This window comes from Durio zibethinus, chromosome 13 (genome assembly GCF_047325235.1).
Source record: "Durio zibethinus cultivar Kanyao isolate XHJ-2024 chromosome 13, ASM4732523v1, whole genome shotgun sequence".
NCBI classification, from domain to species: domain Eukaryota; kingdom Viridiplantae; phylum Streptophyta; class Magnoliopsida; order Malvales; family Malvaceae; genus Durio; species Durio zibethinus.
The window spans coordinates 2,950,862-3,231,251 of NC_143174.1; the positions used below are offsets into that span (position 1 = coordinate 2,950,862).

The following is a 280,390-nucleotide window of genomic DNA, read 5'->3' on the forward strand; positions in this document are numbered from 1 at the left end:
AACAAGTTCCCCCATTACAAGAAGTGATCGACCCTTTGTACCCTCCAGGTTTTGGCCCACATCAAGCCCAGTCTGCTCAAGAGGTCCCGTCACAATATTTCGCATATCCAACATATCCTGGAATGCCATCAGCTTCTAACTCAAGGCAGTATAATTGCTATGTAAATCCTGTCTTTATTGAAAAAGTAACAAAACTAATTCCTGATCTAGATGATTTAAAAGAGAAAGAGAAAGAAAATATAAGAGTGAAAGTTCAGGAAAGCTTCAAGATTAGCATGCTAGAGCAAAGGCTACGAGCTGTGAAATGATTACTCGAAGTGGGAGATGTTACACTCCAGAAATGGTAGAGAAGGCTAGAAAAAAGAAAGCTAAAGAAGAAGAAAGATAAAATAATCTTGAGATTGAACCTGAAAAAGATCAATCGAAGTCAGTATCAAAAAGAGAGGTTTATGAATTCCTAAAGCTGGTAAAACACAGTAAGTATTCTGTTGTGGAACAGTTGAATAAATTGTCAACTCGAATCTCATTATTATCACTACTGCTGAACTCAGAGCTGCACCAAAATACCCTGTTGAAAGTGTTGAATCAGGCATATATGGTGCATAACGTGTCTGTTGAATATGTGAACCACTTAACTAGAAATCTAGTCATGCCAAATCACATTTCAATCAGCGATGATGAGATTCTTTTGAAGGGAAAAAAAATACCAAAGCTCTGTATATCACAGTCAAGTGTAAAAGCCATATCATAGCCAAGGTCCTTATCGATAATAGCTCTGCCATCAATGTCATGCCTATGTTAACTTTGGCAAAGCTACCCATTGATTACTCTCATATGAAGGACAGTCAGATGATTGTGAGAGCCTTTGATGAGACCAGAAGAGAAGTCCTGAGAGATATTGAGATGCCTTTACAAATTGGGCCATGCACCTTCAATGTAAAATTTTAAGTGATGGATATTTTTCCATTCTACAGCTGTCTGTTAGGAAGACCATGGATTCACATGACAGGAGCTGTGCCCTCTACTTTGCATCAGAAGATCAAGTTTAATGTGAAAAGTCAATTAGTAGTGGTAGTTGGAGAGGAAAACATACTAGTGACCCAACCATTGAACACTCCATACGTAGAGGCTACCGAAGAAGCATTGGAATGCTCCTATCGATCTTTTGAATTGGTCAATTCTGTATGTGAAGGATTTCAAAATCAACATTTTTCAAAGATAGTGGTGAGCCAAGTCATCAACAAAGGCTGGTATCTAGGACTTGGGCTAGGCAAAAATTTACAGAGAATTAAAGAACCTCCGATAATAATAGACAACAACGACAGGGTAGGCCTAGGCTATGAGATGGCAGAGTGAGAAGTCAAAAGAAGGCCATCAAGAAAGATAACAAGACTGATGTTTATCTCACACTTGTATGAAACTTTCAGGCCTAAGGGATTCATGTACCCAAATACAAGAAAAAGTATGGAAGACGTTTTTGCTCAGTTAGCCATTAATGTTGTTGAAGATGAAATGGGGTTTAACCGAAAGGAGTGGGTTCACCTTTGTCCACCAGATTATGAGCTGAATAATTGGAGTGCCATCAAGATGCTTTTGACTTTTAATGTTGATACAATGTAATTGTAACATCTCAATAGCTATTGCCCAAGGCTATAGGGTGATCTTTTTTTGGGCCATTTGTCTTTTATTATTTTTAATAAAAAATAAGAAAGATGCATTTTCATTCATTTCTTCTTGTGTCTTCATTATTTCCATCTCTCCAAGCGCATCTTGCCAACATATCCCATTTCATTCAATTGCAGGTCTTTAAATGAATATGAAAATAATCATGATAACAATTAAGAGGTTAGCTTTGAGAATTCAATTAACACTGATGAACTTGACAATGAAAAAAATTCTGAAGAATATGTTATGCCTCCGACCTAATGAGGATGATTGAACAAGAGAATAAGTCAATTGAGCCTCATCAAGAGGTAGTGGACTTAGTGAATTTGGGAGATAAAAAAAATAAGAAAAAGGTTAGAATGGGCACTTCACTTTCATTTGGAGATAGGCAACGATTGGCAGACCTACTTTGAGAATTTGTAGATATATTTGCTTGGTCTTACCAGGATATGCCAGGGCTGAGCACAGAAATAATGGAGCACAGGTTACCTTTAAAGCCAGAATGTAAGTCAGTTCAGCAGAAACTGAGACGGATGAAGCCTGAAATGCTACTAAAGATTAAAGAAGAAGTGAATAAATAATTTGATGTAAGTTTTCTACAAGTGGCTAAGTATCCAGAATAGGTAACCAATATAGTCCCAGTTCTTAAGAAAAAAAAGTATGAATGTGTGTAGACTATCGAGACTTGAATAAGGCTAGCCCAAAAGATAACTTTCTTTTACCTCATATCGATACACTGGTAGACAACACGGCTAAACATTCAATTTTCTCTTTTATGGATGGTTTCTCTGGGTATAATCAGATAAAAATGACTGCAGATGATATGGAAAAGACTACTTTTGTGACCATGTAGGGAACCTTCTATTACAAAGTCATGCCTTTTGAGTTAAAGAATGCTGAGGCAACATATCAAAGGGCCATGGTAACACTCTTTCATGACATGATGCACAAAGAAATTGAGGTGTATGTAGACGATATGATTACAAAGTCTTGTGAGGATGAAGATCATATTACTAGCCTCAAAAAGTTATTTGAAAGATTGAAAAAATTTTAGCTCAAATTAAACCCAGTCAAGTGCACCTTTGGGGTAAAGTCAGAGAAGTTGCTAGGCTTTGTGGTCAGTGAAAGAGGAATTGAAGTCGATCCCGATAAGATACGGGCCATCCAAAATTTGTCACCTCTCAGCACACCAAAAGAAGTTCGAGGTTTTCTGGGGAGATTGAACTATATTTTTTGGTTCATCTCTCAGCTTACTTATAAATGTGATCTCATATTTAAGCTTATTCATAAAAATAATTCTGAAAAATGGAATGAAGAATGTCAAGAGACGTTTGATAAAATTAAGCAATATTTATCGAACCCTCTAGTATTGGTGCCACCTGTTCCAGGGAAACCGTTAATCTTATACTTAACTGTATGTGAAAGTTTAATGGGATGTGTGCTGGGGCAGCAAGATGAAGCTAGCCGAAATGAGAGAGCTATTTACTATCTGAGTAAAAAGTTTACTGAATATGAATTCAAGTATTTTTTATTGGAGAAAATGTGTTGTGCATTAGCGTGGACTGCCAAAAGACTCAGACAGTATATGCTCTATCACACTACGTGGCTCATTGTAAAATTGGATCCCATTAAGTATATCTTCGAAAAGCTTTTTTTATCTGGAAGAATCGCTAGATGACAAGTAATGCTCTCGAAATACGATATTATATACGTGAGCCAAAAAGTAATAAAATGGGGCGTTATAGCAAAATTTTTTACAGATCGTGCTACTGAAGAGTATGAGCCGATGAAGCTAGAATTCTCTGACGAAGACTTAATGACTATCTTCCAACTAGAGAAAAGGGAGCATGAAGGAAAATGTTGGAGAATGTACTTTGATGGAGATGCTAATGCCTTGGGACATGGAATTAGAGCAATTCTGATCTCTCCAGAAGAACAATACTGTCATGTAACAGCGAAGTTAAATTTTAATTACACAAATAACATCGCTGAATATGAGGCATGTGTCATGGGCTTGCAAGCTGCTATAGATAGAAGAGTGAAAGTACTGAAAGTGTTTGAAGACTTAACTCTAGTCATATATCAGTTGAAAGGAGAATGGGAAATAAGAGATTCAAAACTCATTTCGTATCATAAGTATATTCTAGAGTTGATGAAACAATTTGAAGATATCCAGTTTGATCACTTATCCCGAGAAAAAAATTTGATTGCTAACGCATTGGCTACTCTGGCTGTGATGATTCGAATTAATGATAATACCGACATTCAGTCCATCAAGTTAGATGTTAAAGATATACCAACTTATTGTTCCAATGTAGAGAGAGAAAAAAATGGAAAGCCCTGGTATTATGACATCTTACAGTATGTCAAGGATCAACAATATCCAGTTCAAGCAACAAAAAATGATAAAAGGGTCATCCGAAGATTGGCTATGAGCTTCTTCATGGATGGAGATGTCCTGTACAAAAGAAACAAAGATCAAGTATTATTGCGGTGCGTAAATCAGACTGAAACGAAGAAAATCATTGAAGAGGTGCATGATGAAATATGTGGGGCACATACTAGTAGACATATGATGGTAAGGTAGATCATGAGAGCAAGATATTATTGGTTGACGATGGAGAGTGATTGCATTGATTATGCTCGTAAATGCCATAAATGCCAGATATATGCTGATAAGATCCATGCTCCACCATCTACTTTACATGTTATGGTACCACCATGGCCATTTTCAATGTGGGGTATGGATGTCATTGGTCCAATCACCTCGAAAGCTTTTAACGGGTACAAATTCATTTTTGTGATGATAGATTACTTCACAAAATGGGTAGAGGCAGCATCATATGTAAATGTGACACACTCTGTGGTTTATAAGTTTATAAAAAAAGAGATCATCTGTAGGTATAGACTTTCAGAAAGAATTATTTCAGACAATGCCAAGAATCTAAATAGTAAGATGATGCAAGAAGTATGTGTTCAATACAAGATCAGACATCATAACTCGGTACCATACCGTCCGAAGATGAATGGGGTAGTTGAGGCAGCCAATAAGAACATAAAAAAGATTTTAGAGAAAATGACTGAGACTTACAAAGATTGGCATGAGAAGTTGCCATTTGCATTACATGCATATCGAATATCAATTCGCACCTCTACTGGGGCAACCCCATTTTCTTTGGTTTATGGGATGAAAGTTGTACTATCAATGAAAGTAGAGATCCCCTCTTTGAGAGTTTTAAAAGAAGTTGAGTTAGAAGAAGTTGAATGGATTCGAGAACGTTATGAGCAGTTAAATCTTATAGAAGAAAAGAGATTGACTGCACTGTGCCATGGTCAGCTGTATCAAAAAAGAATGATAAGGGCTCATGATAAGAAAATTTGACCTCGTTACTTTCGAGAAGGAGAGTTGGTCTTGAAAAAAATTCTCTCAATCCAACATGATAGTAAAGGAAAATAGACTTCGAATTGGAAAAGACCGTATGTGGTGAGACGGGCTTTTTCGAGTGGAGCGCTGATACTGACTGAGATGGATGGAAATGATTTACCCCATCCTATAAATTCTGATGCTGTGAAGAAATACTATGCTTGAAAAAATGAAAAAATGAAAAAAAATGATGAAAAAATGAAAAAATGGAAAAAATGAAAAAAATAAAAAAAATGAAAAAAAAAGTGAAAAATGAGGACTCAAGGCGAAAACCCTAAAAGGGCGGTTTGAGTCATAAGAGATTTGTCTAAGTTGAAAACCTGAAAAGGCAGGTTAGATAAAGAGAATACAGCATTGAATTTAAAGGTCCGCTGATATGAAAGCTAGCAAATTCGGAAGAGTTCCAAATTGTTAAATACATTAGAGGGTTGAGTTTTCAAAAAAAAACTTTGAGATGTGTTATTATGATTATCTGATTGTTCATTTTGGGCTTTGTCCTCACACCTATCCTTGTAATTTTTTTTTAGCCAAAGTTTGCCAACATTTTGCTAATAAGAGACACTCTATTTCATTTTTTGTGTCTTTTTCTTATGATTGTTTCTCAACATTCAGATTCTTTTCTTCTTAATACCCCACCATTGAAGAAATGTGCAAATGCATTCTTACTTTTTTAGTTTGAAATAATGATAGATAAATGAATAACAACATGAAAGATTTTTACATTACATTGAATAAGTCAAAAGTGAAGAAGACAGAATCGAGATGTTCAACTCTTGATTAGGACATTGAATCTGAGAAGAGATTTTTTTTACAGAAAGAATGTGAGTGGAAGAGACAATTAAGAGCTACACTAGTTCGATCTTAGAAGAGCAGTGTAATTGGATCTCTGAATAATCGAAAGGCTTAATGCCCAAAAAAAAAAGAGCTTGAGAAACTTGAGTACCATACATTGAATAGGAATTAATTGGCCAACATTTGCATAGCATGCATTGAAATTCATATACATTGCATAGCATACACTACTTTCAAGAAAGTATAATGTATAAATTCAAAAAGCAGGGGTGTTTCAAGATCTCACATAGAGAAGACAGATATGAAGATATTTTGCAAATTTGAAAAGAAACTTGTCAGGTAAGTTCCTAATCCTTGAAATAGGATGTCTTTTGGTATCAGAGTTGATTTATAAGACCTTTGGGCATAATCTCCTGAGATTCTTTCAAACACACTTTCAACTCCTTTGGACATGATTGTCAATGAGTAATTTACTTTCCAAAGTCGTGGTGCCTCTGTTTAGAGGAGCAATTTACTTTTCAAAGTCGTGGTGCCTCTGTTTAGAGGAGCAATTTATTTTTCAAAGTCGTGGTGCCTCTGTTTAGAGGAGCAATTTACTTTCCAAAGTCGTGGTGCCTCTATTTAGAGGAGTAATTTATTTTTTTTCAAAGTTATTGAGCCTTTGATTAGAGGAGCCATTTATGTTACTCAAAGTCATTGAGCCTCTGCCTAGAGGAGCTTTGATCAAAAACTAAAAAAATAAAAAAAAAAGTAAAAAGGTCGAGTTGAGTCTTGATTGGGTATCTACGTCTTTGCGCAATTTCTGTTTCACAGAAAATATGCAAAGAGGGGCAGCTGTAGACACCCAATTTGGTCCAGGCCTGGATCAATTGGGCCTGGCTCAAATAGGTAAGTCTATATATTTTTTTATTATTTTTATTATTATTATTATTTTTTTGTATTTCACATTTCTATTTCTATTTTTATTTTTATTTTTATTATTATTGTTTATATATTTTTTTCTTTTATTTTTATCTTAGGTATTTACTTATTTATTAATATGTATATATCTTTATTATTATTATTTTTTTAAATTTATATGTATATCAGATTATATTATCTGTTATTTAATTTTAATTTATCTATTAATTTTTTTTATTTATCTGATTTATCTGATTTTTTTTTCTTTGATTTATTTGGCTAAAAATTGGATTAGGATTCAATCAGAAGAGTTCATGCTGGATTCAATGATTGAATCTCGATCCAAAGAGGAGTTGAAATTGATCAAAAACTCTTCTAATCAATCCCTATAAAAAAGAACCTCTGAAACAGAACGAAGAACATAGAAACAGACATAGAAAACCAGTGAGCAAAAAGCTACTGATTTGAGAAAAAGAGGTGTATAGAAAAGTATAGAAGGCTAAAAAAATGTTTAGAAGTGTTCTGAGAGTTAACAGAAATTTTTTGGAGATTTTTGACAATTTTTTTCTGGGAATTTCTGAACAATTTCAGATTTCGGTTGAATTTTTTGACGAAACTAGCATTTTTCGACGATGATTCCGGCCAACTTTGAAGTTTCCGACGAGCTGCCCAGTTTTCAGCGAAGGAACCAGAAACCGACCAACTTTTCGGTGAACTTCTGGCTAAAAACCCAGATTCTGACGAAATTTCCCAGAATCCGGTGAATATTCAACCGGAGTTCTTCGACCTTTTAGAGAGAAGCGAGAGGAAAAAAGAAGAAAAAAGAGAGAGGGGAGAAGGTTTCTACCAAAAAATAGAGGGAAGAGCCTTATATACCCTCTTAAAACGACGTCGTTTTTGCCTTAAGTGACCCAGAAGATCCGCGCGTTTTGTCGAGATTCGACCCGACCCGAGCGTCAACCCGCTTTCTGACCCGCGCGTGTCTTCCCCCTCCGAGTCGATAGCCGAGCCGAGCCAAGGTTCCAAGCCGTTTTTTCAAACCGTTTCTCTTTCTTGAGCCGAGCCGTACTCTGAGCCGCTCCAGGTTTTTTTTTTTTGAATTTATTTATTTATTTGTTTTTTATTTATTTTTTTATTTATTAGATTAGGTTTATTTAATATTTTTTTATCTTTATTTTATTTTTATTTTTGTTTTACTTTTCTTTATTTTTTTATTTTTATTTATTTTCACTTTTATTTTGTTTCATTATTTTATTTTCTTTAAATAAAAATAAAAAATATATATTTTTGAGGAAAAGTTGAAAGTATCAATTTTTCTTAAAAATAAATTTCAAAAAAGGGTTTTTTAGAAAAAGTTGAAAGTATCAATTTTCTTTGAAAATCAAAGTTTTCAAGAATATTTTTGGGGAAAAGTTGAAAGTATCAATTTTTCTTAAAAATAAAATTTCAAAAATCAACTTTTGAGGAAAAGTTGAAAGCATCAATTTTCCTTGAAAATAAAAGTTTTCAAAAAAATATTTTTGGGGAAAAGCTGAAAGTATCAATTTTCCTTAATAAATTTTGAAAAAAATAAAATTTTGAGGAAAAGTTGAAAGTATCAATTTTCCTCAAAATTAAAGTTTCAAAAGAATATTTTTTGAAAAAGTTAAAAGTATTAATTTTTCCTGCACAAAAAAAACAATCATTCTTTTATTCCTTTTTATTTTTTTTTATGTTAAATAATCCGATGACGGAGCCTCTGCAAGTGAAACAGTAGTTTTTCTTGCATACTCTTGAGGTGAGAGAATTTTCTCAATTTTTTGCTAAAAGTATTATAGTCAATTGAGAATAATTTCTAATAATTAATTACTCGGTAAAATTTTAAGGCTCATTGGATAACACAAATTTAAGCTGGTACCATCTTTTGATGGGCGTTGTAAGGGTGCTATAACCTTCCTCACACGTAACCGAACTCTCGAACCCTGTTCTGGTTAGAAGACCTAAACTTATTCTTTTAGGGACCCTTGAACTTAGGTGTTCTCTGAAATGATAGATTATTTAGGTGGTCAATCGCACCTAGATAAAAAAGATTGGTGGCGACTCCCTAAAAATCAATGTCTAGCGATAGATCTCCGGATCTAGACGTTATGACAATTAGTTTAAAAAATGATAAATTCATATAAAAAATATTCATCGGACATATTAATAAGATGATCAAATTTATGTAACATTGTGATCTCAAATTGATATGATATATTAAATTAATCTAAAAATCTTAAATGCCCCTAAATCTTTGTTGATAATTTTTAATGAGAAAAAATGATCAAAATACTTTTGAACCTAAAAATATCCCTACCACTAAAAAAAGTCATATTATTAGTAGATTAATTTTAAATTTTGAATTAATACAAACGAAATTGCAATCATGTTTAAATATTATATAAAAAAATCAATTAATTAAATCAAATAGATAAATTAACCATCACTATCATACTTTATGAAAAAAGACCTTAGCTAGATTAAACGGAAAAGAATTGAAGTGGTTCATAATTAAGGCATTGGCACAGGAAAGGTTTCAACTTTCAAACACGAAAAATGAAATTAAAACAGCACATTGCTAAAATGTGACATGTGGATGCAATTTTGCCCTTGGTTGCACGTAATTGTGGTATTTCTGTGGAGGCATGCATATACAGTTTAAGAGAGATTTTTCTTTCTTTTTTTTTCCTCTCTCTCTTTTTTCCCAACCATTCGCTGTACACTCGTGGGAATGCGTGAGTTTTTATTGGGATAATTGTTTTATTTAAATGTTTTTTTTACAAGTCTCTTTAAAATATTTTTAAAGTTAATTAATCATATATATCATATATATGTATATATTATATTATAACATACATAAACATTTTTTTTCAATATATAAGATAAATCTTAAAATTTTTCATTTTTGATGACACATAAAATATTTATTAATTTTAAATTATTTTATAAAAATATATATTTTAAAAATTATTAAATTATTTATAATTTTAAAATTTAATAAAAACAAATTTAAATTCTAATGAAATTTTTTTATTTTGCACATTACTTCATCTCAATTTAAAATTAATTTTAAAATAATTTATTTTTTCTAATTTATTTGTACTTAACATGATTTTTTAAATTTATCATAACTTTTAAAAAATATTATTTAATATCTTTAATGTTTTTTTATAAATAATCCTTACATTATTTTCAAATTTTAAATATATTAATTATAGATAAAGATAATTTTAGTAAATAATCCACTAACTTTAAAAAATAGATTTAGATATATCTGAAGTAAAATAAAATTTAAATTTAAATCAGTATTTGTCAACTTTTAACATTAATATTTTTAAAAAATGTGAAAAAAATATAAATAACTTAACAACTTCAAAAAAGTCATCGTTTTTAATAGTTCTTAGTTATATAACTTTTCTAATATCCTACGAAGCATATGAGTTAAACATATTTTTCTTACTATTAATTTAATATCTCTTTTTATTAGTATATTATTGCTATAAGAGCTAACATGTTTTTTCTGATAATAGTTATTATTTCACTAAACATAATATTCACTCCATTAGGTAGGATTTTTTTTTCAAATCAACTGCAACATTTTTTTTTTATTTATCAATTCATAATAAATTTAATTAGAATCCACTTAAGCTAATATCTTTTTTATTACAATTTAAAAACAAATAAAAAATAAACTTAATAAATTTGTTTCTCTTATTTATGCAAATGAAATCACATTGCACAACTAAATAACAGTAAGAAGAAAATCTGTGTTAAATAACTTTTAAACTCTAATAAGTCATGTTAGTCACTTTGATAAAATTTCTTAAGTCTAAAGTTATCAAGTAATTATTTGATTATATATTTTTCTTTGGAGGATAAAGATATAAAATACCAAAATTTAAATGTAATTATCTGCTTAGATATTATCTATAGATAAAATTATTATTTAAATATATTTATGGATTAAAGTTTATCAAGATTTAAATGAAAAATCAATTATATATAATATTATATTACAATATACAATAATACATTATAATATTTACTCACATGTAATCCTATGTATACAATCTATTTTGATGACAAATTTGATAGTTTTAAATATACGATCAAATAAATATTTTGCATGATCAGTTACATGTATAATCTATACATAAAATAATTCTTTAATTTTAATTATTTACCAAATAATTTTAAAATTTTAAAAATTAAGTTTATCCAAAATTTTAATTTTATATAAACTTTAACTTAATTTAAATCACAAAAAATTCTCAATTAACTCTTATCATCAATATATATCAAATCCAAAATTCAAATGTTAACTTTTAAATATTAAATATTTTTTCATTAAATCATTATAGTTTTACTAACTTTTTTACTTTTTCCTATGTATATACTTTAAATATTTGGATTAATTATATGTAAAGCATACAAATTAAATATAATTTAGATATATTTCTTTTAAAATAAAAATTTTCAATCATATACATCTATCCCTTTTAAATTTGAAAATTTCGATATCTTCATAGATTTGCTTATAATCTTTTAATATTTGGTAATTTTTTAAAAAAATTCAAACAAATTAAAATCACTTATTATATTATTTACACTTTCAAAATATTTTAATATTTTCTCAATTGAATTTGCATTGATTACAAGCTAAATATGAAAGTATGTATTTTCACATCTAATAATCCTACAAGTATATTATTTTTATTCAAATCCTTTTTTAAATGTAAATTTCTTAATAGTTTTTTAATGATTTGATCAATATTACAATTAAGTTAAGGTATGTCAATTCTTTTTTGAGTTGATTTTATTTTCTAATATTATTGTTTATTTTTAACTCTTTTTTTATTTGCTTCACATTTTCTAATTATTTTAATTACTTTTTTTTATCAAGATCACAATTTTCAAACACTAAAACAAATTTTGGAGGTATACTTTTTTTTGTTATGCCGAGAAAAAAATCATTGAATAAAGAAATTGGTTTTATATAATTTATAGATAATATATATGTATTTCATTAGTTAAAGTTTTTGTATTATGTATTAAGTTTAACTTTGTGAAAATCCTGCTTTATGTAAAGATCCTACTTAGGTGCCAAATAATTGGTTAGTCATTAATCCTACTACTTATTTTTTGGACATATAAAACTTCTTGATAATGATTTTTAACATATAAGGTTATGTTTATTATAATATTTTATTAAATGAAAAGTGGGAAACAAAAATAGAGCAAAGGGAATAATAGAAAATTATTGCTCCTATATTTAAAATTTTAAATAATTATCTTTTTAACTTTTATATTAACACATTTTTTCTCAAGTAAAAAAAGTGATAACATAAATTGTGCATATAAATATTAAGCCACAAAATATTATTTTTTGTGAAAGTAATGCTAGTAAGTTTTACTTAGTCAATAAATATTTTTCAATTCAAGAATTTTTAGATTATTTTTTATTGTTTTATAACATAAGTAGGTTTTCATATATTTTTATAACTTGAGTATGTCTCTTACATTAATTATTGATTTTGAAATCACATAGATGCAAAAGTGGGAATAAATTATATTCCAAAAAAATTTCTTTTGGATCCAAAGTAATTTTTTTATCTATTGATTACATAAATATTTTATTATGAAGTAATGTTAATTGTTGATAGATATTTTAATATAATTTTTTCGTTTTATTTGTAATAATAAATTTTAATTAATAATTTCATAAATTTAATATATTTTAATTAATAAATAAAATTAATTCGTGCGTTGGACAGTTACAAACTAGTATACTATATATAATAATAATTTTGTATTATATTTTTTAAAATAATAATTTTGTATTATATTAAATGTAATAATTGATAATTTTATTAATAATTTTTAAAGTATTGGATGAAAATATTATTTTATATAATAACCTTAAAATGTCTTTAAGGTATTTATGATCAAATTCTTTTATCTAATTATTGAAGTATTTTTTTTCATAAAAGTTAAAAAAAGTGATATTATTTAACTTTATTTATATCTTGAAGAATTTATTTTTTATAACAGAAAAATAATTTTAAAATATGAAAATTGCGTTTCAAATAGTGTCAATAAAGAGCATCTTGAAGTATAACCTTTTTTTTTTTTTAATTTTATCAGATTGAAATTATTAGAAATAATAAATTTTTGTGAGATTAAAATTTTTATCTAAATTTTATATCAACTTCTCATTCCAATAATTATAAAAAGAAAAAAATTTCTCATTAACGTATCTTTTTTCAAAAATTTAATTTGAAAATTCAACTTTTGTAACTTTAAGAATCCCATTTGACTCACCTTAGATGCTTAGAGATAGAAAAAAAAAATTATAAATGCTCAAATTTAAATCTAAAACCTATTAAATGTTATTATACTATTTTTTTAAAAAAATTATATTAATAAATTAAATTAAATTATGAATTAAACTCACTTAAGATTTATGGAATAAAAAGAAACATCAAAGAGAGCTTGCCTGTCAAGTATATGATCAAGCTCAATCCATTAGAAATTGGGCTTTGTTTTCAACCCCAAAAGTAACACGCTAAAATTTCAAGCCTGGACCTCCAATACAATGGTCCATTTTTTGGGCCGGAAAAAGCTTAAATTTATTCTTTGGGCCCCAAAGGTGTGCGGCCGCCTTAGTTGATAACGCTCTTTTATTGTGAGTAGCCGGTTTGCAAGTATTTTTTTTCGTGACTTGTTGGCTTGCCACCAACCATTCCCCAATGCATGTAAAAGAAAGGTTGGTTTTGGACAGAAATTTATGCTTATAAGTGCCAACATCAGGTACGTGTTCCTTAAGTTGTGTTGAGTGTTGAAGTACCAATAATTAAGGGCCTATAGGATCATATGCTAAGTGCACTAAGCCTCGAGGTGTCACGTTTGTGTTTAGTGAAGATTAGGTGTCGATATGAGCTCCAAAATAGGTAGTTCATATGTGTATTGGGTATTATTATGAGCCATTTTTTAAAAGTTTTTAATTTATCTTTAATTTTTTTTACCTTATTATATATTTAATTAAAAAATATATTATTCACTTAAACTCTTTCAAACTCGTATTCTTTAAATATCAATTTTAACTACATACCAATTAATTTAAAGAATAATTGATTTATTATGAACCATTTTCTTTGGCTTTTAAAGAGAGTTTTGGGTTCAGGAGACTATAACTTTAGAAGTAGAATGTTGCTAAGGCTTTTGGTGAGAACATTTTTGTATCTTCTATCCTTTTGTTATAATGGCAATTTCTTGTCATTTTTGCTCTTATAAGTAGGCTCAAAGTCTAACCATGTAATTCCTTATGTTTTTGCTATTATCATATATTATTTTTTTTCTTGAAGTGAGTATGTGAATAAGTTTAATAGTGTGATCAATACTTAATTATGCTAAACTTCTCCTAGGATAAAAATCATTTATCTAAGTAGTGCTTTTATAGTACTTTTTTAAGGACACTCATGTGAACAACCTCATTTCCTGTTGAACACTGGTGAATTTAGAATAGCTTTGGCCTTTTTATCTTTTTCTTTGCATTTCAACCAATGTTTTGTGCTTTTGGCTTTTGTGACTATGTCTAAAACAAAATTTAAGGTTTAAGCTTAAAATCAAGTTAGAAATAATTCACACACACACACACACACACATATATATATATATATATATATATTCAGTGATTCCTTCAACTTCTTCATTGTATCATTATAATTTACACAATTCAAGATACATATACATAGGATAAAATTTAAATAAAATTCTTTAAAAATATTCAATTAAAACTTTATTAAAAATAAATCAAAATCTATAAAATTGATAGAATTCACCAAAAAGATTAATAATATATAAAAAAATAATGAAAATATAATTTGTAATTCAAATTTGATTAGTATTTGTTTAACGGTAAAAATTCTGTTAATTTTTATTAAAAATAATTATCTAAAAAATATATCAAAATTTATATACTTGATTTATGTATCATGAACTTTTAATCTATTGATTTAATTTTAATTTAATCATTTTTAATAAAAAAAAATTTCTAAATACTTTCTCATATGTATATTGATCTTTAGAGTGATATATTACTCAATAAAGGTTTTGTTAGCTAAATTCTTTAGACATTAAAAAAAGATTATAACAAAAAAAAAAACCCTTAAATTATGATTTTGATTTTAGTTTTGAATTTTGAATTTTTACACTTTTTTTTAAGTGTTCCTTTTCATGAAATTTACATTCCTCCTACCTAATTTACTTTGGCATTCAAAAAGGTATTAAAGAACAGCCTCCTTTTGTTGTATTCAATTTTTCTTACACTTTATTTTAAATATTCTCCTTTTTTAATTCAAACTAAATTTCATGAACCAAATAGAGTATGAAATTATTATCCTCATAAAATTAATACTATAGTTTTGAGTTGTTTTATTAGAAAAGCAAATTTCAAAAAGATGATTAATTATCATTATATATTTTTAGATAAAAATAATTATAATATTCTTTCTTCGCATCCGTACAATTCATAAAAAATTATATCTAAAAAATAAAAAATTATAAAACATATTTTCATAAAAAATAAAAATTCAAATGACATGCATGTCAGTTAGTCTTTTAAATGTTATAAGCTCGAGAGAATTTAAATTTATAATATTTATTTTAGATAAATTAAATAGACAAAATTAGAAGTTTAAAAATAAATAAAAATATTTCTAAAATGTACAATGGTAATAAGATAGCAATAAAAAAAATTAATTTTTTTTCGCAAATAGTAATAGTCAAAACATTTTATAATAAAAGTAAGTAATGGCTTAATTTCAATTGCTATTCAATATGATAAAAAAATAGAATAACCATTAAAATTAATAAAAAATAATAATATTTATTAAAAATCATATATAAAAAATAATATTTCAATTATTTGATATTACACAGTTTTGAAATTAAACCTTGATTAAAATTAATAATAACATTTTTTTTATTAAACAAAAATCAAAGTATTAAAGGGCAAAAGACGCAAGTTGTCAATTGAAAAACCTAAAAAAAGAGTTTCTATTCACATCCTATTTTTTACTCCTCATATTTTATTTTTAAAAAATTATTTTTAAATAAAAATATTTAATTACTTTTTTTTCTGTACATCCCTTAACTTTGTAAATTAAAAAACTCTTAAATGTTTTTGAATTTCCATATTCGAAAATTTAAAATTTTTAAAAAATATTTTTTTCAGTTAATTTATTTCAAATTTAAATGTAATTTTTTAATTTATTGAATATATGACTGATCAGAAATTAATGTTCAAAAATTTTAAAATTGAGGTGAGAAAGAGGATTAAATAACTTTGTTAAAAGAAAAAAAAAAGTTGTGAGACAAATTGGGATTCTTAAAAAATTGTGAAGGTCAAAGTGTAATTTGCTCTTATCCACTTACGTACGAAGACGTCAGCACGTGAACGAGGCAAAGCAACGTTAAAGCAATGAAAAAGGACAAAAAAAAAAAAGGCGCCGTTGTAAGTGTACGCTTCAAACAATTTTTATTTTTAAGATATGTACATGACATTACTCTCCCCGGTAAACGAGCCGAGTCGAGTAGTGAGAAGTTCGAGCTCGAGCTCGATTCACAATTTCGAGTTCGATATTCGGTTCGAGTTCGATCGAGTTTTATTTTTCAAGTTCGAGTTCGATTCGTGATCGAATTCGAGCTACTCGAGCTCGCTCGATTAAGCTCGATTAATATGTAAAAATAAGCTCGATTCATATACTCGACAAGAGTTCGATTATTCATGCTCGAACTCGAACTCGAACTCGAACTCAGATTCGAAATATTTTATTAATTAAAAAAATAAAAATATATTTAAATATAAAAGCTCGATTAGGCTCGCGAGCTACTCGAGTCAGATATAAGAATACTCGAATTCGGCTCGATCGGTAAGTCGAGCTACTCGAGCTCGAGCTCGACTCGACAATAATCGAACCGAATTCGAGTTTTTTTCGAATCGAACCCGAGTAGCTTGCGAGTACTAATGTATCATTTACACCCCTACTCTCCCTCCCGCTTTTCTTTTTTTTTTCCTTTTTAGTTTTTTCTTCTCTCAAAAAAAAAAAATGCTGATTTTGATCTGCGCTTTACTTGGTTGATTCTTAGGTAATTGAATCCTTAAACTCTGTGATTTCATTTTCTTTTTCCTTAATTTCATTTCAATGTCAAACTTTCTTTCTTATGTTAGGGTTTTCATTTATCTTCTTAGCTTTGAAATTTTCAAAATTTTTTTTCTTTTTATTTGTTTAAGTATTTCCTTGCTTGGTTGAAGAGGTAGACAAATTGAAGGAAGAAAAGTGTATGTGAATTGTTTTGAATAATCGTTTTTTTTTTTTTTTAAATTTTGGTTCAAAGATAATTTATTGAGCTTTCAGGTGCTTTTTTTCTTTTTTGTGATTCCTTATTATTTTTATTATTATAAGTCGCTTTGTTTTACATGGATTTTTAGAGGGTTTTTATGGTAGGTTTTGGATTTTTTTTAATAGATTTAATTGAACTTAATTGGGGATTATGATTTGTGACTTAAAATAAACAAAGTTACTGCTTTATTCTTTGAAAAAATAGCAAAAGAAAAAAAAAGTTAAGGTTTAACATTAATGAGAGAAATTTCAGGTTTTAAATTTGTTTTTACATATGTGGTTAAGTTCAATTATATCATATGTATAAAAGGATAGTTGATGCATTTTGCTAGGGCTATGTTTTGTTGTTTCATTTGCTCATTCAAAAGCAAAAGCAAAAGCAAATAGTGAAAACTAAAAGCAAAATTATATTTGATTTAAGAATGAAAAAAGTAGTAAAATGCAGTTCTACATTTAACATAATTGTTCTGTATAAAAGTGGTTGTGCAATTTTTTCTACAATAAACATGTACTTTTAATTTTTAAGCCTTCAAAATCTAAAGCAGAAACCAATAACTGAACAGTATGTAAGCGGATAGTTTATTAGTGGGAAGAGAAATGAGTTAATGGTCTTGGGTTTATGTGGGCAGATTTGAAAGTTCAAAGTCAGGAGATTGACAGAGAGCAAAAAATTGTTAAGTTTGGGGAATAATTTAAGTCGAGGGAATGCAAGATTATCGTCAGATATGCCACTCTTGCCTCACTGTTTGCGTTTGGAGCCGATTACATTAGGCAATCAGAAATATACATGGTCTGGAGAATTAAGCCGGGTTCTGGGTGTTCCTCTTCGAAGTAGTACATCGAAGGATCATTCTTTTGGAGTTTCACCCCCCAAACCGTCTGCTCCAGTGGCAACAGAGGAGCTTAAGAACTTTAAGGAAAGTGTTCAAGACGCCTCCAGAAAGGCCAGGTATAGTCTATTTTTTTTCTTTGTTATTGCAGCCATCCGCTGCAAATAATGCTAAATTTTGGAATGGTTTATATTTTGTGGAACATGGTATCCTTCATGAGTTAGTTTAGTGATTTTCCATTGTAATTGTGGTGACAAGGGAACCTTTAAAGTTACTCTGGTGATGATTGGTACTGTCACTGGAAAGCAAATGGGCAAATAACAGTCAACATGGTACATGATTAGTTACAATGCATGCAATGCTTATATAACAAGGTGCATATGCAACATATTATCTCTGCATGCAATGTACATGTCCCATCTTCAAACATTTCCTTGCCACTTGATTATGTAGTCTATTGTCTTAGATAGACGGTATAAAGCTTGCCATACAATTCAAATGCTGCCTTTCACAGTTTTTCTTTCTGCGCATGCACAGCATGCATATTTTATTATCATTTATGATGCCTGTTACTCAGTTATAGATTTACGGGTTTGTATTTCACTATGAATGCTGGAATATGATCTATGCTTCAACCTATTTGGTCTTGACATGCATTATTGAAGATATTTTGTGTAGTTCCATGCAATTCCCAAAGAAAAATCTGTTTATCTTTGCTCAGCATTGAACAAAGTTTTCTGTTGGTTTTCAGTCATTTTCTTTTGGTTGTAACTATAATTGAATGTGCTATTTTATAGGCAAAATGGGCCAGAAACTTAACATAACTTGAGTAGACTCTTCCTTCTTCTTTTAATTTTAGCTTATGCTTCACTAATTTTATTTCCTTGTTTTCTCTTCCTTTTTTTCATGATACCAGGCTGATAACAGTATTGCTGTGAATGCAAGGCAGCAGGGGATAATAGAAAAGGATAGTGATGTGCTTTCAGCTGTTAATGGGGGTTCTGCTCGAGTTGAGGAAAAGATCCGCAGATTGCCAGGTGAAGGATGGGAGACAAAGATGAAAAGGAAAAGGTCTGTTGCAGCTGTAGGGAATAGAGTAACCACCGGTGATCTGGATATAAAATGAGCTATGCAACTGAAGCTGAGTTCTGAATCAAAGTTGCGGTCATGTGATACACAGGGTTTCAGGTGCTTGTCTATGATTGAACTTGCTTCCTAGGGTTTTTTGTTTTTGTTTTTTTTGGTTTTTAAAGAATGCTATCTAGTATGGCTGGATGGTGGATATGGTACTTTTGACTCGAACTGTGCAAGAAGATTTTGGCTTAGGCTTGGGCTAGATCTCTTATGTAATCCCGCATATTTCTGATGAGGAAAACACTGCTTTTTGTGATTATCTGTGTTTGTGTTTTTATTGTTATTTATTAAACTGGCAGTGTTATAGCAATTGTGGAATAAACATTCTGTTTTACTATTTATTGCTGATAGATCTGATGGTTACTGTCATTATTCAAAAATCAAAATGTAGGGAACTTCATAAATTTGTCCTGTCTATAGAAAAATTATGCTGGTTCTTGGATAAACTTGCTGTAGTATGTAGTATGGTAATCATCAATCATGCAAATGTCCAGGCTTAAGAGCTGGCATTATAATGTGGATTGACAGATCTTCATGCTTGCATTGTTGTTTTGGATTGTCAATCATATTTAATTTGATGTTTCTATTTTACCTGCTTTTAATTATATGAGAAATACAGATTGTAACTGCTTGTTTGCTGGTAGGATGTTCTTGATTGCTTGATAAGATATTACTCTTTTCAAACAAAAATGAAGATTTCTTCTGCCTGTATCATAAAGCCTTGTTGCTGGAATTGATTATTTTCATCAAGCAGCCGCTTTTCAAATTGATTCTGTATGAGTGTTCAAAAAAATGCTCTTATTTGATCTTTTATGCATACAGATCAAAATCTTCCCCTGGAGTTAGTGGAATTAACAGGTCAGATGGTTCTTTTGAAGCTGCTGGTTCAGATGCCAGTACAGTGCTTAGGACTGAATTGGAGAATATCTCTATTCCACGAGATTGTGCAGCTATGTTGGAGCAGAGGTTTGTAGTAAAAACAAATAACAAGTATGTGGCTTCCCCATTTTAGTTATAGCAGTCTGTAGTGAAAATCTGTGCACAGAACCTAACATAATTAACATCCATCAATTTTTATATTTAGTTTCTACTATCTATGATATTCATATACTGTTTTCTTCTCCTTGACATTATTTTTTAACGGCTCTGTTCGTCAGGGCAAGTCTCCAGGATGACAATCAAGAAAGTGGCTCAAGTACAATGCTAAAAAGAAAAGTTTCTAGGGCACCATGAACTGGGTCCATCATGGTGTTAGACTCATCTTCTAAAGTTCACTGTCATCTGGAGCTTTGCGGGGTTGGGAACAGCCTAATCTAAATAAGATCCAAGTGTTAGGTGTTGGGAGCTATCAAAAACGTCCAATGTCTGCAGGTTCATCTTCACATGCTATGGCCCAGTGGGGCAGTCAGAGACAGGAGAGCAAATTTGATGTCCCCAGTCTCTAATGCTGAAGCTCAGATTTCATCTCAAGGCTTTGCAACACCTGATTTTGGTGCTAGGGCATCTATTGGAACTGGTGGATTACTGCTTGGCAGCAGTGTAGATAATGCTACTCCAAAAATTAAGAGGGAACCTGAGAATGTTTCTTCATCATTTGGGTTATCTTAGAGTGAAGAATCAGGGGCTGGGGATAACAAATCAAAAGAGAAAGGAATTGATGGTAGTGAGGTTACTCTGCCTGCATCTCAGAAAACTGGGGCTTTCTTATTGCCCACAAGGAAGAATAAAATGTCTACGAATGAAGTTGGAGACAGAGTCCGAAGACAAGGAAGGAATGGAAACAGTGCACCACCCTTGACAAAACCAGGTGTTCATCCTATGAGGGAGAAGTTGGAAAATCTTACAACAACCAAGCCAATTCCAAGTGTGAGATCTGCTTCTGATAAAAATAGAAGGTTCTTAACTGGCTCTTGGTATTAAGTTGTTTATTTGTCTTGAACAATTTGATGAACGAATCATATTTCTTTGGTTCAGTAAAACAGGTCATCCACCTTTTAGGAAGCTCAAAGATCACAAGGCCTCAACCTGTGTAGGGTGGATGCTAAATAATGTTTCTTCAGATTTCACAGGTATTTACTAGGTCGATGAGACTTTTGGCTGCATATATGTTGCAAATTAAAAGAGTATCGAGTCTATTGTCTCACTACGATTGCTTTATGAGATCTTTAACATTCTAATCATTTTGCATGGCAGTTAACAATCAATGATATGACTCTAATTCCTCATCTCTACTAGCAGACATTTTCATTTTGACAAATATTTTACTTAGTGCTAGTTTAGCTATCAACAAGTTATATGTGTGTGCTTGTATGGATTTTATATTTCTTGCAATGGAGAGCTTTATTTTTGTTTGTTTAATTTTCAAAATTTAGAATGGATTGTAGAATTACATGCATCTACAATTCTACATTTATATGCCTGTAATATTTTTGTGAACTGCCAAATTCTCTGAAATGTGGCTGAAAAATTCCTGAAAGTCCTGGTTTATATTCTTATTGACGATGTATTTGGGATGCCATGTTTAGGTGAATCTGATGATCATCATGCTGAACTATTTGTAGCTGCTGCTTCTGCACGTAATGCTAGCAGTATGCATCTCTATCTCCTGCAATATTGCTAGAGAAGGCAATCTGACCTGAATCTGATGGGTTCTGACCCGACCCGACCCGACTTCTTAGGGTTGGTTTTTTTTTTTTTTGGAAATCGGGTATCGGGTTGGGTTGGGTTATATAAAGAAAATTTCAGGGTTAGGTTTTAAGCAAACTCGACCCTTTCCGACCTGATATATATAAATTATTTTTTTAATTATTTATTTAATTTTATATTTATATTAAAAAATAATATTTTATTAATTTCGGGTTGAGTTGGGTCAGGTACGGTTTTATACAATGTTGGGTTGGGTTTGGGTATAAAAAATAAAAAAAAAATTGTCGGGGCGTGTCGGGTTCGGGTTTTGTATATTTAAAGTCAGGTCGGGTACAGAGCAAGCAACTTGCCCCACCCCGACCCGTTGCCATTACTAGATATCGTCCCCCCCCCCCCTAAAAAAAAAAAGAAAAGAAATTATTCAAACAATTTTTTGTGAATTGAGCTTTTATTGGGGTATATATTCTTATTTGTTACTTGTTCCTCTAGGTCTTGCTTGTTCTGGTCCCTTTTGGAAGAAAATGGGATTTATTTTAAGTTCTGTTGGCTCGGAGGACGCATCTTACCTTAGGCAACAGGTACTATATGGCCACTAACAGATTTATGATTCATTGACACTTGGGGATGTTGTTAATCACAATTTCCTGATCTTCTATTTTGATGTTGAATCAGCTAAGTTTGGTGGAAGAGCTTGATGAGAGTTTGTCTTAAATGTTTGGAGATGGATATAATGTTTTGGTAAACTCCATCATCTTATGTATCTCTCCCTAAAACCAAATCTCTTTTGATTGGCTATAAACTGCAAGTACAAGTATGTTAATCTAACAGATATAAGAACAGAAGGAAGGATAACTGGAAATTAAGTCAAACTTTGTTAGCAACTATTGATATAAACTTCTTCCATTTCCTCAGGGTGTTGTGGTGCAGAGAGATGCTCCTAATTCTGTTGAAGAAATGTCCAAAACTAATGCTGCAAGTGGCAGATTTGATATAAAAAAGTTTGACAAGGTTACTCCTTTATATCAAAGAGTTCTTTCTGCTTCGATTGAAGAAGATGAAAGTGACGAAATTTACCACCACATAGAAGTGAAGAATGTGTCTCTTCAGTATGCAAGTGATGATTCCCATTGTGGTTCATGTAACCAGATGGATGTTGAATTTAAAGATAGGGAGAGGATTGAATCTGAAGTTAAGTCAAATGCAGATTTTCAGTGTCAGAAGAATTCTCTGTTAGACAGACTCTTGTGATGTGAGTGTTGCATCTAACACATTTATGAACTCCAGCATGTCTAATTCATTGCATAGTAGTGAACGGTGGTTGGGAGATGATGATTTTTCACATTCGGATATGGGGCCTGTGAGTGAAATATGTTCAGCTGACCTGGGTCAGCTCCAACCTGAGGAAATAAATGTTTCTGGCATTTTTTCTTCTGACTGTCAAATCAGTTTATGTGTATGGAGGACATGCTTTTGCTGGAGTTACATAGTATTGGTCTGTAGCCAGAGACTTTGGTGAGTCTTCTTTCATACTATGATTGATTTAGTACTTGTAAAAAACTTCTCATATGAGTTTCTGTCCAGGGGTGCTATCTTTTCCTTCTGTCCTTTAGAAGATATTTTATGTGATTTTTTTTTACTTCTGTATGTTAGATGTCAAATGTCTTTGTTCTGCTATCTTATATGATTAATTTTCCTTTTCCTTTTTTTTTTTTGCCTGCAGCATGATTTGGCAGAGGGAGAGGAAGCAATAAATCAAAATGTCATTGAACTTAATGAATGTCTATATCAACAGGTTTCTGTTTATAACTGTTATCTCTTTTTACAAATCTCTGCAATTTGGATTATTTGAGCATATTTTCACATTAGCCATGTTGCTATTTGCTTTCTTTGATTTTCTCCCCAAACTATTTTTCCTCTTTGTTTTTTTTGCTAAAAAGAAATTTCTTTGTTTTATTATTAAAAAACATTATTGAAAATTTTTTAGCTGGCTTTGGCTTTTAAATTGAATTTTTCTGTGTATTTGAACACTTTGCTTTATTCATTTATAGATTCAGAAAAAGAAGAAAAAGTTGAGGAAAATTGCTAAAGCCATTCAGAACCGGAGCAATGTAGATAGAAGGTGGGATAAACAGTTGATCTTCTAGTGTTGTTAATAATCTTATGAGTGGTGCTTCAACTAGAATAGTGTGGTTTCATTTGCAGGAATGTTGAGCATGTTGCAATGGACCAATTAATCCAGATGGCTTACAAAAAACGTTTGGTAATTCTCAGATTCCTGTTGCAATTGTGTTTCTAATTATTAACTTAGAGCCATTGAGGTTTAATTCTTTTCCTTTTATTGTTGCATGCAAAATTACTTTTTTGATCCAGACTTAGATTTCACAAGTTTCTCTTTGATAATTAAGGGAGTGCAGATTGGTTGCATGAGATAATTGTTAACATGTTGGTAACATTATGGCCATTTTTTTTTATATTAGTAGCCTGGAAACTAGTAATTTTATGGACATCATATAAGCCATGTGCTTTTAGGCAAAAACTATCAAACTTCTACTTAACATTGCTGTGTATTTAGCTTGCTAATTTAGCCTTATAGCGAAAACGCTGCAGTTTTTTTATTTTATTTATATTTTTTGCAATCACAGTAATTTGTAATCACAGTATTTTGCATAATGTGAAGAGTCTTAATATTGATTACTATAATGCTAGTGTTCTAAAGACAATACTCGACTAGCTAAATAGAACTGGAGCTAGGGCCTGTAGGGCTGGTTGACTCTTTAATGCTGAGTGGGTAAAAACAACAAAACTGGGAGAAAGTGGTTTACTGGTTTACCCAGTCTTTAGTATTGCTTATAATATTCTTATTTCCTTTAAGTATGTTTTAAAAATTTTATATAATGTAATTATGAATATAACATGGTGCTGATGTTGGTATTTAGCAAATCAAATGAATTGGCAGGTGCAGCTAAACTAGCTGAACTGATTGACCTTTGACCCACTCCCGCAGAATGGTTGCTTTCTTTTATTTTTTAATTTACTACTGTTTTCATGATAATGGAAATATTATGGCTTTGGATAGTAAAAATTGAGACACTTTCTTCAGTGTATTTGCAATTATGCAAGTGCATGGCTTACATCGAATTTTCCTTGGTATAGTGAATGCATTATTAGTCTGGTGTTGGCGATTTATTGGTGAATTTTACAGATGGAGGCCCTTTGACTGTTACTTTATTGTTGATTTAGATGAGTGATCATAACATCTAGTACTATTGTGTTGAATGGTTTATTGTTTTATCTTTGAAGTAATTTGGATTAAGATGTTTAATTTAGTATAATTCATCGACTCTACCAACAATTTATGCAGGTATGTCGTGGGAATAATTCATCAAAAAGTGCAGTTCGTAAGGTTTCAAAACAAGTTGCATTGGCTTTTGTCAAGCAAACTCTTGACAGATGTAGAAAATTTGAACAGACAGGCATTTAGTTGCTTTAGTAAACCCGCATTGCAAGATGTAATGTTTTCTGTACCTCCATGCAGCAATGAAGCAAAATCTGTTGATTGTATTGGCTCCGGAACTGCTAGTAATACTTGTAATGAAACCCCCAACCATCAAGCAGAAGCCAGGGGCTCAGGTAATGGAATCTTAATTTCTACATTCTCTTCTTGTGATGGCATTATGTCCCTATAATAATACCATATGAGGTTATACATTTTGGATTTTATTTAGGCATTGAGCGCATTATTTTCTTCATGGGTAGGAAAATTTAGAAAGTAAAATGATATAAAAAAATGTTTTATCATGTCTTATTTATTTATTTATTAATGTGGGAAGGGGCGAAGAGGGATCCAACCCTGCTCTTTGAGCAGGGGAATACGTGCACTAGCCAAATGTTCAGGTGCATGTCTCATTTAATTTTTGAGAAGCTTATTCATGTTCATTTCACTTCTGCCTCAGGTGCTGTTTCTAGTGCTTTCGAGAGGTATGATTCTTCAGACGCTCTTCCAGCTGTTCACTCATCTGAGCATGCTGTTTCCAAGTACGGATCTATGTTGAACAAAGGAAGGAAGAGGGAAGTACTGATTGATGATGTTGTTGGTAGTGCTTCATCTGGGGTAACATCAACACTTGATGGCACAGCTGGAGTAAGGGGAAAGAGAAATGAAACAGATAGGGATCAAAGCATAGATAATTTAAGAAATACTAGTTCCATATCTGGGGCTGGTCGGACATATCATTGGAGGGTTCCAAGTGTGACTGGAAAAGGAAAGCAAAGCCCAAGCAAAAGATTAATCGTTTATCAACTTCAGGAAATGTATTCGATGGCAACCTTACATATTCTTTCTTACCTACTCACCGATCTAGTCAGCCTTCGACTAATCCTGGCACGAGGACTGAAGGAGAAGCATGTTCATCATCTCCTGGTGAGATTCATCAAAATTCAGCTAAAGAAGTTGATGAACCCATCGATTTCGCAAATTTGCAACTAAATGAGTTAGATACAATGGAAGAATTGGGTGTTTCCAACAACCTTGGCGGTCCCCATGATCTGAGTTCGTGGATAAATTTTGACGAGGATTGCTTACATTCAATAGGTTTAGAAATCCCTATGGATGACCTCTCGGATTTGAAATTTGCATTTTGATTTCTTGCCTTCCTGGCATTAGATAGTTGTAAGGTTACTATCTGATGCAATCTGATCAGAGAAGTGTAATTATGATTCATTTTTCTGTATATATCATATGTAATTGAAGAATTTTATTTATTTGGTCCAATTAAATTTTCTAATATAAATTATTTCACTTTTATTGTTATTTTTATATTTGGAGTTATTAAAAATTGAACTTCAAATATTGTTCAATATTTTGTCTTTAGGGCAAAGACTAGGATTTCCATTATCATTCATGACATTGCCATCATAAAAAAAGAAAAGAAAATGTTATTTATATAAACCACTTACTGTCATCAATATTGTTAAATTCTTTTATTTAATTTAAAGAACTATATTACCAAGACTTTAATATGTATTATCAGAAACTAATGATGATAGCATAATTAGAGACATATATTCATGCTAAATTATGTCTCTATTAATTACAAAGTAGAATTAATTAGAAAAAAATTATCTCCATCATTTAAAGATTAGTGAAAGTTTCTACTACTTTATTCAATGATGAATAATGTATTTTTAATTAAATTTATGATCGAAATTTACTAATTTTAAAATGAAAATAAAATTAATAAAATTAATTAAAAAGATAAAAAATGATTTGAATAAATGTTTGTTATAGATTTAGTTGATTCACTGTTAGATATGGTAGTGAAAATTATCACTATTTTTTAAGTAGTAGAGAAAATTTTTAATTAATGTCTTAATTTAATTATAAAGGATGAAACATTTTTTAGTTTGAGAATAGAAGAAAAGATTTCATAATTAAGATTTGAATTTTAAATTTGTTAAATAACATTTTTAAAAAATAATTGAATGAATCAATTAAATTAAAACTGAATTAAAATGAGACATTTTTTATACGTCCACCATTTATGCCAAAGAGTAACAATGAAAATAGCATTTAGGGTTTGATTCAAGAAATATTGAAACCTAATCTTAAAAAGACATGCATTAAAGAAAAGGAAGATAAGGTCATCAATTTATGCACCTATATATAATAATCTAATTGGGATTATGCACTAATTCAAAAGCATGCTGACAATCACCCCTCATTACTTATTTTAATTTTATATAATTACTATTTATAATGGATGACCTAAAAGTTGAGAGTACACCAGAAGGAAATTTTGATGTAAAGTGAAAAATAAAATAAAGTTATACAATTTTTTATTTAAAAATCCAACATTTAAAATTAGATGACTTACTTTATCATATTTTTTTTAGTCATGCATGATTCGTATCTTGAAGATTATATCATGGATTAAAAGTTGGCAACATGCAAAAAAATAAAAAATAAAAATTTGTATAATTCCCTAGTACAAATAACATTAATTAATTTTTATCATCCGACATGATTTGGATTTAAAATATTTTCATTGACAAAAAATAGTAAAAACCAAACACTCTTTAATCACATGGCAAACATTCAGTCACATGCATGCACGATGCATGCTATTTTTTCTTTATCCATTTCTAAAACTTAAAGAAAAAATAAATATAAATAAATAAAACCCTTTGTCCTGTTCCAATGGATTTGGTCGTTTTGCATTGATTCTTCAATAGGGATCTCTATTTTTTTTTATTCGATTGTCAAAGGATCAGTGAAATTCCTTTCAATGAAAAACAGTGCAATTGACAGCTCCTATTTACACCGATAAACTGCTGTTTAAATATATCGGCTCCAATCCCTTGAAATCGAATTTCATTAGGTTAATTAAGCATGCTGGGAGAGATTTATTTATTTTCATCTAATAAACTCCACTGGTATGTCCATTTATATATATATATATATAATTTATAACTGTGAAGTCATTCTTTTTTTAAAAATTTATTCCTTTTGGCTAAAGAAATTAACTCGCACTAGATTCTGATGCTTTAATAATGTCATGAAAATCGAGCATAATTCATTGTAAAGAGAGGTAGATAGAAACAGATCATATATAATTATTGTATTATGATTAAATAAACATATTTTATAATTATGTAAGATTTATTAAAATTTTATATATAATTTATATTTATAAATAATAAATTTATACATAAATTTTTTTTATAATTAAATAAATCATAAAATTATAATAAAAATTATAAGTGAAATGGATACAGCCAATGTTTTTGTCCACCATGCATTCATTCAAGTTGCTATATTCTTTTAAGCTAAGGAAACTAATCTCTCCCAGTCTCTCTCTTTCACCATGTTTTCTGTCTTTTTCTCTCAACCACTTCTATTAAAGGTCTATATATATATTTATATTGGAGATATACAAAATCAACTTCTCTCTCTCTCTCTCTCTCTCTCTCTCTCTCTCTCTCTCTCTTTTGTCTTTCACCACAGCAAATTTTATTCGAGAAAACGACAATCTCTTCAATCTATATTTTCTCGCCTCGTTGTCGTTTCTACCCTTCTCTCCTTCACAAACACCCTCTTTAAATGAAGTGAAATAACCCACATTTCACTCTCTTTTTTCCACCATTTTTATTTTATTTTTAATTAATAATAATGTTAAGTTATTGCAAGAAGACAATGTTTTCAGTTTTTTTCTCTCAACCCTATAGCATTCTACATCATTCAAGAGCCACTAGAGTCCAGGAGACAACTGACTCTCAATATACATATAAATATATACATATATATTTATATATATCTCAAAGTTCCAACTTTCATTGTTCCTGATGATCTATCTTTCAAGAAAGGAAAAAACTAGCTCCCTCATGCACATTAAAATTGAGTTTTCATTTACAAAGGATAAACTTAACAAATAAACAAGATTAAAAAAGAAAGTCCTATCTCCTCTAAAATATTAAGTAGCTTGATGAAATCCAATTTGCATGGCTGCATCATTGTGAATATACAGAATTTTGATTGCTGATTCATGGCTGGCTAGTGGGAATTTTTTTTTTTTGATCAAAAGTTTGAGAAATGATTCTGTGATGGTTGCACCATTTGCAAGTCTGTTGTTGTTTGGCATGAGTGATCATCACTGATCAAGGTCCTAAGATCATAAAAAAATTTTAGGTAATATCAGATATTTAAACTTGAGTAGACATAAATTACAATAAAGAAAAATATACGTACATATATATTTCAAGTCTATAAAAATGTCCTAGATCATGGACTTTTTTCCATTAGGGTTTCTAACTTTTATATTAACTTCCATAGATTTCAATATATATTTAAAGTTTATATTTGATGCACTATTAACATATAAATTTTATATGCTATCAATAAATCATATATTGCTACTTATTAATGAATAAATGTTAACCTTTAAAATAAATATACAAAAATTTAATTTTTTTTTTAAATTTACTAATTAATAAAATGACATCATCTTATTTATTGACAGTATATAGAATTTATAAACTAACACTGTATCAAATATAAACATATATATTTAAATGGTAACAAAAGTGGTTTTAAAAGATCTTACTCTCGGGGACGAGATATCCAAACAGAACTAAGTGCTCGTAACCGTGCATAATACTCTCCGATCATCAAGAAACACCGTGCTGCCTGTCTAGTAGTCAATATTCGAGGCAGTTGGTGAAGGGTTTGTTGCCTTAAATTGTCAGCCTACATTAGAAAAAATAAGTTAATTTAATTCATCAAATGATATAAATAGGAAAGGAAAGGGGTTGCGAATAAGGTTAACTACCCAAGAAAAACACAACCACCATATAGAAACTGAAATGAGTTCCTAATGCAATGGATTTACATGGCTGATAATTAAAACATTTCAAAAGGTTTGAAAGTTGAAACTCATGTAAGTTGTCTTGTCTTAGGATTGGGTCCATTTCAAAATTTCAATAATTCATTATAAAGAAAAGGAGTCTCTTTTTATCACAATTTTCCATTGGTTGTTCAAGCTAGGGTTTTTATTTCAACAAATATCACTATCAAGCCACCTTTTGATAGAAATCTTTATAGATGAAAATACCCCATCAAAGCCATACCATTCAACAGTGCAATGGACTTTTTACAATAAAGCAATCTAAATTCCCCTACAAAATGATTGTTGATAAACAAAATAGAAACAAGGCAGTATAAAAATACATAAAATTATATTTCTAAGTTGACTAAGATGTGATGATGACGTCCCTATAACATTAATGGTCAAAGACGAAATATTCCGTGATAATCAAGATTTTCAAAGCCAGATATATATGTATTCCAAAGAGAAAACAAAGATGATCAGATTGTGGGATTGATAAGCAGCATGCCAGTGGCATATCTGAATGACTAGATTTATTATACATATAATTTCTATTTTATACATATATTTTAATGTAGCAAAAGGTCAAATTGAAATGTTAAATCAAGATGAATAGAAAGTTTAAGCAATTAGACCCTTTACCTTTCAGGTGTAGCATAAAATTGCGGCGCAAAACAAGAAAAACATATCTAAAGAATAAAATGAAATGGACTAGAAAGGAACATTTGAACTACATGATAATCAGTGGCTAAACATTTCTTATTTTTCACCTTTATGCTGCATGAAATATGTATCTACCAAAAAATGGTATGAGCAAATTCTATTATTCAGTTAGTGGGATCCATTTTTGTGATCAAATGATGAGATGCGTTTCGTGTAAAATTTAATTGTTAAACAATTTTGACAAAAGCATAGGTCAATGTATAATTCTAAACTTTTGAATGCTTATAATCCAAGCAATCTACTTCGGAATAAATGAAATTAGGAATCGAGAATTGAACTAATATATCATTTCAGCCTTAGCCCTTACGAAATTAATAGAGTTTACGTTTGCTAACATCAACAATTCAACATATATTGAACCTAAGGCTAAGTTAGTTGTGGTTTATGTAATTACTTTTAAAAGATAGCATCTAATAGATTTAATATTTAAATTTCAACACTTATAATATAATTTCTAATTTCCTTCCTTAATTTTCAAACTACAGCTCTTTTTGTAAAAAAAAAAAAATTCAACACACACACACGTGTGTGTGTGTGTATATATATATATATATCATTTTCAAGTACCAATTGATCAGTAAACGCTTAGCTTGGAAAGAAAGTGCTCTATTTCCCTTTTCACACACTTGGAATGACAATGAAACCTGACTGTCAAAATGGTTATTTCGTTGTTCTTGTACTAGTAATAAAAAAAATTTTTAGTTCTCATAATAAATTAATTACCTGGCGAACGAAGCCTTCGAGATTGGCAAGCTTGCCTAAGGCAACAGCCATTTGTTGCATTCCATCAAAGACTGGACCGCCAGCGATGGTGTCAATCAGAGACTGCTGGAGCTGTTCATGGCCTTGGGTGAGTGCTTCTTCTGCCTGTTGTGAAGAATGCTGGAGTCTGTAAATCCCAATCACTTGCTGTTCCGTTAACGGCTCTAATTGTGATATTAACATCTGACCAATGATAAAAGTGAAGGAAAAAAAAATCAAAACTAGTTTAAAAGGATGAAATAACTGCCACTAAATATAGTCATTTTTCGTCCCTTTTATATTAAAAAGTTCTTTTTGGTCCTTGCAATCAGAAATTGAATCCTGACCATTAAAATTAAAAATTTAATGCTCTACTAACAGACTATATCGCTAAATTCTTGAAGATGAAACTTTTTCCTGAAGTTCAAGAGCTAATAGAAACTACCCATACTAGTTAGGTGATAAGGAAAGTTTATGTGGAAAATATCGTTAAGTTGCCAAGTAAAACTCGTAAGGAAAGGACACATCCTGAGTTTAGGGCTTAAAACCTTGATGAGCTCAGAGGGCCTAAAACCTCCCATCCAAAGGAAGCAGCGCTCCGCCGGAGTGGTCCACATCCCGGTTATAAGGTGAAAAATATCAGATTTTGCAGCCATTCCCTTCAGCCTGAAAATTTCATCATAATGTGAAATGTAACTGTCTACAATTGTTCGAAGATCGCTGTCCGAAAGTTGTGCTTGTAATCCAGTTCTAAGCTCTAACATATGCCTCTGATCATCTTCTAACCATCTTGCATATTCCATGTCAAAAGTTGCAGCCCCTAGATGAAGACAACCAACAACAACAATAATGATAATAATAACAATTGGTAATGAACTGATGCATGATCCCAATTGCTATATTGTATGATTATTTTTAATTTAGTGGACCATTTGATACACTACTGATTCGATTTGCATTTTTAAAAGAGGCATGTCTTGTTTTGCTGAAAGTGGAAAAGGTCATGCCAATGGATCAATAATTCATGGATTTACTATATGTGTTAACTCCAATGTTAGCAAAAGGCCAAACAAACTTTATAATATGTCATTTTATAAGGTAAACTTCTTAGGAAAAATGAGAGAAAAAGGAGAAACTGTTGAAAATTTAAATTTTGGGGAAGAGTTTGCACAGTGTTTGGTCAATGTAAAAAAAAAAAAAAATCCTACAAAATTGACAAAAAAAAAGTTTCAGTAAATGGGAAAAAACTGTGGGTCAAGGTTCAACTAGCAATCATAAAATTGAAAAACCAAGGCAGCTGTTAAACTAGCAACTTGATTAAGAAGGAATATTAACAAAAGGGTTGCTCTACCCAAGTCTTGAATTTCCTTTAAATTAATAATCAACTTTTAAATTGAAATTAAGTCTGAATATGTCAAAGTTTTATTTTATTTTGAATTAAAATAATGCTACAAAAACACTAAACTTAAATGATTGATTCATATAATCATTTTAAAAATATAATAAATAATAAATTTAAATTCAAAGTCCATCACATTCAATCTTTTCCTCTAATCTTAAATTGCTGCCTCCTTCGAATTAAAAAATAAAAAAAATAGTGCTATACATTACTGCCATTGTTGTTCCAAAACTACCCATCATAGAAAATACATTCCCCATTTTAGAGTCTCTCATTTGTTGGAAAATACTCAGATAATTAGAGTTCTTTTTAGTCATTTACTAGTGCAACATTAATTCTAGCTTTTTCTTAGAAACTTACCGGAGCTGATATTTCCAACAGCACCAGCACAACCTCCCAAGAAAAGTCCCTGCTACACAAAACCCCAAAGTCTAAGCACATAAAAAAAATCAAATCCCCACCAAAGGGTTTGGGAAAAAATAGTAAAAAGGAAATATTTTACTAGCTGATAAACTTTATTTTCTCCAAAGGGAAAGAGAGGAAGAAACAAAAGGAAACCTCAGATCGTGCTCTCTGAAGATCTTGCTCAAGTTGAGTTAGCTTTATTCTACTTGATTCTAGTTGTTGAACATAAGCCTGTTTAGACAAAAAAAACAAAAAAAAAACCCATCAGTTTCCAAGTTTCAGACATGTAAGTAAGAAACTACAGGCAAATGTTTTTGCATGTAATGTTTTCATGTTACCTTTTTTCTAAGTCGGCTTTTCCTTGCTGCTTCTCGGTTTTGAGCTAAACGTCTCAGTGTCTGAAAAACAATTTTAAGCAGATTTAACTCAAAAAATATTTGTCTTTTTTGATTTAGTAAAAACCCAAGAAACAAAAAGTTCGGGTTTTTTTTTTTTGGTACCTTAGCATCAAGCTGTTTCTCAGAAGTTGAACCCCTTCTCTGCAACGATATAAAAAAGTGTATGTATTAACAGATGTATAATAACGAGGGGATATAATATCCATTTAATATTTGATAATAAATAGATGAAGAAATGAATAAAAAAAAAAAAAAGCAAAGCTGTAGTTGGTGATTTAAAAGATTCTTATCAAGCACAGTCAAGAAGTTGGTCAGGAAAATGAGAGCATTTTGGCTATTTGGTAAGCTGGGAAACTAGAAATAGATAAAGGTGGAATATAAGTATATATGAAGATGCTTATAACTGCTCTAGAATTTTTGAAAGAACAGAATATAATGATTGGATAGATCTCACAAAATTTCTGGGAAGAGTTGCTGATTGCTGATGGTGATGCGACTGTTGTTCTTGTAACAGGTGATTATGAACATGATAAGGGTGGCAAAAACTCATCAAAATCGGCCATTGTTTAGGTTTTTCTTGTGGTTATGGGTGTAGATTTTTGGGCTTTTTCCCAATTCCAAAACGATTTTTAGATGATAAAAACAAGTTTATCTGTGAGTTATAGGGATTGTATAAAGTGGGGTCATAGTTTTATAGTGAAAATAGAGTGCAAGTAACTCATATTGTACAGATTCTCGCTTTACTTTCCAAAGTGTACAGCTCTTTCTCTCTCTCTTCATTTCAGACATTCATCAGAAAATCGTTCAGGAATCAGAAAAACTCTGTTTCTTTGATTCTATATGGTTGTTGGGATCTGTGCTTTTGCTAATAAAGATATGCCCAGAGAGAGAAAGAACAAAAATAGGGGAGGGGAGAAGGATCAAAACAGTAATAATAACAAAAATGATACCAACTTTTTCCTGAGTTGTTGGGATATGAAACGAAAGAGAGTAAGAGAGAAAAACTGGGGTGGGGAGATGAATTATTAAGCATGTAACTGTAGGTAAGGACCTTTTCTTGGGGTGGTTTGGCAGCTGATTGATTCTGTGATGTTCCTGTTCTTGAGATATCACTTGCCATCTCTAATAGTTGTTGCTGCATAGGCTTCTGGTCAAAGGCCTGATGATCTGAAGAAGATGCCTTTTTACTAACAGGAGATTCTGGTTCTAGCTGGTTCTCAGTTTTGCTTGAGAGAGTATTCACCGCTGATCCTGAGTCTGTGCTTTCCCCTCCTGACTTTGAACTTCCCTGGATTGAGCAAAAGTTCCCAGGAAGGAATTAAGAGAATAATCCCAAGAATAATCAAGAATCACCTCAAGGAACCCATTTAAACATCATTAAAGAAGTACTCTAAAACCATAAGTTGTCAACTCTTTGAATATAGGAAATGTCTTCTCTTATAAAACTGGTCTACTGTCAAGCACGATTTTATCTAAAAAATCTAGTACTACTCATGTATCGAAAGACATGGTCAAACAATGAAAAAAAAGTTAAGAAACAACTATTTCGATTTGCTGAAATCTCATTGGCCAGGAAGGGAACATCTCCAAAGTAGCTGCAGGTCTGCCTGTAGTGAATAGAGCTGCAGAAAATCACAAAGCAAAAACTCAGAGGATCACTCAAAATAAGATTACCAAGATTTTTCAACATGTAGAAGCAACCTAATAATCTGCATGCCTTTTTCACTTTTGTACAGTTATGGAGTCGGTAAATTAAATCATGCTAAGCAGTCAGATTTCTATGTATGTAGCCTCACACCATTCAAGTGTCTTGCCTCAATATCATTACTGTATTGGAAATGGTAACCCCCCTACTTTTCCCCTCAAGACGTGTTCAAACCTCTCTTTTTTCTCTCTTTGTGCTGTAGGAGAGTTGGTTAAGGTTGGCAAACGTCAGAAAATAAGTGAATGATAGGAGAGGAAAGGAACATACGTGCTTGAGCTTCGTCATTTCTAATTTTAACTCCTTGCAGCACAATTGCTTCTTCTAGCTCTCCAAAATCAAAGGCAGATCCTTCTTGATGGCTGGCAGACAGAAAATGAATGAGCAGAAAACAAAAATCGAATTAAATAGTATCAATTTTGAAAGAAATAAAGAAAGAATTCTTTCAGAATAGAATTCAAAGATGATGGCTTTACTGACAAGGAACTATTAAAAACATACATGAAACTTGCGGGAACATTCATTCCATGAAGAACTGCATAAGGAATATGGTGGTGGTGGTGACTTGAAGGTCCTGAGTCAGTTAAACCTGTCTCTCCAACTCGATGGTTCGCCATGCAAGACTTGTTCTTTAGACCATTCTCCAACCAGAAACACTGAAAATAAAAAAAATGTTGCAGAAAAATGAAAAACCTTGGCTTAAGAAGAAAGAAAACTACTTCAGGGAAAACAGGAAATGGAAAAACCATATCCCAGAGTTTCTATTTTGTTTGTTTACCTCAGTTTGGTTATGATTATTAATAGCCAAAGGTTTTTTTTTTTTTGCTTGGGAGCAAAACCCAGCTGAGGGATGCGAGAAACACAGAAAGGAGAGTGCAGAGAGACAAAAGATCAAAGCTATCTTGTCAAAGTGAGTCTAAATAGAAACAAAGAGGGTCCAGTCTTTTTCTCAGACATATCTCTTCTTTCTTTGCAACTTTTGATCCTTCATGGGTGTCTCTTTCTTCTGCTTTTCTACCTCTACTTCTATGTGAAGAAACCAACCTGATTCATTAGTCTGCTATATTTTTGGAGCTTTTTGCTTTATTACAACACCTTCTCTTCTAGAGTGTAAATATTTGTTTCAGATTTTGAAACTCTTTTCTCATGTTACACAAAAATCTTGTCCTTGCAAACCTGTCCCTCAGGGCGAGACCCTCTCTTTGGGTTATGTCTTTTTGTGGGGTTTTAAGTTAAGTAAAAACTAAAAATTCAAACCAAAAAAAAAAAGTGAGGAACCCACGACTGACTCCTACTCCACTCGCTCTCTCTCTCTTTGTAACCGCCTGTTCTTTCTCATTGGTCCTTTTTGTGGACCTGTTTCAGGGCTGCAAAGTACTCTTCAAAGAAGGGAAGACAAATAAAATAAATGGATAAAAATGAATTCAACATTGAATATTAGATGACACAAGGTTTTCTTTCATAACAAAAAGAGAAGTGTATTAAAAAGAGAAAGATTATTAAAAAAAAAAAGTTTGGTTTCTTAATCTTTACATATACAATAATTCTCAAAGGGTGGAGTGTATGAGTTTACTTTTGACAACTAATGGCCCTTTCAGAGAGAGTGTTTTAATTTTTATATTATAATATTTTTGTAATATTGATTTTTGGAATAAGACTTTGTCCAATCTATTCATATAATTATTTTTAAAATTTAAAAATTAAAATTTATATATATATTTTTAATATTCAGATTACGACCTTCTGCATAAAAAATAGATATTTATTTGTTTAATGTTATGCTCATACCATTCCAACCAAAACATTAGAATACTCATCAACAAGCAAAACCCACTTGTTCATCTAATCCTTGATCTTGAGATGGATTTGTTTGGTATTTACCCCCTTTGTTGATGGGTCAACATCCATTCCCTGTCATCACCTAAACCCATGCTACATTCAGATTCCTTTCCCTTAATAGAAATTTTTTTCTTTGGGGGGCCGCAGGCTACAGGGTCATTTGCAGACTGGATGTCACATAAGTTCCTGATTAAGGGCTTAATTCCCATATTAGGTGAGGTTTCTTTGTCGTCAGTGACCCAAACTTTGTCTCTGGACAGACAAATCAAAGCTTGTCCCATTCCTGAAAGCTTCCCTTAAATTGCAGACTGTCTAACCCAAAATGAAAAGTTGAAGAAAGCTACAAGTTTAAATAAATTTGTGTTTTAAAAATAAATATGACAATTCGTACATACGTGTATGTTAATTTCATATTTAATAAGTATAAAATATAAAAATTATGTTTTATAATTCGTATTTATAATTAAACATAAAATATATATTTTTTAATGAATTTATATATTTTTAAATAATATCATTTTCATATTTATTTTTATTGTATTTGTCAGATCTATTTAAAAGTATTGTTATAAAGGGTTTTAGATTATCCATGACCAGCATTATTGAGGACATACAATTATATAAAGGGTAAGATAGAGAGAAGGAGAGTTTTTTAGGTGATGGACATGGACCCATAATTTTTTCATGAAAGAGGTAGGAAGACAAATATTTTATGTTTTGCTCATCTACTACTTTTATAGGAAATATGCCTTCTACCAATTATATTCCCTTCATGATACCAATGATTGGTCTAAAAAAAAGGGGGGTATGGATCAAATAGAGAAATAAACAATTCATGGATTAGGTTATCATGTATTTTAAGTCCATACTTTTGTTCCCATTAAACTTTACAACATGTTCTTCATATGGAAGATTTTGAACAGACTTTTAGATTCATAGATTCCCATGGATCTAGCATTCATTCAAAACAAAGCTGTAACTTTTTTTTTTTTTATAGCTTTTTCTTGCTTCCATGTCTGTTGAAAACGGTGATGATTGGTCCAGATCAAATCTTAGTATTCATTATACCTTTAGAACATTTTGTTTAGCTACATATAGATTAAGTCATTGCTTGTCATTTAAGGATGGAATTGAATTGTATTGTATTGCTTAATTGCTTTGCATAAGTTATAATAATGGCTTTAAACTACACCCCAACTTGCATCAGATTCTTGATTTGAATCATTACTGCAGTTGCTTGACAGGGTATATATATCAGTTATTATCACCATTGGCTGTCCCCAACAAGTGAGATTTTCAGTTTTAGTTGGGATGCCATGGAGAGAAGCCTCCAATGGACCATGATTATGTCCTTTCATCACAGCGGAATAATAATTAACTAAGAGAATATTTAATACAATTATTGTAATACAATTAATCAATTATAATTCAATATAGTTTATAATTCATAAAAAAAAATTTATGTAAAATCCGAACTTTTAAATGATGGACTTTTACATAACTTTTTTTATTGTGATTGGCTACTTATAGTATTATAGTAAAATAAATTGAAAGTGAATTGCTTTCCTTTTAATTAATGATTAGCATTGGATCCCAGTCCAAAAAAAATTGATATAAAAAATCCCGTAATATGAAATAAAAGGACTTGCAAATATTGAGATTTGAATTTTAAATCTATAATAAATTTAATTAAATCCTTTTTAAATTCTTGTTTCCATGTTGAAAAAAAATGATTTTTTAATTACTGAGGTTAGATCTTTGGTAAGGTAAAAATATTATGAGTAAACTTCATTATCTGTATAACTAATGAATCATAACTAGCACCACCTAATGTAGTTGTTATTACTTCAAAATCTTCTAGTGATTATTATCTTATCATTTAGCATAGCCTAACAACTCTATTACTATTAAATATTAAATATTAAATTAATGTGACTAATTAAAGTATATTATGTTATCAATTCAAATTGAATATTCCCCTCACAGTTCTTTGAATTCCCAAATTATTTTGAATATAACTTTACAACTAAAGTTCAAACTTACACTATCTTCCCTTTGTCTTGTTTCATTTTTTTTTCCCTATTCATAACTCCATTTAATGGCCAAAAAAAAAATTTATTAGATGATGAAATGTAGCTTTGGTTATCCTACCCCAAAATTGGTTGTTAAGAATTGGTTGAATAATTTTCTCTAGCCAGCTATGCAAGGAAGAGCAGGTTGCTTTATAATTTTGTAGGTGTTGCACATATTTCTGTTTAAGAATTTGAAGAAAAAATTTTCATCAATGTTCTTTCTAACTACAATTCTCACATGGTGTAGAAAGTACACATGGAATGTAATAGTAAGCCAATATTGAAACAGAAAATGAAATTGCAGTACAGTTAACTCCATGTGAAGAAGGAAAGTCTTTCATCAAATTGAAAAAGAAAAAGAAGAAGAAATGTTCATAATCTTAACAAGGCAAGGCAGACATTTAAGAACAAATTAATCACTTCCCTGCAAAGATCTCACCAAATCTGTTTAAATTAAGAATTAATAACCCAACAGAAGGGGCCTCTGTACAAAAGCTGAACTGTATTTCAACTTAATGTTGGAAAGTGTTTAAAGTTACAAATGAGAACTGAAAGTCATAGTCTACTCAGTAGTCAGTTACTATGTACATAAAATAAAGTTGGTCACAAAGAAAAGACATAGATCATCGAGGAACCATTGGAAGCTTCATTCCGTTCCAGTGCAGGCAGTATTCCAGATGCAACCGAAACCTGCAGACAAGGTAAGATTTACCATCAATGCCGTCCCCATCACTTTCCTCTCTCTAACACACATTCAAGCATGCACACGCATTGGCACTTACACAGAGTTGTTGTCAAACTCAGCAGCGTCCATGGAGCATCCTAGCCTCAATAAAATACGAACAGTAAATAGACAAAGAACACAAGTTAGAGCACATCTCAGCCCATCAACAAAGGAAACAGAAAAGTCATGTAGATTTACAACATGAATTCATTTCCTCAGCTGAAATAAATGTACCATGCAAACATTTCCATGATAGGTAATAATTATTGCTGGAACCACCACTTGCCTAATGCAATTAGCTCCTTAATTACACTACACTAGTAATGGGATTGCCTGAAAATCAAAATATGTAGCAGGCTCTGAAACTGTTGTGATTACAATCAAAACTTGACGTAGAAGAACTCCATTATTAAGGTGTACAGATCAATATGTGCAGCTAGATTGTGAGGGGAGTAAGCATCTAGTCATTTTTCTTGAATGCACTCAGCCACTCCACCCCTCAAAACAAAAAAAAAAAAAAGTAAAAAAATCTAATAGTACAGCACAGTATCCATATTCCATAAATACTCCTTCATTCTTACATTATTTATGCCAAAAAACATAGGGACTAAACTTCCTCCTAGAACTTGGCTAAGGTGGGATAAATTCCACGTAGACCAAGAAGGGACTTTTCCATTACTCCTTTTGACAAGTTTGGACAGGAATAGCCCAAATATGTAATTCTATAAGTCCTATCTCTGCAACCCATTTCCCAACTAGTGTTAATTTTCTTTACTCGTCAAAAAGTGACACAGCAAAAAACAAATCGTCATTCAATGACATATTCATTATCATCAATACTAATGCAAAAATGCATGCACTCTATTTGTTCTCTCTATTGCAACTCTTTCCAATGTAAATGTCAAATACACAAAAATAACCCTCAAGTAACTCAAAACCAATGGCAAAAAATCAAACAAAGAAAAAAGGTGCCAAAGTAATACAAGGAAGCGAGAGGAAAGCTTTATTTACAGAATTAAATAGCCTACGGAGCGCACAGAATGACAGAAACTAAAAAATAAATAAATTTGGAGGCTAGAATGTAAGCACTCAACATAGGCTATTTTAGTTTTTTAGTTCATGATGCTCAAAAGGTAATTGAAATTACAGTGCAAAAGGAGATGAACAGAGGAAATACAAATATCAAATGTCTTAGTGCTTTGAGATCTCTATTAGTTGCCTGTACCCTGCAGTATACTTTCTAGTCAATAGCATATAAGTGACCAATCAGAATATCAAAAGGAAAATCCACCATGTTTTTTTGTTAAGAGTCACAGGTATGGAGCAAAGGACACAAACACTGCTGGTATTTGGTTTACCAAGATGCTAAGTCACAAAATGAACATTTGTTTCAGTATTCTCATACATCATCTGCAGCCTAAAATAGTTTTGGAAAAAGGAAGCCACTAAGAAATTATTTACCCTTCATTTTTTAAGTATAAAAGGTAGAGACCACTGCAACTTCGAAGTAGAACATTTTCAAAATCTGTTAACCATGAGTGACATGGAAAATCAATTCATCACATTTATTAATCTCTCTCTCTCTCTCTCTCTCTCTCTCCCCCCCCCCCCCCCCCCTCCTCAAGGCCCCAACTACTAAAAGCCATGGACTCCAAAATGAAGTTATTCTCATAGGCTGGGCTTGTGTATACCCAATCAGTATATTACTTTTGGATAACGCTCTTTGAAACTTTAGCTTCTTCAACACTGTTAATATAAGGCAATATAAAACAAGAAAAGCTGTCCATGTGACAGCAGGTGTAAATCACAGAGAAAGAATCTTCAATTTTGGAATAAAACAAAGTATTCTTTTGGAATAATAGGAAAAGGAGCAAACTGATAATAGAGTGAAAAGACAACAGTATTCTTTTGATTGCATATGTTTTTCCAATCAAACTGAAGATATACCAGCAATCATTCATAAGACGCAAAAAATAAAAAAAAAAATGTTCAGGATTTACATTCGGTAAACCTTACCTGCATATCTGCTCATATAATTCATAACTCAACCAAAACTTCAATTTAAACAATGCAATTGAGAGAATTTTATTCATACTCAAACCGCACCTCTATATGCATATATTTCCTAATGAGCTGAACAATGGATGAGGTGAAATTGGCCAAAATCTGGCATTCTTCATGTGACTTGGCTTCTGAAACAACCCCAAAGATAAATCAGATTTTTAAGATTTAGGCATCATTTTAGCAGCTCCTCAACCCAATGTGAGAAAAGATCATTAATTACAGTCCATCCAAACTCCAGAACCATCACATTCTTCAAATTAGAAGATCCTTGAAGACCATAATGCATGACACCATCTCTCAATTGTAACTTAATGAAAGATGGTTCAACTGTGGAAAACAAACAGCAATTGTTTCCAAATCCACAACCTCGTCTTCATCATCAAAGGCCACATCCCAAAGCCAAAGCTTCCTCAATTTTGAACCTCTAGAAATCATCTGGTAGAATTTTGGCCAGATGATTGTAAAGTTACTGACATCAACAACCTCAAGCTTATCAACAGTCTCACCAATGTCAAGATGTATCACGCTAACATCATCAATCTTGAAATATTTCAACGTACCTTTCCCAATCAGTTCAAAAAGTTCAAGGGCACAATCCCTCGAGTGCAAACTCTCAATACTATCAGCCTCCAGCATAAATTTATCCAAACTAATAGCTTCAACATAAATACTCTTTAATGTTGGTCTGCTCAGTTCCACTGTCACTTGCGCATTGGACATTGCTATCACAAGTTCCAAGCTCCCAAGCTTTGGACATGCAGTAAGCAAAAGGCTCAAATCCAAAGCTGAAATACTAACATGACTAAAAGAGAGCGACTTCAAACAAGGGAATATCTGAAAGTTAGGCTCAACTTCTGATATTGAATTGTGGGCTAAAGCCAACATTTCCAGTCTATGCCTACCACATATTTCAAGAATATTAAAATTAGGGCCAGTCCGAACATTATAAAACAACCGGCATAAGGTTTCCCTAGTATACATGAGCTAAGCGATAACATTTGAAGCTGAGATCTCATCAACATCATCCATCAAAATTGATAGGCCTTGCAATCCTATAGTTTGGAATATTGTTTGAACAATCAGGATTTCTAGTTGTCTAGGTGTAATATCACGAGAAGCAGGCCAATCATTAGACTTAAATGCTAGGGTGTGAAGGTGTTTCCGACAAGCTTCTCGCAACTTTTGACATGTTGCAGAGGCTATCACCACATCTCGGGCACCTCCAAGCCAAGATAAAATGTTCCCAATGACTTTGACAGGTAGTTGCTCCATTGCCAATATAAAGAGCAAAAGCCTCAAATTCACAAATTGAGTTTGCCAAAGATACTCAAGTAGATATAAGCAAACAACACAAATTCTTCACAACTCAACAAATAAAGTTGAAATGGGTCCAAATAATTGCCCAAATTTTCTTTCCCAGCACTGAAAAAAGGTCTGTACAACAAAACAAACACAAGAGCTACTCAAAACATAATTTTTAAGCTAGATCTTCAAACAGATTGCATATCCAAATAAAGCAATCTAAAGCATAATACAGAAAAAAGAAATTGTTGGGTTTCAAAGGGAAATTTAAGTACATAATTTCAGCAAGACTCCAACTAAAATAAAGATCCAAAATTAACCTTAAAATGAATGATCAAAGACAAAATCAAGTATCTGGGCACTCAAAATATGTGTTTTTTTACAGGCTAAAATCAATTCAGTGTGGTTTAACACAAAATAATCCCAGAATTCAAAATACCAGTAAATCTAAATAAAAAGTTAATCCAAAAAAATCGAAATTGAATTTTAGCATCTGAGCATTTAATGAATATGTAAAATTTTACAAAAGAAATGATAAAATATTACATAAACAAATAAATCAAATGCAAAATAAATCAACCAATAAAAAAAAAAGAAAAGAGCTTACCATAAATCAAAGAAAAAAAAAGAATGGGATTTTCCAAATGGCAGTGACTAATGATTTTAAGTGAGTGAAAAAGAATAAATAATCTTTGTTGAAGAGTTGGATTTAAAGTTTCTCTCTTTTTTTCTCGCAGGTTTTTTTTTTTTTTTTTAATTTTTAAAATTTATTTGAAGAATCAAATCAGACCATAACGTGGGCAGACAAGGCTCCTTTCTTTCTCCTCTGTTTATGCAACAACGGCGGCCAAGGCTGTTCTGTTTCACGCCAATGTGGGTCCTTTCTCTCTGTCTCTATCTTTTAATGAATTTTTTTTTATATATATTCTATGGCAATTTATTGGTAATTATTTTGTATTTGATTAGTAATTTTTTATAGAAATTAGTAATTGTTTAACCAAATCGATAGGCCCATTGTGTGGGTGAAAAAAAATTATATTTTCAAAAATAAAAATTATATTTTAAAAGAAATAATAAGTGAAAAAAAGAGGAATTTTTTAAAATAAAAAGAACATAAACAATTTTAACTTTATATTGGCAGAATACTTTTATTTGATTTTTTAAAATTTTAATTAAATTGATGTTATTTAATTCATAATATTAAATTACGGTATAGCTAGAAATTATACTAGAATGACTCTTTAGAACACGCTGTCTTAGAAAATAGATGAATGATTATGGTTCTGTGTTAACTGTTTGATATTAGCAGAAATCAAAGATTAAGTTTTTCAAAAGAAAAAGTATTTAACATTCAATTAAATTTTAAAGCTGTAATATTAAAAATCGGTTAAAACCAAATTATCCTACATTTATTGTACATAGAGTTTTTAAACCATAACAAAGAAGTTTTGTCCTACACAAGTTTGGATTTTATGATATATGATGATGGTGTTTTTGGATGTTTTAACCAAAAAGGAAATTAGGTGAAATTGAAAGAAAGATAGTTCGAATCTGGAGTTATTGTTTTTGGGTACGCTTTGATGCTCAAAATAGTGACATATCCCACGTAAGGTAAGGAGGGTTGGAAAGAAGAAAGGGGATGATGAGACGTATGTGTGAAGCTTCTAAGAAGGTAAGTTTAGGTGTGAAAAATGAGAATGTCTTATGTACTTAGGTTTCTTTACCATTTTATGTATAAGATGATGATGATCAATGTTAAAATTAAGAAAGTTGATAATTAACAGTTAATATGAAATAAACGTAAAATTTAAAAAGGGTCATGTGAGTTGATATAAATCGTATTTAATAATATTAACTAAATATGAATTGTATTTAATAGTTTAAAATAAATTAGATACAAATGATTAATTTTAAAGTGATTATCCGAACAAAATGTTAGTGAAATATTGAACAAGTTTTTCTTCTAACGAAAGACAGACTATTTCCTTAGAAACATATCTTATTTGAACGATGCAAATATATAATTGTGTTATCTCGGCTTTGATCAAATTGATCATTAACTAAGTAATTTAAGTATAATGATACATATATATATTTACATATATATATATATATACATATATATATATACATATATATATATATATATAGTTCAACAAATAATCTTTTTAAGTTGTGGGCCCGATTTTTTTTATTTACAATGAAAAACTCACAATATTGATGCTTAAATGTTTTTCTTTTTCTAGCTCCCTTTTTTTGCCAAAAGTTAAATGGTAGTATTGAGGTTTCATCTCTTCCGGTTTTTAAGCATGTGGAGTTTGGAGTTGTATAGTAAGTTGGCACTTTGTGGCTTGCGGATCCTGTAGTACAAAATGTGATTGGTTACCTCTTTAGGTCTGAATTTCAGGCACCATGCGCTACAAAAAGAAGCCCAAGAGAGATTCCTCCAGTGGCTCGGTACCGAAAAACTCCTTGTCAAATGTTTCTTGGGGGTTTCATATCATTTAGTGCTATTGTCCTTGAGTTACAACACTTATATGTGAGCTTGTGGGGATAAAAGGTGTTCACTCTTCTCAGCATTTTGTTTGTCATGTTCATCATCCTCATCCCGCTCACCGCAACATTAAGTATTGGTTTGACATACGTTCAGCTATCTATGGAAGATCATCAATGGTTGTGGAGGCATGTGCCCTTGCAATTTTATATGCATGGACATTCACACACATGAATCTGCACACTGGATACGGACAGGGACATGTTAATGAAGGTTGGTATCTAGGCTTCTTTACTTCATATTATTTTAGGAACTTCATGATGATATCAAATCTTACAGAGCTGTCAGGAAAGTTTGCATCTCTTATACACTGACAGGATTTTATATGCATTTAGAGCTGGTCAATGTTTAAAACTGGGGTCAAAATCTCAATCTGCTGGCTCTTTTTGTAGTTAATAGAAAATCATATATTGAAACAAATGCATTTTGCGTTTTATGTTGTGAATGACTGATGTAAATGACTGGCACATGAATAGTGTATTGATTGAAAAAAAGAAAAGGCTTTCCTCTAACTTGGTGTCTGGAAGAGTTGACTTAAGCACTTAAGCACTTAAGTCTTGTTTGGTTCCTGACCTGGTTAAGTATTTACTTTGGTTTTGAATTATTTACACTATCAAGTCAGTGGCTTTTGCTTTATCCCAAATATAGAACCATGTGTCTATATTAGTTCATTTATTTTCTTTTTTACACTTCTTTTTCCTAAACTTTGGGGTGTTCTCTTTCATATCCTTTTTCTTCAAGATCACCCACCTTGTACAAAAATTTCACAATTTTTTTTGGTTTTATTGTATCTGTTTAGATTCTAGTAAGAAAAAGGTAAAGGTTTTGTGAACAACATATAATGCTTGTTGCCTGTTTGAATTTTTTTCCTTTTGCTTTCCTCCTTTCACTTTGCTTGATCCAGATCTGTGTTGCGTGGGGGCTCGACCGCTGTTTTTATGTTTGCTTATTCTATCTACCTCTACGCAAGGTCAAGGATGAGTGGCTTACTGCAGCTTTCGTTCCTTATTGGCTACAATGCTTGCATGTGTTATGCATTCTTATTAATGCTTGGCATCATAGGCTTCCATTCTCCCCTGATGTTCGTTCGCTACATTAACTGCACTGTTAAGAGTGAATGACTCTCCCTCTGCCATTGATGATAATGGTTTTTCCTTCTTCTCTTGCCGCCATCATGCAACCGCCTTATCGCCCTAACCATGTTATGACAATTGAGAAGAGGGTGCTGGTTATGGAATTGAAACAGACTCAAGGAGAGATGGAAAGATTGTGAAGAATGTGAAATCTGCAAAAATTTCATGTAAGCATGACAGAAAATCATGTCTGTCTTTTGATGCAATTACCTTTTCGGGCAAAGATTAGTTTGTAGTTCTTCAGTTGTTAGAAAAATATTTACATGCACTTTGTCCACAGGGTAAAACAAACATTTTTGAGGCTTTAGATCCAAAGGGTATTCACAAGAACAATGCATTTTGGCCTTCTATTAGTAGTATGATCGATCGGATTTGAGTTGATATAATATTAAATTTTAGCTTGAATTTGATTTAAAATTCAAAATTTGACTCGAATTCAATTAAGTTTTATTTTTTTAATTTGAGATAAAAATCGAGCTATTTAAATTTGTTTGATTAGATTCGATTAATATGTAAAAATAAGTTTGATTTTTTATTCGACAAAAACTCGATTATTTGTGATCAAATTGATCTCAAGTTCGAGTTTGATATATTTTATTAATTAAAATAATAAAAATATATTAAAAATACAAATTCAATCAGACTGTGAGTTATTTAAATTGGGTATAAGAACTTTTGAATTCGACTCAATTAATAAATCAAGTTACTCAAATTCAAGTGATAATAACTGAGTTAAATTCAAATAATTTATTAGTACTAATATATTATTTAAATTCTTAATTGTCACCGGCTTTTTTCATGTTATTTTTACGAAGTTAGAAAAGAAAAAAATAAAAGTTTTAATTTATGCTTGTACATTGAGGGTTTCATATTTATCGTCTTATTTTTTTATATTTTGTTATTATTTTATTAATTTTTTATGTAATTTTGTATAAGGAATTTCAGTTATTTTTTAATTTTATTATGTAAAAAAGTAAAAAAAAAAAAAAACTCTATTTCAAATTCCAAAATAAGACCAACAATTAAATAAAAATAAATAGATTTTTTTCTAAAAATACCAACAATACAAAGGGGTTACTTTTTTCTTTTTATTATTATTTTTTAAATTTGTAAATATTTAAAAAATAGATCCGGAGCATTGCATAGACTTATTTGAAAGAAAAATACAAAAAAGAATAATATATTGAGACAAAATTCGTTATCATATTTGTCCTTGTTAATTACCATTTAAAAAAAAAACGGGACTAAAATAATCAAGAAAGAGTGACGGTATCTTATTTTCTTGATAAATACTATGCTTAATATTTGAAGCAAGAAAGATATATTTTTCCCCAATTCCCAATTTCTTAAATCCAGTTTTGGTTTTTGTCATTCATTTGTTAAAACTAATCTTATTATTTCAATACTAAAACACATAAATATCATTATATACATTAATTACATCATCATTAATCTTTAGTATTATTATTAATCTAATAAGTATTAAAAAAAGAAAATTAAAATTTTGCAATATCAGATACCAACAAATATATAAAAAGAAAAATTCTGAAGTGGGCAGGTTAATGGTAGCACTTTGGCATGTTTTAGAGCTCACATCAATCCAAAATGAAAATGATCTGAAATTAGTTTTGAGTATGTACATATCTTTCCCTCAAGAGAAATCAAACATGTTGTTATGTGCTTACTTTTTCACCTCAAAAGTATCTTTAAATTAAATATAATAATCTGTGTCATTGTATAAAATAAAATATTATATTTTTATTGTATTTATATTTATACGAAGATATAAAATATAATTTTTTAATTTTATCAAATTTATTTATAAATTTTAATAAAATTTTAAATTATATTATCTTTATATCTTTTATTCGTATTATTTTTATATCCTATCATAGTATTTAAAATTATTATATTTATTCTAGATCAAATACACCAACCCCATTGAAGTCCCCCCAATCCCAAGCTTCTTAAAAGCCCACTACCCTCTTCCAAAAACCAAAATCTTTCCATTCAAACTCCTCAAAGCCGCACAATTCTAAGACCTTTAGCTATGATGAAACGTTTGTATATTGAAAACCATACAAAGCCAACACTAGTTGACTTGCACATCAACTCCCTCACCCATTTTTACACCAAGCAACCTTAATACCATACTCTATACGTATATATAACCCTATCAAACTCTCACCCTTTTGCACACTGTGTTGTGGCATTATCACCATCAGTGCAACAAGAATTACCTACCCGCAACAACATGTCTAAGATTCCTTAGAAACCCGTTGTCATCGTCCGCCAGGTTCCTACCTTTTGCCCTAAAGATGATCAAGTCATGTTATTGCATGACAAGTCTTATAACAAGTTGGGAGAGACTTGCAATAATGGATTGTTTCCTTGTAAAGATGCAGATACTAAAATTTCAAATATCAGGATATCATTCCATATATGGATACTTTCCTTGTAAAGATGCAGATATTAAGAATTCAAATTTCAGGATATACATGAATATACCTTCTGTATACGTGTTATCTTTTTCTTTACAGCACAACAAACAAAGGTCTTATGTGGATGCGGCAACTTTCTATTGTGATTGACATATAGACATACCATACTTGGCACAAAAGACATCTAGACATACAGCAAATGATTCATCCACTTGTTAGTTCACTCTTTCATGCTCATTTATATGCACAAATGAATAGATGGATGCATTGTATACGTATGTATGGATTTTTATATAAATACTGTGTCAATCTCAGTACAAAGTTTATGGCCAAAAAGAAAAATCTCAGTACAAAGTTGCCACATACAAAAAAGGCCTGTTTATGTTGCACTGTAAAGAAAATGAGTACCCATAAATGGGAAGGTATTTCTATTTGCATCCTAATATTTAAATTCTCTCAAGGATACTATCTACATCCTTAGAAGCAAAGATTCCATATATAGAAAATACATTAATGCAAAAAAAAAAAAAAAAACTGCATTTTTGACCCAAAAGATAGAGTCAGACATGAATAGTATGTATGGTATGCCTATAAGGCAACTTTTGCTGTATGTCTATATGTCTTTTATGCCAAATATGGTATGTCTATGATGATTCATATAGACATATCATATATCACCAAAAGCATAGATACATGCCATTCTTAGAATATAGGCAAAGTCTACCAAATTCAATTAAATAGTATTCAATTGGATATAGCTAAAAATTTAAGCATGACACTGAAGCCATTTTGGACATAAAATGACAAGTCATAAAGGTATCCTTTGAGTATTAGCTGGCATAGACCAACTCTAGTTTGCTTTTAACAATCCTGTGTGCTAATTTCAATTTATTTAGTCCAAGCAGGTGGGGGGCATTATATGGTTCTCTGTCTGAGTCTCTAAAACTTAATTTATGCAGTACTTGAGCATGTGTATAGCCTTACATAATTACTTTTCCTACATAATATGAACTTTATTTCTATGTGTTACTACCAGTCTGGAAAACAGGATCCAAAGGGAAGGAAAAACAAATTACTTCTCTTTGGTTTTGTAGTTAAATGGACATCAAGAAAGCTTATTCATAAGGCTTGAAATCCTGATAATAACATTCAAGGACAAGGATGCTTTATCCCAATTTGACAAGAATTTTCCCATTTGTATTTTGCAGCAATTGAAGCAAGCAAATGAAAATAATAGTGAATTTCTTTCAAGAAATTAATTGGAAATGGCAGAAGTTGTCTTTCCTTTTAACAGTCTTGATGTTTCTAAGACATGTTCAGTTTCCATTGTTTTGTACTATCAAAGAATCAATTAAATACATAATCATAATAATAACACCATCATCATCTGAAAATCTAGTTGATGGTGAATTTTTTCTAGGGAATTCTATTAATCAACTCAAGCAGATAGTGGAAAGACAACCAATGTTAGGAACTGGTAGAGACTTGAAAGTTTGAGGCAGAGATTTGACTGTAATTTATTTATAGAGATTGAATAAACACAAAGAATATGTATCCTAATTCTCTGCTAACATTTTGTTTAGATCCTTCTATGCTGTTACCACTTACTAACAATCAAGTAGGCATTGGCATGATTACATTTTCTTTTCTGTTCTCTTACTTTCTTTGTTTCTTTCTTTTCTTCTTTAAGAAGAACGGAAAAAAAAAAAAAAGAAGAGCAAAGTTTGGATCAGTGAAAGAGAGTGATTTTACCTATCTTGAAGCACCATTTTAGTGAAAGAAAGATTCAATCAAGTTACTCTAGTATATTGTTGATATACTTTAGTGAACTAGGTGGAGTTTCATAGAAATATAAGTTAGCTTGACTGACCTTGTGGATCCTGTATAAGACATTACAACCTGAGTTGTTCTGCTTAAATTTGGGATCACAGTACTATTTTCCCATTTGCCTGTGGTAATCCCTTATTTGATTGATGTCTTAGGTGCACTGGCACAGAATTTCCTGAAAGCTAGAAGAGTTATCGAAGATCATAACGAGAAGTAGAGGCTTTTTGTTGAGAAGTGAGAACTGGGACCATTCTACTATTGTTTCCGGTAGATAAGCGGCCACATATTTTTGATGGAGACACCAACCAAAAATCTTACTTATAAAGCCGGTCATAACTCTTATAGACAGTTGGCATCTTTGGGTCTAACGCGCCGACACTATGAATTATTCTATCCACATGTACTTGCTTAGTTTACATGCCAAAATGATTTATGAGCTTGAGTTAATTGGTGGAATGATTTGGTTAACCGGTTTGCACACCATAAAGTTATTACTCTAACTAATTACACTTTCATCGACAATTAGAAGTGTTATTTGGGCCATGAGTTCCTATTCCTAGGGCTCATTGCCATGATGCATTGTGCGGTGCGAGTCTTGACAAGGTTATTCTTTCTTCGCCAGGTTTGGCTGTCTATTTGTTTTCATTTTTTGAATTTTTATATAAACTAGTGACTTAAAATGGAAAATTGATATGCCATGCTTTTGCAACCTGTAACAGCTTTAAATAGACTATATTGTTGAATCAAATGTTGGACTATGGAGTTATTGTAATGCAAGAAAGTTTAACCTTGCTTGATTTGAAGCCAATACTATAGACATTTGGTGCACAAAGGTAAACTGTATTCTTGTGTCTCAAAAGTCTCTTCATGTAGGTTTTCATCTTCTTTGAAAATTGTAAACCTGTTCCTTAATGTGGAAGAGCAAAGTCCACTATTTCCATAAACTGTTTTCACCTTTGAACGTGCTCTGTCCTGTCAAATTTATAAACCCTTACACTTACAGCATAGGATTGTAAAAAAAAACTAGAGCAAAAATTTTAATTAGCGTTCCAGATTAATGATCTTGATTTTTGAACCCATATGATATGAAATCTGGTTACATGACTTCTTTGTCAACAATGTACAGAGATTTAGATGTCTGATTGAGATATGCTTTTATCTACAGTATACTATTGATGAGTGAAGCATTTGCTGCCATTTTGGCGTGGCAGCAGAATCAGTATGTGGCTGCAACGAAGAATTCATGTTAAAGCCCTTTATATCTTTACTTTGCCACAGAACACCTTAAAGCCTCCATAGTCTGGTTTGCAAGCAAAATTGTTCCCTTAAGGATATCCATTGAAAGTAGGAACTTGTTCAAGGTGCCAGAAAAATGCAGAGAAAGAGTCATGATTTTGTCATTTCTATTTTGCTGACAATTGGCACCTTTGACTCTTTTAACATATCTCAAGTGTTGTCCAATTGCTAATCTCCCTCTCTCTCTCTCTCTCTCTCTCTCTCTCTCTCGTTTGGTGCATGTTTTGATTGATGTTGTTCACATTGGGTCGAGAAGGTGAAACATGAAAGTAGTTCTTAGATTTGCTCTTTCTGTTTTCTTGAACAGTAAATAGTAATAGCTCATAATTGTGATTACTTATGTGTTAAAGTTTTCCTTTTTTTCTTATCTTGTTGTACAAACTATAGATTAGTTGATCGATTTTTTGGATTTGACTGATACTGAGTGAACCTTCCACTTTTGATTCGCATGGACAACCTCAATCTTGAAGAGGTAGGAAAAGCAGAGAGTGTTGCCTACCTATGGAATTGATTTTTGAAATCTTACGTGAAAAAGAAAAAAGATCAAAGAGCCTTCTAGATCTTAGCAAGAGGTTTCAGAGAAAAATAGGTTGTGCAAGCTTATTGGCAGGTATGTTTTATACATACTAATTAAGCCTCATCCTTTGATTTCTTTTCCTGTTTTATGCTGATCGACCTCAATCCAGTACTAAGCATTCCTAAGGATAGCTGCACAAGATATTTTATTTTCACGTAGTTGATCTTAACATTGTATGCAACTTTCTAAAAACTTTATATTGAGATTGGGGTTGGCAGAAAAGTACATATAAAGCAATTGTATACCCTGCATCAGCTCCTTTGTTTAATGTGTGTTTTTGGATTGAGTTTAGCATGTTGACATTACTGTATGTGATTGCACCATTTAATCACTTGCTTTCAATATTCAAATATTGACATAGCACTTTTGACATCTGCCATGTTCTGCTTGGAGTTGACAAGTTAGCATGGTATGAATTTTCTTAACAGCTTATTTAACCATTTAAGAGAATCAAATCTTGTTGATGACTTATTTGAACAGTTAGCAATAGCATTAGAACTGAAGTTTTGAATTGTAATTTTCATTTCTTACAAAAAGTAAGAATGAGTATCATTTATAACTTTTGTTAGGAGACTGTAAGGTCGAGCTTTGCGATATCATGTATCAATCAAATCTAATTTGTTTGTTTCAGAACGGTTGGTGTAGATAGAGCTTATTTGCCATGGTTCAAGTTCTTTGAGCATTGTGGAGAATTACTTAAGACTATGGACATAAATTCTACGGCAGTCAATTATGTAACCTTTACCTGGATATAGCTAAAATATTTAAGCATGAGACAAATATTTTTAGACATGAAATGGCAAGTCATAAAGATATCTTGTGACAATTAGCTGGCACAGACTAACTATCAGTCCGTTTTGAACGCTCCTGTGTGCTAATTTGGATTCATTTGGTCCAAGCAGGTGGTTATGTCTTTTGATTCCCTATCTGAGTCTGTATGATTTAGCTTAAGCAGAGCTTGAGCAGGTGTATTTCCTTGGGTTATTACTTTTCCTACACAGTATGAACTGTTCTATTTATGTTACTACCGATGTGAAAAACATGGTCCAAAGGGAAAAAAAATGAATTACTCCTCTTTGGTTTTGTAGTTAAATGGACATCAAGAGAACTTATCTATCTGGGTTGATCCTGATAAATACGTCCAATGACAAGGTCCCTTTATCCCAGTTTGACAGAAACTGTTTGCCCCATTGTATTTTGCCCCATTAGACATAACACAGAACGAAATTCATTTGTAAGTTTTATAAAAATTTTATCGCAAGTTATTTGTTATATGCACAAAAAGTGGCATGATCAAGAAATTTGCTTAAGCTAAGAATGTCATCTAGGGTGAAAAAAAAATTTATATGAAATAATTATGTCATATTAATATATATTTTATTTAAATTATGTTAATTATATTATTAAAAAACTAATTATTTATCATAAAATAAATAATTAATTTTTTAAAATAAATATTTATTATTTAATTATTACTTATGATATATAATAATGATTAAATTTTTTTAATAACGTGATTATTGATGACAATAATGTAAGGGAAACAGTGGATCATTTCAACGAGAACTTTTCGCATCAAAGAATCAGATATGGTCCCACACATGGGACCCACATTATTTAGTAATGTTTATTTTTGCCAATATTTTCAATGGAGTATGATTTTGCGTTCAAATTTTGGCCTGCAGTTGTGCCTACAAAGCCTTGGCGTAAGCAAAGGGTGGTCGTCTGGCTGTATGTCTGCCCGACGGAATTGACATCGGCATGTGGCTTGGTCTTCAAAGGGACGAATCTTGTTTCTGAAATATAAGACATTTTTGGTAAATAGTTTAATGCTTATGATGGGTTGAATTGATCAAGGAATTGAAATTTGTTTTTATAATATGAGACAACCTAAGCAAGCCAACCTTAGCTCGGTAGAGCGGAGGATTGTAGTGGTATGTCTCAAGGCAATCTTCAGGTCGCTGGTTCGAATCCGGCAGGTAGGAAATTTTTAATTTTTCATAATTTTGAGTTTTATCATCTATTGAATTTATGGTCACAAGTTTCATAATACCAACTTGATTATAGAAAGTGAAATAAAATTCAAAATTTCTTTTGGCGTAGTAAAATTTCAAATCATTGCATTTGAAGTTGAAAAAGACATGGGCGTATGTTTTGTTTGGTGTTGTAGGTAGGTGTGGTATCTGATTAAAAAAGCCTTTGCCTGACACTGAATGGCAATGAATGCTCAAAGCATCAATTCCCCAAACCCCCAGATCCAGACCAGAGTCAACTTTCTCCATATTTATATATATAATGCACTTGCCAAGTGCTGGTCATCATCACTGTCAAATATTATTATTAGGGTTGTATATAAAAATTAAAGTACTTGCCATGTGCTCGTCATCATCAGTAATAAAATATTATTATTAGGGTTCTAACAAAGCTTAGCTCCCCTCGTTATCTCCGTTTTCCAAACTTTCTCAGTAAGTCCTCTCTCTCTCTCTCTCTCTCTCTCTCATGTACATTTTATGTCTACATTGAAGATTTTTTGTTTATGATCTGTTATTGGCTTTGATTCTTTGTTTCTATTTGGTTCTTCTGTTATTGGTTTTTGTCTTTTTTGCTTCTTTGGCCTTTTCCAAACTAGGGTTTTTTGATTGAGTTCTGTGTTTTTCTTTTCATTTTTTTAGATCTTTGTTTTGGGATGAATATATGATAGAGGTTATGAGATTACATTTTCTTTCATATGCTAAAATGAGATTTTCAATTTTTCATTTGGAAAAGTTTGGAACGTGAAACCCAGAGAAAATAAAAGGATTAGCTTTTATTCTTGGGTTGATTGTTTATTGTTAGACACCAAATTAGGCAGCCATACTCAACTTAGACAATAAAAAAGAGATTAATTTTTGTTAGTGAAAGGTACCCTTTGTATGTGTGCACTAGAAGAGTCTAGAACTGTGAAAAAACCATTTATTTCTATTGATTTTATGCGGTTAATCATTTACCCTGTTTGCTTTGGTTATTTTCAATGTTTGCCTTTATATTAAGGTCAGATGTTCATGTCTTTGTCTGTCTTAATACATTCTATGAAATAGTGAACTTGTCTGTCAATCTTGTAGATAAAAAAAATGCACTTGTTTGGTGCGGAGGTTGATAGGTGATGCCTTGGGCTATTGTGATTCAGTTTACCACTAATTGTCTAACTAAAATGAAATCTCACTATCATGTAGAGTTCCATTGTACGCGGATATTAGTGTTATAAAAATCGCCCCCTTGAACAATGCAATAGACAACCATATAGAGTTGTTGAGTGTTAGTGGAATGCAAAATTGGAATTGCTTGTAACAATGCCGTCATATTTATGGGTGGCTGCTATGACTGCTGTGGTGGCTTGTGTCTCAGCCTGGTTTGGATTAAATCTACAGCCATTTACCTTGAACACCCTTAGACTCCAGCGTCAATTTGCTACCTCAACAGCTCTGAGAGCGCCGACGAATGTGCCAACGCCGTTCTGCTTCTACAAACTCAGTCTGCAATGGCCGCCTGCTACTTGTAATGGTGGCATGTCTTGCAAACCACCTACCCCTCGCCATTTCACCATCCATGGTATATGGCCACAAGATGGCAATGACTATCCGGTGCCCCCATACAGTCCAACAAATCCTTGTACCCCTGTCACACCTACTCCTGCCAGTAATCTCCCAGTACGCGCATGATCATCTTATCAATATTTTATAATTTACACTTTCGTTTATGAGAAATTATATTAATTTGTCAGTTTTCTAAGAATTTTTTCTGTCCTTTTTTTCTTTTCTTGTATAAAAGACTGAGCTGAATCCAATTCTAAGCGACTTACAATCACTATGGCCAAACTTAAGGGACCCTAATAACTTGAACCAAAACTTCATATTTTGGGGCCATGAATGGACAACACATGGAATGTGTTCTGATTACCCTAACGACCCTCGTGACTACTTCAACTCTGCCGTGCTGCTCAGGAAACGCTTCAATCCAGGTGATTATATCTCTTATATAAACCTTACTCTTTTATTAACCAAATACAAATAGCAAGGAATTATTTGAATAATTTATGAGTACTAATGTATTATTTATATCTTTAATTGTCATGGCTTTTCTTATGTTATTATTCCTAAGTTAAAAAAGGAAAAAATAAAAGTTCTAATTTATGCCTGTACATTGAGGGTTTCATATTTACCATCTTATTTTTTTTAATATTATGTTATTATTTTATTACTTTTAGGTAATTCTTTATAAAAAAATTTTTAATTATTTTTAATTTTATTATATAAAAAAGTTAAAAAAAAACTTTATTTCAAATTCCAAAATAAGATCAATAATTAAATAAAAATAAGCATATTTTTCTTTCTAAAAATACCAACAATACCAAGGGGTTGCTATTTTCTTTTTATTATTATTTTTTAAATTTGTAAATATTTAAAAAAATAGATCCAGGGCATTGCATAGACTTGTTTGACAGAAAAATACAAAAAAGAATAATATATTGAGACAAAATTCGTTATCATATTTGTCCTTGTTAATTACCATTTAAAAAAAATATACAGGACTAAAATAATCAAGAAAGAGTGATGGTATATTATTTTCTTGATAAATGCTATACTTAATATTTGAAGCAAAAAAGATATTTTTCCCCAATTCCCAATTTCTTAAATCCCAGTTCTGCTTTTTGTCATTCATTTGTTAAAACTAATCTTATTATTTCAATACTAAAACAGATAAATATCATTATATACATTAATTACATCATCATTAATCTTTAGTATTATTATTAATATAATAATTATGTAAAAAAGAAAATTAAAATTTTGCAATATCTACCAACAAATATATAAAAAGAAAAATTCTGAAGTGAGCAGGTTCATGGTAGTATTTTGGCATGTTTCAATAAAGTTAGCATCAGATCGGATTCAGGGCGGGTTTTGTTCGTCCCGAATTCGATTCAAAATTTTTTTTATTTTTTTCATACTCGATCTCGATCCGATAGTATATAAACATTACTCAATCTGACCCGAAATTAATAAAATATTATTTTTTAAATATAAAATATTATTTTTTAAATATAAATATTTAAAAATATAATTATATAAATATATATAAATAAAAAATTAAATAATTAATTAAAAATAAAATTTTATATAATATCGGGTCAAGTCGAGTTTGCTTAAAACTCAAACCCGATCCGAAACCCGAATTTCAAAAAAAAAAAACTAACCCTATAAGATCGAGAAGGGTCGACACCCGTTGGGGACGGATTGGGTTGCCGACCTTATGTTTTAGAGCTCACATCAATCCAAAATGAAAATTATGTGAAATTAGTTTTGAATATGTCCGTATCTTTCCCTCGAGACAAATCAAACATGTTGTTATGTGCTCACTTTTTTACATGAAATTTCTCTAAATTAGATATAATAATTCGTGTCATTATATCATATAAAATATTATATTTGTATCGTATTCATATTGATACGAAAGTATAAAATAAATTTTTTTATTTTATTAAAATTTTAAATTATATTATTTTTATATCTTTTATTCATATATTTTTATATATTATATTTAATTAAGATCGTGAGATTTATTCTAAATCAAATACACCAACCCCTTTGGAGCCTCCCAATTCCAACCCCAAGCCGCCATTTTCGATCCTTCTTAAAAGCCAACCATCCTCTTCCAAAAACCTAAATCTTTCCTTTTCAAACTCCTCAAAGCCACACAATTCTAAGACCTTTGGCTATGATGCAACGATTGTATAATGAAAACCATACGAAGCCAACACCAGGTAACGTCAACTCCCCCACCCATTTTTACACCAAGCAACCTTCGTACTGTACTCTATATGTATATATAACCCAATCAAACTCTCACCCTTTTGCACACTGTGTTGTGGCATTATCACTATCAGTGCAACAAGAATTACCTACCTGCAACAACATGTCTAATATTCCATCGAAACCCGTTGTCATCGTCCGCCAGGTTCCTACGTTTTGTCCTAAAGATGATCAAGTCATGTTATTGCATGACAAGTCTTATAACAAGTCGGGAGAGAGTTGCAATAATGTTGCGTTACAAGGGTCAGTTTTGGTTCTTAGAAGGCATGGTAGTGATGGAAATGAGGTTGAAGCATTGCAAGTGGATTCGGGACGTGAAAGGCTTAAAAGACACCGAGAAGAGATAGCAGGTAGGGTTCTGATACCAGATAAATGGGATAAAGAGGAGTTGCTTAAAGACTGGATTGATTATTCTTCCTTTGATTCATTGTTAGCTCCCAATGGACTTGCTTCAGCTCGTAAAGCACTTATGGCGGAGGGAAGGAGGACGAATTTTCAAAGATTGAGGTTAGAAAGTATGTGTTGAATTAATCTCTTTCCGTAAATCTCATTAACTAGTCACTATTTTTAGGCAATATAAAGTACGTTGATAAAAATATGTACGCAGTTTTAACATTTCAACTTATTATTACATTAATTATGCTGAGATTTTATTTTTGATTGACGATTACTTTGATATCAATTGTGAAGATTTATATTTAATTTACGAGCATCATTTTGATTTTACAATTTTATTTCATAAAAAGATATTTCATAAATTTGAGTTTAAATCTTTATATATATACCATAACAAATCTCCTGAATATTCCGGCATAAAATTAGGTTTCGTAATCTAAAAAGTTTTTTTTTTTTTTTTTTTAAGTTTGATTTGTTGTAGCAATCCTTTGTTTCAAAGGAGGAAAACTTGAGAAAATCTAACCTATAATGCTCAATACAATGGGATTAGCACAGCAGGCTTTGCTATAGTAATTAGTATTATATCTATTACACAGCCAGACAATCTAACAAAAAAAAAATGAGAATCTAAATTATTGTTGGCTGTAATTGAGATCTTTCATTCTGAATGGGGAAATTCAAAGAGATTGAACTGCTGGTGAATTGAGTATCTAAATTCTAATTAAATTACTGTTGGCTGTAGCTGGGATCTTATTCCTTTTTTAATGGTGAAATTCAAGAGATTGAACTGCCGTTAAAATGAAAGTTTAAATTATTTTGTTCTCTGTAATTGGTATCTTTCTTTCTGAATGATGAAATTCAAAAAGATTGAAATACTGTGTTGTTGCATTGAAAGATTGTAATCAGCAAATCATATTGAACATGGAGGAATATATCAAGACACAGATAAAAAGGAAAAAAATATTATATTTAGCATGATTTTTCAAGTTCGAACTTTGGAGCTATCTATGGTTATTTCACTCCATTTTGGCAAAGGCTAACTATATATATTTTTTTTACTTTTTTTATTTGCAAAACAGAGATGAATTTAATCACTATAATATGTTTTTCATGGATCTTCTTTATTTGATATTACATTATTAAGGGTCATCACTTTTTATGCTCTTTCTTTGTAGGAAGGGAACAAGACAAAGGCAAAGTAGATCATAAAATTTATTACTTATTAGTAAGAAGTCTTCAACTGCTCTCTTGATCCCTTTCTTTCGTGCGAAAAGATTTATATTTAATTTGTGAGATATTAATTTTTTTTAATTTAAAGATTTTACAGTTTTATCTCATAAAAAAATATCATAAGTTTGAATTTAGATATATATATATATATTATACTATATCTATATATTTTTTCAATATAAAATTAAGAGTATTATAATCTCTTCACCTTTAAAATTTGACGTCTTTATTAAATTGAGTCTAACCATAGGATTAGGATTGTACAAGATGTTAGAATTCTAGAAGTAGCTCCTCACCGTGTAGCACATAATAACTCTCACGATCCCACCGTGTAGCATTTAGTGACTCCCACGATATAGCATTTTGGTTCTTGTCGACCGGTGACTGCTTTGTTATCATTTATGAAAATCTATACCGAACCTGTGAGATGTTATTCGTTTTGACCTGAAAGTTTCATCATTTTATCTCATAAAATGTTCTTAACAAATTTGAGTTTAAATATATATATATATATATCATATCATATCAACATATTCTTTCAACATAAAATTGAAAGCATTATAAAAATGATCAGAGATTGCATTTTGATTATTAAAATATTTTTTAAATTTTAAAATGAAAAACTAATTTTAAAAGTTTTTTTTTTATTCTCCTTTCAAATAATCTCACTGTTTTAAATATGAGCATCAATTCAAACCCAATTCTATATACGGAATAGAAAAGAATTATCCAAAATGTAATTGAAAAAAAAAAAAAAAAAAAGGAATAAGGGCTAACCATTAATATAAGTTTTTGGGCAAATATGGGCTAAACCAGTGTAGTACTAATCTGGTTTAGGTTCAACCACAGCCGAGACAAGTCTCCAAGTCTAATCCCAATGACTTTGGGCTAGACATGCCCTTGGCCTATTATCGGTTTACAGAAAAACGGCTACGGGTCCCTATGTATTTCTCCACATCCCGCGAAAATCAAAGCCGCGGCGGCCAGGGTTTTCTCTGGTAAAACTCTCATTTTTTTTATCCGCTAAACCCTCCTCCTCTACTTTAACTGCCATTTATTCTCAGATCTAATCGTTAATTCTTCACTTTTTGGACATGAAAACTTTGTTTTACAGGTGAATTTTTTAGTTTCGTTTGTGAAAGCCAGAGATTCAGAGATGAGGTAATTTTAATTCTTTGTTCTTTTTATTTTTGTTCATTTTTTTATCTTTTGGGATTATTTTATTTTTATTTTTCTTTTTTTTTTAATGTAATTATCCTACTTTATATATTGGGTCTTGAATTTTTTTTTTATTTATATCTTTTCTTTGAATCTTGTTATTGATTTACTGGACTTGAATTACAAGAGTTTGCTCCATTGGGTCATTTGTGTTTTGTAGGATGATCTGTTGGGTAGTTTCACCTAGGAAATAGGTAATGGCTTTGTTATTATGTATATTTTGTTTTTACTCTTTGTCAACACCCATTTTTTGGCTCATTGATTAGACTGGTTTTGTGAAACCCAATTTCTTTTATGTTAGGAAAATTTGAACTTTGACCGTAAGTCTTCAAGTTGTGAATTTGGAGTCTCCTTGGTGGTAGGGGAATTATATGGCGTGTCTCGGTAGATATGAGTCTAGTCCAAAGCATTGGCTTGAACCATGCATTGATTTTGGGTGTTTTTTGAATTGTTTTTGTTGCCTAGATTAATCCTTGATTATTCTAATTAATGAAGCATGTGGTTGTTTCTTATCTACTCAGTTTGTAGTTTTCTTTCCTGAAGGATTTGGGTTTCTTATTTACAGTAAGCTTCAAAGTGATGCCCTTAGAGAAGCTATTTCAACCATTGTGACTCAATCCAAAGAGAGAAAACGGAAGTTCACTGAGACCATTGAACTTCAGATTGGGCTGAAGAATTATGATCCCCAAAAAGACAAACGTTTTAGTGGTTCTGTGAAGTTGCCACACATTCCTCGCCCTAAGATGAAGATCTGCATGCTTGGAGATGCTCAACATGTTGAAGAGGTAATTTTGCAGTTTTTTTAGGTGGAACACGGTTTGATTACATTGCTTAGAAGAATTTTTATTTCTGGAGTTGGTTTAAAAGTATATCCTTGTAATGTTTGAGTGGCCACTTGTGCAATGATAGTTTTTGTTTTAAGTGGTTTAATTTGTATTGCAGGCTGAGAAGATTGGTTTGGATTATATGGATGTGGAAGCACTGAAGAAGCTAAACAAGAACAAGAAGTTGGTCAAGAAGCTTGCCAAGAAGTATCATGCCTTTTTGGCTTCTGAATCTGTCATCAAGCAGATCCCTCGACTCTTGGGTCCTGGTCTCAACAAAGCAGGCAAGTTTTATATTTGAGCATTGGTATTTCATCTGTTTTCAGCAATTATTTTTTCGTACTTTTTAAGGCATTTGCAAGGATACTAAGTTTCTACATTTTGCATTTGCCAGTTGTGATTTTTGAATTGTGATTTTACATGGCTGATTTTTTGTACAAATGCAGGGAAATTCCCAACCCTTGTTAGTCACCAAGAATCCTTGGAGTCCAAAGTAAATGAGACCAAGGCAATGGTGAAGTTCCAACTGAAGAAAGTTCTTTGCATGGGAGTTGCCGTTGGGAATGTAGATATGGAGGAGAAGCAGATCTTCCAGAATGTGCAAATGAGCGTAAATTTCCTTGTTTCGTTGTTGAAGAAAAACTGGCAAAATGTGAGTTTGTTTAACTTTTGTTTGTTTAGGTCCTTCCACATAATTTATTTCTTTCTTGATAGTATATGTATGGAATCTGATTGACTTTGTGTGTCGATTTATTCGTTGATAGTAGATATATGGGATTTTGGGATTATTTTAATGTTTTTGAATACATAATCTGAATGAATGTGTTGACTGCAGGTGAGGTGCCTCTACTTGAAGAGTACCATGGGACCGTCAAACAGGATCTTTTGAGGTCTGTTAGGAGTAAAACTAGTAGTGGTGTGGATCTTAAATACAAAATCAGTTCTTTATTCAGAATGTTCAAATTATCTGTTATTTTTTGTTGTTGGAATCCGTGGAAATGTTGCGAATGGAAGAATGGAAGTTTTATTTTGCATATCAACCGAGTTTTCCATGAATGTTTAATTTTCGTCTATTTAATATGGCATCATTCAGACGGAAAAAATAAAATTCCCTGGTTGGCAGCTTTGAATTTTGATGGCCATACAATAATAAATGACTGTCGAGTCTTGCTATTTGGGAGAGTGCTGGAATGATTATGGCCATGGTTTTGCTTGGAAACGAATTTGGGCAGACAGACTAGAGTGTCAATGAATTGCAACGCACCATGATTATTTAAAATCTATAATATCACCTTTGAGTTCAATTAAATTATGTTAATCATAATATTGTAAGAATGAATATTCTACTTTTGAAGCATTTGTTAGAGAAAGAAAATGGGAAGTTTTCGTCTCCTTAAAGATCTCTTAAAAAAGAGCTCTTAAAATGGTTGAAGATCTCTTGAAAGAACATAGAAGTGTTGTTCGAGCCATTTTATTTTTTCTATGGGCTATGTATGTACGGAAAAAAGAAAAAGGGAAAACGGGCCTGACGGCGGAAGCATTTAGTACCCAAACGGTGGAATTTTAGACGAACATTGACAACGGCCCATAGCTAAGAAAAGAATTCAGAATATCGTTGAGTATGGCAACAGGTTCGAACTTCGAAGGGAAGAAATGCATCTTACAAAAGAGAGAAAAAGAATTGAGAAACCAAATTTGTTTGTTGTTACCAGGTTGTTTATGATTCCCTATTTAATTTGTTTGTATGTTTGGTTTAATTCTTTGTTTGTTGTTACCTCTTGATTCCCGCACGTTGTTTATTTGGATGTTTGGTTTAATTCTATGAAAATGACCCTTTCGATGTTATGCATTCTTTCTTCACAGGATAGTTGCTGTTCACTCGTAGCCACCGGCAATTTGTCATTAGGAAGTATCTGCATTGCCACCGGTTGGCTAACCATGGATTGCCAATGCCGTTCTTCTGATTTTCCTGATGTAAGTGATTTTTCTTATTAGCATTTGTCTTCTTTCAAATTATGAGAAATTTCTGATTCTTTGAAAACTGGATTACTTGGTGTATGTATTCCCTTTATTTGCCATACTTAACTAAAAGCTGAAAGAAAAGTATTTTAACATTTGAGTTATGATCATCTACTGAGGTGGTCTTCGTTTGTGATATATTATATTAGACTGCTTTTGAGTTGATTAACGTTGTTGTCTCCTTATTTTTGTTTTCCTTATTCTAGTTTAAAATTTGTGATGTGATTTTATGCAAAGACCTTTGTGCTTCTCTTTGGAAGAACTAATAGGTCCATTTGGTGGACCTTGATAAGACAAATTAGATTCTCTTGACTAACCCTTCATCGGACAGGATATTAAGACTTTGTTTGGTAAAGTGGAAATGGGTTAAGCAACTTGAGGTTAAGGAACCCCACAGAAGACTTGTTTTCAATTCCTTTTTGTAAATCAGTGGTCTACTTGATGTTTTAGCTACATGATTATAAGGACTGAAGTAAGAGCTGAAGGAAAGATATCAAGATAATGTAAGGAACTGATTTGTCCACCATAATGTGGTTTTTGCTAAAAAAATACTTAAATGGTCAGGAATTGTTTGTGGTGAGAGCAATGGGGAATTTTTCCTTCTGCCAAGTTATTTGTAACTCTTTCAGATAACTCCTATTATCATATTGGAGTGGACCTGTTGACACATATATGATAAATTTATTCGACCGGTATTCACCTACGAAGTTAAAACCTTTGAGTCATTTGACAGCCTTTTAGCAATAGGTGTTTTTGGATTGAGTTTAACATGTTCGCATTACCATATGTGATTACCACATTTAATCACTTGCTTTATACATCCAAATAGGGACATTGCACTTTTGACATTTGGCATGCTCTAGTCAGTGACTAGTTAGCATAGTTTGGATTTTCTTATCAGCATATTTACCTACATAAAAGAATCAATCTTGTTCATGAATTTATTTGGAAACTTAGCAATATCATTATGTATTTGAAGTTTTGAATTGTATTTTTCATGTTCTTACTAAAAGTAGGAATGAGTACCACTCATAAATTTGTACTGAGACTGTAGGATAGAACTTTGCTATATCATGTATCAATCAAATCTAATATGTTAAACATAGGTTGGTGCTGCAGCTCATTGGCCTTGGTTGAAGTGCTATGAATCATTTTGGAAAATTACTCTCTATCTACCATCTTAGCTTTCATTGCCAACCATGAATGGTCAGAATAGCTACTGAAAATATGGAACTTGATGAATAAGTATAGTGGAAGATCTAAGTCTTACTTCTTTGTTTCTTGATAATCCGTATCAAATTTTTAGTCCATCTAGTCATCCTTGAGAATTTTCACATTATAATCTCCTTGTGAATTGTGTGGTTGCTTATCCAATTTTAATAAAGGGGAAAAAATTTCTTGCTCCTTTTCTTTTACTTCCTTTTTTTTTTATTTTTTGCTTACCATAATTTTAGCCAGTTATTCAAAATGAAAAGTATTTGACTCTATTTTGGTACATGCTCTCGTATTTGTAGTTCTGTGATTTTGCAAAACAGAATGCTCAATGCTATGGACAGTTGATGAATTTCTTTGTATGCATCTTTTCTTCTTATCCTTTTTTTTTCTTTTTTGACTCGGATATATATGGATTCCCTTATAATATACTGATAAATGCTTGGTAATAGTAGAATTCAATTTGGCTGATGGAATTCATGACATCTTATTTTGTAGTTCATCAATGACATATAAGGCTACTAGGGAATGAAGATAATGTTAAAAGACAAAAGGTAAATTCTTGGAAGAGAAGCTGCACTAGCAGCTGATCTATCCATTTGCGAAGCAACTTGATGGTGTGGCTTTGCCATCTCTGTGTCTAGTTTCTGTCTATATTGAAGAGGAGGTAGCTGCAAAAGAGGAAGAAAACATATGCTACGATTGCACAGGAAATCTCTAGCCTCGTCCGTTTCTTCCTCTATGACCTCCCACTTGTTTTCCATCATCATGTAATCCTAAGACCATTGGAAATAGTAACAATGGACTCATTTTCATGATGAAGGAACATTGCCTTCATCAGCTACGCTCATAGCTCTCAATGAGAAGAGCTTTGAGTGGTAGGTATATCTGGTAAGTCACTAATCCGATATGTGATGTCATTGCTAGGAGCAATGCAGTATCTTGTGCTACATAAAACGTGCTCTGTATCATTTGCTACTGACCTGAGGAAATAGTATCAGTATGACGGGAAGAAAATGGCCATTTTGATGCCAAGGGAGTGGAACTTTGATACAAGGAGAGTAGCACAACACCATAATTATAGGGCTGTTTGAGACCAACTATTCATGACTGTATCTATCTTTTCAGTCAAAAACAGCAGTTAATTTTGGCATTAATAGGTCTTCCATAAATGGATAGTTTCCTTGCAAAGATGCAGATACTAAAAATTCAAATATCAGGATATCATTCCATATATGGATACTTTCCTTGTGAAGATGCCGATACTAAAAATTCAAATATCAGGATATCTTTCCATATATGGATACTTTCCTTGTAAAGATGCAGATATTAAGAATTCAAATATCAGGATATACATGAATATACCTTCTGTGTTCTCTTTATCTTTACAGCACAACAAACAAAGTTCTTATGTGGATGCGGCAACTTTCTATTGATATTGACATATAGACATACCATACTTGGCACAAAAGACATCTAGACATAATGATTCATCCACTTGTTAGTTCACTCTTTTCATACTCATTTAGATTCACATATGAATAGATAGATGCATTGTATACGTACGAATGGATTTTTATATAAATACTGTGTCAATCTCAGTACAAAGTTTATGGCCAAGAAGAAAAATCTCAGTACAAAGTTGCCGCATGCAAAAAAGCCCTGTTTATGTGGTACCGAAAAGAAAATGAGCACCCATATATGGGAAGGTGTTTTTATTTGTATCCTAATATTTAAATTCTCACAAGGATACTATCTACATCCTTAGAAGCAAAGATTCCATATATAGAAAATACATTAAGGCAAAAAAAAAAAAAAAAACTGCATTTTTGACCCAAAAGATAGAGTTAGACATGAATAGTATGTATGGTATGCCTATAAGGCAACTTTTGCTGTATGTCTATATGTCTTTTATTCCATGGTATGTCTATGATGATTCATATAGACATATCATATATCACCAAAAGCATAGATACATGCCATTCTTGGAATGTAGGCAAAATCTACCAAATTCAACTAAATAGTATTTAATTGGATAGCTAAAAATTTAAGCATGACACTGAAGCCATTTTGGACATAAAATGACAAGTCATAAAGGTATCCTTTGAGTATTAGCTGGCATAGACCAACTTTAGTTTGCTTTTAACAATCCTGTGTGCTAATTTCAATTTATTTGGTCCGAGCAGGTGGGGACATTATTTGGTTCGCTGTCTGAGTCTCTAAAACTTAATTTATGCAGTACTTGAGCATGTGTATAGCCTTACATAATTACTTTTCCTATTTAATAAGAACTGTATTTCTATGTGTTACTACCAGTCTGGAAAACAGGATCCAAAGGGAAGGAAAAACAAATTACTCCTCTTTGATTTTGTAGTTAAATGGACATCAAGAAAGCTTATTTATAAGGCTTGAAATCCTGATAATAACATTCAAGGACAAGGACACTTTATCCCATTTTGACAAGAATTTTTCCCATTTATATTTTGCATCAATTGAAGCAAGCAAAGGAAAATAATAGTTTATTTCTTTCAAGAAATTAATTGGAAATGGCAGAAGTTGTCTTTCCTTTTAACATTCTTGATGTTTCTAAGACATGTTCAGTTTCCATTGTTTTGTACTATCAAAGAATTAATTAAATACATAATCATAATAATAACATCATCATCATCTGACAATCTAGCTGATGGTGAATTTTTTCTAGGGAATTCTATTAATCAACTCAAGCAGATAGTGGAAAGACAACCAATGTTAGGAACTGGTAGAGACTTGAAAGTTAGAGGCAGAGATTTGACTGTAATGTATTTATGGAGATTGAATCAAAGAATATGTATACTAATTCTCTGTTAACATTTTGTTTAGAAATTTATATGCTGTTACCACTTGCCAACAATCAAGTTAGGCATAGGCATGATTACATTTTCTTTTCTGATCTCTTACTTTCTTTATTTCTTTCTTTTCTTCTTTAAGAAGAAGGGGGGAAAAAAAAGAAGAGGAGCAAAGTTTGGATTAGTGAAAGAGAGTGGTTTTACCTATCTTGAAGCACCATTTTAGTGAAAGCAACATTCAATCAAGTTCCTCTAGTATATTGTTGATATACTTTAGTAAACTAGGTGGAGTTTCATAGAAATATAAGTTAGCTTGACTGACCTTGTGGATCCTGTATAAGACATTACAACCTGAGTTGATCTGCTTAAATTTGGGAGGTAATCCCTTATTTGATTGATATCTTAGGTGCACTGGCACAGAATTTCCTGAAAGCTAGAAGAGTTACTGAAGATCATAAAGAGAAGTAGAGGCTTTTTGTTGAGAAGAAAGTAAGAATTCGGACCATTCTAGTATTGTTTCTGGTAGATAAGCGGCGACATATTTTTGATGGAGACACCAACCAAAAATCTTACTTATAGAGCCGGTCATAACTCTTATAGACAGTTGGCATCTTTGGATAGGGTTTAACACGCCGACACTATGAATTATTCTATCCACATGTACTTGCTTAGTTTACATGCTAAAATGATTTATGAGCTTGAGTTAATTGGTGGAATGATTTGGTTAACTGGTTTGCACACCATAAAGTTATTACTCTCACTAATTACACTTTTATCGACAATTAGAGGTGTTATTTGGGCCATGAGTACCTATTCCTAGGGCTCATTGCCACGATGCATTGTGCTGTACGAGTCTTGACAAGGTTATCCTTTCTCCGCCAGGTTTGGCTGTCTATTTGTTTTCATTTTTTGAATTTTTATATAAACTAGTGACTTAAAATGGAAAATTGATATGCCATGCTTTTGCAGCCTGTAACAGCTTTAAATAGACTATATTGTTGAATCAAATGTGGACTATGGAGTTATTGTAATGCAAGAAAGTTTAACCTTGCTTGATTTGAAGCCAATACTATAGACATTTGGTGCACAAAGGTAAACTGTAATCCTGTGTCTCAAAAGTCTCTTCATGTAGGGTTTCATCTTCCTCGACAATTGTAAACCTGTTCCTTAATGTGGAAGAGCAAAGTCCACTTTTTCCATCAACTGTTTTCACCTTTGAACGTGCTCTGTCCTGTAAATTTATAAACCCTTACACTTACAGCATAGGATTGTAAAAAAAAAAACCTAGAGCAAAAATTTTAATTAGCGTTCCAGATTAATGACCTTGATTTTTGAACCCATATGATATGCAGTCTGGTTACATGACTTCTTTGTCAACAATGTACGGAGATTTAGATGTTTGATTGAGATATGCTTTTATCTACAGTATACTATTGATGAGTGAAGCATTTGCTGCCATTTTGGCGTGGCAGCAGAATCAGTATGTGGCTGCAACGAAGAATTCATGCTAAGCCCTTCATATCTTTACTTTGCCACAGAACACCTTAAAGCCTCCATAGTCTGGTTTGCAAGCAAAATCGTTCCCTTAAGGAAATCCATTGAAAGTAGGAACTTGTTCAAGGTGCCAGAAAAATGCAGAGAAAGAGCCATGATTTTGTCATTTCTATTTTGCTGACAATTTGCACCTTTGACTCTTTTAACAGATCTCAAGTGTTGTCCAATTGCTAATCTCCCTCTCTCTCTCTCTCTCTCTCTCATTTGGTGCATGTTTTGATTGATGTTGTTCACATTGGGTCGAGAAGGTGAAACATGAAAGTAGTTCTTAGATTTGCTCTTTCTGTTCTCTTGAACAGTAAATAGTAATAGCTCATAATTGTGATTACTTATGTGTTAGAGTCTTCCTTTTTTTCTTATCTTGTTGTACAAACTATAGATTAGTTGATCGATTTTTTGGATTTGACTGATACTGAGTGAACCTTCCACTTTTGATTCGCATGGACAACCTCAATCTTGAAGAGGTAGGAAAAGCAGAGAGTGTTGCCTACCTATGGAATTGATGTTTGAAATCTTACGTGAAAAAGAAAAAAGTTCAAAGAGCCTTCTACATCTTACAAGAGTTTTCAGAGAAAAATAGGTTGTGCAAGCTTATTGGCAGGTATGTTTTATACAAAGTAAATAAGCCTCATCCTTTGATTTCTTTTCCTGTTTTATGCTGATCGACCTCAATCCAGTCCTAAGCATTCCTAAGGATAGCTGCACAAGATATTTATCTTCACATAGTTAATCTTAACATTGTATGCAACTTTCTAAAATTTTATATTCAGATTGCGGTTGGCAGAAAAGTATATATAAAGCAATTGTATACCCTGCATCAGCTCCTTTGTTTAATGTGTGTTTTTGGATTGAGTTTAGCATGTTGACATTACTGTATGTGATTTCGCCATTTAATCACTTGCTTTAAATATTCAAATATTGACATAGCACTTTGGATTTCTGCCATGTTCTGCTTGGAGTTGACAAGTTAGCATAGTATGAATTTTCTTAACAGCTTATTTAACCATTTCAGATAATCAATCTTGTTGATGACTTATTTGAACAGTTAGCAATAGCATTAGAATTGAAATTTTGAATTGTATTTTTCATTTCTTACAAAAAGTAAAAATGATTATGATTTATAACTTTTGTTATGAGACTGTAAGGTAGAGCTTTGCAATATCATGTATCAACCAAATCTAATTTGTTTAAGAAAGGCTGGTGTAGATAGAGCTTATTTGCCTTGGTTCAAGTGCTTTGAACATTTTGGAGAATTACTTAGGACTATGGACATAAATTCTACCGCAGTCAATTATGTAATCTTTACCTGGATATAGCTAAAATATTTAAGCATGAGACAAATAATTTTAGACATGAAATGGCAAGTCATAAAGATATCTTATGACAATTAGCTGGGACAGACTAACTCAGTCCGTTTTAAACGCTCCTGTGTGCTAATTTGGATTCATCTGGTCCAAGCAGGTGGTTATGTCTTTTGACTCCCTATCTGAGTCTGTAAGATTTAGCTTAAGCAGAGCTTGAGCAGTTGTATTTCCTTGGGTTATTACTTTTCCTACACAGTATGAACTGTTCTTCTATTTGTATTACTATCAATGTGAAAAACAGGGTCCAAAGGGAAAAAAAAATGAATTCTCTTTGGTTTTGTAGTTAAATGGACATCAAGAGAACTTATCTATCTGGGTTGAAATCCTGATAATAACATCCAATGACAAGGTCCCTTTATCCCAGTTTGACAGAAACTGTTTGCCCCATTGTATTTTGCATCAATTCAACCAAGCAAGGGAAAAATGAATTGAGATGGTGAGTTTTGTCTTTCCTTTTAACAGTCTTGATCTTTCTAAAACATTTTCAGTTTAGGGCTTAGGGTAAAGGCTGTTTGTTTGGTGGAATGGTCTATGTTAACTGGTTTTGATACCATAAGTTAATTACTCTCTGTAATTATACTTTTATTTTATTATATCGAAATCTAGAGGTGTTATTTAAGCCATGTGCACCTATGCCTAGGACTCATTGCATGCACTGGGCATGATCACATGTTTACTGGTGCTTCTCCAGATTTGCTCCTCTATTTGTTTTGATGGAATCGAGAGATTTTGAGGATTCATCATCAGAGTCAAACCTAACACTAATACTGATGTTAAGGAACACCAAAAGTTGGTATTTTTATATTGGGTCTTTGAATGTCGTGAGCAGGTTGAATGAATAGTCATTGTTTTTTTCATATCATAGGGATACTGAGAAGCAATAGAATCTCCTGGGACGATTTTGGGAAATTTGGATTCAGGATGGGAGTTTTCACGTTTGCATATAAGAATAAATTTCCTGACCCAAATTTATTATAGTATTTTAGATCTGCAAAAACTTGAGATTCCCAACTTTTACAAAAAAAAAAAAATGTGAATGCTCAGATGAAATTTAGAGATTCCCATAAAAAATGGGATTTTAAAAAGTATCATTGATTGCAGGTATAATATTGCGTAGCAGTTTTGCACTTTGCAACAGACAACAAAGATGTAATAATTGGCGCAGAAGTTAAGAGGGCAGCTCTTGTTAAGGGCTCTAAATGAAGAGTTAGCTCGGCGATCGGTTCATGGAATTTGAATTTTTCTTCGTTTATATTTTTTTTATCAAATTAAATAAATAATTTTGAATAAAACTTTAAGATTCATTTGATAAATAAATATTATGTCATTGAAGAAGTGACATGACATAGAACGAAATTTATTTGTAAATTTTTATAAAAATATTATTGCAAGTTACTTGTTATACGCACAAAAAACGGCATGATCAGGAAATTTGCTAAAAGCCAAGAATTTCATCTAGGGTGAAAAAAAATTTTATATGAAATAATTATGTCATATTGATATATATATTTCATTTAAACTATGTTAATTATATTATTAAAAAACTAATTATTTATTATAAAATAATTAATTAATTTTTTAAAAAATATTTATTATTTAATTATTACTTATGATATATAATAATGATTAATTTTTTTTTAATAACTTGATTATGTCATGACAATAATGTGAGGGAATCAGAGGATCACTTCAACCAGAACTTTGCGCATCAAAGAATGAGATATGGTCCCACACATGGGACCCACATTATTTCGTAACGTCTATTTTTGGCAATATCATTTAATGGAGTGTGAATTTGGGTTCAAATTTTGCCCTGCCGTTGTGCCTGACTGAGCCTTGGCGTTGACATTGGCATGTGGCTTAGTCTCCAAAGGGACAAATCTTGTTTCTGAAATATAAGACATTTTTGGTAAATAGTTTAATCCTTATGGTGGGTTGAATTGATCAAAGAATTGAAATTTGTTTTAGTTATAAAAACGAGACACCGCTAGTAAGCCGACCTTAGCTCAGTTGGTAGAGCGGAGGACTGTAGTGGTATGTCTCAAAGCAATCCTTAGGTCGCTGGTTCGAATCCGGCAGGTCGGAATTTTTTAATTTTTCATTATTTTGAGTTTTATTATCTATTGAATTTATTGTCACAAGTTTCATAATACCAACGTGATTATAGAAATTGAAATAAAATTCAAAATTTCTTTTAGCGTAGTAAAATTTTAAATCATTGCATTTGAAGTTGGAAAAAACCATAGGCGTATGTTTTGATTGGTTTTGGAGGTAGGTGTGGTGTCTGATTAAAAAAGCCTTTGCCTGACACTGCCTGGCAATAAATGCACCAATTCCCCAAACCCCCAGATCCAGACCTGAGCCAACTTTCTCCATATATATATATAAAGCACTTGCCAAGTACTGGTTATCATCACTATCAGTATCATTATTAGAGTTCTAAACTCAAAACTTCGATCCCTTGGTTTTCTCCGTTCCCCAAGCTTCCTCGGTAAGCCCTCTCGCTTTCTCTTTCCCATGTACATTTTATGTCTACATTGAAGATTTTTTGTTTATGATCTGTTATTGGCGTTGATTCCTTGTTCTGTTATTTGGATTTGTTTTTTTTGCTTCTTTGGCCTTTTCCAAGCCAGGGTTTTTTGGTTGAGTTCTGTGGTTTTCTTTTCAATTTTTTAGATCTTTGTTTTGGGATGAATATATGATAGAGGTTATGAGATTACATATTCTTTCATATGCTAAAATGAAATTTTCAATTTTTTATTTGGAAAAGTTTGGAACTTGAAACCCTGAGAAAATAAAAGGAATAGCTTTTATTCTTGAGTTGATTTTTTATTGTTGTACACCAAAGGCAGCCATACTCAGACAATAAAAAAGAGATTAATTTTTGTTAGTGAAAGGTACACTTTGTATTTGTGCACTAGAAGAGTCTAGAAATGTGAAAAACCATTTATTTCTATTGATTTTATGCGGTTAATCATTTACCCTGTTTGCTTTGGTTATTTTCAATTTTTGCCTTTTCTTGATATTAAGGTCAGATGTTCACGTCTTTGTCTTAATACATTCTATGAAATAGTGAACTTGTCTGTCAATGGTGCGGATAAAAAAATGAACTTGTTTTGGTGTGGAGGTTGATAGGTGACGCCTTGGGTTATTGTGATTCAGTTTACCATTATGTATAAAGATAATTGTTGATGTGGATGGTTTAATTGTAAATGGTCCTAAGTTTTGGCATTTTCATGAGTGGTGCATTCAAGACTGGAAAGATGTAAAAGAAAGTTGCTTTTAAGTTACAGTGAAATGTAGTGGGTGATAGTAAAGCTTTTGCATTACAGCAAGTTCATATCCTGCAATTTATTCACATTATTGACTCATAATAAGGTGTTTTTTTCAACATGTTGAGAGGAACAGGAGAAAAGTTCAAATGCTAATTTTTGTGGTTTAGTCATTTGTGTATCTTGGAGATCTTCCTAGTTTATTTTGTCATACATGTTGATTCTTATTGTGCCTTTTGGCAAGTGCTAGAATGTGGTCTCTTACATTGACTTCTGTTCTGCTCAAAATGGGATGGGGGAAAGAATTGGGGAATAAGTAGACCAAGCTTATAAGAAAATCCATGCTTTGGCTTGCTTACAATGTATGCCTGTTTCTTTAATCTTTCTTCCAAATGATATTGGCTTCTGCTTATTCTATTGTGGGGTTGTGAAGAAAGGGGGAATGGGAACAAAAAGTAAGTGAAGAGTATGACAAGAAAGATTACTTCGATTTTCTAAGAATTATTATGAAGGTAAACCATGAATTGTTCATGTCCAGTATGTTCTTGAAAAGGTGTTAATATGTGTTTAAAATATGGAGCCTCGAGTGAAGAGCAGAGAGCCCTTAGCTAGCCTCTTCTCATAGTGTTCCAGACATTAATTGTCTTGTTAGTACAGAAATGGATAATACGCTTTGTTTTTCATTTATAGTGTTATCAAGTTGCAACTTTACTCACATCTTTTTATGTAGATCTTTAAGGGCGTTTAGAAGGGTCCAAGAAGTAGTGAGCACTAGGTATAAATCTTTCTTGTACTTCAGGAACTCTGGATAATGGTTGTATGATCCATCGTACCTTCAATCTTCCATGTTTGATCATGCACTGGAGAATTGCAATGAACCAAGAGATAGAAATATTAGTTGACCCAATGCATTTTATATATAGTGAATGTCATTCAGTGGGGTCACGCATGAGCATGATGCCTTTTTTTTTTTTCACTCTTGAACTTGATACATGTGCATCCCTCTTTTCTCAACTTAGCCCCCACTCCTCAACTCCATCCCCTTTTTCAAACATAAGAAAAAAGATTAAACTGAGTTCATTTTAGTAATTTTTCTCATCTTGTTGCTTTGAATTGCACACAAGGCATACATGCAAATATATTGTATAAAGCCAGTATAAAAAAGACAATGTACACATGTCTTGATATCTTGAAATGGTTGTAGTTCTTTGATATCTTGGGATATCGTTGGCTTCTCAAGTTCACATCCAACTACTATATTCTATTATGTTGCTTGTTATATTAAATTTAGATTTAACAGCTTATCTATGTTGCTGATAATTGATTATTATTCGTAATTAGGGGGCTGAACAAGTGCACCTTAGGTCACTGGTGCCTTCAGTTTTAGTTGCTGCCTTTCAGCTGTCATTTGATGGCAGGATCATCTTGCTTGCCTCCTGCTTGACTGAAATTTTTAGTTTTCTGAATTAATGTTTTTTAAATTCTTGTATGTTGCAACCACTTATACCACTTATATGACGGATCAGTTTTGCCATTCATTTTTCTGACTAGTCAAATTACCAGGAAGGAAGAAAAAGAAAAGCTGACAATCAAGAGTAAAGATGACAACTGTGAGCCTTATCTCCCCTCGTATTGTTAAAGCTACAATCCCCAACCAATTTTCAAGTGCTAAAGTCAAGGCCACATCTTTTGGATCTGTTAAAAGAATCTCTATATCATTTGGGTTGAAATGTTCCTTTAATCACAGAACATTAATGGCGGCCTACAAGATTAAGCTTGTAGGACCAAATGGTGACGTGAAAGTGTTTGAAGCCCCTGAGGATCAATGCATTTTAGAGGCAGCCGAGAAGGCAGGAATAGAGCTGCCCTATTGTTGCAGGGCTGGAGCTTGCTCCATATGTGCTGGGAAGATAGTTTCAGGTTCAGTGGAGCAATCTGATGGTATCTACCTCGATGAAGAACAATTGAAAGAGGGTTATATGCTGACTTGTGTTTCATACCCAACCTCAGACTGTGAGATTCACACTCACAAGGAACTTGATCTTTACTGTCAGAAATAAGTAGGGTCTGAAGTTGTCTGAAACTCTTTATCTAAATTTTCTATCAATGAATGCTCCCACGGACAATATGTTGTCTAATGTTGTTTGTCATGTTTGTGGCTGAATGCCATATCAGTTTAGAATGTCAATCTTATTTGTGGATTGCCATAGATTCAGTTGGACCTGTGGCCTCTTAAAACTGCCACATTAACAGGAGGAAAAAAAAAAAAAAAAACCCTGAAAATCTTTGTGCCCAAGCTCTGGTGCTGCAAAGTTGAGTTTGATAGAAGGATCTCTTGCCTTGTGGGGGAAAGGAAGTTCGTTTTGTTCCCCAAAAAATCTCAACTTGATATAATTTATAGACCTAGGCAATACGTTTTCAAGCTTAATAAGATAGAAACATGAAAGACAATATTTTCCAAGAAGCTACCTTATAGAAGGCCTTGATCAGGCTGGTGTCTGAGGGGAGAAAGAAAAGAGGAAAAACAAGGGAAAATGGGAAAGAGGAGGAAAGGAGAGAGGATGGAAAAGAAAAGTAGGAAAACGAAAGTGCTTGGGCTTGTTGCTAAAAGGCTCCTTCCTAAACTTTTAGACATCGAAAATAAATTTTCATCCCAAGATAAAAAGATGCAGAACTTTCAGATTTCTTATTTTTATTGTTATTAAAAAAGGATCGATTGTTAAATACGAATCAATTGAATTAAATTTCAAGATCAATTTTTGTAATCCTTGTTGTGTAATAACTTTCTTATCCTAAATTGGTTTATCCCATATCAATTACAATTGGACCCAAAATGCCATAAAATGAGATCTCAGAAGGAAAAAGCCTCAAATCACTATAAACTAACAAAAAGAAAAGAGCATGAGACAAAGTTGAGGATATGTATAATAGCTGTTACTAATTTTCTTTGCTGAAAGGAGCAGCAAGTGGACCACAATTTTCACTCAACTTTCTATAAGAAAAGAAGATGCTGAGGGAAAGATAAAACACCTTTTCATTGACCACAATCCCACTAAAAATTATAGAAAAGTAAAAAGTGTGTTCTGCTAAGAGAGTTTTCCTTCTTCTAGGCTATTGGAAACCTGGACCACACCTTCAAATTATCAAAAGCCCACAAATCATTTTCCTCTTGTATATATTTATAAACATAAGTTCATGTTTTTTTCCCCTTCCTTTTCAATGGACTGATTTGAGAGACAAAATTGATTATCCCTCAAAAAGAAAGTTTTGGTTGAGGAAAATTGTCATCCAATGGTTGAAACTGAACAACAATGGATGAAAGTGGATGGCCTTAGAATCCAATGAGTGCTCAATGAAGGCATTAAGTGTGAGAGGAATTCATAACAAACCACTTTCATTCCTTCAAGACTCATTTTCTTTTCTTTCCATTCACTTTTCCATGCAGCTTTTTCTCTCATCAGTGGGCATATGCAAAAAGACCCCTTTTTTTTGGAGTGGCATGTTTTTTTTCCATAGTGACTAGATGCCCCACAATATTTCCACATAACTTCCAAATCTCTCAAATTCTCAAATCCTTTCTTCCATCTAATTATTTCATTGCATTTCACTTCATGCATGCATTGTCTTAATTTGTGGGGTCTTTTTTTTTTTTTTTCAAAAAAACCAAATATAAGAAAAGAAATAAAAAAATTGATTATTATAAGTTTTTTATAAACATGACAATTCGTATATTTGTGTCATATAAATATTAATAAATTATATATTTATATTGTATTTTACACAAAAATATAAAATATTAATTATGATTCTAAATTAATTATTCAAAAATATTTGGATTACGTCGAATTAAAATCAATGTTGTGCAATTAAATTTAAAAAATGATGTTCAACAATTTGATAAATTTTAATTTTTTAAAAAATAATATTTAATAATTTTAAATTTTAATATATAATTTTTTTTTTATCTTTACACTAGATTCTTTTTTATATTAAATAAAAAAAATCATAAAATTTGAAAATTATACGCAAATATGTATGCTTTAAGATCATCAAAAGCAAGATGATTCTAGTCCTATTTCAATTAAACAAAATTGGGAAGCAAACAGGACACGTGCCGCTGCTGAGGTGTTGGCCGACCTGCGTGATGAAAGCAAGGAAGGCGGTGGTTAACACGTGCGCTCCACTTAAGATTCGCGTCGGCACAAAGAATATTTTATGTTTTGTAAAGGAGCGGTAATTAATTTGAGAGTGGTAATTCCGCTTTCAGATCCCATATCACTTTTCGACATTCGAAATGATGCCTTTGTTTGTTTCTTTGCTGCCACGATTTCTTTCAAACCAATGAAAGATTCCCTGTCTGACACAGGTACTTACCTGCCACGTGCATGAATATTATTGGTTATGTTGAAGTTTGGTAGCATAAATATTCAGATTCTCGATGTTATGTTTAGAGAATATAACACAGTAATTGATGAATTATGAGTACCATTGAAGCTACAGTTCTTTATGGGCCGGGCGGCCAGATTCGATCAGCTTTCCAAAGATTTATTCAAAATTTGATTTGATTCATTGAATTTAAGAGATTCGAAAATTTTAAATATGTATTAAAAGATTTTATATTTTAATTTTTTAATTATAACTTGAATTAAAATTAAATAAAAAATTTATTAATAATTTAATATTTCAAATCCATCAAGTTCAAATTTAAAAAAAAAAATTTTCTTTTAAGAGTTGACTCAAATCAAATCAAATTTATAAATTAATCAGATAATATAATTCAAGTACAATTCTCTTTAAGTTTACGAGATTTGAGTTAAAGTTTTCATTTTTTTTTTGTTTTCACCCAAATTTAAGAAAAAAATTTTCAAAGTAACATATAAGTTTTTGATAAAATTTTTTTTCAACCCAATTAATTTATTTTTACTTACATATAGTGAAGATTTTCTATTGATATTAAGGGATTTTTACATATTTTATTAGAATATATTTTAAAAGTTAATAAATTAACATAATAAATTATAAAACATGTGATAATATTTTAATCTTGTTTGTAATTTTAACAAAACTCTATCAATAATGTATAAGATAATAACCCTTAAAAAAAATCAAGACATGTGTAAAAATAAGATTATTCTAAATCACACGGTTTTGTTTGGGTACATAATTGTATGATTTATTGGTAAAGTGATTAATTTTTAATTTTATTAATCAAGATTTAAATCACGGTAACATCAAGTATAAAAAAAAAATTATCCTAAACAATTTATGAAATGATTGGTATATAAGATTATGATAAAATAAAATAAAATGATATTATGAATAAGATTATATTAAATAATATCATCATATCTTGTGTTTAATGTGTGCAATAATTATGATAAGATAATTTATTTATTGTTCAAAATTATTCTTCTTTAAAGTTTATATAATTTAAATTATTAATATAATTTTTAATGATAAGTTCAATTTTATAAATTAAAATAATTCTCTTTATTTTGGGAGGATTGAATGATTTTTTACAAAAAAGATGATTAATTCTCTTTATAATTTTATTCATTTCTTTAAATATAAATCAAATATAATATAAAATAATTATCATTTTATCATATCTATCATCTTATACACCAAACATGACTTTAAAGTATGATATAATTTATCAATTTTATTGAACCTAAATTTAAAGTATTAATCTCATAATGCACTTATTAATTACATTTATACATAGAAGAAAGTGCAAGAAATAACTTTTGGTTGTTTAAACTTTAAATGGTAATTAGTATTTTCATTTTAAATGTTGTGTTAACAAGTAATATTTAAGAAGAAAATATTTGTTAATACCTATTTTCATCATCATAAAATTTCACATCATCATCAATCTGGCAGGTGTGTTTATTTTAGCAGTATACAATGCATCAAATGTAGCCCAAACTCATAATTCAAACCGATTCTTAGAAGAAGCATATGTGAATTATTAATTCAATGATATTAAAATCGATTATAGGATTGAAGGTTTTTAAGTTGGAATCTAATTCAAAATTAAAAAATTATATATATATATATATATATATATATGAATTTGCTGCAACCCCTAATACAAAGAACATGTTATTTAGAAGTCGGTGAGTTGATTCCTTTTGTAATGTTGGGTCTTTAGCAAACAATTAATTTAGGGTTACCTAAACTTGTTTGATATGATATAGATAAGAAATAAATAATTCAAATTTCGTCTACTTTTATTATTTTTAATAAAAATTTAAAATTAAAAAAATTAAGAAATAAATGATAAGCAAAAGGCAAATAGTGTTCTACTTTATTGAAGTGACTTGTTTTGGTTGGTCATGCATATGGGTGTAAGGATTAGAACATTGGACAAGTAGTTCGTAATCATGGTCATTTTTTGTTTTTTTTTATATTTATTTATTTATTTAGTTTGATAAATAATTATAAATAATAATTTGATCTATTAATTAAATGAATAGATTATAAACATAATAAAATTTATTCATAGTCAATTTGTTTATAACGTAGAAATGTAAATGAAAAAAATATTTAACGGATAATTTATAAATAAACTCCATTTATTTTTATTTATTTATATAAATATGATAAAATTCGGTAATATTTGATTTGTCAAAATAATATAATAGGTACATAATTATTATATTTCATATTTAAATCAAAAAATTTGAAGTGTTTTAAAATAAGTTAAGAATTTGAAATCTAAAGAACTCAAATTAAAACCGACCTTCTTACTAGCGATTTCGGATATTTATAACTCATTTTTTATTCCAATAGTGATTTGTATAAAAAAAATCTATAAGGGATGATGTGAAATTATATAATCAAAATTTCAATTCTATTTTCACACACAAAAATAAAATAAAATCTAAAACTAAAAGGATTTTTAAAATGTTATTAAGGCTAAACCTAGTTAATTCCAATTAAATTTGGGCTTGATAAATTGTATTTCCCCATTATATATATTATATCCAATATATATGATATTAAAATTATTATATTATAATTTATGTTGATATATTAAATATAAAATAATATTTTATTTAATAAATTTATATATGATTTTATCAAAATTTTAAATTATATCTCTTATATATATATATATATTTCGTATATTTTCATGTCACGTCGCCTAACTTTCTATAAGAGGAATGAGTTGAATCCTCTCTGGCACTTGGACTTTCCTATTTAAAATTTTCATCCACAAACAGCGGAGTTAATGTCATCATTTAAAAAAAAAAAAAACTAAAAGGGCAGATAGGGAAAATCAAATAATTATGTCGGCAGTTCGCCTGAACAAGGGTTAGTTGAGATAAAAACAGCCAGACGGTACTCTTATAGAACAACTGCCCATTAAAATCCTATAAAAAAATTATGGCTATTAAAAAAAGTGCTATTTCCTTATTACAAAAACAGAGTACGTTGGGGAGACAGAGGAAACAGAGAGTTTTGCATATATAAAGAGCAAGGAGAGAGAGAAAGCATTTTAGTGACAGATGATGCGTCGTCGCTGAAAGGGTTAGTTAAGGTCTTGGTTTAAGCGCGAAGATTACATCAGTTATGGCTACCTGTTCTTCTCTTCTCTTTGGACTGCTTTTGGTTCTTCTCACCTCCTCAGGTTTCTATTCTTTGTTTCTAGTTTCAACTACTTTCTCATTTCACAGTTAGAGTTGCTCAAAGAAAAATGCTGAAAATGATAAACACAAAGGAAAAAAGATAACCATTTTGGTTATAGTTTCAGAGTTTTTATTTAGTAGTAACCCAAGAATCAATCTTTTTTTCCTTATCTTTTTATATAATAAATGATCATTTCTGGCTGCTGAATGTTACAGTGTGCACATGTAGTTGGTTCATGATGATTTATTTCTCTTCAAATAAACCAAAGTTTTATGCATGAGTTGGATTTTTTTTTTCTTTTTGCAAAGGACTTTAGGCATCTTGACTTATTTTTAAATGAATACTCATACTTTTAATCAGATATTAATTTTTTTTTTTGTTTTCATATTTCAGTGGTAGCATACTATAAATTTTTTGGTCCCAACCATATTATAATCACTCATTTCTTACCCATTACTTTTGTTTCTTTCTTGGTTCTTTTTTTTTTTTTTTTTTCTAGATTTTTGATGTTTTAAATACCCTTGTGATTCACTTCTTTTTATTCTGGTTTCAGATTCGCCAGTCCAAACCCTTGGTTTTGGAGTTGGAATCAACTATGGCCAAATAGCGAACAATCTTCCTTCTCCTTCACGTGTCGCCTACCTCCTCAGATCCCTCAATATCAGCAGAGTAAAACTCTATGATGCGGATCCAAATGTTCTTGTTGCTTTCTCCAATACAAATGTTGATTTCATTATTGGACTCGGGAATGAGTACCTTCAGAACATGACTGATCCTATCAAAGCTCAAAACTGGGTTCTGCAGCGAGTTCAACCCCACCTTCCTCAGACCAGAATCACTTGCATCACTGTGGGAAATGAGGTCTTTAAAACCAATGACACTCAGCTATGGTCTAGTCTCCTCCCAGCAATGCAAACAGTGTACAATACTCTTGTCAATCTTGGCCTTGATAAACAAGTAACTGTCACTACCGCGCATTCGCTTGATATTTTAGGTGTGTCCTATCCTCCTTCAGCCGGGGCTTTTAGGCAAGATCTTGGAGAATATTTACAAGCAATTTTGAATTTTCATGCTCAGATCAAGTCACCTTTCTTGATCAATGCTTACCCCTATTTTGCATACAAGGATAACCCGGATGAGGTGCCTCTAGACTATGTTCTTTTCCAGCCTAATCAAGGGACAGTGGATCCAATTACCAACTTGAAATATGATAATATGTTGTATGCTCAAGTTGATGCTGTTTATTCAGCTATCAATGCAATGGGGCATACAGATATTGAAGTCAGGGTTTCCGAGACAGGTTGGCCTTCCAGAGGGGATGAAAATGAAGTAGGAGCTACAACAGAGAATGCAGGATTGTATAATGGCAATCTATTGAAAAGAATAGAAGAGAAACAAGGCACACCGGCTAAACCAAATGTCACAATTGACGTATATGTTTTTGCACTTTTTAATGAGAATTTAAAATCTGGTCCAGCATCAGAGAGGAACTATGGCCTCTACTATCCTGATGGTACCCCAGTTTATAACATTTGGTTTAGCCGGTGTGCCTTGTTTGGAATATTCATACTCTATAACAACTGGTTATCTTCCAGAGTTGGAATATTCATCAGCTAGCACAAAGAATGTAAGAAATAATGTAAGAAACATACTCTATATCAAGCATGTTATTCAAATAACGATACCTCTATTTTCTGTCAATTTGAATATTTTGCAGGCATTGTCTGTCTCCAGTCTTCTGATCTTGGTTATAGCATGCTTATTCTTCGCTTGAGAACATGAGAATTTGGCTAGTAAAGAAGGGAGGGATCATAAGGGAAAACATTATTGCTGGAGCTAATTCAAACTCCTGATGACATGAAATTTTTAGGTGAGATTCAATGCCTTTTAACTGTTAGGGCATGCATCAATCACACATACATGTGAGGCCATGATTGTATGACCCATTTTCATGTGAGTGCGGATGGACCGTAGTGCATCCTGCACTCGAGTCTAGGCCTCAAAGTTGATATTTCCCAACTCATGTCTCATAATCTTCAGCTGCAATAGGCTCATAGGGTTTAAATGTGTTGGCAAGTGTTTGTATTTTTCATGTTGTTGGCCTTCTCTCTAAACCTTTGAACTCAGCAAATAGTTGGGATTTGGGGTTAGCTGAAGTATTCAGATATCAGGGTTTATTCAAAAAATAAGTGGGATTTCTTGTGTCAGAAGAAGAAAAAAAATGGCTGGTTTGTAATCTTCAATTCGTGACATATTTTTCACTTATAATATGGTAATGGGTCTCCATCCTTCTTATCTCAACTTGTAAATTTTCAATCATGCATGTGAATCTTTCTGTGCATTGAATTCTTTTTTGTCTTCAGCTAAACAAAAGTCCAAATTGGCTTCCATCCATAAGAAACCCTCTAACGGCAGCCACTTCTCACATCATCCCCTTTTTTTCCTTCCTTTTCTCTGCTTAAAACCTCCAAAACTAAAACCTGAGGCGGTGAGCTCTATCTTTAAAGATGGTTTACTTTTTTTTTTTTTTTTGGTATTAGTCAGTGTCTAAATATCTGCCATTTTTCAACTCTTTTGCAATCAATAGGCTAACACATAAACCAATTCTGGGATATCGCTATCATTCCCTTGTTTTCTGATTTTTATTAAAATTAAAGTAGGTTGGTGGCTTTCAACTTCATGGACCATGCCTTTGAATTATGGAAACCTTGCATCAGCATAGCCAATGGATAAGATTGTTAGATGGAAGATTTTATTTGACCATTCAGCAACATAAATTTTTTATCCTTGGTTGGTTCATAGTTGCAGTGTCATACCTGAAAATGTTCATAGAAAATTATATACATCATATAAAGCTACATTCTAGGAAAAGAATGATGATGAATCAAGGAAATTGAATAAAATACATTAACACAACTGAATTATTGAACCACCAACAAATTTGGATTTGATGTTTTCTTTTTATATATATGATTGATTGATGGGATGCTTCATTTGTCTGCAGGGAGGCTGCAAAACATTTGATCGGTTATTTACAACTGAGGAGATCAGTTGTTTATAAACTTTGAAGGTGATCATAATATGTACAAGAATAAAGAAATAGCCAAGACAATTATTTACTAACAGACGATAATTGAATTTTAAATTAAAGTAACATATATAGTTATAGATTCTTTAACAGAAATACCAAATAAAAGGAGAACTTGGTGAAGATTTTACAGGGCTTCAGCTAGTTTTCACGTTGTTTCTGTGTTGTATTACTACTAGGTGGGATGTGATTCGTTGGTAGAAATATAGCTGTGTACAGAAATAGTTTGCTTTAGTATTGTCATAGAGCATTAAGAACTTTATTTTTTTGGTTAATTTGATAATTTTTTTCAATAAAATCCTTTAGTTACATCTTGAATGCCATGTTTAAACAGAGATCTGTTCTTTAAATTTCATGTCATTGAAAGGATGTTCATGTATTTGTTAAAAAAATGTCCATATATATATATATATATATATTCCACAATTTCATTTTTTAAGAACTAAAATAATGATATTAAGATGTTATATTATTAGTCCATTAGTTATTTAAGCAAATTTAAAAGTTTCAACAAATTTAACGTATGAAGTCTAAGCAAGGACTCTAATGCTGCTCAAAGTCAAAGAAAAAAAATCTCCAACTGATCAGCAACATTTAATTTCACTGGTTCAATACCAAAATTCTTGCCTTTATATGAAGCTGATATTGTATTAAAAATTTCGCTTGATGGTTGCAAAATACTATTTTGAAAAAAAAAATTAATTGTATTTTTTCATGAACTGAGTGACCTATCAAGGTTGCAGATTTGATTTGATTAGAGTAGGATATTACAAAAATTTTCAAATTTAAATTTGATCGGAAAAGTTATTTTTATTTCATTTTAAATTTAAAATATATTTTACTTAAAAAATATATAAAATTTTTAATATTTTAAAATAAACTGGTCTAATTTAACAAGTTAAGTTTGGGTTCAAACTTGATGTTTAAAGATACCAACTAAGCATAATCCTAAAAATAAACACCGTTACTATATGCTTGTTAGTAAAATTTTTTGTTTATATATATGTACATAGTGTGATTAAACTATTTAGATTCAATAAATATTCAACTACACTCAATTAAATTATTGTGCATAAATATCATGTATTATAGCTATTGAACTACAACCTTTTGTCATAAAGTTTGCATTGAATAGAAGTAACTAGCTGGAAGTTGGTATATCATGTTATCTCTATTTTCATAGAGTTTGTATGAATCTATCATCTAGAAATTTATATATAATGTTCTTAATTGCTCTTTTCGTTTATAAAGAAGGAAACAGACTAATTTTATATTGTACTTGAGAGAATATTTCTTTTATAGAGAAGGAAACATATTAACTGAGATATTTGAGAAAACCATGTTTACTGCAATGATATGTCAGTCAAGGTTTTTAAAGTTTATATTTACTCATATAGTACCATGATATATATAAAACAAAAGCAGCACCAAAATTTTTTCATCCATGTCAATATAAAATCATCTAATAGATATATATTTGCTTATAGTTTCTTTTTTCTCCATTTTCAAAACCTGAAACTTTAATATCCAAAAGAAACATGTTTTAGTGATAAAAGTCATAGTCACCCCACTCTTTTCAATATCATTTCTTCTACTTTGCTCCCTAGGTATAGAATATATATGCAAATTTATCTTACAACTTCGACAGTTTGTGTTCCATGGTATTCAAGAACTAATCGGCTAAGAATGTTATACAAAAGTGAAGAAATAGAAAGATTTACAAGAGTAATTCCTTCTATAGGTTACATTTTTATATTGAATGAACTATGTTAAATATGGTTTTATGATAAGTAGTTTTCTTATTTGGTTTCTTCTTATTATTATGGTGTGTTACTCGGGTATTTCACTAGCACTTACAATTTTTGTTCAAGTTTGTGGAATCGACTTGAATAATACTTTTTTTTCCAAATATTTTATCCTTAAAGTCTCCAATGATACCATCCAAATCAAACCTTTTTACCATTTTCATCAGTAGATTTTCTTTCTTACAAAAAAAATCCATAGAAGAATCATGTTCCTTTGCTTTTAGTATCCTCTTGCTTGCATAATCATACTACATCTTAGTGTTCTGAATTTGTACTACTTTATCATCACTGGCATATTTTGAGATTGGAAGTTTATAATCTCCTCTTGACAGTAAAGGCTAGATTTGGAAGTTTTTCCCATCTCAGCTTGTGTTAATCCAAGGAGTACACAACAATTGGCTATATTATGCAGCCCTTTCTGAAATTTCTGAAATCTACCTCTAGATTTAAAGAGCAAAAGGACATCGAATTGGACAGAGAGATGTAATCACATGTACCATTCAGATTAACTAATAACAAGATATTTGATCGTGCTTCATCAATCATCTCTTTCGAATTATAGTGTGATTCTCTGGCAAGTTTGTATTTGTGAACTATGATCCATTGTTTTCTTTAATTCTTTATTTTTCTGGTTCGGATTCACTGACAAAATATTTGTTATCTTCCGCATCATATTATTTCTGAACTGTAATGGTTACAACTGATTGTTAGCCATATGTGTTCCCAAGTCTTCATTACATGCACTACTCTGACAAGATGCACACATGTTACATAATGTCATTGCTGTGAAAAAAAAATTAACTTGGCAACTCCAAAAAATGGAAGAGCGGTGAATTGTAAAGTTAGGGAAAAAGAATGCTGGGAAGAAGAGTAGCGCAACCGAGAAAAAAAAAAGTGTAGATAGTAAAAAAGAAAAGGAATAATGATAATGAAAAAAAGAGGATAGTGAAACTGAATATAATAATAATGTAAATGAATAATTAAGTAATAATAGTGTTGTGAAGTTAACAAATAAGCTAGATGGCTTTGTGGATAATCATTTCCTACAGCAAATTTCAATCACATCAAAAACTAGGCATTTAGTTTATAACTGAAAAATGAACAGAAAAATGAACCATTTGAAATCCAAAAATGAACAGAAAAATGAACAATTTGAGGAGACTGCAAAGGAATCATTAATAACACTCTCCATCCACCATTATAAACATCTAATATAATCAGCAATTAATTGCTCTGTTTTCCCTGCTTGAACTGCCACCACCCTTACTATTTCTCTATGTACAGGTGGGCTTTAAGGTTGAGCTCCAGGTTGTCGCCTACATTGATAGATGATCAAAGGACTCTAATATCAAAATAATAGAAAGCCACTACAGAACTAATATCCTTTTCAGCATGAAAATTACAAACTGCATCCACCTTTGAATTCAGCAAATAGTTAGGATTTGGGGTTAGTTGAAGTATTCACTTCTGGATTTATTCAAAGAATAAGTGGGATTTTTTGTGTCAGAACTCCAATTCAAGAAATATTTTTCGTTTATAATATGGTAATTGATCTCTATTCTTCTTGTCTCAACTTGTAAAGTTTCAATCATGCATGTGAATCTTTCTGTGCATTGAAATCTTCTTTGTCTTCGGCTACATACAAGTCCAAATTGGCTTCCATCAAGAAAAAGAAAAGCCATAAGAAACCCTCTAACGGCAGCCACTTCTCACATCATCCCTTGTTTTTTCCTTCGTTTTCTCTGCTTAAAACCTCCAAAACCTGAAGCGGTGAGCTCCATCTTTTAAAGATGGTTACTTTTTTTTTTTTTTTTTTTTTTGTGAATTAGTAGTGTCTAAATTTTATGCACGTGAACCTATAGTTAGACATTAATTCAAGTAATCATCACTTTTATTATTTAGATGAGATTGATCACTTAACGAATCTGTCATATTTTAAAAAAAAATTTCAAATTTGACTCAAATATCTTTAAAAGATAGATTAAATGTTTACAAAATCAGAATTAAAATAAAAAATATAGTTACATGTGAGAAAATTTATAACACTTTTATAACGTCTATCAAATGATGATATTGACTAGATTTCGTGTTATTCAATGAGTTTTAAAAAAATTTACCAAATAGTTCATTATTTAAAAGTGTTCGTAATTGACTCTAATACTTTTGATAAAAAATTTTAAAAATCTCTTCATCTAAAGAGTATGTAAAAAAATTACTATTTTTTTTATAGATGTTTCATCATCGGATTATTTAAAAAAAATTAAATTTCAAGATCAACTTTTCCTAAAAATTCACTTATTTTATTTTAGAAGATAGTATTTTATTTGAGGAAAAATTAATACGTATAACTTTTTTCTTAATTATTTTTGAAATATTTTTATTTAAAAAAATTAATATTTCAATTTTTTTAAAAAAAATATTTTTTGAAATATATTTTATTTAAAAAAATTTTGTATTTTAATTTTTATATAAAAAAATTATTATTTCTCATGCAGAGGTACCATCGACGAATTATTTTAAAAAATTTTAAATTTCAAAATCAACTTTTCCTCATAATTCCTTATTTTATTTTATTTTAGAAGAAATAGTATTTTACTTAAGAAAAAAATTAATACTTACAACTTTTTCCTTAACTATTTTTGAAATATTTTTATTTTAAGAAAATTGATACTTCAACTTTCTCTAAAAACTATTTTTTAAAATATATTTTATTTAAGAAAAATTGATATTTCAAATTTTCTCAAACATTATTGGAAATATTTTTTTTTATTTTAAAAAAATTAATATTTCAACTCTTCCTCAAAAAAATATTTTTTAAAATTTTTTATTTTTAAGAAAAATTGATGCTCAAAAAAAATTTTTGAAAATTTTATTTTGAAAGAAAATTGATACTTAAACTTTTCCTAAAAAACATTTTTTGAATTTTATTTTTTATTTAAGGAAAATTTATATTTCAAATTTTCCTTACAATATTTTTTTGAAATATATTTTTTAACATTTTTTATTTTTAAAAAAAATTAATATTTTTAATTTTCCCTAAAAAAATATTTTTTGAGAATTTTATTTTTAAGAAAAATTAATATTTCAATTTTTTTAAAAAAAATAATTTTTGAGATTTTTATTTTTAAGAAAAATTAATACTTCAATTTTTCTTATGAAACATTTTTTGAAAAAAATTGATACTTTAACTTTTTAAAAATATATATTTTTTGAATTATTATTATTTTTTAAAAAAATTAAAAAAATATTAATTCAAAAATCAAATAAGTGAATAATATTGATTCCACAAATGAGTAAAGTAAATAAGGAATAAGTAAAATAAATAAATAACCTTGGCTCGGCTGTAGAGAACCAACTGGAGTTATGCAGCTCGAATTCAACTTAGCGGCTCAATCAGCTCCGCACTGGAGTGGGTCGTCGGGTCAAGCGAAACAGATCGAGCTTGCGAAATGAAAAACACGCCTGGTCTATTTTAAACCTGAAACGGCGTCGTTTCATGAACTATAAAACCCCAATTTTCAGTTTTTTTCCTCAGACTTCACCTGGTTTCTCTCTCTACTCTTTTCCTTCCCTCTGTCTCTCTCTAGGACATGAAGAATATCGGCTGAGCTTCCATCAGTTTCTAAAATTTCACCATCGGAAACTAGGTAATTTGCCAAAAAGCCGTCAGTTTCTTGAAAAGACCACTGGAGTCTGGTAATGATGCCAGAAACTAGGTTTATCGCCGGAAATTTGAATTTTCGCTAAAAAATTCAATTAGATTCTGAAATTTCTAGGAAATTCCAAAAAAAAAATCTCGCAAAAATTCTCAAATCAACTTTTTGCCTTCTAAAATCCTTCTAGCAGCACCAAATCCCACTTTCACAATTCCAAAAAAGAAAAAAAAAACTCCATATTATTTTTTCTACCAGAAACTTTTTTTGAGAAATTTTTTTGTTGCTCTCATGCTCTCTCCGTTCTTACTGTCTATTTCTCCGGTTGTATCATCAGTGGGGTTTATATAGGGATTGAGTATAAGATCAATCGAGGATTTAAAAATTAAATCCCCTTTTCAAAAAAACCTTTTCTATTGCTTTGTTTATCCTAATTAAAAAAAAAAAAAAAAACTCTTTTTTTATCATAGCTTCAAAATTCAAATCTCCGTTTTATTAGGATTAATCTTCTACCTTTATTTATTTTTTACTTTTTTATTTTTCGTTATCTTTATCTGAAACACCACAATAAAAAACAGGTCAGATGAGATGATCCATCCTGATCAAAATCCAATCCAACTTAAAGAAATGAGTTTCTATAATATCTATGCCATTTTTCAACTCTTTTGCAATCAATAGCCTACCACATAATCCAATTGTGGGTCTATCTACTACCATTCCCTTGATTTTTTATTAAAATTAAATTAGCCTGGTGGCTTTCAACTTCATGGACCATGCCTTTGAATTATGGAAACCTTGCATCAGCATAGCCAATGGATAAGATTGTTAGACGGAAGAATTTATTTGACCATTCAGCAACATCAATTTTTTATCCTTGGTTCATGGTTGCACTATCATACCTGAAAAGGTTCATAGAAAATTATATACATCATATAAAATCTACATCCTAAGAAAAAGAATGATGATGAATCAAGGAAATTGAATAAAACCTAAATTAACACAAACTTATTGAACCACCAGCAAATTTGGATTTGATGTTTTCTTTTTATACATATGATTGATTGATGGGATGTTTCATTTGTCTGCAGGGAGGCAGCAAAGCATTGGTCAGTTATTTGCAGCTGAGGAGATCAGTTGTCTATAAACTTTGAAGGTGATCATAATGTACACAAAAAAGAAAAAAAAGAAATAGCCAAGACTATTATTTACTAACAGATGATAATTGAATTTTAAATTAAAGTAACATATATAGTTATAGATTATTTAACAAAAATACCTAATAAAAGGAGAACTTGGTGAAGATTTTACAGGGCTTCAGCTAGTTTTCATGTTGTTTCTGTGTTGTACTACTAGTAGGTGGGATGGGATTCATTGGCAGAAATATTGCTTTATACAGAAATAGTTTGTTTTAGTATTGTTATATAGCATTAAGAACTTTATTTTTTTAGTTAATTTGATAATTTTTTTCAATAAAATCCTTTAGTTATATCTTTAATGTCATGTTTAAACAGAAATTTATACTTTAAATTTCATGTCATCGAAAGAATGTTCATGTATTTGATAAAAAAATATCTATATTTATATATGTATATATATATATATATATTCCACATTTACATTTTGTAAGAACTAAAATAATGATACTAAGATGTTATATTATTAGTCCATTAGTTATTTAAGCAAACTTAAAAGCTTCAACAAATTTAATATATGAAGTGTAAGGAAGGACTCTAACGCTGCTCAAAGTCAAAGAGAACATCTCCAACTGATTCTCTGCTCTGCAGCAACATTTAAATTCACTGGTTCAATACCAAAAATTCTTAGCCTTTATATGAAGCTGATATTGTGTTAAAATTTTCTCTAGATGATTGCAAAATACTATTTTGAAAAAAAAAATTAACTAGATTTTTTTATGAACCAAGTGATCAATCAAGATTGTAGATTTGATTTGACTCGAATGAAATATTACAAAATTTTTTAAATTCAAACTTGACCGAGCTAATTTTTATTAATTCAAGTTATTTTTATTTAATTTTAAATTTAAAATATATTTTAAGTAAAATATTTATATAAATTTTTTAATATCTAAAAATAAATGAGTTAAATTTAACAAGTTAAGTTTAAGCTCGAACTTAATTTTAAAAATACCTACTAAGCATGGTCTCAAAAATAAACACCTTTGCTATATTCTTGTTAGTAAATTTTTTTGTTTATATATTTACATGATGTGAGTAAACTATTTAGATTCAATACATATTGAACTACATTCAATTGCACTATTGTGCAAAAATATCATGTATTATATCATATTGAACTACAACCTTTTGGCATAGAGTTTGCATTGAATATAAGTTAACTAGCTAGAAGTAGGTATATCATGTTATCTTTATTTTCAAACAGTTTGCATGAATCTATTAACTAGAAATTAATATATATCATATTCTCAATTGCTCTTTTCTTTTATAGAGAAGGAAACAGACTAATTTATTATTATACTTGAGATACTATTTCTTTTATAAAGAAGGGAACATATGAACTGAGATATTTGAGAAAACCATGTTTACCACAATGATATACCATCAAGGTTTTCCAAATTTATATTTACTCATATATTATCATGATATATATAAACAAAAGCAGTATCGAAATTCTTTCATCTATTTCAACATAAAATCGTTTTTTTTATCGTCTAATAGATATTTATCTGTTTGTAATTTCTTTTTTCTTCATTTTCAAAATAAATATTATTTTCTTAATTTTTTTTCTCCTCCTTAACATTATTTCTTTTAAATTTTTTATCATTTTTCTTGCCATTTTAATTTTTATATTCAAGTTTTTTTTTTTTCTCATCTGGTTCATTGTTGCTTCTTATGTTGCTCAGTATTCGTTTTATATAACAGTATTAATTATTCATATTATACAAAACTTACATATTGATTGTGGTTGTAGTCATAATGGGCAAACATTATAATTTGGATTTCTCATACAAAGAACTGGAAAAGTTTTGAAGTATGTGGTAACAGTTTAGCATGTACAATTAAATAAAAAAAAGAGTGAAAACATGATGATTCTATATCATGCAGTATGTCAAATTATTAGTTAATAAATTTAGTTAAATCAACAAATCTTTTATATAATCACATTTTTTAAAAAATAAAAATTTAATAGCAAGTTTTGATATTGAAAGACTGAAATGAACTTGAATGAAATTTAGGAAATTGCAAAAAAAATTACTCTTTTTTTTTTTTTAATTTTCCCAAATTTGTATAAAAATTAGTGATTTTGCTTCTCATATGATGCTTACAGTTTAAGGAGATGTATCTAAACTTCTTCATACAGTTGTTGAATAAGAATTTATACTATACGTACTTATTAAACTAACATTATCTTCAACTTTATGAAGAAACAATGAACTTTTAGAGTGTGGGCAATATCTTCAACTTTATGAAGAAACAATGAACTTTTAGAGTGTGGGCAAATTTAATTGACGAACAAGTCATCAAAACTGACAAAAGCCACACGCATCCCACATTTTTAAATCCACACTTTTCAATTCCATTCCTTTTACTTTACTTCTAGGTATAGAATGTATATGCAAGTTATCACTCTTTTTCCCTTAAAAAAAAATATAGGAATAAAAAAGAAAGGAATGTTAATGAAAAAAATAGGATAATGAAGCTCATGATAATAATAATGTAAATGAGTCATTAAGCAATAATAGTGCTACGAAATCAGATAACCAGCAACTGCTAAAACGTAATTAAGTATATCAGCAAGACAGAAGTAACAAATGAACTAGATGTTTTGTGGACAATCATTTCATACATCAAATTTCAATCACACTGGAAACTAGGCATTTGGTTTATAACTGAAAAATGAACAATTTGAGGAGACTGCAAGGGGAATCATTAAATACAGTCCCCATCCACCATTATAATCTAATATAAGCAGCAATCAATAAGGTCGATACCTCCGGCTATCATTGCTGTGTTTTCCCCTGCTTGAACTGACACCACCACTCTTGCCACCACCCCTACTATTTCTCTGATTTACAGGTGGGCTTTGGGGTTGAGCTCCCGGTTGTTGGCTGCATTGATAGATGATGAAGGATGATCAAGGGACTATAATATCAAAATAATAGCAAGTCATTACAGAACTATCTTTTTCAGCATGAAAATTACAAACTGCATCCACATCTGAGTTCAGATTAGATGACTAATTGCCCCAGGCTCAAGTTATTCAACTGAGCCAATATTCATAGCCCTTCTGCAAGGTAAACCACAAAACCAGGTCAATGGATGACAGAATATCGCTTTTAATTAAGAGCCACATCCTCCTAAATCACTTTAGTTCGGTTAACACATTAACCACATTCTCCAATTGAACTTCAGTTGAATAACTCACCATATCTAATTCATTTAGGTTCTGAGTGGTTCATAGGAATTTTACAAAGAAAAGAAAAGACAATTTAAAGGAAAAAAAGGAGAATAAAGAACAAAGAAGAAATAAGGAAATAAAACTCTTTTCTTTTTTATGATTATGAAAAATTATATTTGACACTCAGATAAGACAAAGAAAACCTTTAATCTTTTACATTGGATTTTTCTTCCTTTTTTTCCGTTTTCATTAATGTTTTCTTTTCTTTGACACCCGGCATCAATTAACCAAACCCTTAAATGAAAATTTCAACTAATTAAATCTAGGTATGTTCCTCAAAAATTACAAATCAGGGCCAATTGGCTCTCTGCTTTCAAGATCCAGCTAGCAAGTCCATGCATGGTCATTTTATACGACATTGGCCTAGGAAATTTTTATGCGAATAGCTGATAGTACATACTTCCTAACCCAGATACAAAAAATGGGTTATATCTCAGCTGATAGAGATAAGGGTCAAAAGGAACTGAAAAATCATGCCTTGCCATAGAAAGAAAGAGGATACAGATTTTTAGAAGTTCAAAACATTAGAAAGAAAATATAGCTATTGAACTTACAGAACATATCCAATTCGACCATCAGGTAGAAGCATTGGCATCATTGACATGCCAGTGGGAGTTGGTCCCCTTCCATAGATCAAGGGCTGTATGTGATGTAAATTTTTACATCAGATTAAATCTTGGTAACCCATAAAACAAGTAAATATAAGGATTATAAAGAGATGAAAAGCATTCTATTATTAACATTGTATTGATCATGAATGACACCCCAAAGGTCACAGTACAGTCTTACATCTTCCACTATATTGCTCACTGATCAAAATTAACATGAAAAAAATTTAAAGGCATTCAACATGTGGGAAGTGGAGGTAAAAGGTCAGTGTAACAAACTTTAGCCCTATTTCCTCAAGCACCCACTGCCACCCGAAAAAGTAAGAAAAAGTAATAAGGACTTTTAAACTTAGAAAAGAAAACAGAATAAGGAGGCAGGCATTCAGTGACTAGATGTTAATCCTGTAGAGGAGCATCCAGCCATAAATTATACCAATCAAACTGTCATGCGCATGGGGATACAAAGATAGCCAGGGTATATGCAGAACAAAAAAAGCACCTCATCAATAGAAGAGTTCATAAGAAAAAGGCCTAACACCTCAATGAAAATCAAACATGAAATTTCAAATGCTCCAATTGGAAACAAGATAGAAGTCTCTAAGCAAGATACATGTAATGTCAAATATTCCTTGTTTTGAAAAATGTCCTTTTTTCTTTGAAAGAAAAAAAAACTCATATCTGAAAGCCAAACCAAGTTAAAACAAGATCAAGAATTCAAAAACATAGAGCTTTATACTATAAATGCCAAATATAGGAACACATCCACTATATCTTCCAAAAGACCTGCTTCAGTGCAACCATAACTTAATAATGATTCTTCTAAACTAACTGGGTAAAGATCTGGCTCAGACAGAAATATAGTAACAGACACACATGAACGGCAGCACAAGTTTGAATATTTAACAGAGATATCACCTACATTCCAAATTGGTCAAATTCAGAGGTAGTATGAAAACGAAAATGCAAACAAACTAATGATCACCTGCTTGGTATTGAGAAAAAATAAAGAAGATATAGATGCAGTCAAACATGCGCCTGTAATGCACAGAAAAAAATATCTCACCTGCGTAAGACCAGCAACACCATATCCTGGACCTAGAGCACCATATGCACCCCCAACCAGACCATAGCCAATGTGAGGTTGATAATTAGGAAGAAAACCTGAATTCTGAGAACTTGACAACCCAGGAGCCTTCTGATCCGCTTGTGGTTTTGCAAGAGAACATTCTACAACTTGGCCTGAAAAACAGAAATTAACATTCAGAATTATATTTAGTAAACACATAATGTAAAAAGGATAAGAACTCAATAATCACCGCCCAGTTCATATTTTTCTGTGTTCTTTAGCGCTTTCATGGCACAAGATCTCTCTGCAAAGTGAACAAAACCAATTCTATTTCTCTCTTGTCCAGGTTTTGCTGGAGGAAGAACAACTTTTGTGATCTTTCCATGATGTTCAAATAGCTTCTTTAACTGATCTTGAGTCACATCCTTTGGCAAATTCTTTACATAAACTGCCTTTACCTGCTTAAGGCAGGTTAACTCAGTTTAACAAATCCAAAATAGGATTATGAAGACAACACCAAATAAATTGCAATCAAGGTGATAACCACCAGAAAAGAAAATGTATTCACGAAGTTGAGGAAATACTTGGCATATGAAAAGAAAAGTTCATGTAACAAATCCATGAAAACAGAGATAAAAGCTCATGCAATTATATTTATCTCATGCAATAGAACAGTTTAAGAAATTAACAACTGTCAAAGCTACCAAAAGATAAGGGACAGGATAGCCCAGTGCAAGAGAATCCTGCATTGTGGGGGTTTGAAGAGGGCCAGATATACACAACCTTACACTCACTGGCAGATAGCCTGTTTCTGTTACTTGAACCAATGACCTCCAGGTAAAAATGCTGTGACCTAACTGTTGTGCCAATGCTCACCCTCCAGCAAGAGATATGAGATAAACAACTATTTAGCCAATCAGCCCATGTTTCCCCGTAACAGACACTCAGTTTTTCTCCTTACAGAGAAAAAAAAAAAAAAAAAACCAAAGGCCCTCAATTTGTGAGAACCAATAGATAAGAACATAAGAGATAGATAAGGCAATTGCTTCATATGTGATGTTTCCATGTTATCAATGCACATGGTACACAGAAGAATGCATGCATGTCAGCTTCAAATAAAAAGTGGGACATGAAGCAACAACAAACTCATCCATTAAGACAAGCATGAACACATAAACTGCGAAAAGAAGCCAGAAGCAAGCCAGAAAGGGAAACACAGCCACTTACTAATACCTGAGAAGAAGCAGAAGAAGCAGAAGAATCAGCATTTTTAGGATCAGCCCAGCTCACAGTTGGAGCATTATCACCCAGCCTGAATTCTGGGTTCATCATCTTCTGCCTTGAATACTCAGCACATGCATTGTTATAGTACTCAATAAAGGCAAAGCCCCTGTTATTACTTGAGTTCTTCATATCCTGCAAGCACAAAGTGAAAACACAAGACTATATTACCACTAAACAGCCCTTTAGAGGTCAACAGTAACCAATAGAAATGCACAAGTTCATTAAACTAACCTTAACCAATTCCAAACCAGTAACTCCAGGCCCAACCTCTGACACAACCTTCTTCAAGTCTTCCTCTCCCCAGCTTCTAGGAATATTACCAATAAACAATCGATGCTTTGATTGGGATGTAGAACATTTAATTTTTTTACCCTGAGAGAGAGAGAGAGAGGCCATAAAGTTATTCATCAACCAAAGACATAATTGAAAATATCAATCGTAAGAACATTGTTGTCAGATCCAAAGAAAAAATGGATATGGGTATTCCCTATGAGATTGATACTCATCTCTAAATTTGGAGTTATAAACATCACAGCTAATAATATGTAAGTTGCCTTTCAGGTTAGAGTGCCATGCAACAGTTTTAGTTTGGATAATATTAACATATACATGATGCATAAGAAGACTCGTCACCTTAAATTCAGCATTATTTAGCTCATCAATGGCTTTAGAGGCCAATTCTACGCTTCTAAAGGTCACAAATGCAAAGCCCTTGTTTTCACTTGAATCTTTACCTTTCATAATCCGAACCTACCATCACAAAGTATGATGTGTCAGTCTTTATCTCAAAAGACAAATAGTTCCTCACAAATAGCAAAAGAGAGTACCTCAGTAACTTCTCCAACAGATTCACAAAAGCCTTTCAAATCCTCCTGAGAAGCATCATGTGGAATGCCTCCTATATATACTTCAGAACCATGAGGAGGACGAGAGAGAAGCTCAGCATGTTTCCTCTTTTCATCCTCATCAGAATCTGCCCCATTGTCATTTTCACCATCCTGATCCTCTTCGTCAACCTCTTCTTCCACCTCCTCCTCTATTTCTTCCTCTTCTTCTTCCACCTCTACTTCTTCATACTCCACCTCTTCTTCCATGGTCTCCTCGGGATCGTTGTCTTCATCAAGATCAACCCTCTCATCAGACTCAACAGGCTGTTCAGGCTCACTCGGTCCTTCAGATTCCACTGACTCAGCAGCAGTACTTGCCTTTGGCCTTGGCATCTTATGTATCTATTTAAACAAGCTTGCAAGGCAATTCTGAAGAAGGCACAGAGGCCAGAAGAATTCAAGGGAAGAAGTACATGCATATTGAAAGGAGGAAAAAAATGATGGCCACAAGGAGTTTCAGATAACGTATCTCAAATGAACCCGTTTCATGAGATAAGATTAAAAGGGGTTTGCAAGGTTAAAGACTTTCACCAAGGCATAATTAAGCAGTAGATTTTAAAGAGAAAGGCAAAAGAAATTTCTGAATGATAATTAAGAGGCTTATGAAGTGGTGCAAATTATCAAGGAATGAACTTGCTCAAATCAGAACAAGAGTCACAAGACTGCTGTGCAAAAAAAAAAAAAATATTGACATGTTTAAGCTTAAGCCAGCTTCATTCAAAATGTAATGCAAAGTGACAGAGCAAAATTACAACATATAAGCAGGCATGGCTCATTCAGATATACAAAAATAAAAAGAAATGAAATTACCATGGAAAAGGAAAATCAAGAAACATTAGCTAATGACAAACTAAATACACAGTTCCTCCACCTTGATTATAACAAATAAGGACTAAGATTCTTACAGACATCATAGTTTATTGAAAAGAAAATAATTGATTCTACCATCAACATACACAAATTTTGTGATAGTCCACACTTAGTATATAGAATGTAATTCTACCTTCATACAATTAAATAGAACTAGTATTAAAAGTTGCATTAAACAATTTTAAGGCTTCTGACACCCATTAACAAATCATCTTCACATGAACACAAGACAACCAGACAACCAACATTCCATATTTCCATGTTTTGACCCACAAAATTAAACCTATTCATAACTCAACACGCAATTGAGAATGCACCCATCCAAAAAAAAACCCCAGAAACAACAGTTTTTCTCTCTTTTCTTCCTCAGTATTACCAGGAAAAATAAATAAATAAATAAAAGACAGACTATTCTGAAGACAATAGAAGGAAGAGGACAAAATTAAAAAAAAAAAATGAAATCTAAGAATAAGTTTCCCAAGAACCTAGGCCTACACACTTGTTTTTCAACAAATCTCTATAGCAAAGAATGTAAATGAATACACAGCCTCAACTAGAAATTTTTTTTTGCAATTCTAAAATAACCAGTTCGATTTTTCCACATAATATGCAGAATTCCATCAGTTCAAGAGAATTTTTGACCAACCAAGCCATTAAATTAATTGATTACAGAGCACTTCACCCCACTAAAAGTTCAAATTTAAAGTTCAAAAATTTGAAAACCCTACTGAAATTCAACGAATACCCAAAACAAAAGTATATTTTTTTTATCGAGAAACAAGCAAAAATTGGAACTTTTCAATAATAGGTTTTGAGAGAGGGAAAAAAAAATACCAGAGTTGTAGCTGGAGGGAAAAGAACCTAAGAAACTTTGAAAGCTGAGGGAGAAAAAGCCTTAGCTTTACAGTGTCAAGTTTGGAAGTAATTGGAGAAAGGAAAGGCCTTTTTTTTTCCGTTTTTATGGGTTGAAGGAGAGGAAAAATAAATAGGTGAGTGCCCTAAAACTAGAAGGGACTTTATGGGAGACAACTTTTCTGCAGACTGGCTGTACGACCTTCTAGCTATCCCTTTTCATTAGGGATTTGTTTTTTTTTTTTTATGGCGAACCATCAAAGCATCAAATGAATGCGCATCTTATTTGTTTAAGGGTAAATTTATTCAAACACCAACACTGGATATTTTCATTTAAGGTGCCCAACTTTCTTGCCTTTTGGTATACAACTATACTATACTAGTAGTAATTTATGCTTTTTTTTCTTTGTTTGAATTTGTTAATTGTAGATTTCATTGTTAAATATATGAGATCAGTGGAAATTTTAATCATTGTGTTGGTTATTTAACCTACTTGATCCAAAAATTAAAATAATAAACTTGTAACCAAAGTTCAACTTTTTAGGTAAAAAAGGAATAACCTTAACATATTTGAGCTCATATCAAATGGAAATTGACTCGACTTAAGATTATATCAAAGGTAATTCTCCATGAACGATCTATTTACATTTTTTGTTAAAAACCCACGAAACATGATACATGTATGATATCATAGATAAGGCTGATTTTTTTTATTTTTTTATTTTTTTTTTGCAGATTCTCTTCCACATGCGAGTCTTTATACAAGTTACAACACTTTTAACATGACAAAAGAGCAAAGAATGAAACAACTAAAATTCTGAAACGTTATATAAATATAATGTCTAAGTACTTCTGGACCGGGAAACATGACAAACACATATGCTATCCTGTTACGTAGTACACATTGCTTCTGTTATATCATCTGCTGATGAAGATCAGCAGCCTGTTGAGCCAGATCCACCACCATAGCCTCATCAAAGAATTTGTTAATGCTCACATCTTCACTCATTCCCTAGAAAGTTCAACAGAAAATTCACACTCATCAATTGTTCTTGGATTTTTCTTTAAAGGCTCTTAGTCCATTTTAGAAAAGGAATGCCTGTATGTATATGTGTGTGTGTGTGTGTGCATGTGTGAATATGTGAATATGTGTGCATATGTGGTTAGAAGAAGCAATACCTTTCTACGCCTTGTCTTAACCATGAACTCCTGAGCAAGGTGCTGTATTGGTGCAGGTTCGAGAGGCTGCAAAACTATGCTCTTGTCCAAGGGATCTCCAGGAACTAAAACCCAGTGGTCGAATACTGAGAGACAAAAGGCTTGCTCTTGCATGTGGTACCTTAGATCTGTCTCGAATCCAAATGACTCTACCACAGGTAAAAATGCCTAAACGAAGAAAGGAATCACATAAATTGTAAGCATATAGATGGGGTAACTAGTAAGCTATTTAGGCAATCGCATGAATGATGTTACAACTGTCACTCCTCACATTACTAAATAAAACCACAAGTCATGCAAATATTTCAATAGGAATTCAAGCTTAGCTTTCAAACCTTCACAATATAGGCTGGGTTTCTTGTCTGTGGCACATCAGCTGTAACATGGCCAAGCCTATGAGACAACACCGTGTACATAGCAGAGACACTGTCAATTGGTGTTTGTATCTGAAACACAATCACGATTTTAATCACACATCATAAGCAGAATAAGCAAGTTTGTCATTTGAGGCAGTGGCATGAGATTGAAAAGATACCAAAAAGACAATTTTCTTTAACTTTCCGCTTTATTGGCCAAAATAGGCTTGCTTTCAGGTGGGATTGGAACCTCCACCTATCCTTTCCCTCATCTTAGCAAGAAGAGGATGCCATTGCCTACGAGCCATAGCAACCAGAAAACTTAAAATTTGAGAAGTATTTTTATCTTTCATATGCCAAGGCTATTACATTATGGTTTTCATTCCTTTTGTTATTAAAAGAATGAGCCACTGTCTCCGATCTGTAATATATCTCATTTTGTTTCTCTTGCATGTTTAATGGGGATAAATCGCCAGGTGGAAGGCTGGAGTTGGGGATTGATCCCTGGTTCAGTAGGATAACATCCCCCCCTCTTAAAAGGGGAATTGTGCCAGGAACATACCTCCACATAATATACAGGTTCCATAAGTCGTGGGGTCGCCACAAGGAAAGTGAATAGGCCACACGTCGAGCTGTGGGGATGATCTGTCCAAATCCTCAATGCAATGGTTCAGATGCAATCCTTGCATCCACTATTTTGAACTTCATATTTCTAATTGGTTCATCACAGAGAGGCCCTTCTCTAGCACCCCACTGAAATCTGCCCCGCGAAACATGAAATCCTTAGTCACAGATACACAGGCAGTAGATTAACTACTTAGAAGATGGGTGTATATATATATATAGACACACACACACACAGACATATATGTGTGTGTGTGTGCGTGCGTGTGTGTATAATCTTACCCTTGCACAATAAAATCCCTGACAGAACCCAACAATACCTTGTCAACCTCAGTAGGGAGTGTATCATCTTATAAAATGGTAGGTCCCAGCAAAACAAGATTTGAAACACAGAGGTTAAGAGATACCACTTATTATGACTTGAATTCCATTTTTTCTGCTCTTTACAACGAGGAGGAACAAGATAGAATCACTAAGTCATGATTAAGTTAGAAATAACAGAATTACATTTTCGTTACCTGCTAATCGGGGCCAAATGCCCAGATGGAACGTGCAGCAAGCAAATCCCAGTCATATTTTGTCTTGAAGAAGTCGCCAAGTTGCTTCTGACTCCAATCAACACTTACAACACCATTCTCAATGTCCTGTGCAAGACCTCTCTCAATGGCTCTGCAATCTTTAAAATCACAGAAAGGTATATGATCATACAGCCTGAAAGCAAGTAATACTAGTAATTATTCCTAAAAGAATCTAGATTACAAAAAAAAAATCAATGGCTGTCTTACCATTGTTATTTTATTCTTCTTGTTGGGTGTTTCAACAGAGTATTTCATGGATGAAGACTCCACCGCTGTTTCACAGAATGAAACAACAGGATCTGCCACCTATATTTAGGAGAAGCATAAGATGAGAAATGAGTTTAAGAAAGAAATAAAATAAAAATAGGACTATGTATGAGAAACTAGATACCTTAACTTCCACCTCGGAATAGAACTCCCTAAGGTCCTTCATAATTGAGTCCAAGTACAACTCTCCAGTACCTAATATAGTGTGCTCACCTGATTCCTTAAATTTAGTAATAGCTAGAGGATAGCTTTTGCGGATCTTCCAAGCCCCCCTCCACCATATTGGGCAACTCACTGGGATTTAAAGGTTCAGTAGCTGTTTTTACAACAGGAAGAGTTTTAAGGCTGGAATATATATACATCTTCATCAAGATCCATATTACAGAGGGTGGCAGTTTTCATAATTGAAGCATTAACACCTTCCCTGAGAACCCAAGAACCAGGAGGAGCATTGTTTACAGGTATCTTATATCAAGCTTGGTAGATCCATAATTTGGATACTTCTTTTACTGTCAGGTCCTCCTCATAATCTGGTGAATAGCCTTCTCCCAGTATTCTTAAAGTCTGCCCTGTTTGAATTCTACCACTCCTCCCAAAAGCATAAAAAACGCTACAATCGGACTTGGGATATAGTTTGGTCACATTAACCATAAGGAGCCAGAAGAATCACAATCTATCATGGCCTTGTAAATAATAGAATGTTTGGGTTCTATGTATGTATGATCAACCTTCTTAGCTGCAGCATCCTTGGGAGATGGTATGTGCTGAACCAGCATCAGTGAAGCCTGAGGCAGAACCAAAAATTGTGCTGCAAACCAGCCTTAGCAAAGGCCTAACATTTAACTTGTAAGCAGCATCGCTAAGAGTAACACACAACTCTGCAAGAGTTGACTCTACACTCTTCCTACGTTCACCAATCACCTGGCTATATATCTTATAAAGGGGTTCAAGCACAAATTCGACAAATGATTGTTCTCCTTCACCAGCAGGGAGTTTCCTTTTAAAAGCCCATGTATCAGGATGATAATAAATATATCCCCAAATATGAGATGCAAACTTCTCAGCGTCAAATGGAATTCCATGGAGTTTGACATATAATTTTGCAAACGACTGCAAAGTGAAGGACCATCCTGCACTTGCACTAGCAAAAACAAACATTTCCAGCAGCAGGATCAATAACTGGAACATTACCAGCAGTTGTAGAGGCCGCAGATATGTGATTATTGATTACTTCCAGAGTATGCCTTAGTTTATGATAAGCATCCTTGGGAGGCAACTTAAGTTCTGTTATCAGCCAGTCAACCTTAAAAAATAAATAAAAAAATAAAAAAAACACATGAGCACACGCAAGATACAGAACATCATTTTCATCAAAAGCTTATAAATAAATAAATAAATATGTATATATATATATATATATATATACATATATATATATAGCATAAGGTGAAAAGTGTTTACCTTGTTCATAACAACTACAATAGGTAGGCGCTCCTGTATTGCATAGCGTATAGCCCTCTCTGTATTTACCTATTCACAACAGTAAAGCATAAGTATCATTCTCAACAGTTCTATATTGTTCATACATTCTATAAACAGCCGCTATATCATGTAGAAACCCAAGTTCAACAATTGGTAAAGCAGTTGATTTGAAAAAGATTTGACAAAACAGAGCATAATTTAACTGCAACAGATCTCAGAATCAAACTACTCATTTTCTTTGGAGTTCAAATTTTAATCTTACATTCACCTCTAAATATTCTTAAAAACATTTCCTATTTCCAGGTATAAATTAGGCTGCTCTCAAGCATAGGCATAAGAAGAAGGTCAAAATAAATGAATCATTAATGTATAAGCTAATATAACATGTGAGAAAAGATATACTTACCATTAATACTTCTTGTACTCAGCAAGAACAATCTGATTATCCATATCAACGTCATTAGCAGCAGTAATCCATCCATTAGACGCACCAGGTGGAGCCTCACCAGCAGATTCTTCTCCCTCCTCTCGGGCATGCCTGTCAGGGAGGTCTTCATCTTCCTCTTCCTCGTCTTCACTCTCTTGGTCAGACTCAATTTCAGGTCCAATACAGTTTCCAAATTCATCATACAAGTTATCATCCATTGCCTAAATTCCTAGGTCTGCCCAAATTGAAAACCAATGAATTCCAAACAAATTAATGAAATTATTAAACAAAACCCAATTGAATTCTACTCAAATTTGGATACAAATGGACCCAAAAGAACACAACTTAATTACTAACCTAAGCTGTTGGTATGCTTCAACATCAAAATCCATATGAATAACAACAAAAAATATATATCAAATACTTAGATTTTTAAGCTCATTGGCCAAATTCAATAGCAGTAAAGTCCAAATTTGAAGCCTATATTAAGCCTGTCTACATAAAATGTTCACACAGTCCAAACCTAGAAAATTTTCTCCAACTAAAGATCTTGGTTTAATTAAGTAAGTTTCTATTTTTTATACAATAAAAGCAAGAAAGAAACTAAAAATCAAACTTTTTTCAACAGAGGCAAGTCACAAAAGACAAAAACAAAAGATACGTTCAGAAGAAAAGAAAAAAAAGCAAATAATAAAAATTGTGAATCTAAATGAAGAGACAAACATAAACAAAATAAAGTAGGTAAAAGGAAAAGGTACCTTTAAGAACTGAACTGGACAGGAGGATTCAATGTTGGGACAATTTACAGTGAGATCGGCATATTTTGTAGCTAGGAGATTGTTGGGAAAAGTAGGAACTGTAAGAGGAGAGATCTCCACCGTAGAAGATAGTGTGGACAGTATCAAGTTTTTCACATGGAGACTATTGCGGGGTATTCTACCAGTAAGAGAAGTTCTTAGAGATAGAGGGATACTGCTGCATAACAGGTGCTGTGTCTGTGATGAGGCAAATGAAACAATATACCACATTTTCTTTGATTGTGGCTTCAGTCGCTGGGTGTGGGGTGGATTGTGCAACTGGGTGACTACTTCGATGGAGAGTTGGTCCATGTCTTACGAATTTTGGTTACATTTTTTCACCAAAGCACAGCAAGAGAACATATTGGAACCATGCCTTCATGTTCTATGGTTACTCTGGTCAAATCGGAATCGATGTCTTTATGATGCCACGTATGGAACAACTGCATCCATAACTTTTACAGCTGTCCGGGTGGCTGAGGGTATGGGAAATTTGAGGAGTAGTGGCTTGGGAGACCAGATGAGGGGCGCGGATCAATGCTGGATACTTCCAAGCGTTCAGGAGGTTAAAATCTGTGGATGCTGCTGCTTATGATGCTACTAATGGAATGGCGGGGTTAGGGATGATTGTGATTGATGAAAGGGGTACAGTCCAAGTGTGCGCAGTAACAAAAAAAACATTCAGAGCTCTCTTCATGCAGAGATGCGTGCTTTTCTGTTTGGGGTTGGTCTAGCGAGGGAAAGGGGTTTTGATTCAGCAGTGGTAGAAATGGATGCAAGTCTGGCTATAGGGGAGATCAACAAAGCTGGTGAATCGTACTGGGAGGGTGTTGGAATAACGCTGGATGCTTTGGATGCAGCTTCCCTGGTATAGACATTGTCATTTACCCATGTCAATAGGTTGGCAAATTCATTAGCCAATAATATTGCAAAAGTAGAGTGTGATGTTGGGCAAAATGTTATTAGGGATTATCTGCCTGTATCATAAATTAATGGAAGTAGTTATTTATCAAAAAAAAAAAAAAAAATCAATATCCGTATATCAAAATAAAGGGATTTCTCTACCACCAGCCTAATATCACTTTCCTACTTATGAAGGATACAATAATTCTCTAAACCTTTGAATCAAAGATCCATGGCAATACAAATACAAAGAATCTTCTTGATAGCTCTAAATTCCTCATAAAATTGATTGTTTTTATTCTCACTCAACATGAACCGTTTGATTCATCTGCATTTGTTTGATGTTCTAACAAAACATAAAAAACATGGTTTCTCAATGCCTACATTTATGTTTTACAAATCAAACTGTATTCCTTATTGCAACAATAAGGTTTGTGGTGTAAAGGTACATTGATAACGATAATCACTCATTTCCAAAATGGGGTAGCAGATCCCTATCGTCTTTGGCCAAACACAGCTGAATTACTAAAACAGGTAGTTCATGTCAACATTTTGCCATTTCTGTTCTGATGATCTATCTGCCTCTAGCAAAAATGTATAACTTTCACTTCCCCTGGGTTCTATTTCATGTACTCCAACACACTTTGGTTGATATCTTCAAGGAAGGATACAAAACCCATGACACTGGTTAGGCCACTTCCTTCAACATCCTGCTCCTCGATAAGATAGTTCTCAAATGTTGTGGCATCATCCTGCCCTCCCCGGATAAATACAAGTTTGGGGGTAATACACCGGTCTCGTTTCAAATTGTTAATTGTAGACCGCAATAAACCTGATAAGAATAAATAGCATCAATCACAGTTAAAACACTTCCATTTCAGCTCTTAAGAACCAACTTTTATGTAGCAGTAACAAGTTATAAAAGAACTTACAGTCCTGGGGTGGAGGAAAGGGAAGGCTAGGATCTGCTGTAGATGAGTAAAAGACAATTAGAGTTGTAAATGCATCAAGGAAAAATATTGGACTACCACTGGTGATCAGAGCAGCACGACTTAATGAGTGCCGTGGATAGGCTTGTTTATCTGGTGTTGAATATGACGTTAGCACTGGATAGATGGCACGGTGAAGAGAACTTGGTTCCAGTGCACTGCAACATGCAAACGGGAAAAAACTTTCAAGTTAATTTTAACAGGGGAAAAATGGCACAAGAGTCTTAAAGAGATTATCAAACATCCAGAAAGTGGGCAGAAAATAAATTAAAACATGTTGTCAGCTGAACTTCCAAAATAATCTGCAGTATAACTTTACAGTATGGTAATGATAATAAAGATAGCTTCAAGACTAAGTCCTCCATTAATTAAGTGAATCTCCAAATAAGATCCAGCAGCACAATCAAAGGTGGATGCAGAGAATAGTCCAAATTGAACAAACGTTCATTCTGCCATGTGTATGTGTCCGTGGTTCACATTGAATCTGTCAATTACTTGAGAGATTATGGAATGAGGATAACCAAGATTGAAAAATGTGAGCACCATATACCTGAAAAGACATTGCACATAGATCCGGTAGTCAGGGTGAACACCTTCTTCATGCAAGCGCAGAAGAGGATTTCGAAGCAAAGCAAAAACCAAGCGAGGCAAAGGTTGCAGTTGTGGGCATTGTGAGAATGCGACATCAATCTGAGCAGTGATTGAACTACTTCCATTCTTGTATTGGACAAGTTTAAAAGCCTCATTATATTGAGCTGTGAGGATTACTAGCCAATCATGAACCAACATCCTGCCCTCTCTAACTCCTTGCTCCAAAGAGGCTAAGATGACCTGTAAAATCAATAATACGAATATAAAGTAATAAACTACTAGAGATGATACACAGATAAAATGCACAAGCACGCACAAAGAGAGACACAGAGCGGAAGCAGACCTTGTGAACAAGTAATGATAGAACTGCTTCAGGATCAACACCATCATAAAGTTCATTAAGATTTTGGGCAGTTCCATACTGAAGAGTTCGTATTCTAAGTCGTCGTTTAAGAGAATGTTTGCCTCTGCATAAGAATATATCACATCAAGCCAACCCCAAATGTAGATCCAGAAAGCAAATTGTCAATTGAACATGCCTAATAATTTGAACATATAGAAGATTTTGGCATGAATGATGACAAATCAAAGTATCAGTTCATCAATTTCGAGATGAGGCTGTAGTTATTCATATCCTCAAGAATGAGAGAATTTGCAATTTGATTGTAAATCTCAAGTATAATTACAGGGTTTTTCAATTTTTAGATCAACAAGGCTGGCAAGTGTGATTTAGGAGCAGAATGTCCAATAGGTAAAATATACCTACTGGAAGAAACCAATCCTGATCCAGACAGTTCCTCAGGGGGCACGACAACAGTGTATTGAAAAGCAATCTGCACCATAGGTTGTTCAGATGCATGTCTGCAAAGGAAAAATAAAGAGATAAAAAAAATCTGAAAAGTATAACAAAATTGCTCCTGAAATGGTTATCAACAAAAAAATTGCAGAATAAACAGAGAAGAATAAAGGGAAATCAAGCATTTAGATGGTCCCAATTGTTCCAGAAAAGAAAATAACAAAATGAAAAGAAGAAAATAACATATAATCAGAATATAACATTGTATAATCTGTAACTATTTACGGGGTTACTAAGTTGAGCTTTAAATTTCTCCACATGATAAGAAAAGACATGGTAAGACAGATTCCTAACCAAGCATAATGTATAAAGTAGAACACTAAGTTATAAAGTATAAAGTTGACATTTTCTTGAATCTTGAGAACTCAAAGCATAAAGTAGAATATAAGCTACAAACTCTATGCCAGATCAGATCCCTGCAATTTACTGCAAGATAGTGGAGAATGTATTTACATCCAATTCTACAATTAACAATACTAGCAAATTCAATTGTGTTTAGCCAAAGAAAGAAAACTATTATGAGTAATTTATACCTGGAAAATCCAACATTATTAGCAAAATCAAAATCATAAGCATATGTTGCATAAGAATCACAACAAATAATGTGCTGAACATTTTCATATTGTGGATCTGGGAAGAAGTGACCATACTGCAAAAGAAGTGAGAAAGCAAGAACTATTAGATAACAGTTCTCCAGTAAGAAAACTTGAAAGAAGTACAAGGTAAGCACTAACAGAATGGCCAGGCTTGAATTCAGTAGATGTCCTCAATCTCAGAACACAATTAAAGGCATATGGTCGACTTAGCATTCGATACCTGCAAAATAACATCAAAAAAGAAGTGAAATGGAGTATTCATGTTATTAACTCAAGTAGATAAGAAGTGCTGAAATAAAAATATGCACTAAATGTCATATTTAAAAAAAAAAAGAATAAATCAGAAATGTATCTAACCTGAAATAACTATAACTAATCATTATTACAATATCCCTTTGTTATGCCGTTAACCAATAGTATATAATTTTAGTCCATTAAAATGCTATGATAGAATTAGAGCATGTGGTACTTACATGTCCTGAGGAAGTGTTGAATCATCTGTATTTGAATATAAGAACAGAGAACCACCACTTTCTATGCTAAGAAATTTAAGAGAAGCCAAATCTGTGTACTCATTTGTAACTGCAAAAATGTCCACACATACACCTGCTTGAACAGCCACGGCAGCCTGTAAAATATGTCAATGCTACATTTCCAATCCACACAACTAAGATTAGATAAAACAAAAGTCAATCCAAATCTACCAGATCTTTGTAGAATGGTGTCTGCTCAGGAAGTAAAGCACGGTCTGCATCCTCTCCTTTACTAGCATATTGCTCACCATACCTTCTTGTATCTAGTTGCCCAGGTCCATAATCAGGAGGACCAGAGAGAAAGGCAAAGACTCTAGCTGCAATTATGTTCAAAGAAGACAACAGCATGTAGCACCTCATTTATACATATAAGATGACAAAAATAAATGAGAGGTAAAGACATCAGCAAAATCAGAAGAACCTCTAAGTTTTTTACGTACCTAATGCAAATGTATTTCCATATTCTGACCCAAGGTAATTGCAAAGAGCTTCCATTGCCACACCAAAACCTCGAGCACCCATCAACACGCCATCTAACCCTTGACCTGCCCCTGGGGTTCTCTCCCATGAAGTAGTTGGTCTGAGAGTTTCAAGAGCAGATGTGATACGATCCTTACAGGTTTCAACCTGCATAGGTTATTGATTTTTAGAAGACCAGTAAACTACTAATACAAATTACATACTTGATTTGATTGCTATAAACGGGAACATGCTACAACATCATAAGTGGAAGGCTCAATCAACTAGGGTTATCCCAGATATAAACAGATAATGTATTCTGTTCTTACAGAATAACTATTTCATTCCCTACCTATCCCATACAGTGAACCAAACATGCCATAAGTTCAATGAAAGGCCAGGCAGAGGCCAAAAATTAAGGCAGGCAAGAAATTAAGATTACATACTGGAGCCAAGAATTGTAACAATGGCATGACATCTTCAAGCTCTATTGGTAAGGAGCCCTCTGTATCCTGAGGGATAAAAACATTCTTTACAACAGGTATAGGCCCTTGAACATCATATAACCCTACTTTATGGCTGAAAGTTGCAAGGCCAAAAAGTGACCCAGGCGCAAGAGCTACAATAGAAATGAAAATGAAAGAAAAGAATCAACCTTCCAAGGAAAAAAAATTGAGAATAAACAAAATCAATGAATCACTTTTATCCAGCAATAAGGAACCTTCCAATGCTGCCTGCAATGCACTTTTAGTAAGCTCCAAAAATTCTTCTGAAGCTGAAAATAAAAAGAAATAGTATTAAGCCTGTTTAGATAAAGTATAAATACAAGAACGTAAAGAGGTAACAATCATGCATTATATCTGCTATAACATTAGGAGAAGACCTGAGTTAAAGGCCAACTATGTTATTAACCAGTGATTTTATTTCTTAACATCCTACTACATGCAACATAAACATTCATATTTTTCTCCCACATCAAATGTAAAATAGATCAAATTACGCAAAATGCAATCTTTGATAAAATTAACTTAGATGTCAACAACTACTCAGTGTCTGCAAATTCATGTTTACTATCGTACATACACCAACTCTGACATGTGAAACATGAGAGCCAAGAGCTAGAATAAGAAAAAGAGGGCATGACAAACAGAAACATGACTGCATCAGAGAATATAAAATGTGCTTCAAAATTTTGCCCCTGTCATAAAATCTTTTAACCTTCTCATAAAATCTTGCACTTTTCCCTTCCTGCATTGGTCTTAACCATATAATGAGTGAAAATCCAATACTTTTACTTCTGTAATTATTTTGATCATTCAAGACTATCCAACTCACAAAATTTCATCTAGACAAACTTGTCTGAAGAAAAATAAACCACAATGTCAACTAAACAACTATTTTTTTACCCTAAAATTCAGCACCAATCTTAAATCTAATTCAAATTCAAATAAAAATAATCACAATGTACAACAAAGAACAATTAAAACTAATAACACCAAATTGAAAATCTACAAAGTAACCGAAGATCTCACACGACAAATCAACGGCCGCAACATACACCGGACGAGCATGCAACATTTCATCCTCCAATCCTTCCCCTACACAGAAAAAAAAAAAAGAAAGAAAGAAAAACAAAATGATTTAATATATAAAAAGAAAATCTTCATTATCCCTCACTTTCGCCTTCATTTATCTCAGCAACCAAATACACTTACAAGGCAATTCGAGATCGATAAACGACGACATCATTTCGGCACAGGACTGAGGATGAGAGTATCTGGCAATAGCTTGAGAAGAGAGGCCGTTCAGTGCGCCACAAAGAGAGCAATTCCAGGCCCATTGGTCAAGCTCACAATAGGTGTTGAAGTAAGCGTAGCAATTCTCGCATCGAGGTAAAAGATGCCCGTCCGATCCATAGACCGGCGCTTGACCGTTCTCGTCTTTGGCGGCGAACGGCGTTACCGTTAACCCCCATGGAACGCCGGAAGCATCTTGCGTATCAGAGTCAATCGGGAACCGTGACACGGTCGCACGAACCGCCATGGCTTTTTTTTTTATTAAATTTTTTTCGGAGAATAATGTAAATGGTTTGCTGGTATATGCTAGAGCGCTGCGGCGTATGTTAGCAAGACTGATACACGAGGTGATAGCCAATGAGAAACTGAGAATATACCACTTGGATTTGGTTGGTGACGTGGCATTTGTTTTTTCCTTTTTTCTTTTCCTGTACAATGAATTTCCTACTAATTTAATTATCCCAAAAAAATTCTCCTAATTTTAATTTGAGTTTTGACTTCAATGAAGTACAAGCTAAATTTATTAGCATATTACAATTTCAAATATATTTAGAAAAATTATCGCTGTTAAATTTTTAATTTCACAACAAATATTTTTGAGAATATATTAAAAAAATAATCATGTATCTATTTCTTAAATAGCTAATAAAATTAAAAATTTTCATTATTACAGTATAAAAACGAAATCGTAAATTTAATATCTAATATCTTGACTTTTTGACATGATAACAATGCACTTAACATTATAAAAAAAAAAATCTAAATGTTAATATTATTATTTTTATTTAGAAAAAGATATGATTCAAATTCAATTCCTTAATTAAAATATTTATTTATTTATTACTGCACCAAGTAATTTAGTGCATTATTGAATGTGTTTTTAAGTCAGGTTGGAGCACGAAAGTTGGAGCATAAAAAGAAACTTATTGGCTATCGCAAACATAAAGGGCTTATGCTTAAAGAATCCTACAATCAAAGACGTAAAATAAAATAAAATAAAAAGATAGAAATCCTTGTTGCAAGTGAGAATCATGCGTGAAAAACAAGAATGCTTTAATAATGTTAATATCATTTCCAAGTTCAGTTGAAATGAATACCTGCTACAACATGAAATTGACATGAATTTCAGCATGTTTATGAAAAGATTGCTTCACCAAATAAACACAATACAAGTTTTTGTTCGTCTACAAAATTTTTTCCTTTTGCACCAGCAAAAGAACTTTGTTTGTTACATCAGTCTATTGGACTGTTTGCTGTTTCTATTAAGCTCCATCAGAAATCTAATGATTTCTTTAGAAACTGCAGACTGATTTTCTATTGCTGAGCTACCTGTTACCTGCATTCACAACTTCAGTCTGTAAAACTTGAAAACACACCCTGATTTTTGCTTTCTAAAACATTTAGAGCAAGTGGCAGTAGCCCTATCAGTTGCATCTTTTGCAACTAAGCCTGTAACGCGGTTCACATCAACCTAGCTGTCCAGGATCCATTTTAGAAAAAGTTTAGACAAGGTTAGAAGTTATATCATTCCCAAGCCATTTACTGGCTGAATGTCTTTCTGGAGTTTCTTAACTGAAGTGCTATCTTATGTCAGTTAAATTTTGGTGAGCTCCTCTATAAAAACTCAAACAATCAGACTTCAAGAAAGTAAATACTTCGGTACTGGAGGTACTGAGCATAAATTTTCTATTTTGATCCAACTGGATCCAGGTACTTTCTTTACATCCCTATTCCCCATTAATTCTCTCAACTTTCCCACATCATCCCAATTGTTGAATCCAGCAAACATGTTTGATAACAGCACATAACTTGAAGGATCCTTTCTGTCTTGATTTATTGCATGCTCAGCTGCTCGCTTCCCAGTTTCAATATCCCCATGAACTTGACAAGCACTAAGCAAAGTTTGCCAAACCGTTGCACTTGGCTGAAATGGCATTGACAAGATCAATTCTTCGGCTTCTTTAATATGTCCAGCTCGACCAAGTAGGTGAACCATATAAACATAATGATCTTCACCAGGGGAGATACCATGGTCAATGGTCATGGAACAGAAATATTTCCATGCGTCATCAATGAACATTCCTTGGCTACATGCATAAAGCACACAAACAAAGGTAATATAATTTGGTTTTACACCCTTTACAATCATCTCATCAAAAATCTTAAGAGCTTCTCTAGCTTGACCATTTTGTGAGCACCCCATTACCATTGTCGTCCACGAAACAACAGAACGATCATCCATTACCTTAAAAACACCCCATGCACCATCCATGGAACCACATTTTGCATACATATCAATCAATGCATTATCCACACAAACATCAATCTCAACTCCAAGTTTAATTCTCAATCCATGAGCTTTCTTCCCTTCTTCCAGAAAAGCCAAATTAGCACAAGCATTGAAAGCAGTAGCAAGAGTAAACTTATTGGGTTTTACGCCCATCATCCTCATTTCTCCAATAGCTTCCAATGCCTTCGCAGGTTCCCCATACTCTAACCACCCAGCAGCCATTTGTGTCCAAGAACAAACATCTTTTTCACCCATTTCATTGAAAGCTTTCAACCCATCAAAAAGTCTTTGATTCTTTATATACATATCAACCAAAGTGTTCCCCACACAAATTTCATCACCATGACCAGACTTAACAATTTGGCCATGCACTTGTAAACCCATGTTTAAATCGCCAACAGAAGCCAACCCTGTTAAAACACTTGCAAAAGTAAAGCAATCAGGTTTTATTCCTTCATTATTCATTTGAACCCACAATTCAGGCAAATCCAAACAAGAACTTTCCAAGTAACCACTTAACATAACATTCCAAGTCACAATATCTTTATTTAAACACTTCTTGAAAACCTCCAAAGCTTCCTCTTTTCTCCCATGTCTCATCAAAGCTGTCAGAAAAGCATTGACTAAAAACACGTTTGACCCAAACCCCAAACGTAAAACGATAGCGTAAACTTGGTAAGCTAAAGTTAAACTTTCGTGCAAAGAACAAGCTCGAAGAACACTAACAAAAGTGAACTCATTAGGCTTTGAAGTTCCATCCCTTAACATGTAAATAAACAAAAAGAGAGCTTCGTTGAAAAACCCATGTTGTGTAAAGCCAGAAACAATGGCTGACCATGAAACGACATTGCGTTGAGGCATTTCATCGAACAGCTTGTGGCCGTTGATGAGGTCTCCACATTTCAAGTACATGTTGAGGATATGGTTATGGAGATAAAGGGAACGTGGGATTGAGCCTTTGATGAATTTTGCATGGACTGCTCTTCCATGAAGTAAGTTTGAGGCTTGGGTGCATGAAGTTAAGAACTTGGAGCAAAGATTTTCTTCTAAGGTTGAGAAATGGCAGTGGAAAGCTGCGATGGTGGAAAAATGAAATTTTGGCTTAGTGCGTTGCAAAACTAGAGCTAGGCGAAACATTTGCTTGCTATCATTAGTTTTGGGGTTTAATTTTTCGGTATCAAAGAGGCAACAAGTTTGCTGGTTTATTTTTGTCCAAAAAAGGAATCAATCCATGCAAGGTGTTGATACATTAACCGGTTAAAATCAATTTTCAACTCTATGACCACAATGCTGGTTTTCATTTTGATATCTTTGATTTCTATCAATTTTCAACACTATCATTTAGTTATAATCATCAGCAACTCTCGCTGGTCAATTGCTAAACACAAAAAGGTTTTTCCAAAATGCAACAATTTAATCTCAAAATTGATTCTAGTTACTGACTAACAATTTCAGAGACACAAACAGTCATGAATGACATTCTCATTAATCTCTTTCAGGATCTGAAGGACAATTACATCAGGACTCAGGATTGTTCATCTTCGCCACCTTCATCATCATCATCATCAATTAGTTCTAAATGAGATTTTAGGACCCGTTTGTGCTTGCCGGAGCTGTCATACCATGTTGGGGTGGTGATTTTAGCCTTTTGCAACCAATACTTATCATCTTTCTTCTTCTCAGTCAGCAGCTCAAAGAACTTAAAGAACTTTCCCCATGTGTACATGAAACGACTCAAACGAGCACTTTTACTTCCACCAGACAGAAACCTAATGTAGTCCTTTACTAGCAGAGCAATCTCCTCACCAGTGATGATGTATAAGTACTGCAGCAAGTATCGTCAAGCCACAAATTTCAGAAATACATAGTATTGGACACCATTTTTTCGACAACACTTTATTTCACTGATATCAGATACATATATGATATCTGCTATATTACAGAATGTTTAACAGAGAGAAAAGGAAGAAATTTCATTAATTACATGGAGACCAGAGATTGCATAAAGTTTTTTTTTTTTAATTTTGATTTTTAAAGTACATGAAAGTTGCCAGTAACAGGCTGAAAGGGAAGGGAGGGGGGGTAAAGAAATTCTTATAATGCGTAAAAGTTATAGCTTGATTATGTATTCTTAAACAAAGGCTTATGTTCCTCTATGCAAATAAAAGTAAATATAATCTTTAGAGCATCAGTTTCAAAAATAAAACCTGAAAATAATATTATGTTATCTTTCAAACAATTACAACAGTTGCAAAGTAGTAAATCTATTATTTCATAACTTATTAGTTCATGCATGGAAACAATGTGTGTATCCGCATGAAAGGAGAGCAGCGAGGTTGGATACAGAGAGTAGGGATGCCCCATTTAGCCCTCCTATCAGAAAAATTGTGATTGATCCAAGCGAAGCAATTATTTTCATCAAGTTTTACTAGGAAAAAAAAGTTGAGAATCAAGTACAGTAAAATGAAAGGAGTTAAGTTCTGAGGGACAAAGAAAACAAAGATGAAACACATTTTACCAGCAATATAAAGGCAAAGGTTGCTAAGATCACTTGCAGGGTCTCGTCCAGGATCCCAGAGTGGCCTTCATCCTTTGATCCTCCAGACCCACCCCCACCAAAGCCACCATTGCCACCTCCACCACGTGGTGGATTTTTGCCACTGCCTTCATCAAAGTATTCTTGTTTCTCAATTTGCTGCTTTAATACATCCTCAATGGACTGTTGTTCCCCAAAGCTTCCTATAGCTTTCGCAATAGCTTTCTGCAGTGAACTCTGCAGATAATAATAAGAAATTCAATTCCATACTAAAGTATTAAAACTGTAATTACATGCCACAAATTTGCAACAATCTAGAGAACAAGAGAACCTACAACTATTTGGTACAATCCGTCAAGGTGTATGTGAATCAAGATACCCTAATAAACTCGAGCTTAACTTTGTAGTAAGTCAAATTCAATATAATTATTGTCAAGTTCAACTGAAACTCAAGTAGCAATTCAATCTGAGTTCTAGCATTTCTAATATGGTAATACACACTCAAGTTAATTCTCAACAAGTAACACATACACCCCCAATAAACATAAGACTTAAGCTTACATATAGAACAAAACATGTTTCAAGCATCAGTTTATTTATCTCCACCATTTAAACATATATTGAATATTTATGCCAAAAAAAATAAAGAAAAAAAAAAGGGTTTTTAGCTTTTACCTTATTGTCACCAGCCGACGTATCTTCACCCCATAGTCTGCAGGGGGTAGTCCCCTGCTGCAATATCGACATCGATGCGTATCTCTTGTGCTTTGGTAGAGGAGCAAACTGTTGTTGACATGATGATGCAGTTGCAAATAGTTTCAAGGAATTGGTAACTGGAAGCTTAGCATTGAAACAGACAACATACGGATAAGAAGACAGGAATTTCGGTTTGATTGACTTTGGAGCGTGGATACTAGGTAAGATTCTGTTATTAGCCTGAATTGAATTCATTTTTTTTATTGGTCTATCAAAACCCAGAAAAGAAAGGTAAACGAGAAGCACTTATTTGTAGGCTAACCTGGGTTTCGTGACTGATAGGCAGATTTTGGTTTTGAACTGAGGATAGATGAAACCCTCGGAAAAAAGACGGGAAAATGGTGGGTTTAAAAGAGGAGGCAAGTCGGCTGGGGACGATGGGTCTGGAACGAGAAGAAAGGCGGTTGGACTTGGAACAAATAGCCATACAGACAAATTAAGTTGGGCTGTCTGGCTCCATTCATTTTTAAAGATTATTCGCCCGTTCAATAAACATTTTAGTTGCTTTGAAACCCAAATTTGAAGGAAATTACATTATTTTAACACTATTTTTCATGTCATCAATAAGATATTTCAATTGATTGGATAATTATCTTTAAAATGTTACATTTAACTGATTTGAAGTTGGATATCAATAATTTCACAATTATCATCCTAAAAAATAAAAATAGCACACTAACACATTTGCTATAGGTTATATTAAAAATAATTAAAATAATGTACGAAAACCAGACCCAAAAAAATATATAAAATGCTTAAAATGAGATGGGAAGCCAAAAAGATAGGAATTTTACATAGAAATTTCTTTGATGCTCCTTATCTTTATTTTTTGAATTTAAAAAAAAATTATCAGTTAATGTTAGAAAATAGTGATATGATAAAAAAAAGTAAACAACTTTTATCCTTTTTCTTATCACTCTATTTATTACATTATCAAAAAATCAAACCCCAGATTTCATTTTTCCTTTCCCTCTCCCTTTTCAACCCATCCAAACAAAATAATAATTCAGGTTTTCATTTTCCGTTTTCCAATAATTTCCTTTCCCAACCAACAAAAAGATCATAGTTAGAAAAAGCATTAACAATCCTGGTTGTTGGAGTCTGCCAATCTTGGTTGATTCAGCCGTTCTCTTGCTTAACGGACATGATTTACTCATTTAATGCATGTAAATACTCAATGATAGAATAAACATCTCTTTAAATTAACAGCAAAAATGTATTTAGGATGAAATAAAGATGTAAAATAACAGTTCATCAAAAAGAAACTAGTTCCCTAACAAAAAGAAACAGCCTATCAACCATCAAAGGCAGATTGATAATGCATTTTCCCCTCATCTAGGTGTTGGTGGCTCTGGTGTATATCTGTTGGCTGGCATGAGCAGAAATCATCCTCATGGAACCTCTTGCCATCAAATCCTTAATTGCCCTACGCGCCAATGACCCATTGATCTGACAATGATGATGAACAAAGTAAGAAAACCACGTTACCATTCAGAGGCCAAAATTAATAAAAGTACTTCCACAATCAGAAGATGAGCAAGAAATTACGAACTCCACAATGCATTACAAATAAAAAGAATGCTACATACTTCTTGGTAAAACAGATTTAAGTAACAAGTACAAATCTGACAAATACGAGGAAAAGAGAAGTCCTAATTGTCAAAGTACATACTCTTGTTCTATACAATTAAGGTTTAATATACAAAGAACACCATGCAAGGTTAACAGAAATAAGAGACAAATTTCACTTGTGCTAGAGCAGTAATATTCTGTTAAACACTCCAAATTATCCAAAATAATTACCATGTTAAAGCCTGAAGAAAATTTGAAACATATGACAAACAGTTATAAAGCAATCAACATATAAAATGGAAAAGGTTCTCAGAAGAAAACATAAACATTGGAGGTTTCTCGTATTATAACAGTGAATATCCATTTCAATATCCATGTACCAAGCTCTTAAGTTTAAAATAGGGACTAAAATAATTTAGCATTCTTCACAGGTTAAACAATTGGATATATCCAATTTCATCAGTCTAGATTCTGATACTTCAAAATAAAATAATACAAAAATAATCCCAAACAAAATGCTAAAAGAATGAGGCAAACTATGGCATACCCTCAATCTGTCAGACAGGATTGAAGGAGTAACAAGCTTGTACTTTGGAACCTCGGAAAGAAGTTTGTCATATGTTGCCTGGTCAAACAGAACCATGTTGTTCACCTTCTCCTTTTGCTTACCCTTGCTCCATTTCTGCCATAAAAACATACAAAAAAGCTCATATCAGATACATAAGACTAATCAACTAAACACATCTTTAACAAAATTCTACATCTTTAATCGCTAAACAGAATTGAAAACCCCACCTTCTTCTTCTGCTTCCCTCCACCAGACTTGGCAGGCTTTTAAGGCCGGAGGTGGTGCCTTGTCCTTCTTTGGCGCCTGCCAAAATCAAAACAAGGAAACAAAACAAAGAATCAAAAAACTATTCAACTAGGAATATAAATAACTTATCATTTGAAACATCACGAAGCAAAATAAATCATCAAACCAACTGAAGCATTACAATTGAGGATTAAAAATGAATTATCCCATGATTCCAGTAAGCTAAAAGAGTACTAAAATTATTATAGAACACAACGTTCCACCACAATTAAACGGCATAAAAAATAAAGAAATAATACAATGGAAGCAATAATTATTCAGCATATGCTTTATTAGGTCAATGAGAAAATGTAAGAAAAACGAATAAAAAGCATATAGGCATAAGAAAAACCTAATTTTTAGTAAAGAAAAATAGTAACGAAACCAGAAGAATTCTCAGAATTTTCCTCCTTTCTCTTATTTTCTTTAGCTTTTACTACATTTTCTTCAAAGAACAAGAAATGGAAGCAAAGAAGAAGTTAAAAGAGTAAAGCTTACCATATAGGTTCAATAGAGAGTCAGCGACCTCGGGAGGCCGAAGGAAGGGTAGCCGCTAGGGGTTTGGGGGATGAAGAATGTCAAGCAATATGTAGGATTAAGGACAGATAGGGAAAGTCGCTACATCAGTCGCGCTTGAACACACGCACTCGACTAAACTTGATCCGGGTCGGGTGGTTCGCCAAGTTTGTAAGTTGGCTCGATTTGGGTTAAAGCTTAAATAAGATTTCTTAAATTCGGGCTTGATCCGGTGGGCTTGTTATATTATTTCATTATTAAATAATTTTTTTTGTTTAATTTCATTTTAAAAATATAAAAATATTATATAAATATATTTTTACTATTTAATAATAAATTAAAATTAAATTTACTTTCAGCCCAATCCATAAACACATTTCCATCCATGAACATTTTTTTTAACAAAGGTCAAGCTGCCACTTTTTTAACAATCTGTTCCACTGGATTAGGCAAGCAATCTCGTGGCATTGTTGTCCACCAAGAACATCTAAACAAGATGAATGCACACAATATAGCTATGGCTTTTGCTCCAAACATGACTCAGGTGAGTTTCTAGGAATTTCACATGTCTATTTCACTAGATTTCTGAATTCAATGATAGTCCCTTTCATCTCACCTCTCTTGGTCATCTTCACTTTTCTTACCACTGAGTGAGAAGTCAATCAGAAGGGTTATTAATTATCTTGCCCATCTCATCTATTCAAATATTTGAGAAATTTTTTATTGCAAATTGGGTTGATTGTTGGTTGAAGCTCTTATGTTGCAGATGGCAGATCCTTTGACTGCACTTATGTATGCAGTCCTAGTGATGAACTTTCTCAAGACACTTATCTTAAGGACCCGGCGAGAAAGAGAGGATTCAGTGCATGGTAAAGCCTACTCTGGCATCCCGTCTGGAGCCTTTCGATGAGAATGGAGAACAGAGCCCTTCACTCTCCTGCATTCAAGATTCTGAAAAAGATAATGAAGAGGAAGAGCTGGCATTTATTGCTGAAGAACCTTTAAGAGAAAGTTTCTGGAATTATAGTCAAAACAATGAGATAACAGATGAAGAAGATCACTGTCTGATACCCTCTGTCCATAAGCTAATCTCTGATGAGACTCCAGCTCTGATTGAAACCATCAGCAGTGAAACAGATGCCATTGTAGCTAACTATCCTGGTACTTTAATTAATGCTAGAAAGAATAATATTGGTCAATCAAGTAGTTCAAGTCTCAAGAAGGCTCCCAACAAAATTAGCGGGCAGCTATCCATACTTCAGATAACGAACCCTGTTGAGTAGACCAAAGCAATAAGCAAATTGAGCCGTATAGATTCAAGGATATAACGTATCGAAGCATGGCGTTGAAGGATATTCAAAAGCAACTGATATTTTGACCAGTTTGCTGTGCATGTTTGTTCAGTGTGGAAATTGTGAAGAAAAATCTGTGAATTGTCGGTGTGATGAGTGTTTTGCTTAACCTTCTATAACATCATGGATGACAGTTCTATACTCCATTGCATTTGATGACCCTGACATTTCTGCTTCCATGAAAGGTGCTATCTACTATAACATTTAGAATTAATCCTATCGACGTGGTTTCTCCCTTTCACTGTCATTCCCATGACGTTCACTTTTTGCATTTTCCTCAGTCCCTCACTGATCTCGATACCCAATAATGTTTACCTTGTTCTGACCAACTTCGGTGGCATGAAGCTTTTTTACATTAATATTCTACACAAGTTTTGCCCATGAAGAATATGAGTTTCTTCACTTTGATATTCTCAGGTTTTGATGCACTCATCAAAGCTGATGGACCACAAAATAGAGACAAAACTAAAGTTTGATGCGCACTGGCAAAAGAAGCTCACACGACTGAGGCAACTTTGTTTACTACAATGACAGATACTTTCAGAGGTGATCTTATTGATGATTCGCTAGTGTACACAAGGACAGGCCATCGAAAATGAAGAATGGCAGCCAATCATGTTCTGAAGAAAAGGAGCAGACATGTGACAGGGATCGTTCAGAATATTCCATGTGCTGGTGGCAACGAAAATTATATGAACATAAAAGCTGAAAATGTCCACTTGGCTGTGGCGCACTCTCTTACCTAATAATCCAGGTTGCTGGATCACTTTGTAGTGCCATGATGCTAAAATCCCAAACTCTCCCAAAAGATACTAAAAATTAAAATGGAGGGTAACGATGAATATCAATTGTAGTGATTAGGGTAAGCTTCAATATTTCTGGGAACTGATAAATATGAAATATACTAGCAGGGTTGTGGTGGAACCGGCAGGTAAGACTTTAAATCCTCTAACCAATGGCTTAACCTCATTTAAAAAACAAAGAAAGTCGAATTTCAATTGTCTTTCTCCGAAAATTATACTTACATTTTATGTCTATAGATAACATGCCCCGAACTTAGCCATATGTAAAATCTACTTAAAAGTAAAGAAATAATCTCAAAATTAAGAGTTTTCGCCTTATCATTACAATAATCGATTATTTCTATTTTTTTATGATAAAATTAATTGTTATATTCAATAACGATCATTAAATTTATATTTAAATTCATATTTTTATTGTTAATTTTAATTAAACCTAATTTTATTAAATAACTGTTTTTTAATCTCATTAAATCTAGATTTCGATTTTATCGTATCTCCAATGTGATGTGATTAAGTTTATTATATCATCACTTAAATTTAAATATCAATTTTAATAAGATCTATTCAGTATAAATTTTTAATTAAATTTTTTTTTCAATTACAATTATAATAATTTTTATTAGTATTATTAATCTTACCTAAATTGTTTTCACCACTTATTCAAATGGAGTTTAAGCCAATGTCATCGTGCATTTAAAATATATCCTAAAAAAGTGTTTAGTTATAGAGAATTCAAAAAAAATTTTCTAAAATCTTGATGATAAATATTTAATTTTCACATTTTATTTAAGATAATTCAATTATAAGAAAAATAATAGATTTTTTTAATAATACTTAAAATTTTAGAAACGAAAACACACATTTTCTTGTTGTATTTTAAAATTTTTAAAAAAATTTATGTTATTTTTAAATTTGATATAAATAAAAATTTATAAAATAATCGTTATTATTTTAAAATATATATTTGAAAGTAATTTAATTGTAAGTTTTTATTATTAAAAATTTTTTTTTGGATATTTTAATTGATTATATAAAAAAATATTTTAAATAATTTATTATTTAAATGATTTGACATGAAAAATATTTTAAATAATTCATTATTTAATATATTTAGATTAAAAAACATTTAAAATAATCTTACGTGAACTTCACGAAATTGCAGTATCTTGATCTTGGAAAGCGTGACAGCAGACATACAATCAATCATCACTACCAGATGATTTGCTGCCATTTCGTGACATCAGACTGGCATTCGAAAGTTGATCAAAGCTAGGCTAGTTTAATCACATTCTCCTGAAAAGGGTATTTCATATATATATATATATATATATATATATATTTTGGTTCATATTTGTTTAAACATAATGGGAAAAAAATGTATTAATCGGCGTTAGAAAAAGAAAAAATCTACCGTATTGAGGTTCAAATGGTGTTCCTATCCTTTCAATTTTTGAGCAATAAAAGTGCAAGGAAGAGGAAATTACTGAAAGAAACAGAAGAGTTTGTTTGGGGGACAATATGCCATCTAGCATCCAAAAAAGGATCTTTATTATATTTAGGTGTTTTAAAGAAAAACTTAGATTAATTTTATAAATTTTAATTATTATCATATTATATATTATAATATACTAATATAACAAATTTACTTATTAATAATGATATCATTCAGAATATGTCATCAATTTTAGATATTCATTGTTTATTATATTTATATAATTTTATTATTTTTTATTTTGTTGTAATTATGATTATAAAATTTTAAAATTGTATAAAATTTCAATCGACTTAATTGGACACTAACATATGATATATATAGATAAATGGCATTTACATGATGTACTTTGAAAATGATTTGTTAATGATTATATGAGATCCCACCGCACATCAGCCTTAAAGTCCAAATACAAATAAAAATGCCCTTTCTTTTCCATAAAATATCAGGAATACTTCCCAAGAGTTGATTGGTTTTGTTGTATTCACCCTCGAAGCGTAAAAATAAAATGATTATTTAAAGTTTTTTTGTATAAAAATATTTTAAATAATTATTTTATTTTTTAATTAAAAGAGTATAAAAATAAAAAAATTATTTAAAACGTTTTTTTATAGAAATATCTTAAATAATTATTTTATAAAAAAAATTTAAAATACATAATTTAAATAATTCATGTATAAAAAATTAAAATAATTATTTTAGACTTTTTATACATAAAATGTCTTAAATGATTTTTTAGTTTTTTTATTTAAAGTATTTTTTATACGTAAATGTCTTAAATAAAAATAATATTTTTATTTTTTAATTAAAGAATCATAATTTTAAATTGATAATATTTTATAAATAAAAATAATAATTTAATAAAACATTTGAATATTAATTTATTACAAAAAGTATAATTTATTATTTAAAAATTATTTTTAATAAAATAAAATAAAAATTTTCTTTACATATGTTAAAAAAATTATAATAATTATATAAAAAATAATATATGTAAAATTTTTAATTAAATGAATGAATTTAAAAATAAAATATCTTTAAAATAAAAATTAAACATTATATTATTTTAAAAATCATATATTTTTTTAAAATTTAAAATTTCGTGAATCCTACAGATATAGAAAAACTTGTTCCCGTGTGGAAAATGTAAAGATGACGGGAAGATGCGGAGAACAAATTGTCCTAAAAATCGCATCGGTACATCCTGGACACCACCATATGGCTACATTCGAAGCACAGTATTGCTATGACATGGCTTGTTGTGATTGGTAAACGTAATTTCAAGCTTTGGAAAAAATTTGGGGTGGCGTTGATTGTAATGGAACAAATGAAAAATATATGTTTTGTCCTGCTAAGTTTGCCAGTATAGCTTCGTTTCATTTGGTCTAGAGCCTTGTTAGAATCATGAATTCCTCTGCTTTGCCATTAAGTTTTAACCTTGAACCCCTCGTTCTTGCATAGTACTATAAATAGAAAAATGAAATAAATAATAAAAATTATGTGTCAAATCATACTAAAAATAGCTAGTAGAGTGAAAAACTTAACATTCATGAAATTTTAATTAAATATAACAAGTAATAAAAAAAAAATTTTTGTTTGAGATTTAATAATCATTTTAAATTTTGATTAATTTAAAATTAAATCGAATTAAATCACATAAAAAAATAAATTTTTTCAAAATTATTATTTTTATTTATAAGATTCAAAATTAAAATTTTACTTCAATTAAATTAAATTTTTTATCATTCGAATTAAAAAACGTTGATAAAGTAATTAAAATTTTAGAAAACAACAATGGCCACCAAATTGAGCCAACCCTCTTAACCACCCATGCATCCGTATTCCACTCCACTAGAAGAGGTACCCAAATCAAAAAGCTTCCCCAAATTAATAGCCTTTGATTTTTTCAACCCATGCCAAATCTCGTGTTTCTTTTCTCTCTACCTCTCCCTCTCCCTCTTTACTCTAACCCTCAAAGGAGAAGTTAGATCTCTTTATATTTCCTTGCTTCTTGCTTGCTTGCTCTCTTTTTTCTCTTTAAGTATCATCTCTCAAACACTCAAAAGAGAATACTGGAGAGCCAAGCCATGGCTGCCTGTGGAAGCCTTCAACATATCTTTGAAAACCCATTACCAGAAAACTCAACTCTGCTTGAATCCCTCTCTTCATGGAACCAAATCAAGCCTGCTATTAAACCTATTGAGCCATCTTCTTTCACTGAAATCTTTAGTAAACTTCATTTCAAGGAAGATTTCCAATCATCCTCAGCCTCTTCCTTTTCTGTTTCACCATTTTCATTGAATCCTCAAAAGAGTACATTCAAGCTCTCCAGGAATGATACTTTCCATGAAAATGATGAAAGCAATAGAAGTTCATCACCGCCAGAGTTTTTTTCAAGCACCCCAAAGATTATCAAGTATTGCCACAGGAAGAGCGAAAGTTTTTCATTGAACTCTGAGAGCCTGCAGCTATGCACTGAAGGGCTTGGTTTCGAGAGCTCTTATGATGTTGAGGGCATGAAAAATGAGATGAAAGAAGACTGGCAAAGCAAAGAGAAGAAAGCAAGTAGTATTAATACTACAGAGCATACAACAACAGATCAGAATTTGTATTGCAAATTCAGGAGGTCAAGATCAAGTAGTAGTCTAGGAGCATTTCCACCACCAATTTCTTGTATTGGGAAGAGTGGAAAACCTTGGGTTTGCTTCAAGTCTTACAGGCAAGATGGCAGGTTTGTTCTCAAAGTGGTAAGAATCCCTGCACAAGAATTCTTGCATGCATGTAGGGAAGATGGGCGCTTGAAGCTGCACTTTGTGCAGCCAAATGATGAAATCTTGGAAGAGGAAGAATTTGAGGAGGAAGAGGATCAAGTAGAAGATCTAGAAGAAGGATTGATCAATGATGGCATTGATTAGGGCAAAGATAAAAGGCAAGTCTGATAATTACAATCAGAAAATGAAGTTTTCATTTAGCCAAGTTGCAATATGAGACAAGCTAGAAGTCAAGGTTTATCTAGATTTTCATGCGTATATTAGAAAATGAAAGAAAAAAAAAAAAAGAAACAATATTTTCCTTGTGTATCTTAGCCCTCTAGTGTATTACAAATTAATAACTAGAGAACTTTAATTTACTTGATATCTTGTACTAATTTTGTTTTTTTTTTTATTGTTTTGAAACTTAATAAAATTTTTTCATACTTACAGCATCTTAGAGGCCAGACTGTTTAATTACCGGTATGGAATTTGGCCTTTTCTTTGTATAGGCACAAAGCTATAGGTAACTTTGGTTCGTTAGTTTATTCGTATAGTGTAAAATATTAATAATTTATATATTTATATTATATTTTATATAAAAATTATATATTATAATTTATATTGATAAAAAAATATAAAATATATATTTTTAATTTTATTAAATTTATTTACGATTTTTATTAAAATTTTAAATTATAATATTATTATTATTTTATTTATATTATTTTTATATTTTATCACTATATCGGAAGATCATAGGAGTCTTGACCTAATTGTGGACTAAAGCAATTTAATTCAGAAAATAAGCATGCTAAATTGTTAATGCTACCAAGCATTTGAATTTTCTTTTCATTTTTTTGGGTACATAAAAGATTTTTTACATACAAAGATGATCCTGTTATTTTATGCTGCTATCAAGCATTTATTACAGTGGCATCCCTAAAGTTCTATAGCTCGAATCATGTTCACTAAAGAAAATTCAAAGATTCCAAAGGAAACTGCAAATTTCCTGATGTGACAAGTTCATATTCATTTATAAAAAAAAAAAAGAAAAGAAAGAAAGACAAGTTCAAATTCATTTTCCTATGTGCAAAATCTGACTTTTTTTTCAATAATTCACTCATTATAATTAGCTTTGTATGATCCCTCAAAGTAAGATTTGGCTTTACAATTTAGAACCGTACAACACTCAATAAATCATGCTGTTTGAAGCTATAATTTTTTTTATAAATCATTCGTTAATTAAGAATGTTAGAAGCAAATTGAGGAACTTTAAATTATGAAGAAATAAAACCATAATTTTGGGCATTTCAAGATTCGTAAGGCTGATGTTCCCAACAGGCTAATTAGTTAATTAAATACAACATTTATTCACTGAAATTCCTTCTTGTGAAAAAAATGAATTCATTAATGTAATTACAAAGGAAAAAAGAAAAATAATTAAATTCAAATTTAAAATGGATGAACTTTATCATTTTACTTTTAATTCCATTGATTTTCGAATAAAAAGAAAGTAATTAAAATATTTTATTTTTCAATAATTTCATTATTTTTGTCTTAAAAATTAAAAATATAGTGATGAAATTTAATGAAATGAACTAATTAATAATATAGTAAAATTTAGTGTTAAAAATCCCAAAAGAAGAAAAATCATTATATTAGTAATTAGTAATCAATTTGCAAAGTAAAAATTCAACAAAAATTAGAAGTCAACCAGGGCCATGTGCCCTTAATTATAACTTGAGATTGTGAGGGGTAGCAGGTGGAGCTGTACATATGAATGTTCATGTGACACAAAGACCTTAGTCATCTTAATCTCTCTACCTTTGACATGTGAATCGTGAAACTACCCCCTTAAGTTTGTCATTCTTTTTAACACTTGTAATGACTTGATTAATTTACTATTGTAATCTCACAAAACCTAAGCAATGCTACTCGGATAAGATTCGTCTATCTACAATTATTTTAGGTCATTTTCAATTCAAATTTTGGGTGGAGTTTGAACTACAATAAAAGCGAGTTTCATCGTGGATAGAGGTGTTTATAGATTTAATCGAGTCACATTAAGTGTGGTTGGCAATTTCAAATCCTTGTCTACATTATTGGGGGATCATATTCTCATACTCAAATCTAAGTTTTGAAGTGTGCGCAACAAACAGTGATGCATTACTTCATAAAAGAATATATATATATATATATTTTATACACTAACAATATAATTTTTTAATTTCATAAATGATATTAAAATAATAATATATGTTTTTTTTAAAATATATAAAATATGTGTCATTATTTTAATCACGTTTATAAAATTAAAAAGACTCTACTGTTAATAATATATATGATAATTTGTCATATATATATATATATAGATATATAGATATAATATATATATATATATATATGCATATAATGGATGAGGCCTAGAAGAAAGGTGAAGAGTGTGACAAGTATGTGCCCACTTAACCAGGAGGGAAAATGAAAGGAGAACATAACAATTAGCTGACTCAAACCTTAAATAATTCAAGTTTGATTGCCCCAAAATTTTCAGATTCTGGTCCACAAGGGATTCTTTTGTACTTCTTTTATGAAAGCCCATTAAATATAACATCGAAACTGCTCTGCTATGCATGATTTTAAGAAGTACAAAAAAAATCAAATTAGAGAGAGCTGCATGGCTTCTCTGGACCAAAAACAAAGGATTTTATCGACCAGAAACATGGCAATGAAGCAAGCCATGCATACATGTCGACCCAAGCCTTAAAAGTTATTGTTGTAATCATAACAATAACAAGACATGTAAGATAAATATCATTATGTATGATCCAAGATTTTTTTTCTTTGGATTAGTACCAAAAGTAGGGGCATTATCAACTGATCATGCTCGAAGAAGAGAGTCTTGCCCATCCTTGAATAGGGTTCATCTGGAAAGAACGTGCATTTTCATCGTAATTGTCATGTAATTTATAGATCTCTACGGTATCGGTTGAGATAAAATCTTTTCATGATATATAATCATAATTCCATCTCAAAAAGAAGGTTTCAAGAAAGTGAAAAAACAAATATAGTTATGGATATTCAATGAAACCTAAGGATAATATTACGTAAGAGACAAATATTTAATTTTATCCGTTTTAATTTAAAATTTTAAAAATTTTATCTTATAAAAAAATATTTAATTAATATAAATTCAAATTTTTATATATTATAATAAATCTCACAATATCTCGATATGAAATTATATTGTTATCATATATTGACCTAAAAACTTTCTTTACTTTTTTTTTAAATTTTGTTGCTATGATGTTCGTAAGTGATAAAAGAAATAAAGAAAAATAGTTTAAATTTCGAGTTTCTTGTAAACCAAGTAAAGAAATAAAATAACAATAGAACTAACCAAAGAGTATCATGAGACTTGTTTGAATGTTGGATATAAGGCTTGATAAGTTGTTTATGAAGCCATGTTATGATGTTAAAGTGGAATTTATTGGATTAGAATGGATTTAAGCATCATGGAAAATATTTCCATAATCACACTCAAACCTCAAGTCCATAGTTTTATCGAAGCTGAAGTTGAAATGAACCCATAATTATAATCTATCCAACTAGCATATATGAACTTGAATTATTATAAAACAATGATATGTCACATCGTTTCCGGAAAGATGATAAATTTGAGAACAATCTCAATGTACACGTTTTATCTTTGATGAATGACCAGCAGACAGAATTTGAGGATTCATGAGATCCACTTCGACGCTACAATAAATGGTCCACTAGGCAAACCTTACATGTTCGTATCCTCTAATGGATAGCTCGGGACCACCAGTAACTAACCAATATCCTGATATTGCTGCTTTGCTAAACAAAGAAAGGGTCCGATTTCTGCCCTTGCCAGGTGAGGCGGCGATGTTCTAGCCGAGGGGGAGGTACAGGGAAGAAGAAGAAAATAATGTGTAAACGAACTAAGCATGAACTACTGAAATTTCATCATATTGTGTTCTTTCCACTCTTAAAATGAGACATGGCTGTGAAAGGAACTCTCACTGATTGTCCCTTATACAACGACAGAGTGATAAGAACGGGGGATCTCAATCATGATGATGGCTTGCTGCCATCTAATGTCAGAAGCACCTTGTATAAATCAGGGCGTCGATTGCGAAACACGCCCCAGCTACTTCTCTTGGATTTGATTTTATCAAGATCAAATTGTGCAATAAGAACTGCTTCCTCTTTGTCATTAGCAGCAGCAACAAGTTCCCCAGTTGGTCCTGGTATCAAAATATTGATATTTACACTTATTTCAGACAGGTAAAGTAGACGAATATGAATATGAATATGGAGGCCCGAGGCTGGGGACTCCTTCGTACCAAAAAGAAAGAAAAGAATCATCAAATTCATACCTGCTATAAAGGAATTCCCATAGAACGTAATCTCACTATTTCCATGCTCCGTCTCAATTATTTCCTTCCCAGTGCGGTTTGAAGCTACAAGAGGTACCTAAATAAACACAATACCCATTAACCCTTTGCATGCTAGCAGTTTCTCTCTAAATTTCACAACAAAAGAATAATCATGATGATTAAGCCCTCAGTTACAATCGCCAGAAACATAGTGTCTCTATCCAACAAAATTTAACCTCAAAGCAATTATAATATTGAAACAAAAGTGTTTGTCCACCAGTCTTCTAACTTACCACATTTGCCCCAGCATGCCCTTGCATCACTCGCCGCCAATGATCACAAGAATCAAGTCCTTCATCTTGTGGTTCAGAGCCAATAGCAGTAGGGTAAAACAATATCTCAGCACCTTGCAAAACCATAGCACGGGCTGCCTCTGGAAACCACTGATCCCAACATATCGCTGACATGCAAATCAAGCAATTGCTTTATGTCATCTTCCACATCTTTCTTTTACAGGTAAATTGACAAAATAAACACACATTTCTGCAATTAATTCATGTGGCCAACACATTCTTATATCACCATACTTTGATTCATTCAATTGACAAATGAAATATTTTTTAATAAATCTGCAAGCTTCACAACCAATTATAATTAAGCAGAAACGTAGCATTGTCTAAAAGGGAAAGGACAAGATGCTCTTACCAATGCCAATCTTAGCAAATTTAGTCTGGAACACCTGTTACCAATGGCATCCAAAAGTTAACTAATCAAGAAAGATCGATAGAAAACTCAAAGTTACTAAAACCTGTTAGTATCAATTAAACTGAGATTTCACTAAGCACCAACCTTAAAGCCTGTATCTCCTGGATTAAAGTAGAACTTTTCCTGGTATCCTGAAAGAGAGGAGAGGAAACTTAATGTTGATATTCAAAATAAATATGAATTATATCATATTGAAGCTAGGAAGCATTCACTTTTCTACAGACCTGGTCCATCGGGGATATGAGATTTCCTGTAGAGTCCAAGATCAGACCCATCAGCATCAATGATAGCTACAGAATTGAAATGGGCATTGTTTGCCTCTTCGAAGAAGCTAACTGGTATTACCACACCCAATTCTTTTGCAAGTTCCTGCATCCTGAAAGTATGCATGTAGACAAAAACAAGTCCAATTGAGTAAATGATTAGAAGCTGGATGTCAAGGCCAGTTTAGTTCTTCTTATAAGAGAAAACAAGGAACAGATACAACCAATCAACTTAAATTTAGAAGCCAATCAGCATGCAATAATTTTACCTCTGAATGGTAGGGTGATCCTGATAAGGCTTAGCTCGCTGAAAGAAATCCTCCCTTTGTGCTTGACAAAAGTAATAACCCTCAAATAGTTCCTGAAGACAGGTAAAGACATAAGAATGGCAGGTAAACAAATATAAAACTAAGGAATAACCCTCAAATAGTTCCTGAAGACAGGTAAAGACATAAGAATGGCAGGTAAACAAATATAAAACTAAGGAATTTTTCAGTAGAAAAAATTGAATCAATCAGATTAGCATACTTCTATTGTACCACCAATTATAGTAAGCTGACAAAATTGCAAATGTATTAGAGCAAATGAGAGAAAATTCTGGGTTGACATTAAAATTAGAGCCATTTCTTTTTTTTCCATTTTAGAAAGCTGGATTTCACAACAGCTATATCATTAAGGAGTTATTTTCCATTCACTACGAAAGAATATAAAGTTGTAGCATTAAGTTATTATAAACTGTTTTCCTAGCATAATTTCAAAATCCTTGTCTGCATCAGTTTTCTAGGGAAGATAGTCTAATATAGTTTATTTTGTTATTTATCAAAAACAGTACTGTGAATAAAGTCTGTTTATCTTAATCTTAGTTTAACATCACAACCTGTTTTCTGGTTCATTTGATGTTTCTACCTCTCAGAGATATGAATTTTCCTTCCATTTTTTTTCCAGATTAATTTCTTTTACAGCCACTCATCATTTTTAAGTATGGCATGTATGCCATTCTTTATTTAATTGTTCATGCATATTTTCCAGCATTTGCGTGATGGACATGTGTCACAGTTAAGGAGTGGTACACAAGTCCAGCCGCCATACAAAATGCATAAAAAAAAGCAAAGTAAAGTTGGTGTAGCATAAAAAATGCATTTATAAGACATAGCATAATTGAAACACTTGCCAAAAAAAATGACATCATTTGTTAGAAAAAACTTAACACATTATGAGTGCAAAATTTTATAAATTTCAAGAGCATATACCTGAATAAGAATGATATTTGCTCCCTTTCCATGAGCAGCCCTAACCAGCCTGTATTGCAGAGAGTCATTTTAGGTTACTAATGCAACAGCCAAAAGAGAAGGTTGGAAATTATGCCTTGAGAGGCAAAGCATGGGAAAGTGAAGAAAATATCATAATAAATTTGAGAGTGAAAGTAGAGTATACTACACAAAAGAATAAGATAACCACAACAAAACAAGCCATTTCCAACTACATGATGTCAGCTACATGAATCATACGGTATCATTATGCTCCATTTAGAACCATATTGTTAATACGCTAGTAAAAAAATCCTTTTTATTTATCATCCAGGTCTTCTTTGGTCTTTCCCTCCCCATTTACATGGCATCCTCCACTAAGTTACTGTTCTTATTGGAAACTTATAGGCCTTTGCCTGACATGTCTGAACTACCTTAAATGTACTATTTTTCTCCCTCTTTATCATCAATTAGCACCACCCACCACTCCTAACTTTTCACAAACACATCCATCTCTAATCCTATCCCTTTTTTGATATACATCAATCTATCTTTGCTCCATCGCCATCAAATGGTACCACTCGCAAAACACTAATTTGAACCAAAGAAGGGGCAAAAAAAACAACCTAATCACAAGCATGACTTATCTAAAGATGAAAGTCAGATAAATGCACTTCAAATTTTCACATCCCATGGCAGACCATTTAAATATCAGTATGATTTAACAAAAAAGTTTCGAAACTCCGAGCAAACAAATTCCTAAACATTAAGACATTGAAAGCTATTGCAGAGATACCATGTGAATAAAGCTCTCTCTTTAATGGCATCAAGATGTGAAAGATGCACAAGTACCTCATGCATATACTTCAAAAAAAGCAGCAGTGGACATGCACACATGCACTGCGTGTTAAAAATGTGGAAGGAGACAATCTATAATGGGATAAGAATATGCAAACAATTGATGCATTCAAGATTTTGTAAATACCATACCAATTACCACAAGACCTAGAACCCTGTTTTTTTCAATTTGGTGAGCAAAATAAGCATCAAGATCTGTCTAATGGTTTTCTTGGATCGAGTTCAAAATTCAAAAATGAAAAGGGTCAAACACAACAATAAGGAAAAAGGGACATGTATCCTAGGAGAAGATGGGACACCAGCTAGGAGCATGTAGAATTAAAAATCATAATAGTTCTTGCTATGTAAGACCAAAATAAGATTTATAGATTAAGAATTCCAAATATTAAAAATGTGCTGAAGAAATATAAAGAGCTAAAGTAAAATGTCCCATCAAACTAAAAAAAAAAAAAAACCTATCAGAAAACAGATACCAAAATGAAATTCACCTTCAAGCCAAGAAGATGAAAATGCAATTCAATAGAGTTTTTCCACCAGTGCTGTGTGCTTACAGCCTTATACGTATAAATAAATTCAGGCATTCACTGTTGCTAGGATGAAAGCAAGGGTGGCTATGCTGGAAAAAGACCAAGAAGGCAAAAAATTTAGCTTACCCCCAACAATTTTCAAACCTGAACAGTTTAATGAAGCAAATTAAACTTGAAAAGAGTGGATAACAATGAGTAGTTTCTATATCACCCTTTTTTTATTGGTTCTTCACCACATATTTAGATAGTCTCATTCTCATATAATATAAGAATCAAGCAACCAATTTGCATGCTCATATAATCAAGAAAATGAAGGGTCCAAGAATCATCACAATTGATTAAAAGAATAATTAAAAAAAAAACAACCCATAAAACTATCGTATCTGAAAATCAAGTTAACAGATTCCAAGAGTATCAAAGTAAATCCAACATCTGGGTTTAATCTAGAATTCCAAATTAACAGGAAGAGACAACCCAAAAAATCGAAAGAAATCAGAAACGAGACGAAAAAAAGGAGTGAAAAGAACAACCTTTCGGCAGTGGCGAGATTGGTGGGGACGTCATCGGTGCAAGCGAATTGCAAAGCTGAAACAACGACTTGTCTCTTTCCTTTCTCCATTTCCTTCTTTTTATTATTATGCTTTGCTTGATTCTTCTTCTATCTCAATTCTCAAACACAGCTACTGAGCAGTGTAGCAAAGTAAAGCAGAAGAAGAGCAATACACCAGTCCAACGGGTTAAATCCGAAAACCCACAAAAGTTACTTTAGCCGTGTTATTAAGCTTATAAGTGAAGTTAATGAACTTTTTTATTAAAATATTAAATAAAATTTAAATTGACAAATTAAATAAAAATTAAGTGTGTAAGTTTTGAACAAAATTAATAATTTATATATATTTTTAAATAAATATTTATATTAAAAATCCTGACAAAAATTTATTATTAAATAAATATCCATAAAACTTGAAACATAAATGATATTTTAAGTAATTTATATATATAATATATATATGCCCCAAATAATATTGTTATTATACCTATAAAAAATATTAAATTTATTATATAAGGGATAACTGTAAAAAATATATATTAATTTTTAGTTAAAATTTTATTAAATATTTTCATTAAAAGATTTTACAAATTTCATAAAAAAACCTACATTTAAATCTTACATTCTAACATAACTAGCTCAATTGTTAAAGTTTTTATTTGATAAAAATAAAAATATTTTTTTAAAATTAATTATTTTAAAACAAATAAAATTTAAATTTGATTCAAAAATTTGAGATTTAAGACATGACGTCGGTCGAGTTTCGATCAATAACATAGGAAAATTCTATTTTCAATACTTTCTAACCTTGAATTTCGTTTATAAAAAGAAAAAAAGTTTGTGCATTATTATTGAATTGAAAGGAGTAATTAAAACATCTATGCTCTAACTTGATAGTCAAAACGATTACCATAAATTAAACGTAAAATTATAGTGGTACACATTATATAATATAATTATCAAGCTGGGAAAATCTCCAATTGGGATTTGTTTTCCTGATCAATCACATCAAGAAAAACAGGATCAACGGTAACATGACTATCCACGTGGACTTTAAACCTATGGTCCCACCACAACACCTTAGCCGTACCGCCAATATCCACCTTAGCTTCAAGCACCATCTCTCTTGTCGCCACGTCAGCAAAAAACTTCCCAGCGTGGTGAGCCAACTCCACCCCATCCAACCGTGTCGGCAGCTTCAGCACCTGGCAAGACCGGGCCGGCTGCGATCCGGCTTTGACCTCTGCCTCCCCGAGTAACGACCCTTCGTAGAAGATGGACATGGTGGTGGAAGAGTAATGGATGGGCGCGATATTAGGGTTGGTGACGTGGACGGTAAGGATTAGCTCGGCTTCGATGTGGGTAAGGTTGAGCTTGAAGGAAGTGAGGTTGATGGAGATAAGGTGGAAAGTTGGGTCTTTGGGTTTCGCACGGAGGAGAGCAGTCGCTGCTGTGGCGGAGGCTGCGCCAATTAATGCGTAGGTCCAGCTCCATTTTACCTTTTTGCCCATCGGTTTTTGTAGAGATTACAGGCTAGCCTTTTCTTCTCTTATTCTTCGGAAGTTTAGAAACAGAGTGAGACCGAGGGATTGAAAACGGATTGAGAATTCGAGGCTCAACTGAGCAAGTATTTGGCCGAAAAGCTTGAAATTACAGGATTATCCTTGCATCGGTGGCCAAAGTTTATGGATTTAAGGAGAATGAATCGCAAAGGCCAAAATGTGACCTATATTTTGTATTTTTTTATTTTTAAAATTTTAATTTTTTTAGTATCATTTAAAAAAATTTAATCTTTATAATATTATTTTTTAAAATTTTTAATTCAATCAGAATATACATAGACTAAATTTTTAAAAAAATAATATTATAAAATTAAATTTTTTAAAAATAATATTATAAAGATTACATTCTTTTAAATTATATTATAAAAACTAAAAAATACAAAAACTTATGACACATTTTAATCAATCACACGTGGAGCAGTATGAAAACCATCGTTTTTTTAAGTTATGACACGTGGCATTAAAAATGCTTAGTAATATTGATGGAGTGATGATATACATGTCTAAAAAAATATATGTATGATAGTTTTAGACACATATTATAATAAAAAAATTTAAAACGAAAAGATTTAAAATTTTCCCAAAAAAATATATAGTATTTGACCAAACAAAAAAAGGGCTCGAATAAAGAGTAAGAGCCGTCCGCTTTATGCTAGAAGTAGTAGGAACATGAAAAACGAGATGATAGAATCAAAGCCGTTCATTTAATGCTACTCAAATATAAATCCAAGAACTAAAAAGTAGTTTAAAACTACAAAAAAATCTCAAATAATAACTATTACTAAGTAACCAAAAGCTCTACCACCAAAACTAAAGGGTAAATTGCTAGAATAGAAGGTGATAGTTTACAGCCTTCTCCCTCTTCTACCACCCTTTCTACGGGTGCTGTCTTGGAAATAGGAGTCACATCCTCTGCAAAATAGAATAAGAATAAAAGATTTTGACTGTAATATGCCGAAGACTCGGCATTTAAAAATACTTTCAAATAGTTATTCAAAGAAATGCGTTACCAATACGATCGTTTTGCATCCCAGAGCGAGTAAAAGCCCTGGGGGCAGACCGAGCACCTGGACCAGGAGTCTTGGTTTTGTTCCCACCTGTAACACGTAATTGATGTGAAGAGCAGTGATTCCAAGTTCCTATTCAGTTATCAAAAATTGCAATTTGTCCACACCAACATAAATCAGAAAGTAAAATTGTATGTCTAATACTAACAGGCTAATATATATATAATATTAACTGACAATTTCAGCTTTTCCATGGTAGATAGAAGGGAGTGGTGTATGACCTTGCATCTCTGGGAAACGTCTTGTGCTGCAAGCATAACCGCCAAAGTGAAGATTCATCCTTGTCAGCTTTCACCTTCATACCACCTGAACTTAGTCAAGCATTTCAAACTCAAGAAAAAGCTTCAATAACATAGTGTCACCCTTGCCTTCCACCTTCTTTTACATATGACCAAGAGACACATGTTCAATGAAAAATCATACTACTTGAAATCATACCCATTAAATCTAGTTAGGATCTAGCACATGCACACAATCACCAAGGTTTTTAAGCCAGTCTTAGCTCCAAACAAACTGGTTATCTAAAAGGAAGAAAGGTTTTTTGAAGATCCAAACACCGTAAAACAAACTAATCTTAGTAGCGAGAGAGAACCTTTATTTTAACCATACAATCACCGAAACAAGTACATAGTAAGAAAGCAACGAGAGGTAAAATACAAGACTTGGACAGCTGGTATGATAAGAAAATGAATTAGAAATTCCTTTTCTAGCAATAATCATAATCCATTACCATTTATTAGTCAATATGATCTCAGTGTCATCTTATCTCAACATTTTTTGCTAAGTTGTTATTTATAGGTACTTCAAATTAACCCTTCCCCTCCCAATAAAAGCTGGCAACGAAACATATGCTTAGAACTGTAATTCTGGTATTCTGCTCACCTATAATACGAACCATAGTTTCTCTTCCAGCCAAATCATTCACGTGCTACAATTGTCAAAATACCAAAGGAAAAGAAACTAATTAAAATGCCTCACTTAAACTATTATAGTAAAATAGCAAGTAATACATATTATCAAGAAGAAGAATTCCCTTCTTCACAATGAAAGATTACAACTTACAATGAAAGTGTCATTAAATGATGCAAAATATGTGGGCAAAACCGTAAACATGCTCTCCTTCTCGTACAGCAGGCCCAAGGAAGAGACTATACAATCACCTTTGGCTCCCTAGCCTTTCTCCTTAACTATACAATCACCAAAAAAGAGTTTATTAAGCATAAATAGTATTAAAGTAATATTATTTTGCATCTAATAAATATTTAATTTTTTATTATTTTATATTCATGTTAGGTCTTCTATTTGATATCAATTAATTTTAAGTTAAATGTTTAATATGATAAGTGATGAGACTTGTTAAAGTGATGTTATCTCATATCTAATAAATATTTAATTTTTTATAATTTTATTTAAGTTAAACCTATTTAATTATTGTCGATTGAATTTAAGTTGGATACTTAACATATAGAAGCACATCGACAAAATCCATACAAAGACCCGAACAAAGATAAATACCATTAGTAACCACAGCCAACATTGAGGCATTATGTTACCAAATAGGACTACGATTTTCACATAACATTAGATATACAATGCAAGATGATTGGAGAGTGAAGACAATTGCTAGGTGTTCAAAAGTGAGCAGAAAAGCATAGGCAGCCAAAATTCAGACGTAGATCGTAGTTAAATGAGTAGAGCTCAATAAGGATGTATAATAAAGAAAGAGCAACCTACCACACTGCTCGAAGCATCAATGGATTATAGTTCATTTTAAAGTTATTCTGTTTTCTATTCTATTGCGGCAAAATCAAGAGTTTTGTTCGATTAAATAAGGGGGCACTTCATAAAATGAAATCTCCACGAGCTTCATTTTTTCATTCCCTTTCTTTCCCCAGTTATCAAACTGATCGGAATAAGCTAAAAAGACACAAAAACGTTATCCTTTTCCCCTTGTTTCCCACGTTTTCTCGACAACCAAACATATTTTTCCACATAAATGCATCGAAAAATTCAAAAACTTCTTCGAATAATTTCGAATATATAACAATAGCAAGCCCAAAAAATTTACAGAAAATTTAAAAAATAATAAAAATATGTAAAAAAAATTATATTAAAGAATCTAATGGTACATTTAGATGGATGATAAGATTAATTTTGATGATATTGAAAATTGTGACGGTGATAAAATTAGTTACTATAACTGTGAAATTAGATATTATAGTGGTGAGATTAAAATCAACGTTAAAATATGTATTTGGATAAAAAAGTAGCAATAGTGGTGTAATGAAGAATAATGAGAATAAAAAATGATCATTAAAGATATTAAACTAAAAATTATATATAATATATTTATGATATTTTAAAAATAAAAATTATTAAAAATACAAAAATACTTTTATATTAAATAATAATTTTATTCATAAAAAATTTAAAAACAATAAATGGATATGATAAAAAATTATTTAATTATTAATTTATTTATTATATAATTATAAAATCTTATTTATTTTGTTGAATTAATGAATTTATTTAAAATTTTTAAATAAAAAAAGAAATGGAAAAAATAAGTTAAGTGAAAGGGATATTTTTGGCCTTTTATTATAAATTCAAAGGTAAAAAAAAAGAAAAAAATAAAAAAAGAAAGAGTATAGTTGTATTTGGAAATGACAAACGAGGTGGGAATAAAAATTTCTCACTAAACCTTTATAGCTTCAGTCTATTTTTAATCGGTTCTAGCTTATGCACATGTTGATTAAGGTATACATGTGTCAATGGTGATCGAGGTAAGTGTCGATAGTGGTCGAGGCATGTGCCCGTACCAAGGCCCAGCACGTGCCGATGGTAGTTGAGATATGTGCCCGCACCATAGGCCATATTCTACCGATAGTGATCAAGGCATGGCACATGCCAATGGTGGTTGAGGCAAGTGCCCATACTAAGGGCTGATTTGTGCTGATGGTGCTCAAGGTAACCACTCGTACCAAGGCCCAATATGTGCTGATGGTGTGTTCCAAACATTTCAATTACAGTGAAGCTGTGTTGTTCAAATGACAAATCGCGACACATTTGAGTTGAAAACCATGCTAATCGCATCATGCTGGTGCTTCGGTGGAATCCAAATCCACCCGAGATTTGCTTACCATGGTTCAAACTTAGCATAAGATGAAAGGAATAGAGTCATTGATAGAGTGAAGAGTAGAGATGACAACGAATTAGACTAGAACAGGTTTTTGCTCATTTTGAATTCGATTCGATTTTATATATATAAAACTCGAATCTAATTTGATCTGATAATTTTTTTAATTTTTTTCATATTCGAATCTAACTATACTTGATCCGATATGATTCAAAATAATAAAATATTATGTTTTAAATATAAAATATTATTTTTAATATAAATATAAAATTAAATAAAATTATAAATATATATAAATATAAAACTAAATAAATAATTAAAAGATAATTTTTTATATATATATCGGGTCGGGTCGGGTTGGGTTTACTTAAAACCTAACTCTGATTTTTTCTTACTATTATTTGATTTGAATCGATATCAAATTTAAAAAAAAAAAAAAAAACCTAAGAAGTTGGATCGAATTGAAACTCGTCTAGTACTAATTGAACTACCTTCCTTAGTAAGGAAAATGGGCTTTTAAATGATGAAGGATCCATTTAGATGAGCAGTGAAATTGAAAATAATGATAACAATGAAATTAGTTACTGTAATGAAAAAATTAAAATTAGTGGTGAAATATGTATTTGGATGTAATCGTAATGGTGACAATGAGATAAAGAATTGTAAAAATAGAAAATGATCATGAGAAACATTATATTAAATTTTATATAAAGAATTTAAATTATTTTATATTTATAAAATTAATAAATAATTAAAATTACTCAAATTAGTTTTATTTCAAATAATATTTTATTAATAAATATTTCAAAATTAATTAAATTGATAATAATGTATAAAAATGATTTTTTAAAAAATGATAATAATTATTTTTATTCAAAATAAAAATAAAAAATGAAAATAAAAAATATGAAAAAACTTGTAAATATAAAAATCAAAATAAAAAAGGATAAAAATAGACTAAATACATTTTCATTGCTACATTAAAATCTTGAAAAAAAGATGACGGGCTTATTTGAAAAGATAAAGTTCACTAGTGGTGAATTTTTTTTCAATGGAGCTTAAAGCACTAATTAGATTTTAGAGTTGTGGCATGGTGAACATGCACTTTTATCTAATCGTTTATCTAAGCTAAATGCATTTTTTTTGCATTTATTGTGTAATTGGCACAAATTTTATGATAAACGCAGTTCCGTTTCAATCCAAATGCAGCTTAGGAAAATAAACATAGCTTATAGCTTTCGGTTCTAATACAGGCGGAAAGGCTCTACGCCTCTACGGTTTTAGGGTGGGAAATTATAAAATTTTCAATTTGGTCGCAACTCTCTCTCTCTTTTTAATAAAGATGAATTAAAACCTTTGCTCTTTCCAAATTGAAACTTCAAATCTCATTTGTTTCATGGGTCAGACCAGCCCACTTATTTAGGCATTTTCCTATAAAAATTATATTAAAATAGAATTAATTTATGTTAATATTTTTAAATATATTTTAAAATTAAAATGATTTTCTTATAAAAATATCTTAATCTAAAAATAAAAAATTATAATACTAAAATTTGAATTTGAAATTTACTTAACATTAAACTCCAAATAAAAATAATTTTTTGTACTATTTAAAAGAATTTCTTTTCATTAATATTTTCAACAATTTGATTTAAATAATTTTATTTACAAATTTTTTTTAGAAGTGTTAAGATATGATGATGGAAGCTTCACTGACTCCCCTCTTATTTCTTCACAAACATAAAAAAAAAATCTTCATTCCCTTCAAATTGGTATATCGAACAATTTTTTTCTTGTCATTAGTTAGAGGTTTTGGGCATTTGAGGTCCCCTTAAATCTTCAATTCATTTGACGAATCAAAATATGAGATAAAAATAAAAAAATAAAAAAAAAAGAAGAAAAAGCATAATCTATTATTGGCATTTCCAAAAAATCCGAATCCAAAATATGCTTACGTCGTCGGATTTATCCCAAAAAAATGGACCGACTTTTTCTCGTGTCGGATCCCTAATCCTAACGCCTAAAATCTTTACACTTTAGTTCCCACGTCATTTTCTCGTTCATTTCACACACCCAAGAAAAAAAAAAAAAGTCTCTTTTTCATATAAATGCAGCCAGCAGCCACGAATCTCCGATGAACAGCCCGACCCGACCCAGACCCACGATGGAAGTCAATGGACCTTCCCGCTTCCGCCACCCTAAATCCCCATCAACCGACAGATTCCTTGGCGTTTACCCCCACGTGCCACTATCCGACCATCCTTCGTCTTCTTCTGCGGCAGCGGAAGAGCTCAACGAAGATGATATCTTCTTCTCCGGCGACTTCTCTGACAAATCCAATGGCTTCAACTCTGCCGGAGGCCTCCAAAATTCCCTCCATCAAACAATTTCTCCTTCCTCCAGCCCCCGTAACCATAAATCATTCCCTCACTCCGAAAAGTTTGGAATCCTCGCTGCCATTCGCGACCCTTCACGCCCACACTCCCATTTCTACCAAAAGCCCTCAATTTCCACGTCAGCATCCTCTTCCTCCTCTGCCACTTCATCATCCTCGTCCTCTTCTCGTTTAATCCCTTCGATTCCGAAACCGCCACAAGAACGAATCCCAATCGCTTCATCTTCCTCTTCTTCTTCAGGAAGGTTTCATCAATCCGTGCCGGTTAACGTGCCAATGCTGGCAAAAAAGATAAGGAAAAACCGAGAATTTGATGACGATTACGAGGTGGAGGTGGAGGAAGAAGGGGAAATGTTGCCACCCCATGAGATTGTGGCCAGGAGCTTAGCACAGTCCCCTATGTTGGCTTGTTCAGTGCTCGAAGGCGTGGGACGAACCCTAAAAGGGAGGGATCTAAGGCAGGTAAGGAATGCTGTTTGGAGACAAACTGGATTTCTTGATTAATTGGGAAAGGAATTTGTGTTTTGATATTTTTTAATTTTCTTCTAGGGTTTTGATTATTGACTGTTGGATATGGAAGAGAATAAGTATTCCATTAATGTAATCAAACTCTGATTTTTTTTTTTAATGTAATTTTAATTCTTTTTTTATGTGGTTTTTTTTTCTTGCCGTAGATAAAATGTGAAAAAGAAAAGAAAAGAACGAAAATTGGAGGTTATAACATAAGAATTTAGAAACTTGAATGTAAATTCCTTTATGCATATTGCGAAGTCATCAATGTAATATTTGCTAGATTATAGGAAGGAAGTTCTTCACTAGTTGTATCGGTATTAAAGAAGGTCAACATTCAGCTTTATCATCGCACATTGAAAGTAAATGGCACTCTCTGGTGCTATATTATGCAGAGCTGATCATCGGAATGGTAGTGCTAGGGAGTTAGGGGTCTATCAACCAGTTAAATGCGGTGAGGTCTTATTGGAGAATGCTGGGTTTGGGCATTCCTTGGTGGCTTAATAGCTTTGAACTTTCTTTTTTGCGGTTAAGATGTTGGAGGTTTTATTGTTTATATGTTGCTAGTGTGAAGGGATCTGCACTGTCTGGGATGATGATGGTGGGTTCGGTTGGTTGTTTAAGTGTTTATCTGGGAGATTAATGATTACATCTTGGTCTATTTAGATACAAATGCTAATTGAAACAGAAATAGAAAGTCGGAGCTTGTTATTGTCTAACAAGGAAAAACTAAATAGTTGGTGGCTAAACTTTTGAGTTGCTGTTCAAGTCATCAATTATATACTGTAAAAACCTTGTTGAAACTGATACATGTGTCTCTGAGAACTCATATCTGTTAAGCACTGAATGAAACTCCTATAGGTCTTAACCTTCATAGCAAAACTAAAGAATAGATGGTCTACCAAAGCTTTTGAATTTCAGAGGAAAAAATCATATTTTGCTGTTCAATTCATGACTTATATACTGCAGAAGCTTTGCTGAAATAGATACAGTTGCCTCTGATAACTCATAGATGTGTTAACTGTTAAGCACTGATTAACTCCTATATCTCAACCATGATAGCAAACTGAATAAAATGGATATATACAGGAACTTCTGATTTAAGAGGATAGAATCAATTTTTCCTGAAGCTTTTCTGAAGTTCTCCAAATCATCATACTTACAGTTCCCTTACCAAGCAAGGTGATTTCCCATGCTTCCATCAGCATTTCTTCTAGGAAGTTATCCTCAATGTGTTCTGAATTTAAGATTCTTTTTCAGGTCCTTGACCTCAAGGAAAATTTGTAGCAAATATCATACAGGATATCTAATTCAAAGCATAATCCTGATTGAACTTGAATAAGTTGCACAAAGGTTTAAATAGTAATAATGAACTTGGAAAAATACAAAATTACATGTAAACATCTGCTATGTCCTCCCTTCTAGACAGAGGAATCTGAGGACAGGGCTGAAGCATAAGAAAAGAGAGCCTTAAATATGAGATGAGATCTAATATTTCCTGGGTTTGCAAGTGTCTTTTAAATAGTTCATAGGAGTTTGGCTTCTGTCTTCTGAAGATCTGAGACAACACTGATAGAGGAATTTCCTTTTACTAAGATGTTATCAGATATTTTATAAGTTTTGATAAAAGAGAAAGGTTGAAGTTGTTGGTTTTATTATGGACTCTCACTGAAAATGATTGGCACTATATTTTTTTTGTCATGGATTAGAACCTTTTATTTGCACTAAGGGGAGCTTCTTCATGTAGGATAGTGTTTAGGTAGGAGAATTGAGTGAATGCTCTATTTCATTTGTGCAACTCATTTGAATAGAAGTTGTATTCATTTTAAGGCACTTCAGATGCCATTCTATGTATTGGTAATGAACTTTTGAACTTTTTACTGCGGTGCATGATATCCCTTTTTTTGTTGAACCACTTACCTGAAATGTTCGAAGTTTGAAGTTTGAAGTGCACAATGTGTATGTTAGTATCATGAGATTGCTTGTGAAATTATATAGCAGTTCACATTGACAAATGCAGCTCAGTTTGACATCTAAGTCTGTATTAATGTTGTTTACTAATTACTTTAACACCTGCATTGGGCTGCAAGAACTAGCAGTCATAGAAGTCAATATATTGATGAAGGCAATGCTAATACCATGTGGTATTCATTGCTCATCAGTAACTTGTTTCGATTTACATTATCCTCGTTGGAAGACAAGATTCATGGATAAGTCCTTTGGATATTAGATCCATAGTCTAACACACTTGATATTATTGTTAAAACTCAAAGAAAACTCAAAGAAGAAAATTTTTCTAGTGCAGATTTGCTGCATTATCTGTTAAAACTGTGGATTGTTTTGTACTTTATTCTCAGAAACAAGCAGAGCCATAGATGCTCAGTAATTTGTTCCAAAACTGTTTTTCTTTTAGCAAGGTAACTGTGTTTTCAAACTGTTGGTTACTCTTGGTGATACTATTGTTTAGCTTTTGTAATTCGAAAATCTTGCCATTTACCAAAATTCCTTCTATCGAACCTAGTGTTCTCAGTGATTTAAGGGTGTCTTGTTTTTAAGACATTAACATTAGAAAAGTGTTGATCATTTATATGATTGAATGGATATACGATTTAACTCAATTGATTCATGCAATCATCCATAAGAGGTGACATTCAACAAGTATGAAGTTCAAATTTCATTACCTTTAATCTTTTATTTTATTTTCATGTTGCAATCTCTTTTATACTAAAAGATATAACATTTACTTGAAATGTCTTTAACTTTGCCTGTGTCAATGAGAATTCCTAAAGAAACCATAACTACTAAACCAACTTCATAAAAAATATGTAGAATCATGAGTTTGGTTTGTAATTGTTCATCGTATATAGGAATATATAGTTTACTGAATATGGCATTTCCTTGGAATCTCGTTGGTCGTGTCTTAGACTTTCCTTCTTTGCTTGCCTTGGTCCAAGAGAATTCAGAAAGAAAGTGCTACAACTAAAGTTGTAAAAGTGAATTTATCAAATCAGGTAAAATCACGTGTCTTGTTGTATTCGTCATTAGAATATGAACTGTCAATTGAAGATTCCATTTAATTTCAACCTTAACCAGGTTGTAAAACCACGCCAGAACACAACCTAGAATTCACACAATTAATTAGGAGTTTTCGAGTTTGGTATTTCATTATTTCAGGATGGAGAAAATAATCCTCGACATTTTTAAATATTGGCTTTGTGCTAGTTTATAGAATAGCGAGTGTCATGTTCGATTCATTTATATCTTGTGTCTGACTTTCTCTGTCATTAACACCGTAGACAAAATTTTCTTCAGTGCTCCATCTCATTGTCTGTTTTATCATCAGTTATTTGCAATATATGCTTGTGGTTGTCACTTGGTTGTATGGTTGCAACTCATTTTTATTGGTTCGGAGGAAGCCATTATTGCCTAGTTTCAATTTCGACGAACAATAAGGTAATGTAGATTTAGTTTAGCGGTTAGAACTTTGAATGCAAATTGCAGATAAGCATTTCTTATTTGTTCAGTTAGAAAGAAAAAGAAATAAACAATAGATTAGCAGCTGCAGTTATTGAAAAAAAAAATTTGAAATAAACAATCCATTTAAAAGAAAATTTCAATAAGAAGATAAATTTTTAATTTTGGTAATCAATATTTAGGTTTAATTAAAAAATGGTATTTACCATGACTGAATGTAAAAGGTTTCAAGAAGATACCATATGAAGAAAATTATATTTAAATTAAGTACACCTTAACAGCATGCCTTTGAAAGATTCAATGTAACAATTAATAAAAGACGAGGGTGATAATTACTAAACACCATGGACAATGTTTTTGATTTTCACCATGGATATGTATACAAAGTTCAAAATAGTACTTGAGGTTCGATCGAATCGACATCGAAAAAGTTGATTTTCAACCAAAAAAGAAATTAAAGCTTACTATCTTTTTTTTTAAAAGTAAAAAAAAATTTGAGATAGAAAAATTACTTAATTTTTCGAATTAAAATAAAATATATCGTATTTAATAATTATAATTATAAATCGTATATTTAAAATAATTTTAACAAATAATTATTAAAATTTAAATTTAAAATCTTTTAATTGAGAAACACGAACCATAACCAATAGAGTCAGACTTACTATATTTGTTTGTATTGAAAGAGACCTCCCATACAAACAATAAATGCTGTGGATCCTCATATATATACTGTTCAACCTTCTGGTCTAGTACATGCTGGCTTATATGAAAATTTTTTTTCTAAAATTAAATTTTCATGACTTTTAATATAAAAAATTAAAAAAATCATAAAATATATTTTTAAAATATAAAAAGTAAGAGTTTTAGATATTTTAAAAAAATTAATTTGAGATATCCACAAAAATTGAACAAAAAAAAAATAAACAGAAAATTTTTTAATTAATTTTTTAAAAGGATCCATTTAATTATTCAACCCCATCTCTTATGATCTATCCTCTACAGAACTTGAAAAGGAATATCAGTAGTAATGGAATACAGTTTTGGGATGGTAAAATATTTGAATGCATAAATAATTTTTCTCGTAAAATTGGAGGTATAATGTTAAGAAAATATAGACAATACTCAAACAGGTCTTCAAATTTTGTTTTCAAAAATAAAAATTAGTTCTCAATTTTTTCTTATATGAAATTAAACCTATAAATTTAATTTAATTTAATTATACCCATCAAAATATTGAAAATAACTAATTAAATAAATAAATTCAATTCTCATAATTATTTATTGCATTCTCTAAAATATTTGTCATTCAATTCATTAAAATTAATTTGAGTAAGCATATTTTGTAAATGACATCATTAATTAAAATCTTTTTAACAAAAAATTAGATATTATATAATATCAATGCTTGAATTATAATAAAAATAAACTTTTCATAATTTTAATGTAATGTAATATAATATTAATAATTTAATGATTTGTTTATCTAAATTAATCTCTAAAAATATGTAAATGAATTGGATTTGAACCATTCTCCCATTAAAAAATCAAGATATGACTTAATTTTTTAAATTAAAATAAAATATATTATATTTGATAATTATAACTGTAAATTATATATTTAAAATAATCTCAATAAATGATCGTTAATAAAACTTAACTTAAAAATTTTTTATAAAAAAAACGAATCTTAACCAATAATGTCAAACTTACTATCTTTGTTTGTATTGAAAGAGACCTCCCATACAAACAATAAATGCTGTGGATCCTCATATATAATACTGCTCAACCTTCTGCTCTACTACATGCTGGCTTATATGATATAGGAAGGGGAAAGTAACTTTTTCCCACCCTATCATTTACACTATCTTTAGGTTCTATACCTGAATTAAAAATCCATCAACTTTTCATGAGAAATAATTAAGGTAATGTGAAAGCTGCAACATCAACCAAAATTAATTGGCAATAATTCAACAGTTAGAACTTGAAAGTTTCAAGTTGAAACAACATGCATAGCTTAAAGAGACAATGAATTCTGATTTCTATAGACATGAAAAAAAAAGTTTTAAGATAAAAAGTCTAAACCATTTGAAAAAGTTTTTTATTATAATTATATCTCAAACTAGATTTGAGTTTAATCTAATTGTCGGGCACAAGATAATTTTTTTTTAGTATATAGTTAGAGAATGTACTTACATATGACGGTAGAATTTATGTATGGTGAGTTGTGCTCTTTTTTCTCATGGACGACTTGTGATGTTGCAACCAAAAGGCCGAAAAAGGTATTCATACTCTTGCGACGAACTCAAGAAAAATATGAATTTGAAGTGCTTCCATTGTGCAATTCATGATAGGTGTAATAGGGATTCATGATCAATGTTAGAAAAAGTAGGAAATCCTTCTGATATGTCTTCATCTGCAATGAATAAATGATGTGCAAATGTATCCCTTTTTGCATACATGTCTATTTAGATTGCTGGCTTAGGTTTTTGCTACACTCTTTTGCACGATCGAATATAAGTGGTGTTAGGTTTTCAACGCATTAGAGACCCCGAATGGTCAATTTCTTATCAAGTCGGCGGAGGAAAATGGTTGCTCTTAATTAGCGAAGACAAAAACGTTGAACCCATTGCAGTACATTTGCAGCTGTAGTCCAAGAAAAATTGTAATGCAATTTGGAATAGACAAAGTAGGCATATATCTGTAAGTATATCCTGAAGAACTGGGAAGTGCTGGAGATCAGTGTTCTAAGACTTACCCTACATCATTTATTCTGAGGCTTTTCCTTGTGGGAAGAAGAATTCCAATGACAAACAAACAATTCTTTAATCTCACAATTCACATCTAAATACTAAATCTAGACTCCATTCTTGATGAAAAAAACATAATGGTGTCGTATTAAATTTTAACAAAAACTAAAAAATACATTTTATGTTTTTCGTAATGCATTTCATGTTTTTTGTATCAATATGAATTATAACATGTAATTTTCGTATAAAACATGATACAAATATATCAATTATTAATATTTTATAAGATATAAATATATGAATTACTAGATCTGTTTCAATTTTTTTGGCTAATTGATCTACTTCAGCTTGAAAAATGTGAAATTAGTAGACATTTCATATATCCTCTTTTTTCTTTTTTTTTTTTAAACTAAAACTGATACGTAGGATTTTACATTTCTTCCTACTTTCATTTATTGGCACTCAAGCTGCAAGAGAAAAACCCCAACCACCATTGTATGGATATATTAAATGTCACAACTAAGTAGCAGATATATAATCAATCCAGCGACATGATCATATATATTCAATTTGAGGCATGATATCATTTTTATTTTTTATTTTTTGACTGTGGGTTTCTCACTTTTTTTCCTGCTATATCCAGTTCCAAGTGTCATAATTAACTACATTTCTGTTAACTCTCACCCCCCAATCTTTTCCACTTGAATGTTGACTGGTGGCTGCATTTATAATTTATGTCATAGAGGAGATTATGGGAAAAGCATAATTTTCTTCATAGTAAACCATGATCAATGATTCCCAAAGATGACAATTTAGCAGTTTAATTTTGAAATTTTAGTATTTTTTTGCAAAGTACTCCTAAATTAAATAGTTGGGAATGATGGATTTAATTTATTATATAGGATAGAGAAATGCCAATCTTTTGGGCCAACCATGACTCAATAGATCTTCCCATGTATTGAAAGAGAAAACAAATTAAAGTCAATTACTATTATTGGAGAAGTATTTAATTACTTTAAAATTAGAATTTAACTGGATTAATTTATAAAATGATTCTTAAAATGTGATATTTAATAGATTTAAAATTCAAGCACCTGTAATTTTTTTTATTCTCAAACTGTAATTTTTTTTTTTTTGTAAAAAGAATACTTCCTATTAAATTAGAATGGTGTTGGAATGATATTTTTATAAAAAAAACAAAATCATTAATCAACTCTCTAAATATATATATATATATATATATATATTTATATTTATATTTATATTTATATTTATATGAAAGTGATGATGATAAATTGAAGATATTTTGGATTCACTTATTGATTAATATAAATCTGTAAATTTTCATTTGTTAATATTAAAGCTAACGGCCTTCCTCGTGCTAGTTCGTTACTGCAGTAAATTAACACCAACAACCAAACTCAGGCTTTGGTTCTTTCATTAAATATGGTCTAGCTAATTCAACAACCTAGTATTTATAGAGCTGCAAATGTATGCCATCTTCCATAACTCATATACTGAAATTTGTTTGGTATTTGCTTGCCATGGCACTTCATTCATCGATCACTACACTCTTCTTCCTGTTGGCTCTTGCCAGGATTCAGCTCTCAACATGCCAAGTTCTGAAGGGCAAAATCTCCTGCCTTGGCTGCAGTCGTGGTTATGACTTCTCAGGTTCTGTCTAGACTCTACATATATAAAAACTTTACTAAAAAAGTTCCAATTAACTGGTTTTTCACTTTTTCTCAACTTCTTACACTATTTTGATGGCAGTGCAAATTGTAATCTTAGATGTGTACCTCCTTTGAGTTGTTTAACTATTGTCTCTGGGTAGGCAAATTGCCAGTTCCTGTTTGTATTAATCATATTTTTGCTGATTCAGGCATTAAGGTAGCAGTGAAGTGTGCTCAAGTGAAAAAATTAGCCACATCAACCACAGAAGAAAATGGTTCTTTCAAGGTTGAGCTTCCGAAAGACACCTCAAAGACTCCAACGCCTCTGAACTGTCTTGCCAAGCTCCTTGGTGGTCCGAACCAGCTCTATGCTTGGAAGAAAAACCTGGTATCAAAGGTTGTCAAGGCCCATGAACTAAACTCCTACACGATCTCCACTCCACTTGCCTTCTCAACTTCATGCCCTTTGGCTTCCAAAGATGCTAAATGCGGAGCTCCAAACGAGAATGGTTCATCTAAGACTGTTGATCTGCCACTACCCCCAGAGTGGGGACTTGCCCCATCTAGCTATTATGTTCCTTTCATCCCCATCATCGGTATCCCTTGAGCATCTCAGTGCTTTACAGTTTGCTCTTTATGTAATAATTAATATCATAAGTTAGGTGTTGCAAGATTTTAAGTAATTTCTGTTAATCATGTGTATTATGAGTGGAGGGATGGCTGTAATCTTTGTTTGCAATACAAATTATTGCGGTTTCAATAATTCTTGAAGCATTTCATTTTACCTTTTTGCTCCTTAAATATAGGACATGCCCAAGGGTCCAAGCTCAAACATGTTATAAAGATGTGAAATGGTCCCATGGCCCATGGCAAGTTGCATTTCTCTTTTTGGAATTGTGAGATCAAACAGTCAAGAGATTAATTCAGGGCACAAACATATCAGAAAGAAAAGTACGTGGACATCAGAGAACAAGAACCTTCGAACCCAGAGCATTTGTCTTTGCTTCTATAATTGAATTAAAATCTCAAAAATGACAATGATATTTCAAAGTTCTAATACCATTCCGTGGAAAGCAACCTGAGGCACAAAAATGGAAGCAATGAAGCTTTTTCTGCAGGGTAATTAGACATTTGCAGGCTTCCGTAAAGAGAAGCGAAATTGATCATGATGGCAGAAACTTTGAAGGGAACATTAGAAGAACAAATTTTAATTGATGACTCTGATGTTCCTGATTGGCTTTTGACGGGGATCCTTCAACGGCTGCCAGTTAAACAAATTTTCTTGTTCAAATGCTTCTCCAGGTGATGGTCTCTACAATGGAACCTTCTTTTCTGTTACTTGTTCGAAGTAAGAATTCATCCATCTAGCATGATAGATGCCGTATTGCTCTGAAACAATTCCAGGATTTCCCATTGTTAGGATTTTCATTAAACTTCCTTCTTTCTGAACAGGATTGCCCAATAAAGATCCTGGCATTTAATGTGGTTCGTTGTTATGATCCGAAAGCTTTTACTGGCAAAAAAATTACATCTGCAATCCACTTATCAGGCAAGGGATTGCTCTCCCCAAACCTCCCCAAGCCTTACAATCAGTTGCAATTGGTTTCATTAGCAAAGATGACAGCTACAACGTGGTTCGGATCCCAACAGCTGATGGCCCATCCAACATTTTACAATTGGAAATTTTCTCTTCCGAGACAGGCCAATGGCACACAGCCCTGTTCCCAACTATTACATCAATACAGATGGTCCAATTGTGCATTACAATGATTGTTTACATTGGCTAGAGCTTCGCCACAGCAAAATCATTATATACAATCCTGACGAAGAAACCATCCAACTCCACCTGATAAACTTGCCTAATGGCAAGAGAGTGAGAACCTATCACTCCAGGGGGTGACATTTTTGTTACTTTGAGGTAACTGTAACTGATACTTGTCGAGGATAGCGCAATTTATGCATATGGTTACCTTCAGACTATGATGCTCAAGAATGGTATTTGGGGTACGGGGTTAGATTTTCTGAATCTTGGTCAGGTCACGATGAACTCAACAAATTTATACCCAAGGATAATTTCTACATCTTCCCTCTGGCTCCTCACCCTCATGGTTTTGACGTAGTCTAATTGTCTGGGTTATGGAGGTTGCCTGGTTTCCTACAGCCTTCAGACAAGAAAACTAGTTCGTGTAATCTCTAACCCAATTGTGAGAAAACTATAACACCATAATTAAACAAGGAGATTGACATATCTTTTTGGATGATCATGATGAATTTGCATAAGCAAAATTATCCTTAGAGTGATTAGGTCTTCTTCTTTGTTTTTTTCTAACCAGCGCATTTAATTGAGTAATTATCTTTATTTGAAGAGAAGAAGATATTTTAATCTAATTAATTAAAAATTCCTAAAAATTCTCGTCAAAAGTTTATTGGATCAAAGATTTACATAATTATCAAATCACATTGATTTAGTAAAATATATAAAATTCATATTTAAGTAATTTCATACTTATTTTATATTAAAACTAAATTTATCAAATGATTTTATTATAAAATCACAAAATACTGCTTCAAGTAAAAGGTTATCAAACAGATAAAATTTAAATTTAATTATAAATAATATATTAAAATTGTAAAATATATTTAAAATTTGATTATAACAAATGACTAATTCAAAAAAAAAATCATTTACAAAAAACAAAAATAATTTTTTTTAAAAAAATGAAATCTAATTATGAAAAACTCTGACAAGTACTTTAGTGAGCTTCTACTCTCATCAATTGTTTGCTTTTGAATTACCTATCAAACTTTATCCCAATTCATTCCTACAATCATTTTTAAAAAATATCATCTCATAAATTTAATAGATAAAATTTAATATTTATAATATTTTTCTATAATAAGTTTTTTTATTAAAAAAATATTATTTACTGAAAATTATTATTATAAATAAAAAATTAATTAATTTTAAAAATATTTTGGAGATAATTTTTTGTAATTTACATTAATTTAACAAATTAATTAATTAAAAAGTCAATGACTACTTTGTCTGTGGCAAATCCAAAACTTGGGACCCCGAAGAAGGGTCTGCCTAATTTGCTGTCGTATGGTATTAGGCAAGCCTTACGAGGGTGGAAATCAAATTAGTCAAGAAAAAAAACAATCAAAGCTCCAACTCTAAAGGAAAAAAAAACAGCAATTTGCAGCTACGGTTAAAAACAGAAGTGTGAACGACTCCTCCACGTGGATATATAAAAAAACAATATTTTGAAGAGGTAAAACACTCCCAAAAAAAAAAAAAACCTTAAAGTCAAGCGTGGATTATAGTTTGAAAATAACTTTTTGATAATATTTAATATAAAATGATAATTTAAAAAATGATATATGATAATTAAATTATTATATTTGATAATTATTTAATGATTTTTTATGATAATAATTTTGAATTATCGAAAATTAGATCATTACTTTATAAGATGATTTAATTTTCATATAAAATGATAAAAAAATTTTATTACTGGAGTAAAGTGATATATATAAAATTAATAATAGTTAAAATTATTCATTTAATAAGCAAATTAAAAATTTATTTAATCTTAAAATTAATTATTATTATTTTAAATTGTAATTTTTATATTTTTAAATTAATATTCATTATAACAAGTTCAAAATATTTTTTGTGATTTTTTGTGATTTTTTTAATTTATTTATAATATAATTTTTTAATTTTAATATATTAGTTTTATTTTCTAATTCAAATATTATTTTATATAATTTAGACTATAAAACTAGTTTATTATCAATAAATAAATTTTAATTTAATAATTTAATTATATTTATTATGAAGCAAATAAAATATTAATAATATTTTATATATAAATTACTATATTTAAATAATTTTGAAATCATTAATTTATTTAACTATTATAATGTGCATGATTATTTTGGTATAATATTTGATTTTTAGTAATACAAAATACTTTAATATTTAATTACTAAGAATTAATGATTTTTAATTAAATAAAGTGATTTCAGATCATGAGTGATAAAAACATTTTAGTAATAAAATCATCTCAATGATTAAAATATAATAATGATATTAAAAATAATACCAAACATTGATTCTACTCAAATTTAAATTATTAAAAAAATATTTTTAAAATTAATTTTAATTTAAGACTTGAGAACATGAGGTGAATATGTAACAATAGAGTTTATAATTTTAAATTCAATTCAAACATTAATCAGTTGATAATATTGGTTTAACTATTAATTATTCGCTTCAATTGTTAGGTTAATAAATATGTATATATATATATATTTTATATATTTAGAGTAAAATATATCTCGATTTTTAAGTTTTAAATATAATTCAATTTAGATTTATTAGTTTAAAAATAGACATCTTGCCCCAAAACTTTTCAATTAATAGAACATTAAGATCTTTTTATCAGTTAACTTTGTTAAAAAATTCATTAAAAGATCATTTTATCCTTGAAAAATCAATATACCTAAATACTCACATAAAATAATTATTTATAATAATAATATATTTTTCTTAAAATATATAAAAACGATTTTTAAATGCAATATATAAAAATAAAATTCACAATTATAAATAACATTTTTTCAGCAAATTTTTTTTTCTTATTATATGTTACATGTTCTTATAGGTGCAATATATAAAAATGAAATTCACAATCATAAATAACATTTTTTTTCAACCAAGTATTCTTCCTTATTATATTACATGTTATTATTATAACATTTTTTTCTTATTATAATTTGAATTTTACTTTTATATATTGCACCTAAAAATATTTTTTATATATTATTAATATATTTTAAGAAAAAAATTGTTATTATAAATAATTATTTTATGTGAGTATTTACTTATTATATGTTACACATTCTTTTTATAACATTTATTTTATTTACAATTCACAATTATAAGTAACATTTCTTTCAATCAAATATTTTTTTTATTATATGTTACATGTTCTTATTATAAGTTCGAAATTTGTTTTTATATATTACACTTAAAAATCTCTTTTATATATTATTAATATATTTTTAAAAAAAATTATTATTATTAATTATTTTACGTGAGTATTTAAGAATATTGATTTTTAAAAAATAAAATAATATTTTAATGAGCTTTTGACAAAGTTAATTAATAGAAGGATCTTAGTGTTTTATTAATTAAAAAGTTTTTAGACAAAATATCCGTTTTTCAATCTAGTGAATTTGAATTAAATTATGTTTAAAACTCAAGGGTATTACTGTATTTTACTCTTATATTTAATATCTTTAAGAATATTCTGATCAGAAGAATATGCTGCAGCTGAAATGTTTTGGTTCTTCACCCAAATTTAAAGGGATAATTTAGTATTTATCAGATTTTTAATTGTGATCAAAATTTAAATTCTCACATCTTCAATTATAAAAAATAGACAGCTTCGGCACGTTGACCGTATTAACACACCATATGGACTAATTACATCTTTGCGTGTATCCAGCTTATCTTTGACTCAGAGCGTTGGCCAGAAAAAATCTATAATTCAGCCCCTCATCTTTTATTTCATCAACTAAACACTAAAAATTTGTCAAACTAATTCGACCAATGTCAATCTATTGTTAATTTCCTGTTGATAGATTTTAATCTATGCCGTTATAGATACTAATTGTTTATCATTATCTTTAATCAGAGCTGATTAGATTATTAAATAAGAAAATTTAAGGACTCGATTGAACTAACAATGTTGAAGGACTGAATTAGATGCATGAGTGAAGTCTGGAGGCTCAATTGGAATTTATCCTTCATTATCCACTAAAAAAAGAGGAACATAGAGTTATCAGAACAAAGTTGAGGGACTTGATTGAATAATAGACAACAGAGAAGCAAAATTACCTAGCTACCACGGCACAAAGTAGAGCCAATTATCACAGGCACAGCAGCAACTTGTGACAAGTTAATAAAAAATCAATCAGATGAACAGCGTAGATTGATCAGCTGAACGGGTGTAGGTAAGATACCGTGCAGCCGATATACAGGGAAAAAAGAAAAGTGAGGCTGACTGGTTCAACATTAGATTTCATTGGATGGAAACTTGGATTGGGACAAGTGAAGCAATACTATAGGAAGGATAAAACGACATTCTCTTCATTACATAACCGCGTGGTAGTTTCCACTAATCCTATAGCAAACACAAATTTTCCAATTTCACTCGGCAAAAGCTCACCCGTCCTTTGCATGTACATGCCTATTTAAACCTCCTTCACATGGAGCTCATTCAAAGGCAAAAAAAAAAAAAAAAAAACACAAGACAAAAAGCATAAAAACTCAAGAGCAACATATATATCTATATAGGTACATACCAAAAATGGAGGTCGCGATGGGTTTTCGCTTCTTTCCGACGGAAGAAGAGTTGGTTTCCTTCTACCTACGCAACCAGTTAGAAGGCAAGAGACAAGACATGCACCTTGTTATCCCAGTCGTCAACATTTATGATGTAGAACCATGGGAACTTCCACGTACAATTTTCTTCACTGTTCATTACAACATGATTGCTATATATGTTAAGAATGCTTTAAAAAGAATGCTATAGTAAGTCGCCTGTTTTGATTTTTTTTTTTTTTTGAAATGTTTGCAGAACTTGCTGGGGAGTGTTGTAAAGGAGACTCTGAGCAATGGTTCTACTTTACACCAAGACAAGAGAGGGAAGCTCATGGAGGGAGACCTAACCGCACTACGACTTCTGGATACTGGAAGGCAACAGGGTCTCCCAGCTATGTCTACTCCTCAGATGACCGAGTGATAGGAATGAAGAAAACCATGGTTTTTTATAACGGAAAAGCTCCTTCTGGGAGGAAAACAAAATGGAAGATGAATGAATATAAAGCCATAGAAGCAGTAGCCAACTCATCTGCTGCTGTTACTCCTAAGGTGAACACATATATAGTCATAGTTCTTTGGGCATAAAGCTAGATTTGAAGTTCTTCAGTTTTCTAATCATCAGTTGCTTGTTTACCATTTCTTAATGTAGTTGAGACACGAATTCAGTTTGTGTCGAGTCTACGTTGTATCAGGCAGCTTTCGGGCATTTGATAGACGCCCACCAGAAGATGTGTCACGAGGAAGACAACTTCATAACAGGGCTGCAACATCTTCTGAGAGAGCTACAATGATGGAGATAACAAGCTCCTCAGGTACATCAAATTCTGGAGGAAACCACTCAGATCACCCAGAAGCCAGTGAGGATGATATTTGGCAGATGGTTAATGATCTGCCAGAACCTCCCTTAGGATGGGAACAAATGAACAGGACCTGAGTTAAGCAATATTAGTAGGTAACCAGCCCTTTATGTGGCATGATTGAATTGTACCACAAGCAAAACCTAACTTTAGAATGTAGAAGAATTTCTTCTTCCCACTTGTAGGCCAAGGGAACGTAGCAAATAAGCAAGATCTAAAGAGATCATTCTACGTAAAATAGGATTAATTTTTTGAAATCCCACGTTTTTGTAAAGATATCTGTAACTGCTATTTGGTTTTAATCAGTTGGAAGATGTACTCACCATTATTCCTCTGCCGAACGTCCATTGTAAAACTCAACACAGAACCTAACAGCCGGCAGTCAATAAAAACAAAATAATTAAAACAAAATGATGAATATAACATTTTGAAAATATGAAAAAGTTCGAAGAAAAACTACCAGACCAACAGTCAATTCATTAGAAAAATAATAACAATTGTGAAGGACAAACAAGAAAAGATGTAGTCAGCCTGTCTGCTTATTGATTCTATAAACATCTTCGTTGGGTCATGATCATGCATGCCTGTATGCCACTAGGGAGTTGGAACACGTCATAATCAAATATCCATGCAGACCTTTGCTACTATCTTGTAAACTAAACGCAACATACAAATAACAAAAAGATTACCAGCAATCTTTTGTAAATGGAGTGCCGTCAACCATCTATTCATTTTTTTCCTTCTCCTAGGTTCCAAATACAAAGTTGATAGTACAGATATTTACAAGAGGAAACTAGCTTTAAAGAATCAAAACTAGACCAGCTGCTATGCTGGCTATCAAACTACTGTACAATATGCAACAAGATTGATAATAAAATGAAGCTTGAGGCCTGAATCGACCAAAAGTACTCTGCCCAACAAAACATGATCCACGCTCCATCTCATAAGCAGAAGCCAACTTCTACAAAATTGTTATAGCATATCAATATATTGAAAAGGCTCTGCTAGCTGGAAGTCTTTAGTTTTTTGTTAATACAACAGCACAAAGAAGCCATAAAATAAAAATATAAGATCATCCCAACTCAAGTTTTATGGTTGATTTGTTTTACAGATTAAGAATTCAAGATTATCAATCAGCTCAATCTACAATTCAAGTCTAACAAAGGATATTACAGAGTCAGAAAGAATTCTGGATCATCCCAGGTTAGGAGGGCTCAACCTCGAAAAATCTTCACAAGTTCCCTTGTCAGACTCTACTCCATGGAGTTGATGACAGCTCATCTCCAACGCTGTTTCAAGAGGGCAATCCAGGAATTTCAAAGTTAGCTTCAGCAAAAGTTGAAAAAAAAAATTATCATTCTCAAAACTTCAATGGTTACTTATACAATAAGTACTAATAGTCAATGCTCCACTCAATCCACATTGAACTCAGTGGTGTTCCTTGCATATTTTATATACCAAGAACTGAAAATAGAATTTAAAAATCATGAACAAATGACTGGATTTATGACAAAAAAGAAAAGCAAAAAAGGAATTTCACTTACATAGGACGAAAGGACCACTATTCATAGTATGGAATTCAACATATTTGAAAATGAATCCAGGAACAAATTTTCTTCAAATTTTTTGACCTTTGCTCTTCATTGGACAATCAAAGAAGTTATATAGAGTAGAAAGCAGTTTCTTTTGTTAACATCATGTAAAAGCTAGAAGAAAATTACATTCTTCTCCTAAACATGTGAAAGCTTCAATTTGATGGTTTACATTCCTTTGAAGACCTGGGTTTGTCAACACAGTTGAATTAGAAGAATGGATCACAAAAATATCAGTTGCAGTTTCCTTTCAGTGCACGCAAAACTCATAGGATGGTGCCATATTTTGAGCTAAAAGTGGCTATACATCATCATCGATTATCCTTTCTTCATGGCCCAACAAGATGCAACAAATAACTCTTAGGAAGTTTTGAAGGAATCATTGCTGCCTGTCACCACCTTTGTGGGCTTTTCTTTCATACAGGACCTTTTCATGAAATATTTGCCTTATGCCTTATCTTTACTTCCATATACAAATATTAACATCCAATTAATGAGTAATGAACCTCATAGAAGTGGTTTTGTTTCACCAGTAGTTACTGCTCTTCCTCTTTGTATCAGCAGCAAGCATATAAAGCAAACAATAGCTAACCAAAAAAAAAAAGCAATGCATGAAAATGCCAGAATAAGAAACCTTATCCCTAGTAGCATATTTTATCTGTCCTATAATCTAACATCAATTTCTCCTTAGAAAATGCTTCTTTCTTATCCATTTGGTTATCAATGAGTTAAAGTTATGTATCCAATTCATGGATTTCTTTTCCTCATAGAAATTCTTATTATTACTTATTTTGCCTTTCCAAAAAGATTTTCTACTTATCTTCAAAAACATATTTCAATGCAATTGTTTGCATTTGTCCTCATGGTTATAGCTGAGCACTTGGTGGCTTTTCAACCAATATGGACTTAATATTTATTGAAACTAGCATACTGAAATATAGACCAAAATAACCATAAGTAGATATGATCTCATAAGTTTCCTCCTCTTGGCCTAGATTCCTAATCTTAATTAGTATGTTCATTTTCTGAGATGACTTATTTTTATTTGTTTGGGGAAGGGCTATATCCGACCAATTTTCAAAATTTCAGCCATGATATGAAAAGAGTGAATAGAACATGACAAGAATCAGATTTCCAAATATTAAACAAGTGGTAAGGGCACAACATGTGATCTAACCCTTAAAATAAAGGCCATTCTTTTCTCTTTGAACAGTTAAGAGGGAAATAAAATTAGCAAAAGACAAAACAAAGAGGAAGATAAGTGTAGGAAATCTATTTCATGCAGGATGGCAAGGAAATTTGGAAGTACGGGTACACTGGATTCTTTGCATGTCAGAGAAATAGCCCATGAAATTTATGATCCTCATTGAGGTCAACTGGCTATGGAAGCTTTCAAATTGCATTGCATCTCAACTTTCCCTTTCCTGCATTTATTATATTTTTCATCATATTAATCAATATGAAATAATCAAAGTCACTTATCCAAAAAAAAAATAAATAAATAAAGAAATAATCAAAGCCAAACTATACAATTTTCCAATAATCAAGCAATAGGCCCTTGAGCTGCATGAATTTTGAGACTCATATAAAACTCATAGCATTACTTAAGAAACTGTTCCTCATTGGCAGATTCTAGCCAACATGTATAACTGAGCTAAGTGTCACAATTTGCATAATTAGCATACTGTACAATTGCATACATTTTTATATCTATATGTCCATGTCATCAGCTCCTTTTCTCTACTTACATAACGCTAAACCATCGGGCAAACTTTTAAACCTGCCAGAAACATTCTAGATATAACACTGAAATCATATGGAAGGTTACCTCTACTTCCTGTATAAGCTCACTTTTGAAATTCATCACCACTGACATGGTCTGTCTAAAAAATGCCATATGATCTGGCTATGAGTTTCAGTGTTCGCATGTTCATTTCGTCATTATGAGGTTAACATGTCATCTAAAGTTTTTGTAGTCTACTACTAACACCTTCATGCTCATTGATCCCTGCTTCTACTTTTCTCAGGGAGCACAAAGAAGCAATAGCTTTGACTTTGTCCTAAATACTACCAGCAAAATGAGTTTCCTTTCAAGAGAAAATGAGAGATCAACTGTGTTCAAGTAGTTCTTCTACTATGCAAAAGTGTGTTCCACCACTTCTACTCTGTTAAAATATAGACAAGAGCAGATAACACCATTGTATGTCAGAGATTATAAGACAGTGAGTTAAATTGGAAAATATATGAAACATTAACAAATTCGAAAATTTCATTCTTTTCACTTCTTGTGCCTCAGGAGCTCAAGTGATTTAGTTTCTGAACTCCCAACAACCTATGGCTCTTGTCTTCTCCTCTCTTATGAACCAGTTGTAACCACAATACATCTTCTGGCATCAGCTTATTGTTAAAAAGAATAGCTCCATAAGATGCACCAAATAACTTCCTTTTAGTCAATTAAAAAGAAATAACTTAAGTCCAAAACAATACAAGGCAAACCTTTATTTAGATTTGGTCTTTATGATATTAAAAACAGCTTATTCGAGGGTATTCGATTAGCTGCGACAGATCCTTAATTCCTTAAAGACAGGATACTACCGAACCATTCTAAATGGTTTAAAATATATTAAAAGATGCCACAAAAATGAGAGGAAATTTAACCTAATAAGGAACTTTTCACTGAATTAATCAAAAGTCAGAATCACATTTCACCAAAGTCAACTCTGTTTGACTGATGAACAAATTTGGCATTGAAACATTTCCGTGATGATAAGACCACACCTATAACCTACATTCTTTCTTTTTTACTCTTCTTAACTATATCGGAGAGATGACTTCCATTACTAATAATCAAGTATTTAAACAATAGATCAAAATTTTAACCAAAAAAGAACCAATTATATTTGTCAATTATGCAACATTAAACCCACAAATTCCACATCAGCCCATCCGCGTTCTCATTTTGTTCCCATTGAGTGGAGCAAGCACCATGATTATCAGACAAAGAACACCTTCCCAAACAAAAGAAATTGATCTTCGTAGATTCATTGGTTCCAACTTCCAAGTTCCAGCCTTTGCTTTTGTCTTGAAATATGTCTGGTTTTCAAAACCAATTCCGTAAAATACGCTCATCAAGTGAAGACATCTATTAGCTTCTCCTATTCATTCTGTCTCACAAACAATTTTACATGAAAAACTACAGTCCATACAAGTATGAAACACAAACATTGAAACTCATGAGAATGATATAAAGCACCCTCATTAAACATTTATAAATCAAAAAGAAAGAAAGAAATAAAGAAACCCAGATTTATTTAAGTCTAAACAAACCCAAAATATGATCAAAAGAAAATGAAATTCATATTATACTTGTAATGACAATTTGGTAGACAAAGTAAGTAAAGAGCTTACCTTGGATTGTGTTTTTCCATTTTCCTTGCGGCATTTGTAAAGCAGAATCTAAAAGCAATCGAAAAAGAAAGTGAGAGAGAGACAAAGTCTGCTAAATCGTACAGTAAAGAAACATTGTATGGTTTTAACATTACTTTTGCTACTTAGCTGTCTGCTTTGTGCTCTTTGCCATGTACGTCAGTTGACGAGTTAAGACAATTCTTTCCACTCTGATTCTATCAAGTTGTGGAATTTTTTTAATTTTATGTTTTCTTTTTTTTTTTTTTAATTTATGAGTGTATGTCCATTTTTAAAATTAAAAATGACAAATAAAATGTTTTTCTTTATTTTTGTATATTTTATTAAACTTCTATAGAATAACTATAATTCAGTTAATTATCATGATATTTGAGATTTAAATGCATTTAATATTTTAACATATATTAAAAGTTATATATTATATGTAAGAATAACATGATAATGGTATATCAAATTTAATTTATTTAAATTGAATTTGATATCTATCATCTAAGTTTTATGAAAAATATAATAAAATATAAATCCATAAATTATTATATGCTAACACCATTTAATTTAATTTATACCATTTAATTATAGAGAAGATAATATAACCTAAATCCAACGATATCTTACTTGATTTGGTTGTTTAGGATTGATTTTTTTTTTTTTTAAATTGAGTATTAGATTGGGTCAGGTTGAGTAATATTAAAAAAAAAAAATTCAGAGTCGGATCAATGTTGGATTTTAGACAAATCCGACTCGATATATAAAAAATTATTTTTAATTATTTATTTAATTTTATATTTATTTATATATTTTTATATATATTTAATTTATATTTATAATAAAAAATAAATATTTTAAATTTTAAAAATAATATTTTATTAATTTAAGGTTAAATTTGATCAGATATAATTTCATATAATATCGGATCGAATCGGATTCAGATATAAAAATAAAAAAATCATCAAATAAGGTCGAATTCAGATTTTATATATATAAAATCGAGTCAGATTTGTGACGAGTAAAAATCCGTTCCGATCCAACTCATTGCCATCACTATTTAACTATCATAATATTTTTCTTGTGATTTTTGATTCAACATCTAAAATAAAAAAAAAAAATCTACAAACATCAATACATATTACTATTGAATATTTTAATTTTTACCCACTTTTATTAATTCAATAATTTTTAAATTCAAAAAATATTATTATTATTAAATTTAAAAAATACCAAATATAAAAATTTCAAAACAAATATAAATCAAAATGCTCATTCAACACCAATTTATCATAAAATTAACATAAAAATTGTACTTATAAAAATCAAAATCCAATCCATCCAGAACAATTAAAACTCAAAAACCTACCAATACAACAAATTTTTAATTCAACATTCATCATCGATATGAAAGAAATACCAAATATAAGAACTCCAAAAAAAAAATTAATATCCATCTAATCACAATTTACTACAAAATTAATATAAAAAAATTTTAAATGTCTAATTACAAAATAACTAATGTCATTTAAAATTACCACTGGAATCAATTTAAATTAGTTGTAATATATAAATTATAAATATAAATATATTATCATAAAAATAAAAAATATTAATTACCCTAAACCTTAATTATAATTTAAAAATATATTAAAAACACATATTTTAAACTATATATATTTCCGTACTAGACACATGTAGTAGCATCTAAATAGGTTTGAAAAGTAAATTATTTTCTTTTAATTTTTTTAAATGTGAAAAACTATTAAAAAATCATGTAATTATTCTTTTCTTGTAAGAAACTTCAATGTTTTGTTTTTCAATATCATACAAAATAGTTTTTATAATATAAATTTAATAATTAAAAACTATAATACTAAAATTTCATTAATTTTGGCTCCTTTGTCTTTGATTATAGCTTTTTATTTATAGTATTTATTTTCTTAAAAGTTTATATGAATAAAAAAAAAAGCCATAAAAGAAAAATCATTGAAAAAAAATAAAAATGTAATAATATCAATTTTAACTTAATTGGTTATTTATAATCCCCTGTTTGGCTCAACTCCCGAACAAAGTTCAAAACTTAACCCAAAAAACGGCCGTGGACTTTCCGGTACGCAAAATTCCCTGTTTGGCTGTACTGCCAAACAAAGTTCAAAACTAGCCCCCAAAAATCTCCCATCCCAAACCCATCGCTGTATCGCCCTTCGATGCCGCTTTCGCCGTCCAACTAGCGTCGAAGCCAAGAATAAAAAAAAAGAAAAAAAATTTATGGCGATTCTTTACGCGGTGGTGGCTCGAGGCACGGTGGTTCTGGCGGAGTTCAGCGCCGTGACCGGGAACACCGGTGCGGTGGCACGACGGATCCTGGAGAAACTTCCGGAGAACGCCGATTCGAGAATCTGCTTCTCTCAGGATCGTTATATCTTTCATATACTTAGATCCGATGGCCTCAGCTTCCTCTGTATGGCTAATGATACCTTTGGAAGTACGTTTCTTTCACTTCATTTACATCTCTTTTTTTTGTTATATCGGAAATTTTATGAGTTTAAATCTTTAGGTCGATAATTGAAGTAGGCAAAGAGATTTTGTATTCCTTCTTTAAGGGTTTAGGGATTTAAAGTCTAAGATTTGATATGTATGCTTCATTTTATTTTCTTTTTTAGTATTTATATCTTGCTTTATTGTAGAATTACCAAGGTAATTTTCCTTTAATTTAGCATTGATTTTAGAATAATGCATAGGATTTAGGAAAATTCAAGGATTTATTTGGTAGAGATTCATCGGCATGAGAGTGTTAAGTTTTGTTGCTTAATTGGTAGGTAAGGGATCATAAATTTCCAACACCTTAGGCTCATTTTAGATACATTTAACGTAATCAACAGTTTCCATCTGAAGCTTAAACAATCTATGTTCCTTTAAAAATTGACAAACTCCTTTTTAGTTGTTTGAGCACTTTTCTTAGTCCTTTTTTCCACAATTTAGATATAATGTAGTATATTATTCTATTTTATTTTATCTTATTTTTGTTTCATTAAAGTTCTAATTATTTTTGTATCGTATCACGATCGTTCTTCTACGTTAAGCTTGGGAGCAGTTTCATTACCATGGATTACTTAACTGTTGTGTTGTTGTCTACTATTTAATGGCTAGTGTTTTTATTTATTTTTTGTTGAATTTTATCATGTCAAAAATGGATATTCATTTGTATACAGATTTATCTTCTTGCTGGATTGGTTATGTTTCCTTTTCTGTAAAAGGATTATCATCACGAGTCACCATTCATTATCGTGTCTCAATGCAGGGAGAATTCCATTTTCATACTTGGAGGATATTCACATGAGGTTCATGAAAAACTATGGCAGAGTGGCTCATTACGCACCGGCATATGCAATGAATGATGAGTTCTCACGGGTGCTGCATCAACAAATGGAGTTTTTCTCTAGTAATCCTAGTGCAGACACTCTCAATCGTGTTAGAGGTGAAGTGGGTGAGGCAAGTATCTTGCATTAGCTGAAACGTTTTTTTTTTTTAAAGTTACATCTGCTGGAACTTCATTTTTTTTTCATCTTTTGAATTTTCTTGACCATTTTTTTATCTTATACCTGTCCTGATGTGCTGATGGGTGCTGTAGATTGTTGCAAAATTACTAGCTCTTTGTTCGTGTAAGTCAATTACCTTTGTATTTTTGACTATGTACTTCCTAGGCAATAGTTGTCATTGTGTAATGTCTTTGAAATTCAAATCTTTAGCCCTGATGGAGTGTGGAGGTTTTTCAACTTGGCAAATAATCTACTAATTTAGTCTAGTGTTAGCCAGTTTTTAAGGAGAAAACACCATGGATTGCTCAGCATCTCTTCAAAAAAATGTTTGTGCTCATTATTGTCTCTATTGATGTCATTTTTGTTAGTTGAATGGCATATCAAGTGAAGAATGTGACCTGACTTTGTGATTTTTATTTAATTTTTCAGATACGCACAATTATGGTGGAAAACATTGAGAAAATACTAGAGAGAGGCGACAGGATTGAGCTTCTTGTTGACAAAACTGCGACAATGCAAGATGGTGCATTCCACTTCAAGAAACAGTCTAAACGCCTTCGTCGAGCTCTTTGGATGAAAAATGCCAAACTCTTGTGAGTATATCTAGTATTTTATCCCTTATTTTGTTTTATGGAAATATAAGTAAATGAACCAGTTATGAATCCTCTATTATCTATAATCTTGGAGCAAGAACCTGAATGATGGCTGCCTATCTCAAGGAAGGGAACTGGTGGGGGAAAGATAGAGAGACATAGAACATAGCAAAAGGAAAAACCTATTGTTGTGGATCTGCAGAACAATGAACATAAGAGAGAGAGAGAGAGAGAGGTGGCTAGATGTAAATATGCTTTTGAGATCTATTTATAGCTAAGGTTTTTGTTCTGCCACTGAGCTTGAGCAACTTGTGCTGAATTAGGATTAATGAAATGTTGAAGCTTCGAATACTTCTAATTCATGTACCATGTAGAAAGACCACTTATAAAGGGATAACATGACAAATTGAGGAAAACATTGCATTGATGTTTGATTATTTATGAAGAACTTTTTTTGTGTAATGTCAGGTGGAGTTGTCACTGATTTTGTCCATCTTCTTAGACTACTTATGGGAAAACTTGTCAGACTGCACTTTTTTCTTGTTTTCTTATCATCCATGCATGTGAATATCTAATTACATGAATCATTTTAATTTGATGTTAGAGTTGTTAATGTTCACATCTTAGGCGAATGTTCAAATCCACATGGGGAAACTTACACATGTATGTGGACAGGGCCCTGTTGACTTGCTTGATTGTTCTGTTACTATACATAATAATTGCCGTTTGCTGTGGTGGCATCACTCTACCTTCATGCAGATCCTGAGTGGCAGTCTTATTGGTTCAAATTTCTGCTGAGATATGCATTTATCTTCAAGATTATATGTGCAAGTTTGTCCCTAGGAGCCTCCTTGGTTTCCCATTCGTCGTTTCGATGTATATTTGGAAACATAGTGTCTATACTGCTCAAGGTTGCAAAAAGATATGTATATTTCACTGCTGTTGCTGCACATCACCTATATATTTATCTTGGAAGAATGAGTTGCCATTAGTTGTTGCGGATCTTTTTTGTATTATGCAAATGCATTGAATTTCGAATCTATTATTTGTTGTTTGGGGGTTTCATGAAAACTGCTTGTTTGTAACTTCATAATGTTGTCTGCTTCTTCACAAAATCATCCGTTCATCATTTTCGTTCTGGTGTATTTATATTTGTCCTTTTCTTTACTCCTCTCTCACATAGCTGGAATGATCGAAATTAATCGACTATTTTAATGTATGTATTGCAATTTGCAATAATGTTAGGTATCTAAGCGGAATCCAGGACAAGGAGCTGGTGGTGCCAAGTGATAATCATTTCCTTCCCACACTGAACTGGACAATCTAGGGAATAATACCAAAAAAAAGCATAGTTTTTTGCCTCCCCACCTCCCCAATAAAGTACAAAAGCCTTGAACCAAGTATAAAAAAACATCAGTGGCTGGGTCCTACTTGCCTAAATCATTAGATAATTGCTTTTCCTTCCTACTTATCTAACTATATGCCCTGAAAATTGTTTAACCCATCCAGCCTATGTAAGTGGCATTTATAACGGGTCCAAAATGACAGAGTTCACATGGATAGCCAAATTTCTCTCAAATGCCACGAAAACCAAATCAACAGACGATTAAGTAATCATTCCGTGGTTGGTGGACTGAGTTACAGTTTCTGAAAATGGACTGTGAAATTACCAGTCAATTTCCATTAGGTAGTGAAACCTGTTAGAAACAAAAGCATCTTTCTAGCCTTTGATTTTCCTGGATTCCTTTCTGTCTGTATCTCCTTTTCCAATCAATAAAAGTGTTGTCCGCTTCCTTTGGTAGAAAGACTTCTCTTCAGACCATGGGAACCCTTGTTAGGCCATTTTCATCGGCTTTTGCAACCAGGAAGGATCAACTATTCTTCCCTTCATCAACAACTTCATTTTCTTCTGCAAAACCCCATTTAAGAACATCAAGAAAGACTCGCCATCAAATCAACTGTAGCAAGTTTGGTAACTTCCTTGACCTAAAACCAGAGTCAAAGCCCGAGTGGTTAGATTTTGATCTTTCTTGGTTTAGCCCTTCCGATCGGCCTTGCTTTGATGTGATCATTATTGGCACTGGCCCTGGTGGTCTCCGGCTCGCCGAGCAAGTCTCCCACTAGGGAGGAATAAAGGTATGCTGTGTTGATCCCTCGCCACTGTCTGTTTGGCCTAACAATTATGGAGTCTGGGTTGATGAGTTTAAGAGCTTGGGACTTGTAGATTGTTTAGACAAAATATGGCCTATGACTTGTGTGTATATTGATGATCACAAAACCAAGTATTTAGACCGGCCTTATGGTAGGGTCTCTAGGAAGGAACTTAAGACAAAGTGATTGGAGAATTGCATCTCAAATTCAGTTAAATTCCATAAATCTAAGGTTTGGCAAATGAAACACGAGGAATTCGAGTTTACTATCGAGTGTGATGATGGTAGCCAGCTTAAGGCAAGCTTAATTGTTGATGCTAGTGGTTTGGCTAGCAGTTTTATAGAGTATGATAAACCTAGGAATCATGGATATCATCAGATTGCTCATGGTATTTTGGCTGAGTTTGATAATCATCCATTTGAATTGGATAAGATGGTTCTTACGGATTGGAGAGATTCACATTTGGGAAATGAACCATATTTACGAGCTAACATTCAAAAATTCCTACTTTCCTATATGCGATGCCATTTGATTCAAGCTTAATATTTTTGGAAGAGACTTCTCTGGTTAGTCGGCCGGTGCTCTCTTATATGGAGATTAAGAGAAGGATGGTAGCAAGGCTAAGGCATTTAGGAATTAGAGTGAAAAAAGTGATAGAAGTTGAAAAGTGTTTGATCCCAATGGGTGGTCCTCTCCCTAGAATCCCTCAAAATGTGATGGCTATAGGTGGGATTTCTGGGGTAGTCCATCCTTCAACAGGGTACATGGTGGCTCGGACAATGGCTATAGCTCCAGTTGTGGCTGAAACTATTGCAGAATGTCTTGGTTCAACAAGAATAATTAGAGGAAGGGCACTGTACCATAAAGCATGGAATGGATTGTGGCCAATTGAGAAGAGATGTACAAGAGAATTTTGCTCTTTCGGTATGGAAACTCTGCTGAAGCTTGACTTAATGGGAACTAGGGGTTTCTTTCAAGCTTTCTTTGATCTGGATCCTTATTATTAGCGTGGCTTCCTCTCCTCAAGGCTCGCTCTCCCTGAACTTGCTTGTTTTAGCTTGTCTTTGTTTGTACATGCGTTGAATTCTTCCAGGTTTGACATTGTTTCAAAATGCCCTGTCCCTCTGGTTAGAATGTTGGGAAATCTAGCTCTAGAAACCATTTATCAGTGTGGGAAAATTTTTCTTTGGGGTCTTTCTGGTTCCTGTTTTCTGGCTTTCTTGCTTTTAATGAAGTGAAATTTGTAATAACCAATGCATTAATCTCATCAGGAAATTCCTGAAGATGCACCATCAGAATGTGACCCTGTCAAATGAGATTATTATGAAAAAAAAAATGCAAAAACCATTGGAAATCAAAGTCCTTCAACAAAGCTTCAATGGCCTTCAGATGACATTCATTGGTTGAGCCATAGCTTAGAGCAATGCCCTAAACCAAAAAAAAAAAAAAAAATCAAAAGTACAATTCTTTGCACTAAGTTTGATACAGTCATCTAATCACAATTATGAAGCTTATAAATCTTAGAGGATTTCTAATTCATTGATATGGAGTTCATATAAATTCATATAAAATTTGATGGATTTTACATAATTTATACAAATTATTATTGGAATCTAGATAATTGAAGCAAATGTAATAAAAATAATTGTATTTAATGACTTAATTTGTTCTTTTCTCACTTACTTTAAGGTTTTCTACATGAAATGTTGAAAAATTAACCTTCAACTATAGAAAGTGTTAAATGTTTTAGCACATCTAATATAACATGATTATTCAAAGATTTAACATAGTAATAAAAAAATTTCACTTAAATCCTGTACAATTTATTAAAAATAATTATTTTAATTTTGGTGATAGCCCCTCGTTTGAGATTTTCTTACAAAAAAACTTAGCTTAGCTAATATTTTTACGTCAAATATAAAAATTTAGTAATATTTTGAATATTGTAAGACCTACGGTCCATAGTATTCGTGAATTCGTTCTTTATGCGTAAAAAAATTTAGATAAGAGAAAGTTACCTCAATTCAAATTTAAGTTTAACAAAAACTTATGTTGAATTAATATTGTTAATAAAAAATAAAAAAAAATTGGATTTTTCTAAGAAAAGTTTTGTCAAGTTTTATTATCCGGTGTTTAAAATTTAAAATTTGCTAATCCTTTTGTAAAAGAAAAAACTTTATTGAAGAATAAAAGAGACTAACAAAAGAAAATTAAATTAAATTAAATTAAATTAAATTAAAAAAAAAGAAGTTAATAAAACAATAAGGAAACTGCCTGACCACTTGCAGTTGCCAAAGCCATCTTCTACTTTTCTTTTTCTTCTTCTTCAATCACTCGATTTCCATTTTTTGAATTTTAGAATTTGGGTTTTTCACTCCAAAATTCCATGAGACCAATTCGTCTTCCGGAACCTCCCGGCCCCACCATGGGGATGCCGGAGATTTTCGAAGGTGGCGCGCACAGCGTTATCAGACGCGCAGTCGTCATCGGAAACGGCTCCCCTGGATCCGAGAACCAGAGTATCGGGTTGGTCCGAGCTCTCGGATTATCCGACAAGCATGTTCTTTACGTAAGTCCAAATTCAACCACCCCTCAAAAAAATCATTTTTTTTACTGAATTAGCTTTTTTGCTGTATTAATTTCTAGGTTACTTTCTTGCTATTGGTTAATTGTTACCATAAAATTTTCAAATGATTATTGGAAAATATTTGCTTTTATGCTGATATTTAGAATTAATCTCAAAATGATTACTGTATGATTAAGTGATCATCCATTATACTGATATATACAGCGAGTTACGAGGCCTAGAGGAGGAATAAATGAGTGGCTTCATTGGCTCCCAATTAGTCTTCACAAAAAGTTGGATTATCTCATCCGGCTGATTCAAATTTACTCCCGAGGAAAGAAACTTGTGCCTTTACCTTTAGAAAATGGTGGTGGTAGTGTTGGCTTGGCATCTGTTTTAGAAGCTGATGTGAAGCAGATTGTAACCATGGCACGCCAGACTTATGAAAAGTACTTTCTTTTTCAAAATTTAGCTATTGAAAAATTCTTCTATTTATCAAGTCTGGATAGCTTTTCATGAAACGTATGCCTGCATTTTGTTTGTTTGAATGATATTGCAGTAGTTGTTTTTAATTAGCTTAGTCACAGTTTAAAGCCATTGCATCTCATGAAAGATTTAGTCTACCTTCTTATATTTTGGATAGATGAATGTCATGGGACTGGAATTCACACCCTAATGATAACGAATAGTGGTATTTTATCATTTTCTTGATAATTTAAATGCAAGTTTAACAATTAAAGTATAAAATTTGGCATCTTTTGTTGGATTATTTCGTTTGGGTACTTATTGAAATGATTTGATAAATGTTTAGGGATGGTCCTTTGTTGGTTGTTGCATCTGGCAGAGACACCATTTCTATTGCAAGTTCAATAAAACGTTTAGCCTCTGAGAATGTTTTTGTCATTCAGGTATGTAGTGGACCTTAACTTTGTTTCAACTTACACATTCTGTATTGCCCCTTCTTTATTTCTATTATGGTTATGCCCAGCAAATAGGAATATAAATTCTACCTGCTCCATTATGGTGATGTAGTCAATGTATCGTATCTTTATTGATACATTGCTAGGCTTTTTAGAATGAACTTAGTATGAGCTTACTAGAAATAATGAAGATTGAAAATTGCATTATTCAAAAGACTTGTGCTTAAGAAACTACTGCCCTATGTTTTATTGTTGAAAAAGCCACTTTAAGTTTTTATTTGGAAAACTCTCTCTCTCTCTCTCTCTCATCTTGTATTCATGTAGTATCTACTACCTATCTTTCTCTCCCTCTCTCTCACTTGTGCTGGTGCAATCCTTAATTGCTTTTGATCTTGTAGCCTAACGTCAGTTAAATCTTTTGTTACATATTGTGGTTAAACTCTTTGGCATTTTTCCATAGTATGACAACGTTATTCAATTATATATCTAAATATCAGTTTTTTCAATTTCTTTAAATGGCAGATACAACACCCTAGGTCACAATTGAATAGGTTTGATTTGGTAATCACCCCTCGTCACGACTTCTATCCTTTAACTCCTCAAGCACAAGAGCAGGTTCCTCGGTTTCTTCACAGGTGGATTACTCCACGTGAACCTCCTGATAGGCATGTGGTATGTAGTGTGAGTCTATATTACTAAATTTTAGTTACCTGATATTAGGAACCCTGGCTTTGGTTGAATTACTAGTTTCTGTCTATTACTGAAGGTAGGCTTGTTTTCAACTTTTTGCATCAGGTACTCACTTTGGGAGCTCTACATCAAATTGATTCTGCTGCAGTCCGCAGTGCAGCTGTTGGATGGCATGATGAGTTTGCACCTCTGCCAAAGCCCTTACTGGTGGTTAACATTGGCTGGCCGACAAGTAACTTTTTATGTTGCCTTGAGACTATGTTTTATATAGCCCATAGGAATTTACTCTTGATTACTGATGTCATGTCTGCCTGCCACTATGCTCGGAGATTGTTATTATATCTTATGGATATGGACAAGGGGTTTGTGTGATTATATCTTATGCATATTATATTGACAACTCTTATTGTTGGTTAGGGATCTTTAGCTTTTATGATTGCCACCTACTTAACAAATAATGCATCCATTGCTGTCATACTTGGTCTTTCATCCTCATTTTTTTTGCTAATATATATATATATATATATATAAACAATTCCATTCTTAATATTTATATGGTTGTAATACTTCGTAAACTTCCCTTATGATGTAGCATTTTTGAATCTTGATAAAGGAATGACTTGGAGAAGGGCCTCATTTCTCTTAACCTTAAATAACTATCTGAATTTTTGGTAGTTAGGTACTTGAATGAAGATTATTTTTCTTTTCATTCTGTTATTGCTCTTGTCCTTATGCCTAAGTTTAATATATTTTTGTTTTGTCTGCTGACTGAAATTCTTTGCAGGCCACTGTCGATATGGTGCAGATCTTGCAAAGCAGTTAACTGCTTCTCTTCTCAGTATCCTCACAAACTGTGGGACTGTCCGGATATCTTTCTCCAGTAGGACACCTGAAAAGGTTTTAATAAATAACAATTTTCACTCGTAATTTTTTTCTTACTTTTCTTCTATGATGACTAATTTTATTTAGTTTTTACCTGTCAATTTTGCCAATAGGTATCAAAAGTCATTGTTAAAAAACTTGCAGATAATCCAAAAGTTTACATCTGGGATGGTCAAGGTATATTCTGTCAATTAAATTTAATTTACAAGTGAAATATAGAACATCTTTAATGGGTCTTTAATATGACAATCTTCAGAACCAAATCCACATATGGGGCATTTAGCTTGGGCGGATGCTTTTGTTATCACAGCAGATTCAGTCAGTCTGATAAGTGAGGCTTGCAGTACTGGGTATGGTGGAGAAAAACTTTATCTTTCTTTACTAATGTTCTAGAACATTTTGAATTTCTGAGATGTTTATTTTATTCAGTGAAATACCAAGTTATCTTTCATTATGTTGGTTTCATGCAGGAAACCTGTCTATATTATGGGAGGTGAGCATTGTAAATGGAAATTATTAGACTTCCATAAATCATTGAGGGAACGAGGAATGGTTCGGCCATTTACAGGTTCTGAAGATGTAAGTAAATATTCAATGGCATGTTTTCATTTTTCTTTTGTTGCATCCCTTTCTTTTGACTTCATTTCCTAAGACTGGATATAGTCATATTTCACCTGACCAGCAGACTGAACTTCACCTAATTCCTAACATATTCTGTTCTTTCCACCATTATAACTTGGGTAGATGAAGTAATGAAGTTCCTTTGGGATTTAATTATATGGATTATTTCCTTTGGTTGTCTTTTAGATTGCAGAAAGCTGGAGCTATCCACCCCTCAATGACACAGCAGAAGCAGCAAGTCAGGTGCGTGAAGCACTTGCTGAGCGTGGGTGGAGGGTTCGACCATAATGAGGGTGTTGATAATTGTAGTTGTAAACAGTATTGATTTCCATCTTCTTTGATAGTTGAAGCCTTTAAAATGGGATTTGTTGAACAACATATAGGAACACTGGCTTCAAATTCATTCTTTCCCCATCGGGGATTTTCAAATATGATGCATGTAGAATAAAGCCTTAGCTATTTAAAGCGGCTTGTACAGTATGAAGAGAGGGCAGGCATATTTCTTTTTTGTATCGGTACTGAAATCCCACTTCAAGGCTGGGTATGGTAAATGTTTTGTCTCAAAAATCTCTCTCTTTCTCTCTCTCTCTCTCTATATATATATATATATTGTAAATTAAACTGATTGAGTTTGATTTACAAACCTGTACAACCGATCTGATGAAATGAAATTTGACCATTAGTCATGCCAACATGTCTCTATTGTATTTGGTTGCTCAAGAACAATCCCAGTTCCTCACTTTTATCTACTTGAAATGACCATGAAATCAATCTCATTTTAAGCTGTTGGAAAAGGAAAGAAATCATTTCTCTGTAGACTGCTTAGAAACCATTAATATAGTCTGTGCTGCCATTCTGTTGAGATTTTGAGGCTAAATATTGCTATGGAATTGCATTATCACACTCAAGACGGTTCTGTTTCTGTGTGTAGGATAGAATGTGTTTATGAACTCCCTGGTCACAAACTTACCAATTTAGACAACTTAGACAACTTAGACTACATTTTTGGTTTCAGGTATTCGAGAGCAATGCTGAGTGATGAAATACTATTTTCAAGAATAAGAATTACGTAGTGGAAACCAGGTTTTATGCTGGTTCTTTATTCATGTATGATCTCAGCAGTAAGGGGATGAAAACATTTGAAACAGTTCCACTCGGTGAACGTCAGGCATACAACCACTCCCTGGAAGTGATTGGGGCATATTGGATACTGAATGTCTCAACTGAGAAACTTCAGCAAAAATAATACGAGTATCTTTTCCTTTACATTTTTGCATGAATTTATTCGAAGTGGAGCAAGTTAGGATCATGGAAACAACTCCAAAATCAACAAGCTAGATGGTAGTAGCAAATATATCAAAGACAAATCTAACCCACTAACATTTTTTTTTTTTAAACTTTTTCTCCTATTTAATGTAGCATTCTACTAGGGGCTTTCATATGAAAATCTTCCATTTGTCTTTGAAGAAACCTCCACAACAAACGTATCCTTACATGGAGACATCAATCAACATTTCAGAGACAAAGGCCAGTGCTAAAGGAAAGGCCCCTCTGCTGGTCTCTTCAAAAGCTGTAGTCGAAGAACCAAAACGAGGATGGAAAAAAGGCATTGCTATTTCTGACTTCCTTTTAAGGATCTGTGCCATTGGGGCTGCCTTAGGTGCAACTGCTACCATGGGGACTACTGATGAAACTCTCCCTTTTTTCACTCAGTTCTTCCAGTTCCAAGCTCAATACAATGATATTCCAGATTTCCAGTACGTTTTGTCATGTGACAATCTTTCGCAAAAAACAAACACTACTTTTCAATGATCATTGCTTATCTCAACTGCTGAATTACACAGGTTTTTCGTGATAGCAAATGCAATAGTGGCCGGATATCTTCTCCTCTCCTTACCATTCTCCATAATCTGCATCATCCGTCCTTTTGCAACAACGCCAAGGCTCCTACTTGTCATCTTTGATATAGTAAAATGAATTCATCATCTCCAAAATCTCTCACTTTTGTATATAGAGAAGTTACTGTAACACTAACCTGGATTAATATTGCAGGTGATGACGGGTCTAACAATCGCTTCAGCTTCAGCTTCCGCTTCAGTTGTGTATTTGGCTCATAATGGGAATCCAAACACGAATTGGCTTCCAATTTGTCAGCAGTTTGGTGACTTTTGCCAGAGTGTAAGTGGAGCTGTGGTGGGATCCTTCATAGCAGGAGCCATCCTCATGTTCATAATTGTGCTCTCTGCTTTCGCTCTCAAAAGAAGCTGAGAAATGGAATCAAGTAACTAACTCTTCCCATATTAAAAATTATGGCATCAGGGTCGTGATTTTTGCTGCTTTTAGTGTCGAATTGGTGAGAAAATAAAAAGAAAGGAAGATCACTTTTCGGTTTCCATTGACTTCTGAATAGTGTTTGTGATTGGTTCCTCTCAATGCAAGGGTGGAACCAGTTGAATGATTTGCTTTTTGTGTAATTGTAAATGTTCAAACTATTGTAATGTTGCACTATATAATATATATACTTTTTACCGTACAAAATCTTCGGCAGTTGCACAAATCCTTTTCCTCTTTCTGGTTATATTTTATAAAAGAATTGGACAATCTTAAAGATGACGATGAAGAAAAAAATAAGATTGACCTTGGTGGTTAAGGTTTAGAGTTTACCCGTAAAGTATTTATATTTCAATTTTTACGATCATAGGTGATTTATAAATTAAAAAATAAAAAAATTTAAAATTTTTTATAAATTCACGATTTATTTTACACTTAAAAATGTGATAATTTTCCCTAACAAAATTAAACCAACCGAAAGTCATAAATTTTTATAAATTTCTCTAATTTATAACTTTTTAAACATTACCTATGGCTGTAATAAAAATATTAAATGCTGTGATATGCCAAAAATAATTAAAGAATAAAATTACTTGAACAACATTTTTTAATTTATTTAAAAAATATGTTTTGACACAATTTTTAAAAAATTATTGTACTACAACAAGGAAAAAACAAAAAAAAAACAGCTGCATTTCCATTTCATAGAAGTAAAGAAAAGAATCCAAGTCCGAAACTTTCTGACGCAGGAACTGAAAAAATGTATAACCCTCCACCCAATCATTCCTGGCCACTTCACTCTCTTGAATTTAACCACTGTTGTCAAATATCACACGTGCTCCACGTTCAAACACTCGGCCAACACACCACGTGTCTGATTCTGGACGACGAGCCAGCAGTCGTCCACGTCATCTATCTCCGCCAACGGTGGTCTTCGCACCCCATCTCTCTCTCTCTCTCTCTCTCTCTCTCTCTCTCCCTCTTCTTTTTCCTCTTTAAAAAGAGACTTTTTCTCTACATAATAAAATGAACGGTAAAATTACATTTCTTTTCTTCGTTTGCTTTATTTCTCTGTCAAAATACTCTCCTTTGCCACCAAGTTATCTTCTTTTGGGCTTTTGCCTTTCTTCAAAAACCCTAACAGCGAAATAAATACCCCTCTTTTGTTTTGTTTTTATTTCTTATTTTGCAGATCTCAACTGGGTTTCCAAAGCCTCTCTCTCTTTCTCTAGAGGTGAGTTTTAAGTCTTGATGAGTCAAAGTTTTGGATATTTTTCGAATATTGGGTTTAATTTATTCTCTTTTTTTTTTTTTTTTAAGTTTATTGATCGGTTTTGGTTTCGGGGTCTTTCTTGATCTTTTGTTAGGGATTGGTTCTTTTGGGGTTTTGGGAATTGCTTGATTTTTGTGTTTTGGAGTTCATTTTATTGTTTTAGTTACCTTTTTGCTTGCTTGGTTGGTTGCCAAGAAATGGTAGGAAAATAACCAAAAACAAAAATTTTCAAGTAATTTAATTTTAGAGAATGCGTTGATTCTCTTCCGGAAAGTCAAGTTAGTTAATTGGTTCTATTTTACTGAAATTTTTTTCTTTATCCTTAATTATATTATGGTAATAGAGGGTTTTTGAGTTCATAAGATAACCTTTAGAAATTTCCGACCTTTTCTTGGAAAGCAAACAAAATTTTTGGCAGATAGAGTTTTCATTTTTTGGTTGATTTTTTTCTTGGAAATTTGGATGGTTGTTGAATGCAGCTTGGGCTAGTGAAGGTGAAATTTTTTGGAAATTTTCTGGGTATAAAAATTCAAGTACTTTGAGGGTTTTATTGTTTAAAGTTCGAGGTCTGGGTCTCATGAGACTTGGCAGGGGAATGCAGAGATTGTTTCGTGAGGAGGTGAACGTGCTGGGCGGGAACAAATCCTTCAGCGAAGGGATTGGCATTACCACGCCCGTGGCAAGAACGCGTGACAAGCCTATGAGTAGGGTTCTTGTTCTCTAAGTTTAGGGGGTTTTGGAAGGAGGAATTAGGGCTAGGTTTTCTTATTGAGAATAGTTATCGTCAAAAACAATGACTCGCATTTGGGTTCAACGAGGTTCCACTGGCAGCTCTTCTTCAAATCCAACTCCTTCTTCTTCCTTGCCTGGGCCGTCTTCATCTCGGGCAGAGCTACAAGTTTCTAATCATCAAGTTCCTTCGGCTGGGAAAGATGAGGAAGTTAGTGAGGAAGTGCAGGAACAAGTTACTTCAGATGAGCTTTTAGAGTGTTCCAGGAGTAGTGAAAATAAGGCTGTGAAAAGTGATGATTCTTTGCTAGAGAACTTGCATAATGATCGGAATGAAACTTCAAGTGAGGCAATTGCTAAGGCTGAGAAAGTACACTCTCTTGATCCCTTGGGTCCATGGGATATGATGAATGATTTGGGTGGGTTGAAGATTTCAGAAAAAGTTTTGGCCGAAACTGAAAGTTCAAGTTGTGATCCCTTACCAATTGGCAGTGGAAGTCCACTTCCACCTCCACCTCCTATTCCACCTCCTAAACCTTCAGCAACAAATTCAAATTCAAGAAGATCTGTCTCAGGAGGTTCAAATACTGTTCGTGCCGGATCATCTAGAAGAACTGTTGCCTGGCCCATTGTTTCAACAAGGTCGTCACCATCTGGGTCGCGGCCTTCTTCTCCTAGATCTCATGGTGAGAGTGAGGGTTACAATAGTGCTGATGAGCAGAACCCATGCTTCGTATCCTCCTATGATGATGCAGTAAGTTTTTTTATTCTAAATAATCAAATCCTTTGTGTTTTGTGTGGTAATAATTCACTTTTAAAGGTGCAAAAAAAATCTAGAATGGAAAATTTCATATTATTGGCCTGCAAAAACTAATATCATTATGTGCTATTGTACCATGTCAATTTTTTTTGAAGACCACCTTGGTTGATTTTAATTGGTCACCTTCTTCTTGAATTTTGTATATAATAGTCCACTACCACTGTTATTACAAGAATAAGCGAACTTTTCTCTTTTGTGGGTGCGGAATGCTTTTATCCATTCGTATTCAAAGTTTTTTTATGTTGAACTTGTAATTTATGTTGTCTTCTTATGTTTGAATGGAATGTTCTGTAGGTTTAATGTTCTTTCTGAAGAAGTGTTGACCTTAAGTTATGGCTGAGTTTTGTGGTTTCATTTTTGACATGAGATTCACTTTTGAAACTGTTTTTTTGAATCTGGTCCAGGAAAGGGAACGCCAATTTGAAATTGATATTAGACGAGCAAAAGGTTTAGAAGTCAAATGGATGCTAGAAGATGGAAATTGCCTCTTCCGAGCTGTCGCTGATCAAGTGTATGGGGACTCTGAAGATTATGATTCGGTTCGACAAATGTGCATTGAATACATGGTATGAATTTCTGATACTTGATTTTTTTTTTTGAAATTTATGCAGTGTAAAATATTATTGTTGTTATTATATGTGCCAGAGGTCACTCTATGACTAGCTAATTTTAAACTGAATGAAAGAGTTTGGTGAAAATTTTCTTAGAATCAGAAAAACCATATTCTGAGAAAAGAGAAGATGGAATTTAGTGATTGCTATTTGATTTTGTTTGGCTACATGGTCCAACTATAGTGCCCCAAGCCCTTTTACGCTTGATTAGAGAGTTGAAGTTTCTAATGATGTATTAACTCGAGTGGTGTTGTAGTTTGACTAATTGCATGTTTTGGGCCTCATATTTCCTAGATGCGGGAGATGATTTGAAAATCCAAGAAAGAATATGGAGAAAGGGAAGGTTCCATTGATATGGCAGGCCAAAATTAAAGAAGTAAAATTAAGGCTGAATATCCCAGTTTCGCTCAAGTAATTTTTTAAAATATCAAAATTCTGAGCCGTGAATTCTGATATATAATAATTATCATAGCGTCATTACTTAGCTTAGAGTTTTGACGTGTGGCTTTTTCAGTGGTGATGATAAAACTTTTTATATTTGTTTGGCAATACAGTACTGTATCTGCCTTGATCGACACTAGGCTTTTAGGGATGAATGAAAGTCACTGGGTTCATCAACATGTACTTAAGATGAGACATCTTTGGTATACATCGTCTTCTTCTAAGTGCTAGGTATCACCCTTCTGGTCACTGTTAAGCTTGTTAGTTGAATCTTAAGTAAAAATGTTCCTCAAACGCATATAATTGGTTGTCTGCCTGTTGCAGAAGTGTGTGATTGTCGACTTCAGAAACTTCATGTTGAGGCATCAAATATAAATAGGATCTAGGATAATTGTAGAACAAGGGGTGGTCTTGTCTCTTTGTTGGGTTGGCACATTGTGTGGCGTTTGTTGTCTGTTATAAATTTAAGCTAGATTAAATATTTGATGTGATTAAAAATATGCATGCTTTGTTTTTGTTATAACTTTTTAATGGTATAGGATGGTTTTGGATCAGTGTAATATTTTTAATTTGTTTTAAAGTATAGATAATTCCTAGATTTCTTCATTATCTTTTAACCTGCATTACTTTGGGGTCTTCAATCATATTCATTTTGTGGTGCTTGAATGACATGATTTGGAATATTTTTGTGATGGATGCTTATCTTTAACTGTTCATCCAGGAGCGAGAGAGGGATCACTTTTCTCAGTTTATAACAGAAGGTTTTACATCTTACTGTAAGAGGAAAAGAAGAGATAAGGTATGCAGTGGCATTTTAATTGATTATGCTATCTTAATGTTCTTACATGAATCTTGCATTGGTATCATATTTCTTACTAAGCATATATCATTATTTGGTTTTCAATTTCACACGAGTGTTAAATACTAGTAGCTCATCAATTCTAGATGATCCATTCTTCCTCACCCAAAGTAATTTCTCAATTATCCCACTGCTATTTTGTTTACTCAAACCTTTTCATTGTCTATTCTCTTCTCTTTTTACCTGATAAGCACATTGTCTAGTAAAATGGTTTGAAAGAATCTCTTTTATCTTTTCTTGGATACAGGTCTATGGGAACAATGTGGAGATTCAAGCCTTATCAGAAATGTATAACAGACCTATTCATATCTATTCCTACAGCATAGGTATACTTGATTGATGGTTTTGATATTGATTTACTTCTTCTACCATCTTCTTACTTTCTACTGGCGAAACTTTGTTTGCTGCAGAACCTATCAACATATTTCATGGAAGCTATAATACTGACACACCTCCCATTAGGCTGAGCTACCATCATGGAAATCATTATAATTCTCTTGTTGACCCACGTCGTTTGACAATTGGTGCCGGGCTTGGATTTAGCTGTCTTCGAGGGGTGTGTCTACTTTTCTTTCTCATATGTTTCTTTTTTCCTTTTTTTAACTTCCTTGCTTCTTTGTCTCTTGGTTACAACATTCTATATTGCTTTTGGCCATCTCATGTTATTAAACAAAATTTGAACATGGAGTTTGAATAAATTAGAATATCAAACCGGATTTATGTTGCTGACTGTGTTTTGCTGTGCAGGCAAATGTGGACAAGGATCAAGTCAAGGCTGCTATTAAAGCTCAACAAGACCAACAGATTGATAATGCAAGTATTTTGATAATTTGTAATTAATTTTTTTAGTATCTGTATAGGATGATATGTTATTAACAGAAGCTCTCTCTGTCTTTTATACTGTATACCAACAGGCACTCCTAGCTGAGGGGCGATTTTACTCTGATCTTGAGCTTACTGAGAAGGAAATTGAGCGAATGGTTATGGAAGCTTCTCGAGCTGAGTACCTTGCCAATGACAAGTTTAAGCCGCAAGTGGGCTGTAAAGAATCATCTACTTCCACCGCTGAACCATCGTCATCTGGAGCTAGTAAGTATCCTAGAGATTTTGAAATGGTAGTGTTGTGTTCACTGAGAGTCTGGTGAAAATGAACCTGCTGTATCATTTATGAACAGGGCCATCAGGCAGTGAAACCAAAGTGGAGGGTTCAAAAGAGCATGGTTTGCAGGATAGTGTTCTCAGCAATGGCATTCAATTACTGTTGTCAATGGGATTCACTTATCTGCAGGCAATTGAAGCTTATAGCATATTCGGGGATGATGTAGATTCCATGGTCTATTACCTCCTAGAAACCTGCAGTAGCAGCAGACGCAAAGGCAAGGCAACAGAATGAATCACAGACTAGTGCAAAAAATCAGTACCAGGCAGTGTAGAGCGCCATATAATTTCATAGCATCGGTTTCTTTAGGGTGCTAATGTTGTAGCCTTGGTAAAAATAAAACAATCTCTATTCACTGAAAGCACATCAGACAGTTAGATGTGTTGATCTAAATTCCAAGTTAATAAAATGAATTTATAGCTTAGAAAAAGATTATTGTCAAGTATCATGGTTTTGTGTTGAACCATTTGGTTTAGTTTGTGGCATTTTATTCTTCGTAGTCCTTGCATGGTGTCAAAGTGCCTCTACCAAATGATTTCTTCTGGCTTAGCCGAACTACTTATCCCGGGTCAGGAGAATCAGAACTGATAGCCATTTCCAGTTTTCATGATTTGGAACTCCAAGTAGTCCTTCCTGTAACAGAGTCAAAGCTGCGGTAATAGCCATTCTTGCAAAAGAAGAACTCTCCCGTAGTCTCTTTCTGGGTCTGATTCGCTAATGCACTGATTGCAATGATTCTTCGATATCGAAAGTTAAAAGATCAGGATTGGGTGCTCTTCAAAGATCTCCCCTGCTTACCTTTTAACGGGGATCAAAACGACTTACATGAATAATACGGAAGGATAACACAGCTTCCCATGCCAGAGTTCACAGTCGATTCTGTAAAAGGAAAAGGAAAGAGGGGTAATGCTGACTCTCCTTGTCAATAGGGCCATGAAAACCATTCCACCCTAAGCTACTATGGAAAGAGCTGCAGATCTGATCGTAGATGCTCTTACAGTTGCCGATACTATTTCATCAGCTGTGGGGTTCTTAGACGGTACTAGTGCTTTGTAAGTGGTGCTCCCTTTCCCTTCCCGACTAGAGGTCTTCTGCCTTCTGTCTCCTGCCCGGTAATCGGTCCGTAGGCCTTAGTTAGCCAGCTTATAGAAAGGTTAAGGAAGGTAGCATGGTTCTACCATGGGCAGGCAATCGCCCAATTTTCAATCTGTAACGGTCGGAGCATTTGTCAACCATCTGTTGCACTAGCAGAAGCCTTACCTGTATCACTCTCCCCCTATGGTCGACCCTTGACTTTGATCAATTTCCTCCAACAAGCTCGTTCAAGTCTTTGAGCTAAGCCTTTCTGCTCTACTGGAAACTTCCCAATATCAGGATTAGGAAATGCGAAGCTCTCTTGTAAGGGTTGATAGGCACTAAGATTTTCCTATTAAGGGAATGCTATCTTTAGCTCCTAGTAACGCGCATCCCTTTGATTTGCTTCCTTACAAGAAAATTAAAAGGAAAACAAGACTCTCAAGTCAGGAATAGCAATCTGACTTAACTCATTCACTCCTAAACTCATGAAATCAGGAAGACCCGAACTCGGAAAGACCTAAACTCACTTCAATTTAGAGCGATTGGACAGCTTTCAAAGCAGCTTTCCTTGCTACACTTCTGAAGTCAGGAACTCAGGAACTAGCTTTCAGAAACACCTGAACCTACTAAAGGAATTCTCAAAAAAAAAAGCTAGTCTCCTAAACGAACCCGCGGGAACTTTTTCAAAGCCTTGCTCCTTCTATTTCCTTGGGCTTATCAAGGAAGACTCAGCTCTAGATCTTCATATGCTTCTGCTCATAGATAGGAGCTTCAGGAAGTTCCGATTAAAGAAAAGGACGGAATATTACAAGATGCAAAGCTTAGACTAGTTGCATCCCTTGGCTGCCTTCTACTTATAGGACTCTCTCCAGGAAAGGATTCATATGCAATTTCATTCAGCATAGAAAAAGAAGTGATACAATATTCCTTTCTTATTATTATTATTATTTTGCTTGTTAATGCACAACCATGTGCCATTCAATAGAAAAACGCCTCTCCCGTAGTATAGGTTTTCTTTCCATTACTGACTTCAGACTAGAAACTGAAGATTTGGGAAAGTGTGAGTCCGATGAGTTGGATTCTAATAATTTACGAAAAAAAATTTATATTCTCAAAATTCAATTAGATGCAAAATTTATAAAGCTCCTTTTAATGGTTGTAGAAAAGGTTTGATTTTTCGAATCCTTTAATTTTAAAGAATTGGTTGGTCGTATAATAACAAGCATTGTAATATGTAATTTTTTATAAAAAATTAAAAAGTAAAAATAATTGGAATGATTTGTATTCGTCATGTAAGCATTGCAACAGGTTGAACCATTTTAACTTCACAGTTTACTTCTTAAAAGCCCAACAAGCAGAGTTCTAGCATTAGTTTTATTTTTTTTCTTCAAGGTTTAATATTGTAAAAAAAATCCATAGAATTTTAATCATAAATTTATAAAATATAGACAAATGAGTAAAAACAGGTGTGACAAAAGTTGGGTACAAATGGGATCACTAATTTTTCAACCATAGGTTAATAATATACAGGCAAATGAGTAACAACAGGTGTGGCAGATTTTGGGTTGGAATTGGGTCACCAACTTGACAACCCATTCATTTACATTTTTGTAATTACTGATTATTCAACCCGATCCAATTGTGGCCTAAAATTAAAAAAAAAAGCCCAAACAAAACAAATTTAGTAAGACAAATTTTTGTTCTCCAACTTTTTTCATTTTCCAATTCCCTTGAAGAAAATTAAAACTGGCGGCGACAATGGGAGGTGGAACCTTTCTGAAATATGTTTATCATTCAAGCAGCAATCCATGCCAACTCTTTTTCTTCAGAGGTTTCGCTTCTACTCTCTTCGTCAAAGGTATTCCTTTTTCAACTTAACAATAGTATAATGGTGTCTTCCATTACAAATAATGTTGATTTGATAAAAACCCTATACTGTTAAATTTTAAAATTTTTGATATTGACGAAATAAAAAAAAACACACACGTTTGTTTTTATGCAGAAATGATAGATTTAATATTTTTTAGTTTATTTTTTGGGTAAAAATACAATTTGTAAAGAATGATTGCAGAACACTTAATCTCATGTTGGAAGCTATTTCTTTGGACATGTTGCCACTCCTTGATCCTTTTGATCTTATTTAACAGAAGGTTTTGTTTGCAGTTATTTCTTTCTCCATATTTAACAGAAGATTTTTTTTGCAGGTATTTCTTTCTCTACTACAGATGAGGGATTAGCTCATTCATTTTCACAATTTGGCAAAGTAGTTGAAGGTATGTTTGCTTTTTCTGATAAGATTTAACTTTTTTTAACTAATGGATGCTTAGCGAGTTGGATGAATCAAAGGTTAGTTCTTGTCACGGCTGAGAACTTAAGCCTAGCTACTTGCAGTTCAGTATGCCTAAGTCAGCTTTTCCTAAACAATGTGCATCTAGGTGCCTAGCTCTTGTGCTGTACACTCAACTAGCTTACTAAGAGTTTATAGAAAACTAGGAAGAAGAGAGTTTAAGCCAAAGTGTATTATTTACTTGATGAATGTACAATTGTTCTTCTCGTAACTCTACGTGTTCTCTATCAATGTCTATCTTGTACAAATGTGGGGAGGGCACCTCTATTTATAATTGAGCCCTCATGACATATGTGGTCATTAAGGATCCAAGTATTTGACTATTACAAGCCTTTTAGACTGTTCTAGGGCTCTTATACTCAAGCTAGGTCGATTAAAGCCTTTCTAGAAACATGTTGCTTCTAGATTCCCTGCTGAGCACTAGTAATTTATTTAGTTATTTTTCTTTTCTAGCCAAGGTAATAATGGATAAAGTTAGAAACAGATCAAAAGGTTTTGGCTATGTGACTTTTGCTGAAGAGGTTGAAGCCAGAAAAGCACTTACAGTTATGAATGGGCAGGTAAATGTTGCATTTTCTCATTTCTTTTCCTTTATTTGACTTCCCCAATTCACTCTTCTGCATGATGATCGATGAACCTTTTACCTTTGATGTGAATGATGTATACGTTCCGCTCCGGTGCTGCTAATTTTTTTTGCATGTTTCAAATTGTGAAACTCAAATATTGATAAATTGTAATTACTCGCAGTTGCTAGATGGACGTGCTATCTTTGTAGATGAGGCCAGGACCCCTAGTCGCAGAGCTGATGAGTGATTTTGGTATTTCTTCGTTGTCATGAATATACTACAAAGTTGAAGCCATGGAATGCAAATCACATTCAAAGTTGGTTGTTTCTTGTTTGAAAGCAGCTTTCATTGAATGAATTGGCAGATAGAAAGAGTTGAATAATGTTTGTGCTCGGTCTGTCAGAAGAGGTTGAAAAGGTACATTGTTGTCACTGTTCTGAGAAATTTTGTACTCAAATGAGCTAGAATTTGGATCTTTGATGGTTTTGTAGACAATTTGGTTTCTTCTATCCTTCTTTTCTTGGTGGCAATGATAGGTTATAGGTATGTGATTTACTTCCAATCATTCCCACTCCTTTTAGTACAACATTTCGGAAAAATACTGACGTGCGAATATGTGGAAGTCTAAAAAAAACGTCTATGAAAGGATTAGCAAGCAGCTACCTCCTGAAAAGGTTTATTTTAACCAATGATTTTATTTTCAAACCTGCATATTATTATCATAAACTCATGTTATTATCATCTGAGTTATTAGATTTACACGTTATGACAGTTATGATAATAGTAAATTTGCTTAACCCAAGTTATAGCAAGCTTTCACAAACCAGGTTGATTTACAGGTTGACACTAGCATAGAAAAAGAGGAAGCTCAGTTTGATGCTGCAACCGCGAACCAGGTTTCCATAGTTGCATAAAGCAAAAGCCCCTGAGCAAATTTTTCATTCCATCAATCCCAAATCCCAATCACCATAAATCCCTATCCAAAAGTTTGTTCAATTATATTTACCAATGAAGATAGATGAAAGTTCATCCAATTGGTAGAAGAGAGTAAAAGTTTGAAGTGCTGCACGCAACCTAGAATGAAATACACATACTTTTTTCCTTTACTTTTGCTTCTGATTAGTGGTACTTGCAAGTTTTCTTCATAAAAGCAATTCATCAAATTCCCAATTGGAAAAGCACTTATCCAAGACATTTGACAATCTCCTTATCTTCAATATCATTATTTGATTTTCCTTCATTTGGATTCTTTTAACCTAAATTCAACTCCAAGGAAAATCAATACAATTTTTAGAGTGTAAACAATCATCTTAAAGAAAGAAACAAGAAACATAAAGAAGAAGATCAAGAAAAGGAATGAAGATAAACCTTTTTCAATACCATGACAAAAGGGTCATTCTTTGAAAGAAATGGAGCCATTCGACGTGTTCGTAATAAAAGATCCAGCCAAGTTTGTATATAAGCAGGATTGACAGTCAAACCATTGTCATCTGGAAAATTTTGGACATTTTTTCCCTGGTCGCCATAGATATGCCTCTGCAAAAAAAAAAAAAGAAGAAGAGGAAGAAAAGACAATTTTAAAATAAAAAGTACATGTCCATGCACAAGTAAATGAAACCTTAATGTCTTTGCACACAAGTTAATAACTATCAAAATACTCTTACTATACATCAAAATAACAAAAACAACAACCACCAACACACAGCCTTTTCTGGCTAGTTGGTAGGGCTACATAGATCTTATACCATTGTACTCTATATAGAATATGACCAGTAAAAGCATGGTTCTATTTCATACTTTCTACACGTTTTCCTTCCCCTTCCTCTTCTCGCATGAGCATCCCCCAATTCTATCATCTTACAAGAGCATATTTAGGCCTTCGCCTCAAATGTCAAAAAGACTAAATTGCAACAATAATCAACTTATATGGACTACTATAGTTTTTCCTCCAGAGAGAATTGTAATTAATTTAGCCTGGGTAAAATTTTGCTTCTATGCTTACACATGCAAATTCATTAAATTCCACAAAAGAGCATCACATGATAAATTATTCATGTCATATAACATTTGGCATTGCTTTGGTGTATATCACAGATGGATGTGGTTGGTCCACACATTCCCTTCCAATAGGTTGCAGGTTCTCATAAATATTGCAAGATAAGTTTCAATTTTTTTATCCTAACTCACAAAAATGCTGGGCTTTGCCTTGAATCTCATAATCCACATTGAAATTTAAGTGAAATTATAAGAGTTCGAGTTTATTTTGTATTTTATATTGAGATTTTAGTAAAGGTATAAAGGGTTTCACTCTTATAAATAAGATGTTTTAGTTTTGATTTGGTAATCCCAAATAGTTAGACACCAAGAGAATAGCTAAATGAATAGGCTATTAAAATGGTGTATTTGATTTTTGGATTAAGTTTTGAGTAAAAAATTTTTGGTAATTTTTCTCATTCTAAAAGTCTCTCAATTGTAAAGATTTATTAGATAGTAGATTGAATTTGGAGTAGACCATTTTTGAGTTGGGCCAAAATAAATATATTTGTGTGTTCTTATTCTTGATTTGAGTTTGCTATTTTGTGCATAGGGGCTGCGTGTGCATTTTGATTTCCCAACAAGTAATATCAGAGCATGGTTTGAGACGTGAGAAGAGCTGAATGTTCGAGCCATGAGAAGAGTCAAGCTTAGAGGAGCTCAATTCAAGGAAGAAATTCAAGTTCGTGTTTTAAGGATTGGTTTGCGTGAAAATTGAAGACACACAAACGAAGATAATTGTGAGATTTTCATTACAGGTGAAGTCAAGTATGTCTAGCATGAAGACAGATGATTTGATAAAATTTGAGTCAAAGTGGAGATTGTTGGAATAGTGACTCAAATTTTATAAGAGATTTGTTTGAGATTTGTTAGTTATTACTTGATGGACAAAAAGACTTGCAAAAAAAATTTAAAAAAAAAAAAGGATTCTTAATAGGTAAGTTTGTTTGATTATAAATAGGTGAAGTCTTTGTAAGTTAAGATGAGAAAAAGATATAAGAGAGTTATAGAGTTTTGGTAGGATAGACACCCCATAAGAATATTAGGAATTTACGTCTTATGGGTGTATATGTTTGAATGTTTAGGAGTGAACTAGAGGAGATTGAGAGGATCCACATAAGTATGATGTATGGATACATATGGGTATGTGTTTAATTGTGTTTAAAGGGTGTATATGGGTAAGTGTTTGTTTGGTTTAAGAATACTCCATAAGATTGGAGGAGATTAAGAGGGTTTATGGTATTGATTGTTGAGTGGTTGATATGTTTTGATGTATATTTGTAATTCTTTACCACTAGTAGATCTTGTTTCTCATCCATAAATGTAGGTCAGTTGGACCTATCTACTTTAAATTATTGTCTCTTATGTGATTGATTGATTATTTGATTTTACTTTCGCTGGCTTGATTGATTGGAGGTTATTTGGCTTAATAAGTGGTATCAGAGTTGTAGTGATTTCTAACAAGTGTTATCAGAGCATGATTTGAAAAGTGAAAAGAGTTGAAGGTTCGAGTCATGAGAAGAAGCAAGCTTAAAGGAGCTTGATTTAAAGAAGAAGTTCGAGTTCGTGTTTTGAGGATATGTTTATGTGAAGGGTGAAAACACACAAGAGAAGACGATTGTGAGACTTTCATTGCAGGTAGAGTCAAGTATGTCTAGCAAGAAGACATGTGATTTAATGGAATTCGAGTCAAGGTAGAGATTAGGGTTGACAACAGGTTGGGTCGGGACGGGTTTTTGCTCGCCTCGAACCCGACCCGACTTGATTTTTTTTTTTCATTTTTTATACCTGAACTCAACCCGACCCGACCCGAAATTAATAAAATATTATTTTTTTAATATGAATATATAATTATATAATTATATAAATATATATAAATAAAAATTAAAAAAATATAATTTTTATATAATATCGGGTTAGTTCGAGTTTGTCTAAAACTTGAACTTGACCCGATCTTGATTTTTTCTTAACAATATTTCACTCGACCCGACCTGAAACCCAATTTTCAAAAAAAAAAATGATCTTATGATGTCAGGTCGGGTTGAAACCCATCGGGGCCGGATTAAGCTGCCAACTCTAGTGAAGATTATTAGAAATAGTGACTCAAATCTCATAAGAGATTTGTTTGAGATTTGTTAGATATTAATTGATAGACAAGAAGACTTGCAGAAAAAAAATTTTAAGAGAAAATGGATTCTTAATGGGCAAGTTTGTTTGGTTATAAATATGTGAAATTTTTGTAAGGTTAGATATGAAAAAAAATGTAAAAGAGTTATAAGGTTTTTTTGGGATAAACACTTTATAGGAGTAATGAAAATTTACGTCTTATGGGTGTGTATGTTTGAATGTTTGAATGTTTAAAAATGGACTAGAGGAAACTGAGAAAGTCTATATAAGTATGATGTATAGTTACATATAGGTATGTATTTAGTTGTGTTGAAAGGGTACATATGGGTAAGTGTTTGTTTGGATTGAAAACATTCTATAGGACTAGAGGAAAGTGAGAGGGTTTATAGGTATTAATTATTGAGTGATTGATATATTTTGATGTATGTTTATAATTTTTTACAATTAGTAGATCTTACTTCTTATCTGTGGACGTAAATCAATTAAATCGAATTATATTAAATTATTATTTTTTTTATAATTAATTAATTATTTAATTTTACTTTCGTCGACTTAATTGATCGAAAGCTGTTTGGCTTAACAAAGAAAATGGAAGGCTGAGGGTTATGTCTTGCAAGTACAAACTCATTTGATCATAAGCATTGCATTCAAAAACATTAAATTAATATATACGAGCAGATCGTTTGATCTTACCGCAAGACTTTCAGCAACCTACTTCACACTCAAAACACTATATCCAGAAAGACCTCTAAGATGAAACACAATGGTGGGGTATTAGATATAATTCAGTGCAATTTGTAGCCATTATCATGATCTAACATCAAAATTCATCATAAAGAAAATGGTAGATCCATGAAAACATCAATCTTTAATTTTCCTCAGGTGAAAAACTTTCTCAACAAAAAGTTGATTCTTTGGTAACCCAAAAAGCATTCTTGTTTCTTAAGTCCTTGACATAGTAAAGTCCATACATAAGCCAAGAAAACTTGAACTTCAAAAGAATCCCATACCAAATATGACCCAAAAAACCAAGAAACTAAAACCCAATGGTATAATACAAAGTGCAATGTGAAGAGGTTACCTGAACAAGAGCTTGTTTTCAAGACAAAGACAGTTGGGTTTGTTCTGGAAAGTGGTGGTCTTTGAGGTCAAGGAAGGGGAGAGAATTTTGTAAATGAAGAACTCGTAAGCAAAGCAAGCCCTGAAAGAGTGTCCATTGGCTATGGCTTTTTGTGAAATTGATGGAAAGCACCGGAATTATTTTTGAATTTTACATCATATTCATTATAATATGGATTAATTATTTTTTTTTTTGGCCGTTATATGGATAAATTAATTTAAGTCAAGTATTTTATATTTCAGGATTAATAGGATGATTTATATATTCGAAAAAAAATAATTAAAAAATATATATTTCAATATCCTAAATAACTTAAAAATTTATACTGTATCAAATATTAATTTAGTATATTCAAATTCTAATTACAAATTAAGAAAAGAAACGCCACGTGGGGAATTAGAAATGAGGGAGCATGGAAGGAAATAGGTCAAGTAAGCAGAGGATCCAAATTTTACAAACTACTGAAACCTGGAGAAGGGTTTAAGAAAAGCCTCGCCCTTTCTCTTCACTGAAATGGACAAAATGAAGATCGAAGAGGTTCAATCAACCGCCAAAAAGCAGAGAGTCGCTACTCACACACACATCAAAGGCCTTGGTCTCGATGTAATCACTCCCTCTCTCTCTTTCTCTCTCTTTCATTACTTTCAGCATAAATGCTATTCATTTTCGCTTATTTCTGCAATAGTGTTGTAATTGTAAGCATTTTGAAATTTTCTTTTGTTTTAGGCCATGTGAAGTTCGATTTTGTCATAAAACCCTTTTCTGGGTTCAGGGTTTTAAGCTTAAAAAGTGAACTTTTTATTAAAGTTACTGGACATTTGTTGTTATTTTTTGGGATTTGGGTTTGGTATTTTTTAGTTTTATAGTGGATAAAAATAAAGTTTAAATTATATTTTAATGTCCATCAATGGAGTTAGTAATATATATTGAACTAATTTAAGTGAATTTTCAATTGATGGAGTCGGGAAAGAATTGGCTTGCTTTTGAAGGTGAAGGTTGTTATCAAGTGTATGAATGTTTTTTCACGCATAGCAGAGTTGAATAAGTGGGTTTTATTCATGTATTTTCGCTATAGGATTGTGGAATAAGTCAGTTGATGTAAGGATAGAAATATTCTAGTTGGCTTAGATACACTTTACCATATATTCTCTATTTTTTTGTTATTGTCTTACTAGAAAAAGTATGACCTGTGTGCCTCTTTTTTGGCCAATTTCTAATCTTTTATGAACTTTTCTTTTCCCTTGTTTACCAGGCCAATGGAAATGCCATTCCTTTGGCTGCAGGTTTTGTGGGGCAAGCAGAGGCAAGGGAAGCGGCTGGTCTTGTAGTGGATATGATAAGGCAGAAGAAGATGGCTGGTCGTGCACTTTTGGTAGCTGGGCCTCCTGGTACTGGGAAAACAGCTTTGGCCTTAGGAATTTCCCAAGAGCTAGGCAGCAAGGTTCTCATTGCTTTTCCCCTTTATTTTTTGAATTTCCTTGAACTTTGGCATTATTAGCATTCCAGTTCTTTGGAGGGATTGTCAGGTTTGGTATATATACATTCCTCTTCCTTATTTGCAGGTTCCATTCTGTCCGATGGTTGGATCTGAAGTATACTCATCAGAAGTAAAGAAAACTGAGGTTTTAATGGAAAATTTCCGACGGGCTATTGGTCTGCGTGTCAAGGAAAATAAAGAGGTCTATGAAGGAGAGGCAAGTTACAGCTGATGATTTTTCTTTGTCCCTGGTTTTATGTTATTGTTTTCTCTTTGTATTGTTGGATAGCTGCAGAGCCTGACGCCTAGTTGCTCTTGTTCTAGGTTACTGAACTCTCTCCTGAAGAGACAGAGAGTGTAACAGGTGGTTATGGTAAAAGCATTAGCCATGTAATTATTGGATTGAAAACTGTCAAAGGAACAAAACAACTGAAGTTGGACCCTACAATTTATGATGCCTTGATTAAAGAAAAGGTATGCCTTTAAGTTTCATCGCTCTATTATGTGGAAAATTGTTCAAGCTTTTATTTTCTGACCTCTTGTAAACTGTGTGAGGCACTATAGTATGTAAAATTTTCATCTCTTTCATCTAGGGACTTTTCAACTTTAGGTTGTTATCTGCCTAAGAGTTTTGGCTTCAATTGGATATTTAGGGAGATTTTTAATTTGGCTGGCAGGTAGCTGTTGGAGATGTTATATATATTGAAGCAAATAGTGGAGCAGTCAAAAGGGTGGGCAGAAGCGATGCTTTTGCCACAGAATTTGACCTTGAAGCAGAAGAATATGTCCCACTTCCCAAAGGAGAGGTTCATAAAAGGAAGGAGATCGTGCAGGTTTGTTCCACTGGGCTCAGGAGGCTTCTTTCTGCTTATGTTTTATACTGATGGGCATGGACATTTGTCAACTTTTATAATAAATTTTATTTGTCAGCATTAAAGGAACATTATCATCATCTCTTTCATTGCATTTGAGAAGTGAGAACTGTTTTCTGACATTTCTAACCAACATTTTGCGTATTACCAACTATTATTCGTCTGCTTAGGAGTTGTTACTCACTCAATTTAAAAAAGTGAAAAAATCTATAAATTTGACGCCGTCTACATTTTCCTGATTTGTTAGAGATATGGCTTTGCTGGCCTCTTTCTGGTTCTAAATTTATTTATTTTGGACCCATGCTGCAATTTATAAATTTTTTTTCTATTTTCTTAACAACCAGGATGTAACACTACATGATTTGGATGCTGCCAATGCACGGCCACAAGGGGGGCAAGACATATTATCTCTAATGGGTCAGATGATGAAGCCCAGAAAGACAGAAATTACTGACAAATTACGACAAGAAATAAATAAGGTATTATTTTCCAAACACATTTGAGATCCACCTATGTGATGAATTTTGTGGACAATCTGCAGGGGTATGGTTTTAAATGTCATGATTTCTGTGGCCAATAGCCATTAATAGTATTACTGTGAAACTTCACTAAACTCCATATATATATATATATATATCTTATCTTCTTGTCAAGTTTTTATAGGTTTACTTGTATTTCTTACATGGTTCAAATGAGAGATGATGTACTGTACAGCATGTCCTGCATCTAAAGTCATTTATAGTTCTGTTGGATCAGATTGTAGGATCATAACATTCTAAAAGCTTTGAAAAACAATATGCTTTTATTGAATAAGTTTGAGATGTTACTCAATCTGTCCTTTTCAAGCAATAACTCCAGAATGATGTGATGGATTTTCATTTACCTGGCATGGTTTCCTGTAGCGAATTTATGTTTTCTTCATCCTTTTGTCCAAGTAAATTCTCAAATCCTAATGGTTTAAAGATTAGTTTAAAGCTTAGCTCTTTTCAGGTAGTTGCTGGTTTAATCCTAGTAAGATCCTGTTATGTTCTGCTCCCTAGAAGCTATTGCTATCTCATGTGGTCGTGAGTTTTAGAGTCATATGGGTTGCTTGTTCAATTTGGATACAAGGTTATGATTATTTGGATTTTGACTTCAACCCTTATAATAAATAATAAATTGCTTGTTAGAAAGATGGAATGTCTTTTAATTGAAATAATGGTGTTTGAGACAGGTGGTCAACCGGTATATTGATGAAGGTGTGGCAGAGCTTGTCCCAGGAGTTCTATTCATTGATGAGGTCTCATCCTTTTCTTTACTTGAGCACTTCTTATTTTATGATAGATGTCCTTAGATGCATGGTTACAATATATATTTTCTATGCAAGTATGTGTGCACTTACACATACATGTAGATCTAATATATTTTCTTGGATTATGACCTGTGCACATGCTCAAAGCACATTTTCCATCATGCATGCTTATGTTTTCTAAATCACAATCTGCAGGTGCATATGCTGGACATGGAGTGCTTTTCATACTTGAACCGTGCTTTAGAGAGCTCTCTATCTCCAATAGTGATTTTTGCTACAAATAGAGGAATATGTAATGTAAGGTAATGAAAATCTTTTTTGGAATTTTGGTATATCAACTATTCTGTTATTTACATCTAAAACCAAGTTGTATGTAATTTGAACTTGAATATAAGAGGAGCTATTGCTATTATGATGGTGACTTACTGTCATCACTTTACATCCAAGTGAAACAATGTCATTGGTTTGGTCTTGTTTTCTATGAAGCATAGAATGCTGAAAAAGCTTGATGCTACAATTAGATCATACCGAAAAGGATTTGATTGTTGGGGAAATATTCTTGTATTTATTCAAAATTTAGGCTCTGATTATTTGAGGAGCAGTGAGAGGATGAAATATGTCAAGTTCAAGTAAATTTATGTACCATGGAGAGTAGTGAAATGGAATTGTTTCTTGTCTGCTAAATGATATTGGCATACCATGGGAGGGGAGCTACATAGGTTGTGCACTATAGTAGTTACAGCCATTTTTTAATGAGGTTAGCCTGAAATTTACTGAGGATTGATGGTTGATGTAACTAAAAAAGCTAAATCTTTTTGGGCAAGGTAGATGGTATTGTAGGAAACAAACTCACACTACCTGCAACTGCTGCTTGCCTTTTTTTTCCTCTCTTTAATGGGTTCCAATTGGTCACCTATGCAACTTGAGGTAGCCCACCACTTGCTTTGGGTTATGCAAGCTAGTTTCTCACTTCGACTTGGGTTGGTGATAATTTGGCTTAAAGTGTAGTTATGTGCGACACTTAGGTGTATTTACAAAGGTAAATGGGTTAGTTATACTTTATTCTTGAAGTGACTTCAATGCTGTTTTGCTCAGATTTCAGATAGCATGATGTTATATTTAAGAAAGAGTGATTCTATTTGGGTGACGGGATTCTGCATGTCACTATAGATTTATAGGCTGTCTGGAATGCAGTAGCATGAAGTAAAATTGTAATGGATACTCGATATTTTGGAGTTTTCATCCCATCATCCATCTACCCTTCTCTCTCTCTTCTTTTCCTTTCTGTAACATCATTTTATTAATGTGGAGTGTTTATGTGGAAATTGCTCTTTCTTTCAGCTCAAGAGTAACACATAATCCACATGTACCTTTGTGTGTGCTTATAGAGGGTTAGCATAGTTTTACATGTTCATTTTCCAGGCATGCAATTTAAGAATCAGAATATTAGACCTCTTCTGCAAGATGAATTTTATTTTTGGCCCGAGTTATATTTTCTAGAGGTACACCTGATCTCATATATTCTCATTGGTTTCTGAAAAATGGATTTGCGTTTTTGCAGGGGTACTGATATGAATAGTCCTCATGGCATACCTGTTGACTTGTTGGACAGATTGGTGATCATCCGTACCCAGATTTATGGTCCTGCTGAAATGATACAGGTTAAAGGCCTGATTATATGTGCTTTACTGTCAGAATAACTTTTTTACTTGTCTCATGCATCACATAACAACCTAGCTATATTTTTACTTATTGTTTTCTGCAGATTTTAGCAATTCGTGCACAGGTGGAAGAACTGGTTGTGGATGAAGAAAGTCTGGCATTCCTAGGAGAGATTGGACAAAGCACATCGTTAAGGTGAGGCTTAAATCCTCCTTTTGCTCTATATCAGTTGCACTCCATCTGACGCATACTTAAATGTTTCTGTTTCTTTAGGCATGCTGTTCAGCTGTTATCGCCTGCTAGTATCGTTGCAAAAATGAATGGTCGGGACAGCATTTGCAAGGTAATTAGAATATTGGGAAGCAGCTGTTCTTCATGATTGTTGTTTATCATTAATTCAAGGAGTAAACATGTTTTTATATATGTATTTATAGGCGGATCTTGAGGAAGTAAGCAAGCTATATATAGATGCCAAGTCGTCAGCAAAGATTCTTCAAGAGCAGCAGGAAAAGTACATTTCATAATTATCCTATTTTATTTTTTTCTATTTCCCTGTAGTTTTTGGCTGTATTTTGCTGTGCATTGTGTTTGAGTAGCTTACGTCTCAGCAGAAGATACTGAAAGTTGAAGGGTTTTAGGGATACCGCTTTACTATGTCCATTGAGCATAGTATCTGCAATACTTGGAGGCCCCCTACCTTTTTTTTTTTTTCTTTTAATGTTGGTCAATTCAAAGGTAAAATGGGCATTTAGGTGCTAATTGAGACGTTCCATTGCTGGCAATATGATGTAAATTGGACGGTTGCCACTGGTGGATTTTCGATTTGGTTGAACCCAATCCAAGGATTATTATATTTGTTGGTATTGGCTCTTGGTGTTCGATATTGCTGTTTGCATGGTTTTTGCCACGAGCTCTGACTCTACCTGGAAGAGCCATTGCTTTCCAATATTTGCTTTGCATGGATTTAGTAAAACCCTTATCCTAGCCTCGTCCTCCATCCTTATAATCTAAAAATTGCAATAAGTAATCTTTGCCCAATATCCTGTTGGACCCAATAACTAAAAGGCCAAGGACAAGTTAGACTGAACCCAATAAACCGACACGAAGAGACTAACTCAAAGGCCAAGGACACGTAAGACTGAACCCAAGAAACCCACACGAAGAGACCAGTCCATTTAAGTTCTGAGAATGTCATCCATACATCACATGGATCTGCCATCCGTTTATTTGTCAAGATAGAGTATGCCACTTAACCTCGCTAGGTTGGCATTTGCTACACTCGCTCGTGCAATGCATAGGACGTATAATATTCTCCAAGGAGATGGAACGTAAGACCACTTCTATTCCCAGCATTTCAAGTTAATTTTCAGTTTTTCTTACTTTCTTTTTCACTCAAATATGTACTTGATAATCGAAGTGTGTTTCGAAGTTCTTTGATTTTTTTTTTTTTTTTTACAGGTCAAATGTGTCTTTCAATCAAGCAACGTCTGCAGACTCCATCTCACCGATCAAAAAAAAAAAAAACAACTCAGCAGGTTTCATCTAAAACCATCAATTAAAACTCATCTATAATGTCCAACATATTGAAGCTAATATAAACAAAAAATCTTATCTATTTCTAAATTTCTTTGCATAAAAAGTTTTCTGATAACAACAGATACAGTATTGAAGTGAGGTGCATTGATAAATTCACAAAAAGACAAAAACATGTTTGGTATAGAATAAGCCCCGAGAAAATGTAGTTGGGTGAATCTATAAATGCACCTCCCATGTATAAGAATAAATAAACTACTAAAAACTTTGCAAAAATAAGTCATATATATTTTAGTTTCAAAGGGGCAGAGCTTTACATCAATAGGAGAGAGAGAGGTTGGGGTTAAACTCTGGCCTTATGTCTTTTTTAAGTCTTACTTGGTCTTTAGATTAAACAGCTGAAGATAAAAATAAGATATATGTATATTTATGTGCTTAACATAAATAAAAATTAAAAAAAAAATAAAATTTGAAAAAAAATTTATTTGGACAACTCTTAAAATTTTTTGGACGTATTTAAAGATTAAAAACAAAAAAAAAATCTAAGGAAAAATTTCTTTGAATATATTTTTCGTTAATAAATATTAATAAATTTATGTCAATATTTTATATATATTATAAGTAACACCTAAAAAATTTTAGATATGCCATTGGAGGCTGTCCGTAGCCATAGGATGCAACGGTATTATTTATTGACGGAAACAAAACCTCTTTACCTTGAATGCTATACGTATATAGAATAAGATGCAGCGTTATTATTTATTGACGGCTGGTTTGGTGGCTTGTCTCTCATCCGCAATCACCTTGTATCTAGTAGATCCACAGGCATTTTTCCTGTACAACTACAAACTCAAGGATCTCCAACGTCCGCCAGTTTCTAACAGCATCGGCAGCACGTCCAGTACTGCTTCAGGGACGACTTTCGCCTTCTACAAGTTCAGCCTCCAATGGCCACCTTCTACGTGTACTTCCACGATGCCTCCTCCAGGGGGGGAATTGAAATGTGCAGGACCTATCCCTAATGTGTTTACCATCCATGGTTTATGGCCGCAGGATGCCCGTGACAACAAAATACGCCCATACGATGACGACCCATCTTGTACCACATCCGTACCTAAACGTCCAGATAAAATCATAGTATGCACATCTTACTATATAACCGATTTAGAGTTTACTACTTTTATTTTTATTGATGTGAAATACTTGCTAGTATTTATCGGTTATCTAACAATTTTTTTGGCCTTTTCTTGTTGTATTGTTGGTTTCAAAAGCCTGACCTGCAACCCATTGAACAAGAATTAAAGCAACTATGGCCAAACCTAAAGAACTCTGATAATGAGCGGTTAAACCAAGAATTCTGGAAAGAGGAATGGAGAAAGCATGGAATGTGTTCCGATTACGCTGAAGTTCCTTTCGGCTACTTCAACTCTTCCTTAGAACTCAGGAAAGGCTTTCATCCAGGTAACTTGATACTTATTGGCTCATACCAAAAAAGAATGCTGATTAATCAACTTATAATTCATTTGTGATATAGTGATGTACTGCTGTATATATTAAAAAAAAAAGTGTCCAAACACCGGATGGATTTTGAATATTTGAATCAAATTAGTTAACATATTTGTGTCTATGTTTTATGGTTGGGGCCAGTTTTTAAACTTGAACCTGGAGCAACTTACACGGCACAATGCGTTGCAGAAATAGTTCGAGCGCAAGTAGGTGCAGAACCAGAGATTGCTTGCAGCAAAAGTAGGGTGGAAAATAATACGCTCCTACTCTGGGAGGTTCGTTTATGTTATAATAAGACAACATACCCCAAGCAAGAGGCGGTCCAAGACTGTAAGAAAAGCTTTTCAGGCCAGTGTAAAAAATCGAATAATAAAATAAAGATTCCAAGCTCCCCCTAATACCCCTCCGGCGAGTACTAATCATTAAATGCCGAACCATTTTGCTGGGATTGGATCAGACTTTCAAGCTGGTAATAACTAAATGTGAAAATTGTATTACTTTTTCTAATGGGGGTGGCTGGTTTTGTGTGCATTTTTCTTATATATAAATAAGATAAATCTCTGAATAATTATTAATTATATATGGTTGAGAAACTATGGCACCACCCATGTACACCTAATTAAGGTTAATTTACTTATCTACCGATGTTTGTTTGTAATTATTGTAATCCCATCAGTTTGCTTCAATAAATTTTCATAAATATATATGTGAAATAAACATGCATATGAGCAGTTTACTCAAAGCAATTTGCATATTTATATTTATCTTGGTTTAACTGGTATATCCATGTGTCGTATCTTTTGTATATTTAGAAATATTTGTTTTCACTATCTCAGCACTAAAAAATTAATTTTTTTTTAATATAAAGAAGACAATAATACGAGGATGGATCCGCAAAATTATCTTTTAAACGTGACCGAATTATTTCACTGAATGAAATTCTAGTTTAAAATAATATTTTGTTATTAACTATAGTAGTTTCAGTTTTCTTATAAACAAAAATTTTGACTGCAAATAATTCATAAAACAAATAAGATTCTGTTTTATTCGTTATGTTATAATGAGGCTAAGAATTAGGTGGAATTTGGATAATAATGTATAATTTGGTCGATGAAATTTGCCTAAACGTGTATACTTTATTAGCTTCTCAACTTTCAACTTATGCAATTAACTCAAAGAACTATTATTTTGGTGTAATGAAGAGAAGATAATTGTTATGAAATATTTAATTCCTTAAAATGTCATCACATTAGCTAAATTAAAATAGACGTATATTTAAAATTTTATTCGGTTGATTTCTATACTTATTATTAAAATATTACATTTAATAAGTTCGGAGTTTAAATTTAAATATATGCTATCTTTTTTATTTTATTTTCCAAAAGGGATCTCTTTTATATAAAAACAAAAGTTAAATATTTATATTTAAACATGTCATTTTGCAATGTCATTATCTTTGTACTTTAGAAAAGGAAAGAAAATAAAAACAATACCTTTATTAACATCTTTAAAAAATAAAGAAGGCAAGTTAATCCGTTATAAAAATAAAATGCATTTTGTGTAGTTTAAGGACTTATAAATCATTTTTGGATGGATTATTGCTTTATTATTATTATTATTATTATTATTAGTAATAGTAATAGTAGTAATATGTTAAAAATAATTACATAAGTCAACTAACTTAAATTTTAGATTCATTATTAACCACCACCACCACCACCACTACTACTACTATCGACCATGGTATGCCCATCTATTTGATTGTGAACCATACAGTATTCATCTTCATCTATAATTGGTTTGTTATTATTATTATTATTATTATTATTATTATTATTATTATTATTATTATTGTGAACCATACAATGCTTTTTTATTATTACTACTACTACTACTTAAATTCTAGATTAATTATTATTTAATTTCGATGACTGATAAAAAAGATTTTCATTGTGTCGATTTCAAAATTGATCCCACCGACCATGATATGCCCATCTATCTACTACTACTACTACTACTAACCACTACTACTACTTATAAGTCAACTATCTTAAATTCTAGATTCATTCTTATTTGATTGTGAACCATACAATATTCATCTTCATCTATCTACTACAAATATTCATCTTCATGTATAATTGACTTATTTGTATAATAAAAAAATATAACAAGGATATGTGAATAGAAAATTTTTTAATTTGTCTTTAAAGAAATTTTCTATCTCGAGATATTATTATTATGGATCCGACAACTATCATTAATTAAAAGTAGGTGCGTAGCAAATGTGAACAAATTTTGTGTGGGGAAGCATAGTGAAATTTGTTACACTTCATCATTAAAGTTGAGGTTACGTGTCGAAGTAAAGAAATAAACGATTAAAGCAAAGAAAAAATGTCCAAGGAAAATTGAGGAATAATGTGAACAACCTTTAGACCTTAACTTTCCTATTAATAACACAAACTAAAGAAAAAAAAATTGCACATTAAATGTAAGAGAAAGGGATGTAATTTAATGTATAAAGAAAATTACAATCTAAGGACAGAAAAAAAAAGAATTGTAAATGTAAGAATTTATATTTCAAATTTATTAAATATTATTTTTTAAAAATAAGTATAGAAATCAATTAAATTAAATATTTTGAGTTCAAATGAACAAAATTTTTAATGATTTTGTCTCATAATTAAGGTTCATAATACTCAATAAAACAAACTTTCCTATAATTACACGAACTCTCTAATAACATATTAAAAATATACAATAAGTACTCAAAAGGAAAAAGACAAAAATATGTTTGGTAGATAATATATAAGCCACAAAAATTTCTTTGGAAAGATCATTTTTAAAATGGAATGAGATCCAAGAAACTGTCATTTTGACAAAACAAAACTCTTTAATAAATATTATGATCACATAAAAGGCACAACCATAATATATAGCATAAGATTCGGTGGATTTCTATAGATATTGCTCACATGAACGAACTGATCTCCAATGAATATTTTCATACTTTTTAAAATTTGCTATGAATTACTATTCGTTTTGTCCAAAATATGAGTCACTTCCTCTTTAAAAAAAAAATCCAAAAAACTTGTGTAAATAAGATTTTTTTATCTCATTATATTTAAAAAATTATTGTAATACAATAAATTAATTGTAATTTCACGTTGTTTAGGATTTGTAAAAATATTATATAAAACCTATATTTTTAAGTGATAGATTTTTATATAATTTTTTATTATGATTATTTAATTATAATATTGTAATAAACAATTATAAGAACTATGAATCCGAAAAAATAAGTTTTTATTTTATTAAAATAGAAATCTTGTAATGATATTAAGTTTTAAAATATCTAAGTATATACAAGGTTTATTCGCACAGGACTTATTATGCTCCGAATAAGAAATTATGAAATCACGCTTATTTACCATATTAATCCATAATTATTATTTTCTATAAGACCATCGTTATTTAATTTTATGTATATGTGATTTTAAAAGTACATTTCTCACATGATCAACTACATTAAAAATTTTATTCTTGAAATATAGCATTTCTCACATTGGTCTATTTTATTGAAAATTTTATTCACTAAATCTTCCTTAGAAGAACAAAATCGTGTTTAACAAAAAAAAAAAAAGGAACTTTTCTCACTATCTATGAAAATTAATTCTTATGGGTAGTACATATGCAAGTTATGATAATTAATGTATTGTCCGACTAAAATGAAATATCACTATCACAGCTGCATTGTACGCGGATAGAAAACCATATAGAGTTGTTGAGTGTTTGTGGAAAGCAAAATTGGTATTGCTTGTAACATTAATGTCGTCGTATTTATGGGTGGCTTCTACGGTGACTGCTGTGGTGGCTTGTGTCTCAGCCTGGTTTGGATTAAATCTACAGCCATTTACCTTGAACACCTTCCCGCTCCAGCGGCAATTTGCTATCACGACAGCTCCGAAAGCACCGACGACGGGGCCATTCACCTTCTACAAACTCAGTCTGCAATGGCCAGCTGCTGCTTGTAATTCTGGCCCCATGACTTGCAAACAACCTATCCCTAAAAAATTCACCATCCATGGTATCTGGCCACAAGATAGCAATGACGATCCAGTGCCCGCTTACGGTCCAACAAATCCTTGTACCACTGTCAGACCTACGCCTGCTAGTAATCTCCCAGTACGCACATGATCATCTTATCAATATTTGAAAATTTATACTTTCGTTTATGTGAAATTATATTAATTTGTCAGTTATCTAACAATTTTTTATGCCCTTCTTTTTTCTTCTTGTATAAAAGACTGAGCTGAATCCAATTCTAAGCGACCTACAATCGCTATGGCCAAACTTAAAGGACCCTCAGAACTTGAACCAAAACTTCATATTTTGGGCCCATGAATGGACAAAACATGGAATGTGTTCTGATTACCCTAGCGACCCTCATGACTACTTCAACTCTACCGTACTACTCAGGAATGGCTTCGATCCAGGTGACTATGTCTCGTATATAAACCTTACTCTTTTATGAACCAAATACAACTAGCAAGGAATTCATGTTGCTTCCACTTCCTGACATATTCTCTGATATGCTTTAATTATTGTTTTGATCCAGATATGGGACTTACACCTGGATCAAATTATACGGTACAACAAGTTGCAGCTGCAGTTCAAACCGCAGTAGGAGCCTATCCTGAGATTGCTTGCAACAGAGACAAAGTGACAAAGACACTTCAACTGTGGGAGATTCGTTTATGCTATAAAAGGGCAATGCCTCCCCAGACGGTCCAAAACTGTCCAAAAAGTTTCTCAGGCCAGTGCCGAAGCCTGACTGATAATATATATTTCCCTAACTAGTGCTCCTCACCTCTCATAAAATCTTTGAATAATGTCCCAAAGTAATGGTTGTAACACTTCGGCCTGCACCACCCTCAATATTTTTGGTTTTTCCTTATCTTCCCTTATTTTTAAATGATAATCAATGTGTTAAATTAATATTTAAGAACAAAAATATAATTAATGCTCTTTTTGTTCCTGAATTTAGTGATGCTACTTTATTATATGCAATTTCTTTTAAATAATATTTTATTTATCTTTAATCAATGTCCAAGAACGAATTGATAAAAAAAAAAAAAAACAAGTCTAATTCAAGATATTTCTATCACAAAGTCATTGTTCTCTGCTTGACAAGTATCAATATATTGAGAATATGTAGCATACTTAACAAATTTTTTGTTTGAAAGCTTGCTAATTTTTTATGCTTCATCAAAGATGAAATTATGTTTGCCGTGGGAATAGAGAAAATCATCATCAACACAAAAAATGTGTTTTGTGAAAAAAAAATATTAAACGTATATAATATAAATTCAAATTTTAATTAAAATGATTTATATTTTTTTAAGAAGTTAATTCCTATAAATACAAGAAGCTCTTTTCTTTTTCTAAAAAAAGAAACGAAAAATAAATTAAAAATGATAAGAAAAGAAAAAAATGGAAAAAAGAAAAAGAAACAAAGAAAGAGAAAAGTATTCTTACAAGAATAAACAAATCTGTAAGATAAATTTTGCAATAAACAAATCTATATGTATGGTGTGTAATATTTGTTACACTTTATCATTAAAGTCGAGGTTATCTTTGGTAGGAGGAAATAAATGACCAATATAAGCAAAGAAAACTGTATGAGGAACGATGTGAACAACCTTTAGACCTTACCTTTCCAAATAATAAAAGAAACTAAAAAAGTTCATAATCAAATTGGTCAACACCCTAGCTAGGCTAGCTATTTGCAAATTGAGCAAACTTTCTTATGACAATGGCACATAATTAAGTTTCATAATAACTAATAAAATAATCTTTTGAATTAGCTTAAATTAGTTGTTAAGGACAATAATTTTTAAAAGATGATATTTAATATATATGAAATTGGAATGATAATATTTATAATTTCTTTCATTATTCTCATAATATAATTTTGTATATATACCAACAAAAAACCAATCTTTATTTATTGCATGAACTCTTTACTAAGGTATTAAAAAATTTATTAAGGTATATTAATAAATACTTAGAAAGAAAAAGAGAAAAACATGTTTGGTAGACAATAAGCCACAAAATTTTCTTTGGAAAGACAATGTATTTAAAATCAACCAAGAAACTGTGATAAAACAAAACTCTTTTAAAAAGAAAAAATACTATGATCACATGCATAAAAATCACAACCATGTTATATAGCATAAGATTGGGTGAATTTCTATAGATGAAAAAAGAAAGTTCATGAATTATAATCCAAACACCTTATGTTGCTGGTTACGTACAGGAACTGATGTCAACTGAATTATTCCTTACTTTTTAAATTTGCTACGAATTACTATTCCTTTTGTCCTCTTTCAGAAAAAAATCCAAAAAAAATTGTATACTATACGCAAGTAGAATAAGATGCAGCGTTATTATTTATTGACGGCTGGTTCGGTGGCTTGTCCCTCATCAGCAATCACCTGTTATATAGTAGATCTACAGGCATTTTTCTGTACAACTACAAACTCAATGATCTCCAAGGTCGACTTTCTAACAGCAGCAGCAGCAGCAGCAGCAGCAGGAAGTCCAGTACTGCTTCAGGGACGACTTTCGCCTTCTACAAGTTCAGCCTCCAATGACCACCTTCGACGTGTACTTCCACGATGCGTCCTGGACCAGGATTGAATAGTCAAGGACGTGTCCCTTATGAGTTTACCATCCATGGTTTAAGGCCGCAGGTTGCTAATGACAAATAAATACCCCCCATACGATAAAGACCCATCTTGTACCAAACGTCCATATCCAATCATCGTATGCACATCTTAATAATCGTTTTAGGGTTTTTACTTTTATTTTTATTAATGAGATAATATTATTCAGTTATCTAGCTTTTCTTTTTTTTTTGGCCTTTTCTTTTTGTATTGTTGGTTTCAAAAGTCTGACCTGCAACCAATTGAATAAGAATTAAAGCAACTATAGGCCAAACCTAAAGAACTCTTATAGTGAGCCGTAGAACAAAGACTTTTGTAAAAAAGGAGTGGGAAAAGCATTGAACGTGTTCTTATTACCCTCAAAATCCTTTAGGCTACTTCGACTTTGCCTTAGAACTCAGAAAATGCTTTCAACCTGCAGGTGACTTGATACTTAGCTCATACCAAAAAATAATGCTAATTAATCAACTTATAATTCATTTGTGATATAGTGCTGTGTGTATATATATATATGTGTGTGTGTCCAAACATCTGATGGATTTTGAACTATTGCATCAAATTAATTGACATATTTGTGTCTCTGTTTCATGGTTGGACCCAGTTTTTAAACTTACACCTGGAGCAACTTATACAGTTCAAGAAGTTGCAGATTCAGTTCGAGTGGAAGTAGGAGCAAAACCAGAGACTGCTTCCGGCACAAGTAGAGTGGAAAAAAATACGCTCCTACTCTACGAGGTTCGTTTATGCATACCAAATTAAGGTTAATTTACTTATCTACTGATGTTTGTTTGTAATTATTGTAATCCCATCCGTTTGCTTTTAATAAATTGTCATATATATATATGTGTGTGTGTGTGTGTGTGTGTGTGAAGTAAACATGTATATGAGCAATTTACTCAATGTTATTTGCATATTTCTGTTTCTCTTGGTTTAAAGAACTTAATTGGTATATCCATATATCGTATCTTTTGTATATATAGAAATATTTGCTTTCACTATAATCTTAGCTCTAAAATATCAATTTTTTTAGTACAACGATGACCATAATATGAGGATAGATTCACCAAATTATCTTTTAAACGTGACTACTGAATTAAACTTTAATTGATAAAAGACAAATCTTTTACTAACTATAGTAGTTTGAGTTTTCCTGTAAACAAAAATTTTGACTGTAAATAATTCATAAAACAATTAATTATATTCTGTTTTGTTCTTTATATTGTAATGAGGTTAAGAATTAGGTGGAATTTGGATAATAATGCATAATTTGGTCGATAAAATTTGCCCAAATATGTATGCTTTATTAGCTTCTCAACTTTCAACTTACGCAATTAACTCAAGGAACTATTATTTTGATGTAAATAAGAGAAGGTAATTGTTATGGAATATTTAATTCCTAGTTAAACGAAAATAAAAATAAATTTTTATGTTTATTTGGTTGGTTCATACAATTATTTTTAAAAAGTTACATTTAATAGATTTGAATTCAAATTTACATATCTGTTATCTTTTTTAATCTCAAAGTACAATTTTTTAAATAAAAAAAAATAGTTAAATATTTATATTTAAACATGTCATTTTGCAATGTCATTTTGCAATGTCATTATCTTTATATTTTAGAAAAGGAAAGAAAATATAAACAACACCTTTAAAAAATAAAGAAGGTAAATTAATCCGTTATAAAAATAAAAATAAAATGCATTGTGGGTGGTCTACATTAATTAAGGACTTATAAATCATTTTCGATGGATTATTGCTTTATTTTTTTATATATATAAGGCCTGGCAATTTAAAAAAAAAAAAAGAGTTATAAATATTAAAATTTAAATTTTAGACATAATAAATATTATTTTTTAAAAATAATTACATAAATTAATTAAATTAAATCTAAATTCAATTATTGTTTTATTTCGATGACTAATAAAAAATATTTTCATTATGTCTGTTTCAAGATTGATCCCAGCGGCCATCCTATGGCTAAGCCCATCAATTTGATTGTGAACCATACAAAATCAATCCTCATCTATATTTGACTTATTTATACAATAAAAAAAAATATATATATAACATGTTTATAAGAGGATATGTGAATAGAAAATTTTTAATTTGTCCTTTTAAGAAATTTTATATCTCGACATATTATTATTTTGAATCGGACAATTATCACTAATTAAAAATAGATGCGCAGCAAATGTGAACAATTTTTGTGTGGGAAGAATTCTGGAACTTGTTACACTTCATCATCAAAGATTAAATATTTTAAATCAGTTAAATATAATCTCTTAAAAATAATTATATAAATCAATTAAATTAAATATTTTAAGTTTAAATCGAATAAATTTTTTAATGATACTGTCCATAGTTAAGGTTCATAATACTCAATGAAATAAACTTTCCTGTAATTACACGAAGATGCTATTTGTACCCTAATTTCTTCTCTTCACACCTTAGCTACTTATATTAACATTTAATTTTTCACTCAATACACCTCAAATTCAAAACACAAATTTACCAGAAATCCAAATGCTCTATCTCCTCACACTCAATCTCTCTCTTTTCCCTTCTCAACCGAAAATCTAAAAGATTTTAATCCCCAATCAATTCAAATTTAAAGAAAATTTTACTTCTTTAAAGTTAAAAAGCATAAAATCAAAGACCAATTGTTTGTTTTTTCCACTTTTATGTTAGATTTTATGTTTAATTTCGTAAGATTTTATATTAAAATATTTGAGTATAATTCAAAACTTTCAAAAATAAATTTTTGAAAGTTCTTTAAGGTTTTCAAAAAAATTGTCAAAAGTGGATGCTCGGAAGTTTTTAAGAACTTTTGGAAATGGATTCTTGAAAAATTTTAAAAGTTTTCGGATATTCATTTCAAAAAACTTTTAATAATTTTTGAAAATAAATTTTCGGAATGAAATGTGAAAGATAAAAAAATAATTGATTAATAGATACTGAAATAATTTTATTAAAAATTAAATTTCTAGGATGTATTAAAAAAAAATTATAGTGGAAACAGCAGCACTCTTACACGAACTCTCTAATGACATATTAAAAGCATGCAGTATGGTAAATTAATAAATACTCAAAAGGAAAAAGACAAAAATACGTTTGGTAGATATTATATAAGCCACAAAATTTTCTTTGGAAAGATGACTTTTAAAACGGAATGAGAACCAAGAAACTGTAATTCTGATCAAACAAAACTCTTCAATAAATGCTATGATCACATAGAAGGTACAATCATGATATATAACATAAGATTCGGTAGATTTCCATAGATACTGCTCACATGCATGAGCTGTTCGCTAATGAATATTTTGATACTTTTTCAAATTTGCTATGAATTACTGTTGTTTTGTCCAAAATATGAATCACCTCCTTTTTTAAAAAATATCCAAAAAAGTTGTATAAATAAGATTTTGTTAATCTCATTATAGTTAAGAAATTATTATAATACAATTAATCAATCATAATTTAATATTATATAGGGTTTATTAAAAAAAATTGTAAAATTTACATTTTTAAGTGATATACTCTTACATAATTTTTAATTATGATTGTTTAATTATAATATTGAAATAAAAAATTTGTAAGTGATATGAATCCAAAAAATAAGCTTGTATTTTATTAAAATAGAAACCTTGTAATGATATTTAGTTTTAAAAAATCCAAATACCTACAAGATTTACTCGCATAGGATTTTTTATGCTCTTAATAAAAAGTTGTGGAGTCACCATGTCTATCAGTAATTATTTTTTTATAAGACAAGTCGTTACCTGATTAATTTTATTTTTATGCGATTTGAAAGGTGTATTTCTCAAATTAATTTACTGCATTAAAAATTTTACTCTAGAAGTATTGCATTTCTCACATTGATTTACTGTATTGAAAATTTTACTCTCAAAATACTCTTTAGAAGAATCAAATCGCGTTTAACAAACAAAAGGAACTTCTCTCACTATTTATTAACATTAATCCTTATGGGTAGTTGATATGCAAATTATGATCATTAATGCATTGTCTAACTAAAACGAAAAATCACTATCAAAGTTCCATTGTACGTGGATATTAATTAGTGTTATAAAAATCGCCCCCTTGAATAATATAATAGACAACCGTAGAGTGGTTGAGTGTAGGTAGAAAGCAAAATTGGTATTGCTTGTAACAATGCAGTCGTATTTTTGGGTGGCTGCTATGGTGACTGCTGTGGTGGCTTGTGTCTCTGCCTGGTTCGGATTAAATCTACAGCCATTTCCCTTGAACGCCCTCAGACTCCAACGTCAATTTGCTACCTTAACATCTCCCATAATGCCGAAGAAGGTGCCGACGCCGTTCTGCTTCTACATGTTGGGATTTGCCTTGAATCTCAGAATCCCACATCGAAAGTTAAGTAAGTTTGAATTTGTCTTGTATCTCACATCGGGAGTTTAGTAAAGGTATAAAGGGTTTCACCCTTATAAATAAGATGTTTTGGTTTTAGTTTAGTAACCCCAGAGAGTTAGACACCAAGAGAATAGCTAAGTGAGTAGGCTATTAAAGGGTGTAATTGGGTTTTGGGTTAAGTTTTGAGTAAGGAGTTTTAGGAGACTTTTCTCATTCTAAAAGTCTCACAATTGTAAAGATTTATTTGATAGTGGATTAGATTTGGAGTAGGCCATTTTGAGTTGGGCTGAACCAAATATATTTGTGTTTTCTTATTATTGATTTGAGCTTGTTATTTTGTGTGTGATTGCTGCGCGTGGGTATTGTTGTTTTTCCCAACAAGTGGTATCAGAGCAAGGTTCCAGGTTCGACAGGTTCGAGGTTCGAGGTTCGTGGGTCCAAGAGATCGTGAAGCAGTGTTTGAAGATGTCTGAAGAAGGTATGTCTGGTATGTCTATGTCTAAGTTTGAGATTCCGTTATTTGATGGAAAGAGTAATTTTATGTTATGGCAAAGTACGATTCAAGATCTGTTAGTACAACAAGGGTTGGATCAGGCATTAGAGAGTAGTAAGCCTGAGGGAATGTCTGATGCTAATTGGATTAGGATTCAGAAGAAAGCTGTTAGTACTATTAGATTGGCGCTAGCTCCAGAGGTAAAATACAGTGTGTTGACTGAGAGTACTCCGAAGAGTTTGTGGGATAAGCTTGAAGGTATTTATGCTTCGAAGTCATTGACTAATAGATTATGTTTAAAGATGGATCTGTATTCTCTGAAGATGGAAGAAGGTATGAGTCTTCATAATCACCTGAATGAGTTTAATAGATTGGTTTCTCAATTGCTAGCGATTTCTGTTGATGAGTTAAAAGATGAAGAGAAGGCTTTAATTTTGCTGTCATCTTTGCCCAAGTCTTATAGGCCTTTAGTTCAGACTGTATTGGTAGGTAGGTCTACTTTGAAGTTGGATGATGTGACTGCCCTGTTGCGTGAGAATGAAAGGTTTATGGGAGCTCAGAACTCATCACCTGGGGGGAGTACACTAGCTGTAGAGGGTTTTGATCGAGGGAGGACTCAAAAGAGGATTAATGGATCGAGATGGAGATCCAAGTCAAGAGACAGAGATTACAGTGATGTAGAATGTTATTATTGTGGTAAGAAGGGACATATCCAAGTGCGCTGTAGAAAGCTGAGAAGGGATATGGCTGCTTTCAAAAGGGCGAATGATGAGAAGAAATCAGATGAAGAAAAGAGTGATACTGCTGCTGTTTTGTCTGATAATGATGATGTTGTTTTGACAACTTGTGTGGATGAGACCCAGACTTTGAAAAGTGATAAAGGTTGGGTTTTAGATTCAGCTGCTACAGTTCATGTTTGCAATGATAGGAGCTGCTTTGTGGAGTTGAATGAGAATGAAAAGTATGGGGATATTGTGATTGCTAACAAAGAAAAGGTGCAGATTCAAGGCATTGGGAGTGTTCGCCTTAGATCTCACAATGGTGTTATTAGGACACTTCGTCATGTAAGGTATGTACCAAATTGTCACTGCAATTTGATTGCTTTAGGTGAGTTATCTTCTCGGGGATACACATTTTATGGTAGTAATGATTGGTTGAAAGTGTATAAGAATGATAGTGTGATTTTACAAGGGAATATGGTCAATCACTTGTACATGTTTGATGGAGGCTCAGTTGCTGGAATGCCTGTGATGAAAGAAAAGAAGAAAGGTAAGCATGTTAGCTTTGCAGATACTGTTGAAGTGTTTGGAGATTCAAGTCAAGGGAGGATTTGTTGGGATTTGCCTTGAATCTCAGAATCCCACATCGAAAGTTAAGTAAGTTTGAATTTGTCTTGTATCTCACATCGGGAGTTTAGTAAAGGTATAAAGGGTTTCACCCTTATAAATAAGATGTTTTGGTTTTAGTTTAGTAACCCCAGAGAGTTAGACACCAAGAGAATAGCTAAGTGAGTAGGCTATTAAAGGGTGTAATTGGGTTTTGGGTTAAGTTTTGAGTAAGGAGTTTTAGGAGACTTTTCTCATTCTAAAAGTCTCACAATTGTAAAGATTTATTTGATAGTGGATTAGATTTGGAGTAGGCCATTTTGAGTTGGGCTGAACCAAATATATTTGTGTTTTCTTATTATTGATTTGAGCTTGTTATTTTGTGTGTGATTGCTGCGCGTGAGTATTGTTGTTTTTCCCAACACTACAAACTTAGTCTGCAATGGCCACCTGCTGCATGTAATTCTGGCGACATGACTTGCAAACCACCTATCCCTAAAAAATTCACCATTCATGGTTTATGGCCACAAAATAGCCATGACAAACCAGTGCCTCCTTACAATCAATCAAATCCTTGCACCAGTGTCGAACCAACTCCTGCCAAAAATCTCTCAGTACGCACATGATTGTCATCCTATCAATATTCTAGAATTTGCTTTCGTTTATATATGTGAAAGTATTAATTTGTCAGTTATCTAACATATTTTTTTGCCCTTCTTTTTTTTTTTTCCTTGTTTAAAAGAATGAGCTGGAACTAATTCTAAACGACTTAAACTCAGTATGGCCAAACTTAAAGGACTCGAGGAAAAACTTAAAATTTTGGAAGCAAGAATGGACAAAACATGGGATGTGTTCTGATTTCCCTAACCGCCCTCGTGACTACTTCAACTCTACCGTACTGCTCAGGAAATACTTTAATATTTCAGGTGACTATACCTCGTATATAAACCAAATACAAATAACAAGGAATTCATGCTGCTTCCACTTTCTAACACATTGTCTCTGATCTGATCTGCTTTAATTATTGTTATGATCCAGTTATGGAACTTACACCTGGATCAAATTATACGGTACAACAAGTTGCAGCTGCAGTTCAAAGTGCAGTAGGAGCCTGTCCTGAGATTGCTTGCAACAGAGACCAAGTGAATAAGACACTCCAACTGTGGGAGATCCGTTTATGCTATAAAAGGACAATGCCCCCCAAGATGGTCCAAAACTGTCCAAAAAGTTTCTCAGGCGAGTGTCAAAGCCTGACTGATAGTATAACTTTCCCTAACTAGCTAATGCTCCTCCCCTCATAAAAAATCTTTGAATAAAGTCTAAAAATAATGGTTGTAACACTTCCGCGTGCACCACCCTCAATATTTAAGGTTTTCACTTATCTCCCCGTATTTTTTAAGAAATGTTAATCACTGGTTAAACGGATATTTAAAATAAATATGTATTCAATGCATTTTCTGTTTTTGAATTTAATAAAAATAATGTGAATGTGAAGTTTATAGTTTAAGTTGTTTATATACGCCTACAATCCAACATATTATATTTAAGGTGAATTTTCTTTTGTAAAAAAAAAAATTGTATTAAATGAAATTTCTTTTAAATAGAAATGAATCCATGAGAGAAAACACATTTAATTCAAGAAATTTCTATCTTGAGATCATTATTCTCAACTTGACAATTACCAATAATATTGAGAATAGGTTGCTCATATGACAAGTTTTTTTGTTCGCGAGCGTGTGAATTTGTTATGTTTCATCAAAGTCAAATGATGTTTGGTAGGAAGAAAAAAAAATTACTGTCAACATGGAAAATGTTTTTTTTACCTATAAAATTAGACGTGTGTAATATGAATTTTGAGATTTAATTTAAATAATTCATATACTTAATTTATGTAAAGTTTAGAAGCTTTCTTTCCAAATGGGGAAACCAAGACTACTGACAAGATAAATGAAAATTTGTGAGAAAAGAAAATAATAGAAGACAAAGAAATTAGAGAGAAAAGTTGCTTATATATTCTGTTTCTCACTCATAGAAATTAAACATGGAATCTCAATGTGTAAATTCAATTTTCCTATATTTGACAAAAAAAATTCAAAGATAAAATAGATAAATAGTCACTCAACTTTAGGATCATTTTAAATGATTCTTTAAATATTAATTTTTTAATTTAATTATTTAAATTTAAGTAAATTATCACATCAATTATAATATCATATGATATTATCACGTCATTTGACAAACAATGTGATATTATAAATTTTAAAAAAATAAATAAATTTTAGTTAATTTTTAAAATTTTTTATTTTGATAATTTAAATTTGTAAATTTATAATTTAATCATTGACAAATAAATTTTTAATTTTTATAAAAAATATAAATAATCATTTGATATTTTTATTTTGTGAAATTAAATTATAAATTTTTTATTTGATTATAATTATATTATTTAAATTTAAAAAATAAATGAATATTATCTAATTATTAAAATTACTAAAATAACACGTGATAGCTGACACGGCAATCATGTAAGCATATTGTTAAACAATAACAATTAACTAATAAAAAATACTAACTTAAACTTAACCAATTAAATTAAAAAATTTAATATTTATATCTAAAATTAAGTGTCTATTTATGTATTTTTTTCCAAAGTCAATTGTCCTTGACTTCCATTCATTCTAGCTACGTTAATGATATTGAACTAGTCCACAAAAAGAGGCGCTTCTTCTCCTTAAACGGATCCATCTTATCAAATAGGAATTTCCTTCCCTCGAGCAGGGCACGAAATGTGAAACACTCCCATCTACTAACGTCTAGTGAAATAACGATGGGTAAATTTGATAATTTACAAAATAATATAAGTAAAAAATATAAAAATAATATGATTTAAAATTTAATAAAATTATAAATAAATTTAATAAAGTTTAATAATTTATAATTTATATTTTTATATCGATATAAATTATGATATGTAATTTTTATATAAAATATGATATAAATATAATATTTTTTATAATACGATAATATGAATTATCAAATATAATAATAGATAATATTTAGATGAAATTATTTAGATGAAATGTATGAATTTTTTAATTAAAAATATTTGATTCAAATTTTTTATAAAATTTAATAAAAAATTAATTTTATGTAAAAAAAATTATACTGCGACAAGGTCTTCCCCTCAAAATCACCTTCCTTTTTTTCCAAATCCAAATTTTCTCTTCAATATTTCAGTTTAATTTTTGTTGATAAAATTCGGCTAATGGATCCATAACCAGAACAATACAATGTCACGTTGATACCCCGTTATTCTTGCAGGTAAATCGCTTTCTACTGTCAACTCTAAATTTCTTTTTTTTTTTTCTTTTGTTAATTATTATATTCAATTGTTGTAGCAGTTTAGTGTATATATTTAGTTACAAAGCTTCAGTTTTATTTTTTTATCACTGGTCCAAGCTAAGTTCTTACTGTAACTCTGGGTATTCCATTCTAAATACTTTATTTTTTTTATTTTATTAAAAAATTACATGTATAAGTTTTTCCTATTCGTTAAATCTCCACGATATCATTAAAAAATTTTTTTTATTTTATTAAAAAATTACATGCAGAATTGAGCTACCATTAACGGTGGTGATGGAAATCCTCTCAAAGCTTCCAGTTAAATCCCTCATACGTTTCAGGTGCGTTTGTAAGCCGTGGTGTTCTTCTTTTCAAACCTCTCATTTCATTACCAAACATCAGCATAACGACCTCAAAAACAACAACCTTAATCTCCTCCTCAAACGTTGTCATGGTAACACGCGTGATGACATCCATTATTTCTCTGCACTTTCAACTGAAAAAGGCCAAAACTTTTTAGTAAAAGAGAACATCCACTTACCCTTTTTTCAGAATTGTTGGTTTGCTCCTGTAGTTTCTGGTCCTTCTAATGGATTGCTGTGTTTACATGACGCTGGTAAGGTTGCCCTTTGGAACCCATCAACCAGAGAGTTTAAAATCCTTCCTCAATCCTCTGTGCAGCGCCCTCCTTCCGTAGATTCCACTAGTTTTGGTTGCCTTGGGTTTGGGTTTGATTCTAAAACTGATGACTATAAAGTGGTAAGATTTGTTACTAATTATTTTGAGGAGAATGAAGAGGAAGGCTTTCTAGCTGATTGGAACCACCAAGTTGAGTTGTATTCACTTAAAAGTGATTCCTGGAAGGAAATTTCAGTTCCTGAGGCACATCCTTATGGTTCTCCTTTGTTTAATAATTACATAAATGGGTTTTATTATTGGCAGGCAACTGGGGATTCTGATTACCGTATTCTTTCATTTGACATGGCTAATGAAAACTTTTCAACTTTACCTTTGCCAAAGTTTGGTGGGTCTTTAGCACAATATTATTTGCAACTTCTGGACTTTAATGGATTGCTTGGTGCTATTGTTTACCTAAGGGAGGGAACTGAAATGTCGTTTGATTTATGGGTTATGAATGGATCATGGACTAGACAATTTAGTATTGAATCTGTTTCTGGAGTTGAGAGGCCATTGGGGTTTTGGAAAAATGGTGAATTGTTTCTTGGGGGCTCAAATCATGAACTAGTGTTGTTTGATCCTGCCACCCGAGAGCTTAAGAATCTTGGTATCCATGCTTATCAGAATACAATGCAGCTTATTCCTTATGTTGAGAGCTTGGTTCCAATCAATGGAACATCAGAGCATGAGAAACATATAATACGTCAGCCGGCTGGTAGATATTGAAAAGGAAGAGGGAAAGGGAAATAGAACAAAAGGGCTAAGAAAAAATGGTATTTTTTTTTTCTCTTGGTAAATACTTATGCAGTTGATATTGACTATGTTCCCTTGTGAGCTTCTCCAATAATGCTGTTATTGTTTGGATTTTATGTCCAAGATTTGGCTTCTTCGGGGTGTTTACCTGGTACAGAAACAACCTGGTTTGTAAATTTACTGAAATATGGTCTTACTTTAAGATATGTTTTTACTTTTATTGTGGTAGTTTACTTTTACGGTTTGTTTTTGGTTGTTTTAGTGAATTTGCAAGATTTCTGCCTAGAGAATTGCTTATTTGTTTACCCTTATCTGTGGAATTTGGTAGTTTAGTCAATCTTTGTGACTTTCTTCTTCTTGTTCCAGATAACCGATGAGGTTTTGATGTTAAGCTTGGTGCAACTATTGTTTTCTCTGTTTGCAAAGTTGGGTAAGTGTGCCCTGTGTTGCTTAGGAACGCAAGAAAGGGAAAAAAAAAAAGAGAAAGTTTTAAGCTTTTAGCTCAAGTTAAGTAAACGTGCAGGTTTGAGTTTGCTCCTCATGGACATTTTAAGAAAATAATTTAAATAATTTTATAAAATTCTTTGCTTTAAAAGTCTCAAATATTAAAAGAATGCATTATCTTACAGCAGTTATACATATGAATTAGCATTAGTTCAAGAAGTAAATCATTTTTTAGTTGTAAAGAAACTAGTTTTCTTGTAGTTATTGGATGCAGTAGGGACAAAAATGCTTTAGGCAAAAAAATTAGCCAAAAATTGAAGCAGTGGCAATTTTAATCTGACTTAACATGGTAAAAGAGAGGAACATTCACATGTCATTTAGTTGCTTGCTTCATCCTTGTACTATACTGTTGCAATTTTTTAATGTGAGCGATGTTGAAGGACTTGGAGCATTGTCTGTTATTGTTGATAATGAATTTGTTTTCACCACTGAAACAGAGGTTCATACATTAAGAATGTTTTGATTGTCGAAGAACCCTCTCCAGGTTCAAGCTTCTTGTGTTCATTGATAGCATGTAGCCTAAAAATGTTGTGACAGAAGAACTTGATGTTGTCTACTTCATTTTTTTCTCTTCAAATGTTTTCTTCATGGTTACTTATAAATATCGGAATGTAAGCTTATGTGCTCTCTATAATCCCAGTTTCCAAATCTTCAATACTTAAATACCATCCGTAGGTCAATAGATTTAACAAGCACAGAAAAACAAAAATATATCATAGTTTGGAACTGAAGTTCTTGCGCTTGTTCCTTGGTGTTTAATCATTTTGGTTATTCTTGAGGATAGCTGTGTCAATAATTCTTGCCATGTAAAATTTCGTTCTTAGGGCTCTAAAATAGTATGATTTTTAGCAGTGAATTTAACTTTTTTTGTCCTTTTCAGGGTTTGCCAACCTCTTATCCAAGGATAGTTTATTGAAGATTGGCATAAAGGTAAACTTGATATTTGGCTTTATATTTGAAATTTCATTTTTCCTTGGTAGATTTTGTTGATATGTTGAATTTAGAATATGTTTTGTTTGGAAACATCTTGGTGATAATCTTGGTTTCAATAGTTATGTCATGGAATAAAAGTAATGTCCTTAAACTTGTTCAAGGACATCTGATTTGGCAACGGGACCTTAATCTAGCCGTAAAAAGACCTTTTCCTGAGAAGTGCCAGTTTCAAGTTTCTCCATTATGCTTGTATTTCTTTGAATGTATGAACCGAGGGTGTATGAATCATAGTTGCCAGGTTTAACACTGTGGCGAAAATAGAGTGTCTGATGGAGATAATGTTTATGTTGTTGACTAGCAGGGCTGTTTTTAATGGCAGAGAAATTGCATCTTAGTTTATACAAAATATGCCAAAAGAAAATGGACCTACGTATTTTCTTACCTAAATGGTTGTCATTAGCCACATTTGAGACTGCTTCACCATAATTCTCATTGAATTGATTATATTTTTTATACTTGAACTTTAGGAAAATGTACAAATTGGTATCTAAGGAAATAAAATATATATTTTACATCATGAACTTTCAAATAAAATCTCATTTTAATCTAAATTTTAATATTGTTAACTTATATGGTATTTAATTAATATAATTTTGTTATATGCATGTTATATATTAAACAAAAGTGTTAAATATTCTGTAAAAACCTATATGTTAATGTCACGTGACAAAAAATAATTGATCTCATTATATTTTTTTATGGTTTAGATAAAAAAATATATACATATATTTAATTTATATTAAAAAAATTTTGATAATATGTGATGAATACATAATTTGATAATATTTGTCAAACGATGCATGTATAAATCAATATGATAAATAAGAATAAAGTTTAGGTTAATATAGTATATAATTTAAAATTTCGGAGTTTATAAATTTTATATTATTTGAAAATTCAAAATATAAATTGTACATTTTATATCTTGGGTATGATTTGGTACATTTTTTTATCAAATTCAGATATAAAAATTGTGATTAAGTCTTTTTTTTTTTTTCAAGTCAAAGTTAAAAGTGTAGTACAAAGAGGCTTACGGGGTGAATAACCTATTAGTCTATTTGTCTTATTTTCTTGTATTCAAAAAATAAGTTCAGAAAATAAAATATCCTAATTTTGAATATTTAACTTTCGGGTAAAGTACATAATTTATTATGATCGTATTTTTAAAATAATTATTTAATTATTAAAATTTTTTATTTAGTTACTAAAATTTAAATAATTAATTTTTTCATTTAATCATTAATCTCTAAAAATATACTAACATGATAATACTTAATCAATTACCAATTGTCATGTGAAATCACTAAATCATTAAAAGAATAAATGTATTTTTATGTATTTATAAGCGGATCTTGAGGAAGTAAGCAAGTTATTATATATATAAATACCAAGACGTCGGCAAAGATTGTCGAAGAGCAGAAGGAAAAGGTACATTTCATAATTATCCTATTTAATTTTTTTTCCTCTAATTTCCCAGCAGTTTTAAGTTGAATTTTGTTGTGCATTGTGTTTGAGTAGCTTCCTTCTCAGCAGTAGATACATAAAGTTGAAGGGACTAATTTAGGGATATTGCATTTTGGATGGTTTTTGCCACGAGCTCTTTAAATCTCTCGGGAGGTGCCATTGCTCTCCAAAATTTGCTTTGCATAGATTTAGCAAGAACCGTTGTCCTAGCTTTGTCCTCCATACGTATAACTTAAAACTCTTAGTAATAATTTTTAACTAATGATCTTGTTGGACCCAAAAGTCAAAAGGCCCAAAACATCAAGGTTGAGCCCAAGAAACCTGCAGAGGAAAGTCAAACAGTTAGCTTCCTAAACGTCACCTGCAACTAACTGTAATTAAATTATTATATTTTATATAATATAAACTATTAAATTATTAAATCTACCTATATTATATCATATTACATGTTCTTTTAAAGATTTGACTTACACGTTACTTGTCTTAACTCGATAAATATACATTAATTGGGTTCGTGTCATGCATAAAATATATAAAAAAAACTCCAAATACGGGGTTGGAAGGTAAGGGCATCTCCATTCCCAACATTTCAAGATAATTTCAGGCTTTGTTTACTTTCTTCTTTGTTCAAATACTTACTTGAAAATAGAAAAGTGTCTCAAAATTTTAATTCCATGTTCCTTTGACTTCTTTTATAGTTCGAACATGCCCTCAATCAAGTTGCGTATAGACTTCAACGCATGAATCCCCAAAAACACATGAACAGATCTCATCTGTAGCCATGCAGTAAGGCAAATTAACAAATTTACAAAAAGGACAGCCATGTTTGTTATGGAGACACGACGATTTTGAAAAAAGATAGGTAGGGTAAATTACTAAATTCGCAAGAAGACAAACATGTTTGGTATGGAATAAGCCCCAAGAAAATTATTCTTACAAGAATAAACAAATCTGTATCTGAGATCATTTTTGCAATAAACAAACCTATATATATAGAAAAATGTGTAATTTTTTTCTTTAAGAAAATTTCTATCTCGAGACATTATTATTCTAAATCCGACAACTACCATTAATCGAAAATGGGTGCGTAACAAATGTGAACAATTTTTGTGTGAGGTTACGTTTGATAGGAGGAAATTAAGAAATAAACAATATATGCAAAAAAAAATGGCCAAGGAAAATTGAGGAATAAAGTGAACAACCTTAAGACCTTAACTTTCCTAATAATAACAGAAACTAAAGAAAAAAAATGACAGCCTAAAAATAGGAGAATAGGTTGCAATTTAATGGAAAAAAATTTGTAACTTAATGACAGAAAAAATTGTAAATATTAAATTTTAAATTTTAAATTTTAAATATGTTAAATGTTATTTTAAGATTGATTGCATAAACTAATTGAATTAAATTTTAAATTCAAGTTGAACAAACTTTTTAATGATACTCTCTTATAACTAGGATTCATAATAATCAATAAAACAACCTTCCCTAATTGCAACAACTCTCTAATGACATATTAAAAACATGTAGAAAGTTAAATTAACAAATGCTCAAAAAGAAAAAAGACAAACAAGTTTGGTAGTCAATAAGCGACAAAAAATTCTTTGGATGGACGATATTTAAAATCGATTGAGAACCAAGACACTGTCATTCTGATCAAACAAAACTACTTAATAAATACCATGTTCACATAAAAATCACAGCCATGATAGATGCTGCTCGCATGCATGAACTGATCTCTAATGAATTTTTTCAAACTTCTCTAAATTTGCTATGAATTACTATTCGTTGTTGTCCAAAATATGATTAACCTCCTCTTTCAAAAAAATCCAAAAAAAAAAAAAATTGTATGAAAAAGATTTTGTTTATCTCATTATATCTAGGGAAAATGAGCTTATAGTTTACTAAAATAGAAATCTAGTCATGATACATTAAGTTTTAATAAATTAAGTAGGTAAACTATTTAATCATATGAGATTTATCATGGTCAAAATAAAAAGTTATAAAATCACTTTTATTTATCATGTCTAACATCGATCTACTACATTTAGGATTAAATTTAAGATTTTGTTTTCGGGATACTCCTTAAAAAGATCATATCTTGATTAATAAGAAAAATGAACTTCTATCATTATCAATTAAATTAATCCTTGGGGGTTGTCCATATGCAAATTATGAAAATGTGATAATTAATGTAATTGTCTAAGTAAAATGAAATCTCACTACCATGTAGAGTTCCATTGTACACGGATATTAGTGTTATCAAAATCGCCCTCTTGAATAATGCAATAGACAACCATATAGAGTTGTTGAGTGTTAGTAGAAAGCAAAATTGGTACTGCTTGTAACAATGCCGTCGTATTTATGAGCGGCTGCTGCTATGGTCGCTTGTGTCTCAGCCTGGTTTGGATTAAATCTACAGCCACTTACCTTGAACACCCTCAGGCTCCAGCAACAATTTGCTACCACAACAGCTCCGAAAGCACCGCCAGGGCCGTTCACCTTCCACAAACTCAGTCTGCAATGGCCACCTGCTGCATGTAACTCTGGCCAGATGACTTGCAAACCACCTATCCCTCGCGAATTCACCATCCATGGTATATGGCCACAATATAGCAATGACAATCAAGTGCCCCCTTACAATCCAATTACAAATCGTTGTACCAATGTCACACCTACTCCTGCCAGTAATCTCCTAGTACGCACATGATCATATTATCAATATTTTAGAATTTTTACTTTCCCTTATCTGAAATTATATTAATTTGTCAGTTATCTAACAAATTTTTCTGCCCTTTTTTTTTTTTTTTCTTCGTTGTATAAAAGAATGAGCTGAATCCAATTCTAAACGACTTGGTATCACTATGGCCAAACTTAAAGGACCCTCAGAACTTGAGCGTAAACTTGGATTTTTGGGAACATGAATGGAAAAAGCATGGAATGTGTTCTGATTACCCTGACCAACCTCGTGACTACTTCAACTGTGCATTACAGCTCAGGAAAGGCTTAAATCCAGGTGACTATTTCTACTATATACTTAATTAAACCTTACACTTTTATGAACCAAATAGCCGGGAACTCATGTTACTTCCACTTCCTAACATATTTTCTCTGATACTCTTTAATTATTGTTTGGATCCAGTTGTGGGACTTACACGTGGATCAAATTATACGGTACAAAAAGTTGCAGCTACAGTTCAATCAGCAGTAGGAGCCTTTCCAGAGATTAATTGCAACAAAGTGAATAACAAAGTCCAACTGAAGGAGATTCGTTTATGCTACATAAGGGCAACGCCCCCCCAGACGGTCCAAAACTGTCCAAAAATTGGATCAGGCGATTGTAAAAACCGGAATGATAACATAACTTTCATTAGCTAGTGCTCCTCTCCTCATAAAATCTTTGAATAATGTCCAAAAATAATGGTTGTAACACTTCCGCTTGCACCACCCTCAAAATTTAAGGTTTTCACTTATCTACCCGTATTTTTAAGAAATGTTAATCACTGTCAAACTGTTTAAACAGATATTTAAAATAAATACGTAATCAATGAATTGTTTGTTTTTGAATTTAATAAAATTAATGCGAATATAAAATTTATAATTCAATTGATTCATGTAATTATATGATATTCTACAAATTTAAAATATAAATTTTAAGACCTACTATCCATTTTATAATATGGTGAATTCTTATGAAAAAATAATGCATTTAAATAAAATTTCTTTTAAGTAAAAATGAATCCATGAGAGAAAAAACGTCTAATTCAAGATATTTCTATCATGAGATCATTATTCTCAACTTGAATATTATCAACAATATTGAGAATAGTTTGCATATATGACAAGTTTCTTGTTAGAAAGCTTGGGAATTTGCTATGTTTCATCAAAGTCAAATGATGCTTGGTAGGAAGAAAGAAAATTAATGTCAACGTGGAAAATGTGTTTTTTTACCCATAAAATATATTAGTTGTGTGTAATATGAATTTAAGATTTAATTTAAATGATTTATATACTTAATTTATGTAAAGTTTAGAAGCTCTCTTTCCCAGCAAACAAACAAAGAATATTGATAAAATAAATGTAAAATGATGAGAAAAGAAAAATAAGAAATTAAAAAGAAAAGTTACATATTCTGTTTCTCACTTGAAGAAGTTAAACATAGAATCTCAATGTGTAAATTCAATTTTCCTATATTTCACAAAAAAAAAAAAAATTCAAAGATAAAATAGATAAATAATCACTTAACTTTATAATTTATTTAAATAGTTATTTAAGTATTAATTTTTTTAATTTAATCATTTAAATTTAAGTAAATAATTTTTTATTATTTAACTATTAGTGTGCAATGATATAATTATCCTGTTAACTATTAGGTGTCACAGACAATTCATCTTGACAATATGATATTATAATATTTGAAAAATAAATAAATTTCAACTACTTAGATTTTTAAAAATTTTTATTTTGATCGCTAATCCTTATAAATTTATAATTTGATCATTAATAAATAAATTTTTAAATTTTATAAAAAATATAAATAATAATTTGATATTTTTATTATGTGAAATTAAATTATAAAAAAATACTTACTCAAACTTAATATATTAAATTTAAAAATTAATATTTATTCTTAAAATTAAATGTCTATTTATGTATTTTACCCAAAAGTCAATTGTCAATCGTAGCTGCATTAATGACGTTGAACTAACCCAAAAGAAGAGGCTCTTCTTCTTATTAAATGGATATATCTTATCAAATAGGAGTTTTTTTCCCTACACGTCTCGGTGACCACAAATCTCACCGACAAAGATGACAAAAGAAATCAGAAAAGAATTTTTTGTGCATAAGCGGCCTTGAGCTGGCAGCTATCTTGAATTGATAAACAAAAAATTTTATTTTTCAGACTGTAACTTATATAAAATAGAAAACAAATTAGACCAAATAAATTAATATTTTGATCAAAATTTTGTTAATTTTTAAAATATTAATTTGATACCCAAATAAGATGATTACTATAGAATTCCCATCTAGTCACGCCTAATGAGATTACGACGGGCAACAATTTGATGAAATTAGTTAAAAGAACAGTACCAAATTTTTTATTAAAAATATTTAATAAAAATATTTTAATAAGATTCAATAAAAAAATTATACTGTGACAAAATCTTCCCTTGAAGATCACCTTTCTTTTTCCCAAACCCAAATGTTCTCTTCAATATGTCAGTTTCATTTTTTGTTGATAAAATTCAGCCAAAGGATTAACACAATCTTACGTTGATACCTCGTTATTCTTGCAGGTAAATCGCTCTCTACTCTCAACTCTAAATTTATTTCTTTTTTTTTTTTTGTTAATTATTATATTTAATTTTTTATGGCAGTCTACTGTATTTGTTCAGTTCTAAAGTTTCAGTTTTGTTTATTTATCTGTGGTCGAAGCTAAGTTCTTACCGCAACTCTGGGTATTTCATTTCAAATATTTTAATATTTTTTATTTATTTAAAAAATTACATGTACAAGAATTTTCCTATTCGTTAAATCATCACGATATCAACCAACTTAAATAAAAAAATAGAATAAGAATGAAGAATGCTTAATCCCTGAGTAATCACTTTTGTAGTTTTGTCAGTTTTGTCTTTTTATTCAATCTAAAATTATAATTCAATGCAGTATGCCTTACCTCACCTAGCGAATATAAATAAGATCATTAATCAGAAACAGAGGAAATAAAAAACATAACAGAGGGAAAATGCAGGGGTGGAGCAAATGCAGAATTGAGCTACCAGAGACGGTGGTGATGGAAATCCTCTCAAAGCTTCCTGTTAGATCCCTCACACGTTTCAGGTGCGTTTGTAAGCGGTGGTGTTCTTCTTTTCAAACATCTCATTTCAGTACAAAACATCAGCATAACAACCTCAAAAACAACAACCTTAATCTCCTCCTCAAACGTTGTCATGGTAACACCCATGATGACATCCATTATTTCTCTGCACTTTCAACTGAAAAAGGCCAAAACTTTTTAGTAAAAGAGAACATTCACTTACCCTTTTTTCAGAATTGTTGGTTTGCTCCTGTAGTTTCTGGTCCTTGTAATGGATTGCTGTGTTTACATGACGCTGGTAAGGTTGCCCTTTGGAACCCATCAACCAGAGAGTTTAAAATCCTTCCTCAATCCTCTGTCCAACGCCCTTCTTCCGTAGATTCCACTAGTTTTGGTTGCCTTGGATTTGGGTTTGATTCTAAAACTGATGACTACAAAGTTGTAAGATTTGTTACTAATTATTTTAAGGAGAATGAAGAGGAAGGCTTTCTACCCGATTGGAACCACCAAGTAGAGTTGTATTCACTTAAAAATGATTCCTGGAAGGAAATTTCAGTTCCTGAGGCACATCCTTATGGTTCTCCTTTGTTTAATAATTACATAAACGGGTTTTATTATTGGCAGGCAACTGGGGATTCTGATTACCGTATTCTTTCATTTGACATGGCTAATGAAAACTTTGCAACTTTACCTTTGCCAAAGTTTGGTGGGTCTTTAGCACAATATTATTTGCAACTTCTGGACTTTAATGGATTGCTGGGTGCTATTGTTTACCCAAGGGAGGGAACTGAAAAGTCGTTTGATTTATGGGTTATGAATGGATCATGGACTAGACAATTTAGTATTGAATCTGTTTCTGGAGTTGAGAGGCCATTGGGGTTTTGGAAAAATGGTGAATTATTTCTTGAGGGCTCAAATCATGAACTAGTGTTGTTTGATCCTGCCACCCGAGAGCTTAAGAATCTTGGTATCCATGCTTATCAGAATACAATGCAGCTTATTCCTTATGTTGAGAGCTTGGTTCCAATCAATGGAAGATCAGAGCATGAGGAACATATAATACGTCAGCCGGCTGGTAGATATTGAAAATTAAGAGGGCAAAGGAAATAGAACAAAAGGGCTAAGCTTTCATGGTATTTTTTTTCTCTTGGTAAATACTTATGCAGTTTATATTGACTATGTTCTCTTGTGAGCTTCTCCAATAATGCTGTTATTGTTTGGATTTTGTGTCAAAGATTTGGCTTCTTCGGGGTGTTTACCTGGTACACAAACAACCTGGTTTGTAAATTTGCAGAAATATGGTCTTACTTTAAGATATGTTTTTACTTTTATCATGGTAGTTCGCTTTTACTGTCGGTTTTTGGTTGTTTAGTGAATTTGCAAGATTTCTGCCTAGAGAATTGCTTAGTTGTTTACCCTTATCTGTGAAATTTTAGTAGTTTAGTTAATCTTTTGTGACTTTCTTCTTTTTTCAGATGACCAATGACTTTTTGATGTTAAGCTTGGTGCAACTATTGTTTGCTCTGTTTGGAAAGCTGGGTATGTGTGCCCTGTGTTGCTTAGGAACAAAAGAAAGGAAAAAAAAAAAAAAAAGAGAAAGTTTTAAGCTTTTAGCTCAAGTAAACGTGCAGGTTTGAGTTTGCTCCTCATGGACATTTTGAGAAAATAATTTAAATAATTTTATAAAATCATTTGCTTTAAAAGTCTCAAATATTAAAAGAATGCAGTCTCTCACAGTTTTCTTGTAGTTATTGGATGCAGTAGGGACAAAGATGCTTTAGGAAAAAAAATTAGCCTAAAATTGAAGCAGTAGCGATTTTAATCTGAGTTAACATGGTAAAAGAGAGGAACATATATATGTCATTTAGTTGCTTGCTTCGTCCTTGTACTATACTGTTGCAATTTATTAATGTGAGTGATGTTGAAGTGCTTGGAAGAATGTCTGTTATTCTTGATAATGAATTTGTTTTCGCAACTGAAATAGAGGTTGATACATTAAGAATGTTTTGATTGTTGAAGAACCCCTTCCAGGTTCAAGCTTCTTGTGTTCAGTGATAGCATGTAGCCTAAAAATGTGGTGACAGAAGAACTTGATGTTGTCTACTTCATTTTTTTCTCTTCAAATGTTTTCTTCATGGTTATTTATAAACATTGGAATGAAAGCTTATGTGCTGTCTATAATCCCAGTTTCTAAATCTTCAATACTTAAATACCATCTGTAGGTCAATAGATTTAACAAGCACAGAAAAACAACAATATATCATAGTTTGGAACTGAAGTTCTTGAGCTCATTCCTTGGTGTTTAATCATTTTGGTTATTCTTGAGGATAGTTGTGTCAATAATTCTTGCCATGTAAAATTTCATTTGGAGGGCTCTAAAATAGTATGATTTTTAGCAGTAAATTTAACTTTTTTTTGTCCTTTTCAGGGTTTGCCAACCTCCTAGCCAAAGATAGTTTATTGCAGGTAAACTTGATAGTTGGCTTTATATTTTGAAATTTCATTTTCCCTTGGTAGCTTTTGTTGATATGTTGAATTTAGAATATGGTTTCAATAGTTATGTCATGGAATAAAAGTAGAATATGGTTTCAATAGTTATGTCATGGAATAAAAGTAATGTCCCTAAACTTGTTTAAGGATATCTGGATTGGCAATGGTACCTTAATCTAGTCATAAAAAGACCTTTTCCTGAGAAGTGCCAGTTTCAAGTTTCTCCATTATGTTTGTATTCCTTTGAATGTATGAGCCGAGGGTGCATGAATCGTAGTTGTCGGGTTTAATGGTGTGGTGAAAATAGAGTATCTGATGGAGATAATATTTATGTTGTTGACTAGCAGGGCTGTTTTATGGCAGAGAAATTGCATTTTAGTTTATACAAAATATGCCAAAAGAAAATGGAACTACGTATTTTCTTACTAAAATGGTTGTCATTAGCCACATTTGAGATTGCTTCACCATATTTCTCATTTGAATTAATTATACTTTTGATATTTGAGCTTTGGGTAAATGAACAAATTGGTACTTGAAAAAACTTATAATTTGTATCATGAATTTTTAAATAATGTATTATTTTAATCCAAATTTTAATAATATTAACTTGTTTACGTAGTATTTAATCAGTATAATTTTATTGTATACCGATTATTATATATCAAATAAAAATGTTAAATATTTTGTAAAAACTTTGTTATATGACAAAAAATGAGTGATCAATATTAGGTATTTCTTATGATTTAGGTAAAAAATATATACATATTTTTAATTTTTACTGAAAAAAAAAAAGATGTTTATAGTATATGTGGTGAACTCATTACTTGATAACATTTATCAAACAACACATGTATAAGCTGAAATGATAAATAGGATTAGAGTTTGAATTAATATAATACATAATCTAAAGTTTTAGAGTGTATAAAATTTACATTATTTGAAAGTTTAAAATACAAGTTGTACATTTTATTTGTTGATATCAATTTGTACATTTTTTTTCAAAATTTAGGCATCAAAATTATAATTAACTCTTTTTATTTTGTGCAGGTGAAAGTAAAAAGTGTGGTACAAAGAGGCTTACAGGGTGAATAACCTCTGGTGCGGGGGATCGAGCTACATCTGCTACGAGCTTAACTCCAGTTATTCTTCTCCTCTGTGTCTTTATAATGTGGAGTAGTTAAAAATCATTAATTGGAAATCAAATTTGGAACCTTTTTATTATTATGGAAATGTTTATGTTTTATTTAAGATATGTAGCATTGGATGATTTATACATAAAAGTTCATATTTTAGTTATAGCGCTTCCTTTAATGATTTATACAATCTTTATTATTAAGAGTACGGCGGATAATTTGTATATCAATATCGTATTTGTTTCGTATCAAATTAATTTAAAACACAAGAATTGTATTGTCAAATTCTTATCAAAATGTTAAATGTGAAACACATTTTTATTTCGTCAAATTCATATAGGGTTTTTGAAAAAATTTTAAATCTTGTTTTTTTATAATTTTTTATATAATTTTTGCATTATCTTTAAAATTAATAGATCTACTTAAAAAATAACATTCAATAAATTTAAAATTTTAATTCTAATATCTACAATCTCTTTTACAATTATTAAGTTTAGACTTCATTATAAAAAAAATGAGTTTCCTTTAATTTGCCCTATTTAAATTTAAAATTTAAAAAAGAAAAGAAAATATCTTTATTATTCTCATTAAAATGTGGACTTACAAAGCCTTTTTTATCATTATTTTCTCCAATTAGGCTATTTTTCTTCTTTTCTTGTTTTCAAAAAATAAGTTCAGAAAATAAAATATCCTAATTTTGAGTATTTAACTTTAGGTTAAAATACATAATTTATCATTCAATTATAATCATATTTTAAAAATAATTATTTAATTATTAAAATTTTTAATTTAATTACTAAAATTGAAATAATTATTTTTTATCTAATCATTAATCTTTAAAAGCGTATTAATATGAAAATATCTAATTAGCTGTCAAATATCATATGACATTACTAAATCGTTAAAAGTGTAAATATATTTTTATATATTTATAGATGAATATTGAGAAACTGAGCAAGTTATATATAAATATATATATATATATATGCCAAGTCGTCGGCAAAGATTGTTCAAGAGCAGCAGGAAAAGGTACATTTCATAATTATCCTATTTAATTGTTTTTCCTCTAATTTCACGGCAGTTTTAGGTTGAATTCTGTTGTGCATTGTGTTTGAGTTGCTTCCTTTTTCAGCAGTAGATACATAAAGTTGAAGTGTCTAACTTAGGGATATTGCGTTTTGGATGGTTTATGCCACGAGCTCTTTGACTCTCTCGGGAGGTGCCATTGCTATCCAATATTTGCTTTGCATGGATTTAGTATAACCATTGCTCTGGCTTCGTCCTCCATACTTATAACCTAAAAATAGTAGTAATAATCTTTAACTGGAGGTTGTTGGGCCCAATAAGTCAAAAGCCCAAAGCATCCCCAAGAAACCAAGAAACCAAGAAGAAAAGTAATACTGTTGGCTTCTTCTAATAGAAAATACGATATAAAAATAATATATATATAAATTATAAAAATAATATAATTTAAAATTTTAATAAAAATTATAATTAAATTTAATAAAATATAAAATTTATATTTTATATTTTTATATTAATATAAATTATAATATAATTTTTATATAAAATATTATATAAATACATAAATTATTAATATTTTATATAATATAAATTATTAAATTATTAAATTTTCATATTTATTATATCATACCACATATTCTTTTAAAAATATGACTAATACGTTACTTATCTCGATAAATATAATTCGTGTCATGCACAAAAAATATAAAAACCTCCAAACATGTCCTCAGTCAAGTCGCGTATAGACTTCAACCGATCTAACCCATAAAACACAAAAACAGATCTCATCTATAGCAATGCAGTAAGGCAAATTAATAAATAATTAATAAATTCACAAAAAAGAGAAACATGTTTGGTACGGAAACATAACAATTTTGAAAAAAAAAATAGGTAAGGTAAATCAATAAATTCACAAAAAGACAAACATGTTTGGTATGGAATAAGCCAAACAAGTTTGGTATGGAATAAGCCCCAAGAAAATTAAGATTCTTACAAGAATTAATAAATTCACAAAAAGACAAACATGTTTGGTATGGAATAAGCCAAACAAGTTTGGTATGGAATAAGCCCCAAGAAAATTATTCTTACAAGAATAAACAAATGTGTAAATAAGATCATTTTTGCACTAAACGAACCTATATATATATATATATATAGAAAAATGTGTAATTTTTTCTTTTAAAAAAATTTCTATCTGGAGATATTATCATTCTAAACCCGACAAGACATTAATCGAAAATGGGTGCATAACAAATGTGAACAATTTTTGAGTGAGGCTACGTTTGGTAGGAGGAAATTAAGAAATAAACAATGTATGCAAAAAAATAAAAATGTCCAAGGAAAACTGGGGTTTAGTGAACAACTTCTAGATTTTTTTTTTCCACAGAACAACGTTAAGACCTTAAATTTCCTAATAATAACAGAAACTAAAGTAAAAAATAACAGCCTAAAGGTAAGAGAATAGGTTGCAACTTAATGTAAAAAAAAAAGTGTAACTTAATGATAGAAAAAAAATTATGGGTATTAAAATTTAAATTTTAAATTTGTTGAAAATTATTTTTAAGATTAACTCATAAACCAATTGAGTTAAATCATGAATTTAAGTTGGACAAACTTTTTAATGATACTCTCTTATAATTAAGATTATTAATAATCAATAAACCAACCTTCCCTAATTGCAAGAACTCTCTAATGACATATTAAAAACATGTAGTAAAGCAAATTAACAAATACTCAAAAGGAAAAAGACAAACAAGTTTGGTAGTCAATTAGCGACAAAAAATTCTTTGGATGGACAATATTTAAAATCGATTGAGAACCAAGACACTGTCATTCTGATCAAACAAAACTACTTAATAAATACAATGTTCACTTTAAAACCACAGCCATGATAGATGCTGCTCACATGCATGAACTGATCTCTAATGAATATTTTCAAACTTCTTTAAATTTGCTATGAATTACTATTAGTTTTTGTCCAAAATATGAATAACCTCCTCTGTCAAAATATCCCCAAAAAAAAAAAATTGTATAAACAAGATTTTGTTATCTCATTATATCTAGGGAAAACTGAGCTTATATTTTAGTAAAATAGAAATCTAGTGATGATACGTTAAGTTTTAATAAATTAAGTAGGTCACTATTTAATCACGTAAGATTTATCATGATCAAAATAAAAAATTACAAAATCACTCTTATTTATCATGTCTAGCATCGATCCACTACATTTAGGATTAAATTTAGGATTTTGTTTTTGGGATACTCCTTAAAAAAATGAAATCTTGATTAATAAGAAAAATGAACTTCTGTCATTATCAATTAAATTAATCCTTGGTTGTTGTCCGTTTGCAAATTATGAAAATGTGATCATTAATGTAGAGTTCCATTGTACGCGGATATTAGTGTTATAAAAATCACCCTCTTGAATAATTCAATAGACAACCATATAGAGTTGTTGAGTGTTAGTGGAAAGCAAAATTGGCATTGCTTGTAACAATGCCGTGGTATTTATGGGTGGCTGCTGTGGTGGCTTGTGTCTCAGCCTGGTTTGGATTAAATCTACAGCCATTTACCTTCAACACCCTCAGGCTCCAGCGACAATTTGCTACCACAACAGCTCCGAGAGCACCGACGGCGGGGCCGTTCACCTTCTACAAATTGAGTCTGCAATGGCCACCTGCTGTATGTAACTCTGGCGGCATGACTTGCAAGCCTCCTATCCCTAAAATTTTCACCATCCATGGTATTTGGCCACAAGATAACAATGACGTTCCAGTGCCCCCTTACGATCCAACAAATCCTTGTACCAGTGTCACACCTACTCCTGCAACTGATCTCCCAGTACGCGCATGATCATCCTATCAATATTCTATAATTTACTTTCGTTTATGTGAAAGTATTACTTGTTAGTTATCTAACAAATTTTTCTGCCCTTCTTTTTTTTCATTTTTAAAAGACTAAGCTGAATCCAATTCTAAACGACTTAGTATCACTATGGCCAAACTTAAAGGACCCTCAGAGCACGGCGCAAAACTTCCAATTTTGGGAGCATGAATGGACAAAGCATGGAATGTGTTCTGATTACCCTGACCAACCTCGTGACTACTTCAACTCTGCCTTACAGCTCAGGAAAGGCTTAAATCCAGGTGACTATTTCTAGTATATACTTGATTAAACCTTACTCTTTTATGAACCAAATTGCTGGGAACTCATGTTACTTCCACTTCCTAACATATTTTCTCTGATATGCATTAATTATTGTTTTGATCCAGTTATGGGACTTACACCTGGGTCAACTTATACGGTACAACAAGTTGCAGCTGCAGTTCAAAGTGCAGTGGGAGCCTATCCTGAGATTGCTTGCAACAAAGACAAAGTGAAAAAGAAACTTCAACTGTGGGAGATTCGTTTATGCTATAAAAGGGCAATGCCTCCCCAGACGGTCCAAAACTGTCCAAAAAGTTTCTCAGGCCAGTGTCGAAGCCTAAGTGATAATATATATTTCCCTAAGTAGTGCTCCTCACCTCTCGTAAAATCTTTGAATAATGTCCCAAAGTAATGGTAGTAACACTTCGGCCTGCACCACCCTCAATATTTAAGGTTTTTCCTTATGTTCCCTTATTTTTAAAGGTTAATCAGTGTGTTAAATTACTATTTAAGAAAAAAATAAGTTAACTCATGTAAAGATGAGAAGCTCACTTTCCCGAAAAAAAAAACAAAAGATAAATGAAAATTGGTGAAAAAAATGAAAAAAAAAAAAAGGAAAAAGGGATTTAGAGAGAAAAGTACTGTTAAAAAAATAAACAAATCTATACGATAAATTTTGTAAATAAACAAATTTATCTGTGTGGAAAAATGTGTACTATTTGTTACACTTCGTCATCAAAGATGTGGTTACGTTTGGTAAGAGGAAAGAAATAAACAATATAAGCAAAGAAAATGTGCAAAGAAAACTGAGGAACAGTGTGAACAACGCTTAGACCTCACCTTTCCTGATAATAAAAGAAACTAAAAAAGAAGTTCGAAATCAAATTGGTCAACAACCTATAGCTAGGCTAGCTATTTGCAAATCGAGCAAACATTTTTATGACAATGTCTCATAATTAAAATTCACAATAACCAATAAAATAATCTTTTCAATTAAATTAATTTAAAAAAAATGATATTGACCAAATATGAATTTTAAATTACAACACTTATAATTTATTTTATTATTCTTATATTGCAACTTCATATATATAAAAGAAAATCTTCACTTATTGAACGAACTCTCTATTGACGTATTAAAAAATTTGTAGAAAGGTAAATTAATAAATACTCAAAAAGAAAAAAAAAAGAGAAAAACATGTTTGGTAGACAATAAGCCACAAAAATTTCTTTGGAAAGACAATATATTTAAAATCAACCAAGAAATTGTCATTCCAATAAAATAAAACTTTTTAAAAAATGCTATGATCACATGCATAAAAATCACAACCATGTTACATAGATGAAAAAAAAGTTCATATATTATAATCTAAACACCTTATGTTGCTGCTCACATACATGAACTGAACTCAAATGAATAATTTATTATTTTTTAAAATTTACTATGAATTACTATTCGTTATGTCCTCTTTCAGAAAAAAATCCAAAAACAAAATTGTATACTATACGAAAATAAAATAAGATGCAGCGTTATACTTATTTATTGAAGGCTGGTGTGGTGGCTTGTCTCTCATTCGCATAACTGGTATCTGGCAGATCCACAGGCATTTGTCCTGTACAACTACAAACTCAATGATCTCCAATGTCCATTAGTTTCTAACAGCAGCAGCAGGTCCAGTACTGCTTCAGTGACGACTTTCGCCTTCTACAAGTTCAGCCTCCAATGGCCGCCTTCTACTTATACTTTCACCACTACTCCTCCTCCAGCGAGTACTGATGAAATGCCGAACCTTTAGGCAAGGATAGGATCAGACTTTCAAGCTGGTACTGGCGAAATTTCAAAATTATACTACTTTTTCTGATGGGGTGCATGATTGGTTCTTTGAATACTTCCGGTTGATAAAGTGTGGCACCGCCTATGCACATCAAATTTGTTTGTTGTTGCAATCCCATCAGTTTACATCAATAAATTATATATATATATATATATATATGTGGGTGTGTGTGATTGTCGAATCATGTTCACTTAGGTCCTACGTATCTCCACAAACTATTCCCTTAGATCAAAAATTTATAGTAAGCAAAAAAAAAAAAAAAAGAGTATTGTTGAAGTAGTGTAATCAGCTTGCTAGTGTATGGAACGGCTATCTCTCTTGGCCTTCCGACCTACAACCTATTCATTACAGCCCGCCCATCTTTATACGACCATCTTGTCCGAGAATTCCTTTGATGCTGGTCTCGTATAAAAGAGAAGAGAAAGGCTGAATTTAGGAGCGCTGTTTTCATCGAACTACAAATATCATAAGAGAAGAAGTTGAATAAGAAGTGAATCTAATAAATATTTAATTTTTTATAATCTTATATTCAGATTGGATGTATTTATTTATTGTCATTTGATTTTAAGTTAGATGTTTAACAAAATATTAGAATCAAAATTGCTTTTCATTACCCTTTCAAAATCTATCATGTGAAAATTTTATTTTATCTTCACTTACTTACATGTGATGGAAGTTTAGTAAAACAGTATAATTTCATATATAATAATATTTAATTTTTTTATTTATTATCAATTAATTTTAAATTAAATATTTAACAAGTATAACCCAAACTCCAATTGAATTTGTTGCTAATTAACATTACAATCATGTTGCTTCAGCAGAATCTGCGTTCCGTTTTGTTTGACTTCTCTTCCTTTTAACAACCACATTTTTAAAGAAGTCAAAGTCATTATACCAATTCCACCAAATTAACATAAAGAGGCCTTTTTTTTTTTTTTTCCTTCAGCCAATAGTAGAATTTTATTAAGAATTTAATACATATTGTTAATCCAAACATAAGAAAAAGCTTTAGGTACAACATTCCCCAAAACAAAGCACCTAAAAGTCAATTATAGCCAAGCATGAAGAAAAACAGAACAATTTTCTCCCATTTTTGCAAGGAATCTAAGAAATAGTTAGCCTCCCTTTAAATGTGAACAAACTACACCACTACAACGACTTCTCTTAATAATCTATATATCAATCTCAGCAAAGATCATTTATTGTTTCCAAAGTCAAGAATCCTTATTACATACACAGCTAACAGTCACCATAGAATGTGTTGATCGAAAGAAAGATGCAAGCTGTCCATAAAAGACACAAAACTGCTTCATCGAGAATTTTCATATTTTCATTTCTATCAAGTTCCCACACTAGATTGTCTTTTGTGTTTGTCCTCGGTGAGTTTCAATAACAATGGCCTGCAACTTCTTTAATAGTTCATTTTCCATTCAAAAGCTATCACATAATTCGAAAATTTCATTCCCTTGAATTGATATTTACTAACTCAGCAGCTATACATTTCTTGTCTACTGCCACATAGAAAAGTCTAGGATAAGTACAAAAGCTCCTCCATTTGAATGAACTCATTTAAATCAGCAATCCCAACTCCATCAAAAGTGCACCCCCTCCTCTCATCTGAGTACCTAATAGTATTAAATAGAAGGGAGTTAAATATGTATACTTAGACAAATTCAGTGTATAGCTATATTTCATGCAATCACTTTTAAAAATTGATATTTAATAAATTTGATATGCAAATTCCAATATTTATAACTCATTCTTTTATCTCTAAACTGCCACATTGATCTTTACATAATGAGACATCCCGTATACCTAAAAAAATATATATATTTAGACAACATCCATCTTCATCTATATTTGGCTTATTTATATATGGAGGAGGGATCAACTTATATAATATTATATATATTTTTTTAGTTTTACATATATTTTTAACTATTGATTTCAACATTTTTTGAATTTTACACATTTTCAAACTCTTGATTTTAATAATCTAAGGATAAGAGAAACAAGTAAAAATAAAAAAATAAAATTTTTTTTTCAGAATCTATTGAAATCAATGGTTAAAAAAAAATATTTATATATATATATATGTATATAAAGATTTAACATGTTGGTACGAGGATCTGTGTGCAGAAAATGATAGTAATTTTTTTTTTAAGAAAATTTATATCTCGAGATATTATTATTCTCAATTTGACAAATATCATTAATTGAAAATGGGTGCATAGCAAATGTGAACAATTTTTGTGTGAGGTTACGTTTGGTAGGAGGAAAGAAATAAACAAAATATAAGCCAGGAGAACTTCGCAACAATGTGAACAACCTTTAGACCTTACCTTTTCCTAATAATAAAAGAAACTAAAAAAAAAAAAAAGTTCATGATGAAATTGGTCAACACCCTAGCTGGGCTTGCTACTTGCAAATCGAGCAAACTTTTAATTGACACTCTCATAATTAAGATTCATAATAATCAATAAAATAATATGTTGAATTTAAAACTTAATTTAATTTTTTTGTACAATAATTCTTAAAAAAAAATTATATTCAATAGATATTGAAATTCAAGATCTAACACTTATAATTTTTAATACTGTTTTTATACAACAACCTCATATATAAAATAAAATAAAATAAAATAACACTTATTTATTGCACGAACTCTTTCTCTTAACGTATTAAAAATGTAGTAAGGTAAATTAACAAATACCCAAAAAGAAAAAGACAAAAACATGTTTGGTAGAAAAATAAGCTACAAAAAGTGGAGCCACTTTTTTTTTTTAGTATAATAAAAGCATCAATTTTAAGATAAAAGAAGGAATTACAGAGTTACTCTTACTTATCGTGTTTATACATAATTATTATTATTTTATAAGAAATCAAGAATATTTTCAAGACTTTATCTAAATTTAATTAAATTTTTTAAACGATTTTAGGAGTATTTTCTTCACCTTGATCTAATGTATTAATAATTTTATTATTCTTGGAGTGCTCTTTTGGAAAGTCAAATCCTGGTTAAAAAAAATTAAACTTTCTCATTAATTATCATAGAATTAATTCTTATGGTTGTCCATACGCAAGAAGATGTGATAATTAATGTATTGTCTAACTAAAATAAATTATCAATATCAAAGTTTCATTGTACGCGCATATATTGGTGTTATAAAAAGCCGTCCCCTTGAACATTGCAATAGGCAACCGTATAGAGTTCTTGAGTGTTGGAAGAAAGCAAAATTGGCATTGGTTTTAATAATGTCGTCGTATTTATGGGTGGGTGCTGTGGTGGCTGCTCTCTTAGCCTGTTTTGCATTAAATCTATGGCCATTTACGTTGAACACCAACAAAATCCAGCCGCAATTTGATACCACAACAGCCCCGGGAACGCCGACGATGGCGCCGACGCCGTTCTGCTTCTACAAACTCAGTCTGCAATGGCCACCTGCTATATGTAATTCTGGCATGTCTTGCAAACCAGCTACTCCTCGCGAATTCACCATCCATGGCATATGGCCACATGATAGCAATGACAATCCAGTGCCCCCTTACGATCCAACATATCCTTGTACAAGTGTCACACCTACTCCTGCCCGTAATCTCCGAGTACGCACATTTTTTTACTTTCATTTATGTGAAATTGTATTAATTTTTCAGTTATGTGACATTTGTTTCAGCCCCTCTTTTTTTTTTTCTTGTTTAAAAGACTGAGCTGAATCCAATTCTAAGTGACTTACAATCACAATGGCCAAACCTAAAGGACCCTCAGAACTTGAACGCTAACTTCATGTTTTGGGAACATGAATGGGAAGATCATGGAATGTGTTCTGATTACTCTAACAAACCCCGTCACTACTTCAACTCTGTTTTACAGCTTATGAAAGGCTTAAATCCAGGTGACTATATCTCGCACATACTTAGCTGCTAATATTATATATATATATATATGTGAAGTATGAACTAGTATTAATTTTTCTCATGTTTATTTGCTTATTTTAAGGGTTTAACTTTATAATATCTTGAAAATGATTCTATTGAATCCGATTGTGTTAGTTCATGCAATAAGCTTTTTGCATTCAATATGTTTGTGGTATAAATTTCAGCCTTTACAACAACCATTTATCTTCTTCTCAAGGACCACCTTTATTAAAAAAAATTCCATTGCTATTTGTAATTTTTACTTATATATATTCATATAATCTCATAAAATGGTTGATTATAATGGAATATCGGCAGCCCAATTAAACTTTACTCATTTATGAACCAAATTGCTAGGAATTCATGTTGCTTCCACTTCCTAATGTATTGTCTCTGATATGCATTAATTATTGTTTGGATCCAGTTATGGGACTAACACCTGGATCAAGTTATACGGTACAACAAGTTGCAGCTTCAGTTCATACAGCATTGGGAGCCTATCCAGAGATTAATTGCAACAGAGATAAAGCGAGTAAGACACTTCAACTGTCGGAGATTCGTTTATGCTATAAAAGGGCAATGCCTCCCCAGGCGATCCAAAACTGTCCGAAAAGTTTCTCAGGCCAGTGTAAAAGCCTGATTGATGTTATATATTTCACTAACTAGCTAGCGCTCCTCTCCTCTCATAAAATCTTTGAATAATGTCCAAAAATAAAGGTTGTAACACTTCGGCCTGCACCACCCTGATCAATATTTTTAATAAATGTTATCAGTGTCACACTGGTTAAATCAATATTTAAAAAAAAAAGTAATTAGTGTAGTGTTTATTCTTGAATTTAGTAAAATAATGCATAAAATGCAATTTTTTTAATTACCATTTTAATTATCTTTAATTAATGTTCAGGAATGAACCCATCAGAGAGAACACTACATTTATTTCCGGCAGTCATTATTCTGGACGTGACAAGCATCATTGTATCAATAATATTGAGAATAGATTGCAAATACAACAATTTTTTTGTTTGGAAGCTTGTGAATTTGTTATGCTTCATGAAAAAGTTGAAATTATACTAGGAAGGAATAGAGAAAATCACCATCAACATGAAAATGTGTTTCGTAAAAAAGTAAAACTTTAATCATTTGTAATATGGATTTAAGATATAATTCAAATGATTCACATGTTTCCTCTTTAAGAGATTAATTTTTATAAAACTGATAGGCTCTCCTTTTTTATAAAACTGATAGGCTCTCCTTTCCTAACAAGAAACCAAGAATATTGATAAAATAAATGAAAAATCAGTGAAAAAAATTGGGAAAAAAAAGGAAACAAAGGATGTAAAGGGATCACTTTCGTTTTCTCCATTTCTCTTCAATATTTTAGTTTAATCTTGTTGAAAACATTCAGCCAAAAGATCCATAACCAGATAATGACAATCTCTCATTGATACCTCGTTATTCTTGTTGATAAATCCCTCTCTACTCTCAACTCTTCGTTTTGTTAATTATTATATTCAATTTTTATAGCATTTTAGTGTATTTATTCAGTTATAAAATTCCAGTTTTTTTTTTTTATCTGTGGTCCAAGCTAAAGTCTACTGTAGCTCTCGGTATTCTATTCACAATATTTTAATGTTTTTTATTTTATTTATAAAATTACATGTACGATTTTTTTCATATTCATTAAATTTTCAAAAATATAAATATAAATTTTTATTAAAAAAAATAAATTATAAGCAACGGAGTGCCTGTAGATGCCGTACTTTTTTTTTTTTTTTTTATATCAACTCACCTAGCGAATATAAATAAAGTCATTAATTAGAAACAAAGCAAATAAGAAAGATAAGAAGGGAAAAATGCAGGGGTGGAGCAAAAGCAAAATTGAGCTACCAGAGACGGTGGTGATGGAAATCCTCTCAAAGCTTCCAGTTAGATCCCTCACACGTTTCAGGTGCGCTTGTAAGCCGTGGTGTTCTTCTTTTCAAACCTCTCATTTTATTACAAAACATCAGCATAACAATCTAAAAAAAAACAACCTTAATCTCCTCCTCAAACGTTGTCATGGTAACACCCGTGATGACATCCATTATTTCTCTGCACTTTCAACTGAAAAAGGCCAAAACTTTTTAGTAAAAGAGAATATTCACTTACCCTTTTTTCAGAATTGTTGGTTTGCTCCTGTAGTTTCTGGTCCTTGTAATGGATTGCTGTGTTTACATGATGCTGGTAAGGTTTCCCTTTGGAACCCATCAACCAGAGAGTTTAAAATCCTTCCTCAATCCTCTGTCCAACGCCCTCCTTCCGTAGAATCCACTAGTTTTGGTTGCCTTGGATTTGGGTTTGATTCTAAAACTGATGACTACAAAGTTGTAAGATTTGTTACTAATTATTTTGAGGAGAATGAAGAAGAAGGATTTCTAGCTGATTGGAACAACCAAGTTGAGTTGTATTCACTTAAAAGTGATTCCTGGAAGGAAATTTCAGTTCCTGAGGCACATCCTTATGGTTCTCCTTTGTTTAATAATTACATAAATGGGTTTTATTATTGGCAGGCAACTTGGGATTCTGATTACCGTATTCTTTCATTTGACGTGGCTAATGAAAACTTTTCAACTTTACCTTTGCCAAAGTTTGGTGGGTCTTTAGCACAATATTATTTGCAACTTCTGGACTTTAATGGATTGCTGGGTGCTATTGTTTACCCAAGAGAGGGAACTGAAAAGTCTTTTGATTTATGGGTTATGGATGGATCATGGACTAGACAATTTAGTGTTGGATCTGTTTCTGGAATTGAGAGGCCATTGGGGTTTTGGAAAAATGGTGAATTGTTTCTTGAGGGCTCAAATCATGAACTAGTGCTGTTTGATCCCTCCACCCGAGAGCTTAAGAATCTTGGTATCCATGCTTATCAGAATTCAATGCAGCTTATTCCTTATGTTGAGAGCTTGGTTCCAAACAATGGAAGATCAGAGCATGAGGAACGTATAATACGTCAGTCAGCTGGAGACACATCAAATAGATATTGAAAACGATGAGGGATAGGGAAATAGAACAAAAGGGCTAAGCTTTCATGGTAATTTTTTTCTCTTGATAAATACTTATGCAGTTTATGTTGATTATGTTATCTTGTCAGCTTATCCAATAATGCTGTTATTGTTTGGATTTTATGTCAAAGATTTGGCCTCTTCAGGGTGTTTACCTGGTACTGAAACAACCTGGTTTGTAAATTTGCAGAAATACAGTCGTACTTTAAGATATGTTTTTACCTTTATTATGGTAGTTTACTTTTACTGTTTGTTTTTGGTTGTTTTTGTGAATTTGCAAGATTTCTGCCTAGAGAATTGCGTAGTTGTTTACCCTTATCTGTAGAATTTTGGTAGTTTAGTCAATCTTTGTGACCTTCTTCTTTTTTCAGAAAACCAATGAGGGTTTGATGCCTAGATTGGTGCAACTATTGTTTACTCTGATTGCAAAGTTCGGTATGTGTGCCTTGTGTTGCTTAGGAACAAAAGAAGGAAGAAAAAAAAGAGTTTTAGGCCTTTAGCTCAAGTTAAGTAAACATGCAGATTTATAGTTTTGGTCCTCATAGGCATTTTAAGAAAATAATTTAAATAATTTTACAAAATTCTTTGCTTTAAAAGTCTCAAATATTAAAATAATGCAGTCTCTCACAGCAGTTATATGTATGAATTAGCATTAGTTCAAGAAGTAAATCATTTTTTAGTTATACTTTTGCAATAAATTCATGTGAGTGATGTTGAAGGGCTTGGAGCAATGCCTGTTATTGTTGATAATGAATTTGTTTTCATTACCAAAACAGAGGTTCATACATTAAAAATGTGGTGACAAAAGCACTAGATGTTGTCTACTTCATTTTTTTTCTTGAAATGCATTCTTTATGGTTATTTGTAAACATTGGAATGTAAGCTTATGTGCCGTCTGTAATCTCAGTTTCTAAATCTTCCATACTTAAATACCATCTGTAGGTTAATAGATTTAACGAGCACAGAAAAATGAAAATATTTTGTAGTTGGGAACTGATGTTCTTGCTTTTGTTCGTTTGTGTTTAATCAGTTTGGCTATGCTTTAAGATAGTTGTGGCAATATTTACTTAAGCTGCTTGGTTCAGGGTGCCCCTGTTTTAATCTAAAATTTTGTTCCCTGGGCTCGGCGTTTTTTTTGCCTCATAACATTTCATTTGTAGGGTTCTAAAATAGTATGATTTTTAGCAGTGAATTTAACTTTTTGTCCTCCGCAGGGTTTGTCAACCTTGTAACCAAAGATAGTTTATTGAAGAATGGTGTAAAGGTAAACTTGATATTCAGGTTTATATTTGAAGTGTCATTTTTCTTTGGTACCTTTTATTGATATGTTGAATTTATGATATGTTTTATTTTGGAAACATCTTGGTGATAATTTTGGTTTCAATAGTTATGTCATGGAATAAAAGTAAGGTCATTAAACTTCTTTAACGACATCTGGCTTGGCAACTGGTTCTTCATCTGGTCGGAAAAAGACCTCTTTCCTGAGAAGTGCCAGTTTCAAGTTTCTCCATTATGTTAGTGTTCCTTGGAATGTATGAAAAGAGGGTGTATGAATCGTACTTGCTGGGTGTTAATCAGTGTGGCAAGAATATGTTATGAGATGGAGATGAATATCCATGTTGCTGACTAGCAGGGGTGTTTTATAGCAGAGAAATGACATTTTAGTTTATGCAATAAGCCAAAAGAAAATGGAACCACATATTTTCTTTACTTAAATGTTTGTTATTAGCCACATTTGAGACAGCTTCACCATCTTTCTCATTTTGTGCAGGTCAAAGATAAAAAGTCTGGTACAGAGAAGCATACAGGGAAAAGAAACCTTTGGTCCGGGAGAGTTGCATCTGCTACGAGCTTAACTCGACTTATTCTTCTCCTTGTGTTTTTGATTGATCTATCATATGGTGACACTAGTGCTATGAATCCATGGCTAATATTTCCCATAGTATCTTTCTTAACTGTGTGGTGCTACCATCAATACTCGAGCTTCTTTGGTTATCTCGATAATATATTATTACCTTCTGCATGGAGAATGGCAATTTCCCATCCAATCTATTATAACCGTATTTTCATATTTCTGAAGTAACATTAAGATACAAGGTAAAGCCTAGGAGAACATAACTATGCGAAAGTTACGTTCCACAAAATAAGAAATATAAAGTATAAAAATAGGTGAATTGGGAGGAAATCAATGGAGCATAGACATGTCTATATGTATGGAAAAAAAAACTCTTTTTTCTTTCCTTGTGTTGATTCAATGCTTAAACTTATATCATTTGCATAGTTTTATCTAAGAATATTTTACTCAGTAGCCTTCATTGAGAATTTTATAAGTTCTAATTATATAAATTATGTTCACCCTTTGGAAACTACTCCAAACTTGAACCTTTTTTTTTTTTTAGAATTGTTTTTAGGCAACCTTTGATCAACAATTATGATTTTGGAAGATACCCTTAACCTCATCACAGGAAATATGAAAAAAAAAAAAAATTATAATCTGAAGGTGTTAAAATCATTAATTAGAAAACAAATTTTTAACTTTTTTTTTATTATGAAAATTACATATAATAACCAGTTAGATCATATGTGGTTCAATTTTTAAAATAGTGCATAATATTATAAATTTTTAAAATAGAATCGATTTTTATTTGAAATCGATTCGATTCGAATAAAATTATATTTTAATTGAGTTTGGTTCGGTTTATCGGTTTTTAAATTTTAAATTTTAAATTTTTTATATATTATTTTAATAAAAATTTTAATATATTTAAATAAATTTATATATAAAATAATTATTTTGATTTTATAAAAATTTAAATATATATATAAATTAATAAAAATATATAATTCAATTCGATTCATTCTTTTTTTATTTCTCATATTCCGATTAGAAATCTTATATGAACTTAATGTAGACACTCCATTTTATTTAAGGTTATTTAGGATTAATTCGAATTGAGCTTTAAGGTTTAGCCTATACGGTGTTGGATTTACCATTTGAGTTTTGGGTTTAATCTGGACTTTCAACTAGACCAAGCTCATTTACTCTTATAATTATCTTTATTTGTTGGGGATAAATAAAATGATAAACTGTAATATTGGATTTAAGCTAAAGGAAAAAGTTGTTGGGATTAAGGTTGAAATTAAAAGAGATAATGCATCAAAATCCCTTCAACTGAATCTGATTTTTTATCTTGAATTTCATTCCTTATTTAAAATAAGACAATTACACAGAAATTAGGGAGAAAACAGAGCAATTACACAGAAACTAGTGGGAAATTACACGGAGAAGCACAATCACAATTAGTGAGAAATTATAAAGCATCAGCCAAAAAACACTTTCTACCACCCTAAACCCAAAAATAATCACCACTGTCACTTTTAACCCAATACTTTTAACCCCCTCATCAACCTCAATCCATCACTGCCAACAATTTGCACCACGTTCACTCAGCTACAAAGACCACAAACAGGAACAGCAATTGGCTCAAGAAAATCTCCCTCAACCCATTGCTCTCTACCTTCCACTACCTAAACCAACCCTTACAACCAGTTCAGCCGAATTATCATGTGCAACACAACCTTCAGATATCAAATAGAACCCAACAGAAAGCCAATATAATTAATCAACAACAACCTACAATACCAACCATAATTACACAGCAACTAGTGGAAAATTACACAAAAAAGTACAATCACAACCAATGGAAAATTGTATAAAAAGCATCGGCAAAAAAACACATTTTATTACCCTAAACCCAAAAATAATCACCACTACCACTTTTGACCCAATACTCTCAACTTCCTTGTTAACCTTAATCCATCATTACCAACAATTCTCACCATGTTCACTCAGCTACAAAAGGCCTTAATTCAACTAAATAAGAAAAGCAATCAACTTAAAAAAATTCCCCTAACCCATTGCTCTCTACCTTCCACTACTTAAACTAACCCTTACTACCAGTTCAGCCAAACCATCATTTGCAACACAACCCTCAGATATCAAATACAACCTAATAGAAAGCCATCATAATCAATCAACAATAACCCATAATACCAACCATAATCTAAGAGAGCAAACTACTGAAGCAGAAGCCAAAACAGCACTTTCATCGTCGACAACCTCACTAGTAACAAAAAAGAATAAGCCCTATCAAAATCCATTGTCAATAAGCCATAAAAAAAGTAAAAATATCATCAAATTCATAAACACAACAGTCAAGTCTTAGTAAATATGAAGTTACAAAAGTTTTCAAAACTTTTTGTCTTAACAGTGGCAGTGCCGGTGATAACCCATAATGGAGAAGACTTTTGGGAGATTAAAAATGATAGAAGTGTAAAATGAAAGAAGTGGAACAACATACTCAAAGATCAACAAAATAGGACAGGGCAAAAAGGTGATTTAATGGTGGAAAGATCGTAACTTCTCTTTTAGATCTATGAAATTGGAGGATGATTTGTGAGAAACTGACCCTAGATCCAAGACGAAAAGGTCGAGATGAGCCTCTAGGTGAATTTTGGGCTTAATTAATGATCGGTCAACAGTGAAGCACAGTGGCCAACGGTGACCTACGACAATGACAATGGCAAATGTTCATCAGTTTTTGGGTTAACTTAAATGGTCGGCTAGCTTTCATTCTTTCATAAAGAGAAAGACAGAGAAATTAAGTTGTAAAGAAAGAAGAAGGAAGAAAAAAATGAAGAAAAAAAAAAGCAATGATTTATAGAAATCCAAAACTATGTTGTTTTGGGGAGAAAATTAGTTGGGTCATTTGACCCGATTTGAAACCCGCTATCTGACCCAATTTGGCCTAGTTTACAATAGCTCATACTCCAAATTGTAGAATCTCAAGCTCAATTTACGTAGCCCATCATTTTTTTTTTTAGACTTTAAATTTGCTTTAGCCCAATTGCTGGTTTAACTTTTTTTTATCTTATATATATATATATAAGATAAAAAAAAGTTATACCAGTAAAAATAATTTTAAAAAAAGGCATTACCAACATATATATATATATATTTCATTGTTTATTATCTATATGTTTTGATTAAAGATATTTAAGAAAAAACAATTCAAAAAAAATATTTTACCAACATATTGGAGAGCTAGCAATCTCATTTTCACAATAAGATTTTTTTCAATATATTAAAAATCTTATAATTTTTTTAAAAATAAAGTAAATTAAAAAAATAGTTTTTATAAAATCCTACCGACATATTGGAGGATAATTTTTGACAGAAAGTCTTATCAATATATTGAAAGATATTTTTGAAAATAAAGTATTTTTATGAAAATCAATTTTGAATCTTCAATGAAGGAATTATTAAAAGCATTGCAAAATAGTAATATTTATGTAAATTTTTAGGTGAGAGATTCTTTCTAAATTTTACCAACGTATTGAAAAATCTAAAAAAGATTTTTAATATTAAGATTCTCACAAAAATACCACTTATGACAAATAAAGGTTTTTAGAAAATTAAATAAACCCGACGACAGAGTCTTTTCAAAGCATGACAAATACTTTGTTTATCTTATATATATATATATATATAAGATAAAAAAAAAGTTATACCAATAAAAATAATTTTAAAAAAAGGCCTTACCAACATATATATATATATTTCATTGTTTATTATCTATATGCTTTGATTAAAGATATTTAAGAAAAAACAATTCAAAAAAAATATTTTACCAACATATTGGAGAGCTAGCAATCTCATTTTCACAATAAGATTTTTTTCAATATATTAAAAACCTTATAATTTTTTTTAAAATAAAGTAAATTAAAAAAATAGTTTTTATAAAATCCTACCGATATATTGGAGGATAATTTTTGACAGAAAGTCTTATCAATATATTGAAAGATATTTTTGAAAATAAAGTATTTTTATGAAAATCAATTTTGAATATTCGATAAAGGAATTATTAAAGGCATTGCAAAATAGCAATATTTATGTAAATTCCTAGGTGAGAGATTCTTTTTAAATTTTACCAACGTATTGAAGAATCTAAAAAAGATTTTTAATATTAAGATTCTCACAAAAATATCACTTATGGCAAATAAAGTTTTTTAGAAAATTAAATAAACCCAACGACAAAGTCTTTTCAAAGCATGCCAAATAGTCTTTTTGAATACTTTTGAGGTAAAAAAATATCCTAAAATTATTACCAACATATTGGAGTAATTTTAAGATAATTTTCAATAACTAATTATTTGGTAAGATTTTTAAGGCTTTGGATAATATGATATCAAACTGGTACCATTCTTTGGATGGTCGTTATAGGGGGTTATAACCTTTCTACATGTAACTGTATTCTTGCACTTATATTTGATTTCGTAAACTATAATCTACCTTTTAAAGTTACCCGAATCAATCTTAGGACTTCTTATTAAAATGAAATATATTCAGTTAAGTGGCCAATATCATCTAAATAAAAAATATTGGTGATAACTTTTAAAGTCAAGTCTAATGATAGATTTACGGATCTACGCATTATGATATATTGACGACTCCACTGAGGATGCCTTAAGTGAGGCTAGTAAACTTGTGTTATCCAAAGCCTAAGTTAAAATTAAAAATTTTTCTTTGAATGTTTTAACTATTTCTAATTATACATCATTCTGTTATTCACTTACATCTATATAACATGAGCTCTATAACCGAGCTTCATCCTTTAAGAAAAAGTAAAGTACCTATGCTTTCGTAAGATTTCATGTTACTACTCGAGCTAACAAAAAGCTCTCACTCAAATTGAACACTTTTTGCTTGTAACTTATAATGGACAAGTATTAGAATGCCTTACTAGTCTATGATGGACAATGATGTGAGGAACAATTTAGGAACATGTAGAATTAACCCAAACCACATGTAGTAAAATATGACAAACCAACTTTAAGTCAAAACCATGTCTATGTATTATTAGAATGTAACCCTACTTAGGACATAAGAGTGAACTTTTTTAATTTCATTTATATCAATTTTATACGAAATTTTATTTGATCTCTTGTTTATTGTTAAGTTGTTGTATGTCATATTTTAATACAGCATCATTAACATATGCATTCATCTGTGCATTATAATATGATAAACATTAGCACATGCATTTATTTATCCATTCATACATTGTTGTACATACATTTATGTGTTTATACATCATAATTTGTTATGCCATGCATTTGATGCATTCATTCATTAATGCATATAGGATTCTTAAACAAGTTAAGTTTTGAAAATTTTTAAACACTTAATAATATAAGCATGCTAATTATAGTATAAAAAGTTCAAAGATAGCTCCAACATCAAAGAATCTAGTTCAACCCACTCATCATTAGTAAAACACTAGAGGTTAAGCTAGACAGATAGAGTAAGAAAATGCTAATCATCTTCAAAAGATAAAAAAAGAAAAAGAAAAAAAACTAAGAAGAGCTCAAATGAGAGTTGAGTAAGATTCTTAATGCCCTAAATAAGTTGAATAAGAGGAAAATTATGGAAGAAGATGCTAATCTTAAAGAACATCCATTACAGGTATTGTTGATCCTCTATACCTCTTGGGTATGGTCCATCTCAAGCCTAATTCACTCCAAAAATTCCTCTGTAGCGATTTTCATTTTTGACAAGATGTACTCACCTGGGAATATCTTTCGCATTAACTCAAGGACATTTTTAGAGTTATATCAATCTTGTTTTTACAAAAAAATGAGTAGAACTAATCAAATCTATAACCTGGATGATCCAAAAGAAAAAAAAAAGTTGAAGCTGAATGTAGTTAAGACTTTAAAGGGTTCAAAAGCTAAACAGAAGATGAATTTGTTAGATAAGAGATTACGAGTAGTCAAGGGATTAGATTTTAATGGCTCAATGGATGTAGCTAGCTCATGCTTAGTACCAAATGTAATAATTTCATCGAAATTCAAGGTCTCGAAGTTTAAAAAGTATGATGGTACAAAGCGTCTGATAATTCATATTACTATATACTGTCGAAAGATGATTGTCTATACTAGTAATAAAAAGCTATTAATGCATGTATTCTAAGTTAATTTTATTGATTTTATTGTTAGATGGTACGTCTAACTAGATAAGGCTCATATTACTTCATAGAAAGACTTAGCAAAGGTGTTCATTACCCAGTATCAATACATCATAGATTTAGATCTAGACTGTCTCTCTTTATAGAGCATGAAAAAAAGATGACTAAGTCATTCAAGGAATATGCCTAAAAATAGAAGGACGTAGTTGCCCAAGTTCAACCATCTTTGAATAAAAAAAATTACAATGTTGTTTATGAGCACCTTAAAAGCACCCTACTATGATAAGATAATAAAGAATACAACAAAAAATTTTGCTAATAAAGTGATCTCATGAAATATTATTGAAAATGCTATCAAGAGTGGTAAGCTTCAAGAAAGAAAAATCACCAAGAAAATAAGGTTGCCTAAAAGAAAAGAAATCGAAATCCAAATTATGAATTTTGAAAGGTAACAATTCAGAAGCTATGCTTCTTATCCACCACCTGTTCATCCTGTTTACAATCCCACAATTAATAGTGTTGCACAAGCCCCTTACCAACTTGTTTCACAACTAACTTCTCCACCAACTTACCAATCGACCTTTTAAATACTTGCATATCGACGTACTCATATCACTATACTAGCTTTAAGGCCTAATAATCAAGCAATTGATTTGAGGAGATCTCGAAATAACCAAGAAAAAACATGTATTGATCTTATCTTTATGATTTACACTAAGTTATTCCTAAAATTGATCATGAATAATCTAGTATATGAAGTCTAATTAGAACTATTGAAGTCACCACATCCCAAATGGTATGATGTTAATGCCACATGCTATTACCATAATGGAAATATGGGTTACTCTATATAAACTTACCCTACTTTCAAGCATAAGGTGTAAAGTTTAATCCGAACAAGTTCGATGAATTTCAACAAATCAAGAAGGCTAAATATTAATAAAGACTCTTTGCCTAACCACCTAAGGGCATAGTTTTAGGGAATGATACAAAAAGGCTAGTTGAAAGTTGTTTATCATCATTGGATTTCTTTTAGAGTACGTTAGGATTTATTTTATATACTAAGATTTTATTTTTTATCATTTTAATAAAAAAAGCAAGTATGATGCATTTCATTACATTTTCTCTTTCATTCAAACTATTATTTTATACTTTGTTATTTTTTGTATCTTTTTTATATCATTCTCAAATTTTAAATGATGAATGTTTAGACAATGATAATAATAATTCTGATATTTAATTTTAAAAACTCATTCACATTGATGAGTTTGATTTGTGAAAAATATGAAATAAACATGTCTTGAAAGCATGCGGTCTTTGATAATAATCTATGAGTTTGTCTTCATTCAATAAATGATCTTCAAATAAAGTATTCACATTTGAAATGAAAAATGACTTTTTTTTTACCATTTATAAAAATAAAATTATCCATTACTACCCTTTTTATGCCTATTATAATATATGTTTCTAAAGAACCCCAACCAAAGATCACTCTTTACACTAATGGTAAATTTTGAGAAGAAACATATTTGAAAAAAAAGAAAAAAGTAAAAGATCACAACATATCTCAAAGATAGAAAGTAAAAAAAAAAGAACCTTTTTAAAAAAAAATGAACTCCACAAATTACTTGGGGCAAAATAATTAGAATTCATTTGTGAGACATAAAAAGAATAAAAAATGTGAAAATGATGTGAAATGAGGCAAAGGGCCAAGTTGCATCATATGATGAGAAATGATCATTTGGTTTGAACCATTTAAATATATGTTTTAAGCCTATTTTATTCATTTTTTATGACCCCTTACTATAGCCTACATTACAACCCTTAAATGTCCATTTTGATCAAATATGAATGCTTGAAATGAATGATTATATATTGAGCTAAGGCATTTTAGCAATGGAACGATGAAATCGTAGTCTGTTTTTATGTTTTAGAGATTGATGTGTGAGAGATATTAATGATGGATGAAATGAAAAAAATGAAAAAAAAAAAAGAAAGATAGAAAATGAAGACTCAAATTAAAAATTCAAAAGGACAATTTGAATAAAAAAAAAATTCGAGCTGACAAATATATGGAAAACTAATGTCATCTGAAAATTCTCCAAAATAAGGGCAAATTTTGATGAGCTGAAAATGATTTCAAAAATTAATGGAATGAGTTTAAAAAAAATAAAAACTCTGAATTAATGTTAAAAATTGTTTGAATATTTATTGTTTGGACATTGCTTTACCATTCAAATACTTATCCTAGTGACATGCTTTGAATTTGTTTCTTTGCCTATGTGTTTTTATACTAGACTCATTTTTGTATTGATTTCCTTTTCTCTCAATTCACTTTGTCTTTTCTCTTTTTTGCATCTCCAGAATAAATTAAGAAAATATATGATTGCATTATATTTATCATAAATTGAAATGATAATAAATGAATGATAATATCCATAAAAGATTCATGCATTCTTTTAAAAAGAAATCTAGGATGATAGGGGTAAAAAAAATGAAAAGATGAAAGAAGCTTGAGAAGATGATTTAAAAAGACAATTGGGGTGACCAAGTGATGAATATAGTAATGGATTGATCGACATAACCTATGAGTTATGATCAAATAATAAAAATAATATGGATCAGTGTATGAAATTTGTTAGAAAATGTCAATGCTTAAAAGCTAAAAAGGGAAAATATTAAATGGTGGAGTCTTGAGAACTTTATTACCACTATTGAAATTTCATGGCATAGATTTTAGTGACATCTATATTACACACAATGTGTTTGCATTGTTGTTTGCACAATACATGTACATAATTTGGTGAATATTTAGATCTTTGTTTTGATAATTGCATCATGATTTGGACATGTATTTGTATCATATAGTAAACATTTGAATCATGATTTAGAGTATGGCATTTGCATTATTCTTTAGGACATGTATTTGCATTATTTAGTGAGAATTTGAATTGTTGCATTTATATAATTTAGAAAACATTTGCATGGCATTCATTATATACAAAATTTTGACTTTTATGATGAGATTGAAAATTTTCATGAGAAGAAATTTTGAATTTTTTGATAATAGCCTTTTAAGATAAGATTTTGAATCCTCAAATAAGAAAGATATGTTATGAGCAAAATATTTAGAATTTTAAAGTTGTCAAGCTTTTTAAAGGAGCATTTTCAATGTTGAGAATGAATTTTAAATGAGAAATTTTGAGTTTTAAATGAGAATTTTTAAAACCTTAGAAGTAAATCCCTAAAGTTTTCAAATGAAAATATTTTCCTTTGGGTGTGAATCTCTAAATTTTTTGAATGTGAATCTTTGAAGTTTTTTAGTGAAAATCTTTAACCTTTGGGTGTGAATTTCTAGAATTTTCAAATTTGAATCTTTGAATATTGAATGTGAGCCTTGCAATTTTGATGTGAATCTTTAAGTTGAACTTTTAAAGTGAATCTCTAGAATGCAAATTTGAGTAATTATGAACATAAAAATTTTTGCGAAATTGAATTCTTGCAAATTTGAAAATTCTTGTAAATCAAACAAATTTAAAATTCTTGCAAATCTTCAATACTTATGAACTAAAATTCTTGCAAATCTGAGTTCTTGCTAATCTTTGTGTCTTACAAATCTGAAAATCTTGTGAATCTAAAATTCTTAAAAATTAAATTTTTGCAAAATTGAAATTCTTGTAAAGTTAAAGATTTTGTGAAACTGAAAAGTCTTGTGAATATGAAATTTCTTACGAATCTAAAATCTTTGTGAAACTAAAATTTCCTGCAAATCTAAAATCTTTGCAAAACTGAAATTTTTATGAATGTGAATTCTTACAAATCTTCAATACTTACGAATCTTTGAAACTTGTGAATCTTTGAATTACGAACCTTTGAATTTCAAAATTCTGATTCTTTAAATTCAAATTGTGAATCTTTGAATTTCAACTTATATTGCAAATTGTCATATTACAAAGTTTTTGAATACTTAAATTGTGAATCTTTTAAGTTTCAAGATTTTGTAATTATTGTTAAACTACACCCGGATGTAATAGATGTTTATATATTTGTATAATTCTTATTTCACAGAAAATATACAAAGAGAGACAATTGTAGATAACCTCATTTTGTTTGAGATCATTTAGGATTAGTTTGAATTAAACTTTGAAGCTTAGCCTATATGGTGTTGGGTTTACTATTTAAGTTTTAGGCTTAGTCTAGACTTTTAATCAGACCAAGCCCATTCACTCTTATAATTATCTTTATTTGTTAGGGATAAACAAAATGATAAACTGTGAAATTGGATTTATGCTAAAGGATAAAGTTGTTGGGATTAAGGTGAAAATTAAAAAAGATAATGCATCAAAATCCCTTCAACCGAATCTGATTTTTTATCTTGAATTCCATTCTTTATTTAAGCAGGACAAATACATAAAAATTAGGGAGAAAACAAAGCAATTACACAACAACTGGTGGGAAATTACACAAAAAAGCATAATCACAAGTAATGGGAAATTACACAGAAAGCATCGGCCAAAAAACACATTTTATCACCGCAAACCTAAAAATAATCACTACTACTACTTTTGACCCAATACTCTTAACTTCTTCATCAACCTCAATCCATCATTACCAACAATTCGCACCACATTCACTTGATCACAAAGGCCACAATTCAACCAAACAAGAAAAGTTATTAGCTTAAAAAAGTCTCCCCCAACCATTACTTTTTACCTTCCACTACCGAAACCAACCTTTACCACCAGCTCAACTGAACCATCATTTGCAACGCAACCCTTAAATATCAAGTACAACCCAACAAAAAGCTAGCACAATCAATCAACAACAATCCACAATACCAACCGTAATCCATGAGAGCAAACCACTGAAACAGAAGCCAAAACAACCTTTTTATCATCAATAACCTCACTAGCCACAAAAAAAAAAAAAAGCTCTATCATATCCACTATCAAGAAGCCACAAAAAAGGCAAGCAAATATATCATCAAATCCAAAAACACAACAATCAAATATCAATAAATACGAAGTTATAAAAATTTTTAGAAATTTTTATCTTGACAGTGGCAGTGCTGGTGACAACCCACAGCAGAGAGAACTTTTAGGAGATAAAAAATGGTAGAAGTATAGAATGAAAGAAAATGGAACAACATGCTCAAAGATTGGCAAGATAGGATAGGGAAAAAGGGTGATTGGACAGTGGTGAGGCCACGACTTCTCTTCTAGATCTATGCCATTAAAGGATGATTTGTGAGAAATTGACCCTAGATCTGAGACAAGAAGGTCAAGACTAGCTTCAGGTGAATTTTGGGCTAAATCAATGATTAGTCGATGACGAAGTCCGATGGCCGACAGTGACCTGCAGCAATAACAACGATAGATGTTCATCAATTTTTGGGTTAGCTTGAGTGGTCGGCCAGCTTTCATTCTTCCATAAAAAGAGAGATAGAGAAATTAATTTGTAAAAAAAGAAGAATGAAAAAGAAAAATGAAGAAAAAAGAAAAAAGAAAGAATTTATAGAAGTCCAAAACTACGTCGTTTTGGGGAGGAAATTAGTTGGATCATTTGACTTGATTTGAAACCACCTATCTGATCCAATTTGGCCCAATCTCCAATAACCCACACTCCAAATTACAAATCCTAAGCCCAATTTACTTAGTCCATTATTTTAAATTTATGTCAAGGTTTAATTTGGGTCAACCCTTCAAAGTTAATTTTCTTTTAGACTTCAAGTTGGTTTTAGTCCAATTCTTGGTACAATTTCTTTTTATCTTATATATATATATATATTATATTTCATTATCTATTATCTACATGTTTTGATTAAAGATATTTAAAAAGAATAATTAAAAAAAAAAAACCTTACTAACATACTAGAGGGCTTGCAATCTCATTTTCAAAATAAGATTTTATGAATATTTTGGAAAACCTTATAATTTTTTATAAATAAAGTTAAATTAAAAAAATAGTTTTCATAAAATCCTACCAATATATTAGATGATTATTTTTAACAGAAAATCTTATTAATTTATTGAAAGATATTTCTAAAAATAAATTATTTTTGTGAAAATCAATTTTGAATATCCGATGATGGAATTACTAAAAGCATTGCAAAATAGTAATTCTTATGTAAATTTCTAGGTGAGAGATCCTTTCTAAATTTTAATAATGTATTAAAGAATTTTTAAAAAAATTTAAATATTAAGATTCTCATAAAAATGCTACTTATAACAAATAAAAGTTTTTAGAAAATTAAATAAACTCGGCAACGAAACCTTTTCAAAACATAACAAATAATTTTCTTAAATATTTTTGAAGTAAAAGAATATTCTAAAATTATTATCAATAAATTAGAGTAATTTTAAGAAAATTTTCAATAACCAATTATTTGATAATATTTTTAAGGCTTTAGATAATATAAGATCAAATTATACCATCTTTTGTATATATGTTATAGAGGTGTTATAACATTTTTTGCACGTAATTATACTACCGAACCTAAATTTGATTTCGTATATTAGAATTTACCTTTTAATGTTACTCAAATCAAATTTGAAACTACTTTTTAAAATGAAATAAATTCAGATAAGTGATCAATTGAACTTAAATAAAAAATATTGATGATAATTATTTAAAGTCCAATTTAATAATAAATTTATGAATTTATATTTTATAACACTTAATATATAAATCTAATATTTTAATTTAATCCAAATAAAATAAAAAATATCGATTTAAACCAAATCGATTATTACAATTTTAAATAAATTGATTTTCTGCCTTTCGTTTCTCACCGCCAATGAACATAGTTATACTCATATTTTATGTTTTTCAAAATTTAAAAAAAAAAAAAAAAACACTAAAGTAATTAGTTAGAAAAAGGGGGCAAGGCAACGGACATTTTATGCGGTTTCTCCATAGAGGCTGAAAAGAAAACTACTACGTTCTCGGTCTCGCCGCCAGTTCGCTGGAGACAAAAGATAGGGTTGAAGCCAAAACCCAAACCCCATGGCTCGCTTGACCAAAGAGAAGCTCTTGAAAGACAAACAGACCCATGATCCCAATTCAATCACCTCTTTCTCTCTCGACCACATAGCTCTCTCCGATGTACGCAACCGCCGCCATTCCTCTTTCTTCCGTCCCTTTCATTTCATTTCCTCTCATCTCATCTCTTTCCTTTTTCTTTTTACAGGTTTCTTGCTTGGCTGAATTCAAAAACTTGGAAAGACTCGACCTTGCCTTTAACAATCTCACTACACTCCAGGTCTTTCTTTTTCTTTTTTGTTTAATTTTTTCTCATTTTCTGCTTAGTATTTGTTCAGTAATACAATTAAATGTAATTTTAATTTTATAGGGATTGAAGTCTTGTATTAATTTGAAATGGCTATCAGTTGTTCAAAACAAATTGCAAACTTTGAAGGGAATTGAAGGACTCACTAAAATCACTGTAAGTATCTGTGTTTCTTCTTAAATTCCGAATTAAAATGAGTCACATTGAAAAAATATGATTCTTTTGCTTGCAAATTAGGTGTTTAATGCAGGCAAAAATAAGCTTATAACAATGGAAGAGGTTAGGTCTCTTGTCAATCTACGCGCATTAATTTTGAACGGTAAGGTTTGTAATAAATTGTATTACATTGCTAATTTGTCCTATTTTTGTTCAAAGCTTGTTAATTTTTTAAAAATTTAATTAGGATAAAATTTCTTATTTACCTATCTTTCGCTGGCTGTGCAGACAACGAGATTGTTTCCATATGTGGACTTGATGAGATGAAAGACTTGAACACTCTTGGTATGAGTTCATAATCTTCATCTTGACATTCGTTATTGTGCCGTTAGCATGTGCTTTAATTATAACCTAAGATGAATTTTTTTGGAAAGTTAACTTTGTTCGCTTTTTGGTTCAAACTTGAAATGTAAGAACGAAGTTGATAAGAATACAGTTCTGTTGTTCTAGAATGGATTGTTAGGAAGGGAACTACTTTCCAGTTAACCCCTCCAAGCACAGCCTTACTCGTCCCACCTCATTTCTCTCTTATTGGTAATACTTAAAGACCAACACTTTTAAAATGACTATGCATACCGTTAAAAGGCACTTTGGTTTGGTCAGGTTTTACAGCAGATTATGTATGAAATACTTTCTGGTTTCCATTTGGTAACTAATGTACAAAGTTGTGAGTGCAAAAAGTTTCAATTCTCAAGCACCATGAAGGATTTTGGTCATCCAGGGATGTTTGAAACAACTTATCTGTCACTTAAAACACACAAAAACTGTTCTTAGTTGTCTCATGGAGACAATATAACAACCTGTGGTCGTCTTAGCTTCATTCACTTGGCTAAACTAAATGAGGAGAGAGAACCAGTTTTGCCTTCAATCTGGTGCATTAGAAATCTTTTATGTTGTTTAACTTGGATCAAACTCTCTATCTGGAATTTCCTGCAGTACTTTCTAGGAATCCTATCTGTGAAATTGGTGATTCTCTTGTCAACCTGAAATCTATCACAAAGGTGAGGAGTTTTTCCATTATATATTATTGGATGCAATTTCACTTGATTACTCCTAAAGCTTTTCAATTACTCTTGGTTTCAGCTCTCTGCATCTAACTGCCAAATTCAAGCTATTGACTCTGCGCTCAAGTGCTGCATTGAATTAAAAGAGCTTCGACTTGCTCACAATGATATCAAAGTATGTTCTTTTACATAATGACTATCCAAGCAAACATGTATTGATTGCAGCCTCTGCTATGTTTCAGTTAGCTGCTTTCATTATTATTTCCTATTTCCTTACCTGTTTCTTTACTATTTAATTACTGATATCTCATGTGTGTGAATTGCCCAGAGTCTCCCAGCAGAGTTGTCTTATAATAAAAAGCTTCAAAATTTGGACTTGGGAAATAACTTGATTGCTAGATGGTCAGAATTGAAGGTTTGTAGCAAACTTAACTTCTGTCCTGGTATTATGAATTTTTTTCCCTTGGAAATCCGTTTTTTGCATTGTTGATTGACAACAAACTAAATAACAGGCACTGGACTCATTAGTCAATCTGAAGAATCTCAATCTACAAGGAAATCCTATAGCTGAAAAGGAAAAATTGGCAAAGAAGGTAGGCATGTTTGCCCTTTGACACTTTACTCATAAATGTTTTTCTTCCCTTTTCTCTTGACATATTACTATAAATGAAACTGCTGCAGGTTAAGAGGGTACTGCCTAACTTGCATATATTCAATGCAAGACCAATTGATAAAAGCATCAAAAGCGAATTGGGTAAAGTTGTTGACATTGCTTCCCATACTACTGCTTACAAGGAGGAAATTCATGAGGAGAGAAAGGATCAAAAACAGAAAAAGAATCTCAAATTTCAAGGGCCGGTTCAAAAGCAGGATGTCAGTCTTGATAATGCTACTGGTCTTGATGCTGATAAAGAATTGAAAAGGAAAAGGAAGAAAGGAAATGGCAAGCTGTCTACAGAAGTTCCAGTCGATAAGGAGGATGTCATTGTTGAGAAGGAAGAAAAGAAGAAAAAATCAAATGGGGAAGAGGAAAATCTGAGTCATCTTGGTGTGGAGAAAAAAATTATACAGAAACAGAGGAAAACAAAAGATAAGCTCCTGAACAATGATGTTTCAATGCATGAGGATGGAATCATGGTTGAAGAGAAACCAAAGAAGAGAAAATTAGAGAAACGGGCTGAACTTGACATTATTGATGATGGAGGTACCTCTTTCACAGAGCTGTTCACAACTGATGTTGCAGCTCCGAACGATGATAGTAAGAGGAAAATAGTTGATAGAGCCGGTCAAGATATGCAATTGGCAGGTAGCTTAGTTACCTACCCTGTGAAAAAGAAGAAAAGTAGACGTGCTGTGCTTCTTGAACTTCAGTTGTCCCCTGCAGTTGAAATTGGAATGGGAGGCGCATCAACCTGGGGTGACGAGTGAATCAGCTTTCCAAGTGGCACTCAATTTCCCAGTTAAGCTAGAATGGAATAATTAATTCCCATTCATACTTTCATATGCACGAGGTTTTCTTGACTTTTTTCTTCTCATTTTTGTGACAGCTTAGATGAATTTTGGTTTCTTGCATTATCTTGCCTGTTGAATGCAGAAAGAATCGAGATTACTTGAGGAGCAGATAATCACTGAACCAAATGTTCGAGTATTAACAATTAAATTATTGAACATTTAACTTTTTTAATTATTAAAGGCTAAGTATATCATTAAAAAAACATGGTAGTCAAAAGTTCCTATAGTTCCCTTCTAAATGGCACCTGTAATCTTTGACTAATAGCAAGCTGGTAGGTGACATAGAAAAGGTGTGAATTGATTTGGTCAATTGAAGTGGAAGACAACCAACTCCACTATCATCATCGAATATGGTCAAGATTAAGCTGCACTAAGCACCATGCTAGCTAAATATGTGAAGTTGCTTAGTCTTTTATTTTATTTTATTTTTTTATGACCAGAGAAAAATGGAGAATAAAGAGGGTCATTCAAATCTTTTTTTTTTCATTTTTTAAATTTAATTATTACCTCTTATTTTATTACCTAAAGTATTCATAATAACTAGGTATGAAAGGAAATTATATTTGTGACAATTCCCTTTAATTAATTTAATTTAAGTTTTCAAGCTATCAACGGATGGGGTGATTAAAGGATTGTAGCATGCTGTAAAATTTTAGTTTGAATCCAGACAATTCAATTCCTAGCCCAATTAAAAAAAAAAAATTCAAAATCAAAGTTAAACATGATGTTTGATATCAAGATTCCAAGTCACATTGCTGAGATTTTAGTTAGAGGCAGATTCATGCTTTGAAATAGAATGTTTATAAACACTTGCAAAGATTGAAAACTAAAAAGTTTTGAAAGAAATTTGTTTTTAATATTTCAAAAATTTTCTTTTCACATGTTTTTCTTTGATAAAATTAATAAATTTATTGAAAATTTTTTAAATTTATAAACATGAACATTTCTGAAAAGAAAAAAAATTCTAGATCGGTGCCTGATTTTAGTTGGGGAAAGGACAATACCATGTTTTAATAAGACACATTGCTTAGGATGAAACAATTATACGCGTTTGATATCAGGACTTTTGCATTTGTTTTCAAAAACTTTATTCCAACTTCCAAAGCACAAATGGAGACCGGGCTAATCATTAGGTTATGTTTTATACATAAAATTATTTATATAAGATACGATAATAATTATTTTATATTATATTTTATTTATATTTAAAGATAAATATAAAAATTACAAGTAAAATTAATATTTTTTTGATATAAAATTATTCAAATATCTTCAAGTGAAAAAAATTATTTATAATTCATAAAATTATATTTACATATCTAATTATACTCTTAAAAATTATATCAATAATTTAAATTATATAAATTTTTTTAAAAAATAATTTTAATAAATAAATAAATTATCATATATTAATTCTTATATACATTAAACACAAAATAAAATAAAATTATTTAATCTAATTTTATTAATAATATTATCTTTTTTTATCTTATTATAATTGTGTATATTAAACATGACCATATATCATCGTTATAGAGAGATAACGATGATTTTTATTATATTATTTATGTTTTGGTATCCTAGTCGAACAGCTTGATTAGGGATAAGCGAATCAAATTTTTTTTTTATTTGCATTTATGTAAAGCCAGCTCTTAAAACTAACTGTAATTGATTTGATTACCGGCCCTAGTCGGATAGTTTGAAACAATTACACAAATAACAAATGAGAGGCAAATTTCAATGAGCTGTTAATTCATTGCCTTGAAAATCGATTTTAAATAGATTCTTGGCTAAGAAGACAAAGGAGAAAAGGCAGTAGGATGGAAGCAGCAACATGTCTTTTTCCAATTGTCTTTGTGCTCATTTAGATTTTACTGAATCTTTAATTTGGTGTGATTTATTTTATCACATCATCAATTAAATTTAAATATTAATTTAAATAAAATTTATTTATTATAAATTTATTATTAATTAATTGTAATAAAATATTAAATATTTAAATAATTATTACTTATAGTTTAAAGAATTTTTTTAGCCAAAAAATCCTTAAAAAATTATAATCTAAAAAAAAACAGAATGCCGACATCAAATTTTTTTTAAAAAAAATCTTTAAAAAATAACACATAATATTCTAGGATCCAAATTTAAATATTTATAACCTCTTATTAATTAACTGTAATAAAATATTAAATATTTAAATAATTATTAATTATAGTTTAAAGAATTTTTTTAGCCAAAAAATCCTTAAAAAATTATAATCTAAAAAAAACAGAATGCCGACATCAAATTTTTTTTTAAAAAAATCTTTAAAAAATAACACATAATATTCTAAGATCCAAATTTAAATATTTATAACCTCTTATTTTATTAAAATAAACTACTTTCTTTATATAAAAAATATGGCTTCAACCATTGTCATCATTTAAAGAAAAAAAAAATCAACTTTGGTTCATATAAGAAACATGTGTTTTGCCAACAAAGACAAGTTCACTAAAGCAAGTAAAGAGAAAAGCAAGAGTAAATCACTAAAGTAGGATAAATTTGCTTCACGAAAAGTGTGCATCTTTACCAACCAAAAAAAAAAAAAAAATCTGATTGAACCCTCTTGTCCTTTTCCTCCATGTCACATCTTATAATTGTGATTTTTTTTTTTTGACAAAGTAACGCACTGAAAAAGAAGAATTAGGTCAAAGAAAATTGGGATATATAGTGTAGAAAATTTGACAAATGTTCAAGCCTTTTGCTTGTGATTCATAACAATGGTAGTAAAAGTCATACTAATATACGTCATTAGTAGCAGTATCTTTTTTTTCTTTTTGCCCATTAATCATATCTTTGTTTGGTGCAAATATAAATTACTCGAAAATGTTACGTACCAAAAAACAAATGATAATGCTAATAGTTAGGTAGGTGCTAGTCAATGTGATATTTTTAAAAAATTAATAATTAATTCATTATTTACTTTTGAAATTGCTAAAAATAATATATTAAATGTACATAATTTTTTAAAATATTAATTTATTTATATTTAATCAATGTTTATAAACATACGTTAACTATATCCTAACTAAATAATCTATAGTGTTGAAATTTATTATTTTTTAGTGCGTTGAAATGAGTGTCCAATTTGAAACCTCATGAGGCATGTGAAACACAAGTGTAGTTTACTTTTTTTTGGACTTTTGGGGCATAAGATTATTTAAGTTGGTTTGAACGAGACTTTGATGCAAATGAATTATTTGAGTTCGTTACATTAAAATTATTATAAGATTTAATTGAAGGGATGATTTGTTGCATAATTCATATATACATATATATAGGTAATTTATATATTTATATAGTACATGTTTGATATTAATATAAAAATTAATATATCATAAAATAAAATTTACATTAACATATTAAATATGAAATATATTTTTAATTTTTAAAAAATTTATGTATTTTATTAAAATTTTAACCTATATCATTTTTATATTTTTTATATTATTTTGATATAATATATAAAATTATCAAATTTAATAAACTATTTGTTTTCATTTTTTTTAGTTTCACTTCCTTAACTAATTTCAAAAATAATGCTTTTAATTTACTAATTTTAATTTTTATTTGAGTTTGATTTAATTTTATATAGGATTTATCCAATAATAAACTGGTTCGTTAATTTGTTTTATATATTTCAGTGATTTGTACTACTTGTCAATTGTGAAAATTGAAAATCAAAATTTCCTGTCGTAACTTATAAAGACAAAAAAGAAAAGCCTTTAGATTTTCAATTTTTAATGATGGAAAGATGGGAGGGGGGAAGTAAACAAGACATTTCCCATTAAAAGTCCGTGTTTTGACTGTTTGCATAATCAAGCTTTCGATCTCCTACAAAAGCCTTCTCCTTACCACTTTCCCTCTTTGTCTCAACTCAAACAACAAAACTCTTCTCTTCCAAAAAAAAAAAAAACCAAAAATGTCCACGGCCGTCTTTCAAGGCGGCAACGCCAGCAACGAAAAAATCACCGCCGTCCAACCCGACGTCATCGAATCCCACATCCTTACCCAACTCGACGGCCCTTCCCTCGCCTCCCTCGCCTGTGCTTCGTCTCAATTACACGCCCTCGCTATCCAGGAAAATCTCTGGAAAAACATTTGCTCTTCCACTTGGCCTTCCGTTAATCACCCACTTGTTCAAGAAATTATCTCTACTTTCCCTTTCGGTCACCGTTCATTCTTCTACGACTCTTTCCCGTTTCCCGATCCCCAACCGTTAAAGCTCGACGTCAACACTTTGACTCTGCCAACGAAATTAATCTCTGTCGTTGATATTTTTTACCAAGGCAAAGTTATTTATTCTAAAGTTGAAGAAACGGAAACGTCAAGCAGCTGGTTTTTGTATTCACCGTTCCTGGTGAATTTACTTGACCCGAAAGATTCTGCTCCGACACCGATAAAATATTGTGGTGGCAGCAGAGATGAGACGTGGCTAAAGCATTTGGAGGAAAACTTGAGTTTAAGCTGGATAGTTATCGACCCGGCTCGGAAGAAGGCGGTGAATGTGTCCAGTAGGAGTGCTGTTTTGGTGCGACGGCACTGGTTGACGGGTGATGTGCAGGTGCGGTTTGGGACGGTGATGGTGGGAGATGGACGGCGGGGATCATCCAGAGAGTTGGTGGAGTGTAGGGTAGTAATCACGTGCGGGGGAAAAGAAGGAGGGGGGATGCACGTTAGAGAAGCGAGCATGGTGATGGAGGACATGGAAAGGAAAGGGTTGAATGGGAAGGATAGTTTGGTAATTTTGAAAGGGATTATGGGGAGTGGGAGGAGGAAGAAAAGGAATGGAAATGAAGGGAAAGAGAAGTACGAAGAGTTTGAAGAGAGGAAAAGGAAGAGGAAAGAAAAGCAGCAAAGGAAAGAACAAGCGTTGGATTTGGTTTGCATCACTATCGGCGTCGCCGGTTTTGTTACATTTTGCTTAGCTATGTTGCTCCGGTTACAACATTAACAAAAAAAATTACTAAATACTTTATAAAATACAATTTTGATTGTCAAAAGTACAGTGAATGTTTAAAAAAAAAATTGAGGAGTTAAAGTCTCCAGATTTATTATAAAATATTAATTTTTAATTTTTTAATCTTAATAATCTAAAATTTTTTTGACTTTAATTTATTCGATTTTATATAATTATTTTTTTAAAAAAATACTAAATAGATTTTAAATTTAAATTTTAATATATGTAATTTTTTTTGTCTCGAATTGTGATTTTTTTCTATTAAGAAAAAGGAAGGTATTAGAATTGTAAATTGTAATCGAAGGTTGTTTAATTAGTAAATTGATTTGTATCATTTTGTTCTTCTCATGCTTGGTAAAAATTAAAAGAAGGGTTATATTTGGAATGATACTAAAGTTTCCAATGGATTGATTTGACAAGTAAGCCAATGTAGCAAAGCAATATGGCTTTGATGAGACAGTTAGATAACGATTCATGCATGACGCTTATTTAAATTATTTGTGAATTATTCATGAAATTAATCAATTAATAATAAAAAAAATTCTTAAATTTTATTAATTTATTTAAATATATATTTTTATTTTTATTACATTTAAATAAATATTTAACTTTTAATTTACATTCAAATAAATCTTTAATTTTTAATTTAATCTTAAATTTATGCTTAAATAAATCTTTAGTATAAATTAATCAATTTTTACTTCAAAAATTTTAATGAAATGAAGTTTATGAACTCATAAATATTTTTATGAAATTTCATGTATCAATAAAAAATAAAAATTAATAGATAAATCAAATCAATAATTAACGAATTAACATATAATAAATGAAATAAACATTTAGTAAGAATTTAGATTTAGGATTTTCACCTTAAGACAAAATTTCATTGTTGTTGTTTTTTTTTTTTTTTTAAATGGAATGTTATCGAAAACAAAACAATATATAAAATGAATGAAGGACGAGATATAGAAGCATGAAATGAATGGTTTAAAAAAGGGAATAAATTAAGGGAAAAGACATGAGTATCAGTTTCAAGACGGTCTAATTGTTGGATTAATAATAGGCCGGCCAAATTAATTGTTTTTGGGCCGAACTATTTGGCCTGTGTCCACCGTCGTTGTTGCCATTGCCAACCTAAAACGGCTCTTTACTTCTTCTTGGTTATCAATTAGGCATTGCCGTATTGATGTATATATATATCCTCAAATTATACGATATCTACATGCAGATAATATCACAAATAATTATTAAATAATAGTAAAATATCTAATAATATTTGAATTTTAAAAATTTTCAACATAATATTTAATTTATAATATATATTAATTAATATAATATTTTAAGTGTTATTTATCAATCATATGTTATTATTTGAAATTAATAATATTAAAAATAAATATTATATTAATTAATTGATTTATAATTTAAATATCATAATAGATATTTTTAAAATTTAAATATCACATTAAAAATTATATTATTATTCATTTGTGACATTAACCTATAACTATAACGAAATACGGTCAATTTCCACTTAACTTTTATGAGTAGAAGAGAAAAACTAATATAAAAGATTATATAAAAATGTTACACCATATCAACACTTCATTTACTGTACATAATCTCCTTTTCACTTTTCAATCTAGACCCAATTTGAAAATTTTATTCGCTTCTCACAACCCTTGAATCCATCAACTTCTTTTATTCATCCTTCCAAGGGGTTTTCTGATTGAAGGATGGAAAGTTTTCCATGGAATCTCAAATGCAATGCAACCGGAAATCAAAGGTAGTGAGAATTTGAGATTGAGTTGGACTACTTTGATCTGTATGATGATTAAACAAGGAGTGAGAAAGATTCATCCTTTCTTCTACTTGATTCCTGCGACCTAGCCTAGCAGTACCTTCAAAAAGAATAGAGATGGGAACCTAGCTGTGACACTTTCCCAGGCTATGGTGGATTCGATGGCCAAGTGAAGTTTAAATTAGCTGAAGCATTTTTTTACTGAGATTTTAAAAAATTAAACTTACGGGTGAAATAGATTTGGAAAATCAGATTGGATTGAAAGGGGATGGCTTAGGCTCCATCGAATTGAAATCTAAATTTTGGAAAAACAAAAACGTATTGGGGAAAAAGGTTTTTTTATGAAAAATTTCAGTAATGACTTGGAGAAATGTGATGAAGTGTCATTTAATTATTAGAATAGAATATGAGCTGATATTATGTAACACTTTCATATATTCTTTTCCCTGAAGGTATATAGTTTGTGCTTCGCAAAAACTGCTAGGGAATATCAAAGTATTATCAGCGAACAAAGGCAACGACGAGCCCACTTCATCCGCTTAACTCCAACGTGGCTAAAAACTATTGACCAATTACAAATCCACGCAATCTTTCTCTTCCACAAAATCTTTATTTCATTTCAAACAACTAAAACTCGTTCCAAGGATTTAAATAACAATATACTAAGTATTATGGTAACATCATCATCCGTCATCACTATTAAAAAATTAAAAATAAAAATGCTAAACCCGATGGTCGCGACTTGTCACGAACACAAAAAATGATGTAATAATCAATAGGCTCATTATTCGGATTTTCATTCAAAATATATATAAAAAAATAAAACAAAGCCATTATGTGAGTAAAATTAAAAAGTTTTCATTCTAAAAAAACTTAAAAAATAAAATAAATACAGCTTCGATCAAACTCAAATACTAAATTAAGATAAGCGTAACCAATTAATTAAAGGTAAGCATTGCTATTTAACTTAAATTTTCTTTTTTATTTTTGAAATTTTTGCAAAAATTATATTATAAACTGGTGAGTTATACTATGAGATCCATATTGAAGGCCTAAGGTGAGAAGGATGCAATTAGGATTTTGGAGCCTTCTGTTTCTAAAGCGAGAAAGGGGTAGGCGATTGAAGCTTTCAGGAGAAAAGAAAGAAGATGAAGGAAAAAAGAGGAGAAGAAAAGAGACTGTGTTTGGAGTTGGACGCTGAATGGAACATTATTAATGGAGGGAACCTAGAGGCTGGAGCAGGAGTTTCGAGTTTGGAAGGAGGAAAATAATGGTGCTGCTGGTGAGAGAAGAAAGATGAGAGAAATAAGAAATGGTTTAAGGTTTTATGATATTTTATTCATGAATTAAACGGTAAGTTTTCAAATTAAAGGGCAAAAAAAAAAAAAAAAAGGGAAAGAATTGGATGGATCTTGGCCTTCCATACTAGATTTTGGCCCAATAGTTTACAAGCTATTTGATTTATAGATTTATAAGATCCTTTACACTTTACATTAAGATTTTAATAAGTTTTTATTTGTATATTTATTTTTAGTTCACGTTAATAATATTTTTAAAAATATTTACAAAAATAAATAAATTATGAATGGTTGTATTATTTTTAAAAATTTTGTATTATGAAATATTTATAAATGAAGTATTATATTATTAATAAATAAAGTAAATGTGAATCTTTGATGATAAAATTTTAAGAAAATCTAAGTATTGATTCTATTAAAAATTTCTAATGATAAGAATCTTCAATACAAAAGACCCTCATTTACTCCCATTGTAATATCAGTATATATGGATTCTTGGCATTTAATATATTTTATTTTATTACCTATTAATATCAGTAAAAATTCATAGATAAGAATGAGTACTTTTCTAAATATGAATATTTACTATAATGACATAAATTATAAATTTTTATATAAATAAATGATTCTAGTGAAATATAAATTATTTTAAAAATCATTAAAAATTTTTTTATTATCATAAGTATAATTATTATGTTCTACAATAAATTTTATAAAATTAAAAAAATTTCATGACCGCAATAATCGTGATAGTGATTATTACGTTCGCAATCACGATAAATGCAATACGACAAAAACCTTGATCATAATCGCAATTTAAATACCTGAGTCACTCAACAATCTTACATCCACCACCACAAGCTAGCGCCGCACTATTCTTATTGAGTCACCACCGATCTGCCACTTGCCCTCAACCATACACCAAAAATGGCAGCTACATTTGCAACCCCGTCAACCATCGTTGGCCTTGGCACCACCACCTCGCTGTCATTAACCCCACCAAAGAAAACAACCCTCTCTTCTGATATGGTACACCATCCTTTTCCCTGGAGAATCCAACATTTTTGTCAATTATTAGTATTGTAATATTGTTAACATGACTTGTTTGTCAATTTTAGGCTTTTTGAAATCCCGGGTGACACTATTTCTTGATTGGGTAGATAACTCCATCAAGCATACCGGCAATCGATGGGAGAAGAGCTTGACAGGGCTTTTCTTTGACAGCATTGGAACTGAGCTTACTCACTTCCCTACACCTCCTGCTTCTAGTACCACAATTTCTTGCTACAATTTTTTTTTTTGTGGCTTTGTGTTTACAGCCAATTTTAGCCCAAAAAATTCAATACCAAAAGCCCAAAGGCAAAAGGTTCAGTATCAGATATTTGGGTCCAGATCCCATTGAAGCCCAACCAGTTTGCCCAGTGTAGCAATAATTCTGGACAAAAAAATCGAAAATTGAAGGCAGAAAATAGGTCCCACCGAGATTTGAACTCGGGTTACTGGATTCAGAGTCCAATGTCCTGACCACTAGACCATGGGACCAAGTTGTTATATCCACTGTGTACTTATTTATATAAATTTATAGCATTGTCCCAAAACATTTATTTTCAATCTTTCTCTGACAAAGTTTAGACATCTCTGGTAGAGCATTGACCCAATAATTGTCAAGAAACTTTGATCTATGTACTGATAATTTTAGTCATTAATGATTAAAAGATGAAGACAAACTTAAATTTAACCTATCATTGCTTCCTTTAGGAGAGTTATAAAAGTATAGGATTCTAGTCTCTTCTTCCCTTATTAACTTCTTACATATACTCCAAGCATAAAAATGAAGATGACCGCCTCTTAAAAAAAATCATTTATTTTTTCTTTGTGGTTGACCAGCATTGTGCTTAATTATTAGAATTAAGAGTTTAATACTAGCAACATTTTATTAATATATTATATGGATGTTGCATAAGTGGATTCACTTTTTATGAAAGGGTGTCTATTGACACCCAAAAATTGAAAAAATAATAAAATTTAAAAGAATTTGTTAATATATACTCCCAAATTTTTTCCTAAACATCCCTAAAAATTGAAAAAAAAAATGCGATGGACATCCCTTTTGTTAATAAAATTAACACTTCTATGAACAAATTTATATATATATAAATTATAAGTGGATATTTTTGACAAAATCTTGAATCTACCATTAAGTTGTTGACAAAATAATTTTTTGATATAAAAATTTGAGATAAGGAAAAAAATTACAGATTTAAATTGCAAATTTTTTGAATATTATCTTTTAATAATAGTTATGTAAATCGATTTAATTTAGTTTTCAGTATATTTATCTACACTCCCAAGTGTTTTTCTTTTTATTTATTTTTGTGATTTTAATTTCTCTTTTATTTGGACAGTAAATGTTGCTGTGTCTAATGTCTAACTTAAGTTATTAACCATTGACTTTTTGTTTCAATGACCAGGCTGTGGTTGGTACTGTGGCATCTAGGACTGTTCATCACTCTTACTTCTGGATAAATTGGATTGAAGGGAAGAACTGAGGAGTACTTTTAAAGTCTAATCTCACCTCTTATCTTTTGCAATCTATTTATGAAATGATATTTTCGGTTTTTCCTTCTAACTCCTTGTTCAAAAGAATCATTCTCTTTGCTTTCTTTCTGTTGTAAAACAATATCTAGTTGTATGCATGTTTCCTTTATTTCCTTTCAATGCAAAAAAGATGGATTCTCTTAACAAAATTAACTATGCTTCTTTTGACTTTGGGGAAGAGAATAAAGGTTTTCCTTTTCAAACTTCTTTCCCTTTTTGTTAGGAATAATTGGACAATCTAACCAATTTTAATATTATTTTTTTGACATGGAAATGATCTTACATTTAAAATCCAAAAATTAAACCTATAAGTAAAAATTATTCTATTATTATCAAAATGTTTTATTTTAAAAAAAATAAGATAAAATTGTGAAAGTAAACTTTTGAATAAGACAATAATTCATAATGAACTCTCCAACAAACATTTTTATATATACCATATTGTTTAAACTTTGAATTAAGCTAGATGATCCATTTATATACCACTATGATTTAAAATGTTAGATTTTTATAAATTTGATGAATGGTGTATTTATATTATATAAAATATTAAAATTTATATATTAAAATTTATTTTATATAAAAATTATATTACAAGTATCAATATAAAAATATAAAATATATATTTTTAATTTTATTAAATTTATATATAATTATTTATAAAAAAATTTAAATTATATTATATTCATATTTAAATTTTATATTATATTTATATTATATTATGATAATGTTTTTTAAATTATCAAATTAAGTTACCCTGCGTTTTTTGTTGATTAAATTTCAGGTAAAAGTAGCCGTTGAATTCTCTCATCGTGAAAACTACTCCTAACGTACAAGCAGACCTTGAAAACAGTGTTACTTGCCTCGAACAAAGAGGCACCTTTGAGACAACGATACACGCCATTGACGTGGACCGTCGCTTCCACTTCAGCTAAACCAATTCAACATAAATTTTCGACCGTACCCTGCCTGTCCAGTATACATTTACAAGCCTTCGGACCAAAACATTAATAGAAACAAATCCGATACCGTTTTACACCAATCCCGCCCGCCCTTTTCCTCAAAATTTTCCTGCTGAGAATTCCAAACTCAAGACGGGAATTATTATCAGAGTGGCTAGCCACAAACAATGCCAAAAAAACTGGGTCCCCATTAATATTTGAGTAATATTTTCTTTTTCAGAGAAACAGCTAAGGAAAATCCCACAGATTAAATCCCATACCATTTGAGCCGTTAGTGGGTACCTACATCCTGGCCTCATCTCTCAATAAATTTTTTATTGGTTGTTTGATAAAGTTAGGGCACCAAGTTATTTGGTTCAAAATTATATGAAGTTCTCCCTATTTGTCTTATTTATAGGGAATTAACGAATTTTTTTAATTTTATAAATAAAATTAAGAGATTATTTATTATTATTATTATTATTATTATTATATTTTAAAAGATATGTGACTTTTTAATAAGACGTGGCATAGTTTACAATGACCATTAATTTGAGATAAATTTTATTGAAAATATTAGTAAAGGATTATAACAATTTAATCTAAGATCACTTTTCTATTGAGGTTGAATGAATATTATGAATTAAAACTTTTAGAAGTAAATTTATAATAGACAAAAATAAATACAGAGCAGGTAGTCTAGTCAAGATTCTGACAGTTCATTTACAAATGGACGTCTGCGATTGGATACAAGCAATCTCACCTGTACGCCACGTCGTTCCTTCTACTCATTTAATCAACCCAAAAGGTTTCTGAATCAAAGCCATCAACACTTAAAAATAAAACAGCTCAAAATCTCTTCCCTTTTTTCTCTCAAATCTTTCGACAATCCCATTTTTTTGTTGTTGTTGTTGACAGCTGCCCACGTCTTGTAAAACCTTTTTCTGATCTTCTTTTATGGTATTTGACACTGTTTCTTTCTTCCCTCCTGTGAAAACCTGAAGAATAAGAAGAATCTTTGATTGTCACTTTCTTTGATAAATTCTAGGCAAAAAAGAAAAGATGGGTACTCATGATCAATCTTCTTTCATGATCTTTTCTCCACCTTGCCCTCTCTATCGCATTTAAAAACTTTGCTTTCTTTCAGAACCAAAAAAAAAAAAAAACAATCTTCAAATTTTGGTTCATTTCTACTCTTGAATGGTATCAAAAGTAAAAACTTTTGGTCCAAAAATACTTCAAATGCTTGAAATTGATTCACCAAATTTGAGACCAAATTCTTGTGAAAAAAGGGAATAAGTAAAACTTGCAACGTCATGGCAACAACACCAAAACGTGGAGGGAATAGGTAAAAGGGCATGTAAGATTAGAAAACGAGGTTGTTCTTCATCTTCATCATCATCTTTGATCCAAAAATACAGATTCAAGCGTGCAATTTTGGTTGGAAAAAGAGCAGGATCAACTACCCCTGTTCCTACATGGAAAGCAGCTTCTTTAGCGATGCCAAGTTCTGAATTTCCCACCAAGGGTTCACCAAAGACTGTTACCAAAACCAAACAAGCCTCAGTTTCTGCTAGAAAACTTGCTGCCACTTTGTGGGAGGTTAATACAATCCCTTCCCCACAAGCAAAGGAAGATTTGGAGAAGAAAGATAGGAGGAGAAAATTGCCTAGAGTTGCAAAAATGGCTCATAGTTTGCCGCCAAATATGTCTGATCCGCCTTATAGTCCTATTTCAGAGGTGGGATTCTTATGCTTTGATCATCTTGAAGTTTTAGAAAACATTTTCTTATTGAAAGTTTGGTGTGTGTGTGTGTTTTTTTTTTACCTGTTGATTTTGTTTTGTTTTGCTGTTGAATTTTATAGAAGATGGATCAAGCCAGAATCAAATCTCATAGGAGAAGAGCTTCAGTTGTTTCTCAAAAGCTTCAAGTAACTGATTATAAGTTGGGGAGCTTGGACACTGTTGGCAATGCTAATGTGATGGAGGTGATAAATCAATTTTGAAAATTTATTTTCTTTGGCTTTAATTTTCTGTTTTCTTCCCTTTCAGTCTGGATTTGTTAGGTCTCATTTTCAGCATTTTTTTTTCGAAGAAAAAAAATATGAGAACATATAATCGAAAGCCAAAAACAAAAAACAACACGAAACTGAGAGAATTTCACATATAATGTTTTGGCAAATGGATGTTCTATCGTTGTTTTCTTCAAAATGGATCTCTCAAGGTTTTCGGATGGCAATTCATATTTTAGAATTTTTTTAAAAAATTTTATCTTGAAAATAGAAATGGAACATTGATAATGACAACTGCACAGAAATATCCACCATTTCATTTTCAACCAGGTGTTTGTATTAGATATATTTCTTCAGGTTTTGAATTACTAACCTGCAGTCTCATTGTGCTCCAAAATCTGCTTTTTATAATTTATTATGTTTTATATTTATATATATGTCCGTTTTGTTATATGTCTGGGTAATAGCATAAATAATGAGCAAGGAATTTGATACATTGGTATTGCCTTTGCTTCTTTTTTGTTATTTTGAGAGTATGTTTTGCTTTGAGTGATTTTATTCAGTTTGGTACTTGAGAATTTACCGCAATAAACTTGGAGTTGAATCGTCATTCTACTGAAAATAGGAAAAGTAAGCAAAAATAATGTTACTGATGTCATGCCATGAATGCAGATTGAAACTCATTCTAGGGGTAAAAATCATGCTGGATGCATGATTGGAATTAGAACTCGTTTAAAGGATGTCAGTAATGGTCTAGCCACTTCTAAAGAACTCCTAAAAGTTTTGAATCGTATTTGTGGTCTTGAAGAGCAACATTCATCAGGCATGTCCCTTGTCTCCGCCCTGCGTGTTGAACTTGATAGAGCACGCATCCAAGTTGATCAATTGATCCAAGAGCAACGATCTAATCGCAATGAAATTGAGTACCTCATGAGGCATTTTGCAGAAGAAAAGGCAGCTTGGAAGAGAAAGGAGCGTGAGAGAATTCGTGATGCCATAGCATGCATAGCAGAAGAGCTTCAAGTAGAGAAGAAACTCAGGAGGCAAACAGAGAGATTGAACAAGAAGCTTGGAAAAGAATTGGCAGATACAAAGGCAATGCTGTCAAAGGCAACAAAAGAGCTTGATTGTGAGAAGAAGGCAAAAGAAATATTGGAGCAAGTCTGTGATGAGTTGGCTAGAGGTATTGGAGAAGATAGAGCCATGGTTGAAGAACTGAAACGAGAGTCAGCTAAAGTGAGGGAAGAAGTGGAGAAGGAAAGAGAAATGCTTCAGTTTGCTGATGTATTACGAGAGGAGAGAGTCCAGATGAAGCTTTCCGAGGCTAAATATCATTTTGAGGAGAAGAATGCCGTTGTTGAAAAGTTGAGAAATGAACTTGAGGCCTACCTAGGAACAAAAATAGGTGAAGAAAATGGTGATGGTTCTCCGAATCTACGGAGAATCAAGGAGCTCGAAGCTTATTTGAAAAATATTGATTTTGGATCAGGTCAAGCGGCAGAGAACGATGTGGATAAAGGTGAAATTGCGGATGGAGAAGAGTGTGAAGCAGATGACTCAGCTGATAGTGATCTTCACTCCATTGAATTAAATATGGATAACCATAACAGGAGCTACAAGTGGAGTTATGCTTGTGGAAATTATGCTGAAGTTGAATCAAAG

At 31.6% G+C, this 280,390-nt stretch overlaps 27 protein-coding genes, 5 long non-coding RNA genes, 2 other non-coding genes and 12 pseudogenes across 71 annotated transcripts in view; 31 read left to right on the forward strand and 15 right to left on the reverse strand.

Moving 5' to 3' along the window:
* The first annotated feature begins 16,640 nt into the window (after positions 1–16,640).
* On the forward strand, positions 16,641–26,628 carry LOC111302681 (uncharacterized; annotated as a pseudogene). The gene is made up of 15 exons (XR_016327023.1): positions 16,641–16,948; positions 17,832–18,151; positions 18,978–19,220; positions 19,989–20,156; positions 20,324–21,061; positions 21,141–21,235; positions 21,692–21,754; positions 22,302–22,390; positions 22,485–22,550; positions 22,725–23,324; positions 23,533–23,604; positions 23,861–23,931; positions 24,015–24,072; positions 25,174–25,442; positions 25,766–26,628. The product of XR_016327023.1 is annotated as an uncharacterized LOC111302681 (transcript).
* A 2,565-nt stretch (positions 26,629–29,193) lies between these two features.
* On the reverse strand, positions 29,194–36,865 carry LOC111303799 (transcription factor TGA9-like). Of its 2 annotated transcripts, none has more exons than XM_089742672.1 (13): positions 36,340–36,865; positions 36,063–36,217; positions 35,832–35,923; positions 35,402–35,481; positions 34,911–35,147; positions 33,962–34,000; positions 33,800–33,859; positions 33,615–33,692; positions 33,417–33,468; positions 32,206–32,477; positions 31,640–31,861; positions 29,912–30,054; positions 29,194–29,473 (listed from the first exon to the last, which is right to left on the reverse strand). In XM_089742672.1, the coding sequence occupies exons 2-13, from the start codon at positions 36,176–36,178 to the stop codon at positions 29,386–29,388; spliced, it is 1,479 nt and encodes a 492-aa protein (XP_089598798.1). In that variant the 5' UTR covers positions 36,179–36,217; positions 36,340–36,865; the 3' UTR covers positions 29,194–29,385. The 2 variants fall into 2 exon arrangements, with proteins under 2 accessions (XP_089598798.1, XP_022755980.1); XM_022900245.2 differs by having other exon boundaries at positions 33,417–33,465; positions 36,340–36,864.
* A 3,040-nt stretch (positions 36,866–39,905) lies between these two features.
* LOC111303800 (F-box/LRR-repeat protein At1g67190 pseudogene) lies at positions 39,906–44,443 on the reverse strand (annotated as a pseudogene). The gene is made up of 3 exons (XR_016327024.1): positions 44,170–44,443; positions 42,213–43,694; positions 39,906–40,294 (listed from the first exon to the last, which is right to left on the reverse strand). The product of XR_016327024.1 is annotated as an F-box/LRR-repeat protein At1g67190 pseudogene (transcript).
* Positions 44,444–61,751: 17,308 nt separating this feature from the next.
* LOC111303802 (large ribosomal subunit protein uL1x-like) lies at positions 61,752–63,941 on the forward strand. 2 transcript variants are annotated; one of them, XM_089742673.1, is made up of 6 exons: positions 61,752–61,863; positions 61,980–62,026; positions 62,649–62,868; positions 63,026–63,191; positions 63,354–63,563; positions 63,748–63,941. In XM_089742673.1, the coding sequence occupies exons 2-6, from the start codon at positions 62,022–62,024 to the stop codon at positions 63,759–63,761; spliced, it is 615 nt and encodes a 204-aa protein (XP_089598799.1). In that variant the 5' UTR covers positions 61,752–61,863; positions 61,980–62,021; the 3' UTR covers positions 63,762–63,941. The 2 variants fall into 2 exon arrangements, with proteins under 2 accessions (XP_089598799.1, XP_089598800.1); XM_089742674.1 differs by having other exon boundaries at positions 61,755–61,863; positions 63,354–63,559; positions 63,743–63,941.
* Positions 63,942–64,891: 950 nt separating this feature from the next.
* Positions 64,892–73,329, forward strand: LOC149515231 (uncharacterized). Its single transcript, XR_016327025.1, has 6 exons — positions 64,892–66,497; positions 66,637–69,845; positions 69,933–70,055; positions 70,980–71,118; positions 72,165–72,317; positions 72,983–73,329. It is a non-coding gene; the product is annotated as an uncharacterized LOC149515231 (long non-coding RNA).
* Positions 73,330–73,876: 547 nt separating this feature from the next.
* On the forward strand, positions 73,877–73,966 carry TRNAY-GUA (transfer RNA tyrosine (anticodon GUA)). The gene is given in 2 exon segments: positions 73,877–73,913; positions 73,931–73,966. It is a non-coding gene; the product is annotated as a tRNA-Tyr (tRNA).
* Positions 73,967–74,232: 266 nt separating this feature from the next.
* On the forward strand, positions 74,233–77,362 carry LOC111303803 (ferredoxin, root R-B2 pseudogene; annotated as a pseudogene). Of its 2 annotated transcripts, none has more exons than XR_016327027.1 (2): positions 74,233–74,372; positions 76,705–77,362. The product of XR_016327027.1 is annotated as a ferredoxin, root R-B2 pseudogene, transcript variant X2 (transcript). The 2 variants fall into 2 exon arrangements; XR_016327026.1 differs by having other exon boundaries at positions 76,717–77,362.
* Positions 77,363–82,499: 5,137 nt separating this feature from the next.
* LOC111303804 (glucan endo-1,3-beta-glucosidase 14-like) lies at positions 82,500–86,194 on the forward strand. 3 transcript variants are annotated; one of them, XR_016327029.1, is made up of 4 exons: positions 82,500–82,789; positions 83,342–84,427; positions 84,506–84,658; positions 85,793–86,194. XR_016327029.1 is itself a non-coding variant. In XM_089742675.1 (2 exons), the coding sequence occupies exons 1-2, from the start codon at positions 82,732–82,734 to the stop codon at positions 84,403–84,405; spliced, it is 1,122 nt and encodes a 373-aa protein (XP_089598801.1). In that variant the 5' UTR covers positions 82,500–82,731; the 3' UTR covers positions 84,406–85,083. The 3 variants fall into 3 exon arrangements, 1 of the variants encoding a protein (XP_089598801.1); XR_016327028.1 differs by having other exon boundaries at positions 82,502–82,789; positions 83,342–84,415; XM_089742675.1 differs by lacking the exon at positions 85,793–86,194 and having other exon boundaries at positions 83,342–85,083.
* A 2,445-nt stretch (positions 86,195–88,639) lies between these two features.
* LOC149515232 (uncharacterized) lies at positions 88,640–92,428 on the reverse strand. Its single transcript, XR_016326853.1, has 3 exons — positions 92,324–92,428; positions 91,013–92,233; positions 88,640–88,997 (listed from the first exon to the last, which is right to left on the reverse strand). It is a non-coding gene; the product is annotated as an uncharacterized LOC149515232 (long non-coding RNA).
* LOC111303805 (uncharacterized) lies at positions 91,227–92,911 on the forward strand. The gene is made up of 2 exons (XR_002691786.2): positions 91,227–91,328; positions 92,423–92,911. It is a non-coding gene; the product is annotated as an uncharacterized LOC111303805 (long non-coding RNA).
* Positions 92,912–95,070: 2,159 nt separating this feature from the next.
* Positions 95,071–101,613, reverse strand: LOC111303807 (heterogeneous nuclear ribonucleoprotein Q-like). 6 transcript variants are annotated; one of them, XM_022900253.2, is made up of 9 exons: positions 101,321–101,613; positions 99,557–99,985; positions 99,363–99,479; positions 98,961–99,101; positions 98,679–98,861; positions 97,696–97,903; positions 97,443–97,618; positions 96,326–96,411; positions 95,071–95,421 (listed from the first exon to the last, which is right to left on the reverse strand). In XM_022900253.2, exons 2-9 carry the CDS (start codon positions 99,947–99,949, stop codon positions 95,289–95,291), a joined length of 1,437 nt encoding a protein of 478 aa, XP_022755988.2. In that variant the 5' UTR covers positions 99,950–99,985; positions 101,321–101,613; the 3' UTR covers positions 95,071–95,288. The 6 variants fall into 6 exon arrangements, with proteins under 6 accessions (XP_022755988.2, XP_022755985.2, XP_089598802.1 ...); XM_022900250.2 differs by having other exon boundaries at positions 98,673–98,861; XM_089742676.1 differs by having other exon boundaries at positions 99,557–100,281.
* A 418-nt stretch (positions 101,614–102,031) lies between these two features.
* LOC111302684 (110 kDa U5 small nuclear ribonucleoprotein component CLO-like) lies at positions 102,032–107,189 on the reverse strand (annotated as a pseudogene). The gene is made up of 11 exons (XR_016326816.1): positions 107,049–107,189; positions 106,275–106,525; positions 105,843–105,911; positions 104,506–105,684; positions 104,314–104,420; positions 104,056–104,205; positions 103,819–103,905; positions 103,475–103,672; positions 102,892–103,002; positions 102,518–102,724; positions 102,032–102,350 (listed from the first exon to the last, which is right to left on the reverse strand). The product of XR_016326816.1 is annotated as a 110 kDa U5 small nuclear ribonucleoprotein component CLO-like (transcript).
* A 1,074-nt stretch (positions 107,190–108,263) lies between these two features.
* LOC111303806 (sec23/sec24 transport family protein) lies at positions 108,264–114,084 on the reverse strand. The gene is made up of 14 exons (XM_022900249.2): positions 113,730–114,084; positions 113,547–113,612; positions 112,736–112,789; positions 112,461–112,633; positions 111,996–112,182; positions 111,727–111,872; positions 111,496–111,650; positions 111,161–111,242; positions 110,960–111,075; positions 110,333–110,431; positions 109,914–110,037; positions 109,530–109,810; positions 108,923–109,137; positions 108,264–108,822 (listed from the first exon to the last, which is right to left on the reverse strand). The coding sequence occupies exons 1-14, from the start codon at positions 114,055–114,057 to the stop codon at positions 108,611–108,613; spliced, it is 2,238 nt and encodes a 745-aa protein (XP_022755984.2). The 5' UTR covers positions 114,058–114,084; the 3' UTR covers positions 108,264–108,610.
* An 822-nt stretch (positions 114,085–114,906) lies between these two features.
* LOC111303809 (pentatricopeptide repeat-containing protein At4g33170-like) lies at positions 114,907–117,371 on the reverse strand. Its single transcript, XM_022900255.2, has one exon. It carries the CDS (start codon positions 117,235–117,237, stop codon positions 115,450–115,452), a length of 1,788 nt encoding a protein of 595 aa, XP_022755990.2. The 5' UTR covers positions 117,238–117,371; the 3' UTR covers positions 114,907–115,449.
* Positions 117,372–117,440: 69 nt separating this feature from the next.
* LOC111303811 (uncharacterized) lies at positions 117,441–119,782 on the reverse strand. Its single transcript, XM_022900256.2, has 3 exons — positions 119,312–119,782; positions 118,619–118,873; positions 117,441–117,925 (listed from the first exon to the last, which is right to left on the reverse strand). Exons 1-3 carry the CDS (start codon positions 119,585–119,587, stop codon positions 117,626–117,628), a joined length of 831 nt encoding a protein of 276 aa, XP_022755991.2. The 5' UTR covers positions 119,588–119,782; the 3' UTR covers positions 117,441–117,625.
* Positions 119,783–120,570: 788 nt separating this feature from the next.
* On the reverse strand, positions 120,571–121,646 carry LOC111303812 (small ribosomal subunit protein eS25-like). The gene is made up of 2 exons (XM_089742678.1): positions 121,512–121,646; positions 120,571–120,841 (listed from the first exon to the last, which is right to left on the reverse strand). The coding sequence occupies exons 1-2, from the start codon at positions 121,605–121,607 to the stop codon at positions 120,728–120,730; spliced, it is 210 nt and encodes a 69-aa protein (XP_089598804.1). The 5' UTR covers positions 121,608–121,646; the 3' UTR covers positions 120,571–120,727.
* A 1,072-nt stretch (positions 121,647–122,718) lies between these two features.
* On the forward strand, positions 122,719–123,682 carry LOC149515233 (rho GTPase-activating protein 1-like; annotated as a pseudogene).
* A 4,127-nt stretch (positions 123,683–127,809) lies between these two features.
* LOC149515234 (uncharacterized) lies at positions 127,810–129,179 on the forward strand. The gene has a single exon (XM_089742456.1). It carries the CDS (start codon positions 128,068–128,070, stop codon positions 128,893–128,895), a length of 828 nt encoding a protein of 275 aa, XP_089598582.1. The 5' UTR covers positions 127,810–128,067; the 3' UTR covers positions 128,896–129,179.
* A 3,167-nt stretch (positions 129,180–132,346) lies between these two features.
* Positions 132,347–137,557, reverse strand: LOC111304370 (N-carbamoylputrescine amidase). The gene is made up of 9 exons (XM_089742679.1): positions 137,327–137,557; positions 135,415–135,463; positions 134,434–134,525; positions 134,126–134,277; positions 133,986–134,032; positions 133,842–133,875; positions 133,430–133,596; positions 133,137–133,233; positions 132,347–133,004 (listed from the first exon to the last, which is right to left on the reverse strand). The coding sequence occupies exons 1-9, from the start codon at positions 137,413–137,415 to the stop codon at positions 132,829–132,831; spliced, it is 903 nt and encodes a 300-aa protein (XP_089598805.1). The 5' UTR covers positions 137,416–137,557; the 3' UTR covers positions 132,347–132,828.
* A 683-nt stretch (positions 137,558–138,240) lies between these two features.
* Positions 138,241–139,038, reverse strand: LOC111304371 (uncharacterized). Its single transcript, XM_022900918.2, has one exon. The coding sequence runs from the start codon at positions 138,855–138,857 to the stop codon at positions 138,306–138,308; it is 552 nt and encodes a 183-aa protein (XP_022756653.2). The 5' UTR covers positions 138,858–139,038; the 3' UTR covers positions 138,241–138,305.
* A 713-nt stretch (positions 139,039–139,751) lies between these two features.
* LOC111302685 (small ribosomal subunit protein uS11y-like) lies at positions 139,752–143,647 on the reverse strand (annotated as a pseudogene).
* A 1,518-nt stretch (positions 143,648–145,165) lies between these two features.
* On the forward strand, positions 145,166–146,156 carry LOC111304372 (protein S40-7 pseudogene; annotated as a pseudogene).
* Positions 146,157–153,736: 7,580 nt separating this feature from the next.
* LOC111304373 (uncharacterized) lies at positions 153,737–154,676 on the forward strand. The gene is made up of 2 exons (XM_022900922.2): positions 153,737–153,914; positions 154,123–154,676. Exons 1-2 carry the CDS (start codon positions 153,785–153,787, stop codon positions 154,518–154,520), a joined length of 528 nt encoding a protein of 175 aa, XP_022756657.2. The 5' UTR covers positions 153,737–153,784; the 3' UTR covers positions 154,521–154,676.
* A 4,825-nt stretch (positions 154,677–159,501) lies between these two features.
* LOC111303813 (NAC domain-containing protein 90-like) lies at positions 159,502–161,498 on the forward strand. Its single transcript, XM_022900258.2, has 3 exons — positions 159,502–160,444; positions 160,564–160,856; positions 160,957–161,498. The coding sequence occupies exons 1-3, from the start codon at positions 160,294–160,296 to the stop codon at positions 161,239–161,241; spliced, it is 729 nt and encodes a 242-aa protein (XP_022755993.2). The 5' UTR covers positions 159,502–160,293; the 3' UTR covers positions 161,242–161,498.
* On the reverse strand, positions 160,530–166,415 carry LOC149515235 (uncharacterized). Of its 5 annotated transcripts, none has more exons than XR_016327034.1 (5): positions 166,165–166,305; positions 164,066–164,180; positions 162,384–162,453; positions 161,488–161,532; positions 160,530–161,237 (listed from the first exon to the last, which is right to left on the reverse strand). It is a non-coding gene; the product is annotated as an uncharacterized LOC149515235 (long non-coding RNA). The 5 variants fall into 5 exon arrangements; XR_016327031.1 differs by lacking the exons at positions 160,530–161,237; positions 161,488–161,532 and adding an exon at positions 161,546–162,125 and having other exon boundaries at positions 166,165–166,212; positions 166,299–166,415; XR_016327033.1 differs by lacking the exons at positions 160,530–161,237; positions 161,488–161,532 and adding an exon at positions 161,546–162,125 and having other exon boundaries at positions 164,072–164,180.
* Positions 166,416–168,234: 1,819 nt separating this feature from the next.
* LOC111303816 (vesicle-associated membrane protein 714-like) lies at positions 168,235–171,687 on the forward strand. Of its 5 annotated transcripts, none has more exons than XM_022900263.2 (4): positions 168,235–168,655; positions 169,472–169,662; positions 170,139–170,302; positions 171,548–171,687. In XM_022900263.2, exons 1-4 carry the CDS (start codon positions 168,439–168,441, stop codon positions 171,627–171,629), a joined length of 654 nt encoding a protein of 217 aa, XP_022755998.1. In that variant the 5' UTR covers positions 168,235–168,438; the 3' UTR covers positions 171,630–171,687. The 5 variants fall into 5 exon arrangements, with proteins under 5 accessions (XP_022755998.1, XP_089598811.1, XP_022755996.1 ...); XM_089742685.1 differs by lacking the exon at positions 171,548–171,687 and adding an exon at positions 170,907–171,447; XM_022900261.2 differs by lacking the exon at positions 171,548–171,687 and adding an exon at positions 170,930–171,447.
* A 436-nt stretch (positions 171,688–172,123) lies between these two features.
* Positions 172,124–173,703, forward strand: LOC111303814 (capsanthin/capsorubin synthase, chromoplastic-like; annotated as a pseudogene).
* Positions 173,704–174,720: 1,017 nt separating this feature from the next.
* LOC111303815 (mitochondrial fission protein ELM1) lies at positions 174,721–179,288 on the forward strand. 2 transcript variants are annotated; one of them, XM_089742682.1, is made up of 10 exons: positions 174,721–175,022; positions 175,245–175,468; positions 175,831–175,927; positions 176,462–176,611; positions 176,735–176,861; positions 177,414–177,526; positions 177,625–177,688; positions 177,768–177,861; positions 177,982–178,090; positions 179,148–179,288. In XM_089742682.1, exons 1-10 carry the CDS (start codon positions 174,840–174,842, stop codon positions 179,169–179,171), a joined length of 1,185 nt encoding a protein of 394 aa, XP_089598808.1. In that variant the 5' UTR covers positions 174,721–174,839; the 3' UTR covers positions 179,172–179,288. The 2 variants fall into 2 exon arrangements, with proteins under 2 accessions (XP_089598808.1, XP_022755995.2); XM_022900260.2 differs by lacking the exon at positions 179,148–179,288 and adding an exon at positions 178,319–178,699 and having other exon boundaries at positions 174,727–175,022.
* Positions 179,289–179,334: 46 nt separating this feature from the next.
* LOC111303818 (casparian strip membrane protein 2-like) lies at positions 179,335–180,525 on the forward strand. Its single transcript, XM_089742686.1, has 4 exons — positions 179,335–179,473; positions 179,552–179,889; positions 179,977–180,100; positions 180,185–180,525. The coding sequence occupies exons 1-4, from the start codon at positions 179,471–179,473 to the stop codon at positions 180,398–180,400; spliced, it is 681 nt and encodes a 226-aa protein (XP_089598812.1). The 5' UTR covers positions 179,335–179,470; the 3' UTR covers positions 180,401–180,525.
* A 966-nt stretch (positions 180,526–181,491) lies between these two features.
* LOC111303819 (OVARIAN TUMOR DOMAIN-containing deubiquitinating enzyme 6-like) lies at positions 181,492–186,797 on the forward strand. 4 transcript variants are annotated; one of them, XM_089742681.1, is made up of 9 exons: positions 181,492–181,697; positions 181,784–183,219; positions 183,690–183,851; positions 185,059–185,136; positions 185,444–185,522; positions 185,607–185,752; positions 185,944–186,009; positions 186,111–186,285; positions 186,372–186,797. In XM_089742681.1, the coding sequence occupies exons 2-9, from the start codon at positions 182,530–182,532 to the stop codon at positions 186,587–186,589; spliced, it is 1,614 nt and encodes a 537-aa protein (XP_089598807.1). In that variant the 5' UTR covers positions 181,492–181,697; positions 181,784–182,529; the 3' UTR covers positions 186,590–186,797. The 4 variants fall into 4 exon arrangements, with proteins under 4 accessions (XP_089598807.1, XP_022756002.1, XP_022756003.1 ...); XM_022900267.2 differs by having other exon boundaries at positions 182,216–183,219; XM_022900268.2 differs by having other exon boundaries at positions 182,328–183,219.
* A 2,326-nt stretch (positions 186,798–189,123) lies between these two features.
* Positions 189,124–190,907, forward strand: LOC111304374 (small RNA-binding protein 11, chloroplastic-like). Its single transcript, XM_022900923.2, has 4 exons — positions 189,124–189,290; positions 189,637–189,705; positions 190,233–190,339; positions 190,527–190,907. Exons 1-4 carry the CDS (start codon positions 189,191–189,193, stop codon positions 190,590–190,592), a joined length of 342 nt encoding a protein of 113 aa, XP_022756658.1. The 5' UTR covers positions 189,124–189,190; the 3' UTR covers positions 190,593–190,907.
* Positions 190,908–191,126: 219 nt separating this feature from the next.
* On the reverse strand, positions 191,127–195,861 carry LOC149515236 (uncharacterized). The gene is made up of 3 exons (XR_016327035.1): positions 195,588–195,861; positions 191,714–191,881; positions 191,127–191,601 (listed from the first exon to the last, which is right to left on the reverse strand). It is a non-coding gene; the product is annotated as an uncharacterized LOC149515236 (long non-coding RNA).
* A 199-nt stretch (positions 195,862–196,060) lies between these two features.
* On the forward strand, positions 196,061–201,791 carry LOC111303820 (ruvB-like protein 1). The gene is made up of 12 exons (XM_022900272.2): positions 196,061–196,229; positions 196,879–197,067; positions 197,189–197,320; positions 197,428–197,577; positions 197,781–197,936; positions 198,320–198,454; positions 199,189–199,254; positions 199,462–199,568; positions 200,828–200,927; positions 201,032–201,123; positions 201,202–201,271; positions 201,363–201,791. Exons 1-12 carry the CDS (start codon positions 196,140–196,142, stop codon positions 201,450–201,452), a joined length of 1,377 nt encoding a protein of 458 aa, XP_022756007.1. The 5' UTR covers positions 196,061–196,139; the 3' UTR covers positions 201,453–201,791.
* Positions 201,792–201,931: 140 nt separating this feature from the next.
* Positions 201,932–204,690, forward strand: LOC111304375 (ribonuclease MC-like). 3 transcript variants are annotated; one of them, XM_022900924.2, is made up of 5 exons: positions 201,932–202,256; positions 202,387–202,463; positions 203,276–203,598; positions 203,733–203,922; positions 204,109–204,690. In XM_022900924.2, the coding sequence occupies exons 1-5, from the start codon at positions 202,171–202,173 to the stop codon at positions 204,363–204,365; spliced, it is 933 nt and encodes a 310-aa protein (XP_022756659.2). In that variant the 5' UTR covers positions 201,932–202,170; the 3' UTR covers positions 204,366–204,690. The 3 variants fall into 3 exon arrangements, with proteins under 3 accessions (XP_022756659.2, XP_089598810.1, XP_089598809.1); XM_089742684.1 differs by having other exon boundaries at positions 204,157–204,690; XM_089742683.1 differs by having other exon boundaries at positions 203,279–203,598.
* A 3,014-nt stretch (positions 204,691–207,704) lies between these two features.
* On the forward strand, positions 207,705–209,070 carry LOC111304376 (ribonuclease MC-like). Its single transcript, XM_022900925.2, has 3 exons — positions 207,705–208,149; positions 208,271–208,460; positions 208,583–209,070. The coding sequence occupies exons 1-3, from the start codon at positions 207,793–207,795 to the stop codon at positions 208,822–208,824; spliced, it is 789 nt and encodes a 262-aa protein (XP_022756660.2). The 5' UTR covers positions 207,705–207,792; the 3' UTR covers positions 208,825–209,070.
* An 8,673-nt stretch (positions 209,071–217,743) lies between these two features.
* On the forward strand, positions 217,744–218,176 carry LOC111302686 (uncharacterized). The gene is made up of 2 exons (XM_089742395.1): positions 217,744–217,822; positions 217,935–218,176. Exons 1-2 carry the CDS (start codon positions 217,744–217,746, stop codon positions 218,174–218,176), a joined length of 321 nt encoding a protein of 106 aa, XP_089598521.1.
* A 2,331-nt stretch (positions 218,177–220,507) lies between these two features.
* On the forward strand, positions 220,508–223,576 carry LOC149515237 (F-box/kelch-repeat protein At3g06240-like). 7 transcript variants are annotated; one of them, XR_016327040.1, is made up of 4 exons: positions 220,508–221,836; positions 222,036–222,099; positions 223,054–223,103; positions 223,268–223,576. XR_016327040.1 is itself a non-coding variant. In XM_089742687.1 (2 exons), exon 1 carries the CDS (start codon positions 220,533–220,535, stop codon positions 221,640–221,642), a length of 1,110 nt encoding a protein of 369 aa, XP_089598813.1. In that variant the 5' UTR covers positions 220,508–220,532; the 3' UTR covers positions 221,643–221,689; positions 223,054–223,574. The 7 variants fall into 7 exon arrangements, 1 of the variants encoding a protein (XP_089598813.1); XR_016327039.1 differs by having other exon boundaries at positions 223,054–223,576; XR_016327038.1 differs by having other exon boundaries at positions 220,508–221,820; positions 223,054–223,575.
* A 6,718-nt stretch (positions 223,577–230,294) lies between these two features.
* Positions 230,295–234,231, forward strand: LOC111303821 (F-box/kelch-repeat protein At3g23880-like; annotated as a pseudogene). The gene is made up of 3 exons (XR_016327036.1): positions 230,295–231,578; positions 232,874–232,911; positions 233,983–234,231. The product of XR_016327036.1 is annotated as an F-box/kelch-repeat protein At3g23880-like (transcript).
* A 3,278-nt stretch (positions 234,232–237,509) lies between these two features.
* Positions 237,510–239,783, forward strand: LOC111304377 (ribonuclease MC-like). The gene is made up of 3 exons (XM_022900926.2): positions 237,510–237,932; positions 238,048–238,237; positions 238,364–239,783. The coding sequence occupies exons 1-3, from the start codon at positions 237,588–237,590 to the stop codon at positions 238,603–238,605; spliced, it is 777 nt and encodes a 258-aa protein (XP_022756661.2). The 5' UTR covers positions 237,510–237,587; the 3' UTR covers positions 238,606–239,783.
* Positions 239,784–243,331: 3,548 nt separating this feature from the next.
* Positions 243,332–244,681, forward strand: LOC149515238 (ribonuclease 1-like). The gene is made up of 3 exons (XM_089742396.1): positions 243,332–243,679; positions 243,780–243,969; positions 244,416–244,681. Exons 1-3 carry the CDS (start codon positions 243,332–243,334, stop codon positions 244,655–244,657), a joined length of 780 nt encoding a protein of 259 aa, XP_089598522.1. The 3' UTR covers positions 244,658–244,681.
* Positions 244,682–245,803: 1,122 nt separating this feature from the next.
* Positions 245,804–248,301, forward strand: LOC149515239 (F-box protein At3g07870-like; annotated as a pseudogene). The gene is made up of 2 exons (XR_016327043.1): positions 245,804–247,061; positions 248,247–248,301. The product of XR_016327043.1 is annotated as an F-box protein At3g07870-like (transcript).
* Positions 248,302–261,941: 13,640 nt separating this feature from the next.
* LOC111302687 (Leucine-rich repeat (LRR) family protein) lies at positions 261,942–265,192 on the forward strand. The gene is made up of 10 exons (XM_089742688.1): positions 261,942–262,163; positions 262,249–262,320; positions 262,411–262,503; positions 262,585–262,666; positions 262,792–262,848; positions 263,500–263,564; positions 263,647–263,742; positions 263,896–263,982; positions 264,080–264,160; positions 264,249–265,192. The coding sequence occupies exons 1-10, from the start codon at positions 262,065–262,067 to the stop codon at positions 264,993–264,995; spliced, it is 1,479 nt and encodes a 492-aa protein (XP_089598814.1). The 5' UTR covers positions 261,942–262,064; the 3' UTR covers positions 264,996–265,192.
* A 3,758-nt stretch (positions 265,193–268,950) lies between these two features.
* On the forward strand, positions 268,951–270,201 carry LOC111304378 (F-box protein At2g27310 pseudogene; annotated as a pseudogene). Its single transcript, XR_016326854.1, has one exon. The product of XR_016326854.1 is annotated as an F-box protein At2g27310 pseudogene (transcript).
* Positions 270,202–274,080: 3,879 nt separating this feature from the next.
* LOC111304379 (photosystem I subunit O-like) lies at positions 274,081–275,739 on the forward strand (annotated as a pseudogene).
* On the reverse strand, positions 274,648–274,719 carry TRNAQ-CUG (transfer RNA glutamine (anticodon CUG)). Its single transcript has one exon. It is a non-coding gene; the product is annotated as a tRNA-Gln (tRNA).
* A 1,797-nt stretch (positions 275,740–277,536) lies between the features above and the next one.
* LOC111302688 (uncharacterized) overlaps positions 277,537–280,390 on the forward strand; it is a 3,433-nt gene continuing 579 nt past the window's right edge. Inside the window, exons 1-3 of the mRNA XM_089742689.1 lie at positions 277,537–278,456; positions 278,582–278,704; positions 279,401–280,390. The exon at positions 279,401–280,390 is cut by the window's right edge and continues 579 nt beyond it. Coding sequence (XP_089598815.1) covers positions 278,217–278,456; positions 278,582–278,704; positions 279,401–280,390 — 1,353 coding nt within the window. The 5' untranslated portion in view covers positions 277,537–278,216. The remainder of the gene's footprint in view (positions 278,457–278,581; positions 278,705–279,400) is intronic.

What these genes read in the sequence shown, in the direction of transcription:
- LOC111303799 (XM_089742672.1), bottom strand. Translation starts at nt 36,178, where the DNA reads ATGGCGAACCATCGAGTTGGAGAGACAGGTTTAACTGACTCAGGACCT. An exon ending in CCAAACCACCCCAAGAAAAG is followed by an intron (nt 34,001 to 34,910) that starts GTCCTTACCTAC and finishes ATATCGTTGCAG; the next exon opens with AGAAGGGGTTCAACTTCTGA. An exon ending in TTCAGAGAGCACGATCTGAG is followed by an intron (nt 33,469 to 33,614) that starts GTTTCCTTTTGT and finishes GGTTTTGTGTAG; the next exon opens with CAGGGACTTTTCTTGGGAGG.
- LOC111303802 (XM_089742674.1), top strand. An exon ending in ATGCTCAACATGTTGAAGAG is followed by an intron (nt 62,869 to 63,025) that starts GTAATTTTGCAG and finishes TTTGTATTGCAG; the next exon opens with GCTGAGAAGATTGGTTTGGA. An exon ending in TCCTGGTCTCAACAAAGCAG is followed by an intron (nt 63,192 to 63,353) that starts GCAAGTTTTATA and finishes GTACAAATGCAG; the next exon opens with GGAAATTCCCAACCCTTGTT.
- LOC111303804 (XM_089742675.1), top strand. Translation starts at nt 82,732, where the DNA reads ATGGCTACCTGTTCTTCTCTTCTCTTTGGACTGCTTTTGGTTCTTCTC. An exon ending in GGTTCTTCTCACCTCCTCAG is followed by an intron (nt 82,790 to 83,341) that starts GTTTCTATTCTT and finishes TTCTGGTTTCAG; the next exon opens with ATTCGCCAGTCCAAACCCTT.
- LOC111303807 (XM_022900250.2), bottom strand. Translation starts at nt 99,949, where the DNA reads ATGCCAAGGCCAAAGGCAAGTACTGCTGCTGAGTCAGTGGAATCTGAA. An exon ending in CTGGTTTGGAATTGGTTAAG is followed by an intron (nt 98,862 to 98,960) that starts GTTAGTTTAATG and finishes TTGTGCTTGCAG; the next exon opens with GATATGAAGAACTCAAGTAA. An exon ending in CTGCTTCTTCTCAGGTATTA is followed by an intron (nt 97,904 to 98,672) that starts GTAAGTGGCTGT and finishes TGCCTTAAGCAG; the next exon opens with GTAAAGGCAGTTTATGTAAA.
- LOC111303806 (XM_022900249.2), bottom strand. Translation starts at nt 114,057, where the DNA reads ATGGCGGTTCGTGCGACCGTGTCACGGTTCCCGATTGACTCTGATACG. An exon ending in TGGAAATACATTTGCATTAG is followed by an intron (nt 111,873 to 111,995) that starts GTACGTAAAAAA and finishes ACATAATTGCAG; the next exon opens with CTAGAGTCTTTGCCTTTCTC. An exon ending in CACCATTCTACAAAGATCTG is followed by an intron (nt 111,651 to 111,726) that starts GTAGATTTGGAT and finishes CATATTTTACAG; the next exon opens with GCTGCCGTGGCTGTTCAAGC.
- LOC111303809 (XM_022900255.2), bottom strand. Translation starts at nt 117,237, where the DNA reads ATGTTTCGCCTAGCTCTAGTTTTGCAACGCACTAAGCCAAAATTTCAT.
- LOC111303811 (XM_022900256.2), bottom strand. Translation starts at nt 119,587, where the DNA reads ATGAATTCAATTCAGGCTAATAACAGAATCTTACCTAGTATCCACGCT. An exon ending in CGTCGGCTGGTGACAATAAG is followed by an intron (nt 118,874 to 119,311) that starts GTAAAAGCTAAA and finishes TATTATCTGCAG; the next exon opens with AGTTCACTGCAGAAAGCTAT. An exon ending in CCTTTGCCTTTATATTGCTG is followed by an intron (nt 117,926 to 118,618) that starts GTAAAATGTGTT and finishes TACTTGCTGCAG; the next exon opens with TACTTATACATCATCACTGG.
- LOC111303812 (XM_089742678.1), bottom strand. Translation starts at nt 121,607, where the DNA reads ATGGTTCTGTTTGACCAGGCAACATATGACAAACTTCTTTCCGAGGTT. An exon ending in TCCTGTCTGACAGATTGAGG is followed by an intron (nt 120,842 to 121,511) that starts GTATGCCATAGT and finishes CATCATTGTCAG; the next exon opens with ATCAATGGGTCATTGGCGCG.
- LOC149515234 (XM_089742456.1), top strand. Translation starts at nt 128,068, where the DNA reads ATGGCTGCCTGTGGAAGCCTTCAACATATCTTTGAAAACCCATTACCA.
- LOC111304370 (XM_089742679.1), bottom strand. Translation starts at nt 137,415, where the DNA reads ATGGAGAAAGGAAAGAGACAAGTCGTTGTTTCAGCTTTGCAATTCGCT. An exon ending in GATCACCCTACCATTCAGAG is followed by an intron (nt 134,278 to 134,433) that starts GTAAAATTATTG and finishes GCATACTTTCAG; the next exon opens with GATGCAGGAACTTGCAAAAG. An exon ending in CAGGAGATACAGGCTTTAAG is followed by an intron (nt 133,876 to 133,985) that starts GTTGGTGCTTAG and finishes CATTGGTAACAG; the next exon opens with GTGTTCCAGACTAAATTTGC.
- LOC111304371 (XM_022900918.2), bottom strand. Translation starts at nt 138,857, where the DNA reads ATGGGCAAAAAGGTAAAATGGAGCTGGACCTACGCATTAATTGGCGCA.
- LOC111304373 (XM_022900922.2), top strand. Translation starts at nt 153,785, where the DNA reads ATGGCACTTCATTCATCGATCACTACACTCTTCTTCCTGTTGGCTCTT. An exon ending in TCGTGGTTATGACTTCTCAG is followed by an intron (nt 153,915 to 154,122) that starts GTTCTGTCTAGA and finishes TTGCTGATTCAG; the next exon opens with GCATTAAGGTAGCAGTGAAG.
- LOC111303813 (XM_022900258.2), top strand. Translation starts at nt 160,294, where the DNA reads ATGGAGGTCGCGATGGGTTTTCGCTTCTTTCCGACGGAAGAAGAGTTG. An exon ending in AGAACCATGGGAACTTCCAC is followed by an intron (nt 160,445 to 160,563) that starts GTACAATTTTCT and finishes AAATGTTTGCAG; the next exon opens with AACTTGCTGGGGAGTGTTGT. An exon ending in CTGCTGCTGTTACTCCTAAG is followed by an intron (nt 160,857 to 160,956) that starts GTGAACACATAT and finishes TTCTTAATGTAG; the next exon opens with TTGAGACACGAATTCAGTTT.
- LOC111303816 (XM_022900261.2), top strand. Translation starts at nt 168,439, where the DNA reads ATGGCGATTCTTTACGCGGTGGTGGCTCGAGGCACGGTGGTTCTGGCG. An exon ending in GGCTAATGATACCTTTGGAA is followed by an intron (nt 168,656 to 169,471) that starts GTACGTTTCTTT and finishes GTCTCAATGCAG; the next exon opens with GGAGAATTCCATTTTCATAC. An exon ending in ATGAAAAATGCCAAACTCTT is followed by an intron (nt 170,303 to 170,929) that starts GTGAGTATATCT and finishes TTCACATCTTAG; the next exon opens with GCGAATGTTCAAATCCACAT.
- LOC111303815 (XM_022900260.2), top strand. Translation starts at nt 174,840, where the DNA reads ATGAGACCAATTCGTCTTCCGGAACCTCCCGGCCCCACCATGGGGATG. An exon ending in GCACGCCAGACTTATGAAAA is followed by an intron (nt 175,469 to 175,830) that starts GTACTTTCTTTT and finishes ATAAATGTTTAG; the next exon opens with GGATGGTCCTTTGTTGGTTG. An exon ending in TTACATCTGGGATGGTCAAG is followed by an intron (nt 177,689 to 177,767) that starts GTATATTCTGTC and finishes GACAATCTTCAG; the next exon opens with AACCAAATCCACATATGGGG.
- LOC111303818 (XM_089742686.1), top strand. An exon ending in AATGATATTCCAGATTTCCA is followed by an intron (nt 179,890 to 179,976) that starts GTACGTTTTGTC and finishes TGAATTACACAG; the next exon opens with GTTTTTCGTGATAGCAAATG. An exon ending in TACTTGTCATCTTTGATATA is followed by an intron (nt 180,101 to 180,184) that starts GTAAAATGAATT and finishes TTAATATTGCAG; the next exon opens with GTGATGACGGGTCTAACAAT.
- LOC111303819 (XM_089742681.1), top strand. Translation starts at nt 182,530, where the DNA reads ATGACTCGCATTTGGGTTCAACGAGGTTCCACTGGCAGCTCTTCTTCA. An exon ending in AAATGTGCATTGAATACATG is followed by an intron (nt 183,852 to 185,058) that starts GTATGAATTTCT and finishes CTGTTCATCCAG; the next exon opens with GAGCGAGAGAGGGATCACTT. An exon ending in GATTTAGCTGTCTTCGAGGG is followed by an intron (nt 185,753 to 185,943) that starts GTGTGTCTACTT and finishes TTTGCTGTGCAG; the next exon opens with GCAAATGTGGACAAGGATCA.
- LOC111304374 (XM_022900923.2), top strand. Translation starts at nt 189,191, where the DNA reads ATGGGAGGTGGAACCTTTCTGAAATATGTTTATCATTCAAGCAGCAAT. An exon ending in TTCTACTCTCTTCGTCAAAG is followed by an intron (nt 189,291 to 189,636) that starts GTATTCCTTTTT and finishes TTTTTTTTGCAG; the next exon opens with GTATTTCTTTCTCTACTACA. An exon ending in ATTTGGCAAAGTAGTTGAAG is followed by an intron (nt 189,706 to 190,232) that starts GTATGTTTGCTT and finishes TTTCTTTTCTAG; the next exon opens with CCAAGGTAATAATGGATAAA.
- LOC111303820 (XM_022900272.2), top strand. Translation starts at nt 196,140, where the DNA reads ATGGACAAAATGAAGATCGAAGAGGTTCAATCAACCGCCAAAAAGCAG. An exon ending in TACGACAAGAAATAAATAAG is followed by an intron (nt 198,455 to 199,188) that starts GTATTATTTTCC and finishes TGTTTGAGACAG; the next exon opens with GTGGTCAACCGGTATATTGA. An exon ending in GGACAAAGCACATCGTTAAG is followed by an intron (nt 201,124 to 201,201) that starts GTGAGGCTTAAA and finishes CTGTTTCTTTAG; the next exon opens with GCATGCTGTTCAGCTGTTAT.
- LOC111304375 (XM_022900924.2), top strand. Translation starts at nt 202,171, where the DNA reads ATGCCACTTAACCTCGCTAGGTTGGCATTTGCTACACTCGCTCGTGCA. An exon ending in ATTCTCCAAGGAGATGGAAC is followed by an intron (nt 202,257 to 202,386) that starts GTAAGACCACTT and finishes TTTTTTTTACAG; the next exon opens with GTCAAATGTGTCTTTCAATC. An exon ending in AACGTCCAGATAAAATCATA is followed by an intron (nt 203,599 to 203,732) that starts GTATGCACATCT and finishes TGGTTTCAAAAG; the next exon opens with CCTGACCTGCAACCCATTGA.
- LOC111304376 (XM_022900925.2), top strand. Translation starts at nt 207,793, where the DNA reads ATGTCGTCGTATTTATGGGTGGCTTCTACGGTGACTGCTGTGGTGGCT. An exon ending in CGCCTGCTAGTAATCTCCCA is followed by an intron (nt 208,150 to 208,270) that starts GTACGCACATGA and finishes CTTGTATAAAAG; the next exon opens with ACTGAGCTGAATCCAATTCT. An exon ending in CAGGAATGGCTTCGATCCAG is followed by an intron (nt 208,461 to 208,582) that starts GTGACTATGTCT and finishes GTTTTGATCCAG; the next exon opens with ATATGGGACTTACACCTGGA.
- LOC111302686 (XM_089742395.1), top strand. Translation starts at nt 217,744, where the DNA reads ATGTGTTCTGATTTCCCTAACCGCCCTCGTGACTACTTCAACTCTACC. An exon ending in GAAATACTTTAATATTTCAG is followed by an intron (nt 217,823 to 217,934) that starts GTGACTATACCT and finishes GTTATGATCCAG; the next exon opens with TTATGGAACTTACACCTGGA.
- LOC149515237 (XM_089742687.1), top strand. Translation starts at nt 220,533, where the DNA reads ATGGAAATCCTCTCAAAGCTTCCAGTTAAATCCCTCATACGTTTCAGG.
- LOC111304377 (XM_022900926.2), top strand. Translation starts at nt 237,588, where the DNA reads ATGCCGTGGTATTTATGGGTGGCTGCTGTGGTGGCTTGTGTCTCAGCC. An exon ending in CTCCTGCAACTGATCTCCCA is followed by an intron (nt 237,933 to 238,047) that starts GTACGCGCATGA and finishes CATTTTTAAAAG; the next exon opens with ACTAAGCTGAATCCAATTCT. An exon ending in CAGGAAAGGCTTAAATCCAG is followed by an intron (nt 238,238 to 238,363) that starts GTGACTATTTCT and finishes GTTTTGATCCAG; the next exon opens with TTATGGGACTTACACCTGGG.
- LOC149515238 (XM_089742396.1), top strand. Translation starts at nt 243,332, where the DNA reads ATGTCGTCGTATTTATGGGTGGGTGCTGTGGTGGCTGCTCTCTTAGCC. An exon ending in CTCCTGCCCGTAATCTCCGA is followed by an intron (nt 243,680 to 243,779) that starts GTACGCACATTT and finishes CTTGTTTAAAAG; the next exon opens with ACTGAGCTGAATCCAATTCT. An exon ending in TATGAAAGGCTTAAATCCAG is followed by an intron (nt 243,970 to 244,415) that starts GTGACTATATCT and finishes GTTTGGATCCAG; the next exon opens with TTATGGGACTAACACCTGGA.
- LOC111302687 (XM_089742688.1), top strand. Translation starts at nt 262,065, where the DNA reads ATGGCTCGCTTGACCAAAGAGAAGCTCTTGAAAGACAAACAGACCCAT. An exon ending in ACCACATAGCTCTCTCCGAT is followed by an intron (nt 262,164 to 262,248) that starts GTACGCAACCGC and finishes TTCTTTTTACAG; the next exon opens with GTTTCTTGCTTGGCTGAATT. An exon ending in TTGCTCACAATGATATCAAA is followed by an intron (nt 263,743 to 263,895) that starts GTATGTTCTTTT and finishes TGAATTGCCCAG; the next exon opens with AGTCTCCCAGCAGAGTTGTC.